This window comes from Abramis brama (genome assembly GCF_963993115.1).
Source record: "Abramis brama genome assembly, chromosome: 17".
Classification (NCBI taxonomy): Eukaryota; Metazoa; Chordata; class Actinopteri; order Cypriniformes; family Leuciscidae; genus Abramis; species Abramis brama.
This window is the reverse complement of record NC_139979.1, coordinates 30,410,029-30,693,766: the sequence shown is the minus strand read 5'-3', so window position 1 is coordinate 30,693,766 and position 283,738 is coordinate 30,410,029. Positions and strand designations below refer to the sequence as shown.

The 283,738-nt window shown below is 38.3% G+C and overlaps 5 protein-coding genes across 5 annotated transcripts; 4 read left to right on the top strand and 1 right to left on the bottom strand.

Annotated features, from left to right (window-relative positions):
- The first annotated feature begins 73,429 nt into the window (after nucleotides 1–73,429).
- plecb (plectin b) lies at nucleotides 73,430–153,551 on the top strand. Its single transcript, XM_084089580.1, is given in 36 exon segments — nucleotides 73,430–77,838; nucleotides 102,160–102,221; nucleotides 107,262–107,351; nucleotides 109,702–109,779; nucleotides 110,254–110,346; nucleotides 112,372–112,538; nucleotides 116,855–116,970; nucleotides 118,647–118,753; nucleotides 120,176–120,295; nucleotides 121,834–121,929; nucleotides 122,400–122,527; nucleotides 124,073–124,166; nucleotides 124,275–124,429; nucleotides 124,773–125,088; nucleotides 126,922–126,999; nucleotides 127,085–127,246; nucleotides 127,439–127,543; nucleotides 128,163–128,258; nucleotides 128,389–128,514; nucleotides 129,328–129,480; nucleotides 129,562–129,716; nucleotides 130,534–130,660; nucleotides 131,595–131,778; nucleotides 131,905–131,925; nucleotides 133,866–134,023; nucleotides 134,344–134,519; nucleotides 134,979–135,117; nucleotides 136,433–136,789; nucleotides 138,663–138,746; nucleotides 139,168–139,272; nucleotides 139,454–139,552; nucleotides 141,619–144,972; nucleotides 145,179–151,289; nucleotides 151,291–152,246; nucleotides 152,530–152,631; nucleotides 152,781–153,551. Coding segments are annotated over 34 exon segments (17,262 nt in total). The 5' UTR covers nucleotides 73,430–74,018; the 3' UTR covers nucleotides 151,321–152,246; nucleotides 152,530–152,631; nucleotides 152,781–153,551.
- Nucleotides 153,552–153,690: 139 nt separating this feature from the next.
- Nucleotides 153,691–211,511, top strand: macf1b (microtubule actin crosslinking factor 1b). The gene is made up of 41 exons (XM_084089581.1): nucleotides 153,691–153,977; nucleotides 154,079–154,110; nucleotides 158,632–158,743; nucleotides 174,042–174,098; nucleotides 174,185–174,355; nucleotides 175,072–175,238; nucleotides 175,771–175,930; nucleotides 176,022–176,106; nucleotides 176,218–176,459; nucleotides 176,702–176,821; nucleotides 176,939–177,046; nucleotides 177,167–177,385; nucleotides 177,689–177,892; nucleotides 178,195–178,426; nucleotides 178,558–178,784; nucleotides 179,043–179,165; nucleotides 179,266–179,367; nucleotides 179,817–179,918; nucleotides 180,027–180,191; nucleotides 180,269–180,424; nucleotides 182,615–182,812; nucleotides 183,063–183,191; nucleotides 183,304–183,474; nucleotides 189,101–189,256; nucleotides 189,335–189,541; nucleotides 189,950–190,069; nucleotides 192,715–192,884; nucleotides 192,970–193,129; nucleotides 194,669–194,863; nucleotides 196,151–196,276; nucleotides 196,800–196,943; nucleotides 197,497–197,685; nucleotides 199,584–199,698; nucleotides 199,787–199,953; nucleotides 200,047–200,209; nucleotides 200,307–200,461; nucleotides 201,601–201,675; nucleotides 203,555–203,672; nucleotides 207,407–207,573; nucleotides 207,691–207,802; nucleotides 209,150–211,511. The coding sequence occupies exons 1-41, from the start codon at nucleotides 153,882–153,884 to the stop codon at nucleotides 209,173–209,175; spliced, it is 5,943 nt and encodes a 1,980-aa protein (XP_083945707.1). The 5' UTR covers nucleotides 153,691–153,881; the 3' UTR covers nucleotides 209,176–211,511.
- Nucleotides 211,512–219,700: 8,189 nt separating this feature from the next.
- Nucleotides 219,701–226,201, top strand: slc52a3-2b (solute carrier family 52 member 3-2b). The gene is made up of 4 exons (XM_084089586.1): nucleotides 219,701–220,081; nucleotides 221,998–223,074; nucleotides 224,061–224,184; nucleotides 224,454–226,201. The coding sequence occupies exons 2-4, from the start codon at nucleotides 222,044–222,046 to the stop codon at nucleotides 224,664–224,666; spliced, it is 1,368 nt and encodes a 455-aa protein (XP_083945712.1). The 5' UTR covers nucleotides 219,701–220,081; nucleotides 221,998–222,043; the 3' UTR covers nucleotides 224,667–226,201.
- Nucleotides 226,202–226,221: 20 nt separating this feature from the next.
- Nucleotides 226,222–242,148, top strand: cyth2 (cytohesin 2). Its single transcript, XM_084089587.1, has 12 exons — nucleotides 226,222–226,422; nucleotides 228,609–228,759; nucleotides 229,243–229,309; nucleotides 229,810–229,928; nucleotides 231,519–231,599; nucleotides 232,032–232,144; nucleotides 232,599–232,747; nucleotides 233,710–233,821; nucleotides 236,336–236,412; nucleotides 237,021–237,092; nucleotides 237,242–237,396; nucleotides 238,507–242,148. Exons 1-12 carry the CDS (start codon nucleotides 226,356–226,358, stop codon nucleotides 238,592–238,594), a joined length of 1,251 nt encoding a protein of 416 aa, XP_083945713.1. The 5' UTR covers nucleotides 226,222–226,355; the 3' UTR covers nucleotides 238,595–242,148.
- A 1,675-nt stretch (nucleotides 242,149–243,823) lies between these two features.
- LOC311067607 (neuronal pentraxin-2) lies at nucleotides 243,824–260,687 on the bottom strand. The gene is made up of 6 exons (XM_084089585.1): nucleotides 260,581–260,687; nucleotides 253,573–254,539; nucleotides 249,593–250,034; nucleotides 247,977–248,227; nucleotides 245,880–246,059; nucleotides 243,824–244,823 (listed from the first exon to the last, which is right to left on the bottom strand). The coding sequence occupies exons 2-6, from the start codon at nucleotides 254,263–254,265 to the stop codon at nucleotides 244,614–244,616; spliced, it is 1,776 nt and encodes a 591-aa protein (XP_083945711.1). The 5' UTR covers nucleotides 254,266–254,539; nucleotides 260,581–260,687; the 3' UTR covers nucleotides 243,824–244,613.
- Nucleotides 260,688–283,738: the final 23,051 nt, after the last annotated feature.

The following is a 283,738-nucleotide window of genomic DNA, read 5'->3' as shown; positions in this document are numbered from 1 at the left end:
CGAAATTGATGTTTTCTCTGATTCTATAACTTGTCATGTTAATTATTTGTGGTTATTTGTTGTCTCCATCTGCTTTTCTGCTTGACTGATTGTTATAATAAGCAGATTGCTTGTCTCTTTGTCAACTGTTTGTATTATTTTGGGAAGCGACTGTGGGTTCTTGAAAGGCGCTATAAGAAAATAAACATCTATCTATCTATCTATCTATCTATCTATCTATCTATCTATCTATCTATCTATCTATCTATCTATCTATCTATCTATCTATCCATCCATCCATCCATGTGGTGGCCTAGTCATGTCTGAGTACACGAAAATGAAAAGATGCATGTTGTAAAAACATAACGCATATTGCACTACTGATAAATTACTCAGACACCTAATTTAGTGATATTAAACCTATACCTATTTAATGCTTGTATCACATTATTTGGTTAACTGAAACTTACCTCAGAGTTCACACACCTGCATGTCTCTTTAATTTAACCATTTGTCGTGTTAAGCCTCAGTCAGATCTGGACACTGAACAGTCCTTCAGTGTGTGTGAAGTAGATGATCACCATAAGATACTGACCGCTATCGTTCTTTATGGCAGCGCTTTTGGCGCAATGGGTCGCTGTTTTACACGGGTTAATCATTGATCGCTGACGTTACAGCGCGTGCTGTGTGTGTGTGTGTGTGCGTGTGTGTGAACACTGCAGTTTCTGCATCTCAGCTCTTCTGCCTGCGCCAGTCTGACCGCACCGCGAGGCTTTATTATTCCCACGCGTGGATTTCAGAGCGAATTCAGCGTGAAGTGAGGCGTGTGTCCCGCGGATGCTTCTCTGACAGGACCGAGAGCTGCAGCCGCACACACGGTAAATTACCAGAGACATGTCTTTATTAACATTCCGTTAATGCCATATTCTGAGGGAGAGTGCGTGCACTGCAGGTTTGAAGATGTTCTTAATGGACAGATGTTCTGTCTGGTCTGTTTTGCAGTGTTTTACTCAGGTGATGGATAGTGTCTTCAACGCTACTGTACGCCCCTGTAATCAGAGATATTCGAAAAGTTATTAACTGCTCGAATTATAACTTGCTTAATTGTAACCGTTCAGTCTTGTGCATGTAAAGTCATGAAGTAAATGCATGACGATACGAGTGTTTAATTTTAAATATAATTTCTGAAGTGTCTGTGTTGCTATAGTGCGGATGATTTCACTTCTCACTAGTCAGAGGCATCATTTGTAGGCTATTCTCAAATGTTTTTTATTGTAATTTATTATTACTGTATTATGATGTGATACACCCATGTTGCCTTCATGCATCAGCACATCTGCAGCATAGATCCTGCAATTTTGTGTCATTTGGATAACACTTTTCACACTCTCATTTGCTTGTGTTTGTCCACTAACAGTGTCCATCAGTGTACTTACACCACAGGACAAATGTACAGTATTTTTGTACCGTCATGAATATATAAAAGTCATCATCATTCATTCAGGGGTGGAAATAATGATAGTGGAAATGGCAATGTAAACATTTTCAGAATTCTTGCTATAAGGCTAACTTCATAGCTTGCATTTTCTGTATACTAACAGAATTAAACAATATTGAAATGCGAATGTCAAAATTTTGCATAATTTGACTAAATTAGTCTACAGCTCTATTACAGAACCGTTGTGTCTTTGTTAAACAAGTACACTAACAAGATGTTATTCGGGGCAAAATGATGCCACAACCAAAAATTAGGATGGAATGTCGTAGTTTAATAGGTAACAGCTTTTTCCATTTTTTTTAAAGTGTACTATCAATCATACAGATTTGCTTTGCATTGCATTGCAATACAATATAAATTATTTGAAAACTGAAGAAAAGTATCTGAATACATCAACCGCTGAAAATTATATTATGCCTAATGCAATTCTATATGAGTGTAGAAGTAGAAATGCTCTTAAAGGGTTAGTTCACCCAAAAATGAAAATTCTGTCAGTAATTACTCACCCTCATGTTGTTCCAACCCCGTAAGACCTTCGTTCATCTTCGGAACACAAATTAAGATATTTTTGATTAAATCTGAGAGCTGGATCACTCCTCCATAGGCTTCTAAGACATTATAACTTGCTGGCCCAGAAAATGTATTAAAGACATTGTTAATATAGTCCAAGTGACTACAGTGGCTTAAGTTTAAGTTTATAAAGCGACGAGAATACTTTTTGTGCTAAAAAGTTTTTCATTTGCATTTTTCGCGTACAGACAACAACATTGTCAAAACGATCCCGCATACACAGATCTGTGAAAACGACTAAAAATGCTGTGTTATGCTACCAGGCCAGTAGATGGCGACGTCACCGTTTTCACAAATTCGAGTGAATGAACGGCCAAAATGCGTTAAAAGTTTTACATTTTTAGTTGAAAACGTTGTCATGTAAACGGCCCCTTAGTCTAGAACTACAATAACCATCATGTTTACACAGCGCACACAAGGCCTTGTCCCAAATGGCACACTTCATATGCACTTACGGGCTTGTGGACTTACAATGGCTGCTGTGTGCGGGTGTCCCATTTGTCATTTTAGGTTTCAGAAGGGTGCTCACGAGCGCCCCCTTCGCGGTCGATATGCATCCTCTATGCGCACTGTTAGAAACCCAACAGTCAAAGCGCCGTTACGTCATTAAAGTGTGGACTCGTAGGAAGATTGCGAGTGCTTAGGGTGCCATTTGGGACAAGACCATAGTACTTCTGCACTTACTCATGATTTCTCTCAACATGGCGATTAGAGAGCTATCAGTCAATAAATTGGAAAACAAAGTAACTTGTTTTACTTATTTTAAAAAGTAACTTTTGTTATATTGAAATGCATCGTTAAAGAAATGCATTACTCGTTACTTGAAAAAATAATAACCTGCATTACTTGTAATCGATGTAGCCTCAACAGTGTTAAGTGCTCACTGGAGGAACAAAGTGTGTGCAGAATAATCAATGGGAAGTTTGATCAAATTGTTGTTGTGCAACTTTGGCTTTCAACACAGTTTATGAGTTTTGATTTTGATTCACTGAGAAAAAATGGCTTTGAAATAAATTTCACTCAGAAATTGCAAGTATATTTCACAAATTACAGTAAAGTAACAGTAAAGTAACACATTGAGTTAAACATTAAATTCCTACAAAAGTTTTTTATGGCAACATAATGTATTAAGGCTTGTTCATATTCAAAATAACCTATTATGAGTTCATTGGGCCCTTCAGAGAAGTGAAGTTTATTGCAGGAGTTGTGGTTTCTGGGTAATAGGCAGCTAGAGTTCATTTACATCTCATTTACCTCAGCTTTCTCAGTCCTCCATCGTCTTCAAACAAAGACAGGTCTATATATGACAATCTACATGCCCACTGGCTCACTCTAATATCGTTTCTGTCTGTGTGTTTGTTTGCGTGTGGATTTTGAGTACTAAATTGGTGTGGTCACAAAATCTAGCGCTGGTGTTAGTCATTATATCCATCCAGTGTTTTCTCTATCCGCTAGAACATTGAGGCCAGTGTTAACGCTGTGTCTCTTTGAACTGCATTACAGTATCTACAGTACATGACAGGGATAACGTTTTATATCACACTCGTTTTACATAGTTCTACATTATAATGCAGGTGATATGGAAATGTGTTAGATACTGCGGCCATGCCTGGTCTATGCTGTGGTTAATCATTTACTCTTGGTCAGCCTGAACACACGGGTCAGTTGCCTATCTGAGTAATGTGAGGGGTTCATTTTCATTTTAAAAGTCAGAAACATTGTGATTTAGCATTGCACAAGGGTTTATTGACATTTCATTCAGTAACATTAGGCAGTTTTGATTTATGCTGTTTAATGTTGATTATCGTGTTATTTTACATATGTATCTGCTTGCATATTAGCCTGGTTAAAACCAGACCATTCTCAGTAGTAACTGAGTTATGGTCTGGCAAAGCTTCATTAATAACTCATTTCCAAAGGGGCGTCACCAACGGACGTCGCTCAAATGCCTCTGGGCGCAATTGGATAGACCTAAAACCAATCAGAGCGATCGTCATCATGTAAAGCCATATGCTGCGTCCCAATTCGCCTAAGTTACACTACGCCATAAATGTATGTACTCTTTTTGTGAAGAAAAGGTATTTACTTTTGAATGTGTAGCAAAAAAGTAGGCAAGCTTTGGGACATACTACTTCGTCATCTTTATCGGACGGATCTGTCGCGTGCATCCTGTCACGTAAACTGCCCTGTCAATCATCTTGTCACAGTTAAAATCCTCTATTAAATCTAATTTAATTTCCTACCGTTTCGGAGAGAAATGTAGTCGCACGTTCATCTGCCAGTGGGTCTTTCATGGAGACTGTCCTCATGTGTTTGCAATTTGAATATAATAATGCATTTAAAAGTTGGTGCACTTCACCAATGGACGTCGCTCAAATGCCTCTGGGCGCAATTGGATAGACCTAAAACCAATCAGAGCGATCGTCATTGTGTAAAGCCCGCCCCAACGTTTCTGATTGGTGCCGCGATTTCGACGGATTAGAAATGGGCTTGAATGAGCTCTTTGCCAGACTACTTGCAGAGCAAATCTAAATTTGCCGGAAGTTGTCTGGGTTTTCCCAGGCTACTTACATCATAGATATCATATAATAAAGGCTAGATGTCTCGTCCGCGTTGCTGGCCAATGGAGGTCGACGTCCGCACACGGCGGCCATCTTGCCACAGGGAGCTCGCTCACTCGTAACATTGTGTTTTAATGGTGCATGTACTTTTAAATAACCATAACTTGCTAAATTTTCTACTGTTTTTCAAACGGTTTGGTTTGTTATAAACGTCAGAGATGTAGTTATGACACTGCATACATATGAATAATTATGTTCAACATGTTCAAGCATTCGGAATTATAGCCACGTTAATAACGTTTGTAAGAAACCAAACCGTTTGTAAATCAGTCAAGATTTCAGCGAGATAAGAGGATTTGTGTTCGTGCTGATCACTCAACTTACATCAGATACCACAGATGCGTAATAGCGCCCCCTACCGTATGACAGTGAAAACACGGAAAGACGAAAATTCCTGTCAATGACGGGGAAAGAGTTAAGAGACTTGAGGTCCTGTCTCTGATATCATTTAATGTTTAATGTTTTATCCCTGCATGTTATTATTACAGGAACAACCACTGTCTGATTTGGCAGACAATTTTTTTTTTTTTTTTTAAATAATATTTTAAAGTGCTATAAATAGCCTAAGGCACTATTGAGCAGCAAACGGGTATTTGAAGCCGCTGGAGTCTCCAGAAGCTCTCCATGCAGTTGTGTGTAAAGTTGCATTTCAGCTACAACTAACCAAAGCTCACAAACAGAAGCATTTACAGTGGGTTTAGAAATACATTTCAAACAGTTTTATTGCTGTGGTGTTTTTTTTTTTTTGCCGCATGTGTTGTCCTGCCTGAAAATCCTTTTATTTCAGAAGGCAATATCTTTTTGTTTTTTATACCATAGCAGAAAATGGTCAGTTATGAACTCCACATATCTTGCAGAAGTCATTTTGAAACCCTCAGAGACCCTAAAGGGTTTCATTTTGAAATCCTAAATTGTCAAAACACCTCTCGAAATGCTTGCTACGGATGCGAAAAACGCAGAAAATCGAACCCTATCCGAATTTTTATGACGGACGAAAGTTTCGGAGGCAGTGTGTAAATGTGACTGACACAACGTGAGGTCGTATTTATTTTTTAACGTGCAAAAATTTCGGACTCCGTGTGCAAGGACCTTTAGTCTGTTTTGGTTTTGTTTTTAAAGACTTTTAGTTTGCTTCTCTCTGTGTTCCCGCTCATCATTTGTTGTTTTGTTTATTTTCTTTATGTTGTGAATTAGTGCACACCTTTTTTTTTTTAATGAAACTTTCCCACATTCAAGTGTTCATAATAAAGAAGCTAGAGTCATTTTTCTTTTTTTCAAAGCAGAGGCTGTTATTCCTTTTGATATATTGACTGTTTACATATTCATACAACAAAATATTCTGGGGGCCATGTTGGCGCTGTCGGAAAAAGAGTTACACTGTCGTTCAAAAGTTTTGGATCGGTAAGATTTTTACTGTTTTTAAAAGAAGTCTCTTCTGCTCACCAAGGCTGCATTTATTTGATAAAAAAACAACAACAAAAAAACCACACAAAAAAACAGCAACGCTGTCATAAAATAATGTCAAGCTGACCAAATGACGACTAACTGACGACGTCGTCACAATGTACTGTGTTAGCTGGGAATATTGTTAAATATTATGACAATTTATTCAATTCTATTTTAATATATTTTAAAATGTAATTTATTCCTGTGATCAGAGCTGAATTTTCAGCATCATTACTCCAGTCCAGATTCTTTGAATAGAAAGTTCCAAAGGACAGCATTTATTTGACAGCTTTTGTAACATTATAAATGTCTTTACTGTAACTTTTGATCAATTTAATTCATCCTTGATGAATAAAAGTATTGATTTCTTTTAATTTTTTCACCCAAAAAATAAAATAAATATTCTTACTGACCCCAAACTTTTGAAGGGTAGTGTTTAATGTTACAAAAGCTTTCTAGATCAGATAAATGCTGTTCTTCAAGAATCCTGAAATAAAATGTAAATAACCGTTTTCAACATTGATAATAATCAGAAATGTTTCTTGAGCATCAAATCATCATATTAGAATGATTTCTGAAGGATCATGTGACACTGAAGACTGGAGTAATTATGCTGTAAATTCAGCTTTGATCACAGGAATACGTTACATTTTAAAATATATTCACATAGAAAACAGCTGTTTTAAATTGTAATAATATTTCACATTATGACTGTTTTTACTGTATTTGTAATCAAATAAACGCAGCCTTGGTGAGCAGAAGAGACTTCTTTTAAAAATCTTACCGATCAAACATTTTTGACTGGTAGTGTGAGTGTAACTAGAACTTGAATTTACATAAAACAAGCAAACGAACAAAAGAACAGTGATAAATGTGCCTTCTCGTTTCAGAACCGCACTGACTGCTTTGTTTGCTGTGACTCTTGCAGGCGATGTCTGCCGGCCGCAGGGACGAGCCTCGAGATCGCCCCCAGAGTCCCGGAGACACGCTGCCCTGGAACCTGCCCAAACACCAGCGCGTCAAGCGCTCCAAATCCGCCTCCGGAGACGTGCTGGACCCGGCCGAGAGAGCCGTCATTCGCATCGCAGGTCTGTGCTGACCTCGTCCAATCACCACTCGCCGTGTCCTCATAGAGGAAATGTAGTATTGACTTTACTGACGAGCAGATGCACACACACACACACACACACACACGCTAATGGGCTTTTCACTGTCTCTTTGTATTGGAGGCGCAAACTCAAGTATAAATCATTTAGGCAAATTTCACCTGCATTCATGTGGGACGTCTTTAGATTGTTGGAGGAGTGTAATTAGAATAGATTAACTGCGTTAGAGGGTATTACAGCATAGATAAGAGCAACCGAAGCCTCAGTGTGATGTTAATGAGACATATGAGTGTGCAGGAATATAAACACTCAAAACATTTGGAAGATATCCAATATACTTCAATGGAAATGTCATACAGAAGTTGCTCTGATCTCATATTTTTAATAATTATGTTTATTTTTTAAATGATTATATTTATATTATATTATTATATTATTGTATTTGTATTTTTTATATTACTTTACTATATTTTACATAACATTTTTGGTTACTGATTTGTATGGAAACGATTTAAAAGATCAATGGGAATTTTTATCTCACAATTCTGACTTTTTTCTCTCAGAATTGCTCATTTATATATATTTTTATAATTATTAATAAAATATTATTTTATATAATTAATAATTTTTTATATTTTACATTTTAAAATGCTTTAAAATTTTATCAGATTTAGGGTAACTGATTTATTACATTATATATATATATCTTTTTTATATTACATTATTATATTTTGAAGTTTAAAATACTTAAACATTTTATTAGATATGGTTACTTATTTATAATATTTTAGTATTTTTCAAATTGTATATTACATTATTATATTTTAGGCACTTCTGTCAAGCACACTGCAGCATTGTGGCAGGAGGCATTGTTCATATTTTCATTGGAAAATGTAAAAATCTGTTTTTTAAGTCCTGGGTTGTTGATTTAGCTCGTTTGTACCTCTCTGCATCACACACTCTCGCGTCTGCAGTCAGAGCAGAAGACACACACCTCTCTCAAAAGCTCAAGGCAGAGAAACACTGCTTTAGTGATAGACAGAACATGTGTCTGATGTGACAAGAGTGTCCTCAGAAAAACTACAGCAAGAGTCTGTGAATCTGTGGCGTATGAAGAGACAATACAGCATCTAGCAGATCTCTCTCTCTCTCTCTCTCTCTCTCTCTCTCTCTTGCTCTCTCTCTCTCTCTCTCTCTCTCTCTCTTTCTCTCTCTCTCTCTCTCAGGGCCTGAGTCAGCACACAAACACACACACACACACACACACACACACACACACACACACACACACACACACACACACACACACACACACACACACACACACACAGTTCCTGCTGACAAACTCTTGAATAGCAGTACCTTAATATGTAATATGATTTGAGAGTTTCTCCTGTAGATGGGCTCTGTTACAGTGTAATGATAGTGACACTGACGTGAGGACAGACAATGGACAAAATTTCAAAAGTGTTAGGTCAGTAAAAAAACAAAGTTTTATTCAGCAAGGATGCATTAAATTGCGCAAAATTGACAGTAAAGACATTTATAATGTTATAAAACATTCCTGTTCTGGAAGGTTCTGAACAAACGTTCTTCCAGTATCGTTAACGTTAATACAACGCTCTATCAAAATTGTCTGGTCTTTAATTGTGTTCTCAACATGTAATCACAGAAACATTATCATGGAACTGTTTTTGTGAAGCGTTTTAGTTGGACGTTCACTTGACGTTTTCTAAATGTCACGACTTGTTTCTGAACGTTCAGAAACAAGTCGTGACATTTAAAAAACGGAAGGAAAGAAACATTCCCAGAATGTTTGCAGAATGATAAAATGGAACGAGCGTTCGCACAATCAAGAAGAAACATTCAGAAAGAACGTTTTCATGTTAGCAGAACATATTTCCTCAGATGGGGTCGACATGCTGTGTACAAACAAACTAGAACAATTTCAGATGAATCAGGGGCTGTCCTGAAGCTGTGTGTCCTTGAGCACAAACACAGATATGAGCAGCACACACACACTGCGCTACAGTTATGATCAGTGTGGATTCATATTTCACGTAGTGTAAGCAGCTTTAATGTTCACGTTTAAATTGCAGCGTTGTCCGGTGACATGATGGATGACACTGTTTACCAGCGCCCTCACACACGCTGAGTCGGAGTGTGTGTTTGTGTGGACGATCAGTGTTTCACGAGTCCTGCGTACAGGACAGCAGAGTTACATTCATATAAAGCTCAGACAACACATGATTCAAATCAAAGACATCCAGTCCATCTGTTTTGATGCCGGGTTATAACTAAGATTTTTATTCTGCTCTGGTCAAATAGTTCAAAGAGCAAATATCCCATGTTATCTCTCAAATAATATGTGTAACTAATATATAATATATATAAATAAGAGAGTATAAATCGGCACATGTAATGATGCAAGAATTAGAAAAATGGTTTTATCTTGAAACTGCAGTTCCACTTAGATCCAGCAGAGGTCAGTAGATTCTAACAGTCTTCTGAACTTCTGCAGGAAATGGAAAATGTGATTATTTCACTAGACACAAATGAGATTGCGAAGCATGCGATATGTTCTTCTGATGTAATATGGAAGCTACCCTTGTACATGATGTTTGTTGGAAATAAAGCATTAAAAAAAAATGAGATTGCTATAGTTGCGATGGGAGTCATGCTAATTTATTCAAATAAGATTGGTGTTTCTTTAAATATGGACACTAAATAAATACAATTACTCAGTACTTTTTGAAATGGTTTATATTTTTCCATTATTTCACTGTTTAGATTTTCATTACATTAAAATGTTATATTTTTATGACAGATTCAAACTTATTAATAAACAATATAAATGAACGATAAACAATAGAATCTAAAACAACAAAATGTATACATAAAAGACATTTGTAAAGTACCATCACAGTTTTAATGAGACCTTCAAAAATGGGGAAAAATTTAAATGCACATGATAAAAAACAGAATTTAATGAACTGAGATGGAGTCTCTTTTATAGTCAGAAAATAAGAGTTACTAAATTATTTCAATAAGTTATACATCAGTGTTTCTTCAAATACAGGCGCTTAAAAATATACACAGTAAAATTTGAAATGGTTTATATTTTTGCCTTATTTCACTTTTTGTTTAGATTATCATTGTTTTAAAATGTTATCATATTTTATGATGGATTTAAACTTATTTTAAAACAATAAACAAAGTCTAAAACAATAATAATTATACTTGAAGAATAGCGAGATAGTATTAATGGCATAGGAAAGAATATAAAAATGCATATGATAATTTTGATGAACATGTGCTGATGAATATTGAAAAATAAGAGCTGTCTGTATCCTTTATCCTCTGGTGAATTTGATTTAGTCCTTCTTCTGTTTACTTGAAATTCTTCATATTTCTCCATATCCGTCACGGTCATATCTGTGTATAGCAGGGAATGTTATGGGTTCCTGGATCAACGTATTTTGTTGATCCTGAAACAACATTCCTGTACGGAAATTTAGTCCTATCCCTAAAAGCAGAGGGAAATGATTGGCGAATAACACTGATGTAGATGCACCTATCCCTGGTTGTAAGCCTAAACTTGACATAAACCGTCCCTCAAATCTGATTTTCCAGGATCAATATGACGAACATGTTGCAGTTGTTGAAATCGTGTGAATTTACTCAGGTTTAATCGTTTGATGACGCGTTTATCTTCACACTAGATGGCAGAAGTCTCTTTGCCGTTTGTTGGTTTACCACCTGAGGTCATGAGTGAGGGGTCAAAGGTCATGGCAGCTGTGTGCTATTATAGGTAGCCTATGTGTGAACGGTGCTAACATGCTCATGTAGGGTCAAACCGCTCTTTGAGAAAGTCGGACGTATTTAATTTCACACCCACGTCGGGTTTCTTTGTGATGGCGTGGGGATGTTAAATACTCAGATGTTTCCAGCGTGTCTTCACACACTACACCGAGAGACCACACACACACTTGTGTAACTCAAGCCCACAGTAACGTCCTCACACTACAGCTAGCACCTGTTTTTGGCTTCCACACCATAGTCCTGAAGGAATGACTGAGATGTGCATGTTCCCCTCAAACACACTTTCAAATATTCACAGCCTTACAGCCCACAGTGTGTGTGTGTGTGTGTGTGTGTGTGTGTCTTCGTTTTGCTTCGGCTGGATTTACAGGAAAGCCTTGGCTTCCACATGTAATTGCTCGCTATAAATGGAGCAATTTAAAGCAAAGAGGTTTACAATTCACTGTTTACTGTAATCTTAATCTTTAACAAGAATCAACCCACATTTTCCTTAAATATTAGTGAGTTGGAATGGACCCTCATATGATCATTCTCATGTGATACATGTTTTATGTATAAAAACCCAGTTTATACTGTGAAAAATGCATATTATAAATATGTTTAAATTATTATTTGGAAAACAAGTATTTTTCTACACTGAAAAAAATGATTCGTTTAATTTAATATATTTTTTTTATCATAAGTGGTTGCACACAATTGATTTTACCTACATTATACACTTAATAGTTCAACTTAATGCATTTGTTTAAATGTAGGTAAAATCAATCAATTTTTCGGTGTACTCACTATAGTACTGTGCTGTGTATTATTTATTTGTTTATTTTGATAACATTTTTACTATTAATTTTAATCTATTTATTTATTTAATTTGAATATATTCTCATCATTTTTCCATTTATTAATATATATTTTTATTTTATTCTAATCTTTTTTTTATTTCATTCATTTATTTATATCAGATTTGTAGTTTAATCTTATTTTTACTATTTATTTTGATCTATTTATTTTCAGTGTTTTACACTTTATCTGAACATGTCCACAGACCCCTTTAGCACCTCCCAGTTTGAAAACCCCTGTTTTAGTTTATTTCCAGCGACTCTTTCTGCAGTAGATGGCAAGAAGTGAATGTCTTTATAAGCGAGTCATTGAATCATTCACTCAGCCGATTCATTCAAAAATGATTCATTCAGGTAAGAAACAAATGACTGGCTGTATCCCAAATCTCCTCTATACAATCATTCACTATTTCCTACATTACTCCGGTAATACAGTCCATCAAATGAGTGAATGAAAAGGAGTGAGCGATTCTTCGAGTGTGCGAGAAGTGGACGGCATCTTCTAGCAATTTGTGGGAATTCACTCGACACAACTCTAAAAGTGCATTGGTATTTTCTAGTGGCTTTAGTTGTACACTTGTTCTTGTAGTGTATTGTGGGATTGAAGGAGTGCACTTGATAATGTCCACCATGGTTTTGGTACACACCACTACAAATGGCTAACCCCTCAAATAGTGAATTTGGTATGGGGTAAATTAGTCACTGAATGATTTACACTATTGATTTGTTCAAAGACACTAAATCATTCAAGAATGAAAATACCACAGAGATGCAAACTAGTGGTATTATTTTCATTGGGGGAGCAATAACAAGACAAAGTGGCTAATATTTTGTGTCTAAAATGCAAATGACTCTGGATTAATTACACTGGAACAGCATAACTTGTGATATGTTGTGTTTAGGGTGTGGCTGTTCCCAACAGGCTTCATGACTAGTAGAATTTGCTTGATTTAACCCAGGCTGTATCACTATCAGCATTGAAATTCATGCTGGTGTTTTCAGCAGAGACTGACATTACTCACTACTGAAGCCCATATCTGATCCCTCTCTGCAGCGACATTAGCAAGACACGAGTGAGTAAGAGTCTGGAGCTTCTCGGGTAGTCATTATGTGAGGAATCGTCAGGTTTCCAGGAAAACCTGAGACACTTAAAGTCCCCCTGTGGTGAAAATCAAGCTTTTAATGTAGTTTATATGTCTATGTGGTGTTTTTAATATGCTTTGAGACAAGCCATGTGCAACACCATTGCTGAGTATTTTCTCCTTCAAACTGCAGTGAACCAAAAACAAAACACACAACTCAAAAACACGCTTTGAAATCGCTGGTGTTTCTGACGTCACAAACTACCTTGTAACCAATCAGATCAACGTGTGATCGTCAACCAGTGGATCTCTGAGCTGCTGTGAGTGAGTGGAGGCGGGGCTCATTTGCATATTCATAGAACCGCGTATACTAAATGAGGCAAGGGTGTCGAGTTACATTCAAGACATTTTAAGCTATGAAGAAATATTTTTCTAAGAAGTCATTTTGGTGATCAGAGATGAGTTTTAAAGGATGTAATTATTGACTACAGGGGGACTTTAATGGAAAAAAAAAATCCCATCGACTGATTTTTAGATTTGCTTACATTTTCATTTAAAGAGGACCTATGCTTTTTTAGGCTATTATGCTTTTTTACATTTTCAAATTTCTTAAGTTTGTATTGTTGCTGTTTGAGCTTGAAAAGGTCTGCAAAGTTACAAAGCACAAAGTCACTCCAAAGGGCAGAGTGGGCGGGGCCTGGTTGAGTTACCGTAGTAATGGTAAGGGGCAGGACATAACACACTCGAAGCAGTTGACCAATCACAACACACTGGTCCAGTCGACCAATCAGAGCACCCTGAGCTCTTCGGAAGGAGGCGCTTCATGGAGACAGGAACTAAACAGGGGTGAGACGGAACTTGCGATCATAGTTGCGTTTGGGAAGCGTTACTGACAGACTGGGAAGAGTGGTGCTGCAACAATTTCAGATATGTGAAAAATAAGGTGTTTTTTTTTTATCATTCAAGCATCAAAACATATTCCAGTAGAGCCAAACTATAAAATCATGACTTTGTAATAGGACACAATATGGAGTTTTTGGATACGACTGGCACAAAAACAGGATGATTCTCATATGTCATGGAATGTTGGCAAATTTGACAGTGCACAATATTCCAGAAAAAAATTATATTCATACTACCTAAATATTCAAAAGGTGATGAAGTCTCGTTGAGAACCGGCTTCACTCTGGTCTTTAAACGTATTTCTTTAAAGTTTTGTCAGGAATATCCATTGATGTGCTCTTGCAGAAGGTTTCTAGTCGGACACGAGTTGCTCAAACCTGTTCACACACCATGACGTCACACAGCTGTTCAACAAAACACCTTTCTTTAGAGCATGTTTGAGAGTTTCAGTCAGGTTAGTGAGGAGTTGTGCAAGAGTGAACAAACAAAAAGACATCTATGAATGAAACATGGGCTGAATGAAAAGTCTTTTGTCTGATCCAAAGAGATGTTAATATCGTGATTAACTCTGCATCCGGTTTCTTTTTGAGACTGGTAAAGGTGAAGTCAAACAAATTGCATTGTTGGCCTACGGTATTTCATGCAGTGCATTCTGGGATACTGTCCTGATTACTGAATACTGCTCATTATATACAGTATACGCCTTACTATTGTTTAGAAATAGTATCTGAAACAAACAAAAAAAGTGGTTGGTATCATTGGATCTTTCATCAAACAGGAATTGGAAGGTTTGCATTGCATTGCATGAAACAGTGTTCCACACTAACTGTGGCTGCATCCTGAAATCACATACTACTACTATATAGTAGGCAAAAAATGTGTGAAAAGAGAATGTCCGAATTCACAGTATTAATAAAACAGTAGGCAAAAGATACCCAGGTGATCTACTACTCCCGGTGATTCTGAAGTGTGCATACGATGGACATTTTACTATCCCATGAGGCCAGAATGGCAGTGAAGCGACGTAACTAGCGCTGTAGGTCACATGACAAAGACAACATGACGAATGTAGTACGTCCCGATTACATTCATACTACTCACACTCATTCTAAATAGAATGGGACTATATACTATATTCATACTTTATTAATTTTTCATACTATATTTCAACAATCACAAAGTAATTATTTATTTATTCAGATGAAGTACCTACTTAGAAAGTATGCAGTTTTCAGATGCAGACTATTTTCTATTGTATACTGCGCTTTTGCCAAATGTTGGAGTAATTCAATGCACTTTACTTGACCTTTGTTGAATAAACCAGACATTTTTTATGAGAGGATTTGCATACTGCATTTACAGCTTTTAAAAATTAGTAGGTAGTATGGTAAACTGTGTAAGAGGTGTGTCAGACACTTTCAGGTGGATAGTTAGATTGATGTCTTGTGTGTCTTTAAGAGGCAGGGCTTCTCTTTAAGAGGCGGGGCTTCTCAGAGTCTGCTGGTATTTCCCAGTCAGGACGGAGGGGGTGTGGCTGGCGCTGGCTTTAGGAATGAAGTTTAAAGAGAGAGAGAGAGAAACCACGGCACACACACACTAACAGAGGTGCACATCCTCTACCGGCTCACAGAGGAGAGGACCTGTGACTGATCCACAATGGCCATGTACGAACCCCTCTGCCTGCCGCCCAATGCAGATGAACAGGACTTTGTTCAAGCCTATGAGAACGTCCGAGAGAAATATAAAGGTATCACAGATTGGGAATGAATGTGTGTGTGTGTGTGTTTGCTGGAGCCACGTGCAGTCGTGCTTCAGCTGCTGGGTGCGAGAGCTCATTGATCAGCACACATGCTGTCTGTCAGTGTGTCTCTGGAGTTTGGTGAAGTTCAGAGTGTGTTTGCAGGAGCATGTGAACGCTCTCTGACCTCAATAACACTGCAGCAAGCGTTTCTCTCACAGACAGAGAGGTGTTTTATAACTTAAGGTCTCTTCATGTTTATACCAGGTCTAATTTAAATGCTCATGTTTAATTCATCAAGCTCTGAAACGGCCCACGCATGTTCTGGGACATGATGCTTTCAGTGTGGGTCACTCGAGTTCACATGGACCAGGCTGAGATTTTTTATTTTTTTTTTGTATGTAATTCACAAACACAATGTCTTTTTTATTTTTATTTTTATTTTATTAACTGATGTTGGATAGAATGAAACAAGCCCTTGCTTTTTAACTTCTCTTGTCAGGTTGTGATATCCACTCTTTTTGGGGTGGGTTGATTCTCACTTTCATCATCTCTGTTTTTAATATTTTTTCAAGCATTTCTATGGTTTGTTGGCTCTGAATTTGAGATGATTATACTACTCAAAAGTTCAAAAGTTTGGGTTTGGTATATTTTATGTTTTTGTAAGAAGTCTCGTATGCTCACAAAGGCTGCATTTATTTGATAAAAATTACAGTAAATCAGTAACTGTTTTCTATTGAATATATTTCAAAATTTATTAAGTAAGTAATTTATTCCTTTGATCAAAGCTGAATTTTCAGCATCATTACTCCAGTCTTCAGTGTCACATGATCCTTCAGAAATCATTTTAATATGCGGATTTGGTGCTCAAGAAACATTTACTACATGTTTTATATAGATAGTTAAAAAGACAACATTTATTAGAAATAGAATGTCTTTTAATCAATTTATTGAATCCTTGCTTTCTTGCATCTGAGCATAACTAAAGAAAATACTGTTTGTGGACATGAATCCCTCAAGTCATGTGTGTTGTTGAGTAGAATCAGGCAAGAAGCACATTTCTTCAGATAAATTGTATTCGTTTTCTGACTTTAAGCCTTGCCTTCTGTCCTTCTGTTCTTCTGTCCTTCTGTTCTTCTGTTCTTCTGTCCTCCTGTTCTTCTGTCCTCCTGTTCTTCTGTTCTTCTGTCCTCCTGTTCTTCTGTCCTCCTGTTCTTCTGTCCTCCTGTTCTTCTGTCCTCCTGTTCTTCTGTCCTCCACCTGCTTGTGTTTCTTCTTCTTCGGAAGACATAGTGTTGATGCTTCCTCTATAAATATCGCCCCACTTTTGTTCCTGTGTTGAGTGTGAGACAGAGGTCTGTGCTGAATCACTGTCTGGTCGTCCGTGTGCTGGGCCGCGTGTGTGTGTGTGTGTGTGTGTGTGTTTGGGACATGTCAATCGGGAGTTTACTGAAGCAGCATTCTTTTCCTTCTCTCTTCCTTTCTCTTTTCCTCTGCCAGCAGATCTATCGGATCTCCTTATTAAGGCACGTCAGACGGGATGTTATTCACATGCTATCATTCTCTCTCTCTTCTGCTCTTTTCTTCATCATACAAATGTTGCAAATATCCTGTTCTTCCTCGTGATTTTTATCTTGTTTTCTAGTAAATACACACACACACACACACACACACACACACACACACACACACACACACACACACACACACACACACACGTGTATATACAGTGGGGAGAACAAGTATTTGATACACTGCCGATTTTGCAGGTTTTCCCACTTACAAAGCATGTAGAAGTCTGTAATTTGTATCATAGGTACACTTCAACTGTGAGTGATGGAATCTAAAACAAAAATCCAGAAAATCACATTGTATGATTTAAGTAATTAATTTGCATTTTATTGCATGACATAAGTATTTGATACATCAGAAAAGCAGAACTTAATGTTTGGTACAAAAACCTTTGTTTGCAATTACAGAGGTCAAACGTTTCCTGTAGTTCTTGACCAGGTTTGCACACACTGCAGGAGGGATTTTGGCCCACTCCTCCATACAGACCTTCTCCAGATCCTTCAGGTTTCGGGGCTGTCGCTGGGCAATACGGACCTTCAGCTCCCTCCAAAGATTTTCTATTGGGTTCAGGTCTGGAGACTGGCTAGGCCACTCCAGGACCTTGAGATGCTTCTTACGGAGCCACTCCTTAGTTGCCCTGGCTGTGTGTTTCGGGTCGTTGTCATGCTGAAAGACACAGCCACGACCCATCTTCAGTGCTCTTACTGAGGGAAGGAGGTTGTTGGCCAAGATCTCGCGATACATGGGGTGCTTCTCAATTCTTATTTGTGCATCCTCGTTTCCTTTCCTCGCGTCTCAGCTCCGCCCCCTGTAGGAAAGGCTGCAATGAAAAGACGCGAGGACGGAGGGATCGAATGAAAGCTTTTTTTATACATTGGAATACTTGATCACTCGAGCGTCACTTCATAGCGTCATCAGCAGCGCTCAATGGATCTGCCCTTATGTTGTTGAAGTTTGTTTATTTAAGAAATTCATAAAAAATAATAATAAAGCATGATACCCTGTTGAAATATGTGAGATGTGTGGTTTATATAAACTGCAAAGGTAAAGTATAAATTAAAATGATTGTGACCGATGTGAAGGGGAGGAGAATTTATACGTGCGTCACGTTTAAGTCGATAAAACTCTTCCGCATAGGATACACCTGTGTATCCTCGCTCAAGACTCCTCAGGAAGCCTCCTAACTCCTCGATCCTCGACTCCTCGCGGTGCAATTAGAGAATTGAGATGTCCTTCAAGATGGCTGAGCTGGATCGGTTTCTGGGTCATAGGATGGAGGACGGAGGAGCGAGGAGACGAGGAGGGATATTGAGAAGCACCCCTGGCCCCATCCATCCTCCCCTCAATACGGTGCAGTCGTCCTGTCCCCTTTGCAGAAAAGCATCCCCAAAGAATTGAAAGAAGAAAGTCATATACCTCTGATGGTGTTCTTGGGGTTGTACTCATCCTTCTTCTTCCTCCAAACACGGCGAGTGGAGTTTAGACCAAAAAGCTCTATTTTTGTCTCATCAGACCTTCTCCCATTCCTCCTCTGGATCATCCAGATGGTCATTGGCAAACTTCAGACGGGCCTGGACATGCGCTGGCTTGAGCAGGGGAACCTTGCGTGCGCTGCAGGATTTTAATCCATGACGGCGTAGTGTGTTACTAATGGTTTTCTTTGAGACTGTGGTCCCAGCTCTCTTCAGGTCATTGACCAGGTCCTGCCGTGTAGTTCTGGGCTGATCCCTCACCTTCCTCATGATCATTGATGCCCCACGAGGTGAGATCTTGCATGGTGCCCCAGACCGAGGGAGATTGACCGTCATCTTGAACTTCTTCCATTTTCTAATAATTGTGCCAACAGTTGTTGCCTTCTCACCAAGCTGCTTGCCTATTGTCCTGTAGCCCATCCCAGCCTTGTGCAGGTCTACAATTGTATCCCTGATGTCCTTACACAGCTCTCTGGTCTTGACCATTGTGGAGAGGTTGGAGTCTGTTTGATTGAGTGTGTGGATAGGTGTCTTTTATACAGGTAACGAGTTCAAACAGGTGCAGTTAATACAGGTAATGAGTGGAGAACAGGAGGGCTTCTTAAAGAAAAACTAACAGGTCTGTGAGAGCCGGAATTCTTACTGGTTGGTAGGTGAGCAAATACTTATGTCATGCAATAAAATGCAAATTAATTATTTAAAAATCATACAATGTGATTTTCTGGATTTTTGTTTTAGATTCCGTCTATCACAGTTGAAGTGTACCTATGATACAAATTACAGACTTCTACATGCTTTGTAAGTAGGAAAACCTGCGAAATCGGCAGTGTATCAAATACTTGTTCTCCCCACTGTGTGTGTGTGTATATATATATATATATATATATATATATATATATATATATATATAATATAATATATGAGGAAGAGCTTAGTGTGTAAGTGTAAGTGTTTGGTGTTATCTTGAGGACCCCCTTGAAAACGAGATGTTCCATCTCAAGGGGTTATCCTCCAATAAAATGAAATGAAAATGAAATGTAAAATATTTTTTAAAAAGCTACTAAGTCTTGGTTAATTCAGCAACAAACTTCGTTTAATCGTTGTTGTAATTGTAATTTATAAAAGCCCTTCCAGGGACAAGTGTTGCAAATTAGCTTTAGATACAAGCTCTATGAAACATGCATTGGATGTGTGTGTGTGTGTATATATATATATATATATATATATATATATATATATATATATATATATATATATATATATATATATATATATACATACACACACATATACAGAAATCTGTATGAAATCTGTTTTTTTTTTCACAATTATTTTTTCGCTAATAGTTTTCTTTCTTTTTTTTTCTTACTCCACATATCTTTTGTTGTTGCTGAAAACATTTTTTTTTTATGAAAACAATACTTAATATCGTATATCTTAATAAAAAGCTATACATGCAATCTTTTTTTGTTTTTTGGGATCTAGAAATAACAATGTAAGATGTCCATGAATGTAGGTTATTTATTAATTTTTTTTACAAACAGCTGTTGGTTTAAGAGAATGACTTTGGATGAGTGATGGTGGCCTTGTTGCTTGCAGTTGTTTGTTGCTCTGATTGGTCGACAGATTCTCAGCCAATGGCAGTATTGTAGTAAGAGCATGAGCTAATAACTGAGCAAACAAACAGAGTCCACAATCCCGTCCCTACTCTTAGTTTTTACGCTGACCTCTCTGTGTAGACAATAAAGAGATTTGAGTTACTATTAGTGCTGTCAATCGATAACAATAAAGATTTTAATATATTTGTATATTGTAATAATTTCACATTTAATCTCCAAATGAATGTAGAAACAGCATAAAGACAGTAGCCTATGTTTTAAATAGTTTTTTAGTTTAGCTATTAGTTTAATGGAATCTTTGTATGAAAGAAGGCTAGTATAATCGAGACCAATACTGAAACTGATGTCTCTATGGAATTTTCTTTTTCTTTCATATTTTAGCCATTAAAGCCATTCAGCATTACAGTATAATTAAAAGCTATCAATTGTAACATTTATTAGGCTTTAAAAAATATAACAACTTTTAATTTAAGTGAACTTAAAACAATCTTTATATATTAAATGTCACATTTACCTGCCCTTCAATATATCAGGGCTCAATTTTTTTCTATTGGTCCAGTCAGACCAGTTCAGATTTTTACTTACCCTGTCAAAATGCACAAAAAGTTATTTCATTGGTTTTGACCCATGGTCTAACAGGTATGAAATATTAAAGTATTTGAATAAAGTTATCCAACACTTCAGTCTTCACTGCATACATTATAAATAAATATAGATGAATTCTTATTAAAGCTACAAAAGTTATTTAGTCAAAAGCAGCGAGTGCTTTTCTCTTTTTCTTTTGTTCTTTTGTTCCTTAATGACAGAAAGGAACAGGTTTATTAGGCTGCCGTCACTTTAAAGGGCCTATATGCGTTTTTCTGAAATTTAAACTCGCGACTGACACCTGTGGTCAAAAAACGGAACTGCTCTTCCTTTCTGCTCGCTCTCGTACGTGCACACTTCACAAGTCATCCGCTGCAAAGAAGTCAACATTATGTTTACAGAGGTAAGAACAGTCAAATACATAAATTGTTTGAGAAACTAAGGCTAATTGCTGACTAGCGGTGGTGGCAGAGTGATCTGAAACGTTTAACATGAACGCGCTTGACGTCACATCCGCAGACAGCGCGCGAAAAATCCGACCCGACAGAAAATAGGAAAAATAGAATACAGGCTTATAGGTGCACCCACTGTGAGCTGACAAGGTGTCAGTATGCTCATCAGGAGATGTTTGAGTCATAAATGGTCAAATAAAAAGGCTATTGTTACGTTTATTTTGGGGAAAAAGATGCATATAGCCCCTTTAAGACCTGCCGAACATCACACGGATCTGATGCACATCCTACTTTATATTCACAACTCTTTATATTCATTTAAGACTTCATTTAAAGGGTTAGTTCGCCCATAAAAAAAAAAGAAAATTATCCCATAATTCACACGCCCTCAAGCCATCCTAGGTGTATATGACTTTCTTCTTTCAGCCGAACACAATCAGTTATATTAAAAAAATATCCTGTTCTTCCAAGCTTTATAATGGGAGTGAATATAGCCTGAGAGACACCGTAAAATAAAGTGTTACAGAAACATATTCATATTTATAACTTTATAAAGTATAATCACTGGCTTCGAGTCGAATTACAGCGACTTCAAATGGTAATTTGAATAAAAACAGTCTATGTGATGAACTTGCACTCCAGTATTTTACTGCATGTTGCTTCATAAAAGCAAATATTGCAAACTTGTGCTGCTAACTGGTTTCATATCCACCATGTTTTCTGCTGAGTTCAGTGTGTTACAGTAAACTCTACTTGGACTGACGCTTCTGTTAATATGTCCAAAATAAATGTGCCCTGGTTGCGTGAAACGGGCCTTCAGTAACTGAAGTGTTCACATGAGTGCGTGTGCTACTGTTCTGCTGATGTCTGACACTGGAAAGTATTTTCTCTGTAAACTGTGTGTAACTCATCTGTGACCTTGTGGAAAGAGTCTCTCATGAGGTTCACTCTGGTTTGATGGTACGTCACTCCCTCCCTGGTATTTCATTATGGCTTATGGTGCATGAACTACACAAGCTCTTCCTGCGTTTAGGAAGAACGATTGCCATGGAAACATACCATAATGGTTTAGAGAGTTTCTTATGAAAGATGATACGGAAATATATCTATGATGTTTATCATCACAAAAAAATGGTAACTATGTTTGCTTCCTTAAATGACAGAAACTGAGGGTGAAGTAAGAGGTCTTCTTGTTTATTGTTCTTTGACAACTTTAGACACGGACTGAAATGAAACCGTCATTCAAACGTTTAGAAGTTAATAATAAGATAGAAGTTACACAAGATTTTGAATCATCAAGTTTATACGGCCTGACAGGTCATCAGCTTATCAGGAATAATCTAATAAGATGAAATTTGTGCTGACGATTAATTGTCAAACAAATAATTGTGATTAACAATTTGATTCTGTTTTGTTCATGCCACTTACTGTGTAAGCCTAATACGTTATTTTTTAATAATATAATAATAATAATAACAAATTAAATAAAATATGTCTATGCCTACATGATTTACTTTAATGCTTTAAAAATGTATGGAATATAATATAATATAATATAATATAATATAATATAATATAATATAATATAATATAATATAATATAATATAATGCAGTCTGATTAAACCTGCATTTTATTTGAAGGAAGACCTTTGACTATCTTTGTATACTTTATCATGGTGTTTTTATATATTGTTCATGTTTTGCTCTCTGCCAGATTATGACTTCCCTGCCTCTCCTCACCACACCGGAAAAGGAGACACAATATTGCGGATTTGATGACATTTCTTTGAGCACTTAATACGGGTAGCATTTGGATTGAAAAATTATATTTAAACTTAAACTGCACAAACTAGTTTAGATTAGATCTAATAACCACGGTCAGATAATTAATCAATCCTCGCATCAATAAATGCACAAATGTGTTGATGTGTTTGTGTCTTGCGTTCTGTTTTGAGAACAGTGTTTTTGACTCTTGGCTGAGATTGGCTCCTTTTATAGACCGCTTTTTACTGTTAGTTGAGTAAGTTTGCATCATCTAGTGCAATTTGCAGTGCAGCAGCAGGTGGTATGGCGTCAGTGAGCCGCTGTAGACACACACACACACACACACACACACACACACACACACACACACACACACACACACACACACACACACACACACACACACACACACACACACACACACACACACGCAGTCCTGCTGAAACCCCCAAAGGGCTTAAAATAACGCTCATATTGCCCCCGCTTGCATGGCCTCCAATTAAGCAACTATTTTTGGTCTTTGGCAGTCTTGATTGTTTAGATAAAGGCAATTTAAATGCCATTGTATTTTAGGCGCTAAAGAGATAAGGGTATGTTTACAGGACAACAATGTACTAAAAACTGAAACGTTTTTCCTTCACATTTTTGAAAACAACTGGAAACGCTGTATTATGCCAGGCCAATAGCTGGCGACACATACACACATGCACACGTTCTTCTACAGAGCGGTGAATACAAACAAACAAGTTGGTGAAAGCATCGAGCGCGTAATACGCATGACGTCTCGTTTTCAGCTGACTGAAATATTATATCGCATTCAGTTTACACAGAGACGAGAACGGTATCGTTTTAAAAAACTTGCACTTTAAAACCTGTTTTCAAAAGTTTGAGTTTGTAAGTGAAGTAAATTAAAAATGTCAAAAAAAAATTAAATTAAAATTTGTTGTGTAAACGTTCCCTGAATCACCATGCATGAGCTTTCATGTTTTGAGTCTGTGCATGTGATGTATCTGAGTGAATTATCATTCATCACTGATTGATCGGTAACTGTGGCATTATGTGTGTGTGTGTGTGTGTGTGTGTGTGTGCTCTGCTTCAGATCACCAGTGTTCATGAGCTCTCTCTCTCTCTGTTACTGTGGGCTGTAAGAGAAATCTTCATCTGTATCATCTTTACTGCACGATCACTTCTGGAATGATCTCGGCTTAAGATATTTCCACATTCACAGCACAGTGCACAGCTTCACCCGCGCGCAGCACATCCCCTTATATGGCTGCTTCATTTCACATGCTTTTTCTAACAACAGTTACATTGATCAAAAGAGGAAAAACGATTTTTAGATTTTTAATTCAGTAGTGCATTAAGCAGAACATCATTCATTTTCAGTGCTAAAACTTTTTTTGTCCATTTTTTTTTCTGTGTAGTGTTAAGTATAAAGAGCACCTTGTATGATTTCTTTACTTTCTTTAGTGTGTAATGTTGCTGTTTGAGCATGAAAAATCTCAGCCAAGTTCCAAAACAGAAAGTCCCTCCAGTGGGAGTTCTTCTCGATGTCAGTGTCAGTGTTTCTGAACTCCCTGAAACGCCTCCATTGTAGCCTCGAGTTTACTTCCGGAAAGAACACGTCAATATTCCTCATTTAAATAATTCCCGCCTGCAAAGTAAAGGGGCGGGGCCTGGTTGAGTTAGTAGTGTGTGAAACTCGCAGTTATGGTAAGGGGCGAGTTTCCCAGACACACTGGAAGCGCTTGACCAATCACAACACACTGGTGCAGCCGACCAATCAGAGCACATTGTGCTTTTCAGGAGGAGGGGCTTCATAGAGACAGGAACTGCATGGCCTCTAATTAAACAACTATTTTTGGTCTTTGGCAGTCTTGATTGTTTAGATGGGGGCAATTTAACGTTTACGTAACTATGATTGTTTTGTAACTATTTATTAAAATAATCAAAATCACATTAAAATACCTGTGCTTCATTACCACACACTGATTATTTATCTTATCTCACTGAATGAAATGTATAATATGTGAAATTATATAAATTAAATATATAAAATATGTACAGGAAAGGGGGAGAGAGAGAGTTTTGTCTCTTTAAATGTAATTTAAACTTCCTTTTCACATCGTCATGATGGCAACCATCCATTATTGTCGCAGCAGTGTTGGGTGTGTTCTGTAAAGTACCAGTCCTCTTTCAAATGACACAAAAGATGAAAAATGTCTGTGTACAGTATGTGTATGATTTATGAGAGTGTCTTCTCTCTTTGTGTGTTTTTGCTGGTGTTTCTCCACAGTGACATGAAGCAGGTCAAAGTTCAGTCCCGCAGAAACTCACATGCACTGCAGCTTCCTTATTAGGAGTTTCTACTGAAAGATTTTCACATAGTTGTGCATTTAATTTATCTGATCTGAAGAATGCATTCATTGTGAAGATCTGCTGTCAGGCTAAAGTGTGTGTTGTGTGTGTTTTGACGGAAACGATTGTGTGAGTTTATCTATGTGTCATTGCATGTTTGTTTAATAGTTTGACTTTATGCATGTTTAGATGTATATAGACCCATTTGCACACACATGTCCTGATGCATGTGTGAGTTTGATCTGAGTATCTGAACATCTATATGTTGTGTAGAATTTGAGTGACAGGTTTGAGGGAGTGAAGTCAGTCTCTCTAGTCTTATGGTTTGTTACGTTCTGTATTATCATTCCCTGTCAACGACAGAATCCATTTCTAAATCTCATTCTATATCTCATCTAAATGCTCTTTGTTCCAGGGAAATCACAAAATCTGCCAACCTTACTGATATAAATCTACTAACAAGCAAATGCAGTTTTAATTCTCTTTATTTAAACTGCAAAAGCAACTGGTTCAAAAATGTTTATGATTATGACATCACATCTCAACATATATGAGACACCTACATTTGCAGAACTATTCAGTGTTCAGCGCAGCTCACAGTGTGAATTATGCAGATATGCAGAGCTTATCCATTAGAGAGAGAAATGCTTATGTGTCCATTTTTGGTGCAAGAAACCTTGGCTTACATTGTAAATGGACTTTAGTGGAAAATACACTACTGTTCAGGTCTGTAAGTAAAAAAAAAAAAAAAAAGTATTTTATTTAAAGAAATTGATACTTTTATTCAGCAAGAACACATTAAATTGATTAAAAGTGACACTAAATACATTTGTAATGCCACATTAGATTTCTGTTTCAAATAAGTGCTGTTCATTTGAGCTTTCTATTCATCAAAGAATTCTGAGAAATAAAATGCATCACTGTGTCCACAAAAATATGAAGCAGCACAACTGTTTTCAACATTAATAATATGTATAAGAAATGTTTCTTGAGCAGCAAATCATCATATTAGAATGATTTCTGAAGGATCATGTGACACTGAAGACTGCTGAATGATGCTGAAAACAGGAATAAATTACATTTTAAAATATATTCACATAGAAAACTGTTTAAATTGCAACAATATTTCACAATGTTACAGTTTTTACTGTACTTTTGCTTCAAAAGTGTAAAACATGGATCCTCAACTTGACCATATTTGCTGTGATGGCATCAGTGAACTGAAAAGAGTCTGCGTCCTCCAAATGAACTTTATTTCTCTTAATAAAACATGTAAAATGAGGAATATAGTATCTTGAAATGCAGACGCTGTTGTCTGTATGAAATGTGTTTCAGTATTATTTCATTTTTCCACTGTGATATTTGTTCTCAGTGCTCACTGTTAAGTGAGAGGGATCTGAGTTTGACATTGAGTGGGATTTCCCTTGATGTCAGTGCTTCTTTCTTAGCTTTTCGTCACACTGCTCTCTTTGTGCCAAATGGAAACCATGACTGAGTTTCCGTAGAAGTGTTCAGTGGTCGGTCTATAAATGCGTGTGTGACTGAGCGTCTGTGGTGCTCATAGGTACTATCTGACCACACAAAGAGCTTCTGTGCGCTGAAGGCCGTCCTGCGACCCTCTCGCCCGTCCCTGGCCTTGTGTTCCCGCTTTTCTTTCTATCTCCACACTTTTGTCCTCACATAGTGAATAGTAATCCTTCATTTAGCAGATGTTTGCATTAGGCCAATTCATCAGGTTCACACATTCTCAAAGTGAATATCTCTATTTGAGAAGTGATGAGAAGTTGATGATTTTTACAAACTCTGATGTAGCTGTCTATTAACCAATGAGAAATTCTCATCCGTCATGCAAAGACTTTATCAGAGCTTTTCTAGTGTGTAAACAGCCTTACAGATTCAGCTCAGACAGAGCCTGATTACACTCTATTCTAATTCTAGTTATTCTGTGCATGCACAATGCCTTTGTACACACACACACACACACACACACACACACACACACACACACACACACACACACACACACACACACACACACACACACACACACGTAGTGTTTTCATGTTTTATGGGGACTTTCCATAGACATAATGATTTTTATACTGTACAAACTGTATATTCTATTCCCTTACACTAACCCTACCCCTAAACCTACCCATCACAGAAAACTTTCTGCAATTTCACATTTTCAAAAAAACATCACTTTTTTGATTTATAAGCCGTTTTCCTCATGGGGACCAAAAAATGTCCCCACACGAACAAGGATTTCGGATATTGCCATCATCATTGCCATCGACATTTTGTCCCCATAATGTAGGGTTTACCAGGCACACACACACACACACACACACACACACACACACACACCCCATGACAGCATGGACTGTTCTAGTTGTGAAGTCATCTCCACTGTCACTACGAGAACATTCTCTCCCCCTCATTTCCCAGCTGTGAGTGTGTGTGTGTGTGTGTGTGTGTGTGTGTGGTTATTCATAAAGTAAGATTTATGTCATGTCATGTATATAGCCTAGATAAAATTAGTCTCTTCATTTCATTCATTTAAAAGTGTAATTATGTTCTGTCCATCCATCCATCCTTGAGACTTGGAGATAAAATTAGTCTGAAGGTCATTTTATATTTATTTATGGGTCAAAATCTGCTAATAATGGAACTGTAATAATGGAACAACTGTTTTAAAAAGTGATTTTTCACTATTATTTACAACAGGCATTTTCATGGCTTTAAATAAAAGATTTGTGTTATAAGAGACAATAAAAACAGCTTTGTGCATCAAAACCACTCCTTTCCTGGTACAATTTAGATGTTCAAATCTCAATGAATTTGCGGCCGCTGAATGTCAGTCTCTGAGTCACGGCATTTATTTAAGCCACGAAATAAACCGTAAAATTAGTATAATGAAGCATTTCGAACTTCTCCAGCATGTTTTATAATCACTCAAATATCAAACATAGTTCACCCCTCACGCGCATTATCACGTCCGTCAAACACTCAGGCTGGCTGTCGGCTGGAATATTAGAGCTGAAAACAAGGATATAACACATTAATGGGCATCAGTCACTTCACTGAATACTTGCCAGCTAAGAAATAAATAATTATTATCTTACGATTCATCTGTTTTTCTGTTTTCAAATCCACATCATTTGAATATCAAGGCATCGACGTCTGTCAAAAAATAACGTGCACAATACATGGTATTTCTGTAGGTATTTCAATACCTACTAATCGGTAGTATTTCTGTCAGAGACGATACGGTGCATAATATATAACGCATGTGAGTATACATTTGTTTGATCAGGGCACTGAGTGAAATACGTCACACTGCACGCTAAAGAGAATAAACGCCAATCCAGCTGAAAAACTTTGTTGGTTATATTTTGACTGACATTTTTTTTAATGCACGAACTACGCATTCTGATTCTGACATTTCTGATTTGAATATTTTCAATAATTTTCTATTCTTGACTGATTTTTTTCCCCATAATTTTGGCAATAGATGAACTGTTAAATGAGTGAGTTCTTGCAGTAGTGATGATGGGAGAATTCGAAACTGCTACATGAAGCTTCGAAACCTTTACGAATCTTTTCTTTCGAATCAGTGGTTCGGAGTGTGTATCAAACTGCTAAAGTCACGTGATTTCAGTAAACGAGGCTTCGTTTCGTCATAACTGTTTCGAAACGTTTCGAAATCTTAATGGTTCACCGCAGGGGGCGATGATCTGTGAACCTATGAATCAAGCGGATTCATCGAGATTGCCCCCAGCGGCGAATCACTGAACAAGATTATAACATCTACAAATGTATAAAACTAAACAGAGATCAGGTAAACCCCATAGCCATGGCTATGGGGTTTACCTGATCTCTGTTTAGTTTTATACATTTGTAGATGTTATAATCTGACATTAGTATAATTAAAAGGAAGAATAGTAGTTAATAGTCTCTTATTGGCCTGTTTAGCTGAGCCATCCATGGAACCAACAAAACAAACTATGAAAATTGATAAAAGAACACATTACACAGACACTTTTACTTTTACACTTTTTTTAAAATTTTACTTTCAATAAAACATTTGCAGTGGGTTTGTTTGTAAAAGCTTTTTTTAAATGCGTGTTTGGCCTGAGTTTTTGTAACATTTACACTGTTCTCACCAGTGTGCTTCGAACGCTTCGAAACAGTGAATCATTTTGCGAAGCAATTGGTGCAATTGATTCGAAGCTTTGATTCGAAACAGTCGTTCAATTTTACTCTCATATGCTGATGTAATATATTATAATCTTGATAGGGGATTTTTATAAAATGCTGTTTTATCTTCTCAGTTGTTTAAAAGTGTAATGTGCAGACAGAGATGTGGATCTAGGTGCAGGATAGTTTAATAAATAAAGCAAACAAACACACAGAGGGCACTAGGAAAAGGAACATTACATCAAACTACTGACAAAGTAAGAAGGGAAACAAGAAAACAAGGGGAAATGGCTAATAGGAAACACCTGGGAAAACTAATCATCAAGAAAGACTACAAACTGACTACAATATAGTACAGGAACCACTTCAACATAAAGGACAGACACAGAGCACATGTGATAAAAAGAATAAGGTAATTATCAAAAAAAAAAAAAAAAAAAATCCAATAAAATATGATACATTTTTACATGATTTGTTACATTTAATGACCCCTTAGCAGATTTTGACTCTCATATATTTTTAGTGATTATTATTATTATTTTACATTTTGTAAAGTGCTGGGTTTTCTAAGATTACATTTGCATTTCAAATTCCAGCATTTGATTGTGATCTCAGACATTTGAGCCACTCATGGATGCTTACACACTCAACCAAGAGTACAGATGGCAATCTCGAGGAATGCAATTATTCCACTTCTGATTTAACGACTGTGGTTTGTTTGTTCTTCATAAAGTGTGATTCATGTGTGTAAAGGGAGATATAGAGATGAAATGAGTTTGAAGCTCATTTAGTTTACGTTTTAAGTGAAAGTGAACATATTATTATTATTATTATTATTATTATTATTATTATTTTATTTTTTATTTTTTTCATATTTTTTTTATTTGTTTGGACCCTGCTGTGAATGTTTGTGCATCTAGTCTAAGTCACAAACGTTGCAGGGTATTTCATCAGGATCTGTCAGTTTAAACTGCTCAAGGACAAGTTTGACAGCGCATTTGTGTCCTTTCATACTTCCCCACACACACGCACGCACACACACACACACACACACACACACACACACACTGAAGTTGTCCCTTGCTTTATTTGGAATCTAGTCATCCTGCTACTAGGACATGAAGTCAGTGTCGTGTCACATAGCTGACAATCATTTTACCTCCAGAAGTTTCTCATGTGAATAAAGAGCCCTCTTCTGCTGCAGTGTGAACCGATAGATCACCCTGAGGAGTGTGTGTGTGTGTGTGTCCAGGTGTAGCGCGGGGGTGCAGAATCCTCTGAGATCACTGATTCTGATCACTGTTCCTGTTTTCTCACTGCTCCCTCATTCTTTCTGTTTACTATTGCTTGAACATCAGTGGTTTTTATCAGCTGGTATCGGATGACACATTTGTAACATTTACCGTCAGCTTACTGCAGCCCAGTGGCATGCGAAAGACTCAAACTTGCAGGAATGTCATGGCAGGTCACACACACAGCTGCTGTCACCCGCTCATACACACTCACGCGCTCACTGACACACTCAACCCAGAGGACGGAGGGCAATCGCTAGGGATTTAATGATTCCACTTCCGATTCCACTTAATAATCCATATTATAACATACAGAAAACTTTTCCATGTTTATGGGGACTTTTCATTGACATAATTTATTTTTATACTGTACAAACTATATATTATCTCCCCTTAACCTGACTCTAAACCTCCCCTTCACAGAAAACTTTCTGCAGTTTTACATTTTCAAAAAACATCACTTAGTATGATTTATAAACTGTTTTCCTCACGGGGACCAAAAATGTCCCTATAAGGACAAGGATTTCGGATATTGCCATTTTGTCCCCATAATGTAGGGTTTAACACACACACACACACACACACACACACACACACACACACACACACACACACACACACACACACACACACACACACACACACACACACACATACACACACACTACCGCACAAAAGTTTGAGCTCATGATGGCTGCATTTATTTGTTCAAATTGTTCAAAAGTACATTATTATTATTATTATTATTATTATTATTATTATTATTATTATTATTTAAAATAACTCTTCTGTTTGAATTTATTATTCAGTAATTTATTCCTGTAATGCAAAGCTGAATTTTCAGCATCATTTAGTGCTTTGAGTATGAGAAAGTTGAGAATGAGTGCTTTGCATTACAAATAAAATGTATAATTATTATTATTATTATTATCATTACTCCAGTCTTCAGTGTCACATGATCCTTCAGAAATCATTGTAATATGCTGATTTGCTGCTCAAGAAACATTTCTTATTACTGTCAATGTTGAAAACTGACAGTTTTGCTTCTTCATATTTTTGTAAAAACTTTGTACTTGCAACTCTTTACTGTCACATTTGACCAGTTTTATTATCACTGATAATAAAAGTGTTATGTTTTATAAAAACTCCTTGAACTTTCGAACTTGTAGTGTACTTGTGAAATGTCGCTGGTGTTTACTAATGTTTTGGTATTGTATCAGCACTAGTTTCAGCAAAAGCTCTTTTTTGAAAATAAAATAAAAATCCTGCTTTCCATGATGTTTGCCTTCAACTAATAATAGGCCTATTTAGTGATCTCAGATGTGGATCCCAAAAGCTGTTCTCCACATGATCTTTAAATAACTCTGAAATGGGTTTCCCCTTCCCTGTGATTGGCATGACGCCTCTCTGAGCTGCTTTTAGTTTGAGGAGCCTAATGTTTGTTTCTTTAACATGATTCTAGAAGAGGGCACATCTCTGTGCTTCCTGTAGTAGTTTATCTGAGGCCCAGTTTGGCAGAGCTTCAGAGGCAAAGCATTGTGGGTGAGGTCAGCAGGAAAAGAGCGCCCGCTCTCGACTGAACTCTGTAATTAATGCGTGTAAGCCTGATTACAGTGATTATTTTTGTTATTTCCCCAGCAGAAGGACCATCTATGCGTCAGCAACACACACTCCACAGGTTTCAGTGTCATAACAGGAATTGGAAAATGAACTTGCTGTGCTGCTCTCCTGTCCCATGCGGCGTCCTTGTGTGTTGAGTGTCATTACTTCTGACTACTTCTAACTCTAATGTCTTCTGACCGTCCGCTCATGCATGTATCATACAGTGGCATTGCAGTGTGATTGCAGGACTCTGGAGAGTGAACCACAAATGTGTTATAGAAATGGATTTATAGGGAATAATGTTTGAAATGCTGTAACTCAACTCTTTGCTACCACACATAAATAGCAGCTTAGTCATTAGAGCTGTGAAATATTGTATGGTAATGTCTATTATTGCGTTTTTAGAAGCCTTCTTTTGGAAAGCAAATTAAATTCCTGAATTTTAAGGCAAGACACTACAGGAAAACCCAATGTTTTTTTTGTGCGCTGGTCAATTGTGAGATTTTGGGCTATTCTGCTTCCATAGCATATGCACTCTAAATAACACTGGGTTAAAAACAACCCAATTTGGGTTGTTTTCAACCCAAGGGCTGGGTAAATATAGGACAGAACACATTGGGTTAATTTTACTCAGCAAGTTGTGTTGTTTATTTAAAGGAACTGTATGTAGGATTGTGGCCAAAACTGGTACTGCAATCACTTTAAAAATACTATAGAGCGGTGTATCCCCTCCCCCTCCCCCCTGACTCGAGGTTGCCAGATAAGCTGAATTCAGCAGAAATGTAGGCTGCTTCAATGAGCTTCCGACGAGACGTACACAGTAATTTTTTTTTTTTGTTAATTATGTTTATGCTTCATGAGAGATATTTTGATGAGTAATTATGTGTTTAAAAAATTTACCAATTGTCATTAGTTAAATATAATCGTAAAGATGTATGCTCGTATGTGACAGTATCGTAAAGATGTATGCTCGTATGTGACAGTATCGTAAAGATGTAAGTTATGCTCGTATGTGACAATATAATCGTAAAGATGTAACGTTATGCTCGTATGTGACAGACAGAACGGTAGCTGTAAGTCTAACTTGTAACGTTATGTATCTGTCATTAATGTAAGTACAAGCACAAGCCTATGTCACTATGTGTAATACAGCTATTCATTTAGCTGATGCTATAAGTGAAAGTGACCAGCTGTATTTTTTTTTACTTACCCTGCAGCACGCGTCCATAACACGCTAAAATATGTGATGTGAAATACAGGTCAACTTGCAGCAAGTGTAACTTAGTCCACGATATATGTGAAGAACGAATGTCGAATCATTTTTTCTGAGGTAAAGTTAGGCTTCTGTCTCAATTACGTTTCAAATTGCCATAATGGGCGTGCTAATGTTGTTTTCCTCAGCGTCTCAGCATAATGACAGAGAAACGGGCTCCTATGCATTGCTAATGTTAGCATACGTCCATGTGAGCTAACGTTAATACTTTGCACGAACATGCATAACTTTGTTCGACTGTCATGAATATATGATATGTGCATTGATATCAAGTACAAGTTAGCCAAGCACAAGTTAGATGAATCTTACCTGTCCAGGAGAAAATTAGCTACGTTGGCGTCTGTGTTCAAATTCTTCTCCGTTTTCAGCTGTCTCCATCTTTCAAAAGCATCTCCTATACAAATTCTGGTTTTATTTCGGACTTTGTCACGACGAATTTCTGAATTATAACGAGGTCTTTTTGATTTAGTAACGTTAGACATTATTATTCCAACTAGAGTTAGGGTAGGTTAGAGCAAAGCTGGCAACCCGGATCCCGAAACACTACTGACTTCGTGATTGGTAGATAGGTGGAGGGAGGCGCGTCAGGCCAAAACACAAAATGACAACATCAACATCAGTTGAGGGCTGCAAGTCCACTTTTTAAATGACAATATCCTAGCCATACTACTGTTGTCAGTGATATAAGTATTTGAAATTAACATGATTTCTTAATGTCTAGTGACACATCAGGGCCATTTTATGATTAATTGAAATAGATTTCTTACATACAGCTCCTTTAACCCAGCATAATTGGTTGATTCAACTGTACCGTAGTACTAGCTCTTTATTTTATTTTATTTTTTCAAGAATTAATGTTTACGGATTAACTTAAATCCTCTAAACTAAAAAAAATAAATAAAAATACTCCACACAACCACTAGTTTGCATGATAATTCCTTTATTTTTTATCATATTTTACAGTATAGCACATTTTATATAGTTTTGAATGCATATTGCATACATTTAAGCTTGTTAGACATATATTAGAAGTAAAAATTAAACATTTAGAAGTAATTCAAGTGTAATTGACCAGTCTCTGCTCCGTAACGGCGCTGGATCTCGTGCCGGCACTTGTATCATGTTCAGTGGGGGAACTTCTAACTTCAGACTGGCGCCCTGTGTTTCACTCGCAGCCGAAATATGATGTGACTGAGTCCATAACCTGTCCATAAACAATCAGTGCACAGTTCTGAGAACATATATTAACTTTCTAAGCATTTATATTCTGTACCTCTTTTTTTAAAATAAAATCATAAAATGTTATGGAAGGCATCAGGCGTTTTCTTCACACGAAAGGGGGAAGGGTGAAGAAGACACTCGTTTAGGTGACTCACATCGCGCCCCTGTATGTTGCTTTGCATAAAATTAAACGATATACAGAACAATAATGAATTAATAGAAAATTTACACAAACCTGTAATTGAATTAAATCTGATCCAGGATCTGGGTTACACTAAAACTACACAGACACTGGGTTGTTACGTCTGACCCAGGATCTGGGTTACACTAAAACTACCCAAACACTGGGTTGTTACGTCTGACCCAGGAGCTGGTTGCGTAACAACCCAGTGTCTGTGTAGTTTTAGTGTAACCCAGATCCTGGGTCAGATGTAACAACCCAGTTAACACAAAATCTAACCAAACACTGGGTTGTTACGTCTGACCCAGGATCTGGGTTACACTAAAACTACCCAAAAACTGGGTTGTTATGTCTGACCCAGGAGCTGGGTCACACTAAAACTACACAAACACTGGGTTGTTACATCTGACCCAGGATCTGGGTTACACTAAAACTACACAGACACTGGGTTGTTACGTCTGACCCAGGAGCTGGTTAACACAAAATCTAACCAAACACTGAAAAAATATCCCCAAAAATGTACCCCGAAGACTCAACCCAGAATTTGGGTAGAAAAAATAACCCAAGATTTTTTAGAGTGTGTCTTCTTTTAGACTAGTGGAAAGAAAACATCCAAAATACACATTTAAGTGTTTATTTAATTACACTTTATTTGTTTGTGTCTAGATTTCAGTCCACTCTTACTTCCTGCACAAAACTGCGTGGGTTTGTAACACATTTGTATAATGTGTGAAAAGTATTGGGGAAGTTACTTTGAAACTATTTTATAAGCTTCAAGCTACTCTTAAAGTAGTTAAAATACAGTCAAGCTACCCTTCTGAAAAAGTAGTTAGCTACACTACAAGTTACTATCAAAATGTAGCTAGCTACATTGAAACTACTTAGATTTTTTTTTAAATTTATAATAACATTGTACATTACAAATAACTGAATAATTGTTAATGGAGAAATGGAGAAAGACTTTGGGTTTAAATGCAATACAATTGTGATTTCAAAGATTAGCCTATTGTTTTATCCATTGATAACCTACACACAATATACAGTGAGGAAAATAAGTATTTGAACACCCTGCTATTTTGCAAGTTCTCCCACTTAGAAATCATGGAGGGGTCTGAAATTGTCATCGTAGGTGCATGTCCACTGTGAGAGACATAATCTAAAAAAAAAATCCAGAAATCACAATGTATGATTTTTTAACTATTTATTTGTATGATACAGCTGCAAATAAGTATTTGAACACCTGAGAAAATCAATGTTAATATTTGGTACAGTAGCCTTTGTTTGCAATTACAGAGGTCAAATGTTTCCTGTAGTTTTTCACCAGGTTTGCACACACTGCAGGAGGGATTTTGGCCCACTCCTCCACACAGATCTTCTCTAGATCAGTCAGGTTTCTGGGCTGTCGCTGAGAAACACGGAGTTTGAGCTCCCTCCAAAGATTCTCTATTGGGTTTAGGTCTGGAGACTGGCTAGGCCACGCCAGAACCTTGATATGCTTCTTACAGAGCCACTCCTTGGTTATCCTGGCTGTGTGCTTCGGGTCATCGTCATGTTGGAAGACCCAGCCTCGACCCATCTTCAATGCTCTAACTGAGGGAAGGAGGTTGTTCCCCAAAATCTCGCAATACATGGCCCCGGTCATCCTCTCCTTAATACAGTGCAGTCGCCCTGTCCCATGTGCAGAAAAACACCCCCAAAGCATGATGCTACCACCCCCATGCTTCACAGTAGGGATGGTGTTCTTGGGATGGTACTCATCATTCTTCTTCCTCCAAACACGTTTAGTGGAATTATGACCAAAAAGTTCTATTTTGGTCTCATCTGACCACATGACTTTCTCCCATGACTCCTCTGGATCATCCAAATGGTCATTGGCAAACTTAAGACGGGCCTTGACGTGCTGGTTTAAGCAGGGGAACCTTCCGTGCCATGCATGATTTCAAACCATGACGTCTTAGTGTATTACCAACAGTAACCTTGGAAACGGTGGTCCCAGCTCTTTTCAGGTCATTGACCAGCTCCTCCCGTGTAGTTCTGGGCTGATTTCTCACCTTTCTTAGGATCATTGAGACCCCACGAGGTGAGATCTTGCATGGAGCCCCAGTCCGAGGAAGATTGACTGTCATCTTTTTTCACCAAGCTGCTTGGCAATTTCCCCGTAGCCCTTTCCAGCCTTGTGGAGGTGTACAATTTTGTCTCTAGTGTCTTTGGACAGCTCTTTGGTCTTGGCCATGTTAGTAGTTGGATTCTTACTGATTGTATGGGGTGGACAGGTGTCTTTATGCAGCTAACGACCTCAAACAGGTGCATCTAATTTAGGATAATAAATGGAGTGGAGGTGGACATTTTAAAGGCAGACTAACAGGTCTTTGAGGGTCAGAATTCTAGCTGATAGACAGGTGTTCAAATACTTATTTGCAGCTGTATCATACAAATAAATAGTTAAAAAATCATATATTGTGATTTCTGGATTTTTTTTTTAGATTATGTCTCTCACAGTGGACATGCACCTACGATGAAAATTTCAGACCCCTCCATGATTTTCCAAGTGGGAGAACTTGCAAAATAGCAGGGTCTTCAAATATTTTCCTCACTGTATATCTCAAACTGACTGTTTATCAAAATCAAAGTGCAAAATTGCAACAAATGAAACACTGCAAGAACAAAATGTATGCAACTTAAATTGGTATAAAGGAGTAGTCAAAAATGTACATTAAAATAGTAAAATTACTGTTAAATTTACTGTGAACGGAGCCACTCTGAGACACGAATCATGAGCTGCTTGCGTGAACTCGGTGTGCTTCACTCTGAAACCCGCCGCAACAAACTAATCTACATACACATTTAAATAAATCATAGCTTTTGCAGTGTGATAAGCGCACTAAGCTGTATCGTGATTTCGTTTTCTGCTCGATTGACAGATGCTTTGCCAAAGCAATGGCCCAAAACACAACGTTAGTGATCTTTTAGGTTCAATGTGAAATTGTGGTGAGACAGATTAGTCTGTGTAAAAAATGGGAAACACTGATTCATCATTGTAACAGAAATAGACATTTCAAAGAGTGCAATAAAGCAGGATAATTAATCATTTTAAAATGGCTATTACTTTCTTTTATGTGTGTCCTTAAATTTGTGCTTAAAGTCTTGAAATCATTCTAATATGCTGATTTGCTGCTCAAGAAACATTTACTATTATTTTCAATGGTAAAAACAGTGGAAACCATTATCCATTTTTGTCAGGATTCTTTGATGAACAGAAAGTTCAAAAGAACAGCATTTATTTGAAATATAAATCTTTTGTAACATTTTCATTTAAATTTCTTTGTCACTTTTAACTTAATGCATCCTTGCTGAATAAAAATATTCATTTCTTATAAACGCATTTGAACGGAAGTGTAATCTGAGAGAAGAACAAGGTTTTGTGAAGATCATGAACTCTATTCTGGTAGAAGGTTTCATTGGCTGCGTCCGAAAGCTGATAGGGTAGGAAAGCATCAAGACACGTCCGAATCCAATGTTAGCTTCAATCCCTGTCTCCTGAGATCCCTTCATCTGATGGATTTTTGAAGGCAGCATAGATGTATCCTTCCCTGTCTTTTATATCCCACAATCCTGTGCTTTCCATTCTGTGACAGTTGTGCTAAAAAATAAAGATGGCGTCTGAAAGTTGTGGTTGGTGGTCAGTTAGTGTGCAAATGTAAATTTTTGATCAATGTTTTCCACTTCTGATGTAATTTCTAACGATAAATTACTATTGTTGTGATTTAAATATTTGCTTAGTTATCACCAAAGCTCTCTCTATTTTGCTGTAGATCATTAAACCGTTACACTGCCTCAGAAGTCTGTCTGAAATCAGTTTTGTGAGGTACCTTCGTGCACAAAGTCATTACCTGATGAACAAGTCACCGCCTAAGCTTTGGGACGCAGCCATTGTGTGCTTATACTGGACCAGTGCCTGAAGAACTGTTGTAAAAGTGAGATAAGCAGCTGTTTCTGTTGCCTTGTCGTTGAACTTTCACTCAGAACTGTATTTGGATATCCGCAGTCAGCCATCTAAAGACAGTTTGTTGATATGCTTAATGTCATTGACATGTTGTTTCTTCTGTCTGTTTATCACTGAGGATTTGACCTGTTCAGACTGAAAGACGACTAACATATTGTCATTTTGACTGTGTGAGCACAGCCTCTAGTGGACAGTTTCCTCCATAACAGCAGCAAAACTCGAGGGGAATCTTTTGATATTTCCATTCTTGCAAACTGTAGTAAAGCATACAGGGTTTCCAGATGTCTGCGTGCGTCACAGTTTGAACTGATAAAGCCCCTGCTAATGTGGCACTTGCCCTTGACCTCGTCTCTAATTCCGTGTTTGTGTTTTGAGGTGCTGACGTGAGATGCGAAACAAAGGAAACCTGTGAGTGTTCCTCTTTCCTCCAACAGCATTCCTCAACAGGAAGAAATGGTCTTTCAGGGCCTGGGTTTCCCCAACACATGGTCACTAACATTCATGGGTTTTAAGTGGTTTGAACCCTTCGAAACCTACTGAGCTTAAATGTTCCACTTCCACATATTGATTGATAAGGTGAAGAATGTAGAGAATGTGCCACTTTTGCAGATTGATTGCAATTATGAATTTTGACACTTACAGAATATTTTTTATAGTGCAATGAACTATAAGTAAAAACAATTATGGGCACTATTTTAACGATCTTAGCGCATGGTCTAAAGCGCACGGCACAAGTTCACTGAGGGTGTGTCCGAATCCACTTTTGCTAGTTTAACGACGGGAAAAATGGTCGGCGCTCCCGGCGCATGGTCTAAAAGGGTTGTCCCTATTCTCATAATGAGTAATGGGTGTGTTTTGGGCATAACATGCAATAAATCAATCAGAGTCTCATCTCCCATTTCCTTTTAAATGCCTTTTTAAATGGCTCGCGCCATAGCAGATTCGCTATTTACATGACGGAATTTGATAGTGGAAAGACCGAACGCGTCTCCAAAGTGCAAACAGATCTGCTCGTGCGCGAGGTAAAAGCAGACCGTCTACGGGACAAGCCAGATTCCACCATATCTTTATGTACACAATAATAATCTTTTACATTGTAATCCTTTTATTTTAAATATTTTTTATGTTTGTGTGCTGCTGTGTGTCCCTGTGTGTGTAATAAGCAGAGTGTATGCACGTTGTGGACCCGCCTATAGGCGCACATTACTAACGCCCTCATTAAATAACAAAACGAATATTGCGCCATTGACTTTAGACCAGGTTTCAGTTGGTCAATGGCTCAGTCTATTTCAGTTGCCTCAAAATAGCAACACGCCAACAATGCGCCTGAACACACACTCGTTCTCAGACCAGCAGCCCATGGGCGCACAGATGGGCACAAATGCATTTGCTATTTAAACAACGTGGCACAGGACGTGAAAATGATAACTGCGTCGGGCTGAAACTAGCAAAACACACTTGCGTCGCGTTTGACGCTGCATTGCGCCGTGTGTAAGATAGGGCCCTACATGTTTTTAAATAATATGTTAAAAAGTTGATGATAGCATGACCCCTTTTAAAAATGTTTTGAAGTCACAATGAAACTGAAGTAGCACCATCTCTCTTTTCCATGTTCTGAGTGTAACGGATTAACGTAGCACGGGACTTGGTTTTATGCATCGCTTGTTTATTGGATGTTGAGATGTAGGCGTGGCACTCAAAATTGTATGCAAATGAATGTTAGCTTGCAGGGGCGGGGTTTAAGAGCACTGAATGATGGAGATGTCTTGCATATGTTACCAGAGAAATCGGACGTTTCACAGGAAGATACAGTTATGACATTTGATTAAACAATTATGAGGTCAAAACATTATAAAGGGGACCTATTATGCCCATTTTTCAGTCTTGATCTTTAATATTCAAAAAACATAATTTTTCTCTTCCCAGTCTATCAGTAATGCTCTGTTTAGTCTCTATGAAGCTCCTCCTCCTGAAAAGCACAGTGTTCTCTGATTGGTTGGCTGACGTGTTCATTCCTGAAGAAAACTCGAGACTACAATGGAGGCGTTTCAGGGAGTTCAGAAACAGTGACACATTAAAGAGAGCTGAAAATGTAAAAAAGCATTAGAGGTCCTCGTTAAAAAAAGAAGTCTATGGATGGATCAATTGATCATAATAAGATCACAATAAGGTAACACGTATTTAGAAATAAAATATATCGGGTGAATTTACATTTCATGCTGACTTAAAAGAAAATGCTGATGATGGAAAAATAAACAAGAATAAAGCAATAAAAGAGAAAGAATCTGATCCTGAGGCAAAAGGTCCCAGTGCTCACACACACACACAGACACACACACACACACACACACACACACACACGCCTCCTGTGCCTTGAGTGTATGGTCATTTCTCTTCTGTTCACCCAGTGCCTCATCTGCTCAGATATGAGTGTGTTCGCTTAGCTCTACTTCTGTTCACTCATGAACAGATAGACGTGTCCAGCGCTCAAACAACCAGATCAGCAGAGTGTTTAGATGCGTTCGTGGATTGGGTGACCTCAGAAGGATGGCATGTGTTCAGGACATCCGTAGAGCTGCTTTTGGACAGACTGATGGGTTCCTCTCTGTGACTCTCATGTACACTGACTCAAATAACCTCTGTTGGTGTCTGTGGCTCCTCTCATACATACAGGATTCTTACATGCATTCATTGCACATTATTCATAAAACACAAGCAGACTGAATTTCTAGGTAAATCACTCTACATCAGTTATTGCATTCAAATCAGTAGGACAGTTTGTGCACAGATGGATTTGCTAATTCACACGTTTGTTCTGCTGGTTAGGGCTGCATGATTTGTGTGTGTGTGTGTGTGTGTTAATTTGCTGTGTCTATATGTGATTCACTCTGAACACAGGAAGCTCAGTCCTGGCCAGACTCATTGTCAGTACGTTTTGGCATTTTCCCAGATCATTAATCCTGGATAGGAGAGATTCTGTGTAGAGGAATGGACATCATGAGTTACACTTCATCAATAGATGATACATTTTATTCAAAGAGAGGAAAAACAAATGTTTGAAAGCGACTTTGTGATGTGACAGTGTTGTAGTTTCAATACATTTAAACTGATATATGGGTAGTTCAAATGAAGTAACTCTCAATCTTTGTGTGCACATTCTGATGCACTGTAAATACTTATTGTTATTGGCCAATAACTGAGTTTTATTGAGTTTGAAGAGAACTATGCTGAGAATGTGTTTGTCTTTGTGGGATGTTTATTTTTGCATTATCCAAGGGAGCAATCTTCAGAGATGAGCTCTGCTTTGAACCGCTGGAAAATGCTTTCTCTGATCTGCTTTCTGTCTCTAGGCCTAAAAAATGAATATAGTGAGCTATTTGAGAAACAGGTAATATAACCAATGACTGCATGTGGAGAGCACAAATTATTACTATTAATTGTTTTAGACATGTTTTTTACATCAAATGTTTTATTGTTATTAAAGCCCTTTTTGAAATTATATGATATGTTACTTTAAGATTTTTTTTCATGCAAGACTGCATAAAAATTTGTTTGACTTTATCTAATGTTCTTTTTTACTTAAAAAAAAAAAAAAAAACTACTAAAGAATGTTAATAAATAAGTTTAGTTGTATTTGCATTTAATATTTTTAATAAATTAATCAAACTTTCAGAGATTTATTGAAATGCAAGAGCTTTAAAGAAAATGCATCTTTTTAAAATCCATAAAGTTTGACATCTGTAAGTTTTTACATGTTTTTATATTTCTATTTTCATTTCTATTTTATATTTCTGAAAGAAGTCTCTTCTGCTCACCAAGGCTGCATTTATTTGATCGAAAATATATATTTTTTTATAATATTGTGAAGTATTATTACATTAAAATTAAGATTTTCTATTTTAATATATTGTAAAATGTAATTTATTCCTGTGATCAATGCTGAATTTTCAGCATCATTACTCCAGTCTTCAGTGTCACATGATCCTTCAGAAATCATTCTAATATGATGATTTGATGCTCAAGAAATATTCATGTTAAAAACATTCTTAATATTTTTTTTGTGGAAACCTTGATACATGTTTTTTTTTGTTTTTTTTCAGGATTCTTTGATGAATAGAGAGTTCAAAAGAACAGCATTTATCTGTTGTATCAAATCTGTTGTACCATTATACGTCTTTTCTGTTACTTTTGATTAATGCATTCTTGCTGAATAATAATTAAAAAAAAACCTTACTGACCCCAAACGGTAGTCTATGTAAAAACTGTGAGAAGGGAATTTTTTTCCAAATTCTTTCAGTTTCCAGACGTATCTGATTGATTGATGAAGAGTTCTGAGTTTATAAACATGTATTAAGTGTTCTTACACTCATAAATTTTCTCTTTTTTTAAATCAGCAGTTTGCTGTGGCAGTTTTTATAAATTGCTTAAGTATTGTGAAGATCCATTTCTGTCCATACAGCTTGTTGCTCATAGCTTTGATCACTAATATATGCGTGCAGCAGTGCAGGGATTGGCCGGGCCTTCATGAATATGAACGCTGGGATTGGCTCAGGCAGGATGCTCGCAGTTCAGGGATGAGTTTGGAAGTGGGATGGGCGGCACACGGACAGATTCCAGTGCAGGGAGAGAGAGAGTGGGTGTGAGACCATATGAGTGTGAGGAAGAGGAGGAATAAGACCGAAGGCCGACCGCATGACCTCAAGCCAAAAGACTGAAGAAAAAGACAGAGAGAGAGAGAGAGAGAGAGAGAGAGTTTGTCATCTGGCAGCAGGTGCTCGAGGACAGACAGAGACAGGGAGCAGGGACACCTGAAGAATTCACCATCCAGTCATGACGTCCAGATCCATTCAGCGTGAGATTGCAGCTCTGAAAGGTACAACCACTCCAGTCTGATCATATAGTAAACTTTGCTCTGTTCTTTTCTGTGTCTGAAACTCTTCAGTCTGAAGTATTTGAAAGTAGATTGGGAGGTCAAGTGAAGGTTTAATTCTAAAGTACACTTAATTTGCTGTCAGGTACTGTGCTGAATATTTCCATGTTAATGCTGTAAAAGATAAGCAAGATTAAATGTTGTCATTGTTTTGGCTGGGCAGGGAGGGGCGTCCGGCTGTGCCATTGTTTTCAGAGCGACACGGAAGTTCAGACAGACTGTGCTTCTCAGTATGTGTGTTTGTGTGGCTCAACTTGACTATACATTGTGGACAAAACTTTCTCCAGAGATCAACTAATTATGACAACTATAGAGCCCTTAAAGGGTCATGGTGATTGGAAAAAAAGTGGGTGGAAAAATTATATTTAAATGCTTTTGTATAGTCTTGCAAAATGTATAGGGTCAAGACCTGTTAGAAATCAGGAATGGTGAGAGAATATTGTGCTTGGTACGTTTTTCATCTTCAAACCAAGACATTTTGGGTCTTCAGCCGACAAAGTTTAAATCCCGTCTGGCTAGAGCTCTTCCCATAATGTTCACTCATCAGGTCAGTAGACGGAGAGTAGACGGTCTTTTGTGGCTGTTTGAACACATTCGACCACATGAGCGTTTACACTACGAAAGCAATCCGGTCTAATGCGTTTTCTACCTCTGGAAGTGGTTGAAAGTGGAAAAGCTCAAAGCGTTTAAGACCCCGTTTACACCAGTATTTAGTGTCGTCCACTTGTGATCTGATCGACCAAAACGCATCTTAATACCAGATGTAAACAGGGCCTAATTCAGTGGCCGACGCAGTGCGATGACATCGTAAGGTGCGCCCCAGCGTATAAGAAGGGTGCCTGAGAACCCGTCTTCAGATTTGTATTGTCTGACGCATGGCAGTGCGACGCAGCGTCTCGTTCCCTTCTCAGGGAAGCAGGGCGGGGCCGAGAGCCGTGAGAATGGTGCAAGGTCAGTGCCACGTTAATAAGCGTCATCTGCACGCCACACCGGTCTCAAGTGTCTCACGGAGGAGCTCCGGATTGATAAAAGGTGGAGTGAGTTGCCGAGGACTGACTAATTCGCTGCCTGGGTTCTGGAGGGGTTGCCGCCGTCCGCAGGGGAGTGGAGGAGTCGCCACCGTTTGCTGCTGCCGTCTGCCCGGCAACTCCCTCCAGCCCACCGCCTGGAGCGTCAGTGACTGCAGAGTCTGCTCGGATGTGCTCTGGCTCCAGGGATTTCCCACAGCGGCAAGGGTCCTAGACAGCGCATTCCTCCTTCCTCCCGGGTTTCACCACTAATGTAGCAAGGTTTGTTGTTTAGGAAAGGAGGCGGGAACCGGCGGACGATCAAACTTAACTTTAATCATAAAATAAACAAACACAAAATAAAAGTAAAGAGGCAGGAAATGAAAGTAAAGCTCCTCACGGAAGATTGTCCAGGCCCGGTCCTCAGTCATCCTTCACTGTTGTCGCTCCTCCTTTTATCAATCCGGAGCACCTCCGTGAGACACTCGAGGCGTGCAGGTGATGCTCATTAGCAATCACGGCACCGGCCTCGCTCCGTTCTCACGGCTCTCGGCCCTGCCCTGCTTGCCATACTGACGCTATGGGGCCACCATACCAACTCTACGCCAAGTTCTCAAACTAACAACCTAAGCACTGAGCTCTAAGGCCTTGTCGTCCCTGAGCCATTAAAGTGTCAGTGGGCAAGCGTTAGCCTTGCAACACATTGTTCCTATAACAGTGTTAAGAAGGTCCTGAAGCTTCTATGCTCAAAAAAGGAGAGTCTCGACCCCTTAGAGCAGAGCCACCAGTAAATAGACAAAGCCTCAGTTAAGCCCATGACCCGCATCTAACAATATAAGCAATGAGGAGCATAACCTCACTTAATGTCCAAACCCGGAGGAAGTGACAGAGAAGAGAGTATAATGACTGTTATTCAGTCTACTCAATATACTTCTCAGTCTACTCAGCTCTACTTCTAAAATATTGTATCAGGGAGCCGAACAGCAGGCTTCTCGGTCTATAGTAAAGCAAGCTCACCTTACTTTTCAGGGTAAGGAGTTGGCCTAAGCTCAGTTTAGACTGCCCCTGCTTTCCTGAATAATAACCACAAATGCCAAGCTTAACCTGATTCCAGTCATCCCCTACTTTTATTCCTCTCTAAAAACAACCTCTTGTACCCCAACACACTCCTCAGAGGAAGTAAAGAAGAAGGAAAAGAAGAAGAAGAAAAAGAAAGAAAAAGGGGGCAGCGGCCCAGATCTGTGTGTGTGACTTCTCTATTACAGTTCTGCTTCACTCCCAGTTCTGCTCCACTCCAAGGAGAGCTAGCTAAAATATGAACTGTTTTCAACATTGATAATAATAATAAGAAATGTTACCTTAGGCCCAAATCAGCATATTAGAATGAATTCTGAAGGATCATGTGACACTGAAGACTGGAGTAACGATGCTGAAAATTCAGCTTTGATCACAGGAATAATGACATTTTAAAATATATTCAAATAGAAAACAGTGAGCATAAGAGACATTTGTAAAAAAAAATATAATGTTTCCAAACTTTTGACAGTAATGGTTTGTTTCACATTGTAAATGTCCTGTCAGAGCTTATACATGCTCAGGGTTAGCAGGTTGGATTGATATTGTCACAAATGCAGGCATTCACCTCCCTTTGGAGTGTGTAAGGATTTTCACAATATTTGCCTCATCCCACAAGCTTACGTGAAAAAGATTTATCACCCGTTTGGTTTATTCTCGTCACAGAGAACAGCCAGAATCAGGCTGCGTGAAACCGTCGTGTCACAGTGAAACTTTCAGTTTTCTCCCAGCAGACATTCATTATAGACCGTCTGTGAATACTCGACCCTTACTGTGAATGTCTTCTTGCATATTAAGTCACGTCATATTGCTAAGTTTAACCGTGACAGCACATTCCACATGCTTAGAAGTCAACAATGTGCCTTTTCTCACTGCCTACGGATATTGATTTCAACCTGAGCGTTTGGACCTCTTGATGGGGAGCAGTGAAGGCTTGGTGAAGCCAAAATTAAATATGCAAAATAGGGAAAGTTTAGACCGGCCCACTCAGATGTGTTCACCAATCCTGCGTGAAGGCATCTTACAAAATGTTGCCAGAAAGCCTATTTCACTCAATATTTATGCTACCTTTCAACTGTTTTTTTTTTTTTTTTTTTTTTAAGAAATCAATACTTTTATTCAGGAAAGAAACATTAAGTTCTGCAATAAGGTTGAAAAAGGTTTCTATTTTAAATAAAAGCTTCTTTATCAAAGAACCCTGAAAAACATTTATCATGGTTTCCACCCAAATATGAAGCAGCACAACTGTTTTCAACATTGATAATACGAAATGTTTCTTGAGCAGTAAATCAGCATATTCAAATGATTTCTGGAGGAATAAATTACGTTAAAATATATCCACATAGAAACAGTTATTTTAATGGTAATATTTAGCAATATTACGGTTTTACTGAATTGTTGATCAAATAAATGCAGCCTTGTTGAGCATAGGAGACTTTTTTCAAAAACGTTTAGATGGCACACTAGGCGTAGAGGAAGTTGCATTGATTACAGAAGAAAAATGTATGGATCTCTATGGATATTGAGCTATTACTAACTATAACTATTTTATAATAATATAATATAATAACTATTTTATTTCTGACCCTCAGTAACATAACTATAGTGATGTCTATAAAGTTTCATAGGGTGTTGCTATTTCCCGCACCTCGCACACACTGGTCAGTCACGTCTCTCGTCATTGGCACTGACGCACACTGCCAGATATAGCAGGGGCTCTTAGACTGGGAGGGAATCCCAGGGCTTTCCTGTAAGTATGTACTGGGAAGTCCACATTCTTCCACTTCCCGTTCAGCTTTCCCTTCATTGGCAGTGCACAGCCCTGTTTTCCACGCGGATGAAGCCCACAAGGATGATTGCATTCATGTGTTGTGCCAAAAGATGTATTATGCTCAGCCTAATTGCTTAGCAATGCATTGTTTTTCCATCTGAGTCGTCAGACAAAGTCTAATTGTAATTGGGCTTCAAATGGCGCTTTAACCCTCTCGACAAACTAAATGATCTCAAATGAAATTCGTATATATTCAAAATGAAATATATAGATCGTACTGAATGTCAGCTTGCTTATTTTCCTCAAGATAGGGATTCATTAAGTCCACGTCATAGTTCCAACCACACAACTTTGCAATGCCGTTTGCGAATGTTCGTTGGAACAATGGTATCGGGATACACCGGCTCGTTGAACTGCTGATAATGACAGAACTTGCAATAGTTGTCTAACTGTGCTTTTGGGACACACACACACGTTTATTTCATTCTCTATGAAGCCCCTCCTTCTGAAAAACACAATGTTCTCTGATTGGTCGGCTGGATCAGCGTGTTGTGATTGGTGAACTCTGTTATGGAAATGTCCTGCCCCTTACCATAAATACCAGTTTCAAAACATTACTAATGCAACTCAACCAGATGCGTATGGGGTGAGATTTCGGTCACAATTCTGCGCGCGCAAGATCACATTTTGAGCGTGCAAAAGGGCATTTCGCACGCGCGTGAACTGAGTTTTGCAGAGAAATGTTCGTCTCGCAGATAAGAAAATATTGCGAGCGAACGAAAATCAATTTTGCATTTAAAATAAGTATTTGGATTTGCGCGGACGTTCTCTTTCGCGTGTGCAAAGTTTCACTTTCTTGCTCCTTTCATACCAGCCGTGAGCGCTCTCTAAGCGCAGACGGCTCACTTGCTCAACACAACCCAACGTTACAATATGCCATAATTCCAGCCAATCAGAGATGAGACTGCTAAATTCTGATTGGCTGGCTTGAAAACCAATCACAAGACTCCCTGCATCACCGACTGTGGAAAAGAACTAGTGCAGTTGAGTAAAGTTGGCAGTAAATTCACAGATTCGATTGTTGTATAACCATCAGGACAGACTAAATTTGGCAACAATACAGTGAATTACAGTGAAGTTATTAAATATTTTTCATAAAAATCATTAAAAAAATCACAAATGTACAATTGTATATACAACTTAAAATATATTTTCCCCAAAATAAGTGTTGTTGTATAACCATCAGGACAGCAGTGATGTGTGAACTGAATTTGGCAACAATATAGTGAATTACAGTAAAGTTATTGAATATTTTTCATAAAAATCATAAAATGTATACATTTACAATTGTATAAAATTTAAAATATATATTTTCCCAAAATAAGTGTTGTAGTATAACCTTCAGGACAGCAGTGATGTGTGAACTAAATTAGACAACAATACAGTGAATTACAGTGAAGTTATTGAATATTTTCATAAAAATCATAAAAGAAATCATAAATTTACAATTGTATATACAACTTAAAAAAAAAAAAAAAAAATTCCAAAATAAGTGTTGTAGTATAACCATCAGGACATCAGTGATGTGTGAACTGAATTTGGCAACAATACAGTGAATTACAGTAAAGTTATTGAATATTTTTCATAAAAATCATAAAAATTATACATTTACAGTACAATTGTATATACAATTTAAAATATATATTTTACCAAAATAAGTGTTGTTGTATAACCTTCAGGACAGCAGTGATGTGTGAACTGAATTTGGCAACAATACAGTAAATTACAGTGAAGTTATTGAATATTTTTCATAAAAATCATAAAACTTCTACTCTACATTTACAATAGTATATACAATTTAAAATCTATATTTTTCCCAAAATAAGCGTTGTTGTATAACCATCAGGACAGCAGTGATGTGTGAACTGAATTTGCCAACAATCAGTGAATTACAGTGAAGTTTTTGAATATTTTTCATAAATAATAATCATAAAAAATATGCAAAACGATATTTATACAAAATAAGTGTTGTAGTATAACCATCAGGACAGCAGTGATGTGTGAACTGAATTTGATGACACTATAGTGTGTGACAGTGAAGTTATTGACTGTTTTCGTAGTAACGCTTTTCGGGTTTTGCACTTTTCAGACGGTCCCTTCGGATCTGTCTTGCTGCCGCCTGCGCATAGAGATCAATGTATTTTGTCCACTGCGAGAGAAAGCTCGTTTGGAGGAAAATTAGGTTGTAGCTGCTTGTCTACATTACTACGATTAAAAAGAGGTGTTATTTGTGCAGTAACAACGTTTAGCTCACGAGTTATTGACCCGTGAAGTTCGAATCTGTGAATTTACTGCCAACTTTACTCAACTGCACTAGTTCTCAGTCGGTGATGCAGGGAGTCTTGTGATTGGTTTTCAAGCCAGCCAATCAGAATTTAGCAGTCTCATCTCTGATTGGCTGGAATTGTAACGCTGGGTTGTGTTGAGCAAGCGAGCCATCTGCGCTTAGAGAGCGCTCACGGCTGGTATGAAAGGAGCAAGAAAGTGAAACTTTGCACACGCGAAAGAGAACGTCCGCGCACGTCCAAATACTTATTTTAAATGCAAAATTGATTTTCGTTCGCTCGCAATATTTTCTTATCTGCGAGACGAACATTTCTCCGCAAAACTCAGTTCACGCGCGTGCGAAATGCCCTTTTGCACGCTCAAAATGTGATCTTGTGCGCGCAGAATTGTGACCGAAATCTCACCCCATAGATGCGCCCTCTTTTTTTGACGCTTGGGGAGGAATTATTTAAATGAGGAATATTGTGACGTGTTCGTTCCCCGAAGAAAACTCAAGACTATATGGAGGCGTTTCAGGGAGTTCAGAAACACTGACACTGATACAGAGAATAGCTACCTTTGGAGTGACTTTGTGTTTTGTAACTTTGCAGAGCCTTTTCATGCTCAAACAGAAATATTACACTAAGAAAGTTGAAAATGTTAAAAAGCATAATACCACCTCTTTAAGTCCAGAATGATGCTTGTATCATTAGAGGCTAACGTAACAGGGCTGTTCTCACCAAACCCTGACTCCTTTGTTGATCAGTCATTCTGGTGTTCTTGGAACTGAAACACAAAATCTCTCTTCTTGGTAAACAAGTATTGAGGTAGTGCAGGCTCTCTTGGACAGACGCTGTATCTGTGGTTAGTATTCAGTGGGTATGAGTTGGCAGGCTGTACTTGGCTCCAAAGGTTGTGCATGTAGTCATGCCAGCTTCAAATGGCACACAAATTAACATCAGTATGTCTTCATTTGTTCTCTTGTCCAGTGGCCTAGTTGAGTCTGAGTTTCCTCGTTTGTTGTTACTCTGGTGCAGACCCTTTAGTACCAGATTGAGATGAATTTTAGACCTTTCATAACTGATTTAATATTATGCTGTATATTATGCAATAAAACAAATGATAATATCTAAAAAGAATTTAACCAGCCACAAACACAACAAACAATGAGCGACAGGATGTTTTATTAGTTAATTAGATTTTTTATTGCATCACTGGACAACCATTTTTATTTTTATTTTGAATAAGTGTTGATGCAGTTTAATCTGTCAGTAAGCACTTAAAGAGCCAGAAACCATTAATTTGTAGTGGTTTCCAGTTAAAACACTGCCATCTTCTGCTCAAACACTGCACATTCCCAGCAGCAGCAGTGTTAGACAACAGTTTAAAGCTCATTTTTGTACACATGCGTTTGTGAGTATTCCTTCATACGTGTGTGAGCATGTGCTTGTGTGTGTGTGTGTTTAGTCTGTTGACTCTTGAGCTCAAAGAGGTTCATAACAAAGGCAGGAAGACAGCATGGAGTCCATGTGAAGATTTACAGATGTGTTTACTTGTGTGGAATCTGTTCTTTCGAGATGAAAGACCGACCGTTGCGTTCGCAGCGTCAGAGGCTGTTGGACGCTCGTACCTTTCTTTGGTTTCTTCAAAAATAAGCAGCGCAACTGTTTTCAACATTGATAATAATCAGAGTTTCTTAAGCTCAAAATCATATTAGAATGATTTCTGAAGGATCATGTGACACTGAAGACTGGAGTAATGATGCTGAAAATTCAGCTTTGATCACAGGAATAAATTACAGTTTAAAATATATTAAAATAGAAAACAGTGTTTCACAATATCACTGTTTTAACTGTATTTTTCATCAAATAAATGCAGCCCTGGTGAATGTAAGAGACTTCTTTCACAAACATTGAATATCTTACTGATCCCAAACTTTTGAACGGTAGTTTATAAGCGGATGTGAATAATATACAGCTGTCTGACATTTTTACAGTCACTAAAAAAGTGTTTTATTGGCACTGACATTTTCAGTCATGTTGAAAGGAAATGTTCTCCTCAAAATGAAAATCCTGTCATCATTCCAATTTTTTCTACTTGCATTGAAAAGAGCTGTAAAGAAATTTAGCAGAACTTCTCTTGTAAAAACGTTTTGGAAGAACAATAGATTTAGAGATTTAGATGGCAATTTTTTATTTATTTAGCTATTCCTTTAAAGTGCTATATCAGTGTTCACTTACTTTAACCTTATTGTGAGGCTCCAAACCTTCTAAATATTTGTTGTAAGGATACAGTTGAATATGTCAGTTTTAATATTCTATTGTTAATGTGACCTCTGTAAACAAATCACACTAATATATACAGACACAACAAAACATTTCTTACACATGTGATCAGCAATGCTCTATAGAGTCATTCATTTTTAACCGAGTTGGTAATCTGTAGTAAACTGCTTATTCATGAGTGATGTAATTCTTAGATTATAGCTCTACATTCAGGCAAAGTAATAATTAAAGCTGCATTAACAAGCACTTTGTGAAAAGAGCCACTGTTATCAAGTGTGAAGGGAATCAGAACAGTGTTTTAAGTTAACTAGTGAGTTTGAACTGCTTTAGTCTTGTTTTCACCCCTTTCTCATTGTTTCCGGATGGTCATTGGATGGGACCATTAAAGTGTCTGGCGCTGCTCCAGTGGTGCAGGCTGGGAATTAATGAAGCAGAGAGACATCTAATATAAGCTTTCCATCAAGCCCTCTAATTAGTTTTTTCTCATTTTTGATTTATGAATCTAACAGCTAGTTATCTGAGGTTCTCATTCACTCACCCATGACCGCAGGGATTAAAGTTCTGCGTCACTAATGTATTTCCATCAACTGGATTGCAGAGAGGCATGAGATCAGTGCAGATCAGGGTCAGAAATGAACGGGCTTGGGGCAAAATCGTCAGTCATTTATCAAAATGCAGTGGCCAGTCAGAGGGACTTGAAATGTGTTGATAAGCTGATATTTTTGACAGTTAAAAATAGTCAATCTCCGAATGCGAATGAACTGACTCTGAATTTTAGTATTGCTTCTTAAATGAGCATCTTTTTTCAAATACAAGGTCAATATTGATTTTCACTAACGACAAAACAACAAATTATCCATGAATTTATATGGAACTAAGCTTTAGGAGCTTTCCATCTTTACTCTCCTCCCTGTTACGTTGCATTCGGAGATCGACTATTTTTGACTGACAAAATGCCGGCGGACACAGCAACAGTGAGTTGTTCAAAATCTTTCTTTTTAGTAAACTCTGTAAACAAACAATGTAGTCAATGTCCGAGTTCATGTGTAGAGCCCCTGGTGACACTTCCAGCACAGTTTCATGTTGTGTCGAGCCTTCTTAGTGTTTTAAAAATAGTGATTTTTGATGCCATCATAGAAGTGCCCCATTCACTCCCATTCAAAAGGCAATTTGACCGAAAACGAAAATACGGTCAAACTTAAAAGTGCCGTTTCCATCCTAATTATGCTTTTAAACGAAAATTTGCCTCCGGTAGATTAACAAAAAGACCCTAGGTTGCATTTTGGTGAGAGTTACGCTTTAAGACATTAACTTAAAACATTGTTTGCTTTAACCAGATAAAAAAAAGTACTGAAAATTTGGGTAGATGGTGATTATTTGTATGACTAAAAAGTGTCAAGCGTTGCAAAAAGTATGTTTTATAGATTGAAAACAGCCCTGAAATTATGCAAACTTGCTGTTCTAAAACATCGTTTTCCCTTGAAACGCTATTGGTCTCAACTGTTGATGGTTAAAGGAATATGCTGAATAGTTTTCAGCCATAAAACTGTCGTTTTTTGTAATTGTGTGCTGTTATTTATTTGTTCAGAGTTGTGAGGCCACACATGCTGTAGTTCGGATCAGTGTTTTGTGTGTGTTTGTTCAGTGTTACTGCATTAGTCACTCTGTTGATGAGACAGATCCGTCTGGATTCTCAGAGACAGACACCATTAATCACCAGCATATCTATTTTTCAACTAGTTCCCCTTCCAATGTATGCATTACATTACTGATGATGTGAAGGTGAAAAACTATTTAAATAAGTGTTTATCTTAATCATGGCACTGCTTTGTTTAAAATAAAAGTTTTAATAACATTTCATGTTTGGAATGGATGTTATTTATGCAGTTCTTTGGCTGTTGTTTTCTATGTGAATATATTTTAAACTTTAATTTATTCCTAATCAAAGCTGAATTTTCAGCATCATTACTCCAGTCTTCAAAGTCACATGATCCTTCGTATTATTATCAATGTTAAAAACAGTTGTGCCACTTCATATTTTTGTGGATTCTTTGATTAATAGAAAGTTAAAAAGAACAGAATTTATTTCAAATAGAAACCTTTTGTAACATTATATCTTTACAGTATTAATTTCTTTAAAATATAAAGTTTAATATAACTGAAGCAGCATCTGCGATGTCAAGTCACCTTTATTTATGTAGAGCTTTTACAATAGAGATTGTTTCAAAGCAGCTTTATAGAGATAACAGGAAAATAATGTTCCTAATGTTAATGTAAAAAAGAGTTTGTTTCGGCTGTACAGCAGATCTAGAAGAGAATAGCGTCTTAGTTCATCTGAAGTAAGTTCAGAAATGGTTCATTTTTGTTGTAAAAAAGTTATTAATTTAGTTCATTTATATATATATATATATATACGTGTGTATATATATATATATATATATATATATATATATATATATATATACATATATATATATATACATACATACATACATACATACATACATATCCATCCATCCATCCATCCATCCATCCATCCATCCATCCATCCATCCATCCATCCATCCATCCATCCATCCATCCATCCATCCATCCATCCATCCATCCATCCATCCATCCATCCATCCATCCATCCATCCATCCATCCATCCATCCATCCATCCATCCATCCATCCATCCATCCATCCATCCATCCATCCGCTCTGGAGAAAGCAGTGATGACATCGTCCAGCTGTGTTCAGTTCTCATATAATGGTGTCAGTGCAGTCAAGATCAATAATATTGATGAATATTAAGTGTCCCCAACTAAGCAAGCCAAAGGCGACAGGAATGTTGTCGATTACCAACTGGAAATAATGTAGGCTTGTTTCTGGGTCTGTAAAGACAAACCGTGTTTACAGTAATGCACTAACTATAGGGGTCTGTGATTTTCACCGTGGTAAATGTTCAAATCTCTTATTGCTTTCCCAGTGGGCTGTGGTGGCATCCGATCTGCCTCCCTGCATGTAACAGAAGCTGTTGGCTGAGCGCTGCTGATTGTGATGGCAGTAAACTGGTGTTTATTGTTTTATAAAATGATTATGGCATCGGCAGTAAACCTCTCCATTCATTCCTCTGATAATGTTGCTCACTCACAGGTTTAATGATCTATTTTACAGTCTTTCTCCCTCTCATCACCTCCTCTGTCTTAAATCAGCGATGTTAGGAAACCTTGTTAAACAGTCATTATTGTGTAATTATGTACTGATGCAGAACTGCGTGTAATGGCTCTCAGATATCATTTCTGGCTGTGTGTGAGATGGGATATGCGCTTTCCTTTAAACCAGTTAGATTTCAACAAAAGACGCAGCGCCGGACTGGGACTTTATTGCTGTTTTGCTGATACACCCTCTTTTCCACAAAGAAACTCTCAGCCACTGGTAGTGTGGGAATACCTGCACTCACCTGAGCGGGAGGAGGAACGCTTTCAACACACGAGACCGAGACGCGAGCGAGGAAAACCTTGCGTTCCACTAGAGCCAGGGAAAAGTCATTAAAACACTGGGATACTGTTGCTGTAGGCAGTTCCTCTTCACCGCACGGCCTGATGGACCTGTACTCCTCCAGTAAAGGTAAGGTAGGAGATGAGTGTGTTCGGAGGAATAACAGATGGAGAGGGTGGATCTTAGAGAGCAGGTGTGAGACGGTCACTGGACAGTGAACTACAGAAGCTGATCATGTGAGAGTCGCGGTGAACTGGATTGGCTTTAGTTTCGGACGAATCCATTGTCAGAAGATACTTTCTAGCTACAGTACAGTAACTTACTGTAATTCATCAACACAGTATACTACAATAATATAAGTGTTAAATTGATCTCTGTAGATATTGGTTCAGTTTAAAGGGTTAAAAAATAAAAAATAAAAATGAATGACATTTAAAATTGTAATTAGATAAGAACATACAGGCATGACGAGATTTGTAGATTAAAAAGCTTCAACTCAACTCTAGTGTCTGAACTATTTCAACTTGTATTTATGTCTGTTGACACCAATCACTCTTTTTTTCCAATTACACTTCATTTTAAGGTGACGTAGTTACATTGAGTAATATGAATTAACTACATGTACTTCCTAAAGAGTTATGGTTAGGGTTAGGGTTTGGTTTAGGTTTAGTGACTTGTAATTGTACATGCTTTACAGTTATTACTATAGTAAGTACATGTAGTAACCTGTAACTACTTCACCTTAAAATAAAGTGTTATGCATTATGCATTCAACTTCTTGTAATGGATTTATGATAGACTTTTTGTGCACATAATATAAACTATTTAAAAGTACACTGCCATTTAAGTATTTGCAGAAGTTTAGAAATTATATGATTTTTTTTAAAACCTTGTGATTTTTAGTGTTGTTAATTTATTTTAAAAATTTAATTTTAATAAATTAGTTAAAATTAATTTGCTTTATTTTTGGTAACACTTTACAATACGGTTCAGTGTGTTAATATGAACTAGAAAAATATATGCAAAATATTTCTAAAGCATGTTTTAATCTTAGTTAACATTCAGAAATTAAGCAAGGTCTTGTACCACTCAGATGAACACTCAATTAAAAATAATTATAATAATAATAAAGTCGCTTTGGGTCAAAATGACCTTAACAGAGTATTGTTAAGTTCAACATTTACTAATACATTTATAGAATCAAAAGATGTATTTGTTAATATTGTTTAATAGACGTGAGCTAACATGTTAAATGTAAAAAAAAAGGCTAGATCTTACATTAATCGTTTTTTGTAAAAAAAACTCCTCTGTCCACACTAACATTTTCCAGAAGTTTCTTGTCCAGCCTGAAATGTTGAAAAGTGCTAAAAATCATCTTACTGCTCATGCGTAAAATGTAATAAAAGCTCGCTGGGATGAAACCGGGAGACCAGACAAGATAAAGTCCTTACGCTATTCTTCCGCATGATCATTTTATTAGCGAAATATCTGTCCATCTTATTACTGCGTCAATCGCTGTTCTATACCCGGTGTAAACTGACGCAGGACAGCAACTGCGAGTACATGTACTGTCATCTTTTCAGGAATGTAATATGATTGCACAGAGTAACATTTATCTTCAGCAACACTGATAGTGAATGGCACATAGCAGGCACACACTGGTATAAACTTAGATATTGCGTCACATGACTATACATGTGTCATTGTTTTCAAATACCTCTTTTTTTCATAGTCCAGACTTCTACATGAAATAAACGTATTCAGATCAGTGTAGATGTAGCCGAAATTTAATAAATACTGTAACAAATGCATGACTCATTATTAGTTAATGCATTATCTATCATTAACTAAAGGGACCTATTGTAAAGTGTGGATGATTTGAATCATGAAGTAAAAGCAGGTTTTTTTGATTGGTTTTTCTCACTACATTATGCTCATACTTAATATCTGTGTGTAGTTTTGATGACTTTATCACTGTGTGTACAGTCTTTGACTGCTAGTGATCTCCAGTGATCCTTTAAAACAGGTGGACAGACTCATGCAGATATGAATGAAGAAGGATGTGCACACGCGCGCACACACACACACACACACACACACACACACACACACACACACACACACACACACACACACACACACACACACACACAGTCACACACATGCCGCTTATAACAAAATGACCAGAGTCATTAGGATTAAATTACTGTCTGTTTTGTGGTTGTGTGGCATTTCTGAAATGAATCATCCATCCAAACACACTTCATGAGTCTCTGTTACTGACTGAAGCTCTCTGTTCTGGAAATCTCACTCTCAGCCCAGACCGCTCTGGCATTTACTGGATGTCATGTAAAGCTCGATGAGCTTATGGAAATACTCAGATGAAAGTTCTCTGAGCTCAATGCCAATGCCAGCTCACCGTTCAGAGAGCTTGCTCACATGTGTCCATCTGTGACCTTCCATGTCTGTCAATGACCCTGTGACCAACACACACACACACACACATAAAGATCGTCTTCTGTCCACGGTGGTATTGGGGACAGAGGTTTTAAGGGTGTTTGTGTTCATACTAATGTCCATGAAGGAAGATTACAGTATGTAGAGGATAATGTAACGGGGATTGAGGTCTGGTCTTTTATCACTTTGTGGGGTTTTATTTCTGGAAATGTCCCGCTGACTCTTTATCCTGCTTATTGCATGGCCAACAAAAGTAAATAAATAGACATGAAATATGAAGTGTAGACGATCTGTATGAATACAGCATATAATGATATGAGAGACATGGAAACTAGAACAGCTATAGGAGTTTGTTTGCCTGGAACAACAGTAAATTATACAGTTTAGCTTCATTATACGAAATACTATTAGAAGAGATTGAATGCTTACTGTAAATTATAAACTTTAGGCTTTTATCTAACATTGTTCTTATGATGTATATTAAATAAGCTCATATATTGTTTAGGATATGTTTGTAAAATATATTGTACTATTTTTATGTACATTACTGCTTAAAATGTGTTTTTTATTAATACTTTTATTTAGTAAGGATGCAAATCAAAAGTGTTCTTTTAACTTTCTATTCATCAAAGAACCCTAAAAAATAAAATGTATCACGATTTCTGCAAAAATATGATTTTGAATATGAACCGTTTTCAACATTAATAATAATCAGAAATGTTTCTTGAGCAGCAAATCATCATATTACAATGATTTGTGAAGGATCATGTGACACTGAAGACTGGAGTAATGATGATGATAATTTTGATCACAGGAATAAATTACATTTAAAATAACATATAAAACAGTTATTTTAAATTTCAATACTATTTCACAATATTAGTGTTTTACAGAATCAATTGATCAAATAAATGCAGCCTTGAGAATTCTTTCAAAACATTTTTCAAAATCTTACTTTTGTTAGCACCTGGTTAGCACTTTATTTTACAGTCCTGTTCCCCATGTACACACTATGTACTTATTATAGAAATTACAATAACTGGGTAATAACTAAGTATTAACCCTGAACCTATACACCTAAACCTAACCTCAACCCATGTAGTTACCTTATATTACAGTACTTTCTTAGGTAAGCACACGTAAGTGCATCTACTGTAAAATAACGGTAGAGTAAATGCATTAGGTGATTGTTTCTGACATGGTTAATCAGACGTAGTTGATAAACTGTAATAGATACGAGTCTCTCTCTTCTGTGTGCTCAGTAACAGTCGGCACTCAGCAGGGGGCAGCGCTTCAACACGCCGTGAAAGGCATGTGTGTTTTAAGACCGTTGTAACACACACGCTGACATCGATATGAATGTCCCCTGAGGTCTGATGTGCTTTGAACACCTTGAACAAATGTCCTGCAAAGTTGATCTCAGTGTTTACTCTGTTGTAACTAGATGCAGTGTATCCACAGGCTGTAAACTAATGCCATTCGTCTTTGTGTGTTTGTGTGTTGCAGGTGAGTTGCAGTTTCCCCACATCTTACTGTCCTGAAGAGCTGTTTCAACACGCAGCAGAGTTGTAGATGTCTCTACCTCAAGTATTTCACACTATATCACACACCTCGACCCCCAAAATCACTAGAAAACAGAAAGATTGAAATAGCGTTTCCTTGTGAAACATCCTCCAATAACCTCTCTAAAAATCCCAGTTTCAGTGCAGATGAATGTACTCCGCTGTATCAGGCAGTGCTTCAGGGTGTAAGCGAGTGTTGATGTAGACGACTGAGGGTGTGGTAGGGCTCTGATGCTCTCTAGTATATACAGGTTTAAGGCCTTTCAAACCCGGGTCATTATCGTCTCATCCTGCAGTCTAGGCTGCCGTTAGCTTCTCTATCTTTCACTTCTTAGGGTGGAGTTTATTTTCATTGTTCTCTAAAGAAATCATACCTTTTTAACACTCCCTGGATTGTAATCTGAGAAGGCGGCGCACACAAATACACCCACTCCCACACCCTCACACACACTGTAGAAACTGTGTAACGTCATGCTCGGATTATGCTGTTACCATCACATAGCAGAAGCTATCATGTTTTCTTACTTTTTGTAGTGTGTTAGACATTTCATGTTTGTTCTAAGGCCGTTCTTAGGTCTCTCATTTTTCTGGCGTAATGTGCTTGCATTATTGTTGATGACAAAATACTACAATGATTAGAATGACAGTACCTACAAATCCTAATGAGCTTATTGTATTTGTTTGTATGCAACGGTACAGTTTACAAAGCAACTGGACACTTGTGATTGTGTAGCACTGCTAAATAACACACACTTTTGGTTGCTTAAAGTCAACATGAAATGGAAGTTGCAATAGACTTTTCTTCCCTATTGTGCCGTACATCCCAGTGAAACTGCTTCTGGAACAAGAACAAATGAAGGGCTTGATTTCGTCCTATTTTGATTAAAAGATTACTAGGGGACATGAATTTGAAAAAAGTTAAATAATAAATACTTATTAGTTATTTCATGGTGACTTTAAGTTAATCCTGTGTGACAAATACACCTGCAAATACAGCGTTTCTACAGAAAATAGCTTTTTGTGTGTGTGTGTGTGTGTGTGTGATATGACATCTAAAAAGACAAGGATCACTATAAAGACCAAAACCACTGAAAAATATATCACAAAAAAGCATATACTGCTCCCACTATATCTACAATGTTGTTATATTGCAGCAATAAGCAGAGTGCTATTTTAAACTCAGCTTCTGTGTTTGTACAGAACGTGTCGCTATTTTATATCAGATGAAAACTGCTTTTAAAAGCCAAAATGTCAATATAAATGAATGTCCAGTGGAAAGTATGCCCCGCCGTATGAAAGCACATCGGTGCAGCTTTCAGAAGTGTCTCGCTGTGCAGACAAACGCTTTATATCACAGAACAATGGAGGGAGAATGATCACAGACGTCCTGATACGAGATATTAATCATTGTGGTTTTATCTGTTGATGATTAGATGAGGTGTGTTCTGTGGGAATCAAAGGCTTCGGCAGAGCGCACCGCACCCTCACATTCACACTGCTCAGGGCGGGACAACATTTCCCAGGATGAGACTAAATCAAACACTTTTAATGAAAGTAATGCAATGTGCTTTATGAATTCCTAGGCTAGGTTACAGAGAGACCATAAAATACTCCACATTCTTCCACTTAGACAAGGTTTTATTCTAGAGGAGATTTGCCTTGGCTGTGAACACTAAATCTGAAAAGGAGATAGATGTATTTAGTAACTGAGATGAAACGGACTGCAACTATCAATAGTTTTCTTATCTGGTAATCTGATATGTTTTGGAGTGCTTCATTGAGATGATTGACGCGCTCGTCTGCCCTGAAAACTGAAAACAGCTGTTGAGCACATGATATGTGAACATGTAAATTAAACCAACAGGTTTATAAGGGGAAATATCATTCAAATTATTAAAAATAAATCATAAAATATGTATGTATACACATACATAAAAAGCAACACCCTAATTTTGTACATCTGTAGTCTAATCTCTAATAATCTCTAATCAAATAACTCACGTTATTGTAAGTATTGAGTAATACTATTGAACAACATGTTTTATGTGGTTCGTTTCCACAATTATATAAACATATACACTACTGTTCAGAAGTTTGGGGATGGTCATTTTTTTATGTTTTTGAAAGCAGACTCTTATGCTCAAAAATACTGTAAAACAGGAATATTATGAAATATTATTGGAACATGCATTTTAAAATACATTCAAAAAGAAAAAGTGTAATTTATCAAAGCTGAATATTCAGCATCATTACTCCAGTCTTCAGTGTCACATGATCCTTCAGAAATCATTCTAATATGATGATTTGATGCTCACGAAACATTTCTGATAATTATCAATGTTAAAAACAGTTGTGCAGCTTCTTATTTTTGTGACATTATTTTATTTAGGATTCTTTGATGAATAGAAAATTCAAAAGAACAGCATTTAATTGAATGCCAAGTATACTTGTAGTATACTACACACTTGGTATACTAAATGTCAAATTTGCTATCTAAATAGCTGTATGAAAAAATAAAAAAATGTCTTTTTTTCACAGTTCATAACTGGCTGAGCAGTTAAACTCTAGTTTGTCCAGGCTGACAGAGGTTGTTGTTCCAGAGCTTTTTGAGATTTTTTTACCAAAAGTCCTAAAGGGATGTGCTGTTTTCAGTTCCCCTAGGCACACGCAAGCAGAACAAAAACAATATGATGAATTTACATTAAAAGTGCAGACTGCCAAACTGCGAAGTTAACGGAACAGGGCCGTCCTGCGCTTCAGACAGACTCGTGCAGGGAGTGAAGATGCTGATAATGTCCGACTGTAAAATTATACGTTCATCATATTCCCACATGATGCTTTCTCAGGTTAATAAAACATTATGATCTTTGGAATAGAACTGCGCTGGTGAACCTTTAATGAGGATAGTTCATAAATCACTTTAATGCATGCTGGCGTGACGGATATGCATGTGCGGTCTGGATGCTTAGTTTGAAGCGTTTATGCACGTGCCTGTTTTCGACATTTTTAGCAAGTTGGTAAGGAATGTGTTGGCTTGTCCGGATGCAAATGCACATTCAAGCACGGCGCCCTGTGTGAGTTTTGCTTTGCTGTTGCTGGGGTAACGCTGACCTAAGTCCAGGACAGACGGCGTATTTACCCACGACTGTGACTCATGTTCCCATGGCAACCACAGGCCTGGCTGACCACACCCTCGTGTGCTGTATAACCGTTCTTGCTGACTCACTGGACAAACATGTGGTTTGCCTTGTGTTTTCTGTTGGGATGTGTTGAGTGCGATGCTTTCACAAAGCACTTTCAGTTTTTTGTTAATTTGGAATTTTTTACTCAAGTGTTCCTTTTTATAGCTTGATTAGACATTGACCAACAACCGTCAGGGTATAGAAACCATTGTTTAACTGTGGTACTATTTGCAAAACTATGGTAAACGCAGGTAAAAACACAGAGGACTCCTCAATATCATGGTTATGCAAGTTCAGATTTATTCTACAAACATTTTCCTAAAGGATTATTCAGAATGTCCTAACCATATTTTTCTGAAGACTTGCAGTTGCAGGAATTTTATTTCACAATGATTGTCATTAAAAACGACTAACATGTGCAGACAGGAATCTAAAGCATTTCAGATAGTGTTGTGGTAAAACACTTACAGATGTGTTTTTACTGGTAAAGAGGAACCTCAGTGTACCTCATTGTAATTCAGCATAGAAATTATTTAAATAGTTTTTCTGTCATGACAACTCTCTGAGTGTTTGGCATGGTAATGGATATGACAATGTTGATATGTGTGGTCTTGGCGCAATAGATCTGCTACACTGCTGCTACTGTACGGGACAATACATACACGAAATGCTGCTGCATGAATGACCTGTAGCAGATCTATACAGGTGGAGCTGGGGACGGTGGAGGGTTTCTGAAAGCGCACTGAAACTGTATTTGAAGGTTGAGCTGCGAGCTCATTGGCTACTGATACAGCAGGAACCAATCAGCTGTGCCCTATAGGTAATAATGTGATTCCAAGAAGATTGAGTGAAAGGACCAATCAACCATTAGCTAAACTCTTTAGCCTATTTAATGTTTTATATTGTCTACTGACAGGATATTTGTTTTTATCCTGTAAAGATTCTCTGCAGTGATAACCCTTTATAAAGACATGCTTAAATGGGTTAAAACAAATTGATAGGGCTCTGCAAATAATTTACAATGAATATGTGCCACATTCTTTCTTTTATGGTCTTTGTATTGTGTTTTGTATTATAAATCCAGTACACTTTTTATATGCCAACAATGTAATATATTGAACAAATGTTTAGTAGTTTTCACTGAAAACTATGTATTTGTTTTAAATAATCTTAATGTTGGCCAAAGTAATTGTGATTATGATTCCTGCCATAATCAAGCAGCCTTAACTTCAAATGTAAAAATGGGAAAAACATTGTTAAATGCAAAAATAATAACTTGCACTGCACCATATAATCATAAATAGTTGGGATAGTACAGTTCACAGGCTTTTCAACTTTTAAAAGGGAGGAGAAAACACTTGCATCCAACCAAACTTTAATGTGGACAATATTAGTATTTGACCCACTATTTGTCCCGTGATGAGTTTGAATATTGTTGGGTGTATGCATTAGTAATATTAATGGATTTCATTTGTGATATTAAAGACGTTAAACAATTTTTGGACTGTGTTGGTTCCTCACTTGATTATAAAATCTGGGTTGTGAAGTAAAAACCAGTTGAGGTCCACTGCCATGAACAACCTTTAAAATGTAAAAGCTTTGTAAAAATGTTCATAGTTAGCATTATAAACACCAATGTGCATAAATAACCCTAAACACAATGATTTACTTCTCAAGATTATGTTGAACAGGAACATTTACAAAATAATGCTCTCAGTGAAGACCAAGCAAACCACTTAAACTGACACAAAAGATTGGGGCAGTAGTAAATCAGCCCTCTGGGAGTGTGGTTGCTATGGGGAAGACACTCGTACCTGTAAGACCTTCTCTCTAATGATGCATATCTATCGACAGTCCAAAACCCTCCTGCACGCCCTATTATCACAAACACTGTGGAGTTGATCTAGCCAGGAACTGTTTATTAGATTGAGACTCCAAAATGGCTTGGAATTTTGTTTTAGTTAATGGTGATCAATCCCACCTCTTAAAAAACTTTTATTTGGTTGTGCTGCCAAACTAGGCTATAACCTCTGAAACCCCAAAGTGCCTGCTCTCTTTCACAACACATCAATTAGTTGGTGTGGCAGAACAAGCCGGTGTTTGTGCGGAAGTAAGTGTTGCTGGATGGGACAGATGTATGGGAATCTGGGAGAACTGGACGGGGCAGGACAGGCCAGATTTATAGACTTTGTGTGTTTGTGGGCAGAACATGAAAAGAAGCTCTTGTTTCTTCAGTGCATTCCCCTGTCATTCCCCCCGATGTGCCCCCTTCTGTTCCTCTTGCCCCGTCCTGCACGCCACGAGGAGAATAGGTTTCAGATGGGGTGGTTCAGTCCACACAGGGAAGACGTTGTGGTGCGGTTAGACTGCTCAGTCGGGCCTGTTCAAACATGCATTATCAGATGAGCCTGGACATGGGTGATATTCTGGGAGATCGGTTCTGGCGCAGCAGCAAGAAAGGTAGGTAATGGCCTTAGTGTAGTAGTGCATAGGTAGAGAGTGACATCATCACAATTAAGGCAATTATGAGCTCTTTCTGTCCTGGAAAATTCACATTTTACAAAGAATTTACAAATTCAATTTGCTATACTGCACTTTAGGTCAACATGGGATTGCAGCAGTGTGTCATTATTGTTTTCAAAAGAATGAAGGAAGATGACTCATTTCCAGAGACCAGAATAGCATTGGCGTTTGGCTTTTATACTTGGGCCAGCACAGAACCACCTAGCAACCACGCAGAAATGTGTATAGCAACACTGTGGCAACCACCCAAAACACACTAGCATTGTATCTGTGACTTTTGCAGTGGCATACATTATTATCTTTGCTGAAAAGACCAGATTAGACCACTGTGAATTCCAATGCTGGTTTATGCCGTGTAATCCTGTTGATTGGCTAAAAATATAGCCGATGGAGCTGATCAACCATCTTTCTTGTGATGCTGGTTGACCAAGGAAGTCCTGCTAGTCTTTTGGAGTCAGAAAGTGTTGCTGGTGACCAACCAGAGGTACGTTTTCTGTACAGTGGCGTAACTCGCAGCTGAACCACCATAGCATGATGCATCATTAGAGAAATGAACTAGCAAGTCATGACTGTTTCCTGAAACCGCAGTCGTTTCAAGTCCGTTGGTCTGGTCACGTCGGACCACATCGTTAATGATGTCACATGCAGTGATTCTAATTAGATCGAAATTAATGTAGATTATAGTAGTTCATTTACATGAATATCAGAAAAGCCGTTTTTTTTTTTTTTTCACGTTAACATGCAGTATGTAAATGGTGTAATCTCGTATACTTGCAGTTCATTCATTCCCTTCTCACTATTTCTACTTCACTATTTTTGTTCCCTTTGTTTTGATTCATCATGGGTTCTCTATTATGTCATACTCCGGGGTTTCCTTTTGCATTTATGCCAATCTAAACACTCACCGTGCTCTCCCAGCTAATAAGGTGCTGAGACCTATATATCAGTGCAAAAATGCAATAAAAAGTCTGTACTCTAAAAATTTAAAGTTTATACAAACGTTTTGGCTCTTTGCCTTCGTCAGTGACAGTTTGTATAATCTTTATCTCCTGTTTGTAATAAAATATTTTTAGAGTGCAGACCTTTTTAGAACTTTTGCATTTATGCACATGCGCACTCTTTAAAAAACTCTGCTGATTGCTGACATGCATCTTAGCATCTATTGTGCCCAAGTTCGTGATCTATTTAAGTCCACACGTCATATTAACAAGTAACTACTCTTGTAACGACAGGTCGAGAGCTGTAGTTCCAGCAACACAAGCTTGCAACACTGTTTGTTGGAACTATGGCTTTGGGAAATGCAGAATCTTTTAAATATGTTGGTAACGACAGAACTGGGAATAGTACAATCCATAGGCTTTTTGGCTTTTAATACGGAGGAGAAAATGCTTGCGTCCAGTCAACCACTACATTATTTTGGTGTAAATGCATCTCTTACTTGAAAATAGGGAATTTGACCCACTGTTTTTTGCATCATGCATTTTTATATCCAACAGAATCTTTCATACAATGCTGGTTGACAAAGGAAGTCTTGCTTAAGTCGTTTGTTAGAGTCAGAATTTGTGCTGGTGCTAGTTCCTTCTCAGTGGTGTACTAACATTACCATTAAACCTACAGTTCAAGTTGGTCTTAAGTTGTCTATCCCAAGTTTTTCGTTTCAAATAAAGCTGGATCTTTGCCTCTCCCACACTAATCTGACTCTTGAACGCCAATTCCTCTCCTACTGTGCTCCCAAAGGGGCAGCTGGGAAATCAGGGCTGTTTCATATTCCCAACAACCTCAATTGTGAGTTTTTCCTCTGGAGCTGTTTACTGCTCACAAAGCATTCCTTCGTTTTACTTCCACGCTATCATGTTCCAACTCCAAACCTGTGTTTCATTAGTAGATATGTAACAGAGAATTAGATTGGATTGTTGAAAATGTGGACTATAATAACAGTGAATAAATCGTTTTTTTTTACATTATCCTTGTTTGAGTCAAAAGATCTGTTGGGGTTTATATTCCCGTCGCCTTCTGCTGTACGTTTGAGCAACGTTCAGGACGTGCGCTGAAGCTTTGCGCGTTGGCCAGAAGGTTGACTGTGACGTCGTGTTTCTTTCCACTTAGGAAATGGACAAGACGGAGCGATCCATGACTCATGCTGTGGAGAACACAAGGGAGACTTGTCATTTTTGCCATGTTACATAATTTTACTACTTTTCCATAGACACGTGTAGCCAAAGAGAGAAAGACTTGCACTGCTTTAGACGTCAGAGCTGTTCTGAATCTGCACCTCACTTAAATGTAAAGACATTTTAAAGACCGTAGTAGATCTGAGCATTGTTGTAACTTTTCATTAGGCTTTCCTAAAACAATGTGGCTATGTTTGAGAAAGCGAGGAATACGTTTGGAGAAGATCACTGTTAAGCAGTAATTTAACCTGTCTGCTTCTCATTCATTCAGGTAAAAACTGCTGGTTTTACGAACTTTAGGTCCCAACACTAGTGTCTTGTAGCTGCCAGAATCACTTTCAGTGGCCTGAGCATTATGTTTCAAAGACAGACATAGTGGCTGGTTTACATGTTGAGCAGGATCAAATCAATTTTATTGATTGATATCAATTACTTATAAAGCACAATAAAAACAACAGTAGTTGACCACTGTGCTGTACAAAACCTTGCTAAAAAGACATACAATTAAATATAAACAGCAATGGAGGAGAGTATTAAACTACTGTATCAAACTACTACTTAACACTACTGTTACTTTAGCTCAGAGCTCATTGTGGAGTAAAATGCATTCCGGCCAGTTCTTGGCAGTTTTTAGCTGGTTTTGTGAGGTTGTTTTCACAAGTTACCTGTAAATGTATTTGTCATTAACATAAAATGTTCTTTTCGCGACTCTACAGAGTACAAGCAGTTTGGAGAATTGGCGGATGGAACAAAATGTCTTTGGGAGAAAAGCTAATTTGCAACTGAAAAATTTGCCAGCATCTCACAAATATTTATGAGCTGCATATATTGGAAACAACTCTTTGGCTTGAAAAAGGTTTTGCAGGGAAACACTCATCAACATTTACTGGTTTTTACTCTTGCTTAGTCCATACGCCTCTCAAAGCATTTTGGCTTATTTTTTCATGTCAATCTGAATCTTTTGGTTTTAGAAGAAATGTCAGTAATGTTCAGAGCTCTTGTCTCTCTTTTACATGCTGGTGAAATTAGTTTGTCTTTGTTTTAGGTTTTTTAACACTCAGGCAGATGAGTATATGGAGTATGGTCTATTTAGGGACGTTTACTAAGGGAAGCGTCATTCTTATTAGTGTATGCCTCATTGAGCGCCAATGACTCTTGGTCACAAGTGAGATTGGTTGTTTTGAGTGTTGCAAATGGGAGTATAAGTACAACAGGAAATTAATAGATGGTATGATAAGAAATGCTTGACCTCAGCTGTGTTAATGGGTTGGAGATTGTTCAACATAGACACATTTGGGGCAATTTTTCCAAACGCTGTAATGATGTTTACTTCCTTAAGATCATATGATAAGCTTCAGAACCACATTGCAGTTATTGACACAGTGTTTGTCCTAACCAGACGCAATAAGATTCCAGCAAACAATTTGTCTGTCCACACCAGATGCAATGCGACTGAGGCATGACAAAATCAATCCAAAATCACAGCCAATCAGAATAGCGTGTGGGCGGAGCTCTCTCTGCAAGCGCACTGCACTCGCAACAAAATGGATAAGCACTTAATCCAACAAATAAATAGTGCACCATTGTTATATGACTAAAAATACATACTGAGTGACTGAAACAATCTTTGTCATAGAATACACTTGTTTGTTCACAGTTTGAACTTTCTTGGTTCTGAGGTGAATTATCCATTGTTGCTTTCAGTACGGCTATAAAGGTCACTCAAAATGATATTGAAACTCGCATTAAAAGGTATAGACAAAATCTCTGATTATCATGGAAAAGATACTCTTTATCGAGTGCCACGGCGTCACATCACGTCTGGTCAGGACATGGTGTTAGGATCATATTTGACCTCTCCAGATGTATCAGAATCCTTGATTCCCTCCATATAAGGTTCCTGATCAGCTGAGAACAGCAGGAGATTGAGTTTCCTCTGGGTTGTGAACAGGTGCTGAAGGTTAGAGGTGACACCATGTCTTCGGACGGGATAGGCCGCACTGGTGTCGGCACTTTTTCACTTGGGACAGCTGAATCCCTGTCCCCAACTCCACTTACAATATTAGCCATGGGCTAAGAGCATGAACTTTTAAAAGTTTAAATGTATTATCTGCTTCCTAATTATAATGTGGCTAACTTGAAGGGATAGTTCAGCCAAAATTAAAAATTGGAATCATTTACTCACCCTCAAGTTGTTCTAAACAACTTTTGTTGTTTCTTTTGTTGAACACAAAGATATTTTGAAGAATGTGTGTAGCCAATCAGTTAATGGGCCTTCCATAAAATAAAATAAAAATACTATGGGAGTCAATGGGGACTAGAAACTTTTTAGTTACCAACATTCTTCAAAATATGATAAAATATGATAATTTAAGTTCCACAAAACAAGGAAACTCATGCAGGTTTAGAATAACTTAAGAGAGTAAAAGATGAAAGAATTTTTATTTTTATTGAAGGATGATCTATTTATATATTATTTTATTAACTATTATCTATTTTTTTCTAATAGTACTTGTATTAACTTGTTTTAGAGACTAAATGAAAAAGAAAAACTATTTGTTGACTTCAATATTAGCAGATATGTGGTGTGATATATATGGATATGGATAGTGTAGTGTGTACTTTAGAGAGACTGTTAATAATAGTAGGTGTGTGTTCTTTGTCCTCAGGTTGATTTGCATTCTGCATCATTATTGCAAATCATATTCAACTGTTCATTCAGCAGATCTGAAAGAGTATTCAGTTTAGATTCTTCAGAAGATGAGCTGAATATAAATCACAAACATCCATGCAACCAAGATGAGTCTTCCGAAGCCCTGAAGTGACTGACAAATTCTCATGTGGCACTCGTCTGTTTAATGCATCTTCCAGTCATATCGGATTTCATTCACGTCTCATCAGAATTTGCATCTCTTTTAAGACTGTAAGTGACTTGGAAGTCGTTGGAAAGTTGAAAATGAAATTGAATGAGTATATTAAAAAAGTCTTTAATTATATCCCAGCTGACAGGTCTCTGTTGCCTCGGACACATGCAAAACTGACTTCTGGGTCATGTCGACCTTTGTCAGCAGGCTGAGGGAGGAAGGCACGTGTTTCTGAGCCCTAGTGAACACTTTAAAGTGGGAAGAGAGCCAGATAATGTCTATTCTGGGCAAACTGGGATCACTCACAAAGAGCTGAAGTGATCCAAATGGAGAGCTGGATTCTTCAATAAATTCTATTAGGTGACCTCGAATCCATTCTCCCGCCTCTTTATCGCTTATCTTCATTTCATGTACAGTACCCGGTTTTTCTAAACTGTTACACATTTTGAAATCAGTCATGTGTGAATGTGAGCTCTAAGCACCTCTAATGACTCACATGGGAATAATTGAGGAACAAAATAATGATCAGTGAATCACCACTGCTTATTCAGTATGAAGAAATTTTACTTCTGGAGGATTTTTTTTTTTTTTTTTAAATCAGAGTAGAGGTTATGGTTAGTATGTTTATGTGTATTTACTAACTCTCTCTGATTACCCAAAGATTGTTTTATAACAGTCTTCAACTAATGAAGCCTTACAAACAAACAAACAAACAAAGAGTACATCTTTCATTTCATAGCTTAAAGTGTTTATAAAACCATTACATTTTTTGCTGAGCCTGTCTGACAGATTTTTTTTACAAATATAGAAATCCTTTATTGCTCTTTCTAGGTCTGTTTTATGTTCAAATTATTATTAGCTAATAGTTAATCAAATTTTAAATAACTCACTACAGTTTAATTGATTGGTATTGGTAAGGCTTAGGGTTAAGGTTTTTTTAAACAATTTTATGAAGTCTCTTGTGCTCACCAAGGCTGCATTTATTTGATCAAAAATATATATGCAGAAAAAAAACAGTAATATTGTGAAATATTATTATAATGTAAAATAAATGTTAATTTAAATAAATGTTTTAAAAGTAGTTAGACAATAGAGCAAAACATTTAATAGAAATCTTTTGTATATTATAAATTACTTTACTTTCACTTAATCAATCATCTTTGCTGAATAGAATTAATAATTTCTTTTTAAAAAATATCCCACTGACCCCAAAATTTTGAACGGTAGTGTAAGTAAAATAATAATAATCTCCATAATAATGAATAACAATTGAACATTATAATGAACCAAATACATGTATAAATTATAAACATAAATTCTAATAAAAAAGTAGTTTCAGACACAGCTTAATAGCCAATGACTTTAATGAGTGCATATTAATCAATCACATTATATGCACTCCCTATTCCCAGACAGCATTCATCTGTGCCGATTGTGACAGAGAGGTTGTTCTTGGTTAAGTGTGCTGTGATGTCCTGCACAGCTGCCCACAAGTTATTTTCATGGCGTTGGAGTGACGTGAAAGAGGATATTTGAGTTTCCCGGAACTGACACACTGTCTGACTGTTTCCATGGCAATTAAAACAAAAACATTTTCCGTTTGAGGTATGAGGGGGTGTGCATGGCATATCCCTACCATTTATTCCAACCAGATATACTCAGAAAACTGGTAATTGCAGTGGTCATTAAGAAGCATATTCAGTTTTTCCAGAAGGCATTAGAGACAATCGGTGCAACTCTACACTCTCACTGCTTCTGCTCTCTGTCTCTGCATCTGTCTGTGTCTATCCCTGTCCTACTCCCTCAAAATCAGACACCATGTTCATGGTTCCTTTGAAAGGTTAGCAGCAAAGCATGGTTCTTTATATAGTAGACTCTCTCATAGGAAACTCAAATTCAACAGCTATATTGAGATTGAGATATATAGAGCCCTAGATGAATTCTTCATCCGTTCTTTCAAACTGTTGCATCACATCATTGTACTGCCAACAGTGCTTGTAAAAACGTGCTTAGTGTAATGCTACGGTCTTTTATCATCTTTTAACTCCATAATTAAAGATGGATTTTGCTGTATAGAAATATACAAATGTATCAGTATTCAAAACATTATCCAGCTACTCATTTGAAATTAGCTTCAGTTTAAAACTAGCTAAACAGTAACATGTGTTCTTCTGCCTGCTTATTTTTTCTGCATGTGATTGCGCTTATAATAACGTACTTTTAGTGTACTTTTCCACTTGAGTCCCTGCTGTCTCGTACTTTCTTCCTGTGCAGTATCTGCACTGATTCATCAGTTAAGTCAGTCATTCATGTTCAAATGTTCTTTGTCAACCTATTAATCACAAAACCAAAGTAAGGCATTTTCAAGTGTCTCTAGGGAAAAAGGAGTGTCCCGACACACGATCTGAAGTGTGTAAACCCTGATTGCCTAAGGTAGGTGTTAATAACTGTATCTTTCACCTATTGGATGACTTACGTGAAGGGTGTCTCCTTTTCTCAAACCTAGCTTCTCATTGACCAATCTACTCTCTGAGATGGTCCAACATACCCCGGGGGTGTGTAACATGTGCTGTGCACCACTGTGGGTGGTTCCTAGACAGTGTAGCACATATGCCTCAATGAGACATAGGTGTGCTGAACGAGCACTTCTTCTTTTCTTCCATTTTTAGAGATCTATTTTTGCTTCCTACACTTTTGGCAATTATCTTTGCAAGTGTTTACATCAAGCCATTCACAACTGTTAAGAGTCTGCCGACCAGGCAGTTTGATTTTAGCAGTTTCTTCCTTGCTCGAGCGAGGTAGGAGGGGCCGACTGGATCATAGTACTCTCTCTCTCTCTTTCTCTTTTACACACACCCCCTCTCATTGCAGCTCTGCCAGTTCGGACTATGCTCACTTCCAAGGAAGGCTGAGTGAAGGAGAGAACAGTTTTCCTTTTCTAAGTTTTTCCTTTGCCTCTGAGAAACTTTGAGAAGAAAGAAGAAACCCGTTTGATGAGGAAGGAAGTTAGCTAAACAACAACGAACAGACAGGTTGTATTTATTTTTAGTGTCTTTTTTGATTGAATTGGCAGCACGTGGCAGCAGGCTCTGCCTCAGGACCCTGGAGAGTGAGGTCATTCAGTGATTTGTTCTTCTTTGGCAAAGCTGTTCCTGTTTACCTCAGACGCTGCAAGACTAAGGAAGTACAATGGTTGCTGGAATGGTAATGCCCCTTGACAGCCTGAAGGCCATCTATGAGCGTCTGTTTCGGGATGGCGTCATGGTGGCCAAGAAAGACAAGCGCCCTCAGACCATGCACCCTGAGATTCCTGGTGTGGCAAACCTGCAGGTGATAAGAGCCATGGGCTCACTGAAATCCAGGGGATATGTAAGGGAGACCTTTACATGGAAGCATTTCTACTGGTACCTTACTAATACAGGGATTGTATACTTGCGTGATTACCTACATCTGCCTCCAGAGATTGTGCCCACTCCTCTACAGAGAGTACGACGGCCAGCTGCCACTCTGGCCATCGCCCGCAAGGCGGAACGGGTTCAATCTGTTGAGGGGCCAACTTCTTATGTTCCCAAACCCGGCAAAATGGGTGCAGAAAAACAAGAGGCTCTGATGGATCGACAGGGGTACCGTCGGAAAACAATGAGCATGGATGAACCTGAAATTACTGAATCCAATGACAGAACACCAAGATTTAGAGGTCGCCCAGTGGCTAGCAGTCAGATCAAACCCAAAGGATCATGGGAATCCAAGGAGCAGCCAATGCTTTCTGATACTCGTGATTACACCAAAGAGATGGAACCAAGTGCTAGGAGGAAGGTTGCTATGCATTCAGTCTCTCATATGCCTTCTATTGAAACTCGCCATGCTAAGCCAGTTGAACAGGAAAAGATGGTGGAATGCACCAAGACAGGATTCGTTCAGAAACCACAAAAGGCTAATTTGAGCCTAGATTCGTCAATACTGGGGGCAACAGCAGTGGAATCCTCTTTGATTTCTGTCCATACTGAAGTAGCCAAAGAAAAGCCAAAAGAAGAAGTGCCTATTAAGGTCTCTCATGAAACAACATCCACAGCAACTGACAATAGCAAAACCACCAGGGATGCTCGTCGTCCTACTCCCTCAAAACCGAAGGTGGAGAAAACACAGAAAACCCTTGTGATGAAAAATATGCAGGATGTGTCAACTGTTTCATCAGCAGAGGGAACAATTGCAGTGGAATCCTCTGTGTTTTCTGTCCATACTGAAGCAGTCAAAGAAAAGCCCAAGGAAGAGGTGTTTATGAAGGTCTCCCAGAAAACCACATCCACTGTAATAGCTGATAGCAAAACAGCTAAGGATGTTCCTCAACATACTCCTTCAAAACCCAAGGTGGCTCAAACACAGAAAACTGTTGTGGCCAAAAATGTGCTGGATGTTTCAAATGTTTCATCAACAATGGGCGCATTAACAGATAAATCTTCTGTGTCTTCTGTCCCTACTGAAGCAGCAAAAGAAAAGCCCACGGAAGAGCAAAGCAAAATGGGTAAAGATGCTCTTCATCCTATTACATCAGAACCAAATGTGGAGAAAACACATAAAACACTGGTGACAAAAAATGTACAGTATGTTTCAACTGTTTCATCAGCAGTGGAGAAAAATGCAGTGAAGTCCTCTGTGCTTTCTGTTTCTACTGAAACAGTCAAAGAAATACCAAAGGAAGAAGTCTGTGTCATTGTCTCACAGGAAACCGCATTCAAAGGTGATAACAAAATAGATGAGGATGCTCCTGGTCCTACTCTCTCAAAACCGAAAGTGGAGAAAACAAAGAAAATCTTTGTGACCAAAAATGTGCAAGATGGCACAATTGTTTCAACAGCAGTGGAGACAATTACAGTGAAATCCTCTGTGTTTTCAGTTTCCAATGAAGCAGTCAAAGAAAAGCCCAAGGAAGAACTATTTGTCAGTGTCTCTCAAGACACCACATCCAAAGAGGAAAAGGATGCTCCACATCATACTCCATCAAAACCAAAACTAGAGAAAAAGCAGAAAGCCACAAAGACCAAAAATGTGCAGGATATATCAACTGTTTCATCAACAGTGGAGGCAACAGCAGTGGACTCCCCTGTATTTTCTGTCGCTGATGAAGCAGTTAACGACGAGCCCAAAATAGAGGCATTTACAAAGGTCCCTCAAGAAACCACATTTACAGTAACTGACGATATCAAAATGGCTAAGGATGTTCCTTGTCCTACTCCATCAAAATCAAAAGTGGAGAAAACAAAGAAATCCAAAAAGACCAAAAATGTGCAGGATATACCAACCATGATGTCAACAGTGGAGGCAACAGCAGTGCAATCCTCCATATTTTCTGTCTGTACTGAAGCAGTCAACAAAGAGCCTAAAAAAGAAGTGTGCTTTAATGTTTCTCATGAAACCACATCCACAATTGGTAGCAAAATGGATAAGGATGCTCCTTGTCCTACTCCATCAAAACCAAAAGTGGAGAAAACGCAGAAAACCACAAAGGAAAAAAATGTGCAAGAACAACCAATCAAGAACGAAAAAGCAGATGAGACCTCCATTGCACCACAACATGTGCCTGGTGCTAATGTGGATGAGGTGAAGTCAAATACCTCTGTTATCTCTCAGGTGCCTGTCAAATCTCTAGAATCAGCAATGCCACTTCTGCCGAAGAAAGAAGAAAATTCGGCAATACAAACTGCTGAAAAGAAATCAGAGATTAATCTACCACTGCATACTTTTGAGCTTTCTGTAGAGGAGAGTGTCAGTAAGTCAGCCGTCACAGCAGTGCCACCCACAGCATCTAGTACTGTTCAAATGACTGACAAGCAACAGAGAGTACTTGTTTCCCAAAAAACAGAGGAAACCCAAGATGCATCTAAACATGACAACACTAGTCCTTTAAAAGTTCATGAAAAGGTGGGTATTCCTGATGCTATTTCTACTGCTGAGGTTAAGGCAGAGGTTAAAGGTCACAAACCTGACCTCAGCCCTAAATCTCAGTCCCTATCTAAAGGTGCTGAAGTGACAATTACCACAGCTGTCTCCAGCAAGACTTCAGAAGTAGTTGTGCAAACTTTGAAATCAAACATAGAGACACCAAAACAAATTGATTCTGTTCAACAAAAGTCATCCCCAGCAAAACAGACTGAGGAACCTGCAATCACAGAAGAGGCCAAAGTTGCAAAAGACAGTTATACAGAGGATGCCTCAAAGCCTTTAAAAGGAAAGAAGAAAAAGCAGAAATCTTCAAACAAAACTCCTGCTGTAAAACAGGTCCCTCCACCTATAGCTGAGACAAAAGTGACAGAGGTAAAGACAACAGCCCAGGATGCAGGTCAGGTTGAGGGTCCTGAGCAAGTTGCAACAAATGACTCTGCAAAGACATCCCCTGAAGGAATGCACAATGTGGATAGCATGCAACCAACAGCTGTACAGAATGAGGCCCCGGTTCACAAAGGGGAGGTGGAGCCTGCTCAGCCCTGGGCTGAAAAACGGGAGGTTCTGAGAGGAAAAACATCCTCCTTGCAGAGACAGTGGGAAGCACCGGCAGCCTCAGCGTCAGCAGCTACAGCAGACTCGGCCCAGCTCACCCCCCTCCCTAAACAAGGGGAACCTCCCAGCGTTGCACAACACACGGCTGCTCCTGACACACAGCAGAGCTCAGAGAAGCAGAACAGGTTTTTGGCTAGCAAGGCCCCCACACAGCCTGTCATCACTGGACCCCTTCCTGCCAACGACATCACCTGCGACGTGCAAAAGCAGTCCACAGACGACGCCATGCGGAAGAAGATTGTTGTGGTCGAGGAAGTGATTGAAGTGCAACAGATTGCCAGTCCTGTTGCGGGACAACCTGCTACACCCTCACTGACAGAGGTTGCAGGAGATGATTTGGACTATGATGTCTTGGAAGAACTGGCCATAGAGCGTGGCCTCCTGCCGGATGAAGAGACTTGGGATCATTCATTACAAGAGCCAGAAGGCAAATCCTTCCCCAACTTCATTGAAGGTATGAGTCCTTTTTCATTTCTATCACTCTATATTTCAAATGTGCTTTGATGTCAGTAGCACTGCTCCGGTTTCCATCCGTATTTGCTCTGTGGGAGGTTCAAGGTGACTGTTGTAGTGTCAGAATTGTTGTGCTGTTATTAGACTGTTGGACATGCTTTTCTTGAGTGGTGTGTAACTTTATATGCATGATATTTGAGTGAATGATGCCTGAGCTTAATATTTATTGAATGAAACACAAGTACATTTATAGGTTTTCAAGATTTGTGCAGAGAAGCTTATACTTCTTCACTTCTTTTATTATTTTTTTAATATATTTTCTGCAATGCAGGCAGATTAAAATCAAATTAGCTTGTATAAAGATATGGACAGTATCAACAACTCTAGAACCTCTTTCAAAATGTTTTGTCTATGCAACAATGCACATCTTTTTGTAGCTGTATTTATTCAACATTCCTGGTTTATCGCTGTTTCTTTCCACAGGCACAAATCTGGGCATATTTGTTTCCAGTTATTTCGAGAAATTAACCTCTCACAGTGATTCACACCACACCCAGAACATCAAATTATGCATGCAATGTTTTGCAACCACCCTTTTGCTGTGCAACATTTTGGGACTAGCTAGTGATTTTGTTGCAAGTTTTCCTTCTTCAAGGGGAATACCAGACAGCTGGTAATGAGTACTGTGTTTCTGACAATACAATGTTTGGAGTCAGTTCTCCCCTCCCTGCTGCCAAACACAACCCATATAGTTTTTGTGTTCTTGCAGTAGAAAAAGAGCTCTTCTAGAGTAATGAAACAACAAAATCAATGCTGTGTTTAGAGGATCCTGTGTGCCACTCTTGCAGGAAGCACATGTGTTTGGTCGTTTCCTCTAGAAAACAACTAGGTCTCGGTTTCCAGTGGTCAACTATTAGCTGGTGACTTCTGCTTTGTCGCTTTGTGTATTATGTAATGGGGCATACCACAGAGTAGATGGAGTTGTCCATCCCAAATTCCACCTTTGTCTTTCTCCCCATTGCTCTGGAATGTGTGCTGCAGTTGCCTTTGTTGTTGTTTATATAGCTGTGCATTTCAGTTGATGCTTCTACACTTTAAATGCAAAGACATTTAATGGAACCATTGATTTGTTTCATGTTATTTACTGGAACAATCTACTGTTGCAGATTTCTCACAGTAAGTGGTTAAGTTTTGCACAGTCTAATGGGTGTGCTTAGTAGGTGAATCACAGAGGAAAGATCCAGAAACAATTAGCCTTTTGTTTGAAGGTTTTTGTTAGTCACTTCATCATGACAGGTCTTTTAGGAATCCACAGTTCCTGAATTCCAACCAAACACAATTGGATTTGAAAAAGGAAAAAGCATTTATACAATATTATGCTCAGACTAACTAACTCAAGTCAGATGTGCTTGAGGTTGCATGAGAGATCTCTGTATTTTCATGCTGCCCCCTACTGTATCTCTGAAGACCTGTCTATAGAAAATAACCTCTTCCCCGTAACACTTTCAGATGAAACTTTTTAATAGGAGCTCAGTCACTTTGTTGTTTAGTGAAATTTTAGCCTACAGCTAGGACAGAAAGTATTTATTGTGCCTAGCAACTTTTTGTTCTTCTGTAATGGTCTAGAAGCAATACTTTATTCATTAGCAATCCTTCAGTCATACGCTGGACATGAAGCATGAAGTTTGAGACTGTTCTCTGTTCAAGCAGAAATGTGTTGTGCAAGTTTGAATTTCTGTCCGCCTCCACCATGAATTCCTGCATGTTTTTGATGTTGTGACAGACGCTCTGTGATGTTCTCAATGCCATGTGATTGTGGTGCAGTCCATGAGTCATCCAGTGAATTCAGAGAGCCAAATAAATCTGACCTTTTAGAAGTCTTATCAGACACATTCAATGGCTCTCTGGTGTTGTGATATCCATAACTGGCCGTCCGCCTCTTGTGAAATGAGAGCTTTTGTAGGGATGAGTCCATGTTCTGGGTATAGAGGAAATTCAGGCTAGTTGACATACTGTTTACTCCATTGATTTATTTTTTCTCAGTAAAGGGTTATTTTTTTAGTTCAATTTCTGTTTGTAGCGAGCATACCGTCCTAATTAACCCGTCAGATTAACATCTTAAAAGTTCTACTGTAACAGCTTTTTTAAAAATATGATATTGGAATTTTGTATGTATAAGGCATAATGTTTATAACATCTGGTTAACATCCAATGCTAAAGATTCCACACAATCTTATTAATCTTGGTTGCCTTTATAAATACAATATTATTCATTGTTAACTCATAATGTGTTAGAAAGTTAAAGTAAGTTACTCTTAATGTAAAAAAGTATATTAGTAGAAATATTATTAATGTTAAATATATTAATCATTATGAATGTATTGCAATTGGATTTGAACACACAATATTATATTTACTGATAGTTTCCTCATGTGAAACCTAGCTGCACACTCCTCTACATCTGCTTGTTTGTTTAATATTTTGTTACACCTGGTAACATTATGTCCCTGTAGTTGTTAGCTGTGTTAATAATAATAAACCCATGAAACTATATTACTACTTCAACTTTCTGAATTTGGAAAACTAAGCGAGTGCTCCGATAAAAAGCCTTGTCTTTTGCCTTGGCTGACAGTAATATAAAAGATTTATGACACATTCCTCTGAAATAGCAGTGGTTTTGACATCACATGAGTCTTTTCTGTCTACAAGGTTAAAATGTCCCCAGGTGAATCAATAATGACACACAAGAACTCATATTTGAATTCTTTGCCAGGAACTGATTTTCCTCAATGCTTTATCCGTAAAGTAATTTTCTTGTTGTTTCACTGGCTGATACACTGTATTCAAAGTTAAACAAAACGGATTATTGAAAGACTGAAAGAGTATTTTCTTGTAAAACATACTGTTCCAGTCTTTCAGCTTCAAGATTTCACGTTTAATTCAATGTGTTACTTGCCGTTGCATTGAAACCGTTATCACTCGCCGCCAGTAAACTTCACAAATAATTACAAAGTAAATCCAACACCATATTTTTTTTCAGTGTACAACAGGGATCACTGACTTTATGCTACTGACACCTACAGGTGTGGATGCAGTATCAGTGGAAAGCAACTTTGTTTGTGTGTTGATGCAAGTGCAGGATATTTGCAGGCGCATTTACATTTAATTTCTGATTATTTTTTTAAGTGTCTGATAATAAGGTCCTTTCGAAATAAAGTATTTAATTGGTCATTAGATCTCTGACCTGCATGAGGAATAAAACTTCAAGGCTTCTGATGTGAGTAATCTTCATGTGAGTGTACATCCGTTTAAATTTGCCAAAAAAGTTGACGCACTCATATTAAGACCTATTTGTAATGTATTAAACAGCCTCAGTGGAGTCAGACTAGGACTGATTACTAGATTTGCTCAGTCAATGATTATCTTATTTTACAAATATAGTTCCCATGCCAAGTCCTGCAAATTAGATGCCTTCAAATACTGTATTTAATCACGGTCATAAAGGCTTTAAACGTGAAAATGAAATCAACACTCTGTCAACGCCATAATTCACAATGCCACATGCTAATTTCAGTGGATTGCTGTGTAAAACTCTACTATATTTAGCATACGTCTGGCTTCATGGGTGGTCTCTAAAGAGTCATGATATGGCACAAGAGAGGTGGAGATTTCCAGTCATGCCAGGCTTTTCCCATTACCACATTCCATATTTCAATGGAAAAAATACAGTAAGAACCCTGGCACTCGAGTGCTTGGGAAGGTCTCTGGATTGAAAATGTTAAAACAGAGTCCAGCATTTTGAAATATATTAGAGAAGGAATGGAGCCGTTTGGTCTATAGAAACTGGATTTATTTTATTTATTTATTTACATTTTTGCATTTGGTAGATGCTTTTGTCTGAAGCAACTTACATTGCATTCAAGGAAATTCAAGGTATTCTTATGGAAATAAAAGAATATACTTAAGTGTAAACTGAATAATTTTTTCTTAATTGCATGTTATTTACAATCAAATAAAAAGGTATAGTTATATTAAAGAGATTATACTTTCATGACTATGTTTCTTAACACACTTAAGTACACTTTTAAATCATTGTGTTGAATAATAATGCTTTAAAGTAGATGTTACTAACATACTAAAGCACAAGTAAAGTACTTAGTGTTATTCAATATTACAGTTAACATTATATATTTGAATATACTAAATTGCAACTTCAGCTTTACTAATGTGTAATTAAAATACATTTAAATAGGCCATATCATTTATTTAACCTTTATTTAACCAGGCAATTCACTTAACAACAGAATTCTTATTTACAACAACAGCCTGGCAAAATATAAGTTCCAATAGAAATGACACTAAAGTATATTTTAGTTCACCATAAATGCTTGTCAGTTCATTCAAAGTACAACAAAGATTTACTTAAGTCCTACTTAAGTGGGCCAAGTTAAACTAATTGCATTTAAGTAAGTTTAAGAACATTTAACACAATTAAGCACACTTCTTTTCCACAAGGGCTTATTGTATCGGATTATTTTGTTCCAATTATTCCTCACAAACTTAATGAAACGGGCGTCTTGGTGTCTAACAGCAGTTGGGAAGGTAAAGCTGAGACTGTGATGCAATATCATAAAATAACTCTATGATCATCCAGGAACAAGCTGGCCACCGCGGGTTTCATCACTTTCTAACTGTGCCAGTGTGAGCAACTTGTCCGGCATGATATTTATATCCACGGTGAGCTCTTTTACCCTGCCCCACTCACAGTGCCCCACTCGCCCCCCACCCCGACCCCCTCAGCCTCCGCCCACCTAATTGCAAAGCCACCGGGAGCAGGGCTGACATATCCTAACAGCAGGCATGGCCCGTCAAAAATAAGAAAGGCACAGTGCCGACCAAACAAACGGAGACTCTTTTCTTTGACTGTATTGGCGCGCTCTTGCTCTGGTTGTCTGCCGTTGCTGCTCCACAAACTTCATGAAGATCATACCTGGTAGGTCAGATGACCAAGATTGTGTGTCTTTTTCTATATGTTTGATTGCGCGTGTGGTCGACGTGTGAGAGGAAACGTTCTGTCTTGACATACGCAGATGCTTCCTCTAAATTCTATTCCATATTTAAAACCTCTCACACTTCAGTTATCTGTGATGTGTTTTAGTTTTGGATGATTCGGTTTTTTTTCGTCCCACATTGGATGCGGTGTGAGCGCTCTCATCTTCCTCCAGCTTACCTGGAGGAGTTAGCGTTCGCCAGGTCAGACGGACGGGTATATCGCGGTAAAGAGGGTGGGCGGGCAGAAAAACAGCTCGAGAAATTCTCTGTGTCTACATGGGAATGCGAGGTGTCCCATATATGTGCTATTTTTGAGAGCTTTAAAAAAGCTTCCACCTGTTTTGCGGTCTTGGAGCAGACTTCTCCCACGCGTAATAACAGAGCGTCTGATACAGCGGAAATGTAGCGGAACTCCAGCGTTGCTTTGGTTTCAAAACATAATAGTTAATAGTGAAGAATTGTTCAATCAATGTGTTTAGCTTTGTGGCCAGCATCTATGACATGACTTGTTTGTAAAAACAAAACCAAAAGTGTGTATGTTAATGGACTTACTATGGAACTGCTTTCCATTGTAATTGTCTTCAGTCAACAGCATACAAGTGTTATTTTAGTATTATTTATTTGCTATTATGACCTAATATTTTTGGTTACACTTTATTTTGATGGTCCGCTTTAGACTAATTACTATAACTTAACTACATGTACAACTACCAACCATTAAAGTATTAATAGACTGTCTGCTTAATATCTGCTAACACTTTATTCTGATGCTCCTTAACAGACATTCTATTGACTATAAGTAACTTTGCAAGTACATGCCAATTTATTCTACTAACCCGAACCCTAATGTAACAGTCTACTAATACTCTAATGAGAGTTAGTTGACATGTAGTTGCAAAGTTGCTTAAAGTTAGTAGAATATTTAAAGTGGACCATCAAAATAGTGCAACCATATTTTTATATGTTTCAGTTTTCATTTTAAATGTAGTTATTTTATTTGCTTTTGTCATTTTTGTGTTTTTATTTCTGTTTACACTTAAAAATGCTGGGTTGTTTCAATCCATTTTTGAGTCAAATATCGACAATTTAATTAAAAATTTTAAACCAATGGTTGGGTTTGTCCATATTTGACCCAAATATGGGTTGAAACAACCTAGCATTTTTTAAAGTGTAGCTGTCATCTATTTTTTTCATTAATTTTAGTTCTTCAACTTGAACATCAAGTTTCAATTTTTCATTAAAGTGTTTTTGAAGTTTAAGTTTTAATATTTATAATTTATTTTATATCAGTTTTATTTCAGTTAAGAAACGTTTTTCATCTGTATAACAGCTGCTGTCAGTAGACCTTAAAATCAACATAATTTACAACCCAAGTGGGCGTTACATACCAGAATGGATCCAAATGGCTGGAGGGGGTGAAAAATAAATAATTGGTGATGTCAACAAAAGGCCCAGTGGTTTAAGACGTGGAGTAAGTTAGATTACAGAACTGATTTTTGAATCGCATTCACTGATGAATTGTTCAAAATAAGACCAGAAACATGCGTTAAAGGGATAGTTCAGCCAAACATTTTAATTCTGTCATTAATCATTCACCCTCGTGTCGTTCCAAACCCGTAAGACTTTCGTTCATCTTCAGAACACAAATGAAGATATTTTTAATGAAATCTGAGAGATTTCTGTCCTTCCATTGACAGCAACGCAACTATCACTTTGACGCTTAAAAAAGTTAAGCAGTTTCAGTTGAGTTTCTGTTTATGTTCTCTGATCAATGTTTATATGTGAATAAAAGACTCAATTCAATCTGTTCATCATATAAAGTGATTGTGTCTCTTCAAGAAGATTTGGACTAAACCGCTCAATTCATACGGATTAGTTTTACAATCTCTTTATGAACTTTTTGAAGCGTGAAGTGGTAGTTGCGTTGCTGTCAATGGCAGGAACGAAATCTCTCAGATTTCATCAAAAATACCTTCATTTGTGTTCAGAAGATGAATGAAAGTCTTACGGGTTTGGACATTAATGACATTAATTTTTGGTTGAACTATCCCTTTTTTTGATTTTGACTTTTAATTTAGACTGAACCTGGATTAGTTATGAATATTTGTGTTTTTAAATTGCCAGTTGGTTAGTTGTTTTAAAGTGCTGACGACTGCACACTTTCCTCATTGCCTTTGGGTGTTTCGTTACCCTTGGATTGATGAAATTCTTTAACTAGTTTGTCCCGAGAGTCTGGTTGTGTCTTCTGATTTCAAACTCAACCAGTTCTGCAAAGCCTGGTGTCGTATTAAATGTTCAAACAAATCTGGTTTGCCAACTTTTCAGTCTAACATTAATTCTAATTTGATGTGATTTTAAAACTGGTTCACACTTTTAGAGTTGAAAGACATCTGTAGTGAATGAAAAACAGTGTGAATGTATGCACAGTGAAGTTTCATCTGCTCCAGGTGTGTTTCCAGCATTAAAGATGACATGGGAAGGGCAGTGAGAAAGGATAGAAGAAGACAAGATAATATAGTAGAGGAAACTCCCTTCAGAAGGAAGGAAGGAAGGAGAAATGACTAACTTGACTCCACGTTTGGCTGAGAGACTGGTGTCTTTTTTTAAATGTCTGGCCTCAGCCCTAACTCGGGAACACACCCCACGTCGCCCCATTCCCTCCACCTGTTCCCGCTGCCGGCCTCGTCCAGGGTTATCCCAGGTTTATCCCAGCCCTAATGCCACTGAGCCCCTCAGAGTCCGCTCTCCCCACACTGGTGCTTTTCCTGCACATTGTCTCTCTCTTTGCTGTCTGGCGTTTGAGGCAAACAGAGGTGAAGGTGAGAGATTTAAATGAGAAGATCTGGGATGTTCTCGAGTTCTGCGCTTGTTTCATCTTGTCTCCTCTTCTCTTGCTCTGCCAGGGCATTGTGGGCAGTAAGATTAACCCTTTAATTCCAGTAATAGAGGGCGTCAAATAATGAGAAAGGGGAGTGGTTATTGGATTAATTTTGCTTTGTCAAAATCTTGCAGCGTATCATGTTTATAGTGTGTTTATAGTATGTTTATAGTGGTGATCCTCTCATACTTAGATGAGTATTTAACTTTTTTTAATACATATTTTTCAAAACATTTTCATACATTTTCAGATTTTTAAAAATTGATTATTAACAGTCATGCACAGTTACTTAGTTAATTTTTATTTGATTTTCACAAATTTCTCTCATTACCGCATCCTCTTTCACCGTTTACAACCTAATTTATTATTTATATATATCAATATTTATTATTTATATATATATATATATATATATATATATATATATATATATATATAATAAATTAGGTTGTAAACGGCGAAAGGGGATGCGGTGATGAGAGAAATTAGTGAAAATCAAATAAAAATATATTTGAAAATAAATATTATATATATATAGTTATTATTATTATTTTTTTATTTTTTTATATATATTTTATATATTTTCAAAATAATGTGCCAAACCTGAAAGAGCATAATGTATAGATGCTGCTCATGCATTTTAAAGCAAACTAAAACAAATTCCATGTATTAAATTAACATTAAATTTATGTTGTGGTAATGATACATAGGTAAAGGAAATGAGGTCTAGGATTTCAGCAATGATAATAAATATACTTTCTATTTTTATCTATTCTTTGTACCAGAATAACAACTGGCCTCATCATATTGACCTAATTTCTTTTGCATTACACTTTCATCTACTAAAAAACACAATAATACTACATGAAGCAGTGATTGCTGGTCCAAAAAGGTTACTTCTGCAAGAAAATAGGAATAAATATTAGAAAAGTCCTCTACAAAAAATTGCAGGGCAACGTTAAGTTGCACTTTAAACATATACATGTGTCCTCTAGTTTCAATCTAACATAGATGTTGGGCTGACCTTCACACAGGTCTTAAATCTCATGATGTCCTTCATGTGAAGGTCTGAAACCTCTCACATGTTAATGTCTCTTGGAGAAAGATGATTTGGGAACTATTTAGAAAGGTCATACTTTCTTTCACACCTTCATAACTCTCCTCTCAAACGTGTCTGATCAGGGCCATGTATCTTATCTTTCAGCCTGCAAAAGAGTGAGTTTACAGTTGAAGATTGCACTGATAGCTCCTAGGTGTCAGACGCATACATTTAGACATATGTTAGACAAGTTTATAAAGAAACCGGTCCAAAGTTGTTGCTTTTGAGATCTGCATTGGAAAATAGTGGAATAACACTTATTAAAGTATAGTCAAAGAGTTGGACACTTGTTTGTTAGCAGGGCATGGAGGAGACTTTCAGATGAGATAGATCATGATCAGTATATCAGATGAGATAGATCAGTATATCAGGTGAGATAGATCAGTATATCAGATGAGATAGATCAGTGTATCAGATGAGATAGATCAGTATATCAGGTGAGATAGATCAGTATATCAGATGAGATAGATCAGTATATCTGGTGAGATAGATCAGTATATCAGGTGAGATAGATCAGTATATCAGATGAGATAGATCAGTATATCAGGTGAGATAGATCAGTATATCAGATGAGATAGATCAGTGTATCAGGTGAGATAGATCAGTATATCAGATGAGATAGATCAGTATATCAGATGAGATAGATCAGTATATCAGATGAGATAGATCAGTATATCAGGTGAGATAGATCAGTATATCAGGTGAGATAGATCAGTATATCAGGTGAGATAGATCAGTATATCAGATGAGATAGATCAGTATATCAGGTGAGATAGATCAGTGTATCAGGTGAGATAGATCAGTATATCAGATGAGATAGATCAGTATATCAGGTGAGATAGATCAGTATATCAGGTGAGATAGATCAGTATATCAGGTGAGATAGATCAGTATATCAGATGAGATAGATCAGTATATCAGGTGAGATAGATCAGTGTATCAGGTGAGATAGATCAGTATATCAGGTGAGATAGATCAGTATATCAGATGAGATAGATCAGTATATCTGGTGAGATAGATCAGTATATCTGGTGAGATAGATCAGTATATCAGATGAGATAGATCAGTATATCTGGTGAGTAGATCAGTATATCAGATGAGATAGATCAGTATATCAGATGAGATAGATCAGTGTATCAGGTGAGATAGATCAGTATATCAGATGAGATAGATCAGTGTATCAGATGAGATAGATCAGTATATCAGATGAGATAGATCAGTATATCTGGTGAGATAGATCAGTATATCAGATGAGATAGATCAGTATATCAGATGAGATAGATCAGTGTATCAGATGAGATAGATCAGTATATCAGATGAGATAGATCATGATCAGTATATCAGATGAGATAGATCAGTATATCAGATGAGATAGATCAGTATATCTGGTGAGATAGATCAGTATTTCAGATGAGATGGATCAATACTGACCTCCTAGATCAGTATTTGAGTCCCAGTGTTTGTAAGGATCTGTTTTCCAGAATGCTCCATGTGTTGTTGTGACGGAGATGACCTCTGCTAGCGGTTGGCTGGTGTTCTCTGTCACTGTCACTCTTCCTCCCCTCCTCCTTCAGGATCTTGTTTGTTTGATCATAAACCTCGTATGGGCAGGATAGCGCAGAATTTATTACAGATGATTACTTTATTGCTTTGTTCATCCTGTGTCCATTGTGCATTCTGTAAGGAGAGAATGAAGTGACGTGTTATATGATTCTGGTTATGAGAGGTTCTGATCTCATTCCAACCTCTTCTCTGTGAGCTTAACCCTTAATGCTTCTATATTTCTACTGTGCCATTTACCAGACCTGTCATGTGGAGGAGAAATGTGCAAACAAACAAACAAACAAACAAACAAACAAACAAACAAACAAACAAACAAACAAACAAACAAACAGGTGCAGTAATGATGCAGGTGCCAATGCAAAATAAAGGATTGCATAAAACTGTAAAGTTAGTTGATTGAGTGATTGATTGATTGATTGAATGTAAAATGCATTAATAATGCAGGTGCCAATACAAAATAAATAAATTATTGCATAAAATAACAAATTATTTAGTTATTTATTTATAAGGTTGCTGTAATAATGTGGGTGCCAATACAAAATAAATAAGAGATTGCATAAAATAAAAAATTGCTATATTTATCCTATCCTATCCATTTTTTATTTTATGAAATCTTTTATTTTTGTCGTTGATACCTGCAATATTACTTCACCTTATTATAAGTAAGTAAATATATTTTTTTGCATTATTTTATTTTATGCAATCCTTTTGCCTTATGCACCTGCCAATACAAAATTATTTATTTATTTATTTATTTTGTAAATTAATAATGTGGGTGCCAATATAAAATAAATAAAGAATTGCATAAAATAAAATCACAGTTTATTCATTATTTATTTATTATTTATTTATAAGGTGCAGTATTAATGCTGGTGCCGATACAAAATAAAGGATTTCATAAAGTAAATTTAAAAAAGCTAAATGTATTTATTCATTTACTTACATATTTATAATAAGGTAAAGTAATATTGCAGGTATCAACGACAAAAATAAAAGATGTCATAAAATAAAAAAATGCTAAATCAAATGCAGAATTATTTCTGTAGTATTAGCTAAAGGATTGTATCTGTACTTTAATTGTCTGGTAATAAAAAAACACTAAATACATATTTTCATGTTCTTTAATTGACAATGTATAAGCACACAGTAAACAGATCCTGTGAAAGTAACAGCAGTGAGATCATTGTTGGAGGGACTTAAAGGGATAGTTCACTTTAAAAATTCTGTCATCATATACTCACCCTCATGTTGTTTCAAACCTGTATGAATTTCTTTCTTCTGCTGAACAGAAAGGAAGATATTTAGAAGAATGTCAGTAACCAGACAGTTTCTGGTCCCATTGACTTCCATAGTAGGAAAAAAAATATACTATGGAAGTCAGTGGGACCAGAAACTGTCAGAATTTTCATTTTAAAGTGAACTATCCCTTTAATAATGTTCTATAAATCCTGTAGTGATGGAATAAATCTGCTCATATATACATTGTAAGAATCAGGGAATATGTGAACACTTCTGCAAGGCTGTAGTATCACTGCAATCACTACAACTTTGAATGGCAAATTACATCAAAACTTTGAATAACAAATGGAAGTCCAGAGGCTCAGATTTTCCATGTGTTCAGTGAATAAATAAAAGTACATCAGAAACTTTTCTGTATATATTTCCAAGTCAAATTCATAAAACTATAGGAGAGCTCCCAGATGTCTTGTGAAAAATGGCCCCGTCAGAACGTACAACTGCCATAACGGAAAGTTCCAGAGCCGTGATGTGAACAGCACATATGTTTGCATGACTGTATTGTTCAGGGAGCAGCAGGGCATTAAGAGCATATTTCAGGACCCGTGAAGTGCTTTACACTTGATTTATGATCTTTTAATACCAGAGGGATGCTTTTGCTTTTTCGTTTGACCGTTACTTTTAGCCCTTCGCTCATAACATACTGTGGTACAGCTTCATGGTTATACACAAGTCAGAAATGACTTTAGCTGTAATTTCAGATGCAAAGGTTAGATTAGCGGTTATTGTCATTCCAGCCAACTTAATGTTGTTTCACTTTACAAAAATCACAGGAACATTTTAAGGACACACAGTGAGTAATACAAATATTTCTCTGTAAACAATATACTTAGAAGTTAAGAAAAAATAAGTACAAAGCAGCTCTACAGAAGACAGTTGTCATTATTCAGATCAATTTAGTTCAGTGTCAGTGTTACAAAGTTCGGTTATGAAGCAAATTCAATCCAGCTATAAAGCAGCTCTACAGAAGACAACAGTATCATTAGTTCAGACTGGATGAGCAGAGTTTGGAGAGTTTTCTAGCACTTCTCAAGAACGGCCTTACAAGGCCTCTTTGAAAATGTCCTGAATCTTTTATATCTGCAAAGTTTCATGACATTTCTGTTAGTCTGCTAGGCTTCATTTAAAGATAGATGAGCCAGGCAGCGATGCCATTGGCTAACGGAGGCCTATAGGCTTCATTATTGCCCGTGACTGAGGTCATGGGAAGCGTGGGAAATCATTAAGAATGACTGCAGGAGACCCGGCGACGTCTCGGGATGTTTTACGCTTTATAGCTGTTGCAGTGAAGGAATGATTTACCAGAGGAGTTATGGAGAACAAGTTCACTCCTTGTACAGCAGGATGTGTTGTGTTGGTAAGTGACTCAAACACGTCTCTCTCAGGATTTACACTTAATCACATCAGTGCTATGTGTTTTAATTCACATCATTGACTGTTATGTAATGTCTGGCTGGTTTAATTATCTCAATCCTGCTGATGAGATTATAAATCGGTTAAATCCCTTCACTTCGGCAGTCTGGTGCCAGTTTGTTATGCAATATGATAGTTTGTTCTCTCACTGCCCACGGGTCTACCGCAGTACATGCGGAAAAACACGCACTTTCTTTCACTTGTATGATACATATAATTCTTGTGAAATTATTCTACAACGAGTTGATTAATAAGTATTATTTTCACTTAAATAAAGGTGAGTTATGTTCAGAATAGCATACTACTCTTACTGCACTATTTATAATATATTTGGTACAGAATGCAAAGTCTCTGAATGCAATTAAAAACGCATAATAACTTATTTCTAAGATAACTAAATGCCACTTACATGCAATGTGTCGAGGTTGAAAATGTAGCACACTGCTGTTTGAATAACTTATACTCCAATGCATTGAGTTAGCAGAAAGCTGATATTGTACTGCAAATACACTCTTGAAAATAAATGCATGAGTTTTATTTATTTTTTTATTTATTTTGCAGTGATGCCATAGAAGAACAATTTTTGGTTCCCAAAGAAGCTTTCAGTATAGCTAAACAGTTCTTAAAATATTTTTTTTTTCCCATATAAATGACATTTTGAAACGTTTTCCACCATTAAGAACACTTTTGTGTAATCGAAAGGTTCCATGGATGTTGAAGGTTCTTCATGGAACCATAGATAGAACCATGTAAACAATTTTTTCCATTTTGATAAACTCTGACCGACTTGGCCACTCCCATCCATTCAAAGTGATACATACATAAAAAACACGGCAGCCAATCGGATGTCTGCAAAACTGAACATGCAAAATGATTGATTTATCAAGCGGAGAGTGTTTCTGATGGCGGATAAGAAAAAAAGGCGGCTCATTTGGCTGAGTTTTGAGTTCTGTCACAGTCATGCCCTTATTCAGTGACATCTGTCAGGAAGTATAAGCTATGCGTGGTATTTCACGAAAAGGTATAGCTGAAATACTACACCCCCTTTATATGCACAATGAATGTGTTTTCCTCTTGTGAATACTGTGTTTTGTCGCCATCTAGTGTTAAGGATCAGTTGAATACTTCATTGTTATAACTTTGTCACTGAAGGTGCGATACTTAAGGCATAAAACAGGACAAAAGCTTCATTAAAGTCACTCTCCGTAAGTCTGTAAGACTTGTCAGGATAAACTGAGGGTGGAGTGGTTTTGGGTTTAGTGGAAATCTGGGGTTTAGCCAAGACATCTGTGGATGTGTGGCCTATCATGTATGTCCCTGACAAATATTGGACTCTGATACACTTATTAGTTTAGTTTCCTTCACTTTTACTGAAGCTAATGCTGAAATGTCCTTTATTCTCTCCCTCAAATGCACATTTTATTAGTGACAATAATCAACTGGTATTTAGTCAAATGGAAAAGGTCATAAAAACCGGGGCTTTACATAGAAAACTCCCCCCATTTGTATCTGTTGCTCAGCAGCAAGTTTAGATGTTGTTGTAAGATGCTGGTGTGTGATTGGAGGGGAATTTAGAAATAGTGTAATCTAGCAGAATGTATTCATCTTTTTATATTTATTCTGGTTTTGTGAAGTAATCATGCAGTCAGCCCTTCCTTTGAATGACTTGCAATCCGACTATAAATACAGATATGAGTAAGTGTGTGTTGTTCTGATCTGCTGCCATGGCTACTGTGTGTGTGTTTGGTCAACTCTTCTCAGATGTCTGCATATCTGCACCATCAGCATCTCAGATGAAGGCAAGTTGTTATTATTATGTCACTTAGGCAATGCTGTCAAAAGCAGAAGTCTATAGTTTTCAGCTGATCTCATTCAGGTCATTGACACGGCGTGTGTGTCATGTTTACCTCTTAAAGATCACACTTCTCTCAGCTGTTCACATATCTGAGCCATTGTAAAGTTTTATGATTATGTCCTAATTATTGGCCAGAAGAGGGAGACATTTATTTAATGAAGTCAATTTGAAAACATGGTCATTATTTCATGTCTATCTGTAACGTGGATGCTGCAGACAAAAGAGGCGTCGGATCCAAGTGCAGTGAACATTTATTAACACAAGACAACAGAAGTAAATTCAGTCACGAGAGAACAGAAAGCTGCAGCAAACACACACAATACAACCATGAATTGGCAACACTATACAAAGAACATGGAAAACACAATGGCAAACGAGCTTAACAAATAACAAGACACACCTGGGGGAGACTAATCAACAGGAAACCTACAAACGTGGCCACAGGAACAGGACACGAGTAACCATAGAAACAAGAGGAACATAAAAACATTTCAAAATAAAAGTCCATACAAAACAGGCACAACACCGGGATCACGACATCCTTGTATTGTTCAACCCGTCGAGGTTGATATGAGATTTAAAAAGTAATTAGTAACAAGTAATCCAGTACTTTTAAGCGAGAGTAATTAGTACAGTAATCTAATTAAACTGTTGAAGATGTAATTTTAGAGTAACTTCCCCAACACTGATTTTTACACATGAAAAACACTAGCAAAAATCACTTTATTTTGTACAATTTCTCAAACTCTTCACAGTGCAAGAATGTAACCCAACAGATTGACCTCAGTGGAAGAAGTTGTTTCAGTGGAAAGCATTTACACAATGATTAAAGATTATGAAGAAAAACATTTCTTAATTTTTGATATAACTTGGGCTGATAAATAGTTCACCAGTAAGACCAGGAATGTGCATTAAGTAAACTGAATTTTGATTTCATGAGGACTTTGATACGCGTCTTATATTACGCTTTTGAAGTTCCTGTCATCATTTTGAAGAGAGGCTGTGAGTGAGCTTGGCAGGTCCGTCTGTTTTCCACTCCGGCTGAGACTAGTGCAGAAGGTCTAATAGGTTATTTTAGACCTCAGCTGCTGTTGATGTTCTGTTTTGAATCTCCAGCTAAACAGAGATTTCCCCAAATCCAGTTTTGACTATCACATCTGAACTTGATTCCAGGATTTATATACAGTAAACACAGATATTAATGCTCCATGCAGTTTTGCAATTGCAATATTAATGCTCCTTAGCTCTGGGAATTATGAGCAAATGGAAAGCCACATAATGAAGACTTTTGGTAAATCGACAAAAACCCTTGTAAAGTAAAAGCATCTTATGGAGAGGCAAAAAAGAGCTCAGGTGTCCATTTTGTTCTCGTCGGGAAGGACAGGGTGTGTTCGTGATTCGGGTGAAATCAAAGCAGATGTGCAGATTCCACATTCCTCTCTCTCTGGGCGTGACAGACATCCCTGTACACGCTCTCACACGCAGGAGGAGGAGAGACGGATCCGGAGGGAAAGACTTGTGGATGGGATTGGGAGGCACTTTCACGGCTAATGTGGTTTGGTTACACCTAACACGGGAATGTGAGGAGTCAATCTCATTACCTTTAAAGACTGCTTTAAGTCTGACTTTTTGCTTTTATACGCCTCTACCAAAATGGATTTTGATTTCTTAAATGTGCTATTTGTAGAATACAGAAACCTTTGTTATTAGTGACACCGGTGGCCGTTATGTGAACTGCAGCAGCAACATTTTGCTTGTGCTCTCACTCGTTCACACGTAACGTACAAGAGACTGAATGTAATTCAAGGCCCCGATATACCCACAGCAAAGTTTTTTTTTTTTAAACTTAGCTTAGAAGTAAAAAGAAGTTGGAAATACCTTTACAGTGATATACTGTTAATGAACATCCAGATGTCGTCCACGCTGCTGAGAGAGACGTTTAGATGAATATGTAAATATGTGCTGCATCTTTCCTCTCAATAACAGAATAAACACACCAAATATGACAGCGGTGAGAAAACGTCAGTTAAGAAAGCATCTGATCGCAGCGATGTGGATATATTGATGAGGCAATTCAAATTATACTGTTATGAAAGTGTGATTATAAAGTATATTTGAGACTATAGACGGTATAGGTCTGGCTATGAGACTTTAGTTTGAAATAATCCTTTTTGTTTGCATGACACATTGACATTACAGTACAGAATGGCTCTTTCGGCATTATCCTGAACATTGTATATCATTCGTTTCATGTGTCATTGAACAGAAGAGAAGCTCTCAGGAGCACGAGTAACCGTTACGCCCTATTGATTTTCCTGGCAAAAACTGTTGAAAGGTCAGGCAAGTCAGGCAAGGTCTTGTATTTTATGTTTTGTCACAAGTTGTTCACACATTGGCAATGAAAAGTGATTATTACTGATAATCCTTACATATAACCCCTTTAAATATCACACGCAAAAACAGTGCGTCATTGATTTTCACTAGAAATGCAGTGAATTTTAAGATTGGTAATCTATATATTTACATTCTTTTAATCTACACTGTCTGTAAGTTTTCAGAGTACACCATAGTTTTCTATTTGGTTGACACTTTTTATTATTTAAATCACACTGTTCCGTTGAACAAAATGTTCTGAAAAAAATGTAGTATAAACTTTTCACTCAGAAATTGCTGGGAAATTTCACAAACCATTACAAAGAAATGGCAAGTAACACTGAAATTAAAGGTGACATTAAAGTAGCAAGACGAAAATTGTGTTTTCTTGTAAAAATGTACTCCAATTTGTGCAACTTTACAGTATAGATAATGTTGCACACTAATGTTTATACACAGTGTGATATCACATATGCACTCCAGACCTCTTTAAAGATCGTATCTTTAACCCTTATCATCTGGGCAAAGATATTCTGGGAATATTCTGAGATCTAAGATCCGGGTCACGGCACCAGATAATGCTTGTCAGTTCTACCGTTGACAAACAAAATGTCTTCTGACTGGGTCACATTGACTCTTGCCTGCATCTTCTTATCTAACCCCAGATCCAGAGACGTTTTGCATGCGTGCGTGTGGTTCATAGAAAGATCTTGGGTTTATGTGAGGTTAAAAGATGAATACTTGATATTGATTCAGAAAGTCATGTTTTCTGCTTCTCCCTGCTTGTGTGAAGGTTCGGTCTTGTGTAGACTTGACAATTGGAAAAAAAAAGTCTGATGTATCTTTGGCCAAGAACCAAGCATAGTTTTCGCAATTGTTTATGTCGTATAGGTGTGAGTTCATCTGAAACACTGAATATATGTGTGTGCTCAAGGATATCACGTTTTGAAAATCACATGTCTCAAACAAAGCTCTTGAAAATCTTCAAAAGTTGTATTTGTATAACACCATTTATTTGAACTCGTATCTTGAGGCTAGGTCTTCTTCAGAAGTGCTGACTGTTAAGCCAGCCAATCAGGTCTCAGTTTTCATCCAGCTCTTGTCATTTGTTTTTGTGGATTATGCATCAGCTGGTCTGTGAATGATACTAGCTGTGTAACAGTTTATCTCATTAACATACTGTAAGTCTAATAATGATACATGTGAATGGATAAGTAGATCTATAATGAATTTATACATTTTTGTCATAATGATGAGATTATGACAAAAATGGCAAAAGCCAAATTAAATTTAATGAAAACATAATTTTGAAGTCTATTCTGCTCACCAACACTGCATTCATTTGATCAGAAATACAATACAAAAAACAGTAATATTGTGAAATATTATTACAATTTAAAATAATTGTTTTCTATTGTAATATATTTTAAACTGTAATTTATTCCTGTGATCAAAGCAGAATTTTCAGCATCATTACTCCAGTCTTCAGTGTCACATGATCCTTCAGAAATCATTCTAATATGCTGATTTGATGCTCAAAAAACATTTCTGATTATTATCAATGTTGAAAAAAGTTGTGCTGGAAACAGTGATATTTTTTTCCAGGATTCATTGATTTATAGAAAGTAAAACAAATTTTTTTTTAAAAAAAGCATTTATTTGAAATATAAATCTTTTGTAACATTTTAAATGTCCTTACAGACACTTTTGTTCAATTTAATGGGTATATAATAAATATTACATATTAACATAAAAAAGGTTATGAATGCTGTTATAGGTGTTGGTAGATTTTTATGCCACACCTTCATACCTTTCTCTGTATCAACAGACATAGACGTCTATAAAATGAAGGCGTCAGCTTCCTCATCAGCTAAAGGATATGTCAGATATATATCGTAAAATAATCCCTCCTGCAAACTCTGTCAAGTTCAGGCTGTTAGACTCACTGGCGAGCCTCAACAGGTTATCAAATCTCAGAGCTTCTCAAAGTTTATAATGTGGGTCTGTTCAGATGATCGGCACACTGCCACTTCTGCTCCCAAGGATTTATTCAAATGAACAACGTTTCGACCCAAAGGGTCTTCGTCAGGCCAGGTCTGTTCAGATGATGAGCATGTGATGAACGCCCATCTTCATCTTCATCTTCTGAGATATTGGTTGATATCTTTATGAACCCTTCTCCCGCATGGGCAAAACTGTTACTCATCACCTATTGCATAAATCTTAATCTTTCTACACTTATCAACCCATTCTTTGGTGATGCACATGCAAGTTCAACATGTTCACATAAACACACACCCATGCAACCAAGAAATTATTCTTTTAAAGATCTTTCATCTTATTTCTAGCCGTTCATTTTGCAGCCTCTGGTTATGTATTTTTCTGGGGTTGGTTCAGATTCAGTAATGTTAATCTCCAGCGTGTGTAGACGTGAGCGGCCCATCCCAGAGCCTCGCCCTGCCTTATTGGCAGCACACACTCTTAGTTAGTCATACTTGCCCAACCGCACAGGTATGTTACAGTGTTTAATCATTAAAGAGGTGCATATATGTGTGTGTGTGTGTGTGTGTGTGGAGTGATATCCGTAGGCATGAGTGTGATTGTGTAACTTCTGTTCCTATAATGACTCTACACACTCATTTAGTGCTCAGTGTAAGGTAGTTACACAACTCGTCACACTCTCCATTTCCTGTTGCATTACTCTTTAGAGATTGTGATGCTGTAGTGCGACTGTTCAGAGAGGGTGTGGGATTCTGTGAGGCATGCGGACAGACACACCTTCCCGCTTACTTTCCCTGATTCCACCCCTTCTCCACAAACATGACCATTCAGGGATTAGGCGGAGCCAAACATAACCCAAAGTGCCCTGCACCCATGTCTCACAGGAGCCAGAACCTGTAGCCTTCTGACATCATTTACTGGAGATAGAAAAATGGGCAGCAGAAATTAAACGGGAACCTTAAGTCTTAACGGGAACATTGCTGCAACGTTCTGTTTGGAAAAGTGAGGAAGCTTGTAAAGAGCAGAGATTTGTGGCTGACAGAACTGTGTGTTTGGCTGTAAGCGTGACGTAGAGGAGATGAGTACACAACAGAGACGGAGGGATTACTCGACCGACAGCCTGGACGGGGACAGGAGGGAGAGGATCCCCTCGGATGACTTGTATTATCAGGGAGTGCTGAAATCCATGGACGGCAGGAAAGGTACTCGGGACAGCTGATACACCTGCTCATGTGGGAAGAGACTTTTCTTTGTTGTACAAAATTATTAGGGTATGATCTTAGACACGTTTATTTAGAGATGTACGTCATGGTCATTGAAGCAAAGATCATCTTCTTAATCAGTATTTTCATCTTGGTTTTAAAACAGAGATATTTTGAGAAGTGAAATGACTGACGCCTAAATCAAATACGATTTAGTATTATACGATTTGCCAACAGGGTTAAAAAAAAATTTATTACGGTTTAGAAAAAAAAAAAACATTACTCAAGTCTTAATACCTTATGAAAATTTGCTTTCCAAATAAAAAATTATCTTATTTTACTGCATTAACTAATGTAGTCTGATATTATATTAGAAGATCTCATTATGTAATTCTGAAGGTTTTATTAAAGCAGTAAACAGCCTGAGGTTTATCATTTGCCTTATATTGTTTGCAATCTGCTCAAGTGCCTTGCTTACAGTCGTTCTTGTCATTGACAGTAATTTGTGCAATAAAAAGTGTCATACAGCAGGCGTTTCAGACCTAAAGCTGCCTCTCCTCCAAGGCCATTGTGTCAATATTTATATAGATGGCATATATTTAGCTGTATACTGTAAATATGTGTTAATTGGGTCTGAGACAGCGTTCCCTGTTGTCCTGTCACCTGATCACCTGACTCATGTCATCAGCAAACAGAGACAATGCATTTGTCACTATAGGTATACATATCACTGCATAAAATATAAGTGAGTACATTTGAATTTTATAGGTAAAATATAGTGAATTCTCTTGTCTCCTTACACATTCCAGAGGACAGGCTTAATCACAAGGGCGTTGGTTTAAACATTAGCGCTGTAACATTATACATGTCAAGGCAAAGAGTGGTGTTCAAAGGGCAAAGGTCTGTTGAAGACCCCGTACTGGTGGTGATAATGATCTATACTGTACCATCGCCCACAGAAAGACTCTTCAAACACTAAAAGGGAAGTCTTGCATTAGAGGTCAAGGTTTATTGCCTCCACCCATGATAGTCACCATGGTAATATTATTTCATAATATGCTCATCATACTCCACCCAGCAGAAACAGAAGTTCTGCGGGAGCGTCTGAATCAGCTGTTCCCTCAATGCACAACAATAGATAGGAGAGTCGTGCCGTCGCCCAGCAAACATCTTCCACTCCTATGTCGTATTATGCATTCAACTGTCCCGTCGCACAAAATTATTGAACCCTGGAGCGTAAGTGTTGGGCTTTGACTCAACATCAAGTATTCAGGGATGTACTGTACTGTTGTACTTTTCTTGATACATGATTCATATCCTGTTAACTGTCAGTGTCCCGGTAGCTGGACAAGTCCCACACATTTTTTTAGTTCCTTTATCACATGTTTTAGTAATAATCATACATTAGGTATTATTCGAAAGTGTTAACACTCACAATCCTGTCATCCTGTTTTGAAATTGGACATTGCACTACCATAGGTATCTTCAATCAGATTTGAGGGACAAGTTTAGGCTTACAGCCAGGGTTAGGTGCTTCTACATCAGTGTTATTCGCCATCATTTCCCTCTGATTTTAGGGATAACTCATGGATAGGGTTAGGTTTAGGGGTAAGGACTATATTTGCGAACAGGAATGTTGTTCCAGGATGTCTTAAGTGGCAAAATCACGGTAAATGATCGCTTACACTCTTTCAGTCCTTGCATCCTCAAAGCAAGATCCATCATCCCCATCATTCAAAATATGGATGGTCCTGTGTGCCTCATGAGAAGTGATGTCCATCGGTCCAGGTTTGGGCTCTTCGGGCCATAGAGCGTTCTTCTCAATCCTACATGCCATTAGAGAAACCGTAGCTGAGATGATCTTGCACTTGCTCCCAGACTGAGGTGTATCGAAAGACTATATCAAAGACTATTCTTATACATGGCATTTTGTGCATATTTACAGTAACATTACGGTCACACTTTATATTTGGTGGCCTTAACTATCTATCTATTAGCATGTAATATGGATTTAGTGTGCAACTACATGTTGTTTCCACATTTACTGCTAATGAGTTTGAGGTATGGTTAGGTTTAGATGGAAATGTAGGGTTAGGATCATAGGGGTTAGAGGTTAAGGGTTGGGCTATGGTTATAAGAGGTAAAGTCTACTAAAGTCAGTGTTACTACAAATGCAAAGTACTTTAAATGTAATTAAGGTGCACCAACATGTAAAGTATATAATAATTATATAGGTACTGTAGCACTATTTATTTACATGTACTACTGTTATAACTAGATGGCATACTAACCCTAAACCTAACCTTAGCCCATGTAGTTACCTTATATTACCAGTACTTGGGTAAGTACACGTACTGTACATTAAAGTGCTACTATTATATGTTTTAGGCTACCTAATGTGTGCCTAACTTTACCAACTAACACACTAACTTTAACCGTAAATGTGAGCATGTCATTTTAAAATGCAGTAATGTTCTCCAGTAATGATGACAGATGCCTGTGTTGGTCATCTGTGTGACACAGCAGTATGGATCATGTTCTCTTGTGTTTAATGCTGCCGAAGGAACATGATTCTGCAGGCTGTAGGTGTGTCTGTGTCTGCGGTGATGCACACTGAAGATTAAAGCTATTCTGCCGTCATGCTAAAATTTCCCAGCCTGAGGTCTTAAATACAATACATGTTGTTCTCTCCAAACCTGTGCTCCGTCTTTGCATGACAATGGAACTGTCTAGACTCCTCCTGCAGTCATTACTCTCCAGCTTTACCCAGAGATCACCTTACTCCACGGCTGTGCCTCTGAGGTGCTGTTTAAATAGTGTGTGGGAGATGTGAGGCATTACTGCTTAAAGAACTGATTTGAAATCATTCTGATATTGAGATTTTATCTGATCCACTTCTCTCTTCACATGCAGTTCAACTGTTTTAAAGTCACCATGAAATCAAAATTGACAGTTCTTATTTTTTTTTATTGAATATTGCAGTATTTATGTATTCGTGCACATTATTACTTTATTAAATTCATGGGCTCGTAATCTTTAATCAGAATAAGTTCCCGTCTCTCCTGCATCAACATCTCTTCTCTTCTCTGATGGTGTGTTCACTAGCGTGAGGGCCTGTCACTCGCATGCAAACCACAACCATCTATTCAATTCCCAATGGACAAAATCAAGTCCCGCCCTATATTTGTTCTTGTTTAAGAAGCTTTTTCACTCAGATACATGTCACAATAAGGAAGAAAATACTATTGCAACTTCCATTTGTGTTTGGAACATTCAGTGCATCAATGTTTTGGTGTGGTCGTGATACTCAAACCAAGAGACGGAGACAGTGTTACACTTTTCATGGAAAAGAACCCACGAATGGCTTATTTATAGATGTCTGCGTATTCATTTGGGATTCAACATCAAATTTGAACCTATTTTATGGTTCAAATTTGATGTTGAATCCATACTAGATTTAGTATTCTAAAAGTCTACAGTATTTTAACATTAATAAAAGGACACACTTACTGTAAATCCTTTCCGATCCAGGCATTTACTCTAAACACTGCTGAAGTGTGTTAAATGTTCTTTTTCTTTATGTTTTGCAGATGAACGGGACAGAGTGCAGAAGAAGACTTTCACAAAATGGGTGAACAAACACTTGATAAAGGTACATTTATTTTTACTGTTAAGATTAGGTAAAGTTTGATTAGAATAACTAATCACTTTAACTGACAAATCCAATGCAATTTACAATACAATACAAGTATCATGCGAAGATTCAGTCCTCCTGAAGTAACCTGCGGTCTAGGGCCAGATTTACTAACAGCTCCAACACAAACCCTCTTTTGGCATTACAAATAACTGTCAGGATTTACTAAAGACACGCAGTGAAAAATGAGCTCTGAAAAGGCTGGAGAGGGATATTTTTACACATGCATTTGTAGAAGTTTCACTTTCAGACGCAAACTTTATGGAAAGAGAGTATTTAAATGAAGCACGCAAGGTGATTTACTAAGGTTTTGGCCGTTTGTTTTGGGGGCCTGAAAACGCAAACGTTTAAAAACGGGTTTCAAAGTGCAAGTTTTTGAAAACGATACCGTTATTGTCTCTGTGTAAACTACAAAAACACAAATTTGTGGAAACGGTGACGTCACGCGGATATATATTACGTGTTCAGTCTATACAGATATTTGCAGAGAAGCATATCTTGTTCACACAGGTTATAAATCTGGTCAAAAATGTCTTGTACTTAAGATGAAAAGTGGAGCACTTGAAAAGCCAAACAAAAGATAATGAGTATGTAAGACTGGACAAGAATGGAGGTTATTGGCACTCTTACAAATCAAGCCTATTTATTCACTGTAGATGATGAAAAAAAGAGACCACTTCAGAACAAAAGAGTTTGAGATATAAGACAAACCTGCATGTTAAGAACATCTGGATTCATTTAGCAACTGGCATGTCAGGGTATAAACACTCGTCAGGCCGGCCAACAGTAGCACATGTGCTGCACAGATGTAAACCCTTCATCTGTGATTAAACAAAAGCCTTACTCAGATGGGACTGTGTTCTCTGAGGAGGACAGGTACATTTATTATTTTAATCCCATTTGAAAAAAAACATGTTTTCCCCTCACAACTCTTAAAGGCTAATTTTGTGTCCTGACAAATCTGCTCCAATCTGGGAAGTAATATCTGTCATTGTGTAGTATTATTTTTGGTAATGCTTTCATTATTGATTTTGGTGTTTTGGCTACATTTCATATACTGTATGTTTATAATAATTATATACACACTTGTAATTATTTCACATATAAAAATCACTCTACGTGTAACTCAAGTGTTTTTATGATGTGCGTCCAGAGCACGCCTACATAATCCTGTCATTTTACTTGGGAGCATTGTACAAATATTGAAATCATTTATATTTAACAGAAAGATTAAGTCTGCCTTGTTTTCACTCTTTATACTGTAGGGGAGAGCGGGGCACAAAGTAACGCTTTTTGACTTTCTCAGTTTGTGTAAATCTACTTATGGTTCAGAGTATTTATTTTTTCCCACATTCATTTCCCACATGTCTAGTACAATTATGTGTTTTTGTTTTATTAATACAGTATATACTTTTTTCTTGATATACCCCGAAAGAATGGAAATGAAATGTGACAACATGCCCCATAGGTGGGGTACATTGTAACATGTGAGGGGCACATTGTAACATAACATATGACAGCTTAAAATGTTATCTGATCTAATAAAAAAAATATACAAAACAAACTAAAATATTTTCTAAATAAAATACAATTAAAAAACTTTTTCATATAAAATAATGGCAATTTTTAATAATTAAATATAAACTCATTTTTGAGTTTTGACTACGAACACATGAAAACACAGCTATAAATAATTATTAATAAATAAACAAAACAAATAAATAAAAAAACAAATAAATAATTAGTAATTTCTGAACATTGACTCTCAGTCTTTATTCACCTTTTTCTCACGTTTTCTCAATAAAATTAATAAAAGTATAGAATATAATAGCATATTTCTAATAGGGGCACATTGTAACGCAGTGTGACAACATGCCCCGCCTGCACAACTGGGATTTAAACCCTGCTAGTGTCTTCTGCTAGTTAGCGAAGCATTAAATAACTATCTCAATTGTTAAATAACATCTTGGAGATTAACATAATATCAGATTTGTCTTATTTTAAATAAACACAAAAAATAGAGATGAAAAATTAACTTAAGTAAGAAATTTACTTTTGCTATGGTTTAATAAATGTCTATGGATATCTTCCCAAAAAAAAAATTATTTTGGCGGAATTTTTTTTTCTATATAGTGTTGATATGGCAACTAGTAAATACACAAAGTTTCGTCATCCAAGCATGTGCGGAAGTATTTAAAACCAGCGTGTTACAACTAGCCCCGTGTTACGTTGTGCCCTGCGCTCCCCTACCATCAAATATAAGCCCTTATTTTACGAGTCAAACTGTGTACTACACTGACACGTTTATATTTGCTGACTGAAAGTTTGAGTTTGACCTTGACGAACACTGATTGCTCAGTTTGTTCTGTCATCAGCTGTTCTTAGGCTCTTATTGCTTTGTGCTGACTGAGCTGAGTATGTGTGAGGGAAAGATGGGCAATGGCCGAATAATGGGGATAGACAGTACAAACGAGACTAATTACTGTATGATACACCCTGTTGTTGTTGTTGGACATTTTCCAATGTATGAATTTAACACAGACTGTGATATAATACATTTTATCTTATTATTTGTGTGTGAGCTTCTGCTAATAGACATGTTGGGTAATATAGACTGACATCAACAGAGACCTCTAGTGGCTCAGTACGATATCTATCTATCTATCTATCTATCTATCTATCTATCTATCTATCTATCTATCTATCTATCTATCTATCTGTCTATCTGTCTGTCTGTCTGTCTGTCTGTCTGTCTGTCTATCTGTCTGTCTGTCTGTCTGTCTGTCTGTCAAACTGTCGTTTTATCATTCTATCTATAGTTCTATCATTCTATCTATAGTTCTATCATTCTGTTTGTCTAAATTTAATCAAACATGAATCATATAGGTTTTGAAAGGAGAAAGTAGAGTACAGTAAATTTTCAGTTTTGGCTGAACGACTCCATTAAGTTTCAGCATCAGCCTTTAAATCATATCTTAATGTTGTCTTTCATTTTCCACCTTCTCTTCTTTCTTCCATTTCTAATCAACTCTCACTCTCTCTGCCCTCTACTCTGCTCCTCATCATCGCGTCCTTCCTCTTTCCCTCTCCTGCTCCATTCACTCGTCCAGCACTCGAGAGCTGAGGTAGGTCCATCTGTCAGCGTGTCCCAGCAGGCCTTGCTCTCTCACATGCATGTACAGTATTTCTGTCCTCCTTGAGGCTCTCGGCCTGGGGTCTCATGAAGAATGTAGATTACGGCTTACACTTATAGAGCTTGAAAAGATTTTAGTTTCATACAGCAAAAGAAATCCAAAGCATGCCTCGTTACGCCAATTTGTCATTGTACTTTGATTTGGATTTTGTTCTTTGAAAGCAATTGTTACTAACTTTTGAAAATTTGAGTAAAATAAATAGTTCATTCCAAAATCCTGTCATCGAAAACTCAAAAATCTAATTTTCCATTCCACATATTTGAACTGACGTATCACATTTGGTTGATGCCAAATTCATCTCTTATTTTCTCTTTATTTATGATAATGTTTTTCTTTTTCTTTTTCATCTCTTTTTTATCTTAATGAGGAAGAGATTTCATACAGTAGCTTCAACGGCTACTCATTAATACACATAATCTCATTAATGAATGATTTTAAATGTAATCTTTTCATCTTCTGGAGTATTTTTTTATTTTGATACTTTTGCATCAAAATAATACTTTGATACTTGAGCTTGACTTATTTAATTGTCATTGTATAAAATACAAAAAAATGAAAATTAGTTTGGAGTGGGATTGCAACGACGTGAGGGTGAATAAATTATCACAGGATTGTCACTTTTCCGTGAGCTGTTCCTTAATTCCCGTAGAGAGTTCAGTGTTTTGCAGCAGTGCATGTTGGGTGGATCTGCATGAGAAATACCTGAGGAAGCCCAGTCTCTCATTTCAGCCAAAGAAAAAAGTTCTGTATGTTTTTTATCATTCAAACGAAGATCTGACCCAATGAGGTTTTATACAGCATCTGTATTCTGTATGTATGACTTGCTTGATTTAAAAACAAACAAAGAAAAAAGCTTCAGAATTTAATTGACACTGTCCCTCAATAAATCATTTGTCGGATATTTTTTGACGTGAGGCAGGTGTGCCGCCCTTCTGCCTGGAGCGATGCATTGCCCCGTCCTGTACTTGCTGAGCAAAGCATGAATTTTGAATTCGGTGTTGTTTTTTCCTTTTAACAAGAGACATACATGCTTGTAATTAGAAGTTGCTGCCCATCTTAAAGGGATTGTTCACCCAAAAAGGATCATCATTTACTCGCCCTCAAGTTGTTCCAAACATGTATGAGATTCTTTGAACACAAAAGAAGATCGAGTGAAGAATGTCAGTAACCAAACAGTTGACATTGACTTCAATTGTATTTTTTTTTTTCCAAACTAGTATGGAAGTCAATGGTCCCATCAACTCTTTGGTTACTCATATTTTTCAATATACTGTATCTTCTTTTGTGTTCAGCAGTTGCGTATTATAAAAGTGGATTGGTATTTATACTGCCAAGCTCCAAAAAGGACAAAAAAGTACCACAACAATTTTGTAAGTGAATTGGAATATATGTGACTGAGTTGTATTTTTGAAGATCGGCATCACCATATACTTACCTTGAATGAAAAAAATAAGCAGCAGCTCATGAGGAAGGATAGATAATGACAATTTTGTCAACAAAATGATCAAAAAAGGGCAAATTCTAGGTGCGTGATTTTGTCCCCTAAACCAATTAAGCGCGAACCTGGAGCTAATTTCATTGCTCAACTCAATCACGCAGTAACCTGTTTTTGGTATGTGGTGTTTGTTTCAGCTTTATGTAGGCAGTCAGAACTGGGATTGCATGAGCAATAAAATCTTTAGAATCTTTTTCTTAAAAATGTTAGTTTGCGCTGATGCATTCTAAGCTGTTTTCTTACTGCAGGGATGATGTGATTTTTAATGCGATACTCATAAAACCATCTTTGCTTTTTCTCCATTCTCAGACTCAGCGTCATGTGAATGACCTGTACGAAGATCTCCGAGATGGACACAACCTGATCTCCCTTCTGGAGGTCCTCTCCGGGGAGACGCTGGTGAGTGTTACAGATTGTCTTGCACTGATTTCTATGGCCCTGTCCCAATTGGATTCCTAAGCCCTCGCAGTCTTCCTCCGAGTCCACTCTTGTGTGACAGTACGCCGGTTTGACTGTCGGGTAGAAGTCTTCTGCGGCGCTCGCTTCAGTGCAGGCTCGGTGAAAGTCGCAAAGGGGAACCGAAAATGACAAATGGGACACCCTGGAGGGCCACTGCCCTGCAGAGTTTAGTTTCAACCCTAATCAAACACACTTGAACAAGCTAGTCAAGTTACTAGAAAATTGCAGATAGGTGGTTTGATCTAAACTCTGCAGGACAGTGGCCTGGATTTGTGAAACCCTGCCCGACGGTCTTGTAGCCACTGTAAACCCACAAGACCGCAAGTGCACATGAAGTGTGCCATTTGGGACAGGACCTATGTAGGGCCTATGCTTCTGCAAATGCAGCACAGCCAAACAAGAGAGAACCCATCACTTCTCCCATTCAGTTTCCAACCTTCCCACTTTCAAACATCCAACCTTGCCCTCAGCCTTCAAACAAATCCAAAGTCCTGATCCAGACCTCCAGGTCAAGGAAGACCTGAACACCCCACCATATTTATGGGTGATGCCTTGGAATACGTCTTCAAATTCGAAAGATGTTATGTTGAATCACATCCAAAACACTGGGTTCAGATTCAAAATCTTGACATCATCCCATCATACTGCTTAATTTCTTGGCTATAGCTAAGACATTAACTTCACTCTCTGGCTTTTCTTTTTTTTCCCTGTGTGGCTCCACTTTGACTCTTTCTCTGCCTATCATTCTATCTTCCTATGACACTGACCCACCATCTCTTTGCTGACCTTTGCCCTTTGACCTCTGTCTGCTCTCTTTGCACTTCTCTTGCTGGGTCAAGACGAGGGAGAGGGACGTTGTGCGGAGCGTACGGTTGGTGAGTGATGTAGATGCTTCATTGGCATGGGTCACTCACTGTGGCTGGCTTGCGCATGATGTCACTTCCGCCAGTCTTGTTGTAGTCATGTTTTCATTCGCTTCCTTTGAGGTTTCAAGCTATGTTTGTCAATGCTAAGTTTCTCAGCTGATTAAAATAAAGAGCTAAATGTTAAAAGACTTCATTAAGAATTGTAAACAAAAAGATTTAAGATCTGTTTGGGGAAAAAACATTGCGTCTTAATAAAGCATGTTTTTTCTTTTAACCTGAGGGACTTTTATTTTGAAATTTCACTGGTAGGAATAACATTATAGTTGCCCTTTTTCAATTCCACTTGCGCATGACTGAGGCTGTTTCTCTTTATGACATCATCTCTCTGAACCTCGTCATAGTTTGGGTGTGTGACTGCAAATTATATCTAAGTAACTACCCTGACTATTAGCAAAATGCCTACAATTGATCATTAGTGCTGAACAAAACGTTTGCGCAAGACATATTTACAGTCTGGACTACAGTTTAAAGCTAGTTTCAGGTGTTCAGGTCATAAAACGGTGTTTGCATAAAAGGGTGTGTCAGATGGTGAGTCAGATGTTTAAAGATGGTAAAGATGTTTTGGGTTGTTTTCTATATAATACAAGCATTTTTAGCATTCATCCACAATAGTTAACCACACTACATCCCTGAAGTCACATGACCATCACTTCTGTCATATACTGTAGTCTTGAAGACCCCATGAAATGACTTGGTTTTTCAGTTATCTGTGTTGATATATTTCCTACTGAAACAGAAAGTTGGTGCAGGGCATATCAAAGTTGGTATTGTTTATGTTGAACTGGAAGATAAAGATGGTATATCATCAATACAGATTTAGTTTTAAGTACACTTTAAACGTCATAAATGCTAGCAGACGTGGACTTAAAGATTTGATTTCATGGGGTCTTGTCTTTTGTATTTTCTTAGTGTTCATATATGAGGTAACACTTTATTTTAATGGTCCACTTTAGACATTATGCTAACTATAAGTAACTTCATGTCAACTACCAGTCATTAGAGTATTAGTAGCTAATACTAGCACTTTATTTTGATGCTCCCCCAACAGACATACTACTGACTATAAGTAACTTTGCAAGTACTGTACATGTCAAATTATTATACTTACCCGAACCCTAAGCTAACAGTCTACTAATATACTCTAATGAGAGTTAGTTGACATGTAGTTGCAAAGTTAGCCTGAATGTCTAAAGTGGACCATCAAAGTAAACTGAAACCATATATATTAGCTTCATAAAAAGGTTCTCCACGTTTTTCACTCTTCCTTCATTTCGACCTTCAAAAGAAGCTTGGATGCGGAAGGACACGCCTCAGTCTCATCCTTTGTGTTATGAGTCTTAACCGGCTTCTGTCTGTCTCCTCAGCCTCGTGAGAGAGGACGCATGCGATTCCATAAACTGCAGAATGTGCAGATAGCACTGGACTTCCTCAGACGCCGGCAGGTACGAGACCAACTCATCTTTCAAACTGAATCAAAATGATAGTTTATTCCAAAATGAAACTTTTGTCCTCATTTACACAACCTCTTTTGTTTCCAAACCTGAATTGTCTTTTTTTCGTGGCTTGCCAAAGGTGATGTTTAGCAGAATGTCCAAGCTGCACCCTTACATAAAGTGAAAGTTAAATGGGACCAGATTCTGGTCACAGCAGAACTGACCATCAAAGCATTACAAAAAGCCAACATGTGCATCATCAGTCATGGTAATGATTAACTTTCATAGTGTGGAAAAGAGTAGCTTGGACGTTCTGCTATAAATCACTCATTGAGTGTTTCACAGGAAAAAAAAGTAAGTCATACAAGGTTTATTTTTAGGTTGACAGTATTTAAACATGCTTACAATGGTGTTTTGTTAGACAGTCTCTCACATTAAACTTGAACTCAAATGTGAATTGATGTTCTTCTCTGGATATCACAGGTCAAGCTGGTGAATATCAGGAATGATGATATTGCCGACGGAAACCCAAAGCTGACATTGGGTCTCATATGGACCATCATCCTTCACTTCCAGGTCTCCTTTTCTGTCAGTGTTAAGTTCCCATACCATTTACCTCCTCCTCCTGGGCTCCAAATAAGTCTGACCAATCACTTAAATCTGGTTCAATCACCAGTTCACTTGGGTCATAATTATTTTACACCTTCCAATCAAACATCATCGGGGTCAATCATTTTTGCTTCAAACCAGTATCTGCCTCAAGCAATAAAATAAGTTTCTCTTGTTTTATAATATATCCAATATGATCCGACTACAATAGATTTAGTATGCGAAACATGAGGAATTGAAAGTCTCTGATCTAATCTAATTTCATAATCTAATATCCAGGCAAATTTTTAGACCTAATTATGTGAATCTGTTGTTCAGCGTGTTTAATTACAATCACACCCTGATTTATTCCACCTCAATCAATTACAAAAACAAAACAGTCATGTTACAACTGCAGGAGTCTGACGCAAATAAGACGATTATGCTGCTTGGCTACGTCCAGCTTTTGAGAGAGTCTGATTTCTTTGGATAAAGGAAATAAGTTGTCAGGACTTCTGGCTTGTCCAGAAGAGGCAGAGAGGTTTATGTGTAGGGGTGGAGTATGGACTTCTGCCCACTTCCCCATGAACTAAAAGAGCTGAGGTAGCCTGACCAAGAAGAGAGTCACATGACCAGGGTTTTAGATGGTGCCAACCTCCCATGTGCTTATATTCTATACTGACATTAAACACTATTTATTGATTGTTTAATGTAGTCTATACTATGTCATTTTTATAAGGGGGGCCAGATTCTTTAGGAGATGTGGTTCATTTCCTCAAATTTAGATTAAATATCTCTAGTTTAAGCCTGTGTTTCAACTCGCTTCCTCAGCTCCTCCATCTTGTTCTATTCAGTTTCCCTAGATTCTCAACAGAATCATGCAGATTACATCAAACAAATGACAACACATGTGTTGTTTCTAGAGATTTTAGCACATTTTTAAATGAATTGTTAGGGCAGGGGAAACTCATGAACCCAGGGTAAGTAGGACGTCTGGTCACCATAATTTGTTAAAATGCTAGCCTTAAAACAGTGTTTGTGAGTAACTAAGGCTGCATTTACTTTATGGTTCAAGTGAATTCAGATTTCTTTCTCCCATGTGGCACAGATAGGATATGACCAATGAACGTATAAGCAGGAAGAAAGCACATGGATTCCGATATTCTCTGATCAGTTTCAGGCCTCATTCATATGTGGAAATAAATCTGATATGAATTGAATACGAGCATTTGCATCTGCCATGTAAGTGGACAGATCGTATATTCCCATCAGTGCTAGTTGTACGCCATTGAAAAAGCGACGGTGGCGAATTACGTCAACTTTTCAATGGCCAGGCTGCAGCAATTAAGGGCTCTCCTCTTTTTTCTCCGTCTTAAGAGACCAATGTTTTGCTGACCTTTAAAGATGGTGCAGAAAGCAAAAGCTTGTTTTATCATTTAATCTGCGTCAATTGCAAATCACGCCAGTTTTACTTCCTTTTCGGGCCTAAGCTTTTCCGGGTCAGTGCCTCTACCTTGGGTTGACTTTTATTTTAGCGAATTGATTCTTTCAAATGGTTTGTTTTGGAACTAGTTCATTGAAACCTGATTCACAGAATCATCACTGTTGCCAGAAGTATAGCATTTTGGACTTTTTGCAGGCAAATACATATCTAGTTTACTGGTTTTATTAACTATATATTTAGTTTATAAATGTATGCTTTCAAGTTCTATTTGAGATCCTCATTGTTTTGTGGCAGATACTGTTGTTTAGCTACTTAATTGGATTTTCCTTTATTGAGCTGGGTTGTTTTTTGCTACACGTTCATGCATTGAGTATGACGACGGGTCTCAGAAGGGTCTTAGGAGGTCAATGGTATTTAGTGGGAATGCATTTGCATGACTAAGATTTGTTTCATACCTGTGTGAGAAATCAAGCACTTTAATTATTTATTGATAATTATACAATAAACACATTGCTACCGCTGCTGCATGTCGCTAAATCCATGAAACTCATTTTTTTCTGGGCTGGTAGATTTCAGATATCCAGGTGAACGGTCAGTCAGATGATATGTCAGCGAAGGAAAAGCTGCTCCTCTGGTCTCAGCGTATGGTGGAGGGTTATCACGGTATCCGCTGCGATAACTTCACCACTAGCTGGAGGGACGGAAAACTCTTCAACGCGGTTATACACAAACATGAGTAAGTGCCTCTTTACCAAAGCTCAAGATTAAGATGGAATGTGTGCTTGTATAGTTAGTTGCTCCAAGTCTAAAGTTGTTCAATAATAGTCACGTGATTCATTCTCTTTTTAGGTTACACTTTATTTCAATAGTTTCAAAAGTAACTTTGCAACTACATGTCAACTAACTCTCATTTGAGTATTATTAGACTAGAATAGACTGTTTGGTGTTAGGGTTAGAGTTTGTAGTATTAGTTGACGTTGTTGCAAAGTTACTTACAGTTAGTAGTGGACCATGAAAATAAAGTGTTACCTTGATTTCCTGATATTTTCTTGTTATATTTATCCTCAGTCTTTTTGCAACACAAAGTAAGTTTTTTTCTGATTCATTAGTCGCTATAAGTAAAAAGAAGAACAACAAAGTGCAGTAAATTATAAAACTATTTGCACTACAAACCAGTGTCTTTATCATTATGATAATGAATTAAAATAACATGATAACAAATGCCAGTTTACAATATAAATTAGCATAACAGACTATTTTTGTATGGGTAAAATAAGTGGAAGCGGATGACCCACTTTTACGTTAAGAATAAGTTGGATAGATACTCAAAATGACAGCCTTCTATTGGATGTTGGAATATAGAAATGTGTTAATCAGGTTCTTTCCTGACTCAACATTGAGCTTCACTCTTGACCAAACTTGTACTTGATGCCAAGGAGTGAAATGTTCTGACCTGAAGCACATATTTTCGTCAAGATAAACCCCCTGAGCGAAGACATGTCAAATCAGCGCTGTGCACACGACTGCCGCCTCACTTTATCAGTCTTTGAAGTTCAAACATATAAATATTTAAATTCTTCTAAACATACTTTTCTTCCGATGAACACAAAAGAAAATATTATGCCGAATTTCTGATCTGCTCTTTTCCATTAAACAAGAGATGCTCGAAGCTACAGTATAATGATAAATGCAAATGAGATTTGAGAACTATGGAAGAAAATATGAGAACACAAAAATAGCATTTAACATCAGAAGGCTTGAAATATTGTGCACTAATTGTATGGAGTACTTTGTGGAGTTTGGCAGCCCATGGTCTGGTTTCGTCGTATGGAAAAGACCAGCTTGTACATTCTTGAAAATGTTTCCTTTTGTGTTCCACGTGGTTTGGAACGATATGAACATCAATTATACAATGAAATGCATGGTAGAGTGTTTTGCAAAAAGGAAACAAAGCCACGCAGATCCAGGCCAAGTGAAAACAGTTTTTCTGTAATGAGGGTGTGTCCCGTACACAGACGCAAGGACAAAAGAGTGCAGGGCGAGACTGAATAAGAAAGTAGTGCTAATAGAAGTGTACAATGAAGGCAGTTTTACAGAGAAAGTTGAAACGATAAATGCCGTGAGGTGTGGTGCCTGTTGGAGCGGAGACAGGCCTCCCCGCAGGGCACCTTTCCCGAAACATGGACGTGTACCTGCAAAGCTTGGGTACGCCCCGCTGACCCTCACATGAACAGGGAGGATTTGATGCTTTTGTCAGCCAGGAACACCCATTGGAGTTGTAGGATCTGCCTCCTTTCAGAAACAGGGAAGAGCTTTTACACGCACCACCTGCAGACAAACAAGAACGATCAAACTTCAGCTTGGTTTCTTTTTTGGAGCTCTTTGGGAGCAAATGGATTGGAGAAAAAGAAGAATAACTAATACCAGAAGGGTTCATTATTGATATTTGATCATTCGAGAAATATTTTGTTGCTATTGCATTGTGTGGACGCATTGAGGACACGATGATGCTGAACATGAAGAGGCGCCTGTCCTTTAAGAAGCGTCGGACAGGCTCCAGCAGTACGGTGGCTTCTGCGAGCGACTCGGAGGACCGTGTGATCATGCTGTGCGAGGATATCCCCTCCGAAAGCTCCCTGGACTCTGGCCGGGGCTCCCAGAGTCCAGGCGCTCGCTCCAGCGGGGACTCTCAGGCGGGATATGAGCCAGACTGGAGCTCAGAGAGGGACCTGAGGCAGATCAACGGAGGCTTCGGGATGGACGATCGGACTGCGGTGGCAGACTCTCATTACCACACTGGAGAATCCTATTCCATGCCTTACACCATACATGCCACACAGATGACCGGGTGCTTGCTCCATTTCTGGCTCTCTGTAGATTTATGGTGTAGAAACTAAAGGTTTTAATGTTTTAAGAATCTTTTGGTGTTAGTGTATAGATTTGTTCTCTCTCTGTTGTTTCGAGCCACTCCCATCTCTGGGTATTCATGGCATGTCAGTTATGGCTCCATCCCTCAGGAGACAGATGTTATTTTGGATTTATGGAGCAGGTGGTCGCATTACCTGTGCTCTGAGCCTAGTATTTATGACTTATTTATGACTTCAAATCCACTAACTCCAAAATGTTATCATGTTATCATTCTGGTATAATATTTGGTAACACTTTACAAGTTCCATTTGTTAACTTTAATATTAAAATTATTATTTTTTAAAGCATTATTAATGTTATTTAATGTTAATTACAACTTTTTATAATACAGTATTTAAATCAAATCTATTATTTAATGGACCTAAGCTAACATGAAATAACAATGAACAGTTAATAAATGTAAACAAAAATAAATATTGTAACAAATGTATTGCTCATTGTTAGTAAGTTAATGCATTAACTTACTGTAACTAATGGGACCTTAGTGTAAAAAAAAATCTGTATTGGATTGCAAGTCTTGAGTTTTCTTCTGGGAAGGAACTAGAGGTCTTCTCGGGTCTTAAAATCTGTACCCGACCCGAATCGACCCGAATCACTACTAGAACCACCACAGGGTAAAATTTACCGATGGCGGTTTTTAAAAAGTAGCCTATAACAGATTTTCAATAAAATATCCAAAGTCATTGACTTTTACTAAAATTGTGTTATTTAGCCTACAGTCCCGTTGTTAAAAGTTGTTTAGATAAAACCAGATTAAAAACAGGGCATTAGAACCGCAATAGCATGTCTTTATTTTCGCAACTTTTCTTTATTTGAGCAACGTGTCTGCTTACTGAAAACAGTCACACGACGCACGTTCAAAATAAGATGTTTTAGCCTACTCATAAATGTTCAAACTTTGGATTAGTTAAAATTTGCTTTGCAATTTTTATCGTTTCTTGTTTGCTGGTTGGTTGCTATTTCAAGTCTGCCCGTTTCCTGAAGAAAATTCCGATCTATGATGTATCCTAAAATTAATAAAACAATTTTTCTGATTACCCCAAGTTCATTGGGGTTGTTCTCTTATTCAATAATAAATTATTTAACTAAGCAAAATAATAATTTATTAAGTGAAACTGTGCGCTTTAATAATATGCCTTATGCTTTTAAACATGTTCGTTTTCCCTCACCTTTTTCACAATGTCTGTTATCGCCTCCATGCTTTTCTGTCGCGTATTTTTTACATTGATTGACAGGCTTGGCTTAACGACAATTCAAATACTTGCATTTAGTCAAACATCCATCCACATGATGTCGCACTAGTTCTTGGCTAAGGGAGGGGGTTGGTTTATGTGGCGCGAGCAACTGAGTAAATAAATGCGGCCGCGGAGGCAACCGTGCTGATGCCATTGCACGTAGAAGCACGGATTCGCTCTCTCTCTTAGAAAAAGTGAGAGAACGGTGTCATAGAGTTGTTTTAAATAATGCAATTTTGTTAAATGCCCAACATAGTTTAAAAGAATTCGGGTCTTCTCGGGTCAATTTGGAAAAGGCATATTTATTTTAAATTACCCGAGGCCACTAATACTGAACCTGACCTGTGTCCGAGACACTCGTCAGAGTTTTGGACCCGAACCCGCTCGGGTTTCGGGTCGGACCTCGGGTTTTCGGATCCAAGTGGACCCGTGAAGACCTCTAGAAGGAACACAGTGTTCCTCATTTAAATAATTCCCATCAAAGGCATACGCAAAAAAGGGCCGGGGCCTGTTTGAGTTAGTTAGTAGTGTGTGAACGTTGCGATTATGGAGATTTCCAAAACACGCTCAAAGCGGTTGAACAATCCCAACACACTGGTCCAGCCGACCAATCAGAGCACATTGTGCTTTTCAGAAGGAGGGGCTTCATAGAAACAGGAACTAAACAGTGTTACTGACAGACTGTGAAGAGTGGTGCTGCAATATCATCAAATATGTGAAACATAATGTGTTTTTGAACATTCAAACATGAAAACCTACTCTTGCAGACCCCAAAAACAAAATCAAGAATTTGTAAAAGAGCATAATAGGTCCTCTAAACTTTTTCTGCTGCATTTATTTCACACTTACTGACTGATTCTCATGGGTTTGTTCCTCTTCATTTCACCAGGCCCAGGCTTATCGACATGTCGAAAGTATACCACCTGTCCAACCTGGAGAACCTGGAGCAGGCGTTTTCAGTGGCAGAGCAAAAACTTGGGGTCACACGACTGCTTGACCCAGAAGGTAATGTTAAATCAAGTGGTATAACCTGGTATTGAAGAAAGTTATTAGATGTTAACACCCAGTCTTGAAGCTAAATCCTGATTAAGTGTATTCAATATAGGTTTGCATTTTTAAATTAGTTTTAATTGTAATATTGGTTTCAAATTTTTCCTATACATTTCAATTTAGTTTTAGCTATTTTCATTAATGGTTTTGTTAGTTTTAGTTTAGTTTTTATTTTGTGAACATATTTCTATTTTCTATTTCTATGTTTTTATATATTTAGTTTTATACAGTAGTTAGTAATAATAGTTTAGCAGAGTTAACAGAACACTTCCTGTGTAGACCATAAACATTTAATTTCAGCTTTTAATGTTTGCACAGTTTACAGTTAACGCTTGTGCTAACCACTTAATAATAAAAATAAAATAATTGTTTGAGATTGAAAAATAACCAAACAAATGCAACTTTAAAGTATTAAAAAAAGTTACAAATTATTCATTCATACTTCTTGTTAAACATGCCTAGTTTACTTTTTTTTTCCAGATCTACAATGTATCAGTGAAACTACTGGTAAATCTAGAAACAGTTCAAGCCAGTGTGATTAAATAATGAAGTGTAAATGCAGCGTGTGTGTGTGTAGTTGTAGAGAAATGTGTCCACATGGATAGTAATATTAATGATGTTTTGTAAAAACAAAGACAATAACAGCACTTTTCAGCCTGTCACCATCATGCAAACATTAAATCTCAAACATACAGTAGTAGTTCTTTACAGGTTTTTGCGTTGCACTGCTTTTCAATTGTTTTCTCTGTAAACATGCTTTTGACGGGCGTGTTTGGCTGTTGCGCCCACGTCTCGCGCATGAAACAACATTCTAAAAACGCAGCGCTCAACTTTAAAACTCATTCCATTGTCCGAGTGAATTAGTAGACGCTTAGGACTTAATCGCCCAGCCCTATGCTTCAGCTCACACGCATGAAGCGCCATCTACTGGTATTTCCCTAAACAGCCACAGGATAAGAGCTTATTAATTACGAACATGATTATTTATATTTGCTAATTATTATTTTATTTCAGTTCGTTTTTCAGTAACTGTTGTTAGTTTCGTTTCGTTTTAGTTTTTCATATATTTTGAAAGTTTCAGTTTATGAAAATGTTTTTTTTTTTACCAATAGTTTTAGTCTTCGTTTCAGTTTTCGTTTACGAAAATAACCTTTGTTCAATCCCACAACACTGTAGGTTGATCTTTCATTGAGTTTAGGATCCCATGACCTTTGACATTTGAAAACCTTGAGAAGTGTCAAAAGTTTGTGAACCCTTTGACTTTACATGGATTTATGTATAAATTGGTCACCATAAAATCAAAATGTATTAACAATTTTTTTTTTTATGTAATATTGCATTGTTCATTATAAATAATTTATCTGCGCACATCCTTATTTAAAAAAGAATCCCTCATAATCTCCCGCTCAAAACGACATCTCTTTTCTGATGATGTGTGCACCGACATAAGACTGAAATGAAAACAATCAAACGGCCTAATCAATTCCTGATGGACAAAATCAAGTCCCGGTCACAATAGAGAAATACTACAGTCTGCTTAAACAAATGACACACAAACAATCACATATTTTCATGTCACACACCGAATGAAACAATGAATTCTAACTGATCTACAATACTTTTCATTGCAGATGTGGATGTGCCTCATCCTGATGAGAAGTCCATAATCACCTATGTGTCCTCCCTGTATGACGCTATGCCACGAGTTCCAGACGTCCAGGACGGCGGAAAAGCCAAAGTGAGTTTTCCCCTCATCATTTTAAAATGACGTAATTGCCGCTTAACAAACCAGTTCCAGACATAGGCTGTCAGCACATAGTCCAGTTAATATGCAGTCGAACCAAATCTAATAAAACTAATGATGCATTTTTATGAATGAGGTTTCTTAAGGCTTCCTGCCCTTGCCCATTCCCACGCTACTGCTAAATAGCATCAGCATGACGAGAGGTTCTCCAAAAACTGTCCACATCACTATATTCCAAGTCTTTGTTTTCACAGCAGTGCCATAGAATAACCGTAATTGTATGATTATTATATTTTATAACATTCATATTATATTGTATGAATCTTTCAGTGATCAGATGAAAAGAACCATTTTTTCTTAGTGTGAAGAACTTTTTAAAAAAAAATCGAAAAAACCCTTTTCCACTATAAAGAACCTTTTGTGCAATGACAAGGTTCCGTGGATGTTAAAGGTTCTTGGTGGAACCAGATGTCAGCCTTTAGTTTTAAAGGAACACGCCAACTTTTTGTGACTTTAGCTTATTCACCGTATCCCCCAGAGTTAGATAAGTCCATACATACCCTTCTCATCTCCATGCGTGCCGTAACTCTGTCTGACGCACCCACCGCTAGCCTAGCTTAGCACAAAGACTGGAGGTAAATGGCTCCAGCTAGCATACTGCTCCCAATAAGTGACAAAATAACGCCAACGTTTTCCTATTTACATGTTGTGATTTGTATAGTCACAGCGTGTACGAATAACAAGGTCACATGAGACACAGCCATCTTCTAACCGTATACATACTGGGAACTATATTCTCAGAAGGCGAAGCACTGCTACTTCTGCGGAGTGATTTACTCCAACTCTGAGCGAACTCTGCTCCTCACCACGGGGCTTCTCAGCTGCTGCGAGCAAATCACTCCGCCCAAGTAGCAGTGCTATCTTTGGGTCGTCTTTGAACCTCTCTTACTGTACGACGTAGGACCACCTTTACGAGCCATGACTACAGAAATCGGTTGGTCATCTTTCGTCTGGGACAGCCCAAAATTGTACAATGTGTACTGGCCATTAATATAGATTGAAGGTTTAGGAAATATACTGTAAACTTCAAGAGGTAATATACTTGTTATCATCTGGATTTGGATCCAGTTGCTGTCAAATGCAATTTATTTGATTCCTCCTTCACACCATCAGAATCTATCATGAGGAAGAGAATTAAATGATCAGTGTGAGCTGTGTCACAGACTATCAATCAACCTATCAGGATCAGCTATTTTGCTCCTTTGATTCCTCCCTCCCTTCATATGCTGCTATCAGACAAGGCTACGCTTGTTGACTCCTAATTGAGTGAATGTGATAATTGACTTAGCACAGGGGCAAAAGAGCGTTCCTGTTCTCCCCTGAATAGTTCCCGTGTGTTTTTCCTCCCGCTTGCAGGAGCTGGAGCTGCGCTGGCAGGAATACTACGAGCTGATCACCGTTCTATACCAATGGATCAGACATCACATTACCATCTTTGAGGAGAGGAAGTTTCCCAGCAGCTATGAGGAGATTGAGGTGAGGAACGCTAATATAAAGTCTGCTGTTGTGTGGTCTGGGTTGCTACTAGTTACTATCTAGTTATGGAATGAATTGCAGTCTTCATTATCTCTTGTGAGATCCACATTGTCTGGGTGTTCTGTAGAATTACCTGGGTTAAAAGATCAGCTCGGTCACCAGCATATGTTGTGATCTGCATTCTGGACACCATTCTTAACTGGTTTAACCAGCAAGAATTACTTTCCTTGGTCAACCAGAAAGTGATTGAGGTTTTGCTGCTAATATTTAGACCAGCACCAATGCAGCACTAAATATGATAAACGAGTCTTGACCATCATATGAATTTACACTGGTCTAAGCTAGTCTCTTCAGCAGGGAGAGTGACTTGTTTAGGGTCACGTAAAGAGAATACAAAACCAGTGTTGAGAACTAACTAACTTTAGTAATGAACGATTAAATTAGGGATTCCACTAACTTTACTACATTTTTAATTAGTGTGAAAGTAGCTTTATGGGGAAGTAATTTATTTATGTGACATTTCATAGTTTCATTTTATTCATTATTTATGCAAAACATTTTTTTCCATGATATTTCAATTTGTTTGTGCCTCAGTTATGAAAATTAGGGTGTGTCTAGTTGTATTAGTAGCATTTAGTATCTATCTATCTATCTATCTATCTATCTATCTATCTATCTATCTATCTATCTATCTATCTATCTATCTATCTATCTATCTATCTATCTATCTATCTATCTATCTATCTATCTATTCATATCCATCCATCCATCCATCCATAGCCTCCTCAATCCCACACTGTTTTAAAAGAAAGGGTTCTGTAAGGTGCTTCATATAGAGAACCTTTTTTTCATCATGGGACCATTTTATGTAGTTAGTTTTAATTAATTAATTTTGTTTTACTTCATTTCAGTTTTATGAATTAAACAGGTTGTAAACATTTTATCACTAGAATAATAATTAAATAACCATTAAGCCTGAAAGTAGTATGCAATCATTTACAACATTTGTCCTTGTATAGAACCTTGGCATAAAGTCTTCTTTAAAATTAAGTCAAGAGCCCTAGGGTTCTATATTAAACCACTTTCAACCTTTTGTCTAAGAGTGCAAACACTGTCAGTAACCTGGGTTGAACTCTATCCTGTTGGAAGAAATCCTTCTCTGAAGTGCATGAGTCATGTCATATGACACCACATCATGAAGAGCAGGCGTTCAGTCTTTGAACGTCTTTGTTTGAGTTTGTATGGCTCTGTCTCTTCAGGGTGGGGCGGCTGTGTAATGGGTATATCATCTTAGTCTGAGGGAACAAGCCTATATTACCAGCTTTGAGAAACAATCCTCAGTCATGCCAGATGAATAACAAAGATTTTTTAACAAAGCCACTTTTAACAAATGCTTACTGAACCATTTAAATGGACCTGCTTAGGGTGATCAAGGTCTAACTGTGTCTTGCACAATTTATACTATATGAATATTCCAGCATCTGTGGCAAGCTCTTTATGTGTTTGTTTATTGATTTGCTTGTGGTGTTATATTGTAGATTCTATGGCGTCAGTTTCTGAAATATAAAGAAACCGAGCTGCCCGCCAGAGAGTCAGACAAGAGCCGCTCCAAACACCTCTACCAGTCCTTTGAGGTTTGTGCACAGGATTTCACAATTCATAATGCTAGTCTTGGAGATTTAAACATGTAACATGAGATGTCAAAATAATTGTTAACACTTTGTTTCAATAGTCCACATTACACATTCTACAGACTATAAGTAACTTTGCAACTCCATGTCAACTAACTCTCATTAGAGTATTAGTAGACTGTCTTTTAATATCTGCTAACACTTTATATTAATGCTCCCAACAGACATTCAACTGACTATAAGTTACTGTCCAACTACATGTCAAGTTATTCTACTAACCCGAACCCTAACCTAACAGTCAACTAATACTCTGAGAGTTAGTTGACATGTAGTTGCAGAGTTGCTTACAGTTAGTAGAATGTCTCGAAATAAAGTGAAATTTAGTTGACCAATGAATCATGTGAAAGTGTTTAATCTCTGTTTATCGATATGTTACTTATGTCCTAATGTAATGTTCTGCAAATTTCCCACAGAGTGCGGTTCACGCTGGTCAGGTTAAGGTCCCTCCTGGTTATCACCCCATTGATGTTGAGAAGGAATGGGGACGTCTTCATGTGGCCATTCTGGAGAGAGAGAGACTGCTCAGAATCGAGTTTGAGAGGTGAGGAACAAAACACAGACCTCTCACTCTGCCGTCTTAGTTTTGTTGTAGCTTTGTCTCGTGGTCATTGTGAATATGGGAATATAATGGGTGTGTAACGGAATGACTGTTGCTGACTGGGATATAACAGCCTACCAGTCCAGAAACTGACATACAACAGCCATTATAACACACAATGAAGGACGTGCTAGACTAATAAGAGTTGCATGAGAATGATACATTTCTACCGGATCCCAAAACATATTTACATACTTAAGCAGCACTTTGAATTTCATTGCACATGATACTAAATATCAAATCTAAAAAAGTGGCATTGGCAGACAGAGCTTCTGTCTTTACTCTTTACTCTTCACTCATCTTTTTTTGTTAAGTGACTTTTAATCAGCTTGGTGATTTATTTTTTTCGTTCATTACATTAACTATGAACATGCTCCTCTATTATGTTACAAACACTTTTTGTCTGTATTTTCATCACTATATTTATTGTTTATTCATTTAAAACTATCTTAACCATATGACTGTGTATGTTTACATATGAATGACAGTGTGAACTTAAGGGTGTTTCCACATGCAAAGTGCTTAGCCAATCATCATTTACATAATGACATCTTAAAGGTACGGCAGTCAAAGAACTAAATTACAGCCATTTTGATGAAAGAAACCTTAAACAACTTGTCAAATCAATGGGGAATGGAGAACATAATTTATGTTTAGTTGTAACACTTTAAACAAAACCACTTTAAATTTTGGTTTGGCTTATAGACATTGTTATAATTTATGACATTCTGGCAATCGAATCATTTAAACTTCCCAGTGAAGTGAAGCAGTATAGCAAGATTACTGATTTTTAATGTAAGTGAGAATGTAAAGGAATGTTGCGATTTTGATCTGGAGTAAATGAGATTATATGAAACTGTTATTGATATCAGTCATCTAGAGGGAGTATCATCTAAAACAGGACACATCCCCTGTCACAAGACAATGTTGCTTCTTGCTGGACAAGAGTAATGTGCAGCACACAGATCCTTTATGGACTGGACTGTGGAATGGCTGACCAACAACTTTTTCCTGGCTGTGGTTTGGTCTGTCCGAGTCCCATGACAGGATTATAACAAGAAAAACATGTTTTTATGCATTTCGGAGAAAGTCTTGGATTGTAAAAAATGGCCTTTATGACTGACACTTATCGGTTAGAGTATTTGCTTCGTCGCGGAAAACTGTGAGTTTCTTAATTACTTTTAACCAACTCACATCCAGCTTATTTTTAGTGGTTGGATGAAGTAATTTCCTATCATATTATTCTCATTTGTATTATTTTAGTTTCAAAACGAATATTGTTTTACAGACAGAATATGTTCTGACATGTATATTTGTATGCATTGAAAATCCTATCCCTTAATTCCAGTTGAATGTGTGATAGTCCAGTGTACACCAGACCTCTGACTATTCGCCATAACGTCTGGTTGCGATTTGCAGCTTATTCTGGTCAAGAACTATCAATTTAGAAGATGTAATTATTCGTATGCAAATTCTGATCATTTCCAGGTTAGAACGTCTCCAACAGATTGTCATTAAAGTGCAGAGGGAATCAGGCATGTGTGAGGAACAAATCAACCAGACTGAGTCTCTGCTGCAGTCGGTGAGAGCGTAGATCTGTTGAATTTTTTAAAACACTGTTATTATTCGATCAAATTTGAAGTTGCTGTAAAGGCTGTGACTGTGCATGATAGAGTCTCTGTTGTCGCAGGATATTCGTCTCCTGAATGCGGGGAAACCAGCGCAGCACACAGTAGAGGTGGAGAGAGATCTGGACAAAGCCGATGGCATGATCCGTCTCCTCTTTAATGACGTTCAGCTTCTCAAAGATGGGCGCCACCTGCAGGCGGAGCAGATATATCGCAGGTGAGTTCATCCGATGTTTCTTAGCACTACTATAGTGGAAAACCTTCTTCAAAGACAGGGCTTAGATTAAGCCAGGATTAGGCCTAAATTGAGTTAGGACATTTAAGTGTCTTTTATAAACATGCCTTAAAAAACATTACTGGTGTGCATCTTGAGACACAGAGGCACTGACATATTTTAAGATATGCCTGTTCAAGTTGCTTTCAGGTAAAACAGCGCAAACATGCATTTTAGGGAATAGGCTTATACCTTGTCTATGAAACCTGGGGCTTGTATAATCAGACTCACTGCTAAACCTCTTTAAGTCAAGGAAAAATAATGACTTGTGATTTTCTTTTCTCAGGGTCTATCGCTTACACGAGCGCTTGGTGAACTTGCGCAGTGACTACAATCTAAGGCTCAAGTCCAGCGTCAGTACTACTACTCACGTCACCATGACCCAGAGGTCTACGGCGCGTGCGCGACCCGAGCTGGATGAGGTCACTCTCCGCTACGCACAGGACCTGTTAGCCTGGGTGGAGGAGAACCAGCGCAGGATCGATTCCTCCGAGTGGGGCGATGATCTTCCGTCTGTGGAGTCTCATCTGGGCGGCCACAGAGGTCTTCACCAAACCATTGAGGACTTCAAGGCTAAGATTGAGCGAGCACGAGCAGATGAGGTACTTGTTTTTGCAGGGTTTTTTTACGAATTGTTTATTAACTCTTTCCCCGCTAAGCATTTTTTTTTAATTGTCAGCCATCGCCAGCATTAAAGAAAAAACTGTTTGAGCAAAAAGCTGAGAAAAATTCATTTTTGTCGAAGACTACATCCTGATCGGATTTAGAACGATGATCGAAACACAGATGGAGTAGATTGAGTCCATCAACACCCCCAAAGCGTCACGGTCCTGTAGCTCGTCCTGGGTCGACATTTCATTCAGTAACATTAGGCAGTTTTGATTTATATGCTGTTTAATGTTGATGATCGTGTTATTTTACATATGCATCTGCTTACATATGCTATCGCTTGTTTCTGCTTCTTTTTCGCCTGTGTTTTGATCCTGAGGTTTTGTGTCATAGTGCAACAGTGAAAACACGGAAAGCCAGAAATTTCTCTCAATGGTGGGGACAGAGTTAATAACAAATTATGCAACTATTGAAAGTATATATGCTATATAGCTAATAGAGAGCCTAAGTCCCTCCCCTTCCGGTCGACCACCATGGGACCTTATTTCGGAAAAATATTGTATGGTAGTCAATGGCGAGAGACAACAAATATTTTGATCTCGTTTGAATCGTGCCCTGAATTACACATATGATGTTTGTCAATTTAAAAGATAAATTTTAAAGTCAAGAAAGTCACAGTTTGATGTAAAACTGTTGAGGTATAAGACTCTGAAAATACGTAATTACAAAGACTACAAACCCAAAAGGCGCATGTGACGTCATACCTTTTCTTTCAATGAATGAAGCTAACTTTACTGAAGCTAACGTCTGTCTGTTTCTATAGTCTTACGTTATAATCGTAACGTTACGCCGTCATGCCTGAGTGTTTTGTACCAGACTGCACACATACGATGTTGGTGACGTACATAGTGCGAGACGAGAGATGTAGTTCATTGAGCGATTTTCACATAAAACTAAATGTTACTCTTCTGTTTTATGACAAACTGCGACTTTCTTGACTTTCATAATTATCTTTTAAATTGACAAACATCATATGTGTAATTCAGGGCACAGTTCAAACGGAATAAAAAGATAAGTTGTCTCTCGCCATTGACTACCATACATATTTTTTCCGAAATAAGGTCCCATGAGCCGGAAGCGGAGGGGAGGGACTTAGGCTCTCTATCTAAACTGCTCGATTGTTTATATCATCACAAAATGTAAACTATATTATCACACAGCTCTTTATATACAGTTGAATTTATAAGTTTGTCCAACTTCATCTGCATACACACAGTATTCTCATGAAGTCGTATCTTTTTAGAACGGCTTTTAGAACTGATTGAGTGAACAGGATTTAATTTTGTTTGTGTGACTGTGTAATTGCTTTTGTTGTATTATCTATGCTGGTAAGCACTTTGGTCAAAGGCAGTTGTTTTAAATGTGCTATAGAAATAAAATTAGTATTTTATTATATTGTATTGTATTGTAAAGCAATATATACTAGCAAATCTGAGCCACGTAATTGTTTATATCGTCTCAAAATGTAAACTATATTATCACACAAAAATATATTAAAAGTTAAGTATATCTACAGTGTATTCACATAAAGCAATATATAGCCAATACTTTATAGCAAATAATGGCTGTGCAATTATTTTTCGCCCAGCTCTAATCTGCTAAATGCGACTATAAGGCAAGAAGATATTAACATTGATATCATGATTTACTGTAAAGCTGCTTTGAAACAATGTGTGTTGTAACTTGCAACTGGACTAAACAAATGTACAATTTTGTCTTTAATTAACTTTAAAGCGCTGACGTCTCTACCTCTTTGCATATTTCAGAACCAACTCTCGCCGGCTAGTAAAGGCACATACAGAGAATATCTGGGCAAACTGGATCTGCAGTACAACAAACTGCTGGTGAGTGTTCTGATCAGTAGCTATTAGAAATCAGTAATCCGGTGCACTTCCATGTAAGCATATGCTGTATTCTTCTTCTCTCTAGAACTCCTCCAAGTCCCGTATGAGAAATCTTGACCATCTATATAACTTTGTCAGTGCCGCCACCAAGGAACTGATGTGGCTTAATGACAAAGAGGAAGAGGAGATCAATTACGACTGGAGTGAACACAACACCAACATGGGTGCAAAGAAAGAGAACTACTCAGTAAGTGTAGCTTAATAAAAGCCTTTTATAAACCCGTTTACTTGTTTAGGGTTAGGATTAAGGGGAGGTTTTTGACTTTGATTGGTTGAGAAATGGGTTGTTCCAGGACTTATTGCTTATTGTAGTTGGGCGTGTAAATGGAGAATATTTTACAGTTTGAAGTGCTGCTTCATGGCCTAATTAATTCCCCAGGGACTCATGCGTGAACTGGAACTTAGGGAGAAGAAGGTCAATGACATCAAGACCACTGGAGACAGACTCATTAAAGACGGCCATCCAGGCAAGAAGACTGTTGAGGTACGGCATGAACTACACTTCTTATCTTATTCATATTTATAATATGCTTCAGTACTTAAAATTGCAGTGTACCAAAGACGGTCTCACAAAAGCGTTTCTAAGGAAGCTGATTTTTAGAAGGAAACGGTCTGACTCTGAGATTGCAAACAGGAACATAGTGTATTAGCAACACATTAGCTGTTTGATAGCATAGTCAAGCCAAAGGCCAATCATATCAATTACCATTATGTGTCCGACGTTGTAAAGAGAAACGCATTACCATTCTGATACATCGACTTGTAGACGAACCTGTAAAATTCACTCTTCACTCTTTCACTCTTAAACCAGTATGCCATTGTGCAGTGTAAAGTTGAGTAAAGTTGAACTGGTGTGAGTAAGTGGAGGCGGAGACTAATTTTAATATAATTCTTGTATACTAAATGAACCAAGGGTGTAAAGTTACATTTAAGCTATTTTAAGGCATGAAGAAATATGTCATTTTTATTATCAAAGATGAGTTTTAAGGGATATAATTATTGACTGCAGGGAACAACAAAAAAACGTACTGACCCCAAACATCTGGACGCTAGTGTACAGTATGTTGTGTGTGTTACATGTGTGTTGTGTTGGTGATCTTCAGGCCTTCACCGCAGCTCTGCAGACCCAGTGGAGCTGGATCCTTCAAGTGTGCTGTTGCATTGAAACTCATCTCAGAGAGAACACTGCGTACTTTCAGGTACGGCATCATCAAATGCCCGTCCAATATAATGAAACCACGTTCTTTACCTCAGCAAATCTCTGCTGGTCAACCATGTATAAGCAGTATCCTTCTCTTTCTCTAACTCCCTTGTCTGTTTTACCAATAGTTCTTTGCTGATGTAAGAGATGCTGAGGAGAGGATGAAGAAGATGCAGGAGACCATGAAGAAGAAGTACATGTGTGACCGCACCGTCACTTCCACTCGTTTGGAGGATTTACTCCAAGATGCTGTTGTGAGTTTTAGTAGATGGCTTATAGGGTAACACTTTAGATTAGGGAACACTATTAACTACGAGTTTTCCCCTCAGTAAACTCCTAATTACTGCTAATTGATAGTACGGTAGTTGTAGAAAGTTTAGGTATTGGGTAGGGTTAAGGGATGTAGAATATGGTCATGCAGAATAAGGCATTAATACATGCTTTATAAGCAGCCAATATGCTAGTAATATGCATGCTAATAAGCATCTAGTGAATAGTGTTCCCTAATCTAATGCTGGTATTTGTTTTGCAGGTGTACAGTTATTGGTAGTGATCTTTTTACTGCAAACATTTACTAAAGAGATCTTATCATGTACTGTAATATTGCAACACTGACACTGATTTATTTGCTTAAAAGTCATCTACGCAGACACACTCACTTGAATTGTCATCATGTGACAACATCAAGTAGTGTTTTATTTCTCGTTTGTTAACATTGTATTAACTCACATGAACTAACAATGAGCAATGTATTCTACAGCATTTATTAACCTTTGTGCATGTTAGTTAATGAACTTGTTCATGTTTATGTTAGTTCACACATTAATGTTAACAGATTCAGCATTTGATCTTAATAGTGTATTAGTAAATGTTGAGATTAACACTAAGATTACTAAATCCTGTAGAAGTATTGTTCATTGTTAGTTCATGTTAACTAATATAGTTAACTAATGATAACAAATGAAACCTTATTGTAAAGTGTTGCCAACATTTCTTGTATACAACGGTATACAATGAAAGAAAGAAATCAAATTGAGAAGCTTTGAAGTAATAGCGTTTCACCACAGGAGGAAAGAGAGCAGCTGAACGAGTTTAAGACTGACATCGCCGGCCTGAACAAGAGAGCCAAATCTGTGATCCAGCTGAAGCCACGGGACCCCACCACCTCCGTCAGAGGAAAACTGCCCATCCAGGCCGTGTGTGACTTCAAACAGATGGAGGTAGACACAGTCGCGTTCGCGCTAACACACACTCAGCGGGTGTTTTGTGCTGCATGCTTAAATCCCTGTTTCCTGTAACAGATCACGATGCACAAGGGCGACGAGTGCGCGCTCATCAATAACTCCCAGCCCTTCCAGTGGAAGATTCTGCACCGCTCGGGCAATGAGGCCGTTGTCCCGTCCGTCTGCTTCCTCGTGCCGCCCGTCAACAAGGACGCTGTCGACAGTGTCTCCAGGTGTGTTTACTTGCATGTCATGTGACCATCAACTGTCATCAGAGAACCATGAACATGCGAATGTATCATTCAGTTATTAAAAATATTAATTTGAAATCTCAGAGAGATGCACTACCAGTCAAAAGTTTTGGATCGGTAAGATTTTTAATGCTTTTAAAATAAGTCTCTTCTGCTCACCAGGGATGCATTTATTTGATTAAAAAAAAAAAACAGTAATATTGTTACATATTATGACAATTTAAAATAAATATTTTCTATTTTAATATATTTTAAAGTGTAATTTATTCCTGTGATCAAAGCTGAATTTTCAGCATCATTACTCCAGCCTTCAGTGTCACATGATCCTTCAGAAATCATTCTAATATGAGGATTTGATGCTCAAAAAACATTCATTATTACTGAAAATTCAGCTTTGATCACAGGAATAATTTACACTTTACTATATATTCACATAGAAAACGGCTATTTTAAATTGTAATAATATTTCACAATATTACTGTTTTTTTTGTTGTTGTATTTTTTATCAAATAATAAATAGTGTACTTCGAGTAAATCTTTTGCGCCAAAGAGGTTCAGCTGTTAAAAGAAGTTTGTTAACCCTTGCCTTTCGAAAAATAGGTATCTCATAAGGATGCATACATTTGATTCCTACTATTCATCGTATTGTGAGTGTTCCTCTGATGCCTAAAAATGCTGTCTAGTTTGGCAGCTCACTAAATTTAGAACAGCTCCTGTACATTTCTCTTTTCTTAGTGGACAGTGTGACCTAAAACACATTGACTAATGTTTGTGAGTGTTATGTTGATGTTTCTCACAGTCTGGAGTCTGGTCACCAGCAGACACTGGTTCTCTGGCAGAAACTACACGCTGACCTCAGGAGTCTGCTGTCCTGGCAATACCTGATGAAAGACATCCAGCTCATCCGCTCATGGAACATCACTATGGTCTGTTCTCTGCTTTATTTATGTCATTTAGTCACGTCTTGATGTTTGAGCCAAATAAAGGATGATGAAATGTATTTGTGAAACTTAGTTAATGTACTGGCTGGATATTTTCCTCTAGCAAATGGAAAAGAAACGATGTGTGCTCACATCAGAATCTTATATTACGATATTAGTAATTTTATCACAATGTTGTAATTTTTGCTTTAAATAGTTTTTACAATTAAATTACTAAATGATGTGAATTACACACCCATATTGAAAACGCGAAGCTGTTATTATTATTTTTTTAGTTAATGCATGTTTCTATTAAGTAACTAGAACGTTTGAGGTGTGAGTGTTTGCAGTTTACGTTATTGAACAAAATGTTCAAGTATCATCAAGTTGTTTAACACAGACCTTATTTTACTCATAAATTGAAGAAAAAAAAAGGAAACCAGTGGCAAATTAGTCTTGCAGGATTTGATGTCAACTTTATTGCACTTGAACAAAATCACTTGTTTTTTAAACCACAAGGCATTCAAATGATTAGCTTTCGTTACGGCACAGCATGTAAACGCGAATCTAAAGTCTCTACCGGTTCATCATGTCTACGTGTAAATCTCCCAGCCATAGTTCTACAGTCAACAAGATGGGATATTTACCTCTAACTCCTTAACTTGATTTTTTTTTCAGTTGGAGATCCACTGAGTTATATTTAGGAAACTAAACAAGGAGAATTGCTTTATTGAATAACAGGCCTTCAAGGGCCCTCCTAAACAAATTAAAGAGAAGAGAAGTCGTCATTTGACTGTTTTAACATCTCAGTTTTAGACAAAAGACAAAATGAAGATTATTGTTATCCCGTCGCAGCATTAATCACGGGAAAGATGCAAATATAACCATTTTGAATTTGAAAGAAGCTAAGGGTTTATATGTTTGTCCACTTATGTTTCAGTTCAAGACGATGAAGTCAGACGAGTACCAGCTGATCTTGAGGAACCTTCAGCTGCACTATCAGGACTTTCTCAAAGACAGCCAGGACTCAAAGATTTTCGATTCAAATGACAACGTGCAGATCGAAAGGGACTATAAGGAGACCACACAGTATTTCGACAAACTGCTCCGCACCCTGGAGAAAGGTACACACTTCACCTCGCAATAAACATGAAGCCCCTGACAAAGCCCAATGTGCACCACCAAACACTTTTGAAAAATGAGGGTGATATTTTCACGGATGTTGGGTAACTGTTAAATTCACGTTACAGGAGCCGCTGTCAGAGCACAGGGTGAGTCTTGTGCTCCTGCTGACAGTCATGAGCAGAGTTTGGTTATCATGGATGAGCTGCTTTATTAATGAAAAACGTGTTGTGTCAGCTTTTGTCATTGTTTCGTTCCTGTGGTTTAGCTAACTGCGCATCTCTACAGAGTGTGCATGTGTTAAAAACTCAATATAGTAGCATAATACAGAGGAAAAAACGTACACTGGTCAAAAGATGAATTTCTGACTCTGTATTGTTCATATATTTGTAGTTTAGATGACATGTAATAAGGGGAATCCAATGAAACGTGATGGATTTCCAACATGGAATCCTAAAATCAAAATAATGAAACAGAGGGATGGATTTACTAAAAGAGGGCAAATTAGCATGAGAGTGCAATCCTAAAAAAGCGCCGATGTGAGCGGAAAGTTCTGCTTGTGATCTTCTGACGACCCGCAAATTAAAGAACACAGATCCAGCCGGATCATTTCCATAATGACCAACACAATCTACCAAGAGCAGCGAAAATTAGCGTCTGGTTTAAGATATGCTTTTCTTGGATGGCAAATAAAGGCGCAAATGCCAATAAATTGACAAGCGCAAACCTTAGTAAATCACCTTGCAAGATTCATTTAAATACTCTCCTACTTTTGAAATGGAAACTCCTACAAATGCATGTGCATTAAGGTCAGCTGCAAAAATAACTGTCGACACCTTTTCAGTGCTAATTTTTCACTGTGTGTCTTTAGTAAATCCTGACAGTAGTTTTTTTTTAACGGCAAAAGAGGTTTTGTGCTTGTTGGCAGAGGCTATTTACTCTTACTCCGCCCACATTGTATGATTGAGCCAGAGAAAATTGCAAAAGAATCCACCTTTTTCCCATATATGCACCTATTTTTTCCATATCAGCTCAGAGAGGCGTTTATTTTAAATAAAAATGAAGAAAATATTCGAAAAGTGGAAATAAAGTGCCTAACGGATATTTAATAGTGGAAATAAAGTGTTTATCTGTAGGGTTATAGGTAGGGGTATTGTCCTAATAAGGCAGCATCCATTTATGCTTTTAATAAATATAACCATGTACACTGAATAAATACTGTTTCATAATACAATACATTGTGGTGCAAATAGTATCTGCCACTATTTGCACTAAGTATAAATAGCACCTAACAACTATTTACACTTAGTGCAAAGAAAACACTGCTATTTTCACTTAGTGTAAATAGCATCTATATATATTTGCACTTAGTGTAAATAGCATTTAACATTAAGAAATAAGGGTCACACTTTAGATTAGGATCCAATTCTCACTATTGACTAACTATTAATTGTAACTTTTGCCTCAATAAACTCATAATTACTGCTTATTAATAGTTAATAAGGTAGTTGTTAAGTTGAGGTATTGGGTGGATTAAGGGATGTAGAATACGGTCATGCAGAACAAGGCATTAATATGTGCTTTATAAGTATAATAAACAGCCAATAAATTAGTAATATGCATGCTAATAAGCAACTAGTTAATAGTGAGAATTGGACCCTAAACTAAAGTTACCGAAATACAAAATTATATTTTGCTTATATTTATATTATATTTTATAAGTTTTCATGCTAGTTAACCATATATATATAAATATATATATTTTTAAATTACACATGTACACAATTTACACCATTTTTTTGTACTTTTAAATTTGTGATGATTTAAATACAAAAATATTAATACAACAATATTTATTTAATAATATATTTTACTGTCATAAGCTGTAATAGTGCCTGAAATAGGCTTCATCTTCTTCATGCATAGTATTATATATAGTTTCTTTTCTTTTGATTTCGGAATGCCATTTGTACCACTAACACGGAAGGAATGTGTGTGACATGAATGTTGGCTGCAGTGCACAAATAAAGGGAGAGATAAACTGTTGTTTATTTAGAAAACAGAAATAACAAATCTTTTATCTTCACAGGTGAGCAGGATGAATCCACAAGCAAGTCGTACATCACCCAAATCAAAAACCTGCGCCTGCAGATCGAAGATTGTGAGTCTCGCACAGTGGCTCGTATCCGACAACCCGCGGGTAAAGACCCGCACAAAGACTGCATTCAGAAGACTGCAGAACAGAAGGTACGACCGTCTTATTTGATTCTTATTGTAATGCATCCAGATGTTTTGTAGCTCATTTATTATTATTTTAAACGACAAATCGTATTACCATACTGCAGAATAAATTAAAGACAGAACAACAAATATTAAAACAATATGAGGTATATGAGAGTAATGAGAATGAGATTTTTTCTCCTGAATTTTTTTTAATTTTTTTATATATATACACTTCCAAATTATTTTCTTGATAATGGTGTGAAATATGACTCGGACCATGATCTTTGTCATATTTAACAAAATGGATCAGATCTTCTGAGAGTTTCTGTTTCTGGCTCAAACAGAAAGTGCACGTGGAGTTGGAAGGTATTAAGACGAACCTGGATAAAGTGTCCCAGAAAGCTGAGGAGGTCCTGGCGTCCCCGGAGCAGTCCAGCACCCCCGTCCTGCGCTCAGAGCTGGACATCACCCTGCAGAAGATGGACCAAACCTACACCCTGTCCTCAGTGTACCTGCAGAAGTAAGGACCACTCTCACATAAGCAGTATTTGTCGTTGCACAACATGTCCATTGTTCAGAATACTAGTCTCAAGAATGCTGCTTTCCATTCATGTTCTGTCTCTAATTAACTAGTGTGTACACTACCTGTCAAATATCTGAAAGAATTAAGATTAATCTTATGCAAAAACTGTTTTCAACATTGATGATACTAAGAATTGTTTCTTGAGTAGCAAAACATCATATTAGAGTGATTTCTGAAGGATCATGTGATACTGAAGACTGTAGTAATGATGCTGAAAATTCATGGGAATAAATTACATATTAAAATATATTACTGCATATTCAAATCAATCAAATAAAATGCAGCCTTGGTGAGCAGAAGAGTCTTAATTATTTCACATTTTTGACCGGTAGTGTATTATAATGTACTAATTTGATTAGGCATAAGATTAGATCATGGCATCTCTTTCCTTTGTAGGCTTAAGACAATAGAAGTTGTGATCCGGAACACACAAGGGGCAGAAAATGTCGTGAAGCTATATGAGAATCGCCTGCGTGAGGTTCACACGGTTCCTACAAACGTCCAGGAGGTGGAGAACTACTGTTCCGAGCTCAAGGTAACATGGGATGAAATATTTAGTGTTCAATGACTGACCCTTTGTTTTATATGACACTTGGTAAATCTTGTACTATTTATCTAATATATACAGTGATGCAGATGAGTGGTGCTCAACCTTTGTGACTCCTGTCAACTCCAAAATTCGGAGGAATGACAATCCTAGTTTCCGTAGATTAAATTTCAGGATTCCAAAAGTTTTAAGAGCTGAATGTTCTTCAAGGATCCCTCTTTTTTTAACCAATCAATTTACATGATGTTTCCAGTTGTTTGTGATTTACTGGATAAGTAAGAATAAGAATAAGTTTTTACTATTTTCTACCCAAATATTTTAGAGCTTGGAATCACTACAAAATGTTTATTCATCAGGGAATTTAAATATTGTATTTATTTACATTTCTTAGCTTTAGAAATCACACTTTAAAATTATTGTCCCGATTTTATAGTTGTTGAGGGGGTGAATTAAAAATATTATAGAAGTATATCGATTTCGTTTTAGATATTATAATGCTTGTTTTGTCTTATTTTGAATCAAGTAAGTCATTAAGTCACTTTGGAAGTTTGCTGAGGCTACCTAGCGGGTCCCGAACCCTTGATGTAGAACTGCTGATCTAGATATATGAAAAGAAAAAAGTTTAATTGTCTAAAATAGGATCAGGATTTAGTTTAGTGGACCTAGTCTTTGGCACCTAACTGAATAGCAAAAATAATGCCTGTGTTCAAACAGGTTTCCCAATCTGCCATTGTTTGAGCAAACATATAGTCATGTGTTGGACTGATTCTCAAACCAACAGATTATGATTTGAAGAGCCACAGTGTTGCACTTTATGGGGAAAATCAACTTTCAAATGACTTACTTTAGAGATGACTCTGCAAATTAAACTGGAAACAAGAAAATATTTTAACAAGGAAAAAAACAACTGAGTTATACACCCAAAAATGAAAATTCTCTCATTTACCCACCCTCATGTCGTTACAAACCTGTATGATCTTGGAAAATTAAAGAAGTTATTTTAAAAATTGTTGGTACCCTAATATTTCTTAGTGACTTCCATTATTTAGACCAAAAAATACAGCGGAAGTCAATTGGAACCGAAACTGTTTGGTTACCAACATTCTTCAAAATACAGGTTTGGAAAGACAAGATGGTGATTAAATATGACAGCATTTTCATTTTTGGGTGGATTATTGTTTGAGTCAAGACTTTTTGCCAAATGTTGGGATTTAATTGGTTATTTTCATGAAAAAGCTTATATACTGTATGTACATTGTAGTTACGTTAATTTTATTAAGTCAACTTGTTCTTGTATGTTCAGAAAATGCGCGTGGAGGCAGAAACCCAGCGGCCCGTGTTTGATGAAATGGAGGGTGAGCTGGCCAAGGCCACATCGGTCAGCCAGCAGATGTCTCGGATTCACACTGAACGGGACGTGGAGCTGGACCACTACAGACAGCTCCTGGGCAGCCTTCAGGACCGCTGGCGCGCCGTCTTCGCCCAGATCGACCTGCGTCATCGCGAGCTGGAGCAGCTTGGCCGGCAGCAGGGCTACTACAGGGAGAGCTACGACTGGCTCATCCGCTGGATCGCAGACGCCAAACAGCGGCAGGAGAAGATCCAGGCAGTGCCTATTACTGACAGCAAGACACTAAAAGAACAACTGGCACAGGAGAAGGTACTGAATGACACAAGCTTTCTGTAAAGGGCCTTTCAAACTGCTCTCTTTAAACCTCGGGTAACAGCCAGATTTAACACTGGGTTAAGCAATGCTTCACACTTGTTTAGAGTTTTATAGTGGGTTATCACAGTTTGTGGTATACAGTATTAAAAAAAGGCACAATATGTAAGATTTTTGGATTAAAATATCCAAAAACCACTAGAACAGCGGTATATATTTAGCTGACTTGTGTATTTACATTATCCCAAATGTTTCCAACGTTTAATGTTCAAATGTTTAAATCCGCGATTTTAATCAGCGTAACGTCCCGTGTCATTGCACCGCCTGTCAATGACGTCATAGCCACGTTACCCTCGATTTCTGGTTTTACTTCCATAGAAACCGCGGAAACACCAAAGACACTTTAATATATTATGTGTTTTATTAGACAGGTGAGTAATTGTTTTGATACATTTATCGACAGAAAACGAATCATTGCTATATAGCTCAACACGGTTAGTCTTATTGTTTGAACCTGTTGTTTTCTTTATATACCGCGAGTAACATCTTTGTACCCAAAAAGTAAATCAGACAACACTATTTTGTGGCTTACATATCATAATCAGAAAGAGCTTTATTTGTAGTTACAGTAATACGGCATTTTCTCCACCATACAATGGTTTAAAATGAATTACATGCCATTTAGCAACACAAGTCATCCAGCTTTTATTAATTATTGATATTCTAATATCGATCTAGTGCAACAAGAGTCTCATAGCATCCACTGAGCGAACGTGCATAGTAACGTTATAACATAACTTTCAACACACTCAAATGTATTTTTAGCATTATATGATTATTTAAGTGTTAAAACGTAACTGTAACTTTCCAAGTTCAGGGAAAAAGGAGGCGGACATTCAACGTAACTTTAATTATAAAATATGCATAAACAACAAAATGAAAGGAGCGACAGTGGCCGACTTCAGCATATAAGCATGATTAAAAACAGCAACGTAAATTGTCCCAGGTCCTCACTCGTCCTTCACTGTAGTCATTCTTTCTTGTATCCTTCCGAAGCTCCTCCGTGAGACTCCAGACCAGTGTCTCTCGTTAGCATTCGCTTCCCACGGCTCTCGGCTCCGCCCTGGTCTTCATACCACAGTAATGTTAGTAAAACTTCACTACATTAGCTCACCCATGAACATGGTTTCTGCCTATCCGAGTCCCGTCGGATATTTCCACTGGCTGTGGAGGTGAATACAACACCTCCCATGATTCCACGCTTTGTTATTGTATTGAATAAGTGACCTCTATCTGCGAAATTTACATAAAGTACTGTGCCTTTAAAAAAAAAAAAAATCATTACCAGCCTCACCTTACCTCATTAGATATTGATTTGCTTTGTACAGTTGCAGTCACATCATAAACATCTGCTGTGTTTAGTTTCAATGTCTAAGTGAAACTAAAAATAGCAATGGCCAGTGACATCAAATGCATTTACTGAGGCGACGAACAGACTATTATTTTTGTAGTATGTTTCAGAGAGTTAGCCTAAGTGTCATCATTTCCTCAGATGGACAAGCAGGTATTGAAATAGGTCACATGCTCTTTTGCATTTACCTCAGTGATATTAACCTCATAAATATGCAAATGATGCAGTGTTTACAAATGTACAGTGTGGCATCTTGAAATTTGAACAAGATTTGAATAGTGTGAAATATGGAACAAGATCAATAATTTGTGAAAAATTCTCAGAAGAGAAACTGCTGGAGTATTAATTTCTGTGCATTAGTTCTCTGATACACATTGCAATAAATAGATTTCTCGAATAGCTTTTTGTTAGCGTATTTAAAAGGTAGAAGTATAATATGCTGACTTTTTCCCCTCACAGAAACTGCTTGAAGAGATTGAGAAAAACAAAGAGAAAGTTGATGAGTGTCAGAAATATGCCAAAGCTTACATTGACACGATCAAGGTAAGAGAGAGTTATAGAGATGTGTGTATGTACAAGAAGAAGTATCTTGTGCTTACAAAGGCTGCATTTATTTGAATACAGGAAAAACAATGTTATTGTGAAAATATCATTACCGTTTTCTATTTGAATATATTTTAAAATGTAATTTATTCCTGTGATCAAAGCTGAAATTTCAGCATCATTACTCCTCATCAGCATCCTTCAGAAATCATTCCATTATACTGTGTCACTGTTTCCACAAAAATATGAAGCAGCACAACTGTTTTCAACACACTAAAGGAAGTGTTATGCAAATCAGCATATTAAAATGATTTCTGAAGGATCATGTGACTCTGAAGACTGGAGTAATGATGCTGAAAAGTATAGATTTTGGTTTTTGTTGTTGGAGTGGTACAATCTTTTTTATTTTTTTATTTTTTAGGATTATGAACTACAATTGGTTGCCTACAAAGCTCAGGTAGAACCTCTGACTTCTCCTTTGAAGAAAACCAAGATGGAGTCAGCCTCTGATAACATAATTCAAGAGGTTGGAAAACGCTCATAGATCAGTTCATTCTAATTCATACATTTGCATTATTTGATTACTCATGTTTGCATAGATGGTGTTTTATCATTTTAAATATGCAATTATGTTATCTTGTAAAGTAGTACAGCCTACCTACTGATATCATCTGAATGATCAAAATGCTTTATCTTTTTCACCATAGTATGTAACTCTGAGAACTCGCTATAGTGAACTGATGACGCTGACCAGTCAGTACATCAAGTTCATCACAGACTCGCAGCGGCGCTTGGAGGACGAGGAGGTGCGTGACACCAAGGGACCCCATTCACACCAGACTAACTCAACACACTAATATTAACCAACTCAACCAACCACTCATTAAAAAATCATCTAGATATATTTAATGTATGGGTGACTCGACATTTATTCTGTCATTTTGGAAACAAAAGCTGTATGTGACAAACAGAAGTAAGTTACAGGTAGAATAAATTTGTCCTGTCCAAATTATGCCTTGCTAAAAAAAGCAAGCATTAAGAATCGCATTAGCTTTCAAGGACATTATCTGTACACATTTCTTTTACAAAAAGTTAGAAAAGCTTATGATTAATTTGCAGATACATTTTTTTTTAATTTTTTTTTTTAATGTAAAGCTCCAACAATTACCAGCAGCTGTTTAGGTATTTTTACATATTTTAACAGAGCAGAGTATGTTATATTTGAATGTCAGACAGTGTCTGATACACACTAGGGAAAGCAAGTAGTATGAGGCCGACTTTTCCGATATGCTTTTCTCTCTAATGTATGTCTTTCAAACCCTAACCTTTGGTTTCTTTGCTTTTCCTAACTGCTTGCCAGTGCTTTGTCTTGATGATTGCTTGAACTTTTTTGGGCTCTAAAGAGGTAAAACTTTTCACTACGCTCTAGTAATTTCATACCCATATTCCAATATTCCTCTTCATGAATCTTCTGAATTTCCTCCCATCAAGCTTATATGATTTAGCCTTTCTCTGTAAATGTTATTGTACTTTTGTTCATTGTAGTTTTCTGATTCTCATAGCTACAGTAGTCAAAATTTGATGTGGAGCAAAACCTTTAATCAAAGTTATACATGAATTTTGAACAATACCCGTTCTTGTCTTAGGACAACTTTGATGAACTTTTTTGATCCACTTCAAATGTTGACCACTGTATATTCTCTTAGCTATTGCAATTCTCACGGAGTCAGTGTAAGTAAATTTATTTGAGAATCAGATTCCTACTGCCCTTTTTTTACTTTTCAAAGTAATTTGAAATGTTTTTTCTTTTCTTTTCTTACTAACCTCTGCTCTTTATCTGTGGATCTGGACCTGCTTGTCTGCCTGAATCATTGCTTTTAACATCTATAACTTACTTTCCATTGCTAACAGTGGAGTACTTGCTTGCACTATTGGTATTTAGTTGTTCTGTTCATCTCACCATTTGGTCTGGCCACCAAATCAAGATACCTTAATGATGATATACCTTTAGAAAGTCAGGCTTTTTTGTTAACACTCTTAAAGCTGTATTAATTGTGTGCTCAGTTTTCATCCAGTCATCTAGTTTATAACAACAGCATATTGATTGCATACCATTAGACAGTTTTTTCTTGAATCACTTTGTTTAACTGGAATGCAGTAAATAGTTTTCAGAGTGCTACCATAGCATGTCATGAGAGTGTAGTGTTTTAAAGCAATGTCTTGTGTCTCCATACATTAATTATATCATATTTGACTGTTAATTTATTTTAACCCCATTTGTCATGTTTGCATCTAAACCTGTCTTTCTTTTGAGCTAAACAAAAAACCTTAACACTAAAAGAATTAGTTCACTGAAATAATGAAAAATTCTGTCATCATTTGTTCAAATGATATTTTGTTATTGCAAACCACGTCTTTCTTGCTTCCATGGAACAAAAAGGAGACTTTTCGATAATGATTTTTTTTTTTTTTTGCCACAAGGAATGGGATTTGAAGTTTTCAAACTTCAAAAGTGACAAAGCACGATGACAGTCGTCCATACAACTTCTGTGCTGTTTTCAAAGTTTTCTGAAGATATACGTATATAATAGCTTCAGAAGACTTAGAATATAATGCAAGTCACATGGGCCACTATTATGATACTTTTGAGTGGCCAAGATATTCTTAAAAAAAAAATCACCTTTTGTGTTCCATGGAGGAAAGTAATAATATAATAATAATAATAATATAATAGAAAGTCACACAGGTTTGGAATAAAAGAGCTAATAAATGATGACAGCATTTTCATTTTTTGGTAAACTAAATCTTTTAACACCCTGTCATGCTTGATCCTGATCATAATTTTCTTTACCATTTACTTCCACTAATACAGAAAGCTGCTGAGAAACTTAAAGCAGAAGAGAGGAAAAAAATGGCTGAAATGCAGGCAGAGTTAGAGAAACAGAAGCAGCTAGCTGAAGCTCATGCCAAGGCCATTGCCAAAGCGGAGAAAGAGGCACAGGAGCTCAAGCTCATGATGCAAGAGGAGGTTAGCAAACGAGAGATTGTTGCTGTGGATGCTGAAAGGCAAAAGCAGAACATCCAGCTGGAGCTGCATGAGCTCAAAAACCTCTCTGAACAACAGATCAAATCAAAGAGTCAACAAGTGGAGGAGGCTCTGCAAAGCCGGTCCAAAATAGAGCAAGAGATCCACATCATAAGACTTCAGTTGGAAACTACAGTAAAGCAGAAGTCCACTGCAGAGGACGAGGTGAGGCAACTTAGAGACAAGGCTGCAGAGGCAGAGAGACTTCGCAAAGTTGCTCAGGAGGAGGCTGAGAAACTTCGTAAGCAGGTTAATGAGGAGACCCAGAAGAAGCGGATGGCGGAGGAAGAGTTAAAGCTGAAGTCTGAAGCAGAGAAAGAGGCTGCCAGGCAGAAGCAGAAAGCCCTGGATGACCTTGAGAAGTTCAAGAGGCAGGCTGAGGAGGCAGAGAGACACATGAAGCAGGCTGAGATTGAGAAAGAACGACAAATCAAGGTCGCTCAAGAGGTAGCTCAGAAAAGTGCCACTGCTGAGCTGCAGAGCAAGCGCATGTCCTTTGTCGAGAAGACATCCAAACTCGAGGAGTCACTCCGAGAAAAGCACGGAACTGTCATTCAACTGCAGGAGGAGGCAGAACGCCTCAAAAAGCAACAGGAAGAGGCAGACAAGGCAAGGGAAGAGGCTGAGTGCGAGCTTGAAAAATGGAGACAAAAAGCCAATGAAGCCCTTCGTCTAAGGCTCCAGGCAGAGGAAGAGGCCCACAAAAAGAGTCTTGCACAGGAAGAGGCCGAAAAACAGAAAGATGATGCTGAGCGCGAGGCCAAAAAACGGGCCAAAGCTGAAGAGTCTGCCCTGAAACAGAAAGACATGGCTGAGCAAGAACTTGAGCGGCAGAGGAAGATGGCAGAGAGCACAGCACAACAGAAGCTTTCAGCAGAGCATGAGCTGATCCGCTTGAAAGCTGATTTTGATCATGCCGAGCAACAGAGATCTCTGCTTGATGATGAACTGTACCGTCTTAAGAATGAGGTCAATGCTGCAGAGCAGCAACGGAAGCAGCTTGAAGATGAGCTTTCCAAAGTTAGAAGTGAAATGGACATACTTTTGCAGCTGAAATCTAAGGCTGAAAAGGATAGCATGTCTACCACTGAAAAGAGTAAACAACTCTTGGAAGCTGAAGCTGGTAAACTGAGGGATCTTGCAGATGAAGCAGCCAAGCTCCGTGCCATTGCTGAAGAGGCAAAGAGGCAGAGGCAAGTGGCTGAGGAGGAAGCTGCAAGGCAGAGAGCAGAAGCAGAGAGAATTCTCAAAGAGAAGCTTACTGCCATTAATGAGGCCACTCGCTTGAAGACTGAAGCAGAGATAGCTCTTAAAGAAAAGGAGGCTGAAAATGAACGCTTGAGAAGGAATGCTGAGGTTGAGGCTTACCAGAGAAAGGCTCTTGAAGATCAGGCAAGCCAGCACAAGCAAGACATTGAGCAGAAGATCGACCAGCTCAAGAAATCCTCTGAAATGGAATTAGAAAGACAGAAATCAATTGTGGATGACACTCTTAAACAGAAAAGAATAGTTGAAGAGGAGATTCGTATCTTGAAACTTAATTTTGAGAAGGCTTCATCTGGCAAGCTTGATTTGGAGCTTGAACTGAATAAGCTGAAGAATATTGCTGAGGAAACACACCAAAGCAAACTACGAGCTGAAGAGGAAGCAGAGAAGCTACGTAAGCTTGCCCTTGAAGAAGAAAACAGAAGAAGGGAGGCTGAAGAAAAACTGAAAAAGATTACTGCCGCAGAACAGGAGGCAGCTCGACAGCGCCAAGTTGCCCAAGAAGAAGTGGAGCGTCTCAAAAAGAAAGCAGATGAGGCCAGAAAGCAGAGAGAAGATGCTGATAAAGAAGCTGAGAGGCAAATACATGCTGCCAACGAGGCTGCTCAGAAAGCAATTACAGCTGAACAGCAAGTTCAAAGTGTTCTTGTTCAACAGAAAGAGGACAGCATGGTACATAAAAGGCTCAAGGAGGAGTTTGAGAAAGCCAAAAAGCTTGCCCAAGAAGCAGAAAAGGCCAAACAAAAGGCAGAGAAAGAGGCTGCCCTCCTCCGCCATCAAGCTGAAGATGCCGAGCGTCAGCGTCAGGCTGCCGAGGTTGAGGCAAACAATCAGGCCAAAGCCCAAGAAGAGGCTGAGAGGCTCAGAAAAGAGGCAGAGCTAGAGGCAGAAAAGCGAGCTCAGGCTGAGACAGCAGCACTGAAGCAAAAACAGCTAGCTGATGAAGAGATGGCTAGGCACAAGAAACATGCAGAGCAGACACTTAAGCAGAAATCTCAGGTTGAGCAAGAGCTCACTAAAGTGAAACTGCGGTTGGATGAGACAGACAAACAGAAGACTCTCCTGGATGATGAGCTTCATCGCCTGAAGGACGAGGTTGGTGATGCTGTTAAACAGAAAGCTCAGGTAGAGGAGGAACTGTTCAAAGTCAAGATTCAAATGGAAGAGCTAATCAAACTTAAGCTCAGAATCGAAGAGGAGAATCAGCGTCTCATCCAGAAGGACAAAGATAATACTCAAACATTCTTGGCTGAGGAGGCTGAGAACATGAAAAAGCTTGCTGAGGAGGCTGCCAGGCTCAGCATTGAGGCCCAGGAGGCTGCTCGCATGAGACATATTGCAGAGACTGACCTTGCAGAGCAAAGAGCACTTGCTGAAAAGATGCTTAAAGAAAAGATGCAAGCTATTCAGGAGGCGTCTAAACTTAGAGCAGAGGCAGAAATGCTACAGAGACAGAAAGACCTTGCTCAAGAGCAAGCCCAAAAGCTGCTTGAAGACAAACAAATGATGCAGCAACGGCTTGAGGAAGAAACTGAGGGCTTCCAAAAATCTTTGGAGGCTGAACGCAGGAGACAGTTGGAGATAACAGCTGAGGCAGAGAAACTTAGACTTCAGGTTTCACAGCTCAGTGATGCACAGACTAGAGCTGAGAAGGAAGCCAAGAAATTCAAGAAGCAGGCAGATGAGATTAGTGCCCGACTTCATGAGACCGAGCTTTCCACCAAAGAGAAATTGACTGTTGTTGAAAAATTGGAAATACAAAGATTGAGCAGTAACAAAGAAGCAGATGACTTGCGCAAAGCCATTGCTGATCTTGAGAATGAGAAGGCAAAATTGAAAAAAGAGGCTGAAGAGTTACAGAAAAAGTCCAAAGAGGTATTGTGTTAAAGATGGCATAAATTGCAGCATATGTCATTGTTAACCCTCTTTCTGAGAACTAACATTGCTTTTTTTCTTTATTTAATTATAATCCATAATGATTTCTCATTAATCTTAAAATTGACATTTACATCATTGAAAATTATTTGTCCGAATGTTTTTCAGCATTGTTTTAATGTTGTTCATGGTTTCTTCTTTTACAGATGGCGAATGCTCAGCAAGAACAAATTAAACAGGAGAAAACTATTCTTCAGCAAACATTTATGTCAGAAAAGGAGATGCTTTTGAAGAAGGAAAAACAAATTGAGGATGAAAAGAAGAGGTTAGAGAGCCAATTTGAAGAAGAGGTCAAAAAGTCAAAAGCCCTGAAAGATGAACAGGAGCGTCAAAGAAAACAAATGGAGGACGAAAAGATGAAACTTAAGGCCACTATGGATTCTGCTCTGATGAAACAGAAAGCAGCTGAAACAGAGATGCTCAACAAGCAGAAAGAGATGCAAGAACTTGAGAGGAAAAAGCTTGAACAAGAAAGAATGCTTGCTGAGGAAAACCAGCAACTGCGCGAGAAACTTCAGCAGCTTGAGGTTGCTCAGAAACTCACCCAAGAGATTCACATCCAGACCGAATACAAAAAAGTCCTCAATGGTCAAAGTATTTCTGATGAAGCTGACGGCCCAAATGGTTTCTCTGCATTATCTTTCGATGGGATTCGTGAGAAAGTACCTGCAAGTAGACTTTTTGACATAGGACTTTTAAGCAAAATGGATTATGATAAGCTCCAGAGTGGTGACACCACAACCCAAGAACTCAGCAAGACAGAAAAACTTAAAACCGTTCTTAAGGGCAAGAACTGCATTGGTGGCCTGCTTGTTCATCCAAATCAAAAAATGCCCATCTATCAAGCCATCAAGGAGAAGAAGATTGCTCCTGGGACAGGGCTAGTCCTGCTGGAGGCACAGGCCGCTTCTGGATACATAATTGACCCAGTTAAAAACAAGAAACTCTCTGTCAATGAGGCAGTTAAAGAGGGTCTAATTGGACCTGAACTTCACAACAAGATGCTGTCTGCAGAGAGAGCTGTCACTGGTTACAAGGATCCATACACAGAGGCAAAGATCTCCCTCTTTGAAGCAATGAAGAAGGGTCTCATTGGGGAGGATCATGCCATCAGATTGCTTGAGGCTCAGATAGCAACAGGTGGCATTATTGATCCAGTCAACAGTCATCGTGTGCCAACTGAAATGGCCTATAAGCAGGGTCAGTTTGATGCAGCCACCAATAAAATGCTACAAAATCCAACAGATGATGTCAAAGGATTCTATGATCCAAACACCCAAGAAAATCTGACCTACCACCAGCTAATAGAAAGGTGTGTCACTGATCCAGAAACAGGACTGCTTCTTTTGCCCATCTCTGAGGAGGCTGCTCTAAATGCCAGAATATTCACAGATGAGGAAACAAGGGATGTCTTTGACAAGACAACTGTGTCTGTGCCATTTGGAAGGTTTAAAGGAAAGACTGTGACCATCTGGGAAATTATAAACTCAGAGTACTTCACTGAGGACCAGAAAAAAGATCTTATCCGTCAGTACAAAACTGGAAAAATTACAGTTGAAAAGATCATCAAAATTGTTCTAACTGTGGCAGAGGAAAAAGAGAAAAAGAATGAGCTTGCCTTCGAAGGCCTGAGAGCATCTGTACCTGCTACAAAACTTCTTGAATCCAAAGTTCTTGACAAAGACCTCTATAACAAGTTGCAGAAAGGGCAACTGCTGGTAAAAGATGTGTCTGAGATGGAGCATGTGCGCAATGCCTTGAAAGGCACTAACTGCATTGCAGGAGTAATTATTGACTCAACCAAACAAACAATGTCCTTATATGATGCCATGAAAAGGGACATGATGAGACCTGGGCCTGCCCTTAATCTCTTGGAAGCACAAGCTGCTACAGGATATGTCATAGATCCTATTAAAAACCAAAAACTTACAGTAGATGAGGCTGTAAAAGCAGGTGTTGTCGGCCCAGAGCTTCATGAAAAACTACTGTCTGCAGAGAGAGCTGTCACAGGCTACAAAGATCCTTACACTGGAAAAACAATTTCTCTGTTTGAGGCTATGAAGAAAGATCTGATCATGAAGGACCAGGGATTTCGGCTGCTTGACGCACAACTGGCAACCGGAGGCATCGTTGATCCTGTTCAAAGTCACCGTATTCCGCATGACATTGCCTGCATGAAGGGCAGTTTTGATGATGCAACCCACAAGATTTTGGCCAGCCCAACTGATGACGTTAAAGGATACTTTGACCCAAACACTCAGGAATATGTCACTTATCTGCAGCTGTATAAAAGATGTGTCACTGACAAAAAGACTGGCCTTCAGCTTCTTCCTTTGTCTGAGCAAGCCATCAATGCCAAGGAGGAGTTGAAATATACTGATGACCAGACCAAAGACTCAATGACTCAGGCAACTGTTGAAGTTCAGAGTGGACATTTTAAAGGGAGAAAAGTTACCATATGGGAGCTCATTAACTCGGATTATCTCACTGAGGAGCAAAGACTTGACTTAATAAGGCAATACAGATCTGGGAAAATGACAATTGAGAAGATTACAAAGATTTTAATTGTAATTGTCACTGAGAAAGATACCAAGAAACAAGAAGAGGGGTACTTTAAGGGGCTTAGGGCACCAGTTCCTGCCAAGTCATTATTTGACTCCAAAATCATTGACAAGTCTACCTATGATTTGCTGGAACAAGGTAAAAAGACTCCAAAAGAGGTAAGCAAAAACACCTCAGTCAACAAGTATCTCCAAGGCTCTGAGAGCATTGCTGGAGTTTATCTAGAGCCTACAAAAGAGAAAGTCAGCATCTACCAAGCAATGAGAAAGAAATTCCTCAGACAAAACACGGGTATCGCTTTGCTTGAAGCTCAAGCTGCCACAGGATTCATTGTGGATCCATCAAGAAATGAATGTCTTACTGTGGATGATGCAGTTAAAGCAGGCCTTGTTGGTCCGGAGCTTCATGAGAAACTTCTCTCTGCTGAAAAAGCTGTCACTGGATATAAAGACCCATTCACTGGCAATAAGATCTCCCTGTATCAAGCCATGGAGAAAGACCTTATCCTCAAAGAACATGCCATGCCACTCTTGGAGGCACAGTTGGCCGCAGGTGGAGTTATTGATCCAGTAAACAGTCATCGTATCCCTGCTGAAATTGCTATTCAACGTGGCTATGTTACCAAACAGCTGGCCAGCAGCACTGCTGAAAGCACGTACTTCTCTGACCCTGCATCTGATGAGAACATATCATACAAACAGTTAAAAGACAAGTGTATGGCAGATCCTGACACAGGTTTAAATCTACTAAAGCTCTCCAAACCACAGGCCCCAACAGTTGTGGAGAAGACATACCTTTACAGTGAAGAACAAACTCAGAGTGATCTAACCACTACCCAGGTTGATCTACCCATTGAAGGTCAGGGCTCTATGTCTCTCTGGGATGTCATGAATTCAAATCTACTACCTGAGGAGCAAAGGGCTCAGCTTCTGGAAGAATATCGTTCTGGCAACATAACAAAGGAACGGATGATAATCATCATAATTGAGATTCTGGAGCAGAGAGAAATTATTAAAGGGGGGAACATCCAGACGGGCAGCACAAGAAGACGTCAAATTACTATTGAAGATCTCTACAATGCCCGCATCATTGACCTTGAGACCTACAACCTGTTGAAGAAAGATAAAAAGACTATGCGCGATGTCATGGAGATGCAAAGTGTTAAGCAGTACTTGTATGGAACTGGCAGTGTTTCTGGTGTGGTGACTGATTCAAATTCCAAAATCAGCATTTATCAAGCAATGAAGAGAGAGATGATGAAGCCAGACATTGCAATTGGTCTCTTGGAGGCTCAAGCAGCCACTGGATTCATCATTGATCCTGTCAGGAATGAAATGCTCACTGTAGATGAAGCAGTGCGCAAAGGTGTAGTGGGCCCAGAAATTCATGATAAGCTCTTGTCTGCAGAGAGAGCAGTCACTGGCTATAAGGATCCATATAGTGGAAAGGTTGTCTCCCTCTTCCAAGCAATGAAAAAGGAGCTTGTGTCCGAGGACTATGCCCTAAGACTACTTGAAGCTCAAACAGCAACAGGTGGTATTATTGATCCAGAATATAACTTCCACCTGCCAACAGAGATTGCCACACAACGTGGATATATTAACAAAGAGACAAATGAAAAGCTGTCCGATGAGGTTAAAGGATACGTTGATCCATTAACTGATGAAAAGCTTTCATATGCTCAGCTTTTGAAAAGATGCAAGGTTGACAAAGATGGGCTATATCTGTTGTCTCTAGCAGACAGAAGGCTGCTCTTCAAAGGTCTCAGAAAAGAAATAACAATAGAGGAGTTATATCGCTCAAAAATCATTGATGAACAAACAGTCAACGAACTTAATGAGGGGCTACTATCAGTGGAGGAGGTGAGCAAAAGATTGCGGAAATATCTTGAGGGCTCAAGCTGTATTGCTGGCGTGCATGTGGAGTCTACTAAAGACCGTCTATCTATCTACCAAGCCATGAAAAAGAACATGATCAGGCCAGGTACTGCTTTTGAGTTGCTGGAAGCACAAGCAGCCACAGGTTATATCATTGACCCTATCAAGAACCTCAAGTTAACAGTAAATGAATCAGTTAAGATGGGAATTGTCGGCCCAGAGTTCAAAGACAAGCTCCTGTCTGCTGAAAGGGCTGTGACTGGCTATAGAGATCCTTATACAGGCAAAATGATCTCACTGTTCCAGGCAATGAAAAAGGGCCTGATTTTGAGAGACCATGGAATTCGTCTTCTTGAGGCCCAGATTGCTACTGGAGGAATTATTGACCCAGAGCAGAGTCACCGCTTGCCAGTCGAAGTTGCCTACAACCGAGGGTTTTTCGATGAGGAAATGAACGAGATCCTCAGTGACCCAACGGATGACACCAAGGGCTTCTTTGACCCGAACACAGAAGAAAATCTGACCTACCTGCAGCTGATGGAAAGATGTATTGTAGACCCAGACACAGGTCTTGTGCTCTTGCTTCTTAAAGAAAAGAAACGCGAGAAACAGTCTTCTACAAAATCCTCTGTTCGCAAACGCAGAGTTGTCATTGTAGATCCCGATTCAGGCAAAGAGATGTCTGTGTATGAAGCTTACCGCAAAGGGCTAATTGACCATCAGACTTACCTTGAACTTTCAGAGCAAGAGTGTGAATGGGAAGAAATCACAGTGACATCATCAGAAGGGGTTGAAAAGTCTATACTCATTGACCGAAGATCAGGTCGACAGTATGACATTGATGACGCAATTGCAAGAGGCCTTATTGACCAGAGTGCAATCGACCAGTACCGCTCCGGCACCCTTTCTATCACAGAATTTGCTGATATGTTATCTGGAAACATGAGTGGTTTCCGTTCCCGATCCTCTTCCTTTGGATCCACCTCCTCTTATCCAATGAGCCCCATACCTAGCATCAAAACTCCTGCAACTGTATGGAATGATCCATCTGAGGAAACAGGTCCTGTGGCTGGAATACTTGATACAGACAGCCTAGAAAAAGTTTCAGTCACTGAAGCCATGCGTAGGAACTTAGTGGATTCTATAACTGGCCAGAGACTGTTGGAGGCACAAGCTTGTACTGGTGGCATAATAGACCCATCTACTGGAGATAAATTCCCAGTTGCTGAAGCGACAGAGAAGGGTCTTATAGATAAGATAATGGTTGACAGACTCAACTTAGCCCAGAAAGCTTTCCATGGATTTGACGATCCTCGCACTAAAGTCAAAATGTCTGCTGCTCAGGCTCTCAAGAAAGGCTGGCTTTATTATGAGGCAGGACAGCGTTTCCTGGAGGTGCAGTATCTTACCGGTGGCCTTATTGAGCCAGAGGCTGAGGCACGTATCTCCTTAGAGGAGGCAATCAGGAAAGGTTCTATTGATGGTCGTACAGCCCAAAAGCTCAGAGATGTGAGTGGTTACACAAAATATCTTACATGTCCCAAAACCAAACTGAAGATCTCCTACAAAGATGCCATGGACAGAAGCATGGTTGAAGAGGGATCTGGCCTTAGGCTTCTGGAAGCTTCATCAACATCCAGTAAAGGTCTCTACAGTCCCTATAATGTCAGTGGTGCTCCATCTGCCTCTGGATCTCGGACTGGGTCCAGAACAGGCTCTAGGTCAGGTTCAAGAAGAGGCAGCATTGATGCTACTGGCTCTGGATTCAGCTTGAACTTCTCATCATCATCATATACTTCCTCCAATTACAACCGCAGATTTTAAAGCTGGACCCCACGTGGTCCTGTAGCTTTCATATCAATACTGACTCTATACACTACAGTTACATAATACACAGAAATTAATTAGACAAAAAAGAATGACTTTTTTTCCGCTTTGCATGTGTTTGGTATAGGAAAATGCATTCCAAAAACTACCAGTATAATTTTTTTCTGGCAATGGTTAAGTTTCCATTTTATGTAGTTTGGATGCCTACAAACTATTAATTACCTGGTTAGCTTTATTCATAGTTCAAGTTATTTCATTTAGGTATATTTCAGTTTATACAGACATGTTATGTATTTTGAAAGTGGTATTTTTATGTTCTTATTTTATACTTAAATACAGCATCTAAATTCAGGAGATGTTAACATACTACAAGTTACTTTCAGCATTTTGGAGATTTTTCTAAAAATCCAACTCGGATTAGACTGTATTTAATGTTGCTTATATTGAGTCTATATTTCTACTTATTATTTTAGAAAATTCTTTCAATACTTCGGTTTATGGATAATGTACCAGAAAATATACCAAGTTTTACAAAAAAGAAATTAGATTAACAAAGAGTGTGGTTATTTTTACATATTTGTATAGATTTAAAATAGATATATTAGAGCAAATAAAAGTTGCAGCTTGTTTCATGGAATGTAAAAACAAAACACTATGCATAAACACTAAAGGAGGAGCAATCACCTTGTGCAACAAGCCAATATTCATGTCCCCTAAAACTGGAGCTTTCTGTTATGAAAGTCCATTTTTCATTTACTGGATCCAGTCCCTCTCCAAAGTCCTTTACAAAAGAACTCATTACTCCTGACTGACAGTTAATGAGTCCTCAAGGCCCAGATTCACTGTCAGTCCTCCACTGATGTGTTATCCAATGAAGATTTCAGATGTCTCAGGTGTCTGATCCATTCCTCACTCATAACATCTGGACAGATCTGGATGAAATGTATTGTAAGTTGAACTAAATTTACATTTATTGCAGCCGTCTCGTAATGACCACGCTGATTTTATTTTTCTAAATTCTTTTTATTGTCTCAAAGCCTTTCTTACTCTGTTCTGTCACTGTGCTTTTTTAAACAGATAGATGATGTTTCTGCTATCTTGAGCAGCTGCTTTAATGAACTGAATGTCATATGTTTGCTTTTCCTAAGGATTTATTGACAGCTTTCAGCCATATAATAGTTGTGCTTGTGTCATTTATAGTTTGTGTTTTGTCATGTTCTTCCTCCCACAGAGATCATCAGTTACTAGATATGGACTTGATGATGCCACACATTTGGTCTTGGATCACAAGATAAATGATGCTCATCAGCAGCCCACATCCTTAGACATTCAGGTAGTTTATCATACATTCACATTCACTACCTCTCTATGAGGGTTTGTTTTTGCATTGTACCAAGTATATTTTATTTTCCCTTCATTCACTATTTTGTTTACGTTTTTTTGTCATTTTGTTGCTTCATAGTATATTTTTAATGTTTTTAGATCCTTACTGAGGGTTTCCTTCTTCCATTGCATCTGCCATTTGCATGAAGACACTAGAGGCTAGGGCTACCTTGAAGTTTGCCTTGGATATCACTGGGAGCTGGACTTTGGAGTTTACACAAAATAATTCAAAACAGCAAAAGAATTGGATCCATTAATGTGGACTTTTTATGTAGAATCTCTTAAGTTCTACTGCCTACATTGTTTCTAGCACCAAAATATCTTTTTTAAATAAAACACTTGACTTAATGCATTAGATACACTACACTACCCTTGTGTTGCACCTCTCCAGAAGATTACACATTTACATAATACAGATAAATACAGATTGCATGATTGACTGAATGTATTTAGGCTCATTTGTTTTTGTTTTTTACATTTCCTGTGACAAATATTTGTTTTAGTCACTTGTTGCCTCCCATGTATTTCTTTGCTTGTTTTTATATTATTATAATGTTGTGACTTTTGAAAGTACTTGACTTTTTTTCTTTATATTTCTTTTTCCTTCCTTTTTTTTTTCTTTTTTTTTTGATGTTCTATATGTAAAATATGTTTGCATGTTTCACTAACTTGCTATAAAACGTTCTGAAAAGATGAAGAATAGAATTTTGAATTATTACCAATATATGGAAGATTATATATGAGTAAAAGATGTATGAAATACGAACTGGTGGATGAACTATTTCCTTAAGAGATACTGGTAATAATAAAATGAGTTTTTAAAAATAACACAATACTTAAGTGTAAATAAATATATTTTGGAAAGATCAATTCTCGTCTTGTAGAGTTTGTGTTTTCATTAATTGTCATAATTCACCATGACATTCCAGCAAATAACTGCTAAATAAGCAATCTAAAAGTAATCATGTATCAAAATACTTTTACAAAGCAAGCAATTGAAGAACAAAGATGAATAATCACTAGACTACTTAAACATACAAGCAGGAAATATACTGTAATGCAGATGATGAAACTGATTAGAGAAACAGCCAGTATTCCGTGCATGGTGTCCTCTGGTGGTAGGGAAGTTGAATGACAGGCTCAGACGGCATTATGTTAAATCTGTAGGCTGAAAGACCGAACCCAGAGGGGGACACATTTATGGATGGACTGCCTTTCTGCCATTATGCTACCGACAGCCTCTCTGGTGTCCCTGCATTAACTGTGTGCCTTTCTCCACATGATGACAGCTCTACGGTATGTTTTCAGATCAACAGAGAGGTAGAATAACACTCGTGAAGTAAATATAATAAATATGTGCATGTAATAAGCGTGTGTTTGGTGTCCATCTGTTTCAGGAATCAGCTGCACCGAAGGGCAGACAACATGGGTAAACTAAACGTTCATTTCCAATTTTATATTTTAATTTAATAATAAACCCCATATATTTTTAGGTCATGTCTATATTATATTATATTATATTATATTATATTATATTATATTATATTATATTATATTATATTATGGATTTATATATATATATATATAAGTACTGTGTAAAAACATGTATTTACACAGTAGTGCATTGTATCAAATTATTAATTTAAATGTTAGTACTTAGTAGTTATAAAAAATAAAAAATGGGCTAGGCCAAAAATGGCAAAATATTTAGTGGTCTTCTAATGGTCTTTTCATAAATCACGGGTCAGGAAATTGCACAAATGCTGTAGATAGGAAGAAGTGTTGTTTCACTCAGTGTTGATGGCTTCAAACAGTTCATGAGTAGTTGAAAAATGTCTCCCAGTTCGTCCAAATATTCACTATAGGGTTAAATCATTGCTCTGACCAGGCCAAAACATGAGCCTGATGGACTTGTTCTTAAGCCACTTTTTGGTTGTCTTTGCAATTTGGGCAAGAGCATTGTCTTGTTGAAAAATTACATCTGATCATTCCTCTTTAGGTAATAACGTGTCATTTGTGGCAATCAAGCCATTCTGCAATATTCTCCTGTACTCCAAAGCATTAAATTACTTTTCACAGTGAAGTAGCTCACCAATATCAGCAGCTAAAAAGGCTTCTCACACAATGACACAGTCTCTTCCTCCATGCTTTACTGTGGTAGAGATGCATATTATTATATTTCTCAGCAGATTTTCGAAGACAACGCTCTGGAGCATCACCATGCAACTCCTGTTTCATCATTCCACACATAACTTCCCATGTTCTGACAAAAACTTTATTCTGCATTTATTGTTTTTTTGTTTTTTTTCTGAGATTGCAATGGCTATTTAAGTACTACATTTGCTTAAATACTGCTAATTTCCTGACCAAATTTCTGTGTAAGACAATTAAAAGCTTAGTGTTTAGCCATTTTGGGCTTGGCCTTTTTTCTTTCTTTTTTTGTCCATGCAGGACATGTATTCAAAATCATTTTTAATGTAATTACGTGTTAAGTGTTTAACGTCCAAATATTTCAGTTATAAAAAGAATATAATGATGTTCAATTATCAACTTAATAGTCTATTATTACTAATAATAATGTTAATGAACAGTTTATCAGAAATAAATTACATTAAATTTGTTTTATGCACTATATAGTAAGCTATACATATTTGAAACTTTACAAATATTAAGTGATAGAGTTGATAGAGACCCGATTTTTAAGGGAGGACCCGATTTGTTATGACATATGAGCAACGGATATGACGTGACACGGGCGAGTGATGTATGTGCACAATTTCCTGCAAAAACCATCCCTACAGGTCTAGAAAAAAAAAAAACACTTTTTGAAAGAAGGATTGATGATGTATTGACTCATTATTTAAAGGGGACCTATAATGCAAAATTCACTTTTATATTGTTTTTGAACATATTTATGTCTGCTGTGTGTGTACACAACCACCCTAGCTAGCCACCAACATACCTAGTGTCTCAAAATAAGCCGTTCAGAAATGTGATCCAATGTGACATCACATTTGAATAGGCCCCGCCCATGACTGGCACGAAATCTGCCCTATTAGCTTGGCTCCTCCCCAGTGAGCTGGCCACATGTCCGCCAGAGCATTTAACAGCAGCATTCAAGTAAGAAATGTATTCTTATTAAAGTTATTTAATCAAGAGCAGTGAGTGATTTTGTTTTTCTATTGTTGTTTGATTCATATTAACAGCATATGGTACTGCTGTAAACTGCTGTCGCTTTAATACACATGCGATTTCTTTACTTGCTGTTTACATTCACAGACACAACAGACTGTGTTTGTGTACTTTGTGTGTTTTTGACATAACCGTGTGTGTATTTGACAGTTTAAGTGCAATAAGACATGAAAGAGAAATTTGTTTAATACTCACGGGTCACGCTGTCTGAGAGCCAGCTTTCTGTGTGCGGGCTTCAGGTGTGTGTGCTCAGAAAACCATGTATCAGAAGTTTAAACTGATATTGATCTAAAATGCTTGCAAATAAAAAAAAACTTTCATGATGATAGAGAATGTAGAGTATCCTTAATGACGCCATTCTTCCGCCTATCCTCGAGACCTAATATCAACAATGTCAGGTAACTGACTTAGGGGTTGGCTATATAACATCTGGATGAACCAACCACTTCCTCTTGCCTGGAACGCTCATCCTGAGTGACATCGTTTGGTCTCATAAATCCATAGTTATAGACATAACTTACGCCCACACTTAGACCATCACCACTGTCTTGTCCTGACTTATACCAGCAGGGTCATGAGGGACTAGTATCTTTTCCCTCTCCTGGCACTTGAGAACGAGAACAAAGCATTTGGATTTGTTACATTAATCCTATAAAATCTTGGAGTACTCCAAGAGGCTGCAGCACAGATGTCTGAGAGTGCTACCACCTTGAGTGCCGCCCAGGAAGTAGCCATGCTCCTGGTAGAGTGAGCAACCAGATCACTGACTGATAAAGAGTGCAAATCAATAACTCTCTTGGCTGAACATATCGCCAGGAGGAAAAAGTCTTACATGTCAAGAACTTGAGATCGACTTGTTCCAAAGGTTCAAAAGGTGCTTTGGCCAGTGAGTGTAAGACAATAGTAAGGTCCCAAGCAGGTGATCTCATAACTCTCACTGGGCGTAAATGGTGTGCACCCTTAAGGAACTGAGACACCAAAGGGTGTTTGCCAGTACTTACAATATCCACTTACGCGTGAAAGTGGGAGATGGCTGCAATGTATTAACTGATATCCCCGAATCCAACAATGATTGAAGAAAACAAAAAACAAACAAACTGGTGTTGCAATTAATTTGCCACTTGCTAGAGTAGTTTACTCCACGTAGAGGGTGCCTTAGAACTATTACTGTCCTCAATGCAGCTTCATCTAAGTCTTTAGAGAGGGGCTGGGCAAAGGCCATACCCACAGTCTCTGGTCTCAGGTGCCAGATTTGGCCCTCCACTTGAGATTGACTTTCTTCAGTAATGGCCAAGGGTGACCTTGGACCATACATACAAAGGCTGGAAACCAATGTTAATTTGGTCACTTTAGGGCCACAAGTAAAACTTTGTGATGGCCCAGTGCTACCCTCCTGAGCACCAGGGGAATCAAAGGTAGGGGAGGAAAAGTGAACAATAACTCTATAACCTGCATTAAACCGGGGTGCAGCTTTTGGATTTTTCCAGTCTTTCCTTTGCATGTGTGAATAATTCTCAGCCACAGGTATAGACGCAGAAGGCTGTGTATGGGAAATGCTCATCCATACACCTTGTGTGGGGGCTGGAGCTGGAGCTTCTTCCTGAGTATCAAGGCCCACGATCCTTGCCACATTTAAAATGTGAGAAAGAATGTCAGAATGCGGGCTACTTTCTGAAACCTGGATTCATCTTCCTCATCGTCTCAGCATTCCCCTCACTGCCATAAAGGGAATTATTTGCAAGCAGTGATATGACATCTATAGAATCATCCCTCTCTCCCTGATATGATGTAAACTCATCTCTATGGGAGGGTGCAGCAGGGAGTGCAGATGGTTGTGTGCTTACTGGAGAACTACTTTTCTCAAGCTTACCAGCTCAGTCATGTAATGCTGCCAAAGTTACTAACTGTGTGTTGTCCTTGGGCTCTTGGACTACCGTGGTCCTCTCCTGTTTATTCTGAGGCATGTCAGGACATGGGGGCCTGGTGGAATCATCAGGAGTTATGATTCCCATTGCAGCTGCACAGGGGTTTCCGATATCGTCCAATAAATGCTGCATACCCAAACAGGAAGGGCATTCCCAGTGCCCATCCCGTGGGTGTATACCAGTTTGGCAAAACCAAAATTTGAGTGACTCTTAACAACAAGCCATGTTTTCCCTTCCACTCAAAAATTGGCATTTACAACCTGGTATAATAAATGATCTGTGGGCTATTTTGAGCTGAAACTTCACAGACACATTCTGGGGACACCTGAGACTTATATTACGTCTTAGTATAATAGGCATAATAGGTCCCCTTTAAATTTGGTTAATTTTGAACAAAAAAACTGTTACATAGTGTACCTTAATTATATATTCTATTGTATTCTATTGTATTCTATTCTAATTATGACACAGTAAAAAGCATCTTGTCAAAATGTTATTTTATTTTGTGCTGAGTAATAAGAGGAACTGATTAAGTACTACACTAGTAGACAGTCAACAAAACAGACAACAGTAGGCAGAAAAATATCCAAATAAAAAAAACACTGTACCAGTCAAACACAGGGACTCATCCACTCCTTGTTTATGGTTAATATTTACATTTAAGAATAATGGATACTCTGAAGTACCACAAATGGAAGTCTTGGAATGATGTAGTGACCAAAACATGTGAAACGCATAGCTTATATTTAAACTCTGCTCACTCTGAACATTCATCGATCTACTTTCCACTGTATAAGTGAAGTGTAAATGTGTTCTCGTATTTTCTCTCACAGGATGGATTCAGAGGAGTGGAGTCAGTGGCAGAGTGAGTTCAGAGGGCAGATCAGGGCCTTGCGACACTGGCTCAAGGCCATGGAGATGAGACTGCCTCCACTGGATCCTGCTGTGAGTTTCTCACACACACTGGGGTCAAGAACATCTGAGAACACTTCTGAAATTGCTTCTATTTTGAATTATATTCTAATTGAATAGAAAACATGAAACATTCAAGTGAACGATTTGCATTCCCGATAATAAACCTGATGATCAAAAATTGAGTATGTTCAAAAATAAAATCTTGTGCTTGAGTTACATGATCACTGTTACTCATTCACTTGTATTTAAGTGCAAAACCAAAAATAACATTTTGGATTTTTTTTTTTCTACATGAAATTCTAAAAATGTCTGTTTATCTCCACCATTTTCCCACATTTCATGATCATTATTTCATTCTCTTCTGTTCCTCGTTATTCCACGGCTTTTTATTTGAATATTGAATAATCTCAAGTTTCTTTTGTGCCACTATTGAGACCAGTTTTAATCTCCACCCAGGGTTTTCACCCTTTTGTCTTGTGAAGTATAGCATCTCATTTCTCATGACATCATAGTGTACAGGGTTGGACAGTAAAGTTCAGTGAAGTGGAGAGACATTTATGCCATGCTACCTGTGTTTTTAGATTTAAGACTACAATATTAGACTAGATTATAACTAAATTTAACCTTTTTTTATGTATGAAATGTTCTTATCACATACGAAAGCTTGTTTCTGCCCCCGAATAAAAAAATGTTCCCCTCATTTCTCTACTTTTTTGTCGCAATTGCTAGTTTATATCTCACAATTCAAAGAAAAGAGTCAGAATTGCGAGTTATAACCTCACAATTGCAAACAAAAGTCCAAATTGCAATATATAAACACAATTGCAAGAAAAATTTCAGAATTGTGAGATAAAAAGTCGCTATTAACTTTTCAAAAAAAAAAAAGTATTATTCCAGGAACAAGCTTCCATATACCGTATACTGTAACATGACCACCTGCAAAAAAAAAAAAACATTGTTCCTGAGGACATCCGGAATATGGCAGACCTCTTTGTTCAGTGGTAATTGAGTGGGCAAGGGCCCTTTTTGATGGAAAAATCTCTGTGATGAGAATAAAGCTGATCAAAGGCGGTAATCTGATGCTTGTAACACACTGTCCCCATGGTGCTTGGGTAAGAATTCCTATCAAATATGCTCAAAGAATATGCTTGAGCTATAGCCATAAATCCCAGATCCCTGCGGGCGAGGAGAGAGAGAGAGAGAGAGAGAGCGAGAGAGGTGCAGCTCCTCAGAGGAGAGCTCTTTTGTGTTAAGGCTGGTTGAGGAGAGTGGGGCGCAGGTTTGTGTTGGGGCCCCGTGCACACATGAGAGAGCACTCTGAAAGCACATTAGACTCAGATGAGACAGTGACGAACCGGAGAAAAACACAGGAATCTTACAGTGGGAGTTCTCTTATCTTTCCACAATAGAAAAGTTGTTACACTCGTCTCTCTGTTTTATCTCTTCACTGTCTCACTTACATCAACAGTAATTGAGCCGTCCACTGCCATTCCTCTGGTCTATTTTTATACTTAATGTCTACAGAGGAACACGAGCATCTTTTTTTTAACTATTCTCTTCTTGCCCCTTCAAACCTTGCTGCTGGTTGCCAGGGTGTTGCTATGCAGTTGCTAAGGTGTTCTGATTGGGTTTTAGCATGATGTTATGCAGTTGCTTCTGATCTTTAGATATGACTCAGGTTCCTCCTTCAGTGTAAGTTATGGAATTATTGCAAGTATGTTGTTGGGATTTTTACCTGTTTTACTTTGCAGGTGAAAATGGTGCGTCTGATCACTTATTAAAGTAACAGCTCATCTCTCCTTAATAAGACACATGATTTAAGGAATCATTCATGTCTGGATCACAAATGCTGCCTAAAGGAGTTACCTTAAGTTTTAGCTGTCGGTACGAGTATGAATAATAGTAATAATGACACTTGTCTTAGCAAACACAATTCTGAGATCTATAAATGTGAAGAATCGTTGGTTACACTTTATTTTGATAGTCCACTTTAGACATTCTACTAACTATACAGTAAGTAACTTTGCAACTGCATGTCAAGTAACTCTCAGGTTCGGGATCAGGTTAGTAGAATAAGTTTACGTAATTGAAAAGTTACTTATAGTTAGTAGGATGTCTGAAGTAGACTATCAAAATAAAGTGTTACTGAATCTTTTTTCTTTGATTGTTACATTTCTATATATAAAACAACACATAATTACACTGCAATTTCACAATTATTAATCAGGGTATGCAAGCAAATAAATAAAATAGAATTAAATTAAATTCAAAAATGTTTAATTTTTTTTTACAATTTAATAAAAAAAAATAAAAAATGTTTAAATTAATTAAAATAGTGATGCACCAAAATCTTAGCAACCAAATATTTATGTTTATATTTATAAAGGGCCAAAATCATTGATTGACATAGTTTGTTTAATTCGCGCTTCGCCAATGACGCATTTGACTACATATTAAGCTACATTAGGTAAACATGTCAGCTTTGTGGATGAGTGATCAAAAATTATGCTAAAATAGTAATATGTAAAATTTGTTCAGTTGAAAATTCGAGAGGCATCTTGCTTGCCGAAGAACTTTTACAATGAAAGTTTTAGTTTATCACCTGAGTACACGACAGGCTGAAGAGCATAACGAGTTCAGGTACCCAGTCACTCAAATTTAATTACAAAACTTTATTTTCGGTTTTATTTTTCATCTCAATTGAAAATGTAACTTTGGTGTTTCGGGGAAAAAAAAAGAAGGTGCATCACTACAAAAAATGCATCCCCTTTGGTTTGATTCTTGCCCAGGGTCTCATTCATTGCTTCCTGCTAACGCTAAAGTCTTTGTGTGTCTGTGTCTCTCTTTATCCTGAGCCTGTGGCTAGCTCTGCATCTCAAATGAGCCTCACACACATAACCTGCAAACAGAGCCGTGATGGAGCAGGGTGAAGGGTTACAGCACAGCGTGGTCTCCTTTTTCTCGTCTGTACCCTTAATCACAGCGCGCTAACATCAGTTCCCCTCCTCCTCTGAGAAACACACTGGCTCATCTAGAACTTCCGAAGGCAGAGCACTCTTTTACGTGCATAAAGAATTTTTAAAATGCAGGTTGATTGATTTGCAATTCATGTTTAAGTAAATTGTAAATTTAAGTAAATTTAAGTATTGTTGTAAACTGACTACATAAACTACTTTGGAAGAGTGCACAAACAATGTTAACATTCACACACTGTTGAAAGAAAATTTGTAACACTTAATAATAAGGTCCAATTAGTTAACGCTAGTAAATACATTAATTAACATTAGCTAACAATGAACAATATATTTGTTATTTATTCATCTTTGTTAATGTTAGTCAATAAAAATGCAACTCATGTACATTAAACATTAATAACAGATACAACTTTTCATTTTTTTTTTTTCAAGTTTCCAGTTGTAATTATGTTGAATGTTGTAATTAACATTAACTAAGATTGATAAATGATTTTGAACTATATTTGATTGCTAGATTAATTTAACTAATACAAAGTTCTGTTGTGAAACTCAGGCTGATCGGTCCTTTCACTCAATCTTCTTGGAATCACATTACTCTCAATAGGGACAGCCGATTGGTTCCTGCTGTATCAGTAGCCAATGAGTTCGCTGCTCAACTTTCAAATACTTGGTCAGCTTTTGCTGTAGCAGTTTCAGTGCGCTTTCAGAAACCCTCCACCTTCCCTAGCTCCACCTGTATAGATCTGCTACAGGTAATTAATGTATGTTATATTGTACAGCAGCAGCATGTCTTACTTGCTCACAGCAGTGTATCATGTCAGTAGCAAGTCCTGTACTTACTCTGCAGCAGTGTAGCAGATCTATTCTGCCAAGACCAAACATATCAACATTGTCACAAGCATTACCATGCCAAACACTCAGAGAGTTGTCATGACCGAACTAATATTAACAAATAAAACCATATTTTGAAGTTCTGACAGAAAATGTAATTTCTTTGTTCATTATGAAATTATTATATTATTCATATTAGTGCATATCATCAGTGTGAAATATCTGTCTATGAATAATCAATGCCTTAAAGGGACAGTTCATCTAAAAATGAAAATTCAGTCATCATTTACTGGCCCTCATTTCAAAATAACTTATTTTGTGTTCCACAGAAGAGAGAAAGTCATACATGTTTCAAAGGACATGAGGGTGAGTAAATAAAAACAGAATTTTCTTTTTTTATTTCTCTTTTTCAGGTTAACTATCCCTTTAAGGAAAATGTGTACTTTTAATGCAAACTGCAATTGTTTGGTGTTGACGTATGTGGTATGCTGTTATTTGAAGTAGTTTTACAATTTTGTCCTCTCATCATAGCAGGTTAATATTGAGGGTACATTTACACGACAACGTGGTCCAAAAAAATGGAAATGTTTTTTTCTTTTTGTACGTTTTTTTGCGTACAGATGACAATGTTGTCATAATGAGCTCCGTTCCCTGGGCCCATTGTCTAGACTCCTTCTCCTTGGCTTCTCCCTACCTTGGCTCCACCTTGCTCCCTCGACCCTCCGGCTTCACCTTGTTTGAACGTCGCCTAGCTTATGCCACGGACTTGTGAGCCATCCACCGAGTGCCATCTCTCCACCCCTATGGCTCTGTGTGGCTCCACCCTCCCTCCGGCTCCACCTCGGCCTTCAGTCCCTCCGGCTCCACCTTAGCCCTCTGGTACCCTGGTTCTACCTCAGGGGGTTGTCGCTAAGGTTCCATTGTTGCCTCCGAATCCTGTGGTCTCGTGCCTATCTATCGGCTCTCTGTCTGCACTTTGGGCTCCTTCTCCTTCGGCTCTGTCTCCATCCGTAGTCCCAATGGCCTCAACAAGGAGTTCTACACCATGGCTCCTCCCTCCCTGGACTCCGCTGTGGGGCATCGTCTTGGCTGGACTCTGGATTTCCACCAGACTCCTTCCACTCCTGTCTCCACCCTGGCTCCTCCCACCATCTTCACCACCCTGGTCTTGTCTCCTGTCATCGTCCCTGGCTCCCTATCCTCTGCCAGAGCCCCCGCCCTCCCTCCCTAGATGGACTCTTTACGGCGTGAGGACACACCTTCCGTTCTGTTTTGGCTATTTTTCTTTGTGTTTTGGTTCTGTCTCCCTAAATTGCTTGTTTGGCCTAGTTTGCAGTTTGTTTGATTAGTCGTTCCATTCACCTGTTGTCTTGTTAATTATCTCATTAGTTCCTGTCTATTGATATCCTGAGTTCCTGTCTTTGTCCATTGTTGTCTATGGTAATATGGTTGTGATTCAGTTTCCCTGAGCATTCCTGTAAGTGAGTTGGAATTAAAGACTATTCCTGTGATTTTCTTGTCTTCATGCATTTTATACTACAACCGTTTCGTGACAGTAGCAACTTTGTTTGTAGCTTGAGGCTTACTACCTTTTCAAAAGGGTAGCATTACTTTAGTCTTACTCACTACTTTAAATAAATGTCAAACATTCTTTCTGTCACCTTCTTTTGTCACCTCTTGTTTTTAATCCCCTGTGATGGTTTAATTTTCAATATCCCAGCAAGGAAGCTCTTCACATTGAGCCGGTCATCATCAGTCTGTTTTTGGAAGTGAACGTTCTGGTGACACATCATCACTGTGTTTGTGGAATGACACTTTGATTTTGCTGCTCAATGGAGATCCTTGTGTAGTTTTCCATTGATCATCAGGCTCACGGACAGCCTCAAAAACAGGGTGTGATATGTCCGCTGAGGTGCTAATTATATACTGGAGGAGCCATTGTGTGTTATTTGATTTGAAAGCAGGAACGGTGGGGGAGGAGAACATGTCTGTTGGATTAATCCACTTTAAGGCTCTCTGGGTATTTACACACAGGGGACCTGTGATCAAATTTGGGCACATCTGCAACCCATTTGGCATTACGCTGATTCATCTGCTACTCTCTTAACATACAAGCCTCATTCATTTCACATGTGCAGCAGTCTGCCAGGCAGACAATAGATCTGAAGTGAATTATTACTCATATCAGAGATTTTATATAGTCTTTACAGTCCATTGTGCACAATAGGCTATATACATCATAGCATGTGAACTGCAGAATACATTCGTTTGTAGATTGTAAGACTGCCATTGCCATAGGAGTGAATAACTTAAATACAGTCAACTCCCTGACCAACGTTATCATATGATTCACACACTGGGTAAACGATATGGTCAATGAGAGGACAATTCGATTCTCCCTTTGAGTGATCAGGGAGCCTGGATCAGGTGTCAGATTGGGAATATAATGGCGGCAGTGCCAAGTGCTGACACAACGCTTACGTCACTCTCTCTTTGGTTCTTTCTCAGAATTACTACATTGGAATTATTTGTTCACATAGATCAATAATACATTTATGGATGGATGTATCAACACAATCTCATGGCAATTCGTAACTATTTTGAGTTTTGGCGAAATGGTGGCTAATTCGAATGAATTTGTATAATTGCATTTGCATGTTTTTGTACGATATGCATATGCCCCAGTGATGGGGAGGTTTAGGGGTGGGGTTGGGGGGAACCTTCATGCTTACTTTATTCTTATACTGTATTACTTTATTCTTACTTTATTTCATAACATAGTTCATTTGAATTTTCAGCATCATTACTGGAATACTTCAGTGTTACATGATCCTTCAGAAATCATTCTAATATGCTGATTTGCTGCTCAAGAAGATTTCTCATTATTAGCAATGTTGAGATGTAGAAATTTTTGTGCAAACCATGATTTTCCAAGATTCTTTGATGATGAATATAAAGTTCAAAAGAACAGCAATTATTTGTAATAGAAATCTTTTGTACATTAATATAATAATACATATTGTGATGTCATACATGTCTAATGTTACACATAGCATATAAGATAAGTACTGTATTGATCAGGGCAGGATTGCACATTGCTACCCAACAATTTGCTACCCAAAAAAAATTCTTGCCATGTGAATTCACATACATCACAAAAAGAATTTCAGAATGGTCTGTTTAAGGACCATAACTCAGGACAGACATTGATGCCCTGTCTCTGTTTAAGAGCCCGGTCAGGTTAAACATCTTGACCTCATGGGATCACACCACTGAATTCCCTTTCCCAGGACAGTCAGGGTGACAGGCATTGTTGCTCCTCTTTTTTCCTCGTCTCCTCCTTTTGTCTGATTTATTTTCCTGGCTGCCTCAATAGGGGGATGGGCTGGGGTTAATAATTTAAGTGCTGTGGTTAGTGTAGTGGCCGTGTCATCCCCTCTTCTGCAGGTCCCCTCTGAATTAGAGGGACTCATTCATCATCATAAAGTGGATGTGTGCACTCTGCCGCTCTTCTGCAAGCTTTCATCTTTATTTCCCACTCTTCCCCATTCCACTTCCCTGTTCTGTGGACACTGGTTCTCTTGCTACGTGGGTGGGGTCCACTCTGATGACCCACACCGTACCGTCGCCCCAGCTCTTTATGTTCAAGGTCAAGCATTCTCAAAGACCCACATTCTTACACTGTATTCTGTGATCATTTTCTGTTTTCTGTTTTCTGTAAATTGCGTGAGCTTATTAGATTGAAAGATCTGAAAAGGCCATCAATTTACCTGGTCATAGACCCTCCCCTCGAAGAAATCAGGACAGAAGTGTTTGAAAGTGGACAAAAGAGACGCATTAAAACACCAGGTGTAAACGGGTATCTGTCTCAGTCGTCTACCATGTGATCCAATCGACCAAAACACATCTTAATACCAGGTGTAAACTGGCCCTACAGGAGGAACTCTGCTCAGTGCTATAATACCTAGCTATAATTGCTAGATTAGCAATCCAAGTCCTTTCACTGTCTAGCATTACCCATATTATTATCAATGGTGTAGAAACACATTGTAAGTTTGTTTGTGTGTCTGTGTGTGTAGGTTTGGCTATAATTGTGAGGGCCAAATGTCCTCACTTACATAGTGAAATATTATGACAACCAACTAGTGAGGACATTTTACTGGTCCTGGCCTGGTAAATCCTACATTATGGGGAAAAATGTCCCCTCAAAGATGGCAATATCCAAAATCCTTTTCTTTTGGCGACATTTTTGGTTCCCATGTGGAAAACAGCTTATAAATCACTAACTAATGTTTTTTGAAAATGTAAGAATGCAGAAAGTTTTCTGTGATAGGTAGGTTTAGGGGTAAGGTTAGTGTACGGGGATATAATATACAGTTTGGACAGTATAAAAATCAATATGTCTATGGAAAGTCTCCACAAAACATGCATGTGCGTGTGTGTGTGTGTGTGTGTGTGTGTGTGTGTGTCTAAACAAATTGCATGAAAGCTGGGCTTGTTATATTGTATTTGATAAAAATGCTACTGGATTTGGCATTTTGTATCTATTGCAATGACATCATGCATTTTGAAGTGTGGTTTAAGTGTCCAAATATGTTTCGAGGGCACAGTATGTAAATTGACAGTGACATCACAAGGACTTCAATTTTCTCTCCCATATGTTAGTTTCCTGTTCTATTGAGCAATTGAGTGTTTTTTGTGTGAGATGAAGGATAAGGCCAAGTAAGAGCGCAGGTGTTGGGTAGAGTCTTTTTGTGTGGCAAGAGAATGAGAGAACTGTGTGTTTGTTATACACCTGAGTCTCTCCCCCTCCCCTGTCCTCATTGCACCTGCTATACACACCTGTCCTCACTTTCCCTCTCTTCCCCCATGGGAACCAATCAGAAGGATTATTTGAGATTTGACACCTAGACATAGAGGTGATAGGAGCTTCTATTCTCAAGCAGCAATGGAGCAGAAAGTGGAGATTCAGCATCACGTAACTCCCATGAAACTCTGACGAGTCCTCCACTCTATTGCTTTCTCTGCTGTTCTCTGTTTGTTTGGCAATTTCAGGACTGAAAGTGACTTGAAAAGTAATCAGAGATGTCTTACAGTAATTAGTCGTCTTTGTAGCTGTGGCGGAGGCTTTGAATAGTCATGGGGGTTTTGTGTGCGGGATGGTTTGGCTCCTTTTGTAGCCCGCCTCGGTTTGCCCTACACTTGCTGCGGAGAGGGAGGGAAGAACGAGAGCGAGGGGCTGGAGGCAGCTGTCACTTAACATGTGAATGTTCGGGAGCAGCCTGGGGGTCTTTAGAAAGCTTTTTCATCCACCTCGTTTTCATTAGAAGCGGAGTTTGTGAGCCAAAAGAGGAGCTGGGGGAGGGGCTAGTGCTGGGAGGGAAAGAGGGAGGTGAAGGGACTGCTCCTCTTTCTAAATGTCTGGCACAAGAGTTCACACAACAGGCTGCCGACTTACGGACCTGCCTTAACTCTACCAAAATCACCAGATGGGGAATATGTAGGATTCTGGACCTGGAAACACAGGATTTAAGGAACTTTTTTTAACCGCTGAATGTCCCATCATTTGCTTCACCAAGGAATTCCTCTATCGGAGTGTGCACAACAAAGGCAAGAGAGAGAGAATACCGCTGACGGGAGGGGGCAGCCGGAGGGAAAGAGGGACATTGTTTGCTTGTGGCTGTGGGCGACGGAAAAGCATGGGTCATCTTGCATAAAGTGTGTGTGTGTTTAAACCGGGATTTGTGAGTAAGTGAGGTCCTGTTTGAGCAAGTGAATGTGAAGGTTTCGCATGTTTATACGTCGCTCCCGCTGGAAAGAAAGGCCTCTCAAAGGATGCTGAGAGAAGACAGGTTTTTTGTTCTCCTGTTTGAATAATGACGGAGGAACTTGTGGAATTGTTCGGTTAGACGTTTGTCCTACTCTATGAACAGGGGTAAGTATGCATCACCGAGACCCCAACCGCCACAACCGCCACCGCTTTCAGCTCATGGTGGGCTCATTCAAACTTTCTCACTGAAACCGCCAGCTGCTTTTGGACGCAGGGAGACAGTGATGCTATGCACTGAAGGGGATTTTGGCACAAATGTGGTATGGATAGAAACAGCTTGCAAGGATTTGGTTGTAATTAGTTCATTTGCTGCTGTTTGTGACTGCTGCTACTGTACTGTAAGTATCTATTTTTTTAAATAATTTAATTAGTACATTCATATTATATATTCTTTGGCAATTACCAAAACCCTCTACTAAAGTTAAATAAAATACAATTTGTTATTCATCCCTTTTGTAATATAAACTTTTAGATTCTATATCAACATGTTGGCTAAAGTATAAAATCAATTGGTAGCATTTTATTTTACAGTCCTGTTCCCCATGTACATACTATTATTATTATTGCATTATTACTTTCTTAGGTAAGTACACTGTAATTACACGTAAGTGCACATACTGTAAAATAAAATACAACCTATCAACTGGACTAAAAACAGTTTATACATATTTTGCATTTATGCATTGACTTTGTATTTATGAATTATCATCAAACACTCTTATCTTTCTAGTGGGTTACCACACTGCTCTCCTCGTTAATTAGAGAGACCACTATAATGATTACCGCACAAGCTCACCTAGACAGAGAGCGCTAATTTATGATTATTAGGAAACACATAAGTACACTTCAAGAGAGCCAGCACTCTCACTGCTTTGGATACGAGTTAATCCACCAGCAGAAGGACACCAGTATACACCGTCTGTCTGCCATATTGAGGTCAGATTAGGAAAGGGTATTGTCAGGGTGCTCTGACAGCACCCACACCCATTGGTTTAATAGGTAAAGTGGAGCATTTCTGCCCCCTTTATTTATTTAGCATATCATTAGTTAGAATATGACAGAAGAATCTTTCAGTTTGAGCTGAGACTTAATTAATCTTGCTTTATGGATTGTTGATACACAAAGCTGTCCATCACAGGGGTTAATCTAACTCACTGGGAGGCCAGTCACAGACGGGCCTCATAAATCAATATCAAGAGGCTACACGGGGTGGTCTGAAATCAGAGTTAGGTTAAGTGGAAGGTTGGTTCAGATAAGCCTTGATAAACATGCAAAGGGGAATCAATCGGTATCATTTATCACAAGCTTTAGAAAATTACTTTCATTCACTCAGTGATGTTAGTGTGCTGCTATAACAAAGTTTAACCAGCAAGACTTCCATGGTCAAACAGCATCATTACAAAAACCTTGCTGGCCTTTTAAGCAAACAGGGAATTGCCTCATTAAATGTAAAATATGGCATCACCTCTATTGAGATGTTCAGTGCTGAGGTGTAGAATGTTGCGTCACCTCCAACTCCATTGAAACGGCCATCACACGTTTTAGACACCATGCCATAATGCTTGTAAATCTTTATATTCAAATGGCTGTGGTGTCACTGCTCTTACATCAATGACTATTTCTACTTTCCCTCCCATCCTCCTTGTGTAAACCACCAAGGCTAGGCATGAGATGGATGGAATGAGTTAATTTAATTAAAGTTAATTTGAAGAAGAGCATTTGTCAATAGTGATATTGTTACAACTGCATATAGATTTTATGGCTTTATGTGCTCATGAATGAAGAAAAATGGGTAACACTTTGGAATACTGTTCCGTCATTAATTAAAAACTACACAGGAACCAATGAGTAACGCAAAATAAACATTCTCATAACTAGTATTAACTAATAGAAAACTCTGATTAACGAATTAGCAAGTAATAGTGCTCAGTTGAATGAGGTAGTTCACTATTAACTAATCAGTAATTTTTTTATACCTTCCAGAGAACTACTAAGAACTACTATACAGGTTCAGAATGAATGGGAATAATGCATAATATACAATTATTTTAATGTGAAGATCATGATAACCTACTAGTAACACCTCAAGTATTACGAAATCCTCCAGACGGAAAAAACATTTTATTTGGATCAGTATTCTAAAGTCAAAAACTTTTTTTGGATTTGGTTTTGGATAGTAATGACTCAAGTTTTACTACGTCCTTCTAAAGGAACTACTAATTATTGGACCAGTATTCTTAAGTGAAGATCATTGAAACCCTCTAGTAATGACTCAAGTGTTACCTAAAACCTTACAAAAACATTTAATGCTTGCAATGACTTGAGTTATCATGCTTTCACTTTAGAATACTGTTCCAAATAATTTCTCATTTCTTTAGAAGGATGTAACGCTTGAGTCATTACTAGTGGGTTACTATGATCTTCACATTAGAATTAATGGTCACACTTTAGATAAGGGTCCAATTCTCACTATTAACTAACTATTAACTATGACTTTTGCCTCAATAAACTCCTAATTACTGCTTATTAACAGTAAATAAGGTAGTTGTAGTATGTAGGTATTGGGTGGATTAAGGGATGTAAAATATGGTCATGCAGAATAAGTCATTAGTACGTGCTTTATAAGTACTAATAAACAGCCAATATCCTAGTAATATGCATACTATACATTAAGCATTATTCCTGTTAATTATGAACCTGTATATAGTTGTTATAAGTAGTCCTCTTGGAGGTATGACAAAATACTGGTTACTGATTAGCTAGTGACAGTGAACTACTGCATTCAACTGAGCGCTATCAATTACTAATTCGTTAATCAGAGTTTCTTGTTAGTTAATAGTAATATCTTAATTGTTTCATTCAATAAATTTTTACTCCCAAAATTTTTATTGGTATTTAACAAGACAAAACATAACTGTACATTCATTGAATCGAAAAAATTACAGATAGTCTCAAATGAAATCCCTCCCCCCATCCAAATTAACATAAACTCAGTTACTCACACCCTACATTCAAGGAAAATAAAAGCTCAGTCAATTTTTATTCTATGTCCAGTGCATCAGACTCATCATTACAGTATTTCCTGTCACGTGTTAGCAATGTCAATTCACACATTATACAAGTTAATCCACCCTGCTAGAATGTGGGCTGATACTAAGTCTTCTGCTCCAGTGATCTAGAAACACTGAGTCTGTCTGGTGTCTGGAGCCAGTTCCCTCAGCACCCGTCATTAGCATGCAGTGAACCACAATGACCTGGACTGACCCAGATCACCTGTGCCAATTAACATACACTCTTATCTGCACTCAGTAGAGCTCTGTATTACCTACGCAAACAAAACTGTCCGGCATATTGTGCCTAGAATGTCCAGCTAAAAGGTCAAAATGTCATTGCATTCTTTATTTGTTTTAAATTAACAAAATTTAAATAATGAGCAAGCAAAAAAAAACAAAAACATATCCGTAAATAAAGGAAAGAGGGTCAAACTACTACTATATGCAGTGCAAGTAGCTTGAAACCACAACATTTGAACCTAAAACTGAAAAGAATTTGTAAGCAAAAAAGAAAGCGAAAGTGCCGTAATAAATCATGAATCAACACAGTTTGCATACCATCACATTTGCTGTGCATTGAGTAGATAAAAAAAAAATCAATGTTTATGCTTTTAACAATTCCAATCTCTAAACCAGTTACTAATTTGGTCTATTTGCCAATAAATAGCCTTGTCAAGTTATAGTTTCCACCATTGCCTGAAATGAATAGCAATCATTATGTCTAATGTCAGCGATGCCAAACTTTAACGTTGTTTTAAACCAATTGATTTCAACAAATCAAAACAACAATGGCATTTAAGTTACTTACCTGCTCATAAGACATATTTTACACATCCTTCTTTCATTATTGGGGGAGTTTAGATGTTGTTAGTGGCATTTATTCTGACAAGGCGATTTTTGTAACCATGGGCACAGTGGTGCACCTCAAGCCATCAGATTCATCTGCACAGAATAGCAGAGCGAAAGCACAACTCAAGCAATGACCAAAACACTGTTCCTCCACAAGTAACTTGTAGTTAGAGGGCCAAAAGTTACATAGTATAGCTTTAAAAAAGTATTAATTTGTTACGTATAAAACCTTGAACAAGTTTTGAATAATTTCGTTTCAATGTTTGTTCGCTTTTTTCCTGAGAAAGAGACCGTAGTAATCATATAGTCTCCTAAAATTTCAATATCTACTCAATCAAATAGTGTCGATAGTGTCATATAGTATCTGTGCAGAGTAAACTGGTTGTGTCTACGTGTTCATCCCTGTCCTGCTACTCAGGCTTGTGGTCTGTGTCTCCCAGTAAACCATGAACACGTGCACTAAAAAAACACTGTTCATTCTTTTGTGGCAATGAAATGAAGCAGCATTTCCATGCCTGTCATATTTGATCAGGAGCTAAATAGTTTCCCAGGGCCATCCCGGGGACAGTCTTGGCAGAGAACAGTGGCTGTGTCTGCCAGGAGGAACCGTGGGTATCCTGGAGGAGACTGCCCTCATAAACAGGCTTGTCACTTGCATTTGTATGGCTAGTACTAGCAATTCTGTGTTTATGTTGTAGTTCTCCAGCAGTAATCTGGCCCCTCTTGATCAGGACAGAGTCTCAGTCAAGTGTTACCCTTTCTGCCGTATAAATAATGGTGGTGGTGTTTGTTGGCGTGAAAGTGGTAAAAGACTCTCCTTTGTAGGACTACAAGGAATCTAATTGAGATTTTAACTCAGTGGTCTTCGTCAGACCTGGATGAACCTGCAGTAGGAAACTGGAAACTAAAACCATTTCCTTAAAGGGGTAGAAGTGTTTTTACTGTTTAAGAAGAGTATCTTCTCACTTTGACCTTCCTTGTGTTGTAGGTAGTTTAGGCGACGGCTGTATGTATGGCAAAGGGACCCGATTAACCTTTGGGTTGAAGAATCATGGGTAACCTCATTAGCAGACCTAGCTGTTTGGGACATAAGTCCAAACATGTTAAGTCAGATGAGAACGTCTTGAAAGAGTGCTACCAGCAACGGAGAGAATGGCCGCTCCCAGAGCCTCCTAGAGAAGAGAAAAGGAAAGAGGATGTGGAAGATATTCTTCGACAAACTCCAACACCAGACAAGCAGAGGAGTTCCCCAGCCCCTACTGTCACCACTACCAGCACTCTGGACAATGCTTGGAGAAGCACCCCATCCCCAGTTAAAACACCACGAAATGGGTCTTTGCCCAGAAGGTCTAACGTTCCCGAGTACAGAAGATCCCCCCTTAGTCAATATGGATCCATGGACAGAAGAGCCAGCCTGCAGAGAAGGGATTCTGGAAGTCCCTGGTCCTGGAAGCCTCTGAACACTCGAGAGGTTACCGAAGTCACAGAGGTGACAGAGACTATTGTGACAGAGATTGTGGAGGTGACAGAGTATCCTCCTGGGGGGAAAGGAGGTGACCCTATTGTCACCAGAACTGTTAGAGTCCTTACTGGAGCTGCTGAGGAACTTGCAGAGGTTATTCAATTTATAATAATGATTAAAAAAACATCAAACTAAGGTTCTTCATCGAGTTTTTCTTTTCTCTTTTACCATCATTTACCATTTTCATTTAACTGATTTTGGAGTCAACGTATCAACTGTGTTCACCAGTTGTTAATTTTCCAATCAAATAAATTGTTCTGATTCACAGCTGCAGAGTGATGGTCAGTCAAGCTCAGACCAGGAATCAAGTGTAAATCAATGGAAGGTACAGTTCAATGATCTTTTCTTAAATTGTACTTTCTTTATGAATTTTTGTTACATTTTTAGCATATTGTTTTGTCTTATGTTAAGGATGGCAGAAGTGCTTTGGCTCTGAACGAAGAGTTCAGGGATCCGTTGACATTCCAGCAAAATCTGGAAACACTGATGACTTGGGTCTGTGATATTGAGGAGTTGACAGCCAATCAAAAACCACCATCCTCAGAGTTCAAGGTAGTGAGAGCCCAACTGCAAGAACAGAAGGTATGTTCAAAAATCAGTTACTGCTATATAAACAAACAAGCAAACAATAAATACATAAATATATATATACAAATGAATAGTAAAAATAGATTTACCTATTTTAAAAGTCTTGTCATGAAATTCCACATCCTTGAGTTGAGAAGCCTAAGTTCATGCTTATAATGAGCCTGTAACTGCCTTTGTGTATATTATAGGAAAGGGAGGGAAAAACAAGTCATTCACCTCGTAATTTGAAATAGCCATCTTTGTTAGCTTAGTGAGTGAGGTGAAACATACCCGAAAGTCCACAATGCTCCTCTGATACATGATACAAGCATTTGGCTTAAGTGCCACAAAGAGAGAACAAGGTGCATTATAAAACTTGTAGATTTTCAGAAGTAGCAATAACTCTGTAAACACAATGTGTGTTTGCTTCCTCATACAAAGCGTCTTCAAAGACAAAATAATGATTTTGAGACGGAAATGGTCTACAACATTGTGTTAGGAAGTTAATTCTGCAAGTTTCTTCAATAGTCTTCAATAGGCCTTCTACAAAGATCAACACATTAAAGCAAGCCACTTAAAAAGTCCAAAATTGTACGTGTACAAAATTGCCAAAGGGTGTACAATGTCCAGTGCTAAGGTACTCTGGGACCAGGATTGAGAACCACTTGCTTGCAAGCCCTTGGCTTTGAAGGAAACATATAATTTGTCCAAAAACATTTCTTGTCCTGCAGCTCTTACAGCGCCTCCTAGAGGACAGAAGACCCAGTATAGAGACCATGATGCAGGAGGGTCCACACCTGGCAGAAGGGCTACAGGGAAATGACGGTGAAACGACCAAAGTGCAGCTCTCACAGCTCAAACTCAAGTGGGAGGCTCTACTTGAAGGCGCAAACAGCAGGTCAGTCTGGTCCACACTGCTGCTTACTTTGGTCCAGAACTACGCACTTAGATGGGTCTGCCTGATTGACATATAAAACAACCAACCAGAACATCTTTAACATTATGCTTTGGGTGGGTAAATCTGAAACCCTTAATATCCCTGGCAGCAGAGATAATACACAGGTATACTCATATATTGCTTGAGACTCATCGATTTACCATTATATATATTCTCAATGCAAATTTGCACTTACAAAATTATGTTTTATTAAAAAAATTCTGGAAGAACACGTTCAGATACCTCTGTCCCACGACAGTTTTCGAGCATCACTCCACCACCCCAACTCCTCACTTTCGATTGTTCCTATCCCATTCAGGGATATGGGGGGAGAACTCTGGGTTCGGGCCAAATTCCGAACTTGGAGCCCTCCTCTCGGACAGCACACCAAATATGCATACTCTTTACTCTATCTGATTAGATGTTAGTGTGAACTCATTAAATAATACTGCCACATATAGAAAGCAGTGAAGGAATACAAGTTTTTTGACAGACACAGGATTCTGGAGGTCATTCTGCCAAGGGCTCAGCTATTCCAGGAGAGGACAGACAGACTTCAGCAATGGCTCATATCTGTGGAACAGGACTTAGCCGAGCTCCGCTCTGCCGAGAGAGGGATGCTCCATCTGCAAGAAGCCACAGGACAGGCCAAGGTTAGCAAAACATTGCAAAATTTCATTAATAAATTTTCGTATTGCACAATGGCAATGTGGAAAGAAATAACATTTCTCTATCACCATTTAGTCAGTCATGGAAGAAATCAAATCTAAGAGTGTCGACCTGGGGAAACTTCAACAATGTGCTCATGAGCTCATGGAAACGATTTCAGGTAGTGTTTCCTCCATTTGTACTTTTATTTAACTGATTAAACTAAACGTTGTACAATACCCACAAGAACATTTTTCAAACATGTTTTGATCCTTCACATGCTATTCTAAAGAGGAGGAAACCCAGCTGGTGCAGGAGCGGGTAGACAGTCTGCGTATCAGGTACTCAGTGATGAGTCTGGGTAGTGCTGATGTCCTGCAGAGGCTGGAGCAGGCTCTAGAGGCGTCTAGTCGATGTACCTCCAGTCAGGAAGACCTCCACCTGTGGCTCGGTCGTATTGAGAGAGAGCTGCTGGTTCCTGCTGCTCAGAGTCAGACTGGGGATGCAGTCTTGTGTTCTGCGGAGAGGCAGAAGGTAAGAGGCATATGGATAATTGCTTTGTCCTTTATTTGGCCATGTCAAAATCTAATCACATACACAATATATTGTTCTGGTGGACCGCTGTGGCCAGTGCAGTGCAGCATTGTGTGTAGTGGTCTAAAGTGTTTTAGGAAGTGGCTTCCTGAGCAAGGCATCTAAATTCAGGATGCTGAACTTTACTGTTTACTGTTGCACTTTGGATAAGAGCAGCTGCTAAATGAACCTGTTTTTCTTAGTTGGAACAGGCTGTTGAGAAAGAGTTGGGTTGGTTTCGAGACACCTCACTGGCACTGGAGGATCTCAGAGTCATTCATCTAGACCCAGACATCATTGCATCCCATCTCAATGAGCAGAAAGTGAGTTTTAGCACATTTACAAAGATTTTTTCTGTATATATATATATATATATATATACTGTTGTAAATGTTGTAAAGTTCTTCAAAATCAATCATATGATGTATGTTGTTCTGCAGATACTTGCTGTAGAGATTCTGCAGCATAAGTTTAACATTGAGAAAATGGTGAAGATTTTGGAACTCCTGCAGACATATACTGAGGATGGGGAGACACAGAGACTCCAGGTAAGATAATGTCCTGGAGATAATGCCACTTTTGAAATATTTCAACACAAGGACCTACTCAAGGACCAACAAAATACTACTCTGTGTTAACATCTATCTTCTCTTTTTTTGTCTCCAAAGTCATCCCTAGGCACTTTACAGGAGCAGTGTCAGGTTACCACTGCCACTAATTCCCACGTTGTGCTTCAACTGGAGCATGCTCAGTCGCTCTTGTCTCAGTTCTCAGAAGGCTATGCTGAGGTGTTACCATGGTTACAAGAAACCAAAGCCCTTATTGGCCAGTTTACCCTGAACACCATCAGCTATGAGGCTTTCCGAGAACAACAGGACCTCTTGCAGGTACTAAACAACCTGCATCTTCAGAGCAAGGCATTAACTCCTTTGAGTGTGTCACATGTGCTACAAATACAACACATTGGACTATTGGACTATGTCAGAAAATGTATAATTGTTGGGCAGTATGCAGTATTCTCTAAAGATTTTAACAGCTCATTTGTATTTAATAGTCACACAGTTCATTTGAAAATGATTTAATTTTGTAATGTTACTCAACTTCATAAATAGTTATTCATTAAGTAGTTTCAGATAAAGCAATACAAAGACCAACATTTAGTCATGGTGCTCCATTACTTCCAAAAACAGGGCATCAGAGAGTCCATAGCAGAGCATAAGCCACTGATAGCACGGCTGATCATGCTAGCCCAGCGTCTATCAGACCTGAATACAGCTCAGGGACAGGAGTTCTGCCAGAAAGCCAGAGACACTGAAGAACAGCATCTGTCCATCAGAGATAGGGTTCGAGAAGCTGCTGGAGTTCTGGAGGAGTCTCTACCCCGCTATACACAGGTGACATACCTGTACATGCAGACTACATTTATGCATTTCGGCAGACACTTTTATCCAGAGTGACTTAGATTGCATTCAAGGTATACATTTTATCAGTGCTTGCTTACCCTGAGAGTCAAACCCATGACATTGCTAGTGCTGTGCCCAACTGTTTGAGCTACAGGAACGCCACCTTAAACAAATATAACCTGTTTTCCAGAAGCCATGTTTCATGTTGCTACAGAGGTATAGAAAGACATTATAGCCACATTTTAGCCATATAAATGTTAGCTCACTCCATACACTCTGTATGCCCTTGTCAGCTGAATGAGAGGATGACTCTGATTGGAGAGAGACTGGAGCGTCTGTGTAGTCATCTGCAGGCCTCAATTGCTCTTCAAGGCCTTACCCCACGAATTCATGAGCAGCTACAGGACAACAAGCACACACTGTCTGAGCTCTCCAAATTGGATCTGGACCTCAGCAGTGTGAGGACACAGGCTCAGGAGCTCCTGACCAACACAGGGGCTGTCGGGGACAGTTCCATTTGTGCAGGTACCTCATCTCCTTGTACATACAGCATTAGAAGATACACATTATAATGCATCTCATAAGCATATTTTTTTCAAATGCATAGTGCATGCATAGTGCTATGATAATCTTGGTAAATTTCCTTCCAATTCCAGCTATTCAAGAGCGGGTTTGCAGTCTAACAAGCCACTGGGAGGAGGCTCAAAGACAAGCTCAAGAGAAAGAAAAGTTGCTTCTCAACCTCCTTGATCTGGCAGTCAGGTTCTGGAATGACGTGAGTGACATGACAGCTGGACTGAATGATGCACAACAAGCTGTTCTGGACCTCAATTCCAGTCGATCAGATTCAGAAACCATCCGACAGAGCCTGGAGACCATGCAGGTAGGGTACAAAAATGACACTGTAGTCAATATTTCCCTGCTTAAACAGCTTGGACTTTGCTGGTTTGGTGCTGGTCCAGCTGGTGAAACAGAAAAGCTGAAAAAAGCTGGTTGACCAGTGTAATCTTGCTAGCAAGTACATATTATGCTGGGGACTAGCTTCCAAAAGGTTATTTAAGGATGTTCCCTCATTGTCTCCTGAGTTTTGAAGAAACTCTTTGTCTCATACCATCCATATTTTCTTATCCTGCCTTCTCAGACTCTCAGGGAAGACATTGATTCTCTACAAGGTGACCTGGACACACTAGGAATTCTGGGAATGGAACTCATGTCAGCCTGTGGTGACACAGACAAACCAGAGGTCACCAAATGCTTGGATGAGGTTTGTATTTGAAACTGAACTGAGACTAAACCCTATAGAATTGTTGTACATCATACAGTTAATTATTCAAATTTCACTACCCAGCAGTCTTTCTCCGCAGCTTTACGGCACATGGAACAATCTCAGTAAGATTTGGACAGGGTGCAACAGTAAGTTAGAAGAATGTTTACGAATGGCTCTCCATTATCAGGACAGCATGCAGGTGAGTTAGCCACAAGAAACAAGTCTAAATTCTTTTCAAGACAGTCATAATGCATGCTGTACTTGCTACTGACAACATTTAAACAATCACAAAGGATTGTCTGTTCATCGCTATTTCTATCTTGTCTCCTCCATTGGTGGTAGGTCTCTACAGTTGTAGTTTTTCAGTATTCATGCCTCCATGTGGTTATAGTAATGAGTCTCTGACAGACTGGTCAATTTCCTGCCAATTAGATGCTCTTCTGAAAAAGACTAGCAATAGAGAATTTAGATTAAAGTCAGTTTATTTCAGTACATTTTCTTGTTGGTTTTCTTGAATTTTCATGTTGACAGTGAAAGAACCTGACAAAATGTGCATTAAAAAATATTCACATCTATTTTAGGGTGGGTAAAGAAAACTTTACAAAAGGGTTTTAAAAACAGGTTTAAACATAAGACCTTCTTTTGAAGGGACTCTTTGAGTGGCTGAAGTCTGTGGAGTTAAAATCCACTGAGGAGTTCTCAGTGGGATCTGATCTGGGATCAGTTAAAGAGCAGCTATGTGACCTAAAGGTAAGACCAAACAAACAACCTACCTTCAGACACTGAAAATTGTGTGAATGAAATGAATTATCAATTTCATTAGAGCTTTTGTGATGATGTCATCACCTCTCTTGTCAGGAATTTAAGCGGGAGCTCTATCAGAAGAAGATTGAGATAGAGAGTCTAAACCATCGCTTTGTGTGTCGTCTTTCCCCGGGTACTGAGAGGCCTGGGTCCATCTCTCCACTGTGCGACTTCCGTCAGCGGTGGGACAACTTGGAGTCAGTGACTGTTAGCAGACAGGTAAGATCTTAGCTAAGTGAATAAAATTATTGTTTCATCATAGCGATACTTCAACGGAACAATGTGTTTTTGAGCAGCACCAGTTGGAGTGTGCACTGCTGGGCTTGGGTCAGTTCCAGAACACTCTTGATGAGTTGCACTCCTGGCTCTCCCACACGGCTGACCTCCTGCAGGCCTCTCAGCCAATCAGCATTGACCTGCAGACCTGTGAGATAGAGCTAGCCAAACACAAGGTACAAACACAAACTCTAAGTTTCTGCGGCATGTTTTATTGTTGAAGATGTTGAGTCCCCTCTTTTGCAGGGATTTATGCTAATTTCAGAATGAAATAAGAATGTACTGCTTACTGTATGCTGCATAGTATCTACCGCATGGCTACTACTTTAAAAAAAATACTGTGTGAAACAGTATATCATACAGCATAGAGTTAAAATTGTAGAATGAAAATTTTATTTGTATTCACTGCTTAGTCACAGAGCTTGAAAAGGGTATAGCTCAGTTTCACATTATTATGATCATTATTCTGATCATTATTGATCATTATCGTCAAATAGCCAGCACTCATCAATAAGAACTATCAGTGGATGCACACATTAAATAAGCATGATCTGCAAATATGCAAATGTTTAATTTTATTGACACAAACTGCCATACACTATCAAATAATTAAACTTTCAACTTCAAGTTGCTGATAATTCAAGTGTGTGTGCAATCAAGTGAAAACAGCAACAAAATTAAAGTATTTAAAAAAAAGCCTGCGTAAATGTGTGGTGACAATGTGCAACAAATATAATGTACAAAGTACAATAAAAACTAACCAAATATGGGACAAAAATGTGTTTTCAAAATATTTTAAGAACTCTATGCAATTGTTGTAGTTTTCTATCATTTGAAATCTCTAGTACAAGGCAGCCGGGAAAATACATTAGGTTTGCAGTATTTTGGCTAAAGTGGCCCACCACAGTAGCTATGTTTCCATCGAAAGTTGTGAATATAACTTATGCGCAAAATTGGAATATCGCATATAAAATCCAGCGAGTCGAAGAGAACAAAATGGTCACTTCCTGATAAACAACATAACTGGCGATCAATATCACTAAGAAAAATGGAAGTCGATGCAGTATGAGAAGCCACTGTGTATATTAATAATGTTCGTAATATATCACTCCTCACAGCGTGCAGACGAATCACAATAAACGCGGTCATGTTAACTTGCTTTCTGAAGCAGATGTCTGGGAACACAGTTGTGTAAGACAATTCTGAAAGGTAATTATACGAAACACTTGACAACAAATGTTTCTCAGGCATTTCAGAATGACCAGGCCAGCATTTCAGAGGCTGCATATGTGCAGAAAGATCGGTCCGCTGGTTTATCCAGTTACTCCGTCCCATTGCAGAGTCATGTCTTTGATGCGTATTGAGGATTTTTTTCGGGAAATGTGTTTCCATCGTAGTTTATTCACATGTTTTCTTATCGGATAAAAAGCGCATAAGTTGAGTTGAGCGCATACGTTTTATGCGCATTTTAGAATTTATGCGCATCTTGGTGTTTCTTTTATGGGATATCCGAAAATGCACATAAAAATAGTTGGATGGAAACATAGCTCGTGATACACAAATGTAGTTATCTACATTTAAGCATTTCATACAATGAGCTTAATGTCACCATGCAATCAAAATTGACAGTTCTTATTTTTTGTGGAATACTGCAGTATTTTTTTATAAATGATTTTGCTGTGCACATCAATATTTTTTTTAATTCATGTGTCCTCATAAACTTGAATCAAAATAACTCCCCCTCCCTTGTTGCCTACATACACAGGGGTTCTTTTTTTCCTGTGTAGTAGCCTATATTAATTAGTATAATAATTAGCTACTGTTATGTGCAATTTATCAGTAATTAAATAATTAAATCATTGAGTTGTTGACTCCAAAACAGCAGCAATCGGATCAGTTCAATTTGGGAATTAATCGTTCAGAGTGATTTGTGAACTGATTCAATGGCTCAATAGAGTAATTTGTTAATCTAGCTATCTAACAAATCTATCTAATAAAACTATTGCGTCTGGGATCAGGTCCTTTCTTCAGTTTAAAATAACAAAAACAGTGTGTGTGTTTTTTTTTTAAATAAAATAAAATTTTGTAAAAAGTAGTATGCATTGGAGTGAAGTAAATGTTTCCCGGAATAAATGATCTGTTTTGATAATAATTCTAGAAATACTTCAGTTTCATTCTTGAAAAAAAAAGTACAGTAAACAAAGTAGAAATATTAATTATTGTCCCCAGTAATATGTCATTACTATAGTGGCTACTACATGAAAAATACTACATACTTTTTTCTTTGTAGGTAATATGCAGTTCCAAACATACTCATAGTATCAGTCTTTGAATGACTCACTGTAATGGTTGTTGTGTGCATCTAGGTTCTGCGGAATGATGTGATGTCCCATGTGCGCACGGTAGACTCTCTGAACCAGGCTGGCAGAAACCTGATGGAGTCTGGGGCGGGAGACAGTTCACATGTCCTGCAGACTCGCCTGGAACAGCTGAATGAACGCTGGGAATTTGTGCGTTGCGAGACTGAGCGCAGACAGCTAGAGCTGGAAAATAACCTCAGTCAGGTGACCACAAACACCAGCAAATAAACTTATAATAAAATTGGAGAATTATTTAAAACAATGTCTTTAATTTAATCAGTCTCAGTCCCATTGTGCTCATATGTTTACATTTCACTTTTCTCAATTTACATAACCCTTAACTGTATATATACAGTTAAGGGTTATACATATATATTTATACATGCATACATACACACACTTAATGTATAAGTTCAAATTCATGCAGAACTCAACAATTATAACTGGATTTCAGGTTCAAGACGTAACCATGGAGATCCAAGATCTCCTGCAGTGGCTGGAACACACAGACCTGAGGCTGTCGTCCAGTAAGACAGTGTGGGGTATGCCAGACTCTGCCAGCGAAAGACTAAACACTCATTTGGTAACAATGACTTTAATTTTGCTTGCTGAATTTGCAGTCTCAACCCTGCAAACTGTGTTCATAAAACATGATTCTACAATGAAGCCTGACTAGTTTCTTTCTTGTTTTACAGGAGTCGTGTAATGAGATGGATTCTAAAATGCACGCCTACACAAACGTTCGCAACGCCATCCACAGGATGCTAGAGGGTAGTGAGGTGGCCCGGGGCTCCAGCACGGAGCATAGCTTATGCATACTGGAGCAGAAATGGAGCACTGTCTACGCTAAAATGCAAGAAAGAAAGGTGATGACAGTATACTCTGCCTAATTATATACAGTTGTGCTCAAAAGTTTACATACATCTTGCAGAATCTGCAAAATGGTAATTATTTTAACAAAATGAGAGGGATCATACAAAATGCATGTTATTTTTTTATTTAATACTGTCCTGAATAAGATATTTTACAAAAAAGATGTTTACATATAGTCCACAAGACAAAAAAATAGCTGCATTTATAAAAATGACCCATTCAAAAGTTTACATACCCTTGATTCTTAATATTGTGTGTCGTTACCTGGATGATCCACGACTGTTTTTTGTTTTGTGATGGTTGTCCCTCATTTGTCCTGAGCAGTTAAAGGAGCATTTCACCCATGGGAACATTGATCTTTATTGAAAGTGGGTCATATATGTAGTCGAAATGTAAAATAAATTTCGAATTTGGTGCCTTCTTGACCGAAGAAAGACAATTTTATGGCACATTTGTATGAAAGACAACAACTCTCACAATGCACCACATTGCACAGCTCCGCAAGCCACTCCCACTAATCCAGAACAGCGCATATCTGCCTATCAGAGAAATCACTCTTCCGTCTACAAGGCTAGCTACCACCAGAACTTGAAATTCACTTCACACAAAATGTCTAGTTAGTTGGCGAACTCTTTTTTGAATTACTCCTCGTTTGTATTTCTTTCAAAATGGTGAATTATTGCATGGTACTGGGATGTTCAGTCAGAACATGCGGTGCGAAACTAGGATGGTTCACAACACAAACGTCCGTGTCCTCGTCTGATTGAGAGATTTCGTCCAGGAGAAATTGACATTGTTGAAATTCTTTGCAGCAGACAGACTCTATCTCTGTGTCCGTAGTCGCACAGTGAGAGCAAAGGCACCACCAGTCCGCCCCAGCTCGAGCCAGTCCGGGCTCCTCGTCCGCGACAGGCAGGTCTTCTGCCTCGGCTGCAGAATCCGCAGCAGCCGCCTCCTGTTCCTCCATCAGCCTCCGCTGCTCTTCGCTATATTGTGGCTCGTAAAAGTAGACACGAACATCTGATTCGAGCATCAGACTTTCGAAATCCTCCATATCATATTGAGTACCTTCCGCCATTGTCGTAACTTCACATCTGGCTCCATAGCGCCTGTTAGCTTAGCTTCCAAACAAGATGGAGGATATTGCTTTTAGTTTCAGAAAGTGAAGTCCCACCCACTGATCTGTAATAGGTCTGTAGCGTGAGTGGGTCCCACCCCCTGGGAAAGATGAGGAACGAGTGTTTGTACTTTCAACCCCTCTACAAAGATATGGGTCTTCCTGCTTAGAATGACGCAAAATGACGATTTTTGCGTCATTGTAAGCAGGAACAGCAACAATGAAATCCTTATTTCTCCCGTCTCAGGGGAAAATTAGGGAATAATGCACGACCATTCAAAAATATGACTGGGTTTCTAACGATACAAGGCTTGATGCAAATGGGTGAAGTGTCCCTTTAAACTGCCCAATCTTCTTCAGAGAAATCCTCCAGGTCCCAAAAATGATGTTACGTCAGAACTGAACTGAAGAATTGGGATCTCGCAGAGAGATCACGACAGCCTGTGCTTCCGGGAGAGTGGAGACTCCATCCGCAGGTGATCCAGCTGATCTAGAGGCTGGCCCCGGGGCCTACGCATGTATACGTTTCACCCAGTACGCCTACTTGCACAGACACTGTGCAAAGTCAAGGAGAACGAGGAGCTATTGGCCCAACCAGACCTGGTTCCCAGAACTCATGCACCTTGCGACAGCCCCTTCCTGGCACATTCCTCTGAGGAAGGACCTTCTCAGAGACGGGGCACCATATGGCACCCGCGTCCAGACCTCTGGAATCCCCACCCACGTCTGGTCTCTAAACGGGATGCAGAGGACTTAGGTGATCTAACTCAGGCAGTGGTAGACACTATCACTTCGGCGAGAGCCCCCTCTACGAGGTGTGCTTATGCTTTGAAGTGGAACCTGTTCGTTGAGTGGTGTTCTCCTCACCAGGAAGACCCCCGGAGATGCCCGATCAGAGCTGTGCTTTCATTCCTGCTGGAAGGGTTGGAGCGAAGGCTGTCTCCCTCCACCCTGAAAGTATATGTTGGCACTATTTCCGCACATTACGATGCAGTAGATGGTAAATCCGTGGGGAAGCACGACCTGATCATCAGATTCCTGAGAGGTGCGAGAAGGCTAAATCCTCCTCGCCCTCACCCTGTACCCTCTTGGGATCTCTCATTGGTGCTAACAGCATTACAGAGAACCCCCTTTGAACCATTGCAGTCAACTGAGCTGAAAATTCTGTCATTGAAGATGGTGCTCCTGACCGCGCTGGCTTCCATCAAGAGGGTAGGGGACCTGCAAGTATTTTCGGTCAACGAATTGTGCCTGGAATTTGGGCTAACTCTCACGTTATCCCGGATACGTGCCCAAGGTTCCTATCACTCCTTTTAGGGACCAGGTGGTGAACCTGCAAGCGCTGCCCCTGGAGGAGGAAGACCCAGCCCTTTCTTTGCTCTGTGCCGTCTTCGCTTTGCGTCTGTACGCAGACAGAATGCAGAGCTTCAAGACCTCATACCAGCTCTTTGTCTGTTAAGGAGTCCAGCAGAAGGGAAAGGCTGTCTCTAAGCAGAGGTTGGCTCACTGGATAGTGGATGCCATCGTCTTGGCGTACCAGACCAAAGGCGAGCTGTGCCCCCTTGGGTTGAGAGTTCACTCTACCAGAAGTGTTGCTTTCTCCTGGGTGCTGGCACACGGCACCTAGCTGGCAGATATATGTAGAGCTGCGGGCTGGGCAATACCCAACATGTTTTCCAGATTTTATAATCTTCGTGTTTCAAGTAGCCAGTAACACTGGGGACCCATTCCCCTCCTAAGGACCGGATACGTGCGCTTATCTTGCTCCTCAGGTGAGTTCCCCAGCTGGCGAACCCTGATGGACTTCCTCCACCACCCTCGGCAGTCAGACGTGGCGGATACGTCCGCCTCCAGGCCTAACGTTCGTAAGTACGCCCAGTGGTTGACACCTGTGCTAGGCTAGTTGCCCATATGTTGTGATCCCTACGGTAATCCCATATGTGTATTCTTCCACGGTACGGCTTCCCCTGCAGGTGAGCCTGTGTCTTTGCCTCTGCCGGTGTTGACTCCCCACTAAATACCTCAGAGACCTTCCATATCTTGCACTGTCTAATGGCCAGTCCATATGTGTAATCTTTACATGATACCTCCCTACGAGCAGAATGTGGCCTCCGTAGCATCCCTTTCCGCTTGGAAAGGGTACACTTTCCCAGTGTTATCCAATAGTCTTACTGTATGGGTCAAGCGGAACAGCAGTAATCAACCATCTCTGCATAATCCCTGTCCCATCTGCCACTCCAGTAGGTGTGGGGGGATCAGGTGGCTGGACACGGAGCGTTGGAAGAGGCAGCAATAGTGGTGCTTTGGTAGGGATCCTGACGTAACGTTGAACGTGACTAAATGAAAGGGAATGTCTTGGTTACGTATGTAACCCTCGTTTCCTGAAGGAGGGAATGGAGGCTTTACGTTTCTTCGCCTTAATTGCTGTACCAACGCTGATTGGCCGGGTCACCGGCTCGGCTCCTCAGCGAAAACCTAAATGCGGGACGGGGCGGAGCGCGCAATGCAAATCTCGGCACACCAATGTGCATTGGCTCGTTTAATTTACACTCGAAGGTGTTTGGGCTCTCAGGCAAGATCCCAATTCATCAGTTCAGTTCTGACATAACGTCTCCGTTCCTTCCTTTAGGAAACGAGGGCTTCATATGATATTGAGACATTTTCATTTTCTAGCATCTTTTGCATATTTGAACCCTTTCCAGCAGTAACGGTTGTAACGAGTTACAGTTTAAAATATATATTTATAATTAATTTTAAACGGATTATAATTAATTATAAATATTTTAATTATTTTTTAGAATTGACTGTGGCAGAATTAATAGTACAAATATTTAATCAGCTTATCCAGTGAACAGAAAGCATAATCAATTATTAATTCTAGCAAATATATTATCTTCCAGGCCAAGAAAGAATAACCATTTCCAACTAAAGTAAATAAAGTTCTAGCATGGTAATAGCATAGGTATCGCTAGATCAAGATGTTTAAATGACTTCGATATGTGGCATACACAGAGACAATAAAGCGTCGATATAATGGTTTAATAAACAAAACTAGGGTAGGCTACACACACAACTAAACTAAGCAAAGATTGTATACAAAATCAAGAAAGTAAAGAAAAGTGAAGAAAGAGAGAGAGAGAAGAAAAGAGAATGGCAAGATTACAATCAGTTAACCACAACCTACGAGAAACATCAGAGAATCAGGGTCACCTTGAAGGGGCACAATAACTTAGAAACGCATCTAAAGGCTGCGAACAGGTACTTGCATTGACTGAACAAGTCCAGATGCAGGAGATTCTTGAGATTCTTGATGATTTTGTCAGGAGTGCGCTGAAGCGTTCGTTTGGGTTCTTGGGGTGGTCCGCGTTGAATCCAAAGAAGTTAACTTGACGATGAAGTTGCCGGAAGAAGACAGGAGAATGTTGTCTCAAAGAGATTGAGCAAAGATCTGACCTAATCAGATACTCTTAAAGGTCCTATCAGTTCACACCCATTTGTTGAGGTGACCAATCTACAGTAAGATGACCTGGAGAAAGTCTTATTTCCATCTTATCTCCATTTGCATGTTCATGCTGGCATGGAGAATTTGTGCAGTCTTTACACAAAAGTATGGTACAAATATTTATGATGCAATTTATCAAAACTTGTTGTACACCATTGATTATAAAATCAAAAGGGGATTATTTTGATACTAAGAAAGGGGATTTGAAGACATTAAAGCAGTGATACATCATTTTTGGATATCAACATTGGAAGTTACTCTAACATAACTAAAAGAATCATAACTAGGCCATGCATAAAACACAGGAGAAATACTATAAACATTTGGGAAAAGTTTGTGGGTAAGAATGGAGTAAATGTCCTTTGTGTATTGGAGTTGGTCTTTAACCAAATGGCTAGTGTCTCCTGTGCTGTCTTTGAGGCTTGTAGACACAGTCTCTTGCTGAGATCGTTCAGTGGAGGCGAGGTGATAACAGCCTTTGAAGAGAACTGGTTTTAGGGCCGATGACAACAGGGGAGAGGGGGAAGGTTTTCTGATGTCTAGGTCATTTTGATTAAGGCCATTCGTTACACGGTATAATTTTGGGATCCATCTTTTCACACTGAGGACAATTGAGGGACTCAAATACAACTATTAAAAAAGGTTCAAACATTCACTGATGCTCCAGAAGGAAACACGATGCATTAAGAGCCGGGAGTTGAAAACTTTTTGAATTTGAAGATCAAGGTAATTTGTACTAAATTTGTCTTCTAGGAAACATGTATAGTATATTCTGTTGCTTCCGAAGGGCAGTACTTAATGTTTTTTTTTATATATATATATATTTAAACAAAATAAATGTGGACATCTTCATCCTGTTCAAAAGTTTCCCCCCCGGCTCTTAATGTCATTTTGATGTGTTTTTTTTTTATTTTATTAAATATGTCAATAGTTTTTATTAATTTTTATTTCCGTATTTTCACATTTTATTTTAAAAAACATTTTTTTATTCTTTTTTTAGGCAAAGTTAACAGAGGGACTTGGTCTTGCAAAGGAGTTTAACAGTAATGTCCAAGACCTGCTGACCAAAATGGCCAAGTGTGAGGAGACCATAAACACTCTACCTGCGCCCAGCTTCATCCTGGACACCATCTCCTCACAGCTTCAGGAGCACAGGGTATGTGCATCTGCACATGGATTTGTGTATGTATGTGGTAGTGTACGTGTTTGTGTGATTTTGTCATCTTGTGTGTAGATGCTGATAGGTGAGGTGCAGTCTTATGGAGAGAGGAAGACGAGCGTGGAGAATGCTGCCACACGTCTGTCTGAGCTCAGCAGGAAGGAAGACTGTGATGTTGTGCAGAACCTGATCATGACCGTTAAGGACAGATTCAAGAAACTCCTCCAACACACTACAGAGAGGGGAAAAACGCTTGAGGACGTCAAAAGACATGCTAAACAGGTATTCACTTCCAACGCTATCTCACGACCAATTCGTACAAATTCGTACGAGTGATTAAAAAGGTTGCTAATTCATACAACCTCAATCGTACAAATTCGTAAGATTTGTCTAAACTTACGTAATGGGTAGGTTTAGGACGGAGTCAGGGGTAGGTCATTTGTATGAATTCATACGAATTGGGCAACTCGTAAAATGTACGATTTAGCAAAAATTGTGCGAATTCGTACGAGTGAGGTCATATGAATTCGTACGAATTAGCCACCTCGTAAAATTCGTACGAATTGAGAACGTGAGATCGGGTTGTCACTTCTCATATGAACTTCGACACAGACAGAAAGAGTTAGTTCAAAGTATCCAGGAAATCATTTGGCAAGTACTACTAAGCTTTTGTGCTTTCCACTTCCACAGTTCAATGAATCATGGCACTTACTGGTGGACTGGATGACGGAGGTTGAACAGACACTGGATACACACAAAGAGATTGCTGTGTCACAGGAAGAGATCAAACAACAGCTTACTGAACAAAAGGTACTTCACATTTCAGGTTTTAAGGTTGAGACACTCACACACAGATATATAACGCATATTTTAAAAACTTTTTTAAGACATTTCTGTCGTAAGAACAGCTATTCAGCTGATGGATGCTGTGCTGTGTTTGGTTGTGTTGTAAACTTCTTCAGTTGCAGCGCTTGGAGCTCTCTCGGCCACCGTATGTATAATTTCCAGGAAATTTTCTTTTTATAAAGCAAAAATATTTAATGAACCAAAAAATTTGGAAGGAAATCTTCACATTTAATTAAAAATATGAATATTTCTAGCAAATCCCCCCAAAAATGCATTGTTAAAAATGTATCATTCTTTTGTGGTGGGGCCAGTGAAAATGTTAATAATAGCAAGCAAAAATTGGGGTTAAACTTTATTTCAATAGTCCACTTTAGACTAACTATAAGGGTGTATTCACACCAGGAAAGTCCGATAGTTCACTTGCTTTGGTCCGGACCAAATACAATGTTGATTTTTTTTGTTTGGTACGGTTTGCTTTCACACTGCTCTTTTTGCAAGTGAACCAAAATTTGTAAACAAAACCACAGGTGTGCTAAGGTCGTCTATTCATTGGACAGGAATTCTCAAGCAGGGAAAGCAGGAAGTGCAAAAACAGGCTCAGCATGGAGATATTTCGTAATGCAATATTTGTTCTTTTACTGATTTGGTGTTATTCTCTACAAACGCAATATGAAGAAACTAATGAGCATCATATGATACAATGTCATCTATACGATGTTGTAATTAGGATTTTGCGAAAACGAAGATGTGCTGCAAGACGGTTCTGGCGGAGAGAGCATGCTCTTAACTGATAAAGTTCAAACATTATTAAAAACAAGTGAACAGTCAGTAATAAAATAAGAACAAATACACAAATTACAAGCAGAGATAAACACTAAATAACAAAGTTACAAAGTCTAACAGTAGTATTCAGGTAGGCTACAGAAATGATTAAGCCTAAATGTAAAATAACACTATTTGTTCACTGAAGAATTTAAATATAGTTTTATCTTTCTTAAAGTTGTATTTTGTTATTTTATTAATATTAAAAATGACACAGACAACAGTAGGAATATTGGGTGTCTGCTGTCACTTTAAGACCGAATGCATGGACCGAAAAAAATTACAAACATCAACTATGACATATTACCGAGAAAATACTTGCCGAGACGGTTAGACGAGTTTTTAACATAATTTTGTGTGCATGTGTGTCCATTCTAGGGCAAGGAAACGCAAAAGAGGAATCAATTCGATATTCAAGCGCTGTCTGAAACGCGCATCTCTCCCCCCCCCTCTCTCTCTCTCTCTCTCTCTCTCTGCATGCGCGCGCGCACTTTGGGTAACGCGCGAGTCCCGATTTTCACCTCTTTTGCTTTTAAAATTGTTTGAACACGTCCAAATGATAAAGTTTCACTCTATGATGGTTAAATTTAGTAGTTAATCCGTGAATCACATGCGTGCCGAACCGTGTGGCAGCTGGTCCGGACGGATCACAGATGAATGCCATGTTCCATGTTCAATGTAGCCATGTTCACACCTTAAACGAACCGTACCAGAGTTCGTTTGGAACCGTACCGAGACCACCTCTTCAGCTGGGTCTCGGTTCGGTTGTTTGGTCCGCACCCGAGTGCGATTGCTGTATTCACACCTGCCCAAAAGATCCGCACCAAGGGGGGAAACGAACTTGAGTTCGATTCAATCGAACCAAACAAGTCAGGTGTGAATACACCCTAAGTAACTTTGCAACTGCATGTTGGCTAACTCTCATTAGAGTATTGGTAGACTCAAGACTGTTAGGTTCGGGGAGCATCAAAATAAAGTGTTGGCAGATATTCAGCAGACAGTCTACTAATACTGATAGTTGACATAGTTGCAAACTTACTTATTGTCAGTGGGGAAAGTTACTTTTAAAAGTAATGCGTTACAATATTGTGTTACTCAAAGTAACTGTGTTAGTTATTTTTGGAATAACTATTTATGGAAAATGTGTTACATTACTTTTGTATTACCTTTTTTTTTTTTTTTTTTTTTACCTGGGCTGGGCTTGCTAGTTTGTTTTTTAATAACAAAAAAGGCTAGATTTTGTGCTAATATAAAGGCCCTTTCACACCAAAAGTGAAATGGATAAGCAACAGGGTTAAGAAAAGGCAAATTCTCTCTCTCTCACACACACACATACACACACACACACACACAAAGAGAAACAAATGTGATGTAAGTCATTTTTTATTAGTATGGTTTAATTGGATCATCAAAGGTCAGCAGCAAAGACATGTTTAATAGACAGGGCTTAGATTGAGCCAGGATTAGGCCTTAGTTCAATTAGCTAGCTTTAAGTAGCTTTTATAAACATGCCTTTAAAAAACACTGCTTATAGGAGAACGTGGATTATCAAAATAAAACGTTACCAAAATTGGAACTACTGACACGACAGAAAAAAATATCCTCAAAAATTACTTTTACATCATTTTACATTTGGTGCCCCATAAAATGTGATGTAAAAAAAATAAATGGACAGGAAAGTAAATAATCTATAGTATAATATATATAAACCACACTGGAAATTTCACCCCAAAAGAAATAAATTCTTCACAATGGCTCATTTATGGAGTGCATTTGTATATCTTCAGGAGTTCCAGAAAGTTCTCCGCTCGAAGCGGCCCATGTATGAGGCTTGTCTGAAGAGTGGCCGCTCACTCCAGGAGAAAGCGCAGGGCCCAGAAGACACACAGCACCTGGAGAACATGGTGTCCGAGCTCAGAGATTCATGGGACACCATCAGCGGGAAGTCCAGTGAGAGGTGAGTCTGATGTGAGCTGTACCATCTGATCGGTAGTGATTTGAGTATATTCTCTGAGCTCTAAGTTGTGCTTTTTCCCCCGAAGGCAACACAAGCTGGAAGAGGCTCTGCTGTTTTCCGGGAGATTCACTGACGCTCTCCAGGCTCTTAATGACTGGCTGTACAGGGCAGAGCCACAGCTGGCTGAAGATGTGCCTGTCTGTGGTGAAAAAGACCTGGTCAACAATCTGATTGACAAGCACAAGGTACATATCTCTGCATATATTACACTGTAAAACCAATAAGTTGGCAAACCCCCAAAATGTAATCATTTACATCAACATTTTTAAGTTTAAGTAAGCAGAACTGGCAGATTTTTTCGCTTTGTCTGTCATTCTCACTACTTTGAGTAAAGATTAAGCATGGAGCAAGATTTGTTTTACCAACCTTTATGTTACAGTCATTCATGCTAGAGCTCGGCTAATGTATGCACTGTTATTGATACAGTTTCCACGTGTTCACCGGAATAAATTTGAAAAATACTTGGTAAATAAATAAGTATAAGTAAAATAATCAGTTTGTTGATGGACATGCACTTGTTAATGCTAATGGTGAGGAATTACAGTTGCAACATCTCATAATGTACCTCAAACTGAGTAGTGTATCACTGAAACGTCCTGCTAAAGGTTCGGGTTGAATGAATAGTTCTTCCAATGTTTCATCATCGGACTCGCGCTCGGATTGATATGGTAAAATCGACGTCATCGTTTGTTACTGTGTTTAGTTTACGGTGTAGGAAGCCTCAGGACAAGCAGAGCTGATGTTCTTATGGCAATGGGCATGTAGACCAATCACAGAGTAGCTCGCGGAAAGGAGGGATTTAGAGAGATTGATTCATCTGACGAGTCGTTTGAGAATCATTGAAAATGTGGTGATGTGCAAATGTATATTATGAGAAAATTATACAGTTTTTTGACCTTTGATGCATGTAAACCTGTTGTAGGAGACTCCAAAACAACATTAGGAAACTTTAAAATAGCATAATAGGGGCACTTTAATGCTTAGCTAATGATTAATAGCGTGCAGTCATTATAAAGTGTTATACCCATTCATTTTGCACAAAACAACATTAAATAACACTTCATTTTAGCATTTACACTTCCTTTTGAGTGTCATGGCAAAGCATGCTGAGAAATAGAAATTCCAGCCCATGTTTCAGTTAATTTTAAGTTTGTCTAACTCAAAACAATGAAACAATTCAGGTTACATAAAAAAATGTGTCATTTTGTGAACTCAAAAGAAAAAAAAGTTCTAAATACTCATAAAAGTTAATTTGATTGAAATAATTTGTTAATTTAAGTTTACCTTACTCAAACCAGTTCATTATTTTGAGGGTTAGGGTTTAAATTGCATACACTCTTAGAAGAAAAGTTTCTATATAGAACCTTAAAGGGTTCTGTGAGGCACTTCATATAGAATCTTTTAAGGGTTCCCATCATGGGATCATATATGGATTTAGTTTTAATTCATTAATTTTATTTTAATTCATAAATGTTATGAATCAGCTTGTAAACATACTTTATAATTAGAAAAAAAAATTGAAATAACCCATTTAACATGAAAGTGTCATGCAATCATTTAAGACGATTGTCTTTATATAGAAGCTTTTTGACATAAAGGATTCTTTCAAACTGAGTCAAGAACCCTGTGGTTCTAAATAGAACCCCACTAAACGTTTGCTTCTAAGAGTGTAGACTTTAGGTCTAAGCTGCTAGGTGACCCGTACACCTTCTCTGTGACTGCAGGTGTTCCAGCGTGAGCTCGGGAAGCGTGCCAGCTGTATCCGGACCCTGAAGCGTTCGGTCAGGGATCTGACACGGAGCAGCATGGCTGATGCCCACTGGTTGCAGGAGCAGATGGAGGAGCTGGAGGGCCGCTGGGAGGCCGTGTGCCAGCTCTCGGTGTCCAGACAGGCTCGATTAGAGGCGGCCCTTCAGCAGGTACCGTCACACTCCACTGCGTTGTATGATAATCGTGGAACCTTCGATCACAGAAGTTATATTTACACTGTGCATTTGGCTGATACTTTTATTCAAAGCACTTAAATAACATTCAAGGTACTGTAGTGTTGTCATTAACAAAAAAAGAAAAGAAAACCTGAAATAAAATAAACGCTGACAGAAATAAAATAGATAAAAAACGTAAACTTAAACAAAATAAGTTAAGTTGAATTTCTAAAAAAAATTATATAAAAATGGTTACACTTTGCTTCAGTGGTCCACTTTAGACATTCTACTAACAATAAGAAACTTTTTAACTATATGTCAACTAACTCTCATTAGAGTATTAGTTGACTGTTAGGTTAGAGTTCGGGTTAGTAGAATAACTTGACGTTGTGGCAAAGTTACTTATAGGCAGTTGTGAGTCTGTTGGGAGCATTAATATAGTATTAGCAGATATTAATAGACAGTCTACTAATACTCTAATCAGAGTTAGTTGACATGGATTTGCAAAGTAACTTATAATTATTATGTCTAAAGTGGACCATCGAAATAAAGTTACCATAAAAATGAATAAAAACTAAATAGGCATTTTTAAAACAAACTAATAAAATTGACAAAAACATGCAAAGAATTACTAAGACTTTATAATATTAATTAAAAAGTATAGTCTTTTTTCCCTTGAATGCGATGAATGTTTCCAAACTGTTGTTATTTGTTAGGTACATTATCATTTACAGGTTTTTTTTATATATCTCTTAATGTCTTTAATGTCTCTTATGCTCACCAAGATGTATTTGATCAAAAACACAGTACAAACAGTAATATTGTGAAATATTATTACAATTAAAATAACTGTTTTCTATTTGAATATTTTAAAATGTAATTTATTCCTGTGATCAAAGCTGAATTTTCAGCATCATTACTCCAGTCTTCAGTGTCACATGATCCTTCAGAAATCATTCTAATATGCTGATTTGCTGCTCAAGAAACATTTTTTATTATTATCAATGTTGAAAACCGTTGTGCTGCTTCAGATTTTTGTGGAAACTGTGATGTTTTATTTTTCAGGATTATTTGATGAATGGAAAGTTCAAAAGAACAGCATTTATTTGAAATAGAAATCTTTTGTAACATTAGGCTACAATTGTCTACTGTCACTTTTGATCAGTTTAATGCATCCTTGCTGAAAAAAAGCAATTTCTTTCAACTTTTGAACAGTAGCGTACAATCAGGCATATTGATAATCCCAACATTTTGCACACTTTGTACCTCTGTCGTTCTCAGGCGGAAGAGTTTGATGTGATGGTTCATTCGTTCCTGGATCATCTTTCAGATGTTGAGAGGGTTCTGAAGTACGGAGTGCTGCCTGAGGAAGAGGAGGCTCTTCTGGCATTTCGTACATGTCATCGGGTATGGTGGACATGGACCCACTTATTACTCCAGAAATTTATACAGAGTGTCTATAGCCCGCCTTGTTGGCAGAGGCTCTTTAAACTAACTCCATCCACCATTGATGAAATTACAAAAAATTACAAGAAACAAAAGAAATCCTGCTGATAACAGGAGCAGTGGCATGGAGAGTAAGGTGGGTGGTGTTTGTCTTTTGATGCGATCAACCCGAGTTCGAATCCGCCTTTTTCCGAACTCATTCTTCACCCTTTTCATTTCACATCAGCTTAGACAGGCGTTTATTTTCAATAAAAATTAAGAAAATATTTGAAAAGTGGAAATAAAGTGCCTTACGGGTATTTAATAGTGGGAATAAAGTGTTTATTGGATAAGGATGACCTAATAAGGCAGCATGCATTTATGATTTTAATAAATATAACCGTATACACTGAATACATTTAGTATCTGCCACTCTAACAACTATTTACACTATATACGCTGCCAATGTTATCATGAGTTGCATGATTGTGTCTGTGATCTGCAGGAGTCAATGAGTTCCTTGAACGATCAGCAGATGGAGCTAGAGAACATTCGCAAACTGGGTGAAGAGATTCTGTCCTCCTGTCACCCTGACTCTGTCATCACCATCAAGTCATGGATCAGTATCACAAAGACTCGCTATGAGGAGGTGAGTCAAGTTAGAGGATAAGCAGGCCTACTAGATATTAACAGTTGCAATCTGTTGACAGTTGTGCAACAGAAAATCTAATCTAAAGATCTAAAGATCAATGGACTTTTACCAATAACATGCAGTGTAAACCTTCAAGGCAGGCCTACCATGAGCTCTGAGGTTGCTGCTAAGTGATGAAATATGGTTCTGTAAAAGTGATTTCAAATTAGGTTTTGAAAAATCACATAATTGCTGAACTCCTGCTAAATAATTACACTAATTATAACCCTGAAGCGAGCTCCACCAATCAGAGTCTTTGTCACCCTGTAAGTAGAATGATATGTTGTAAATTATATAATCAAGTCAGTTTCCTACTTACTGGTGGTGGTACTATAAAACTATAGACAGCGAGATTATAAGAAATATATTGGACTTTTCTGAGAGTGCAGGCTTAGAATTTTGAATGTGCATGAAGAACTTTTGGCGGTCACTGTTGTGTTGTTTGTTTTTGACTGTTCTCAGTGTAGAAGTATAAGCGTGTTATATGTACACGTGTGATTTCATGCATCAGGTCCAGATGTGGGCGAAGCAGCAGGCCGAGAGGATCCAGACCACACTGACTGCTCTAGAGGCAGAGAGAGAGGAGGTACAGCGGTTACTGGACTGGATCTCTTCCACTGAAGAGTCTCTCAGTCTAAAGGAGCAGGAGCCATTGCCTGAAGACTTAGAGATCACCGCAGAGCTCATCACTCAGCATGCGGTACTAATACCCAATAATAACCTATTCATATTAAACACCCAAAAATGACAATGCTGTCCACATTATCTCACCCTCAAGTCAGTACAAACACATATGACTTCTTTCTTCTGTTGAGAAATAATTTTCTTTTATGTTCCACTGAAGAAATAAGGTCATACAGTTTGGAAGAACATGAGGGTGAGTAAATGATGACAGCATTTTCTTTTTTTGGGTGAACTAACCCTTTTAGAAAAGCAGATACATATTGTACATGCAGTAGTGGCCAAAAGTGTTGCTCAGAGGGAATATTGTTTTATTTTTTTTATTATTTTACTACAAGTCTGATGGAACCATCGAAATGTGTGGAAAATATTTAAAAATATATTAGAATTTTTAAAAATTTAAATATGAGGGAAGAACAAAACACTGAACTTGGTTCATTTTAAATTATAATTTTTTTTATTATAATTTTTTTTATTTTTTTATTTGGCAAGAAAAACAAAAAGCTCTCAAAAAAGCGTACATTGACTACAACTGTAAAAGTTGGTGGCTGTATTAAAGCACCCGAAGACAAAATAGCAAAACAAACAGACTTTGATAAAGATTCTTAGAACACTGTGTTTCCCGTCTTCGGGAAAACTGCCCGGAAAAACACCAAGAGGCTGGTGTCATAGATCCAAATACCTCTGTGTGTGGACCTCCAGGGACAGATCCCCCTGGGAGAGGAGGAGAATCTTCACTGCTGCTAGATCCATGTTTAGTTCAGTTCTTCTGTCAGCATTGGTTGCAGAAGAGATAAAACAGGATCTAAGTGCAGCAGTCTTTATTTAGAAGTAAACTCAAATCTTCACAAAACAGAATCTCGGGAACAGGAACAAGATCAGGAACAGAACAACCAACTTAACACATGTACACACTGACAAGACCCGACAAACACTCACAAACTGAACGGAAGTTAAATAGGGGTGATAACGAGACACACGCCTGAACATAATGATAAAATCAAATGAATAACCATGCCAACTGACAAGGAGCGGGAAAACACAAACAAATCCATGCGGTGTGACACTACCAATTTTTTTATAATTTTTTTTATAATATTTGAATAAAGGATAAAGGTCCATTTTCCTAGTCCAGACATCCCTTTTGGACACTACTGTATGTCTTTACTACAATCATTACTGACCTAAGGAAAAAGTGCATTTTAATACACTTTTTATAAAATTTCACACCTGTGCATATACTTTAATAACCTTTATAAAATTAGGCAAAATCAAAGTCAGGTCCTCTTTCCATATTTCACCTTCTTTGAGCTTTAATTCACCTTTAATGATTAGATTTATGGTTGTTTATATAATCTTAGATAACTGTGCTTATGATCAAAAATGAATGAATTATATATTACCGGTATTATATGATGTTAACTTTTGATCTAAGCTTTTATTTTTTTAAATCCTGTTTTGTCTTGTCTTAGAAAAATCAAAAACAATTACTTGCTTTTAGTCTTAAAAATGTGTTAAAGTTAAGTAAAACTAAAACAATAAATAACACATTTGTTGTTACCTGAATTAAAATAATATAATAAAATAATAATAAAAAACTAATTTTGTTTATTATATTAACTTGATGTACTAAAATAACTTAAAAAAACTATATAGACATATTTGAAAATAATAATAATAAAAATGACAAAAAATGTAAGGAAGATTTTTAATAAAAAGGGGGAAAATAAAAACTAATTCAAACTATTAGTAAAAACTACAATAGTATCTCAATGACACTAAAATAAAACTGACGTACAACAATTAAAAAAGTTCTAAAAATCTAAAAAGTTCAAATCAAAACAAGATCATGATGACATCACAGCATTTAATCATCATTTAAATGAGGTTTAAATTCAGAAAATGATGCTTTTGCAGGATTTTATGGATGAGATTAAAGGGAAGATACCAGAAGTTGAAAATGCCACGAAATCCTGTAAACACAAGCTGGTTCCCAAGCAGCAAGTTTCCCCCAGTCGCAAGGCACCAACAAGTGAGTAGAGAATCAGTGCGATTCATTACTGTGATTATTGTGTGTATGCATTCAACTGTAATCTCTGTGGATTGCATTGCATGAATAGAGAGAAGAGGCATGGCAAAGCCTCCGCTATCAGTGCCTCTACCACTGGATAAACTGGACCCTCAAACCCCCTTGATGTGTCAGCTGGTGAGTCATTGGCAGAAGCTCTGGCTCCTGGCACACGGCAGGCAGAGCAGACTAGAGGAACATCTACAGAGGCTAAAAGAGGTGATCATGACTGTGCTGTAGCTTTGATAAAAGAACATGTTTGTGTTTGAATCTATACGGCTGGTCTAAGAACCTTCTCTTTGGCACATGCAGTTGGAGGAGTTTGCTAATTTTGACTTCAACATCTGGCGGAAAAGATACATGCAGTGGATAAGTCACCTCAAATCCCGGATTTTGGATGTTTTTCGTAGCATTGATCGAGATCAGGATGGCCGAATAACTCACAAGGAGTTAATCGACAATGTTCTGGCCTCTAGTAAGCGCAGTTTTAACACTCTTGGTTGCTAATTTTTTTGCATCAAAGTGTTTGATATGCATGTAACTTCACAATATTTGCCTTTGCATATGGACAGAATTTCCCACCAACTCCCTGGAAATGACGGCTGTTGCTAACATATTTGATGTAAACGGTGATGGATTCATTGACTACTATGAATTTGTGAGTGCCCTCCACCCAAGCCGAGACCCTTACAGAAAAGCAATAGATGTAGACCAAATCAATGAGGAGGTATGTGTAGTTCTGTTTCATCATATACACACTGCAAAATCTTGGAATTTTTGTTTTTGATATCTAAAATTTCTTAAATCAAGATGCATTTACTTGAGAAGGAAAATTGCTTAAGATATAAGTCTTATAAAGTCTGATAAAAATCAGTTTATGCTTAAAAAAAGAAGAAAATATCTGTCAGTGGGATTAGTTTTTTTCCCAATTGAATTAAAGGTTTAGTTTACCCAAAAAGGTAAAAAATATATATATATCACTTACCCTTATGTCATTCCAACCCAATAAGACTTTCATTCATCTTCGAAACACAAATGAAGATCTTTTAAATTAAATCTGAGAGATTTCTGTCCCTCCATTGACAGCTACACAACTACCACTTTGACACTTCAAAAAGTTCATAAAGACATCGTAAAAATAATCCATATGAATTGAGCGCTTTAGAAGAGACTTGCTCGCTTTATATGATGAACAGGTTTAATTTAGGCTTTTATTCACATATAAACATTGATCAGAGAACATAAACAGAAGCTCAACCGAACCTGCTAGACGCGGAAGCTCAAGCGTGCTGTGTAACGCACGAAAGTGAACCTGGTGCTGCGTAACAAACAAGGATGAACCTCATTGGTTCTCGCACGTCAAGCGAACATGCGCAAGCTTCCGTTTACCAGATCTGATGTGTGCGTGGATGAACGTTTATATGTGGTAAAAAATAATAAATTCAGTCTGTTCATCATATAAAGTGATCGAGTCTCTTCAGACTCTTTTTGACTAAACCGCTTGATTCATATGGATTAGTTTTACTATCTATTAATGAACTTTATGAAGCGTCACAGTGGTAGTTGCTTTGACTGACTATGGAGGGTGTTTTGAATATGGACAAAAGTCTTACAGGTTTGGAACAACATGAGGGTAATTTTTGGGTGAACTATCTCTTTAAGTTTATTTTTTTTACAACACTGACAGACATTTTTTCTTGTTTTAAGCGTAAACTCAGTTTATATTTTAATTATCAAACAAGACTTACTATCTCAAGTAAATGTATCTTGATTTAATGTATGAAAATATTTTTTTTTTTCCAGTGCATTCTTATCATCTACATTGAGTTTTTCTGTAATATGACTAACAAAAACACAATTTTGCAGGTGAGTCGTCAGGTCTCTCAGTGCAACTGTCCAAAGAGATTTCAAGTCGAGCAAATTAGCGCAAACCGCTATAGGGTGAGTAGAAATCGATTCTAGTTTTTTGCTAGTTTCAGCCCGATGCAGTTTTCATTTTCATGTCCTGCGTCAAGTTGTTTACATAGCAAATACATTGGCGCCCATTTGTTCGCCCATAGCGCCCATGCATGTACACTTTGTCCCGTAGATCAGGGGTCCCCAACCCCCGGGCCGCGGACCGGTACCGGTCCGTGGGACATTTGGTACCGGGCCGCACAGAAATAATAAATAACTTGCAGTATTTTCCGGACTATAAGTCGCTCCGGAGTATAAGTCGGATCAGTCAAAAAATGCGCCATGAAGAAGAAAAAACATATATAGCCTAAGTCGCACTGGACTATAAGTCGCATTTATTTAGAAATTTATTTTACCCAAAAAAATAATAATAAATGTTACAGACAGGACAGTTCTCCATTATAGACGTGAGCGCTCTGAAAGCGGCACTGAAAGACTGCACTGAAAGACTGCTTTAAAACTTTCACAGAGACCTCAAACAGAAAGCACAAAGCCTGTTTTTAAATTTAATTTCTTTTTGTATTAATTGTATCTTAATTTTAATCAATGTTTCATCAACCAATTGTCTGGATTTAATAAATAAGAAGTAAATATATTAAAAAATAGATAATCACGACATGGAGGCGCCGGTGCGTGAGCTGCAGCTGGTCTCATAAATTAACCGAAACTCAGTGATAAGGTAGCCTACTTGCCTCACAGACCTGAGACATATATAGAAAGCTTGAAATGTCTACTTTTAAACAGAACAATTCAAAACGAAAGAAAACAGACTGTTCTCTGCTTATGTAGGCCTAATCCGTATGAAGTGTGCATTTCTCTCTGGCGCGTTCACTACTGTGAAGATCACCTTCATCTTTCCAGCCGACACTGACATAACAAAAACTGGTTTATTAGTAAACAATTAAAATGTCTCCTGCTATATTTTACATATTCATAATCATTAATTTTGCCGGTTCGTTGTGACAGCTTTTAGGTGCTTTATTGGCAGCGCCACCGTTACATGAACGCATCAGCACCGAAAACATGGAGATTTTTTTATTTTGGGGGCATTTTGTTTGTGTTCAGGCTTTCTCAGTTGTCTTTCGGCGCGATGTTACGAGGACGCTGCTAATAAAGTTGCGAGTAGGCCTACACATTGGATTCACGTTTATTATTATATTTTAAAAATACCCCAGTTTTTATGCCGGTCGTATAATTTTATTTTGTTGTATTTATCCGCCACACCTTAAAGGCCGGTCCGTGAAAATGTTGTCTGATATTAAACTGGTCCGTGGCGCAAAAAATATTGGGGACCGCTGCCGTAGATGGTCTGCTGCTTTAGCCTCGCGCACGAGCAGATCCGTTTCCTCTCTGGAGAATCGTTCAGTTTTTCCGCTTGCAAACTCGGCGAATAAATAGCGAATCCGCCATGGCGTGAGCACAACTGGCTTTTAAAGGGAATGGGAGATGAGACTCTGATTGGTTTATTTCACGTTACACCCAAAACACACCCATTACTCATTAAGAGAATAGGAACAACCCTTTTAGACCATGCGCCGGGAGCGCCGACCATTTTTCCCGTCGTTAAACTAGCAAAAGTGGATTCGGACACACCCTCAGTGCACTTGCGCCGTGCACTTTAGACCATGCACTTAGATCGTTAAAATAGGGCCCATAGTCTTGGATGATCCAATTACACCTGATGGTAACGTGTCTCAAAAGTGTCTTCTGTGGCCACTTGAGGGACGGATCTCTGATTTCATGACTACATACATCACTTACTACATCAAATTGTATGGTCACTGTTTACACTGTATTTAGTTCTCAAAACACACAGCTACATGCTTGCCATGTGATTTTCATTCAAATCTGTGATTTTCACTAGTTTGGAGACTCTCAGCAGTTGCGGATGGTTCGTATTCTCCGAAGCAGTCTGATGGTTCGAGTTGGTGGTGGATGGACGGCATTAGATGAGTTTCTGGTGAAGAATGACCCCTGTAGAGGTGAATAACTTGCATTAATTCAAAATCTGCATATCATAGATCAAATCAGTAGAGGACAATGTAGGAAACTCAGAAGTGAAGACCAGGAGATTCGGTTGTATCATCAGCAGAATTCTTTACTGAAAACGCGCTGTTGGTATAGCTGCAGTCATCAAGTCTAACTAAGGCAGTGCACAATGTAGTTTCAGACAGATTTTAGGAGGCAGTGTTTATATAAGGAACTCCCGCACACTATCTTAACTTGCAATTTAATTTTTATTAATGTACAACGTTTCGGTCACATGACCTTCATCAGGAATAAACAAATGTTAAAATACATCTCTTTTAAGATAAACACATGACCAATTAACAGAGCTCCATCTGTAAATAATTAAGCTCATTGGGAATACATAATCAGCCACATCATACACAATTACATAATGATAGTTACAACAATCAGTAAAGGTCCCCCTATAGGCTAACAAGATCATCTAAAAACACATAATCAACACATAGTCATCAAACAGCATCAAATTGTAATTCTAAACAGTTACAACACTCAGTCAGGCTCCATGGCCACTCAAACTCATTGTGAATACATAGTAGGATAGAAACACCACGTCAAACAAATTAATTGCATCATTATAACATTACATTAAATAATGCTTCATCGTTCAGGGTATGAACGATGAAGCATGATTGAATGTAATGTTAAAATGATGCAATTATTTTGTTTGACGTGGTGTTTCTATCCTACTATGTATTCACAATGGCCCTCATTTATCATTCTTGCGTAGAAACGGGCGTATATGTTGGCGTAAGATTATGCTTACACTCCTCTCACCGCCTGATTTATGAAGCTGTGCGTACCTTTGAAATCCAGGTGTACGCAATACCTGCCCTTGATAAATGCCGCGGCTGAAAACGATCGTCATTAGAATAACACGCCCCTATATATTCAAGTCTCCGCTTCCCCCACGCCCTCATTTTACGCCATGGACACACGGAAGACGGCAAAGAAGCGAAACTTGGATGAGCAAATTACCTATCACAATGCATTATTTTACAGCACGTGTTTTGAAACAATTAGCATTTCATTTCGTATCACGTCACATGTATTGGGGTGTACAATAGTGATGATGATGTGATGTGGAGTACCATTCATTCACATTAATAATTGCATGACCATTTGTAATATTCTTATTATTCTTATTATGATTTTTATTATTAATGACGCTTATTGTTATTTAGAAGAAGAATGTCGTTATTATTATTATTTGTATTATTATTATTATTATTATTTAAAAGAAGAAGAATGTCGTTTTTATTATTTTGTCAGTCTGAAAAAAATGTTGGTCACTGAAAGCCTTTCATTACTGAACCCAGTCCGTGCGTGCGCACCTGCCGGGCCTAACCCTGGCCTAACCATCGTTTCAAAGAATAGTACAACGGCGAGCGCGTCGAGTATAAACAACTCTTCCGTTTGGGGAGGTGCGCGCGCAGTCTGCGGAGACTCGCGCTGCGGAGCCAGGCGAAAGTATAAACAAGGCTTGAAACGTCAGGTAAAGCGCACAGGCTCGCAACTGAAGGAATACATATGCCTACAAATCAAATGCTTTCGTAAAGTCACACAAATTAAACCCTGAAGTCCATGTTGCACAAAAATAAACACTGAAGTTTATAATTACTATGCTGGTTTTTTTTTTTACAGTGGGTCATAATATATCATATCTTTTAGTTTGTCAGTGCGTTTTGTGGTGTTAGGAATTGTTTTTCTGCGCATTTCCGCACTAACTCAAAACGTGCGTACACCACCTCCTGAGCTGGCGTAGGATTTGAGCGTGCCGTACGCCAACGTCCATATTGATAAATCTCAAAGTCACCGTGGTTTTGGGTGTACGCCAGGTGTACGCTGGAAATTTGGTGTACGCACTTTTGATAAATGAGGGCCAATGAGTTTGAGTGACTATGTGTTGATTATGTGTTTTTAGATGATCTTGTTAGCCTATAGGGGGATCTTTACTGATTGTTGTAACTATCATTATGTAATTGTGTATGATGTGGCTGATTATGTATTCCCAATGAGCTTAATTATTTACAGATGGAGCTCTGTTAATTGGTCATGTGTTTATCTTAAAAGAGATGTATTTTAACATTTGTTTATTCCTGATGAAGGTCGTGTGACCGAAACGTTGTACATTAATAAAAATTAAATTGCAAGTTAAGATAGTGTGCGGGAGTTCCTTATATATTGTAACGTCCTATCTGGCCTCATTATCCAACGCACCTATCACTTACAGGTGTGCGATGGAGTTCGTGCACTAGGAGGCAGTGTTTAGAAATGGAGACAAAGCATCTGGGTGATGACCTTAAACAAAGCAAATGAAGTATCCAGGTATAGGAACCCGCCCCAGGCTCTTGAGTGTTACCAGTCCTAATCCAATCAGCAAAACTATTCAAAGAATGGGACAGTGGCTCCAAGAGCCATTAAAGACAAAGGGTGAGAGTTTCAGTAATCTGACTCATTTGGCGTACAATAAAGAGAACAGGACTAGCAGGAACCTCTTGCTAAAATCTTTGCTTAACCGAATCATTCATCTGATGTCATCATCTTTACCTTAAATGCTAAATACAATCTACTTCCCCTTAGTTTTTCATGTGATGTTATGTAAGGATGTAAGATTAACAACACATTCTTAAATTTGTAATTCCACAACAACCAATATATGGCCGAGACAATATTCTTAACAGCACTGGCTGATTTCATCTCCCGTTCGGTTGCTTTGGCTAATTACAAACCTGTGCACCTCTAACTCATGAATGTTGTGTGATGATCAGCCAATGAGACCCAAGCATTCTGGAAAGTCTTGCTATTTTCTTAGATTTCAAATGATGTAATAAGTAATTGTTCGCTATTAATATCATATTCATTGTGTACTGTATAATTACTTTTTCCCATGCTTTTGTAGGGGCACAGACTTTTCCGTCACTACTTTCTTCACAGTGTTTACTTTTTTAATAATATTAGTGAAGAAAAACAAGGAGAAGTTGCTACTATAAAACAAACTAAAGCACATACAGTACCATTCAAACGTTTGGGGTTGGTAAAAGAAGTCTCTTCTGCTCACGGAGTCTATATTTAGTTGATCAAAAGAACAGTAAAACAGTAATATTATGAAATATTATTACTATTTAAAATAACTGTTTTCTAGTTGAATATATAGTAAAATGTAATTTATTCCTGTGATCAAAGCTGAATTTTCAGCATCATTACTCCAGCCTTCAGTGTCACATGATCCTTCAGAAATCATTCTAATATAAGGATTTGATGCTCAAGAAACATTTCTCATTATTGTGAATGTTGAAAACATTGAAACCATGACACATTTTCATGATTCTTTAATGAATAGAAAGTTCAATAAACAGCATTTATTTGAAATAGATTTTATTTTATTTTTGTAATTATGTAAAAGTCTTAACTGACACTGCTGATAAATAGAATGTATTCTTGCTACAAAAGTATTGATTTCTTTCAAGAAACTAAATCTTATTGACACCAAACCTCTGAATGGTAGTGGATTTATTATGTATTTTAAAGTTAAAGTTCTTGGCACTGCCTATTGAAGAACCCATGTCAACCACCACAAATGAGTAATTCATAAACATATAGCCAAATCTCTGAAATAAATCAGCATCACTATCAGCTTCTGAAAGAAACACTGACACGCATCATTTCCCCGGTTCTTCTCACACAGTAAAGGGACGCACAAACCTGAAGATCAAGGAGAAGTATCTCTCTCCAGACGCGTTCGAGGCATCGGGTCGCAGAGGGAGTGCTAAAGGCCTGACTGTCAGCAGATCCAACTCCAGCCTGAGTTTATACAGCAGCGCTTCGGCTCCCAGCAGCCCACTGACACGCAAGGTACACCAGACAACCGCTAACTCACTGCATTCTCCGCAACAATACTAAAACATTGTAGGGCTCCTAATGTCATAGGATTTATTTTTCTGAAGTCACTCTGTTTTTGTCCTGACACAGGCATTGCTACGCAGAAGTTTCTCTGGCGAGAGGTGTATTCGACCCAGGAGCTCTATTGCTGCACTGGGGAGCGACCATTTCTGTGCCGACATTGACTCACCTTCACATTCAGGTTAAAGTCGGGTTTAAACTCAGCTCTGTCGCAGTGTGTGTTTGCCATACATACAGTATGCATTTGTTTTCCGGTATAAATATCTAAATGCAAAATATTAAGGCTTGTTTTGGATTATTCTTTAAGAAATCTGGTAAGAAAATACAGTTCAAAACAGTTGAAAAAATACACTACCATTCAATAGTGGTCAGTAGTGTTCGGTTAGTAAATAATTACATCTTCAACAGTTTAATCAGATTACTGTACTAATTACTCTCTCTAAAATGTATTGGATTACTTATTAGTTAGTAATTACTTACTTTATCTAAAACCCCAGATAAACCTCGACCAGCTGAAGAATACGATGATAGACATGAAACTCAACCTCTTTCAAATAAACAATATAGTTACATAATTTATTTTTGAACTCACCAAAGTGTGTAAATGGAGAAGGTTGCATTAAAAACATATATTTTAACATTAGCATTAGCAATTAACATTTTGATGTTAAATCCACTATTTATTTATTTTTAATAGTTATTCTACACAGTATTTAATGAAATTACATCAGAAGTAACTGTAAGAGTAATCCTTTACTTTACTTTGTCAGTGGAAAAGTAATCAGATTACTTTGTAATTAATTACACCCAACACTGGTGGTCAGTAATATTTTTTTATATTTTTGAAATAATTCTCTTCTGCTCACCAAGGCTGCATTTATTTGTTCAAAGATTTTGTAAAAACAGTAATATTGTGCAATATTATCACAATTTAAAAGAGTTTTATGTGAATATATTTTAAAATGTAATTTATTCCTGTGATCAAAGCTGAATTTTCAGCATTATTACTCAAGTCTTCAGTGTCACATGATCCTTCAGAAATCACTCTAATATGGAAACTATTAGTCATTGCTCATTAAGAATGGACCCTTTTCACATTTCCGAGGTTCTCAGAAGTGGAAGTGGAAGTAAAAGGAAAAATAAACCACAACTTTCCAAAAGTGTGAAGAAATACAGAGAGATAGATAACAGCAGTCAGAAGAGAGAATGATGTGAAATTTGCTGTCACTCCCTCAGCCATTGCATTAGAAACACTCACACATCAGTGTTAATTCGTTTTTGGTATTTACTGCCAAGGAAATATAACACAAAGTATAACGTTACAAATGAAAAAATGGACACATGTAAAACTTTATTACATTTGCGATGTTGACAGTCTGTGAAAAGGGTCCATTGGATTTCCTTTCCGTGTGAATCCTGTTTTTACTGTCTAAATGTTTTTTCACCTTGTAAACTTCTGCGACCTGCCTATTTATTTTTATCCTTGTATTAGTACATTATGAATAATTTTGTGATTTGTTTTCTGTAGAAGAGACAGAAAGACCGCCAACATGACCACATCTTGTCCCACACCATGAGATCAACCACAGACAGACAGGCAGGCGTTCCTTACTGTTCTGAACCCCAGGATGGACAGAAAACCACCCCAGCAGGCCTCAGATCAGTGAACACATTAGGACAGTTTGCTCATCACATGAGCTCCTCTGCACTAGTGCTCTGAGGTGTGTTACACCATCAGTTTCCTATCATAACATGCCTTGATTTGTTACCTTCACAGACTTTGTTTTTACAAAATGAACTCCCCTGCTGTCCAACGTGTTGTCTCCTCCTTTGTCGCGGCTTGTGACTCTGCTTTGAGTGTAATGAGAGACTGCTAGAATGTTTTGCATGGGTTTTGAACAGCACGATGTCCATAGTCTCTGAGAGCAATAGTTTGTGTAGTGCTTTACACAACATACATGCGCTGAGGTCTTTATTTTCTGTAGTTGCTCGCTGTTGGGGCAAATGTTTAATCTTACCCTGCATCCTCAAGAGTAAAATCACTGCCTTTTATTAGTTTCACATAAAGACACCCCACAGTTAGTGATGCAAAATACAAACCAAAAACAAACAGCTGTCTGTTGTCTTATGGTTTAGGCTTTATGATAAGCACTGCTTTGGGGGTCGATGTTATTGTTCTGTGTAACTGTGGCTATTATATCCTCAGGTTTCAAGTGCTAGAATACTTAAGGGTCTAGAGCATGAATTTAAAGACCACATGAAATATACTCATATGCCCCTCTAATATCACCTGACACCATAAGCAACAGCAAGTAAATAATAGTTCACGGTGGTGGTGGTAATGCTACTCAAAGTTTAAACTAAATTTGTACAGTCAATATTCTTATTATATTTGAAAAAATAAAAACTGCCTTGATTCTTTAACTAAAGGCTTTAATACTAGTACTTTTATCCAGATTTTTGAAAATCAGAAAATCGCGTTGTGTATGATGGGCACAGACTCAGATTCAGTCTTTGATTTCGTCCATTCAGAGGATATCAAACATGTTTTGAGCTGGTTTTAGAACACACATTGTTTTCATTTGTCACGCCTCTCCTTGCAATGAAACGCATGAAAGTTTCTGTGTAAAAGTCTGGTAGTGATCCTCAGTGATTTAGTGTATGATACCTAGGCTCTGTTTACACCTGGTATTAAGATGCGTTTTGGTCGATCGGATCCAATTGGTCGAAAATCCAGAGTTTCCTACTGATAATTATGACTTGGTGGTGTAAATACAATCATTCCAACATGACTTGAATGCAAGACATGAAAAAAAACTGCACTCGTTGAGTCATTTCATGAGGTCTTTAAATACTTGATTGTTTCTATTGTGAGCTTTGAGTCTGTTTAGGAATGTCCTTTAGCATTTGATTGTGTTTACCACATATTTCACGTCCCAGTGTCTGTAAAATGTATATTAGTATATTTCCAGTATATATACACCTATAGAGTATTTGTTTTTTGTTTTGATCTCCCCTAAAAATTTCTTTTTTGGTTTTGTACTATCATGCCACCAGTTGAAATAACTTCCTTTGAGGATATGAAAGTGTAGGTCTCAATGAGATTACATGACATAAAACCCTACCGCAAATGCTCCTTTATCAGTGCCGGCTTATTTTTGACTTTTATTTGAGCCAAACAAAACCACATTGATATGACCTGCTTTTCTATTGTGTCCTGCTCAGGGCAAAGTCTGCTGTATTCATTATTTGCCTTAAACCTACTTGTGAATTGTCATGGGTTGAATTCTTATACCATTATACCAAGTGTTATGGATGTAGCATTTGATTCAAATTACATATCAAATATGTGTGTCTTTTAATTTTGTGCATATGCAGTTCGTTTCTCTTAATTTTCGGAGAGTTAAAATGGGTTTTGAGAGTTCAGGATTACAGCATTTGAGTTATTTCTTGGCAGGTGAAATGACAGTGTTTTATTGCCATGTCTAACCTGGCAGTGATTGATTATTATCTATGCAAAATCCATTTGACACTCAAAATCCATTTCATTTCCTTGATTATTCATGTTCAGCTTATAAATGCTGGTTTATATAATCCATTTCTTGAACACTAGAAAGAGATCCTCTTCTGCTATGCACCTGCTATTATTGTACTGTAAATCTCTGAGCCTGTAAATAATGGTAGCATTATTGCTTATTTTCTGTACGTTTCTGATCTTGTAAAATAAGGTTACATACTGTAGAATTTGTGTTCAGCACTGCATTACTTTAGGGCCTAGTTGTGGAGTGACACTAATTATGACATTTCTTGTGATTACAAATCTGTTCAAATAAAATGTTTTATAGAATGTTGTGTATAAAATGTCTATAAACTGCTTTGTACATTTTTGCAAAATGCAGCACTCGAAGAAACGTTTGTTACACTTTATTTTAACATGTCCTTGTAACAGTGTAATTATACATTTAAAGGAATAGTTCACTTAAAAATGAAAATTCTGTCATCATTTACTCACCCTCAAGTTGTTTCAAACCTGTATGACTTTCTTTCTTCTGCTGAACACAAAAGAAGATATTTGGAAAAATGTCAGTAACCACACAGTTGATGGACCCCATTGACTTAGTATTTTTGGTTACCGACATTCTTCAAAATATCTTCTTATGTGTTCAGCAGAAGAAAGAAACTCATACAGGTTTGGATCAACTTGAGGGTGAGTAAATGATGACAGAATTTTAATTTTGGGGTGAACTATCCCTTTAAGGAAGGTTACTAATACATTTATCTCTCTAAATACAAAAAAAGAAAAGAAAATGAAGTGAAATTAGAAAGGTGAAATGAAGAAATGACATGAAGATACACATATTCAGATGTGTTTACCCACCTCACAGGGAACGTTCTGGCAAGGTTCTCTCAAAGTTATGAAAAAAACATTCTTTAAGTAACATTAACAGAACATTTTTTAAAAGTTATCTGGCATTTAATAGTGTTCTCAATGTTAGCACATTTTTCACAAATTAAAAAATTAGCACAAATGTTAACATTCAGAAAAAACATACATATATCTTAATGGGAACATTAGTAAAATAGAACATATTTTTGTTAGCTGGGTAGACAACTAGGGTTGCAAGTTCCTCTTCAGTCGGTCAGTCAGCGCCACGTCGAGACCGACGAATAGGAATCTCGCTAGAGAGGCCAATCTACTTCGAGTGAAACTAAACGAGCCAATGCACAGCGCGGCAGCGGGGTCGACTTTTCTCTCTCTCTTTCTGTCTTTTTGTGTTTATGTTTGTCACTGAGCAAAACAAAAAGGCTGTTCTTACAGCTGGTACGGTGTGCCAAGAGCGCTGAAAAGCCGTTTTTACGTCTGGTAAGATCGCTGTGAGAGAGAGACAGTGCACGACAGGCTGCACACTTCCCTGTCTGTGTTCGCGGCGACCGTTCCCCTTGCGTGCTTCAGCACCAAGGAGAGCAGTCCCCTGAAAGAGCTTATATGGGTGGAGCGCGTCTTTTTAAAGATGTCACTCTGCCTGTGTGTTTTTGGATGTTTGTTCCATGTTCCATGTTTGTCTCTTATCCTGCCGACTACGCCAAATTGCAGCTATTTCAGCATATCACGACCACATAGATGGCAAAACAGTAGAAAAGCACCACCTGGTCGTCAGGTTCCTTAGGGAGGCGAAACGGTTAAACTCTCCTCGACCCCCCTCCATACCCTCTTGGGACCTTTCCCTGGTGCTCCGAGTACACCAGGATGCTCCCTTTGAGCCTTTGCAATCAGCAGAGTTAAAGCTTCTCTCCATGGAGACTTTGCTGCTGGTTGCACTGGCATCTGTCAAGAGGGTAGGGGACCTGCAGGCATTTTTGGTCGACGAATTGTGCCTATAGTTCAGGCCGGGTGACAACCAGAGACCCCAGCCTGGCTATGTGCCCAAGGTTCCTACCACTCCCTTCAGGGACCAGATGGTGAACCTGCAAGCACTGCCCCTGGAGGAGGCAGACCCAGCCCTGGCTTTGCTCTGTCCTGTCTGCACTCTGCGTCTGTACGTGGACAGAACTTAAAGTCTCAGGACCTCAGACCAGCTCTTTGTCTCAAGGCTGTTTCCAAGCAGAGGATGGCACACTGGATAGTGGATGCCATCGCCTTGGCTTACCACGTGCCCTGCCCGCTCAGGTTGCATGCTCACTCCACGAGAGGCATTGCATCCTCCTGGGTGCTGACATGTGGCTCCTCGCTAACAGATATCTGTAGAACTGTGGGCTGGGCGACACCTAACACGTTCGCTAGATATTATAGCCTATGTGTAGAGCCAGTCTCCTTCCGTGTTCTCACCCTAAACGGGTAGAAGCACTGAGAGGCCCGGCTCTGTCAGTTTGCTGCACCCTACTGTGCACCCTTATTGCTCCAGAGTGAAAAACATGTTAAGTCCTCCAACACCCTAGGCCCAGACATGGCAGAGCGTCTGGTGCCAGGCCTTTATCGGTTGAATCCTTGAGAACCGGGTCTAGGCTGGGTCCCATGTGTGACCCTGCAGGGATCCCATATGTGTATTTCTTTCACGGCTGCTCCTAAACAGAAGCCTGTGTCTTTCCCTTGGGCTAAGTCACCCAGTATTCCTATGCAGTACAACCTTCGGGTTAGTTCATATGTATATCTCCACATAACTCCTTCAGGGAAGAATGTGGGTTCCGCAGCGTTCTCCTTCCTAACAGAAAGGGCACGCTTTCCCAGTGTTATCCAAGAATCTCACTGTATGGGTTATCACGGAACAACAGTGACAGATATATTCTGTGTAAGCCCTCTCCTATCGTCCTTCCAGGCAAGAAGGGGCAAGAGGCTTGCACAGGGCGCTGGATGGGGTGCAGCAGCTGTGGCCCTTTGGTAGAGATTCCTATTCGTTGGTCTCAACGTGGCGTCGACCGACCGACTGAAGAGGAACGTCTAGGTTACATATGGTAACCCTCGTTCCCTCAAGGAGGGAACGGAGACACCACGTCCCGTCGCCACATCTGCTGCGGCACATCTGCTCATTATATACCCACGCTGCGTGGCTGAACAGCTGATGCAAATGATTGCACGCCAATGTGCATGGGCTCGTTTAGTTTCACTCGAAGTATATTGGCCTCTCTAGCGAGATTCCTATTGGTCGGTCTCGACATGGCGTCTCCATTCCCTCCTTCAGGGAACGAGGGTTACCATATGTAACCTAGACGTTTCCTTTATCTTTACTGAATCCATTAAGAGCTGCTGTCTGTTTGACAGATTGCTAATGTTCCTGTCTAGTTCATTACATTATTTAAAGTAAACCATTTTAATGCATTTAATGACATTGTAATATTTACGCACCAAAGTTATGCACTAATTCTGCTGTGTCTGACACAAGGCTGTTTTAGGTTTTTGGGAATTGTTTCTTCTGAACTTATCTTCTCTAGCCTCAACATTCCTTGTGTTCTAACAAACTCCAAACACTGCGGGCTATTGATTTCTACTTGATAACATTCAAGGGTATTAAAAATGCTGACAACTCTCGCTGTGAGGCCTTGGAAAAGCCAATCTGAACAAGTAACCATGGAGCTGGACTCTTGGCAGAGGTGAAGATAGAAATTAAGTTCACTGCCAGAACACATCAGTGTAAAGGAACTTTCCATGTATCAACAGAATAATTAAAAGAAATCAACATACAGTACATACAATTTTGGGGGAAAAAAGTTAAAGTTGACATGAAACAGAAGTTGCAATATTATTTTCTTCCCTATTGTGGCATTTTCTTGGCTTCTCAAACAAGAACAAATGTAGGGCAGGCTTGATTTTGTCCATTGGGAATTGGATGGTTGTGGATTGCTATTGGTGGATCTCATGTGAGTGACAGGTTACCCCACCCTCATCATCAGAGAAGAGATGTCTCTGCAAGAGGGAGGGGAAGTTATTTTGATTCAAGATTATGGATTGAAAAAAAAAACAACGGAAAAATCATTTACAATAAATACTGCAATATGCAATAAAAGGGGTCAATTTTGATTTCATGGTCAATTTTAAATTATGAAAAAAGTTCCTTCAAAGTTTCAAGAACCTTCAATCTAACAGCCTTTCATAAACAATGACCACTTCCATCAGGCTCCAAATACACCATTAAAATATCATATGACTTATACTAAGATCCAAGTCTTCATATATCATGCAATATTGAACAGACTGAACCTAGCTCACTGAAAACCTTTTCCTCTGCCAAAGTTCTCAGATCTCATTTGTGATGGTGTTCAGATTTAAAAATGGCCCATTAACACATGATGCAGGGTTTGACATTATAGAGCTACACTAGATGCCTTCAGGTGATGACATACAGTAGAGCACACTACTGAGATAGACTAGTTTTTGGTCCAAGACATGGTTACTATGATGAACTGCTATTGTATTAAAAAGGTTTGCATGAAGGGTTGACAGAGATTCATATGGGTTTGGAATGACATGAAGGTGAGTAAATGACAGGATTTTCATACTGAGTGAACTATTTCTTCAAGCAAACTTTCCTTTTGTCATTGTGAAATCTGTTGAACAAAAAGTGCTCAGTCCTGCCTCTTGAAACGAAGCGTCTGACACACTCCCTCCTGCTTTACTCTCGTCTTACTCTCGTCTATCTGATAGCAGCAATTCAGCTCTTCCCTTCATCCAGAGCGTTGACTCTCACTGTCTAATAGATTGAAGAATACAGCAATTAAAATAACGGGTGAGTGTGCGCTGTCAGGAATGATTTCATCCTCCATAGTCTGCATTGATGTGACACGTTTTGCATTAGTTATTTTCTGTTGTAGAAAAGCTCTTTGCCGATTTCTGTGGCTTATTCACTTACCAGATGCTTTGTAGAGAAACAATGTCAAGTTATTTCATTATTTTTATTCAGTTACTTGGAAATCATTCAGACAAATCTACATAATTGCTAAAAAAAATTTAACTTAAATGTTCAGGTCAGCATGTTGGTAAAGACTGCAGTCTTCAACGTATCATTTGAGAGAACATTTTCTCAAGTATTGAGAAAAATCAAGTATTATTTATTTTTTTAAATAATTTGAGTACAGTAGTGGCAAAAAGTGATGTCCGGTCTAGGAAAATTTACATCTTCATGCTCTCTTTAAATATTGTTAAAAATGTGTTAAAGAAAGTTGTGTTTGGAGTTGATTGTTTTATCCTGGTTGTTATACAAAGAAATTATGAACATGCAAAACAAGAGAGAACCAACAAAATATTAATAACTGATTATGTTGTAGTCAATGTATGCTTTTTCCTGTGAGCTTTTTGTTTTTCTATAAAACATTTTTACATAGTAAAATAATTATTTGGCCTTTTTTGCCAAATAATGTTGTCAGATCAATACTTTAACCAAGTTTAGTGTTTTGTTCCTTCCTCATATTTTAAATATACATTTAAATATTTAAAATATAAAAAATATATAAAATATTTCCCTCATATTTTGATGGTTAAATTGAACTTGTAGGGCCATTAAAAACAAATTTCCCACCAGACATCACTTTTAGTAGCCACTATTGCACTTTTTACAGCTGTGATCTTTATTTACGTGTATTCATTCACTTTTATCTAACAAATGATAATAATACAAGAATAAAGTTACAAATATGAAAATAAGGCAGAAGCAATGCGAGGAAATTATATTAAAAGTAGTGCTACCATACCAGACTAGTGCAAAATGCAAAAGGATAGTTAGCTTTCTATAGAAAAGCTTTCTGTCCTCCGAATGAATAATATAACATTTATGAGTTATCCTCAAGAGTAACAGAGCACCAGTCAGTGATCAGTGCAGTTCTACTCTAACATAATTGTTTCATAAACTTTAGAATGACAGCCAAGCCTTTTCTTTCCCCTTTGCTATTTTTGTTTCCAAATGCCAGGAGTTTCTCAGAGCTTCTAAATAATATTGTGCTTCCCATGTGTGTAGGTTCCCACTGTGTGACAATAAAGGCTTTCAGGATCTCATTAAGCTTCATCTATCTATAAATTACAGAAACGTCTGTCTGTCTGTGTGTCTGTGTGTCTGTCTGTCTGTGTGTGTCTGTGTGTCTGTCTGTCTGTCTGTGTGTGTGTGTCTGTTAACCGCATATCTTTCGAACCATTAGTCCGATGGATTTCAAATTCGACAGGTGTCTTGCCACGGTCACGAGTAAGTGCAGTGCCAAGTTTGACGTTGTTTGGATGAGAAATGCAAAAGATATTGTTAAATATATCATTTTTAGAAGGTTGTGGTTTAAAAATAAACATTCTGACATAAACACTCAGTCAGCTACACTGTTTACTTCTGAATATTATAGTTTGGTTCCAGAACGTGATAAATCCATTTTGATTCATTTGAGTAAAAATGTGTTTTCTTTACCAAGAAAGTGGCAAGATGAAAGCCACTATTTTGTTTCAAACTTTCACATAGCATCTTTAGGTTATAATAACAAAAAAAATTCAAATCCAGATTTTGATTTTCAAAGACTTATTATAAAAACGGATTATTTTTTCCCAAAAATGCAATAAATTCATGACACTTTTTTTTCCAAAATGCAATTAATCCATTGAATCAATATAAAAGTTATTTTTTATCATATTGAAACTGTTGAAATCAGCCATCGCTAAGAAATATCTCCTGAACTTTTTTGAAGGCGATCAGCTCACAAAAACTGATTTTGCACGGGCACTTTGCACTGCTCCCTGAATAGATGCGCTTATTCATTTGTGGATGTTAACTGAATCTGTAAGTCAGCTATGCTGTTTACTTCTGAATATTATATTTCATTCTGGTGCACTTAAAGTTATCGCTACTGTGTAATAGTAGCCTATGCTATTCACCAACTAAACATATCCTATTCAATGCGTTCACAGTCTCTTTCACGGCCATCATTTGTAGTAGCCTATTCACAAACTGTTTCCTCAAGCATAGCGTTTTCTCAGAGTTCACTGTGTGCTTTCTACCATGCACAAATAAAAATGTCACTGAACTTTTGCTGTGTAATTGTAACAATGAGCACTCAAACACTAAACCAACAATTACTAAAAACACACTCAAAAACTGATTTTGCACGGGCATTTTGCACTAGTACAATAAATGAACTGTATTTAAAGCCTCACTTGACACTTGACTTGAGTAACATGATGACAAGAGCCAGTTTAAACCACAGCCCACAGCAATCAACATAACTATCAGAAATAATGAAATATGTAGTTTAAAAGACATAGAAAGAGCTCTTATGTGTACAGTTATTGTGTTTATTATTGTAATGAAAGGAACAGAAGATTTTAGATTAGAAGTTGACAAATTGGGTGACAAGATTTTGATACTGTGAAATGAAATTTTAATGCATTTAATTCATTTAGCCACCAGAGATGTGTTATTTATTTATTTTAGAAGTGCTTTAAGAAGGCATCGATTTTTTAACTACATTGATTTTTCACCACTGTTATCCCAAAGGTGTCAGTATTCAAGCCAGTACTCTGACACACTTGAAAGTTTTATGATCCTGGGATATATCCTGTAAAGTATCATACATATTTAGATCTGTAATGATACAACATAATGATACATCTGAAAAAAAACATCAGCATTTAATGGAATGGCTTTTGTTGTACAAATGACATAAAAATCTTATTTTAAGAGAAAAATTATCACATATTTACACACATTTATAACAATTTTGAGATGTTGCAGTTTGTCTTTCACTGAGAACTAAGAAAAAATTAAATGTCAAATAAAAAAGGAGTTAGTAATGGTGCAGGCAGTGACCGTGTGCCCTTGAGAAAGAAGTAGGCTATTACACTTCAGCATACTTTTGAAAAGTGTATTTATTACGGAGATTGCAATTTAAATAAACATGTATTGTTTAAATTTTTATTAAATGCAATTAGCTGAACTTAGTGCTTTTTTGCTTTATATGTAATTTCATAGTTCTGTTGTCTTTGAAATATGGTTCAAAGCATTTATGGTAAACTAAAATATACTTTAATGTAATAATCCTTTATATCATGCAATTAAATATAGTTGTAATTACACATTTGTAATGGTGAAGTTGGAATTTAGCATAATATATCAACTTTAAATGTAACATCAAATAAAACACTACAGTTAATTAATCAGGTATTTTGCAAGTGATTTAAGTATGTTAGTCAACACATCAAAACACGTGTACTTTAAATCATGACAAAAGATTATTGATTTTAAAATGTGTATATAGTTAAATTGCACTTTTTTGTTGTTGTTTTTGTCAGTATTTTAAGAAACAGCAATGAATGTGTTTTAAATTTTGAAGTAGCCTACACTAGTGCACATTACAATTCAATTTACATTACAAATGCAATTAAGTGCACTTCTTTTTCTCAAGGGTTGTGTGGCTTTGTCAAGCCGAGGGACTCAAATTATAAATGTGTTCCTCCCAAAACTGTTGCTATGATACATGTTATAATAAAAGATTGTGAGCTGCTCTTGTATGGGGTTTAACCCGTATTTAGTAAAAAATACTTTTAATTGTTGGTAGAGTGAGTTTACAGCAAGGGTTAAAGAATCGTTTCAATGTCAGTTCAGCCTCTGTCATGTAATAAGATACACTTCCTGTTTCCGATCAACGTCAAGGTTGTTATGAGAGAGAGAGAGAGAGAGAGAGAGAGAGAGAGAGAGAGAGAGAGAGAGAGAGAGAGAGGGGGAGGAGGGGTCAGTTGCATCATGCTTACTTGCCTTCCTTCCCTGTTCTCTCCGTCGGTCAGTTGAGCACATGGTCTTGAATGTTTGCCCACTGGGATAAAGGACCCCAAGTTCACACAGCTCGCGCATGCGCGGTCTTATTCCCCATCAGGTGAGTTAATATAAGAGTAAGAGAGAGAGAGAGAGAGCCAAGGAGCAGGAGCGAGACAAACAGAGCTCAAACTCACGCTGAAGGCTGTTCAAACTGCTGCCAGAATGTACTGAAACCTCAGGAGAATCAGGTGGGATGTATGTGTGTATCTTTGTGTTTAAACATGAGTGTGTTTTTGGTAAACCAATGAACCAGAAAAAGATTCAAGGGCATTGGAGAGTTCATTGCCACTGGTATGAACACAAACTGGTTATTATGAATGTGATTAATTGATTATACAGTCAGGTAGAAGGAACCGGTTATGTCATAAAACAAGAAAGGTGATCACAGTGAATATACAGAAGTGATTACAGGAACTGTTGGTGTAGTATTAGGTGTAGTGAGTGAGTTTATAAGTAATCTGTGTTGCTGTTCCGCTTCAGACTGAGTTTGAATGGGAAAGGTCATGTGACATCTCTGATGCAAACTGTGATTTCCTTAACCCTTTACAATAAGGTTCATTAGTTAACATAAACTAACAATGAACTGCACCTATACAGCATTTATTAATCTTTGTTAATATTAATTTCAACATTTACTAATACTTTATTAAAATTTTGTTAACATTAGTTAATGCACTGTGAACTAGCATGAACTAACAATGAACAGCTGTATTTTTATTAACTAACGTTTATTGTCTAATCTTGCTCACTTTCCAGCAGTTTAGATCCAGCCCTAATTAATATCCCACCAAGAGGGGAATTTGCATAAGACTGTTCACACACACACAGCCGCATACCATATGCCACACACACTCTCCATAGACCACATGTTGATTGTTGCAGTGCAGTCACCTCTCTGTCAGACAGCAGTTCAAATGTCAGTACTTTGAACTTTATATACTGTAGAAAGACTGATATTGTTTTGTTTTTAGTATTGGCCAAGTGCTGGTACTTTTGACCTACACAAGTATAATTATTTTTTTTTTTTCATCTATACCAGAGATCATCAATTGTTTTTCAGCCCAAGACCTCTTAGTAAAAATCAAGAGACTGTGAAGGAACCCCGCTGTTGCATATTATAAAAATGTATGTTTTAACATACTTAGCCTTTAAAAGCCATCCAAATTACTTGTCATATACATGTACATTAGATTTTTGTATTTCTTCTTATAATGTGAGAAGGAAATTTAGTTTAGCTTCATATCTAAATTTGGTTACATTTAACTAAATATTGCATTTTTTGTTAAACCTAATGGGATAGTTCACCCTAAAATGAGAGTGCACGTCATACAGAGAATAATACATTAAATAATACATTAAAGTAACAATAATACATTATTTTCAATAAACTATTTATTTTCAATTTCTATTTGTTTTTCACCAAACCCTATCTTATACCCCCAGGGCACTTCATTCTGTGATACTTTTGCGTCTTTTTTTTTAAAAAAAAGCTTGATTCTGGTCGCTATTCACTGCTATTACATGATCGAGCCCGTAAAAGAGAGAAGGGTGTACGGTACGCCATTAGAACAACACCAGGGTGAGTAAATGACTTCATTTTAGGGTGAACTATCCCTTTACGTCTATGCAGGGCTCGACAATAAGGACTGCTGATGAATGACTACTCTTTCGCATCTTCTTGCACTTGAACGGACAAATACACACACAATAATGTCAAAATGCTGGTCTTGGTGAGCATCCTCGTAAACACGGTTGGTTATATCTTAAGTGAACGTAAACAGTTGAGGAAGAAAAAGCATGTGTCAGTAATAGTATATTGGAGTCTTGAAGTGACGGCAGCCTAATATTCCTGCTGCTGTCTGTGTCATTAATGTTAAACACCTCAACCAGCTAATCAAGGTCTTCCGAATCTCTTACTGTGTCTCATTTTAAAGGCTGCGTCCTCTGGAGGTCTGGAGGTATTTCAGTAACCATTATAAAATTGACCGTTATTCCTAGTGAAGCATAAGTTGTTGTAATTCATTTATGACTTCTGACATCAAAACAGAGCTTGAAATGGGGCTGTTGTAAAACTAATCACTTTACCTGTACTCCCATCTTTCAGATAACCTTTAAAAACCAGTTGCCTTTTGGACATCAGTGCCTTCATCATGTCACTGTTCACACATGTTTTGGCGTGCCTTTTTGGCATTGGATCATGGGTGGCCATTAACGGGATGTGGGTGGAGCTACCTCTGATTGTCCATGTCATTCCTGAGGGTTGGTACCTGCCCTCCTATCTCACAATAATTATCCAGATGGCCAACATTGGCCCTCTCTTCATCACGCTCATGCACCGCTTCAGACCGGGCGTGCTGGACGAGCGGCCCGTTATCTACACGATTGTGACGGTCGGTGTGGTGGCCACTTCACTCCTGGCTTTCCTCTGGAACCGCACGCTTACTATTAGAGATGTCAAACATAGTGCTGCCTTACTGTCCCTTAGCTTCCTACTGTCTGTTGTGGACTGCACCTCATCCGTCACCTTTCTACCCTTCATGATGCGTCTGCAGCCTCGGTATCTCACCACCTACTTCATTGGAGAAGGTCTGAGTGGTCTGGTCCCAGCGCTGGTGGCTCTTATCCAAGGTGTAGGGGTAGTCCACTGTAAAAATGCAAGTGCTAATGCAAATTTTAGCATGGAGAACTCATCCTCGGGCTTCGATGGAGAACTACAGGCACACTACCAGCCGGCCAACTTCTCCGCTCAGGTTTTCTTCCTTTTCCTCAGTGCGATGATGATGGTGTGCCTGGGTGCTTTCCTGTTACTCAATTTCCACCCAGCTGTGGAACGGGAACACAAGAGCAAAGGTTATATTGATGATTCTCAGCGGGTGGAGAAGATTGATATAAGTCAATCCCCGAACAGTGAAACTCCAGAACAGACACCCATGCTGGATTTCCCAGAAGGCCCAGTGATAAAGCGACACAGCTCGTTTGGAAAAGGAACCTACAGCAGAACAGAGCTGGTGTTCATTTTTGTAGTTCTGGCCTGGGTCAATGCATTGACCAATGCAGTCCTGCCCTCAGTCCAGTCATACTCATGTTTGCCGTATGGAAATCAAGCCTATCATCTTGCAACCACTTTGTCCTCAGTTGCGAATCCAGTGGCATGCTTCATTGCCTTGTTTGTCCCAATCAGGTGAGAATTGTTTACTCTTGCTTACTAAAAAAACTAAAACCTTATTTTATTCTTCCCGGCATGTGCCTGAGCATCAAACTTTTCACCTGCGACATCTTATTTTCATTAATACTTTGAGAATCACATTCATATGACGAAACCGACCAATATTTAAATCTCTTAATATAATACCAACCAGTATTTAAATCTATTAATTGCCTTTGAACGCTGATGAGTCACCGATCCACTGATTTATATGCTAGACGACATTATAAACACAGTATAGATCTAAAGTCTGGAGGATCACTTGCATCATTGTTATATATCGTCATTTTGCCCAGCCCTAAAAACTGCTCTATGGTAATGCACTAAGGGTATGTTTACGCGACAATGATGTACTAAATACGAAAAAACACACGGGTTTGCAAAAACGACTAAAAATGCTGTGTGCAAAAACTGTATCGTTTTCAAAAACTTTCAAAAAGGGCGCTCTCTTCACTAAGTCTGCGTTCCACTCCCAATTTGTATGCCCTTCACTCGCTAAATCCCAATTTATACTTTTGTGTCGAACTCACGGCTTCGCTACGTCGTAGACTGTGTGTATCACGCATAGCCTATGGCGTACCCTGACGTGAACCTCTCCAAAAATGTAACACGCGTCAATTCTTTGCGGACCGCAAGCGCTGTGATTGGTCTGCTAGATCCCCTCCCTCGGGTTTCACATGCTCCCTCTGCATGTGTAATTGCACGTCAACGACGCAGAAGTATAAATGAAAACCGACGCATAGAGGATACGGCGTAGCTCCGACGCAGCATTTACTACTGATCACAGATCTGTACGTCACTCATAAGCTGTGCATAAAAATAATAATCGCAATAAGAGATTTCATGTTAATTGGGATTAATCGTGCAGCCCTAAAATTCAACTATTCTATTTCCAAGAAATGTTTGACTGGCTGACATGCTTTTATTATACAAATTCATCCAACTACGTAAATATGTCCAAGGTCTCTGGTGCTGATGGCGGTTCTGACAGTGACGGGCACAGGGTTTGGAGCGTATATAATGGCCATGGCAGCACTAAGCCCATGCCCTCTGCTGATCGATCATGACCTCGGAGCAGCGCTCATTGTAAGGTTCTCACACACACATGCACACCATTGGTGGTAGTTGTTCCATGTTTAGACCTGTAAATGTGACTGTAAAGTAAATTTACTGGCACTGGCATTTACCTTGTTTAAAGGAGTTCAAAAGGGCATCTAATTGTATGTTAGAACTCTTACAACATTTGTTATGAATGCATCACTACAGTGCACAGTACTACATATTTCAGCACAAATGTAATTTGAGGGCAACAGCATCACATAATCTCTATTTTCTCTTTCTCCCTTGATCTTTAGGTCATAACCTGGGTCATATTTGTCCTCACTCTGTCCTATGTGAAGGTGATTATTGGAGTGATCCTGCGAGATGAAGGCCACAGCGCCCTCGTGTGGTGTGGAGCTGTGGTGCAGCTGGGCTCTATGTTAGGTGCCCTGACAATGTTCCCTTTGGTTAGTGTTTATGGACTTTTCCAGTCAGGAGATCCCTGTAATACCAAGTGTCCTCACTAAAAGCAAGCATTATTTGTAAAGTGCTTAAGTGAGTAAAGTGAATCAATGCCACACAAGGCTGAATAATACACAAATGTTTGGCCACACACATTTTTCCATTATACCCTATTGTCTATTTTTTTTTACATTTACAAAACCCAGCTACTGTATTGTTCCAACAACTTTTAGTTGTCATTTAGTTCATAGTACTGTTACATCATGACAAAACAAGCTTTATAATCTGCTGTAATATCTGGCACTCGCTTACAGTTACAGTTTAACTTGTCAATTACTACATTTTTGTTTTATTTAAATGTTATACTTGATATGTGGTATTTTTAATATCTCAATGAAGTCTGAGGTCATGTTTTTTTTAAAGAACTGGAGAATATTTATGATTTTAAGACATGTAAGGCCTTGACAATCCTTTTTTCTTTTCTTTTTTTTTTACAAGACTTTAGTTTAGGAAAAAAATAAATCTTTGTTCTCTAAGAATTATGTAATTGTGTTGTTGTTATTTCTGTGAAATATTTTATATTTGTTTAACTGATATACGTCTGTCACATTATTAAAACTTAAATCAAAGAAAACCATCATGTAATCAACTTATCTGGTATATTTTAGTACAGAGGTTCTCAAGTATGTGAAATTTTGATAGGCATGTATGAAAATATTTATTATGAAGGAAAAGTGAGCCTAAATACATATACCATACCATATCAGCAAATGTGACATGAATTTCTATTTCCATAAATCATCATCTGATCATCTGAATCATTTGATATAGCTCTAATTATATTACATTTTCTCCAAAAGAAGCTTTACATAGACTAGAAAACCCAAGTGAACAAGCCAATAGTGATAATGGCCCATAAACACTCCCAAAGTTGTAAAGAGCAAGACAGTTTAAATCTTAACCTTCCTTCTCTGTTAAATTTTGGACAAAAACACTCACAAACAAAAAACAGCTGGCTATATATGTTATTTAATTATTTATAGGCTATACGTTATGTTATTATAATGAATTAATTATTATTGTATGATAATTTGTAAGAAAAAGAAAATAACGCCACTTGATCCTATTTTCTGAAGTACTGATGCAAAACGTCTGATCACGCTTGTAATAGAAAACCTGTTATTACTATCTTAGCGCACATTAGTTGTTACATGAAAACATTAGTTTTTTTTTTGTATGCCTTATTGTATGAACTAGACTGGACGTAAATTAATAATAAGGCTATCCTATTTTGCGGCGGTGTTTTCAGTTTTGTACCTCTTTGAATTAAAATACTTGAAATGGGGTGGAGTAGAAGAAGGAGCTGATGGTGGTTATTGATTATTAATTTAAACTGATTGTCATGTTTACTATTGGCGTTACAACGACCCTACTGTTACCTCGGTTGGTTGTAACATCATCATGTGTTAAAACTAAAAGTTATCGCCTACTATTACGTACTTGACTACTAGTATCTAATAATAAGTCTATACTTTTAGAAACACATTTTTTGTTCACGAACCAAACAGATCCTGCCCTTACCAAGATGGCCGCATTTCCGGGTCGTAAATTTCACTGGCTGTCTGACACTGGCGCAACTTCCGCCCTCAACTCCTCCTTTGTCTGAGCCCGATCGGTCCTCCGCCTTGTTATTTATTTATTTCATTTTCGTTTGTGGGGTATATTTTTATATATCCTTATCTCTCGGTTATTGAATGACATTCGATTCCGACACATATATGCCTAAAAGCAAAGCCCCCAAAATGGATGACCTGGACTACAGTAAGTAAAGCTGGTTTAGCGTTGTGTTTAGTGCCGCATCACGTACTGTTTTATATGAGCTTGAGAAATGCTTCACGTTGAAGGATGTTTTTGCTATTTTAAAGGGTTTAAACCAAATGTCAATATTTTGTTGTCACATCTAGCATCTCTGCAGCTTTAGTACATCATTAATCTGCCCATCTCCAGTCATTGTTCTGGATTCATTCATGTTCGGCCTCCTTCAGTTGTTTACATCTGTATCGTGTCTCTTTGCTTTTATCAGAGGCTGAATAAATTCATAAATTCATACAGAAAATACATAACGTTACATGCGTACATAAATTCATCATCATACATCTTTTGGGTGGCGTTATTGGATTTTTTCAGTCTGCTGGTTTTAAGGAGTCATTCTTAAGCACACACATATTTGTCATAACTTAATTTTTAGTCAATTATAAACTTAATGTAGGCACACAGAGTGAAATGCTTGTCATCTGTCATCATCAGTCTGTTGCACATTTAATTGAAAATCTAGGATTTAAACAACAAAGAAACGTTTTGATGGAGCCATAAATTCTGTGTAACTAACCATATGTACAGTAGTGGCCAAAAGTGATGTCCGGAGAGGATATTTGTTTTAGTAAGTAAATGGATGTCAAGACAAGTTATCTAAATTTATATAGCGCTTTTTTACAATACAGATTGTTTCAAAGCAGCTTTATAGTGATAACAGGAAAATATTGCAACAAAGATTGTTTTGGCTGTACAGCATCTTTAGAAGAAAGTCATTGTCCAGTTTAAGTACAATGTTGATTCATTTCCATTGTAGAAATCATTACTAGTTCTTAATTTAGTTCATTTATCTATAGTTGCTCTGGACAAAAAAAACAGTAATGTCATTGTCCAGCTGAGTTCAGTTCTCATATAATGGTGTCAGTGCAGGCAGATCCATAATATATATGAATATTAAATGTCCCCAACCAAGCAAGCCATAGGCAACAGTGGCAAGGAACCCAAACTCCATCAGTGACAGAATGGAGAAGAAGAAAAAAACCTTGTGAGAACCCAGGCTCAGTCGCTCAGTTCTCCTCTGGCCAACGAGCGAACACCGTATGATTATGATTCAGGCAGCATTGCAGGTCAGAAGTCAGATTGCAATCTGAACATTCAAAATATTCAATCCAGTTCCTTCTGGCTGATGATCGGAGTCATCACATCGGTATGGAGACGGTCACGGTCATGTGACTCTTTGCAGAGAGTCAAATGCTCTTCTGTTGAAGCTCAAGATGCTCTTTAGATCATCTCAGATCATGCTGGAGAACATGATCATGTAGATCCAGTCCTGCTGTCATTGCAATCAGAGACACACCCCAAATATTGAGACCTTCTCAGATTCATATTATTTAATCAACTGTCTTTTTTTTTTTTTAATGATTTTTTGGATGTATCTGTGTACAAATTAAGGATTTGCAAATGAAAAAAATATATATATGTACAAATAGCAGATGAAAAACTGATATAGGGCCTAATCTGAATTTTGCATAAATATTGCTTTTTAATCGTTAGCCTTTTAGAATTTTCCTTACCGCTGTTTTAGAAAAAAAAAAAGCTATTTTGTAAAAAAAAAAAAAAATTAAAATACTTGAAATGGGGTGGAGTTGGGTGAAAGGTTTGATGAGGTTGATATTTTTAAATTCATGTTCAAATCTAACATCAAATTGTCACACTGATAAAGTCAGTTTGTTTTGGAAAAATGTATTACTATAGAAGCGTTTAGACCCTATTGTGAAGCAGAAGCTAATAGTGTTTTTTTAAGTGAATCATTTGAGGGTTGGAGCTGAAGATTGTGAACATGAGTATGTGTCTCTGCCTGCAGGCGTTGCTTTCTGAGCTTTTGCGGGTTTGGCTCAGGTTTGTCCTGGCTTGCTCTCTCTAAAGCTTCCAAACACCCACCGGTGTCGCAAGAGTCGTGTGTTAGTCGACAGAGAGCCTGAACGTAAACCTCTCCCGTGCAGCGCAGTGTCCCGAATCCTGATCACGCTTCCATCTCGCATCATAAAGTGAATGATATTAGACGCAAGCCAGGGAAACGGGGGGGGGGGTTCGTGTTAAAGACTCCTGGGTGGAGTGAACCGTCTTTTCAGTTCCTTTCCTATCCAAGTCCCTGTGACCTCATTTCGCCCTCCTTTCTTTCTTTCCCTTCACAGTCCCAGCGGACCTGAGCCCAGAGGAGCGCTCCGAGCTGGAGGAGATCCGGCGCAGGAAAGGAGCGCTGATTCTGGAGATCCAGAGACTGAAAGAGGAGCTGAGAGAAGCCATTATAGAGGTGGAGGGGCTGGAGACCAGCACAGAGGGCAGGTTAGTCTTACATTTACATGCATTCATTTAGCAGACGCTTTTATTCACAAATGAGAACAGTAGAAGCAGTTAAACTAACAATAGGACATCAATATGCAAGTGCTATGACCCTTCCCAGTTTAATCTAACGCAGTACATGTATTTTTTTATAAATAGATGTATAATAGAATAGAAGAGGAAGTGCTAGCATTAATGGATCAAGTGTTGGCGAAAAAGATGCAGGTTTAGTCTCAGGTTGTATTGTTGGGAATTCATGCAAGAATGGTTGGTATATTTGTTTTCTTTCTCCAATTTGCCTTCTCGGATAGATAACACTCAATAAAAGCACACACTCACGTTATCTCTGTGTGAACAGTGCAGTCATTGACATGAACTTGAACTCTCTTCATGCTGTGTGTTCAGTAGGTTCATTAAACACTCTACAGTGAGGTGTTGTATTTCACACCTGAAAACAATATTGATCTCCTGTCTTTTACTTTATAGTAAAACATTGCAGAAGAGTCGACATGTGGCCATGGGCAGGAAAAAGTTCAACATGGACCCGAAAAAGGTAAGCCATCCTAAAAGTGAAGTTATAAAGTAATACAGCTCAAGATAACAGAAAGAAGAAATGCACGTGTTTCATGTTGCCACTGTTTTCCAGCATATTGTTCATTAAAATTCTTTGAAAGAAGTCTCTTATGCTTACAAAACACTGCATTTATTTATCTGATCAGAGGTACAGTAATATAATGAAATATTACTACAATTTCTAAGAACTGTTTTTCATTGAAATATACTTTAAAAATGCAATTTCTTCCTGTGAATTCAAAGCTTAAATACTCCCAGTATTCAGCGTCACATGATCCTTCAGAAATCATTCTAATATGATGATTTGCTGCTCAATTTCTGATTATTATCAATGTTGAAAACTTTGTGGTGCTTCATATTCTTGTGGAAACTGCTAAAAAAAAATCTGGATTTTTTGATGAATAGAATGTTTTCTATTCATCACATTTTGTTACATTTGAATCTTTTCTTCATTTTTCCACATATTTTCCTCTTTCGCAGGGCATTGTATTCCTAGTGGAGAATGAGCTTCTCAGACACACTTCAGAGGACATTGCTCAGTTTCTGTACAAAGGAGAAGGACTCAATAAAACTGCAATAGGAGACTATTTGGGTGAAAGGTACTTTGCACTTCAACTGCATTATATCAGTTATTTATTTAATTATTATAAATTATTATACGTGATTTATTTAAAGAAGCTTTTCTGAGAGGGTTTAAAGGGATAGTTCACTCAAAAAATGAAAATGACCCCATGATTTACTCATGGAGTCATATACACTCACCTAAAGGATTATTAGGTACACCATACTAATACTGTGTTTGACCCCCTTTCGCCTTCAGAACTGCCTTAATTCTACGTGGCATTGATTCAACAAGGTGCTGAAAGCATTCTTTAGAAATGTTGGCCCATATTGATAGGATAGCATCTTGCAGTTGATGGAGATTTGTGGGATGCACATCCAGGGCACGAAGCTCCCGTTCCACCACATCCCAAAGATGCTCTATTGGGTTGAGATCTGGTGACTGTGGGGGCCATTTTAGTACAGTCAACTCATTGTCATGTTCAAGAAACCAATTTGAAATGATTCGAGCTTTGTGACATGGTGCATTATCCTGCTGGAAGTAGCCATCAGAGGATGGGTACATGGTGGTCATAAAGGGATGGACATGGTCAGAAACAATGCTCAGGTAGGCCGTGGCATTTAAACGATGCCCAATTGGCACTAAGGGGCATTCTGTTTACGCCAAATTCTGACTCTACCATCTGAATGTCTCAACAGAAATCGAGACTCATCAGACCAGGCAATATTTTTCCAGTCTTCAACTGTCCAATTTTGGTGAGCTCGTGCAAATTGTAGCTTCTTTTTCCTATTTGTAGTGGAGATGAGTGGTACCCGGTGGGATCTTCTGCTGTTGTAGCCCATCTGCCTCAAGGTTGTGCGTGTTGTGGCTTCACAAATGGTTTGCTACATACCTCGGTTGCAACGAGTGGTTATTTCAGTCAAAGTTGCTCTTCTATCAGCTTGAATCAGTCGGCCCATTCTCCTCTGACCTCCAGCATCAACAAGGCATTTTCGCCCACAGGACTGCCGCATACTGGATGTTTTTCCCTTTTCACACCATTCTTTGTAAACCCTAGAAATGGTTGTGTGTGAAAATCCCAGTAACTGAGCAGATTGTGAAATACTGTTTTGTGCCCGTCTGGCACCAACAACCATGCCACGCTCAAAATTGCTTAAATCACCTTTCTTTCCCATTCTGACATTCAGTTTGGAGTTCAGGAGATTGTCTTGACCAGGACCACACCCCTAAATGCATTGATGCAACTGCCATGTGATTGGTTGATTAGATAATTGCATTAATGAGAAATTGAGAAGGTGTTCCTAATAATCCTTTAGGTGAGTGTACACCTAGGATGGCTTGAGGGTGAGTAAATCATGGGGTCATTTTCATTTTTGGGTGAACTAACCGTTTAACTTTGCAAACGGTCTCTAACAGCTAAAGCAACAAGCATATTTAAACTACTGATTTATAATATCATTATAATAGAGCATATAATAATAATATTATTTTGATAGATTTATAATAATATATAATAGATCAGTGATTTAAACAGAGATTTTGTTAATGTTGTTAATACATCTCTCTCTCTCTCTCTCTCTCTCTCTTTCTCTCTCTCTCTCTCTCTCTCTCTTTTTCTTTCTTTCAGAGATGACTTCAATATTAAAGTATTGCAGGCTTTTGTTGATCTTCACGAATTCACAGATCTGAACTTGGTACAAGCTCTTCGGTAAATCAGCAACTTTAACCTTTGTGACTTTCCTCAGTGTTATTTTAGTTTTGTTTGTTTGTTTTATTAATATTTTGAATTAGCTTTTATTTTGTCTTTTTTTTTTTTAAAGCTTTTTAGGTTGAATTAATTCTCATTTCAGTTAGTTTTATTTCCAGTTAATAATTTTAGTACTTAACCACACTTAAACTTATTTCAGTTTATTGACAAGACAACATTTCTAATAATAATTTAACTAATATTTACATTTTATTTTATTTCAGCTTTATTTCAATGAACATTTTTAGTTAACAAAAATAACCCTGACTGATCTAGGAACATCTTGTTCATTTTGTATCGGGGCTTTTTGTATGCAAAACAGTTTCAAGTATTCACGTGTTATCGTGTTGTGCTTGTCTTCATGGTGCGTCTGTCTATTTGTGCTCAATGCAGGCAGTTTCTGTGGAGTTTCCGCTTGCCAGGCGAGGCTCAGAAAATCGACAGGATGATGGAGGCCTTTGCACAGAGATACTGTCACTGCAATCCTGGAGTTTTCCAGAGCACAGGTCACACACACACACACACACACGCACACACAGCTCCTGAGGCTTTCATCAACATTACACTAGCTGTTCTTTTGATCACAACATATAATAGGTCACATTTGTGTTATTTCATAATTTTGATTCTAAGATTCTCAGAATAGTCATAATTGAGTAAGTGTGTCTGGTTATGGGTCTTTTCCACTGCATGGTACGGCTCGGTACGGCTCACTTAAATAGTACCACCTCTGTTGAGGTTCCAAGCGAGCCGAACCGATACTGAAATGTGACATGTAAACACTGCAGATCACTGATTGCTCAGAGAGGATCGTCACTACCAGCGTCATTGGATTTGCGTCACGAGACGCCGAACCCGAACAAACAAACGTCTTCGTCTTGCAGTGAAAAACATCCACACGCTGAGAATCGAGAACACCAGTCCATCTCTCAGTCCTTAAACTCTGTCTTGTCCCCGCAGACACCTGCTACGTGCTGTCGTTTTCCATCATCATGTTGAACACTAGTCTGCACAACCCCAATGTGCGGGACAAGCCCACAGTGGAGCGCTTCATCACCATGAACAGAGGCATCAATGATGGCGGAGATTTACCTGAGGATCTGCTCAGAGTGAGTGTGAACATGTCATTATGACTTGGCTGATTAGTATATTGTAATAAAAATGCTGTTACATAAATACATCAACATTATTGATTTTAAAAGGCGAACTGTGTGTTTTTTTTGTTTGTTTTTTTTGCTATAAAATAATGAAAATGAATGACTTCAGCAGAGCCCTGTGGAATCCAGTCATAAAAATAGAATTTAATGGAAGTAACACAAGATGTCATTTTGTGGAATTTGACAAATTAGATTAATAAATCAAAAGTCTTCTCTGCATTTCGCTTCTCTAGCTTCTCTAGCTCTAGACGAATTGCATAAGTAAGGCGGTACAGTTATTCAAATCTTGATACGGACCAGTGTGTGAATATTAAATTGCAAAAGGTCATAAAAATTGAAGAAATTGTTCATTTTCTATTTATTACTTTTTAAAAGATTCATTAATGCTTTATGCTTTCATTTGATTACCACTGTTTTTGATACATTTTTCAAAAAATCCAGCTAAATTTAAATAGCCAACACTGGTTTTCTGAAAAATGGGGCACATTATTGTAAAAATTGTATTAAATATAACAATTTTATTTATTCAATTGTTTAGACATGCTTTTTGATTTATTAAAATGTATTCAAGCCATAAAAAAAATAAAGTTAAAATGGAAAACAGAATTTAGAAATAATAAAAAAGAATTTGGGGTGGAAATAAAATGGATTTCATAGGGCCCTAAGAATGTTATGTTTTTTTAATCTTTTAATAAATTGTTAAATCATGTAGGTTTCAGCTCAATAAATTAGACCTGCTTTTTTATTACAAAAAAATTACTACATTTTTAATCAACCATTTCGTAGGGCTCTACTTCTCTTTATGTTGCTCCAAATTGCTGTCAGTGTGAACGACCCTTGAGTGTTTCAAGGCCTTTTTAATAATAACTATTCACATTGAATGCTTTTATAAACAATGTGAGCGTTCTCTTCAGAATCTGTATGACAGCATTAAGAACGAGCCTTTTAAGATCCCAGAGGATGATGGGAATGACCTGACGCACACTTTCTTCAACCCTGACAGAGAAGGCTGGCTCCTCAAGCTGGGTGAGTCCCTCCTGATGTGCGCCAGGAGAGGTTCTGTTTAACCAAAGTCGTTGGAAGGGTCTCTATCATTGCCATTGCATGATATTCTACTTCATTGCAGCGCTTTGCACTTTTTTTTCTCCTTAAAAAACCCAAGCGAAACATCACTTCTAATTTCGAAGATTTACTTTCTTTCTGCATGGCGAGCTCTGTGATCTCTCAAGCACTAAAGGCTTTTGAATCTTTTTCCCTCTCCATGTGTCTCCCTCTCCTCTGTCTTTCTGTTTCCTGTGATCCGTCCCCCCGTTCCCTTTTTCCGATCTCTTCTGGCTCCTGCTCTGCTTGACCTGTGATTTCTCTGCCGCTGCTGGGGCTGTTCACCCTTCAGGAGGTACGTACAGCCTTACTAGAACAACTCGTAGAGAAGGACCACTTAGATTAGGACACAATGATCTTATTAGTCATGTTTGCAAAGCATTATTATGATTGTAGTGATTGTGCTTCAGACATGACTGATTCCTCAAATCATGTGTGTTGTTGCAGAGAGGGGAGCTGTTACTTTACTATATGATCATGGCCGGTTGCATAAACTGCTTAGACTAGTCTTAAAAGTTAGTCATCTAATTTTTTCCTTCAAGACTGGTGCTAACTTTTTAAAGTTTAAATTTACATAAAAGGGTAGATCGGTCTAATTTGAATCAGAAAAGTAAGACAAAAAGTGATTACCTCTTGACTAATTTCTAGTTGGCCAAATTAGTTCTTAAAGGGATACTTCACCGATTAGCATAAAGCTTTGTATCAGTAGAAACCCGGTAGTATTTTCAAGTGACCGTGCTTCCCTCCCTCATGTCCCCGAGACGAGAGATTTCTGTAGTGTGTGTCTGGAAAAAAACCTCTGATGTCGCAAAAATGGTAATTTAGCTCATCAGAGGCTCTTTTGTCCAGAGGCGAGAGACTCCAGCCAGTAGGAGGAGCTCCTCCCGCATGTCTTCAACCCGCCCATAGGGGGATCTCACCATAAAACAGCGTCTGTTCAGTTTCGAGTCACTACTAGCCTAGTTGTATAATTTCTTCCGATACTGCCCTCTGTAACCGGTAGGCGTGGCTTGGGAGTGGCCTCGTAGGGCAGCGGAGCAAGTGCATTCTGGGAGTTGTTGTCTTTCATCCACATGAGCCAAAAATACATTTTCTGGCTTTTCTCAGTTTAGAAGGCACCAACCTCTAAAATAATTTCACATTTCTACTACATAAATGACCCAATTTAAATACACATTCATCTTTCCAGCAGTGAAATATCCCTTTAAGACACAGTCTTAACATAGTGGCTAAGTTTATGCAACTGGCGCCAGTAGTGATGGGTAATTTCGAAGCACTGTTTCATGAAGCTTCGGAACATTGCGAATCATTTGTTTCAAACCAGTGATTCGGAGCATGTATCAAACTGGCAAAGTGACGTTATTTCAGTAAACAAGGAATTGTACGGAATTCCAATGGTTCGCCACTAGGGTCGATCTCTGAGAACCATGAACCAGTGTCTATAGTTTTGACCTCATCTCTGATCAGTCAGTGTTATAATTCTGTAGAAATTTTCAATGGCTTAGTTTATAATAAAAAAAGGAAGGGTTGTAGTTTCTTATTGATTAACCAAGCTCTCTACAAATTAATGTGTCAACTGTACTGTTTGGTGGACAGGGATAATGGTATGAGGCTGTTTTTCAGTGTTTGGGCTTCGCCACTTACTTCCAGTGAAGGGAAAACATAATGCTTCAGCATACCAAGGCATTTTAGACAATGCAATGCTTCCAACTTTGTGGGAAGAGTTTAGGGAAGGCCCTTTTCTATTCCAGCATGACTAAGGTTCATAAAGGCATGGTTGGATGAGTTTGGTGTGGAGGAACTTGACTGACCCACACAGAGCCTTGACCTCAACCCAATCGAACACCTTTGGGACGAACTGGAACGGAGATTGCAAGCCTGGCCTTCTCGTCCAACATCAGTGCCTGACCTCACACGTGCTCTTCTGGATGAATGGGCAAAACATTCCCACAGAAACACTCAAAAATCTTCTGGAAAGCCTTCCCAGAAGAGTGGAAACTGTTATAAATGCAAAGGGAGGACCAAATCCTTTTAGAATTTAGAATGCAGTGTCATGATAGTCCCTGTTGGTGTGATGGTCAGGTGTCCCAAAACTCCAGATAGAATATAGTTCTCATAGAGGTTTGAGGCTGTGAGCTCTTTTGACTTTTACCTCTACTCAACCAACCAGAACAGAAAAAGAAGTGTAATTGTACTCAGGCAACCACTCCCAATACACTGGCATCTTGTTAAAGATTTTTGCACTAGCAAACATCACTTACCAATCTGCAGAAAGTTAGTTTAGTAGGAATTTAGTTGGGTTTTTCAAGGTTTTTGCTCTACTAATAATATAATGTGTGTAGAGATTTCTTGCTGTGTCTGTGCAGTTTCATTCACAGGCTAACACAGAGGAAATTTGATGTTTAAAAATCTCTAATCCAGTGTAATGATCATTCTCAGGAGGTCGTGTGAAAACATGGAAGAGACGGTGGTTCATTCTGACAGATAACTGCCTCTATTACTTCGAGTACACAACAGTAAGTCAATCAAAAATAGCAATATTTCATCTTATTACACAGCTCTTTGTAATACTTTTGTGTAAAATAATTTTGTATAATGGCTGTGTATAACCAGTAAATGTACATATCTGATAGCCATTTATTAAGCAGGATAATGAATTGGACAACAATCAATTATAGTTCATTGTACAAAATTATTTGACCAGAAAATGCTGCAGTTATATTTCAAATAAATAACATTTTGAACTTTCTATTTATCAAAGAATCTTGAAAAATGTATCACAGTTTCCACAAAAATCTGAAGCAGCACAAGCAGTTTCAACATTGATAATAATAAGAAATGTTTCTTGAGCAACAAATCATCATATTAGAATGATTTCTGAAGGATCATGTGACACTGAAGACTGGAGTAATGATGCTGAAAATTCAGCTTTGATCACAGGAATAAATGACATTTTTGAATATATTCACATAGAAAACAGTTTACTGTATTTTGATCAAATAAATGCAGCCTTGGTGAGCATGAGAGACTTCAAACTTTTGAACGGTCGTGTATGCTCTACGGGACTGAATTGACCCCTGATGGGAAGTTCTGACTGATTTACTGAGTGTTTGTGTGTGTTTAGGACAAGGAGCCCAGAGGCATCATACCATTGGAGAACTTGAGCATTCGAGAGGTCGAAGATCCCAGAAAGCCAGTAAGCCAAATGCACCTAATCAAATAGAACAATTTCCATGATAATTTTCATATATCAACTACAGATTATTTTATTTGCCGTTAGGGCTGGGCAGTGTATCGGAAAGGGTTTGTGTGCTGTTTGTTCATGGTGTTGTTTTTTGTGTGCAGAACTGTTTTGAGCTGTACATCCCTAATAACCGCGGGCAGCTGATTAAAGCGTGCAAGACCGAGGCTGATGGACGTGTGGTGGAGGGGAACCACATGGTGTACCGGATCTCAGCTCCCACCCCAGAGGAAAAGGACGAATGGATACACAGCATCAAGTGAGTAAACCGCTGAATGAAGATCTCAGAGGACAAGGCATTCGAAAGGGTGAAGAACTATTTACACCAAGAGCGACCTGACAAAGGGGCTCAAATGCTGTAAAAATATTCACACTGATGGCAGTGCAAGTTTTTATCAGCCTCTGACAAATATTTGCGTACTTATCTGAAGTATATTTGCATTTCCTGAGGGGAATAGCAGTGTATATGCTAGTATACTCCTCAGGGAACAAAAATAACAGATAGAAATATTTGAAATGTAAATTTTGCGCTCCTAAGCCTTCCAATATGTCCCTCCCCAACATGTTTAGCCTGTCTTACATGAAACAATAGTCAGAAAAAGCTTCTTCTTTTTTAAAAGAAAAATGTCTTTGCACAATATCATAATGCCTGTCAGGCTTTTATGGCTCATATAGTTTGATTTAGTGAGAATAATGGAGCTCATACTAGAGGAGGAAAAACAGCTCAGTTTTATTCAGAGGCCCAAAAATGTAAAATTTGTTGCAGATGCAGATATTTTTATGGTTAAGATGAAATTCTGATAGCTTGTACTGTAAATTAATGAGATCTTTATAACAGTATAGCAGATACTTACATAAAATCATATAAATATCAGTTTTCACTCTATATCTCCCAATAATATGTCTTGGTGGTAAGATGATTTTGAAATACTTATTTTTGTGATCAAAGCTCTGTAGTTTTAAAAACACATAATGCAATGCAGTACAATGATGATTGAGAGATGAACAAATAAACGTTCCTCAAAATCCTGATGGATCATATTTGATGCTCACAATTTAATATGATTTTTATAAAAAATGATGTATGGATGATCAAGTAAACCTAAGTTGTTTCAGTCCAGCAAGTGTTCATCTTGAAATATTACTAACAATATAAAAGCTATACTTTGTGCTGTGAAATCTTTACTGATTTTTATAAAGTATAAACTATCAATCAGACGACATGCAGTAGATTGTGTGCAACAGTTTTTTGATCATTTGAAATGTGTATAAAATGAAAGAGTAGGCATTATAGGGTCAAATAGGAAATCTATGCCAACTCTGCAAATAAGAGCATGGAACATGACCCGATCTTCTGTTTTGGGTGCAGATCTGCTGTGAGCGTCGACCCCTTCTACGAGATGCTTGCAGCCAGGAAGAAACGCATTTCCCTAAAGAAGAAGGAGGAGCAACCCTAGAAATCCTCCATTTCTCCTCCATCCTTCCAAACACTCCATCCATTCTCTGAGAAACCAATGATACTTCATTAAGGTAGCTCTTGTCCTCTCATCAGAAGAATCCATAATGCTGGTTTTATGGAGAGATGGATGTCGTTGGGGAAACCTGAACGTCATCATCTTTGGTTTGGATTTAGGTGGTCTGGACTGCACAATTATCCATCTCTTATGTTAAACTTCTACTACACTTGTACACTACACAGTGTTATTCACTATCACGCTAGTTTGTAGTCCCACACTATATTACGCTGACATTCCATAGACCTTCACCGACAAACATAACACTCATAAATCTGCATAATTCTCCATCCTCACCTCATCACTGACAGCGCTCTCACATTCGGTGGCTTCTGACCACCATTACTGCTATTTCCAGCATTTTACTGTGAAGTTCTTACACATACAGGGTAGATGACCAACCAGCCTGATGTATTCTTCATCACCTCCATCATCAGGGACAGATTCAACCGAGCCTTTAGCAGAAATGAGCAGGAAGTTTCGTTCTCACTGAAGGCTTTTGTTATTGGTTTACTGGGTCTATCTGCTACCTGTCTTAGTTAATTTATCTAAACTGACACTATTTATCTACATGAGTTTATTTACATGTTATAAATGAAGATGTAAATGAAGGTCATTGCTGTTCACACTACATATCAAGACATATCCAATCAGTTATTTTTAGACTAATATTGGTATATATATAGAATAATAATGGTATAGGCCACGTGATAAACCTGCCGGTGATGTCATTTCCAGTGCACAACTATATTGAACTTCATTGACCCATCAAAGCATCTGTAGAAACACATCTCATTGTATGCGAGTCCTTAAATAAGCTCCTCCACCTTTGAGAAAAGAGCCTTAAAAGTCCCCACAGCCCTGTTTCTGAATGTTCTTACTAGTGTTTCAACTAAACCAACTGGGTTTAAACTGATAACTCAACCACTGGTGCTGCAAAACTGTTCTTGGGGGAATCTCATGAAAATATTGTACACTAAGAAGAAAAATAGATTTTGCAAAAAGAAATTAATTTTCAAGATTGTTTTTAATTTAATTTATTTGCCCTTTAACTAAGCACATTTCCCTCCAAATGCATCCACATGTTTGGCGGAATTAAATCTAATTTTGGTAACATTTTACAATCGGGTCACATTTGTTAAAGGGTTGTATTGTTAAGGGTTTTGTTCACCCAAAAATGAAAATTCTGCAGTTATTTACTTACCCTCGTGTCGTTCCAAACCCGTAAGACTTTTGTTCATCTTCAGAACACAAATGAAGATATTTTTGAGGAAATCTGAGAGATTTCGTTCCTGCTATTGACAGCAACACAACTGAAACTTTGACGATTCAAAAAGTTCATAAAGAGATCGTAAAACTAATCTATATGAATTGAGCGGTTCAAATTTTCTGAAGATACGCAATCACTTTATATGATGAACAGATTTAATTTAGTCTTTTATGTGCAAGAACTAATGAGGTTCATTTTTGCGTGTTAATAATGTACGGTTGAGCTTCTGTTCATCATATAAAGAGCGAGTCTCTTCAGAAAATTTGGACTAAACCGCTCAATTCATACGGATTCGTTTTACGATCTCATTATGAACTTTTTGAAGCGTGAAGTGGTAGTTGTGTAGCTGTCAATGGAGGGACAGAAATCTCTCAGATTTCATCAGTAAGATCTTCATTAGTGTTCAGAGGATGAACGAAAGTTTTATGGGTTTGGAACGACACAAGGGAGAGTAAATAATGATATTGTTTTAATATTTGGCTGAACTAAGCCTTTTGTTAGCATTAATTAGTGCATTAATATGAACTAACAATGAACAACGTATTTTTACAGCATTTGTTTATTTTATTTTAAATTAGTTCATATAAATAAAGTAGTTTGTGTTGGTTCACAGAGCATTAAATAATGTCAATAAATATTAACTAAGATTAATAAATGCAATAGAGGTATTGTTCATTGTTAATTAGTGTCAACTAATAACAAATGAGACCTTATTGTAAAGTGTTACCCTAATTTCTTTTGAATTTGGGATGAAATTTGACATGATCTTGACAGGTTTGGTGAGATTCGCTCTGTGCGCTGTCATTACAAGCAAACCGTCTCGATTGGCCTTTCAGAATGTGTGTTTGCCAAAGCAGAGAAAGACTGCTGTGTCTGCTGCTTAATGCATGAAAAAGATGGTTTCATATAATTCCTGATCCCAAAATATGTGCCAGACGTACTTGTATTGTTATTTGTGTGAAACACTAGTTGCTCCCTCTTACTCAGTGCTGTTCAGTTTGAAGGAGTCCATGGCAGCTTTTTTCCAATGTACATTATATTTTGCCTTTTTTCTGTTTGTAAATACATGTTGTTATCTTTGTTTACTACACACATTGCTAGCATTTTTATTTATTGTTTTTCCAAATCTTTCTTTTTTGAGAAACAAGGATCGGGGGTTGCATGTTGTACTGAATTGAAGCATCTTTTGTAAAGGGTGAATCTGATGCCTGTGTTTTGGGCACGTCTACGGCGACTATTAGCGTTCTGTATTTCTAAACCTCACGTGAGCGAGCAAGTCTGCAAATTTGGCATTGCAGTTCAAAAAGCATCTAGTAACTATTAAAACGTGTACTTGATCAAAACAAAGCGATAAGGAATGTTCTATAAATATTTTTAAAGCCGATTTATACGGAACACTAATAGCGTCTGGAGTCTAAAATAATAATAACCACGCTATTTAAATATACTAATTATGAAATGGTTAATACTGAGAATTGTTTAGCAGTGCATTTTGCTTGACTTTTGTGATTTTTTTCCCCGATTAATATAAAGCTTGGCTATAGTAATCAATGTCTTTGACTTTAAGACATATTTAATAGTTTGGAGTTAGAATCCATGTTTATGGCACTTTAATAGAGTTCAGCACAGTTTCGACTAAACGACAGCCTGATTTACTCTCTAGTGCCCTCTATGAGTATGTAATTACACTGCAGTTCTTAACTGGTTTAAGCCTTGCTGCACACGTAACGGATGCCAGTATACAGCATCCACATCAAATCATTTGAGGTGAACCTGCTTCACATTGTATTGTATGTTAACCCACAGGCCATGCGTATATATGACTGCGAGAGATCTCAAGAGACTCCAAGTGTTAAATGGCATTAAACTGCTGACTGCAACAGTACATTCCTTGATATAAGCTATGTGTTTAAACGAATAGTTTGGGCATGACGTGGTCTGACGAAGACTGTAGAACGACTCTGATGACTTGAATACGTTTTGGAGACTCTAAATCTGGGCATTCTTGATGAGAAGTGCGAAGGTGCCAAAACCTTTCAGCTAGTCTGTGAATACGATAGGTTAAATGAAAGCGTTTCCTCTTCTTCTTTCTTTTTTTCCCCTCCCTGTTTCTGATTGGCCACAGAATGGTACAGATTGTTGAGAAATTCATGTAGCAAAATGAAAACTCAGTTATGGTACACTGGTGCCAATCAACTCTAATAAACAAAAAGATTTAAAAAAGACATTTACATTGTGTGTGTGAGTGTGTGTTTATTAATAACTGGTGAATCCTATTGTTCTCAACAAGGTGAACTTTACAATACATTTTGAGACAAAGGGCAGGAGACACAAATGCCTCAATGCAGTCTAAACATCAGTCTTCCAGTGGTGGACACACTTCTATAAGTGTGTTGTTTTCCATCCTACACTGCTTTAGCTTGTTAGCTAATTTCCTGACTGATAACTAGAACGATTAGTGCTGCTTAATCTTGTTATTTTGTGCCTCAGCAAACCACAGCTACTCAGGCCAGAGTCTTCCCATAATGCCGTACCTGCTGTACCGTTAGTGAACAGATGTATTTCAGCCTCACCACATCAAGTCTTGTTCACTTCAAGACAAAATGTTTAAGAAATCTATTGCTAACCTCATTCTGAGTCATTATATTTATTACATGGCTTGGTTGAATTCTAATGTAGAATGTGGTGTGTTATTTCTTGATAACAGACGCTGCTAAGGATAACACACCGTTGCCATGAAAAACAGAGCGTTGCTATGGACGCAGGATTCTAACCGTAGAGACGGAACGGACTATTTTCTTTAGCGGAAGCAATATACAATCGTTTTTAAATCAATAAACTCCCTTTTAAATCAATATTTTGTCAAATTATTGATTTATTTGGTAGGTAGCCATGTAATAAGCGGGATAATGTAGAGCGAGGCGGTTGTTATAGCGAATACAACCCTGTCGCGGTTGTATTCGCTATAACAACCGCCTCGCTCTACATTATCCCTATATATATATATGGATAATGTATATATCCCTATGTATATATGGACCCTTCAGATTCTGAAGGGTCAGAATTTGGTGTAAACAACATGAAAGTATGGATCCATCCTGCCTATAATCAGCGGTTCAGGCTGCTGGTGGTGTAAATTGTGTAGAGGATATTTTCTTGGCACACTTTGGGCCAACTGAGTACCAACTGAGCATTGTTTATACGCTAAGGCACACCTGAGTATTGTTGCTGGACACGTCCATCCCTTTAGGACCACAGTGAGCCATCTTCTGATGGCTTCTTCCAGCAGGATAATGCAGGTCACAAAAGCTTAAATCATCTCAAACTGGTTTCTTCAACATGGCGATGAGTTCTCTAAACTCAAACGGTCTCCACAGTCTCCAGATCTCAATCCAGTAGAGCAGCTTAGGATTTGCTGGAACAGGAGATTCACATCAAGGATGAGCAGCCGACAAATCTGCAGCAACTGTGTGATGCTATCATGACAATATGGACTAAAGTCTCTGAGGAATGATTCAGAACCTTGTTGAATCTGTGCCATTAAGAATTAAGGCAGTTCTGAAGGCAAAAGTGGATCCAATCTGGTCCTCAATTTTTGGTATAGATGCTGTAAGTGATGATGGCTTGTTGTGAATCTATACACTACAGTCTAATACAAGAGTATTTTCTGCAGGGCCTTATCGAACACTTCATGCCTAATTAGCCTAGTTTCTAATAATAGCAATGAAGACCAACATAAGACAGGTCTGCTATTTCACTGAGAGGCTTGTGCTGATCAATACTGCAGGACTGAGGAATTCAGTTTGGAAATGCAATGAAAATCAACTTCATTTAAAATCCTACAATTTTTTTTGAATTATATTAGTCAGAAGCCATGAAATTGCTATTAAAGAAAAATCCCAAAAAATCAGTCCTTTTTATTGCATTTCAGCTCTAAACAAATGAAAACAAGGAAGGCCTAAACAAACTGTAAATGCATAAAAAATTCAGATGCACAAACATTACAGTGGAAAAGTATATTCTTTTGAATCAATAATATCACATTTACAGTAGATTAATAAATTAATAAAACAAACTACTACATTTAATTTGAAGCTCAAAACACCAAACATCTGGACAAGTACAGTACGGTAAAGTACAGTAGCATCTGGACAAGTACAGTAAAAACAATTTACAAACACAACAGTGCACGTGGCCTGATCAAATGCTGTCTCTGCAGCGGTGTGTAACTCTTCTCTTTGGTATCGCTGTATCTTTAGATTCTTCTTACAGTACAAGAAAATGAATCTTTCAACTTCAACTCACTGCTCAGGTTGAGCCGCTTTTCTATTTTTTGCACAAACATCTACATTTTTAGTGTCCTCTATGGATTTCTATCCAAGTTATGACAATATGTCATATACTTGCATCAAACATTGAATGACACTGAAGTGCCATTTATACAATACAAATGAAAAATTCAGTAAGAAAACATTATAAATACAAAAAACGGGTCCCTGTCGAAATCCTGGAGGTCATGGGATCATCCAATTTTCTTATGTAAACAGAAGGCAATGTTTTTGAAGTGATAATGGATGAATTTCTCATTGCACCGAGGTGACAAATCATCAGAATGCTTCAAAACAAGCTTATTTCAAACATTTTGCACTCTGAGATTTGTAAATGGATTGTCCTTTTGCCCGGTGATGCTCTTTAATGACAGGGGTCAAAGGGGTATTTGGTGACCCCACCATGCAGCTCCACCACTGACTCTGACCAGGCGATGATGTCACCGGTCATATGACCACCACATGAAGCTAGGCTGTAGACGTCGTGTGGCGTGAGAACATGAGACCACATCTGCACGTCTGAGATTTCTCCAACAAACGCCTGCGTCGCATCAAAGCGACCACCCAGTGTGTCCTGGGAAAACATGGATGGAAGATTTGGTGAAATTATTTTAGCAACACTAACCAGATGCTTCATCTTACTTCGACTTCTTAGCTCTTTATTTGTAAAGTCAACTTCATGAATACAACTTCATTAGCTTATTCATTAGCATGAAGTCTCATATAAGACTTTCCTTGTGAAAAAGAAGTTCACTTTAGCATACCTTTAAAATGAGTAATAATACACTTTACAGAATATACTTAAGTAGGAACTGAATGTTATGTTTTCGGACACTTAACTGCATTTTAATAGCAACTTAATGAAAATGTATTATGTAAATGTATATTAAATGCAATTAGCTTAACTTTAGAGTGCATTTTTGACCCACTTAAGTAGGACTTGAGTACATCTTTGTATATATGAAGTATATATTTTAATGACTATATAATAATTAACTACATGTATTTAGGATTGGGGTTTGGTTGAGGGTTAGTTGCATGTAATTATGCATAATTTACTGTTGTTACTATGGTAAGTACATGTAACATGTAACAAAGACACTGTAAAATAAAGTGTTACCAAAGCAACTTACTCTGTACACCAAACCCTAACCCAAATTATTAGTTAATTAATATTATTCAGTACTTAAATGTAGGTACTACTATTATTAAATAATTACACTGTAACAACAACACTGTAAAATGAAGTGTAACCAAACTATAAATTTGGCATTATTACAAAGTGCACTTTTTAGTGTGCTAAGAAGCATTGTCCTAAAAGTGTACTCTCTTTAAGTGTACTTAAGTGGCCTTTATTTAATTCATATAATATTATCTGCAAGTTCAAGTTTTAAAAAATATACTAAGATTTTAAGCACACTTTAAGTGTGCTTTCAATACAATTAAGTGCACTTTTTTTCTCACAGGAGTTTAATTAAGTGTCAATTCTTTTGCCACAGTGCTATAGTTGTGGATGGTTGCCAGGGTGTTGCTATGCAGTTGCTAATGTGTTCCTGGTGTTTGTCTATGGCTCAAGTCAAAGGAGAAATATGAGTTTAGCTGATTGTATGTCGTGCTTGTATCATGTTACCTGCTCCTGCCCCAGTATGAAGACCCCGCCAGGTTTGATGGGATGCCAGGGGGAGAGGTTTTCTCCTGACCCTCTCTTCACTCCATCCTGATAGGCCTCCCACAGGCCGTCTCGCGTTGACCACGTCACACACACATGGTGCCATTTACCATCACTCAGCGAGAGGGGTAAAGTAACAGCCTGTGAACCCGAGGCAAGATAATGTCCTCTATTAAACTCAGAATTCTCTTAATAAACACTTTATTTTCTGTTGTGCTCCTCTATTTCACCCAGAGCCTTTGCAATTCAGAAGCCCTTTTAAAAAAGACAATGTTCTAAGTCTAAAATGAAAATCACCTAACATTAACTTCTTGTTTATTGAACTGTTATGAAATCAATGGATTATCACATTTGCAATCGTGCTGATATTCGGGAAAACAGCACTCTATATCCTATCATAAATATTAAAAACAAGAACTCATACAAGTACATTTTTGCCCCATATATCTTGAATTTTGGGGGCATTTTTATTCATTTTGGTGGCCTTTTTGCCCCAAGCCCCCGTTAATTTCCATGATGGCGAGGCTCTTTTTCGAGTGCAAGCCAAGGCCTGTTTCAAGTGAAACATAGCTACTACTGATTTTACCATATGTCCTTCATTTGTCTATTTTAAAAATCCTAAAGAAATGTGAAATGGGGTCCCTTTTGGAATTTATTTCATAATTAAGCCCCAGTGATAAAAATGTGATTACAAGAGAATCCTCTAAGATTCAAATAAGATCCTACTGGATAAACTGAAATTCCTACAGGATTTTCTGATTCTTATTTAATAACTAGATATTATAGAATAATATTTAATTGAGCCGTCTAACTGGACAGTTAATGGAAATCACAGGAGAGCTGAAGGAATTGTGAAACCCCCAAATATTTTCTTTAAATTTGTTTGGTCATCATACTAGTCATATTTGGAACTATATTCACATCCCAATGCAGCTAAACACGGCTGTCACTCCTCTTCTGAGCACACAGAGTTACAACCACATTTGACAACTGAATTAACACCAGTACTGACAAAACTACCTGTTAAATCAATAGTTCACCCAAAACTGAAAATCATTTACTCACCCTCAAGTTGTTCCAAACCTGTATGAATTTCTTTCTTCTGCTGAACACAAAAGAAGATATTTTGAAGAATGTCGGTAATCACATAGTTGATGGACCCAATTGACTTCCATAGTTTGGATTAAAAAAAATAATACTTTGGAAGTCAGTGTCCACCAACTGTTTGGTTACCCATATCTTCTTTTGTGTTCAGCAGAAGAAAGAAATTCATACAGGTTTGGAACAACTTGAGGGTGAGTAAATGATACAATTTTAACTAACTATCCCTTTAACTAACTGTTGCAAGATAACAATACTTTTTTTTTGGTCACTAATACTTCATTTTAAATAAGCACAGCTTCACCAAACAGGTTGAACTTTCAGTATCCATGTTTCTTGTTTAAAGCAGTGAGCTCACATTTTTTATGTGGTTGTAATTCTCAAAACTTATGAACGTGGCCTGTGGTTTCTATAAAATAAAATGTTTGTTTTATGTTGTACTACGTCCAAAAGTCGTTTTTCATGAAAGAAATTAGCTTTGATTTAGATTTTGTTCAAAGGTGTCAGTAAAGACATTTTGTTACAAAATATTTCTATTTCTAATAAATGTTGTTCTTTTGAACTTTCTGTTCATCAAAGAATTCTGAAAAATAAAATGTCGCTGTTTCCACACAAAAACAAAAACAAAAATGTTTTCAACTGATAATAATCTGAAATGTTTCTTGAGCAGCAAATCATCATATTAGAATTATTTCTGAAGGATCATGTGACACTGAAGACTCGAGTAATGATGCTGTAAAATTCAGCTTTGACATCACAGGAATAAATTACATTTTACAATATATTCAAATAGAAAACAGCTATTTTAATAGTAATTATATATCACAATATTACTGTTTTTACTGTATTTTTGATCAAATATATGCAGCATTGGTGAGCATAAGGGAATGATGGAATTATGTGCACATTCCTTCAGATCTCCTTCATCTCATTCCCGTCTCGCTCTCTTTCACTCACTCTGTCATCGATGAGCAGCTCCATCGGGTTGTTGCCCCACTCAATGAGCACCAGCTCGTTGGCCTGGCCTGGAACAGAGTAGGAGAAGGGCGTTCCGAGCCCAGGCATGATTCCAGCCTTCATCCACAAACACAGCGTGAAGGAGAAGACCTCGTGCAGCAGAGTGCGCTTCACACGACCATACATGTAGTTGGTTCGCATGGGGAAGCCGACCTGGAAAGCTTCAGTGGATTTGCTGTTCTTTCTAGAACCTGTGGAATTGATAATCAGTGTCAAGTTTTGCATTGAGGCAAAGTTTTGCATTTGCATTTTTTTATCCCCTCTTCTGGTCAGACGGGATGCATTTTCAATTTCCGACAGTAGATGCTAAACTGCTAAAACTAAACTGCTTGTAACTGGATTGATACTGTTATGATTTTAAGTCTAATGTTTATACATTGCAGGTCAACAGTTTTACTAGCTATTGTTGTCCTCGATATTGGCTGCAACCGAAAACTGAAAAATGCTGCCATAGGAGGATTCCAAGGTAGGAAGGTATCAAGACACGTCCGAATCCAATTTTAGCTTCACTTCCTTCCTATCTCCTGAGATACTTTCATCTGATCGATTTTTGAAGGCAGAATAGATGTATCCTTCACTGCCATTTAATATCACACAATCCTGTGCTTTCCATTCTGTGAAAGATGTGCTAAATAAAGATGGTGTCTGAAAGTTGCAGTTGGTGATCAGTTAGTGTGTAAATGTGTGTTGTTGCACTTTTGATGTCATTTCTAGTGAGAAACTACTGTTGTAGTAATTAAATATATTAACTTAGTTATCACCAAAGCTTTCTCTATTTTGTTGTAGATCATTAAACCGTTACACTACCTGAGAAGTCCGTTTCGTGAGGTACCTTCATTCGCCCATTTGTATCATTGGTTTGACAAAGTAGTAGTTAGTCAAGTCTTACTTTTCAGATTTAAATTATCTTAAGATAACTTTTTATGTAGCTAATTTAAAAAAAGTTACAACCAACCTTTGAAGAAAAAAATAGGTGACAAATTTTAAGGTCTTAAATGTCTAACCAGTTTATGCAATCGGCCAATGGATTAAGATGGAATTAAAATAAAACAAATTTGTCAGGATATATTTAAATGTGTTCAAAATGTTTGACATTTTATCTTATTACCTCATGGGGCCTGTAAACTGTATAAATACATTTATAGTCAATCATTTATTGGAACGAATGCAATTTAGTTCATTCATTTTGAGCAACTATTTTTTGGTATTTGTAACGTTCATTTTAAATGAATTACACTACTTCTACATTGTCTAAATATCTACATAAAAATTGAAATAATGACATTCAAATATTCCCCATCTGATTTTTTTTTGAAAAACAGGTCATTTCAGCTTAGAACATGGTAACTGACTTGTTGGCCATCAAAGGTGGTCTACCAATCCTAATCATCTTGATCAAGGTGTTTTTTCAGGTCCATCATCCAGCTGATGAACAATCTAGAACAGCTAAGGACCAAAACTGGCCAAGCTTAAGTTGCATTTAGCTGGATTCTCCAGCAGGGTAATCTAAATGCTCAAAGATCAGTAACTAGAGCCTTCTTTTACCGCGCTCTTACCAGTGTCAGTAAGCCTGTGCTGCAGTTGACTCAGAACTGTGTCCAGTTTGCTGTGCACTCCAACCTGTGCTTCTCTGTGACCTTGTAGGTTATAAGACAACCTCTCAAAGCCATGTTCAGAAACCTCATTGTCATGGTGACCGTTGTCTTGGTGTCCATTGTCATGGCTGTTGTCATCATGGTGATCACTGTGGTGGCTCTCATCGTGAGGACCATCGTGATCGTCGTGGCTGTCATGGTCTCTGTCGTCATGGCTGTTCTCATGATGGCTGTGGTCGTGATCGTCGACATGGTGACCGTCATCATCATCACCCTCATGGTCACTGTGACTGGCACTGGTAAGTGATGCAGAATGGTGTTGCATCTGTTGTTCTAGAGCGTTGATCTTCCTCTGCAGGAGATCTTTCAGTGAACTTGCGTAGCTGGTGGAAGTGTTTCTTGTCTGCAAACACAATCACAGCAGTCTAAGCAAAGGCCTGCACAGTGCTGTACTATATGCTGCTGATGTTGGTAACTGCTCAAAACACTTCACTTCATATAATATTTAAATTTATAGGATGACTTTCATTACCCTAATGTAACACACTCCCACAGCAATGTTTAAAAGCGAGACAAACAGTTCCCATCAGTTTCATTTCACTTTGACAGGCAGTTAAAATGGTCACACATTGGTTGTTTGCTGTCATTTTTTACTGGGAACAGTTTTGCTGTTTAATGATAGAGTGCAACTTGCACAACGTTCTTGTTCTTGAATGAATCATTTATTAGATGCACGCCGTCCGATAAGGTCTGTTATCGTAGGGACATCAACTTTATATTTTCACGCCTCTTAACATGACACGGAACAAAACTAACTGTGATTGGTTGCGTTACATGTCAGTCAAACATCCTCTTGGGCTTGGCTAATGAAAGCTGCGATGGAGTCCAGACCTTCTGCCGTCAGTCTGAAAGTTGGGCTACGCAACACTATTGAAGGTGTAGCATTTTCTTTTTTAATGAAATATTACGCTAATTTAAATTAGCAACAATAAAGTTAAATACTTATTTTAAGATTTAGGTTATTTGGAACTTATTTACATGTACATTTCTTAATTTTACCATAAAAATCATGTTATGATAATAATGGCCAGTAGATGTCTGCGTCAACAAGGGTTAAAGCAAGGATTAGTAGAGGCAGGATCTAGGTGCAGCATCTTTTAATAACAATAAATCAAAAACAGGCAAGAGAAACAGGAAATGCAGGAGATGAAGCAAACCATAATATTACCAAGGAGAACAGACAAAGAACAAAGAGGGCTATAAATACATAGGGTAACTGAGGAGGAAAAGAAGACAGAGGTGGGGACTAATCAATCAACTAATGAGTAACCATGACAACAAATGCAAAGTGGGAACATAGGGAACAAAAAAAATGTAAACACAAACCTAACATTACTTCCCCCTCCCGGAAGGCGTGTCCTTGTGCCGTAAACAGAAACTTAAGCTTTTTAGGTAGGAGTGGGGACAAACACAGTAAAGGAGCTAGGGAGCGACCAAGAGCAGTGCCAAGACAAAGGCCCATGGCTGAATTGATGGAGAGAGGAGCCAGGAGCTTGGCCAACTGAGGTGGAGCCGGGAGAGGAAGAGACCCAGGTGAAGCCAAGGAGAGAAAGACCCAGGGTGTCACCAATGGACTGGAGGGCCGAGGCAGAACACAGGCTTGCAGAACCATGGTGGAGAAAGGGGCTCGGCAGACCGGGACAGACCTGATGGGAGTGAGGACAACGGTGGAGCCGGAGGGAAGGAAAAGAGCCCAGTGGAGCTGAAGGGGTGGAGGAACGAGGCCTAGAAGTCTGTGGTACAACAAGGGTGATGACTAGCCAAGGCAGAGCTGGAGGACGAGGAAGCCCGGCAGAGCTTGGGGGATGCTGGACCACGCCGAGGGAGTGTGGAGTCAAGGTGAAGCCAATGGGTCGACAGGCCGAGGTGGAGTCCAGGGCTCGGAGGCCTGAGGTGGAGCTACGGGATCCTTACACTGAGGTGAAGCTGAAGACCAGGGAGCCAAAAGTGGATCCAAGTAGCTGGGTGGTGCCACCTAAGGAGCAGCAGAGGGGCTGAAGGGAGTTAGTGGAGGTGGGGCCAAGGAACTGGATGGAGTTGTCAGAGGAAGAGGCAGTTGGAGGCTGGGCGGGACCAGCGGCGACAAAGAGACTTGAGGCTGGGAGGGACCAGTGGTGACAAAGGAGACTTGAGGCTGGCTGATGAAGGAGATTTGGAGCTGGGTGGGACCAGCAGCAGAGACTGGGCTTGAAAGTAGGCTGGGATCAGGGAATCCAGGGGTTCACATGAGAAGGGGCAGACTTTAGGGCTGGGAGGATGATTAATGGAACTCTTCACAATATCCATCTCAACCAGCACTCCCTCAGAGATGAACATGGATACCAGCTCACACACCTGGTCAGACTTGACAGGCTCTGGGTCTGCAGTGGGCTCTGGTTCGCTGAAGGTCGAGAGTGCTGGTTCGGGCTCCAGAATGAACAGTGGCTAGGCTCCTGGATGAAGATTGGGGCCGGCTTACACACCTGGTCAGACTTGGCTTGCTTTTTGGGTCTGTGTTAGGCTCAGGCTTTAGGTCCTTGGTAGTGGCATTGGTAGTGGCTCTGGGTTTGTGTCAGGCGTGTGGAGGAGTGGGGAAGGACTAGGGAGGAATTCCGAGGCAGGTGGGCTCACTGGAACAAGGATAGGTGGTGACTGGATGATGGAAGTGGGCTGGGTAGGCTGTGGCTAAGGTGGTAGCTCTCGCTGGCAGCAGTTGGAAAAGATGGTCATCCAGCCCACTCTAGAAAGTTCTCTTCAAGGTCGCTCCAGGACACTAGGTGGCTGAGCTGAACTCCTCCAAATAGTCTTCTAGGGGATGGCCATCTTGAGCAAGGTAGATGAGAAGGATTTGGGGTAAGGGACTGCAGCTAGATCCATATTTTTGTCCGGAGAATGGACAAAGAACAACAAAAACTGAGTTCTATAAATACACAGGGTAACTGAGGTGGGAAACAAGGCACAGGTGTGGACTAATCAATCAAATAATGATTAACCATAAAACAAGTGGAAAGCAGGAAAATAGGGAACAAAAGCACACCGAAAACCAGAAAATGCAAACATAAACCTACCAGTCTGAAGCATAAAAATTCTTGATTTTATGTTTAAAAGTTATACATTTGGATATTTAGATATTATCCAACTATTATTTTTCAAAGTTTAGGACATCATCGGAGGACATCATCGCGGGAAAGCCTCGCTGAACGAGGACCACGTCACGGGGGAGATTCCTTCTCCCTCATCCACGCCGGAGCAGATGAGCAATGACACTATTTTCTCTTAAAGGAAAATAGTGTCATGGTTCAGCTGAGGTCAGTTCAGTGTTGATTCAGTTCCATTCAATAACTGTGTAAAGATCATCAAATATGAAATGGAGAAAAAAACCTCGGCAGAAACCAGGCTCAGTAGGGGATCAGTTCTCCAAACGAGATTATGAATTTTACCTGATACCACAGGAAATACCTTAAAAGATCCTCAAAGAACTTTTTATTCTCTAATTCTTCTAAAAAACTGAACTAACAGAATCAAGCATTCAACAGCCCTGCAGTATATATATTAATAATTAATTATATATTCATGATTAATATTCAAAAAATATTATTGATTTGACTCCTCTGACACTATTGGATGAGACAAAGCTAAATTGAGCTGAATTATTGTCTGCTGTAAAGCTGATTTATATATAACTGATACCCTTTCCAACATCTATTGATTAATTGAAACATTGAACTAATTTAAGCTGAATAATGACACTTCTGCCTGATCTTCTGTAGAGTTGCTTTACAGCTGAAATTTTCTTTGTTTCATAATTGATACATTTTATGCTATTTTGCTGTTTATTACTGTGAGGCTGCTTTGAAACAATCTGTATTGATTAAGCGCTGTATAAATAAATGTGACTCTACCTGCAGGTTCTCTAGCCGCTCCTTTAGGGACTGAAGCATCCTGCTCATCTGCTCCGGCGTAGACGAGGGTGAAGGAATCTCCCCTGTGACATGCTTCTCGCTTAGTGAGGCTTTCCCGCGATGATGTCCTCCGACCCCGTCCCCATAGTGACCCAGCTCCATTCCATGACTGCCGTGGTGACTATCGGGCGGCACCCACCCAAAGTGTGCTGTGTCGGGTGCTGTCGGGTAGGCGTGGTGGGCATGGTGAGCCAGGTGTGTAGGTTTGTGGTGCGGGTGGTCGTCATGGCTGCCCATGCCGCGGTTGAAGCCCTCACACAGGTTCAGTTTGGCGGTGAGCTCTCGGATAGTCTCCCTCTGGTCCAGGATGGTTTCTTTCTGCTGCACCAAACTCTCCCGCAGGTGCAGGATTGTCGCTTTTGCCTCCTCGGACATTCCCCACCAGCTGTTGCTGTTCCCATTAGGTCCGCTGTGGTGTCCGGGACTGGGGCCACCTGGGCCGCCCGTCGTGGGGAAACACCCGGGATCGGCGTCAGCGGGAATGGGGGTACAAATGAAACGAGGATGAGGGTTGTAGTCTGAACCTGGCATTCCAGTCCCAGCGCATACGGAAAGACAGATGGCATAGAAGAAGAAGAACAGGGAAATACGTTCACCCATCCTGAGTCCTACTGTGGAGCTTGTTGGATGCATATTTGTTGAATGAAATGTTTAAGAAAGTGGGATACCAACAAAAATCTGTTGTTTTGCACAGCAGTACAATTAAAACAAAGTCTTTATCCTTAACAGGATTGCACTTGTATCCGTCCTCGTCGTCTAAATCCTGTAAAACTGTCTCTTGCTGCTTACTGTGTCTTTTCAAGCCTCTTCCTCTCCAAGGTCATCAGCCGTTCAGAGACCATGTGTATTTACAAGTAATCCGCCCAATGATCCTTCTCTTGTCTCTTCAGAGCAGCTCATCTAAAGCCTGGGGAAAGAAAACAAAGAAAACTCTTGTTATTCCTGATGATTATGATTATTCCTATGGAACTGATCGGCCATCCTTTAAAAAAAGAAAAATGTACGACTTTGTCTGCAGTTCAATACATTAATAAATTTTTATTGAAACTTGTATGTCTTGTATGTCACTTGTATGTGTTTAAATATATTTGTAATTACAGATTTGCAATGATTAAGCTGCATTTAGGACATTTAAAATATATTAACTTGAAATGTAAATGTACTTTACATGTGCTTTAATATGTTTGTCAACACATCAAAACAAGTGTACTTTAAAGCATGACAGAAGATTGTTAAAACATTAGAAAAACTTTAATTTAGTATTATTACAGTGCATTTTTTAAAATTGTACTTAAGTGTGTTAAGAAACATTAAAGTATACTGTCTTTAAGCACATTTAAGTCGCCTTTTATTTCATTATTATTATCTGTACAGTTTTTATACTTTTAAGATTTGAAGGACACTTCAAGTGCAATACACTTTAATACAATTAAGTGCATTTTTTCACAAGGGTTATGACCTTTATGACCGATGACATAACTGCAATTGCAAATAACACAATTTACTGTTTTGTTAACTACAAGGAACAATGTTATAAATGGCACAGCAACATTTCCTACCATGGCACAGTATATACCATCTAACCATCCAGCCCGACTACTATTTTCATCATAAATATAAAGGCACCAACTACTGTATAACTGAAGGGGTTTGACAGCCTGATGCCACAAGAAATCCATTATAAGATCCTCAAAGAACTTTTTATTCACTAATTCTTCTAAAAAATCACCATACTGGAGCTTCAAAGAACCCCAGAAACTTATAGACTGATTAGAAGACCCTGTAATGTAACATCAAGAGCTTTTATAATCTCCAAAGAAAGTGTCAAGGTTGCTCCATTTGAGTGCTGCCAGTAACCACTGAAGAATGTTTTGTTTGAGATGATCAGTTTAAGTTGTTTGAAGCTACTGGATTAATACAGGACAAACATTTCCGCCCGCACAAGTGGATGTCTGTGCGTCAGAATCCCTCATAATGAAGATAAGTTAAGAAAAGAGTCGTCATCAAGGGTCTACAGAGGATTAGCATGTGATTGTGTCTGTAGATTGAGAGAGTCTCCGTATACTGTCTCTTCTACTTGCTGAACTTTGCCATTAATTGGATTAATTAAGTGCTTGGGCTGATAGCTGGCAGGAAGGAGGCTGGACTGAGTTTCATACTGTCCAGAACTTCAAGAAGAACACAGCTTGAAGGGAGCTTGAGCTTCACTAATGAAACTGAGAGAGCCTTTTTTTCTTTTTATCCAGCTGGATCATTTCCATAATGACCAACAGAATCTACCAAGAGCATCACAAATTAGCATCTGTTTCAAGACATGCTTTTCTTGGGTGGTAAATAATGGCGCATATACCAGTAAATTGACGAGTGCAAACCTTAGTAAATCACCTTGCATGTTTCAAAAATACTCTCCTCCCATAAATGTTGTGTCTGAAAGGACATGCACATGTATTTGTCTCCTACAAATACATGTGCAATAAGGTCAGCTGCAAAAATATCCCTGTCCACGCCTTTTCAGTGCTAATTTGTCTCTGAGTGCCTTTAGTAAATCCTGACAGTAGTTTTTTATGCCAAAAGAGGGTTTGCGCTGGCGCAAGCTGTTAGTAAATCTGGCCCTAAATGTGTTACCATATACAAAACACATGGGGAAATTCTAGAAACATCATATTATATTAATAATCAATGTTTTAAACTGTTGTATCTAATTTATATTACAATTAGTCTTGCAAGTCTTTGAATTGCAATTGAGTAAATTCGTCTTACTGTCATTCCAATTCCTAATCCAATTCAATTCAATTCAATCATCTAAGCGTCTGCTGAGTGTAGCCAATTCAAATCAATTCCTTCTTGAAAATTTAAAAGGGAACCAATTCTTCAGTTCTGAATTTTGAACCCTGAATGACATATATATTTTGTATCAAACAATACAACTGGACTGTCCATCTCCACAGTCTACAGTGCATTTTGTCCAATCAGCAGATACCATCATTTTCACTGCTAACCAGGATGCACATCTTTCCAGTTACCAGACAACTCGCTTAAAGCTTTTGTGGATTTTGCCTGTGGTTTGACTAGATCAGAAGTGTTTTTTCCTGAGGGTGGAGTCTGTCGGGTCAGTGCGTCTGTTGCTTCATGTGCCAATGGGTTTGTGTTGGATTTTGCTGTCAGACAGACAACCTTGATGAAACCAGCAAGAAACCAAAGTGCCTTTGACCTCAATACTAAACAATATAAATAATAACTGTTCATACGGCTTTACCCACCCATACACAGCAAGGATATCTTACTAATTAAAGGCACACTATGCAGTTTCCGTTTTTCTCAAACAGCGACCCCTAGAGTCGTTACTGTCGTAAATACCACTCACGCAGAGCCGTCTCTGCACTCTTCCGACCACGCTTTCTTCGTTTTCTTCGTCGACTCTGCCATGATTCACGTCTGAAATGCGTGCTAATCTCTTCCATAGAGGCTGCTTCATATGTTGTTGATGTATGTGACGTTGTGCCGTAAAGCAAGTCGTGATTCTCGCGAGATCTGTCGGGGCGCCACCTCTCAAACCCGCATTGCTGGTTTCGCCAACCCACCCGCTTTGCTATCGGGATGTTTTGCCCTACTACGAGTTCGTTTACCATCGAAATGATTTCGAAGCTGTTATATTAAGGTACAAATCTTGCATAGTGTGCCTTTAAATGACATTGAGTTTTAGACCCCTCTCACACAGGTCGTGTGCTTGCGTGAACATGTGTGTGCGGTAAGATCATGCGTGTCATGAGCTTAGAAAGCAAGACAGATGGCAGCAGTTGAGAACAGCGTGAAGCCGTTTCCCCCAGTCTCTCTCAATCCTCACTTCATCTCGGTTTATCTTCCAGTCTAAATCCACTTGATTAGCCTGATTGTCAGTTTCGAAGGAAGGCACAACTTTAAGTCAGAGAGACACCATTCAAATTGAATGCACCGTCTGCTGAATCCATGAAATAGTATTAAACAACCACCTCTAGTCTAGTAAAGAACCATCTGGATCTTCATCCAGAACAACTGGCTGAGCAAAACAGTGAACGTTCAGTCATTTAGTAACACAACATTTAAAAATGCCATATTAACTGTGAAATATGTAATCTTTCATTTAAATATCACTGAAGTATTCAGATATTCCTGAAGTAATATAAATATCACTGAAATATCAATAAATATCACTGAAATATCACTGAAGTAGCTCAGATATTTCAAAGCATATACAATGCTACGATACATTCAGAATTCTGGCAAAAAGACAATCATCCCTTTGAAAAAGAAGTACACTTTAGCTTAGGTTTAAAAATAGCACTTATTCCACAAATAATATACTGGTAACACTTTATATAATAACGTTCAGTTGTAAGTCATTTATAAGTGGTTAGTTAATGATAAACTAATCATTTACAAAACATTCATAAATGATTAGCAAGTGATATACTAACATTTTATGTATGTTTTTTTAAATTCCGTTACAAGTCATTTACAAGTGATTAGTAAATGATTAACTAATAATTTACGAAACATGACTATGTGTTCATAAATGATTAATAAGTGATATGTTAATTATTGTATGTATGTTTTGTATATTCATTTGTAAGTCATTTACAATTGATTAGTTAATGATTAACTAATCATTTACAAAACATGAATATGCGTTTCATAAATGTTTAATAAATTATGTTTTTTGTATGTATGTATGTAGCAATTAGAGGGTGCAGAAAGTGTTGTAAATGCCTTGTATACACATACAGATCATTTGTAACAGGTCAGTAACAGTGTTCAACACAATGATGTGTAAATGCATGAATAAATCATTTACAACACTTTCTGCATCCCCTAATCTAAAGTGTAAACTATTCATCACTTGTAAATGAGTTCATTCGTAGATTACCACTTCAAGAATCAATAAGGCGTAAGATCAACGAATCGTATCTACGAATGATGTGTAACACATTTACAAGTGATGAATAGTTTACACTTTAAAATTGGGGGATGCAGAAAGTGTTGTAAATGATTTATTCATGCGTTTACACATCTATAACATGGAGTCTTTAACCAGTGATGGGGACGAGACCGTCTATGCCGAGTCCGAGTCAAGACCGAGTCTTTGAAGGGTCGAGTCCGAGTCGAGACCGAGTCCGTTGGTTTTCAAATTCAGTCGAGTCCGAGTCAAGACCGAGTCTTTGAGAAAGCAAGTCCGAGTCGAGACCAAGACCATAAAAACATGTCAGTTTTCATATTCATGATTTAATATCACCCCAGTTAATAATCAACAGTTAGGCCTACAGACTAAGCTAGATTGGGAATTGTTTAGAGGAGCAGTCTTAACGTCTTAATATGGACTATGCTTTTACTATCATTAAAAAAATCCCTACCACATGCATCATCTTCTGCCTATTTTTCTAAACTGCTTCAACAGTGCTGCTCTGTCATCTGTCATGTTAAGCCCACCCTGACTTTTTTAATCATAGTTAGGACATGCAGAGCAAATTAAAATGTTCTAGTGGTATGTATTCTAGTGGACTAGTGATGGGGACGAGACCGCCTATGCCGAGTCCGAGTCAAGACCGAGTCTTTGAAGGAACAAGTCCGAGTCGAGTCTGAGAAAGCAGAAATCGGTCTCGAGACCGGACTTGAGTACTACATCACTATCTTTAACCACTGTGCACCTGATGTGAGCAAAACATACACAAAAAATTTAACAATTTATTAAACATTTATGAAACGCATAGTCATGTTTTGTAATTGATAAGTTAATGATTAACTAATCATATGTAAATGACTTATAACTGAATCTACAAAACATACATAAAATAATGAACATATCACTTATTAATCATTTATGAACACATAGTCATGTTTCGTAAATTCTTAGTTAATCATTTACTAATCACTTGTAAATGACTTGTAACGGAATTTAAAAAACATACATAAAATGTTAGTATATCACTTGCTAATCATTTATGAATGTTTTGTAAATGATTAGTTCATCATTAACTAAAAATGACTTACAACTGAACGTTATTATAAAGTGTTACCGTTATACTTTAAAACAATATAGTGCTAACTGAATGTAATGTTTTTGGATACTTAATTACATGTTAATTACAATAAGATGAAAATGTATGTTTACACTTTATTTGAATGTGTCTTTGTTACAGTGTAATTATAGGCCTACATTAAGTTCTGAGTAGTGCACTTAAGTGGCCTTTTATTTCATTCATTTTATTTTATCTGCAGTTTTTTAAGTACAATTTTAAAAAGATATATATACTTTTAAGATTTGAAGTACACTACAAGTGCACATTCAGTACAATTAAGCGCACTTCTTTTTCACAAGGGTTTTCCAGTCCTTAAACACAGTGTTAATCTCAATATCCACCAACAAAACTGTGGTAACTTGTTGTCAACCACTGTCAAAAAAATAGAAACTTACCAAAAATACAGAAAGATCCTGGAAACTGTTTGAAGGAGATCCCATATTAACATTACCAACAAAAGCCAGTATTACAGATATGACTATCATATGGACAAAAATTGATATCTGTGTCAGTAACCCAAATGTTTGTAATCATTAACTCCTCAATCATAACCTCAACAAAAGCAGCTGCACAAAAGCACAATTCATATAGAAAACAGCTGAAGAGTTTTAACAAACAAAACATCTGTTTATTAAATGAATGAATCGTGAACTCGCTGAAAATAAGCAGCTAAACAATCAAATCTGCAAAGAAGGAAAGGTCAGATTGAAGTTCTCAAAAGAAATGGATGTGATAAATAATGCCAGCCTTATAGCAACCCTACACAGACACTGCTCATGAAATATAGAGTATAATATAAACAGACACACAGAGAACTGGAACATGTCCATCAATGTCATTCACACTCCATCTCATTACCTGAGATATCCATAAACAATCAACAAACGAGACTTACTGTAACGGTACAGATGCTGTCAGCTCATTTGTCTGGATGTGTGGACTCCTGCAGGTCTCTGTCTGTTCGTCCTGCCACTAGTCAAACTCAGTCACCAAACAGCTTGTAAGGGACTTAATCCTGAAGAGTCTCTTTAACCCCCGCCTCCCCTCCGTTTCTCCCCTCCTCCTCTTTTCTTCCACCTCCACTTCCTTTCTTCTGGTCCTGTGCTCATTAACAACCTAAAGGCCTCAAGAACCTGCAGTTAGCAATTCATGACAGTTTCAGTGAAATGTTTGGGATGTGCTACCAAGACCTTTAGATTTGACAAGTGTTGTTGTCTTGTTGACGGTTTCTATCTGATATATACAGCAGAATCTCTCTCTTTTTCATAACAAATTACATTATCATCATGACAATTTCAGTGAAGAGTTTAATTGCAAAATTGACATGAGTTTAAAAAAATATTTTGCTTTAACCCTGTAAATCCTGACATATTAAATAATAGTCAGGAATGAGATTGTTAATTACATTTAATTTAATTACATTAACAGTGTATTGAACCTTTAGGCAAAAATGTTTGTTGAGTGTCATATTTGATACATCAGGCTTTTATGGCTCATATAGTATGACACAGTAAGAATATGGAGCTCCTACTCGAGGAGGAAAAACAGCTCAGCATTATTCAAAAGAAAAAATATGCAATTTGAGACAGATGCTAATATATAGGCCTATATGATCAAAAAGACAAAAGATCTTTAGAACAGTATAGCAGACTACTTACATAAAATCATACAAGTATCAGTTGTCACTCTATATCGCCCAATAATTGTAATAATTAATAATTATTGTCAGGGATATTTTTGTTTTTGATCTGTTTCCCTGTTTTGTTCATGCCTGAGTTTCACCTGTTCCTTTGTTCAGTTTCCATGGTTACCGTCATTATTAGTTCATTGGTTTCAGCTGTGTGTCATTTATTAGCTCGTTTCAGTTTGTCATTTAAGCCTCACCCTTGCCTTCACTCTTGGTCCAGCCTCTGTTATGTTTAGATGTGTTTGCACTGTCTGTCTGTCTGTTTGCTTTTTTGAGTAAGAATTAAACTTATTAGTGTTTTGTGAGAACCTGAGTCTTCTGCTTCCCTGCATGCATCGTTACAATAATATGTCTTAGTAAGTTTTAGGATAAAATCTCTAGTTTCAAAACATAATGCTGTACAATAATGAGTGAGAGATGAACAAATAAATGTTCCTCAAAAGCCTGATGGATCATATTTGACACTCACATTTGAACATGATTTTTCTTTTCTTTTTTAAATGATGTATGGATAATCAAATCAAATTTCAGTCCAGTAAGTTTTGCTCTTGAAATATTAATAACAATATACAAGTTATTCTTCAGTTAACGTGAACCATGAGCTGAAGGGGGACGTTTTTACAATTATACTAAAAGGCTTTTAACTTGCTAAAAAAGTCGGCTATAAATATCAATCAGATGTCAGAAGGAAGGTATTGTGTGCAACAGGTTTTTCAGCAAAGTTTTGATAGTGTTTACTTCTCTTTGTTTATTTGCATGTGTACGCACAGGAAACTCCTCAGACTGTGACAATTGGAGGCCATGTTGAGCCACAAGCTGTCATAGGTCTTAACAAGATAACCAGCCTGATTAAAGTCTGAGAGAAATCCAGCACAGCAGCCACAGAGACAGATGGACACGTATTGAGGTCAGGGGGAATATAGGCTACGCTTATGCACAAAGCAGAAAGACTGAGAGAAAGGTGATCGGCTCGGACTTTGGCTCAAAGTAGCGACTCATTAATTGCAATGTAATAACAATGTAACAGACAGTTCGGAAGATCATTGAGCATTAAATAAAATATGGCAATGCACACTGTCCTGTGATCATTCATAATCACCTCCTTCATTCTGTGTCTAAGCATGTTGAAGGATAAAAAACTGGTTTACTTTACAAAGTTAGATAAAAAATATGATGCCCAGTTGTCTGTCTATTTAAAAGAACAGAAATGTAACCGTGACTGAACAGAACAAGAAAGAAAGAAAGAAAGAAAGAAAGAAAGAAAGAAAGGATGATACGAGAGATATGAAATAGCACAGCAATGTGGGGAATCACTTCATAAAAATAATTATATAAAGTCACCATGAAAACAAAATGGAAGTGTTTTTTTAGTGGAATATTGCAGTATTTATTATAAATTATTTATCTGTGCACCTCTTTTTTTTTATTAATCTGATTTTTAATCAAAATAACATCCCCTCCCTCTTGCAGCGACATCTCATCTCTTCTCTGATGATGAGGGCGGGGCAACCTGTCACTCACATGAGATCCACCAATAGCAATCCACAACCATCCAATCAACTACATTTGTTCTTGTTTGAGAAGCCGCTTCACTTGGATATTGTAACGATAACCAGCTGGAGTGCCCTTGAGAGCCACCAGAGGGCACTCCACACCTGACTCTCATGTTCACTCACAGACTACATCTCCCATCATTCTCTGCCTGGACTCATCAGCACTCATTATCACATTCACCTGTATCTCATCTTCTTGTTTAGTTCACCCCATATAAGCCTGGTTCACCCCATCACTCACTGCGAAGTTTTGTATGTTGTTGCACTGCACTTCTGAGCGTTTTTCCCTGTTTTTGTGTCTCTTGGTTTTTGGATATCTTGCTCTGGTCCCTGGATTACTCTCTTGCCTCTGGTCCCTGCCTGTTTTGTTTGTTTGTTTTGTTTGTTTGTTTGGACTGCCTTCCAGTGTATGACCTATTGCTTGTTCTTTGGATTACCCCTAAATAAAGCTGCGTTTGGATCTTTACCTTCGAGTCTCGGAGCAGTTCGTAACAGATATACATCACAATAGGGAAGAAAAGACTATCGCCACTTCTGTTTCATGTCGACCTTGTACGCAAAAGTTACTTATAATTAGTAGAACGTCTAGAGTGGACTATCAAAATAAAGTGTAACCTAATATTAGCAACTGAAAACTCCCAGAAACAGAGTAGCTACCCCAGTAGACAAAATGTACATTCGAATAACATGAAATTATGACATAAGATAAGTATCGTCATCAGATTGTTCTACAGTCAGGTCAGTTCACTTGTCTGTTGCTGTTTGTGTGTCAGCTCCACAGTTTCCAGGAATAAAGAAATCTGCTCGGCACACAGCCAGAGGTCAAAGGTCAGCTCAACTGTCCAAGAGATACTTTCAATTCAATTCACGTTTATTTGTATAGTGCTTTTTACAATACACATCATTTCGAAGCAGCTTTACAGAAAGTGCATGAGTCCATATTACAATTTAGAGTGTTCTGTTATCAGAGCTAAATGTCTAAGTATTTCAGAAATGTACATATGCAAAGTCACAGTTAGCTGAAAATGTATTAATTTAAAGAATGTAATAATTTAATGCAGATACAATGAGCTCATTGAAGTAATGAATACTTTTGATAACAAATGATTATGACATTTAGAAAATATAACATTGGTGCATGTTGATTCAGAGTTTGCGTCATACTTAAAGAAAACAACTTGGCAGCACTTTATTTTACAGTGCTGTTCCCCACGTACATACTATGTACTTATTACAGTAATCGCAATAACTGGGTAATAACTAATACTAACCGTGAATCTCCTCCTAAACCTAACCTTAACCCATGTAGTTACCTTATATTACAGTACTTTCTTGGGTAAGTACACTACAAGTACACTGTTAGTACACATACTGTAAAATAAAGTGTAACCAACAACTTGTATTTATTTCATTTAAGTCATTAGTATTCATTGAAAGGGACACTCCATTAGTTACACAGGTTACTTTTCTCAGTGGAATTCTTTGGAAGCTTTCTGAATTCTCAGCCAAAACATCTGTAATATTTGTAGTTGGAGAAAACAAACACAAAAACAAAGTTATTTAATATTTAACTTTAATATTAATATTAACATCATATTTAACTTTATTAACTACAAGTTACCTTACTAAACTTATTTTAGAAGTAGCAAGACCATACACATTTTTACTGTAAATAACTGTAAATGTTATTTTATTATTATTATTAACACTGACATTTTATTTGAGTTATTGTATTATTCTGGTGGTTGTGTATTTTAAGGTATTACACAGATTTGTGTAGTTCAAGTAATTTGGTAAATTAACATTTCATTTAATCATTTTATCATTTAAGGATCTTTTGATGATGACAAACACAGGTTTTACCATAAATGTAACATTTGCGCAGTTTATAAATGATCTCTGTTTGTTCTACAATGTGTATTATGTATAAAATATATATATATTTTTTATAATTTTGCAGTTGATATGATTTTTTTTGTAAGACATCTCGGTAACACTTTACAATAACTGCACGCTATTAATCATTAGTTAAGCATTAATAAACAGTTAATTCATAATTTATAAAGCATTAATAGACATTAATAAGCAGTTTATAAATACAGCTAAATGCTTTATTCTTGATTTATAAGCATATCTGTGTGTTTAATAATTGTATTTATTAATGATCAATTTATCATTTCTAAATGAAGTATAGCATTATTTAACCACCGACAGCTCCTAAATAACTGGTTTGTAAATAATACGGTAAACTGACCATTAATAAAGTATCAAAATACAATTATTAATCAAATTATAGATATGCTCTTAAATTAAGAATAAACCATTTATAGCTGTATTTATAAACTGCTTATTAATGTCTATTAATGCTTTATAAATGATGAATTAACTGTTTACTAATGCTTAACTAATGATTAATAGCGTGCAGTTATTATAAAGTGTTACCGAAGTATGCTCACCAAGGCTGCATTTTATTTGATAAAAAGTACAGTAAAATTGTGAAATATTTTTTACAATATAAAATAACTGTTTTCCGTTGTAATATATTTTAAAATGTAATTTATTCCTGTGATCAAAGCTGAATTTTCAGCATCATTACTCCAGTCTTCAGTGTCACATGATCCTTCAGAAATCATTCTAATCATAAATCGAATCATGATGATTTGCTGCTTAAGAATCATTTCTGACTATGATCAATGTTGAAAACAGTTGTGCTGTTTCATATTCTTGTGGAAACTGTGATACTTTTTTCTGAGGATTCTTTGATGAATAGAAAGTTTGAAATATATTTTTTGTAAAGATGTAAAAGTGGTTATTGTCACTTTAGATCAGTAGATCAGATAAAGTGCCCCTATTATGCTATTTTAAAGTTTCCTAATGTTGTTTTGGAGTCTCCTACAACAGGTTTACATGCATCAAAGGTCAAAAAACTGTTTAATTTCCTCATAATATACATTTGCACATCACCACATTTTCAGTGATTCTCAAACGACTCGTCAGATGAATCAATCTCTCTAAATCCCTCCTTTCCGCGAGCTACTCTGTGATTGGTCTACATGCCCATTGCCATAAGAACGTCAGCTCTGCTTGTCCTGAGGCTTCCTACACCGTAAACTAAACACAGTAACAAACGATGATGTCGATTTTACCATATCAATCCGAGCGCGAGTCCGATGATGAAACATTGGAAGAACTATTCATTCAACCCGAACCTGTCACGGTGTCAGGTTGTGTTCTCCAGGTGTCCACTAGATGTCCTCCTTCCTCACGGTGTCTGTCACATTTTGAACTACATTCCCCACGATCCTTGTCTCATCATTGCACTCAGCTGTCCCTTGTCATTAATCATTGCACTCAGCCAATTCCCCATTAGCATTGTCATTTCCCTGTGTATTTAACCCTGTCTGTTTTAGTATGTGTCACGGAGTCCTTGTATTTATCACGCCACTTCTGAGTTCTGTTCTTGCCCGTTTATCTTGTGCCTGTTTATGTTTGATTGCTACTTTGGTTTTGACCCCTGCCTGAACTGTATATTGATGTAACGGTTTTCCCTTATTAAACTTACTGCAATTGGATCTACTTTTCCTCTGTTCTTGTGTGGATCGTGACAGAAGGACTCCGTCACCAAAGATCCAGCGGTATGTTTTCCGGTGTTTCTTCCCCAGCCACCGAGCGGGAGAGAAGGATTTGTTTTGAGGGAACCCGCCTAGTCATTTTTCGTGGGACCCGGGGAGGTCGCAGAGGAGTGAGTGGTCGAGAGGAAATCCAACATCACTCTCCACCATGGCCCCCCTTCGACCCTGGGCTCGTGAGGGACGGATCGGAGCCGCCGTCTCGCCATCGCGGACGGAGAAGGGGGAGGAGCCACACGTCTGTCGATCCAGAGACTGTTCACGTCACGTCTGCCGATCCAGAGACCGTTCACGTCACGTCTGCCGATCCAGAGCCTGTTCACGTCACGTCTGCCGAGCCTGTGTCTTCGGACAAGATGGCCGCTGAAACGTTATTGGATTATTTTTCTATGCTATCCAAGATCCTAGAGATTCCCAGGAGTGTTCATGTCACGTCTGCCGATCCAGAGACTGTTCACGTCACGTCTGTCGATCCAGAGACTGTTCACGTCACGTCTGCCGATCCAGAGACCGTTCACGTCACGTCTGCCGATCCAGAGACTGTTCACCTCACGTCTGTCGATCCAGAGCCTGTTCACGTCACGTCTGCCGATCCAGAGACTGTTCACGTCACGTCTGCCGAGCCTGTGTCTTCGGACAAGATGGCCGCCACCGAGCCTGTTCACGTCACGTCTGCCGAGCCTGTGTCTTCGGACAAGATGGCCGCCGCCGAGCCTGTTCACGTCACGTCTGCCGAGCCTGTGTCTTCGGACAAGATGGCCGCCACCGAGCCTGTGTCTTCGGACAAGATGGCCGCTGCCGAGCCGGATCCAGTGTCTGCGGACAAGAGGGTCGCCGCCGAGCCTGTTCACGTCACGTCTGCCGAGTCTGTGTCTTCGGACAAGATGGACGCTGAGCCTGTGTCTTCGGACAAGATGGCCGCCGCCGAGCCGGCGTCTGTTCCTGAGCTGGTGGTGTCTGTTCCTGAGCCGGTGGTGTCTGTTCCTGAGCCGGTGGTGTCTGTTCCTGAGCCGGTGGTGTCTGTTCCTGAGCCGGTGGTGTCTGTTCCTGAGCCAGTGGTGTCTGTTCCAGTTCCTGAGCCGGTGGTGTCTGTTCCTGAGCCGGTGGTGTCTGTTCCTGAGCCAGTGGTGTCTGTTCCAGTTCCTGAGCCGGTGGTGTCTGTTCCTGAGCCAGTGGTGTCTGTTCCAGTTCCTGAGCCGGTAGTGTCTGTTCCAGTTCCTGAGCCGGTGTCTGTTCCTGTGCCATGGCCGCCCGAGTGGCACTCTGCCTCCTTCACTGTTCTGCCTCCCGCCTTGGACTCTTGTTTTGTGTTGTAGTTTTTGTCGTCTTGTAGCCGCTCCGTAGAGGGGGGGTTATGTCACGGTGTCAGGTTGTGTTCTCCAGGTGTCCACTAGATGTCCTCCTTCCTCACGGTGTTTGTCACATTTTGAACTACATTCCCCACGATCCTTGTCTCATCATTGCACTCAGCTGTCCCTTGTCATTAATCATTGCACTCAGCCAATTCCCCATTAGCATTGTCATTTCCCTGTGTATTTAACCCTGTCTGTTTTAGTATGTGTCTAAAACACTTCTGAGTTCTGTTCTTGCCTGTTTGTCTTGTGCCTGTTTATGTTTGATTGCTACTTTGGTTTTGACCCCTGCCTGAACTGGATATTGATGGTCATCAGGTTTTCCCTTATTAAACTTACTGCAATTGGATCTACTTTTCCTCTGTTCTTGTGTGGATCGTGACAGAACCTCCATCGCAAGGACAACTGGAGCAGGACGTTTCAGTGATGGGTGAAGGGTGTCGTCATATATATCACACACACAAACGCAAAGAAAAATGTAATTCATTTATTTGACAAATTCAATTCCTTAAGGCCTCTCCTCAGGAGGTTAGACCCTAATTTGTACAATAACAACAACACTCCTCTACTAATGGTTGTATTTGAAGGTGCAATGCTTCGCAGCCAGTAGCACAGCCCTTGAAGGAGCGTAGCTATGAGCAGCACCTGTGAAATTCAATTTGCAGGAAAGGAGTGAGTTAAGGGTTCAATGGAGAAGTCTGATCTACAAAATTTGCAGGCAGCATATCCCTTCCCCTTCGAGCTGTCCTGGATGAACGTGAATTCTTTTTTCCATTCAGTTAGGAATTTGCAGGCATATTTTCTCTTTTTATTCGCCAAGGTCTCTTCTTTCTTCCTTTTCCCCTTCTTCTTCTGCTTCTTTTTCCGTTCTGATTGCCGCGCTTGACTTCGAGGTGTAACCTTTATTATTTCGGTCTGAAACGGCGCCCAGTGACGGATGGTGTAGCAATATTGTTGTCCGGGTGGAAATCGGGAGAAATTCGGGAGAAAGGTCGGTCCAGGAGATTTTCGGGAGGGGCTTTGAAATTCGGGAGTCTCCCGGAAAAATCGGGAGGGTTGGCATGTGTGTATACGGTGCACTTTCAGATTTAAAACTTTGCGGGATGTTTTCATTCACTTAGAGCTATGTTACACACTACATGAAAGGTCATTTTCAAAAATCCATAATAGAGGCCCTTTAATGCAACCTTGCTGAATGAAAGTATACATTTCTTTGGTAACACTTCGATGGTCCACTTTAGAAATTCTACTAATCTATAAGTAACTCTGCAACTGCATGTCAACTAACTCTCATTAGAGTATTAGTAGACTGCTGGGTTAGTAGAATAAGTTGACATGTAGTGGCAAAGTTACTTATAGATAGTAGTATGTCTAAAGTGGACCATCAAAATGCAGTGTTATCATTTCTTTAATTTTTTTTTTTTTTGACAGCAAACATTTGAACTGTAGTGTGCATAAATGTCAGAAGCTGTGCTGTAAACATGCATGTTTCTTTAACAACGACCTACCAAACAGACACACACGCAGATCAAGCAGTCACCTCACATGTAAGTTACAATAATGACCATCACACACACTGACACACATTGATGGATTTAATGTGTCCTTGCTGAATAAAAGTATTAATTTCTAATTTATTAATCTTCATTAACCCAAACATTTTGAATGGTATCATGGCTTCCACAAAAATATAAAGCAGCACAAATGTTTTCAACATTGATAATAATCAGAAATGTTTCTTGAGCAGCAAATCATCATATTAGAATGATTTCTGAAGGATCATGTGACACTGAAGACTGGAGTAATGATGATGAAAATTCAGTTTTGATCACAAGAATAAATTACATTTAAATACATATTCAAATAGAAAACAAGTATTTTTTATATTTGAAATTTGACACATTTTGTTGTTACTGAGATATATTGCCCCTGATCTGACAACTTTTTCAAGTGAAATCAAGCACTATAATTTACTGTACATTTAAAAGCAGTCTTTTCAGCTGTGATGTTGTAGGTGAGACTAAATTAGTTGTCTAGGAATGTTTAGGAAAAACGTTTAATCTCAGGCAGGACGCCAACTAGAGCGACAGCAGTGCAGACATTCAGGAGCTCAGTTCTGCTGAGTTCTGAGAAAGATGACGTCTGATACAGGAGAGAGAGAGAGAGAGAGAGAGAGAGAGAGAGAGAGAGAGAGAGAGAGAGAGAGAGAGAGAGAGAGAGAGACGGGTGAGTCATCCGGTTACTGGGCCAGGCCTGGAGCTCCTGTATCGCTTTATCTCTGTGCGTCAGTGAGGTGAACGGAAGCAGAGGGCCCAAAATAAAAACACGCACAACAAGCTTACATTTAAATACACAGACACGTACTGATTGACGGACCACTGGAGCAAACACACACTGAACCTGTGAAACCTATTGAACCCCTACATTCACTACATTATTACATTATCATTGTTTGTCCATTTTGAGTGATTTTAACATCACACACAAAGAATCTGTATTTCCTCATAAAAATGAAATAAATGTAATAAAAAATATTGAAGATGTACTTGTACAGTTGTTCCACTAAATGGCATAATATATGCATGGTTTGGACAAGACTGAGGTCTATATTGTTGAAAAGTGCATGCACATTTTAAGACTTAAAATGTGAAAAAAAAGTTGGGATACCTTGTCAACTGAACGTTGTCACATGACTCTCCTTGCCATTTCCTCAGACAGTGGCATGTATTATGAAGAGAGTCAAGCATGGAAAGAAACAGAAGACCAGTATCAGAAATATATCAATAAATATCAGAAAGTGATTTTCTAATGTAATCAAATAAAACACATTCTGATTTTACTTTTTAAAAATAGAGGTGACTGAACTTATCACGAAGTGTTACTATTACAATAGAATGGATGAAGGACTGATGGCAAATTTGACATCTTTCTCTCTTCAGACCAACATAATCAATCTTTCAATAATGTTTTCCTCTTTTGCAAAGTCAAATGATTTTTTTGTCTATTGAAGCAAATGGGAACACAAAATATAGCTATATTTGTTGTATTTTGTTTAACACTTTAGAAGTTTACTCAACTCTGATGACTTCTGTTTCCGAGAACCCCGGAAATGTGAAAAGGGTCCATTAACTTTTATTTCAGTGCTGTCACATGACTCTTCTTTCACATTTACCTTTGTGGCTCAAACAGTGGCATGTAGATAGAGAGAGTCATGCACAGAAATGTCTAGGTTACGACTGTAACCTCTGTTCCCTGAGAACAGGGAACGAGACACTGCGTAAATTGACGCTAAGGGGAACGCCTCAGGAGTGACAGGTGTCTGAAATCACAATCAAATCACGGTAATCCTTGAAATGAATGAATAATGCCCATGAATTATTAACGTGCAACCTGGAAGTATATAAGGGCGCCTTGCAAACATGATAATCACCTTTTCGTCTGAAGGGACTGTTTAGTAGGCATGGCGAAAAGACACAGTGTCTCGTTCCTGCGTTCTCGTTGACTCGCACTGCGTCGATTGACGCTAAGGGGAACGATATACCAACATTGGACACTTCAGCCTGGCCAACTTCCTGTCTGTCCGAAGAGTCCCTGGACACTTGCCTTTAGGTAAGGCATCCAACCCGAGGGACTGCGAAGATGACAATGAACCACTCGGCCCAGATCTCAGAGATGGGGTATCCCGGAGAGCATGACTCAGCATAGTGCTTACAACCCTTGCTAGCGAGGGGAGTTTCTCTGCTCGATCCACGGATCTACCCAGCGTTTGTGTTTCAAAACACTGAGGAGGCCTAAAAAGGCCTATGAGCTGATCTAACTGGGAAGCCCCGCGAGAGGCCTACGACCGTCCGACCAGACTCAGGAGGCTGAGTACTCATAGTGACCCTCACTGAGGGGAGCACATGGTCTGCCTGGTAGGCAAACCAGGCTGTAGGCTGGATAAAAGAGGATCCGGGAAGGAACCAGTAGCAGAAAATGACCATTAGTCATGCTAGGGTGCAAGCTCACCTTCAGAAGCTGCCTGCTAAGGCTAGCTGAACTGATAGCAAGCGGCCACTAACTCAGCATCGCTGGGAAACCACTTACAAGGTGGCCTGGTGAGGCCTACAACCTGATGACCAGAGGGCTGGCTACCTAGTGCCCGTATTTGGGAACTTGCCTTTAGGGAGGCCTAGTGAGGCCTACTAGCTGGCAGCCAGTAAAGCTAGCTGTGCAGTTGCCCATCCTTGGGACTTCGCCTTCAGAGAGGCCTGATGAGGCCTACTACCTGCCTTTAGGGAGGCCTGGAGAGGCCTACTACCTGATAGCTAGCTAAAAACTGGTTATTGCTATGAACCCTGATTCCGGGTGTCAGTCCCAGGGCGGCCTGCCAGTCTTGGGGCTCAGTCTCGGAGCGGTCAGTTAAAGCCGGTCGCCTGAAACTTTTCTTCAGGTAAGAAAATGACTGCCAAGGCCAGTAAGGTTGGGGACCGAGCTACATGGTGGCCTGATAAGGCCAACCGCCTGACAGTGGTCAATCCTATTCGGCTGATCATAATCGGGGCTCACCTCCAGAGAGGCCCACTGAAGCCAATTGTCTGATTGGCCAGCGAATTAACAGTCAAGCACCCCATGATGGGGCTCAGGGTCAGGGAGGCCTTGCTAAGGTCAACGCCTGACCATCAACACCACTGTTTATATACCCCGTCACTCAAGACTCACATAGAAGATTTGAGAGGCTTACTAGGCCTGAAGCAAGTCAGTGCTGTCAGCCAAATTCATACTGCCAGACTCGCCATCAGGGAGGCCTGGTTGGGCCTACTAGCTGATAGCCAGTCTAGTCTGCTACAAGCATATACCGTTGCAAACCATATTACACCAACACAAATATTGAGGCCACCCACAGGAGGCCTAATTAGGCTAGCCACCTGGTCGCAGCTATAATGTATGTCCCACAACGTTAGGACTCCCTTCCGGTGAGGCCTGTTTAAGGCCTACTACCCATCAGTGAGTCTACTGCCCGAACTACTAAGGCCAACCACCTGAGTTAAGCTGGCCTACGGTGCCCTCTTGGGGGATGCCCAGTCAAGGAGGCCTGCTGAGATAAGCTGTTTACACAGCGCCTACAGCATCCTGGTACCTAATCACATTGCCCAATGGCAGTGTACTCAGTAAAAACACTTAGAACTTTCCGCTTGACCCGAGCCATAATGGTGCGAGGTAGGATAATACAGAACTGAAAGTGAAGTAATCAGACCAGCGGCTCTAGAGGTGACAGAATTGTATCTGCGTCCAGCCAAGGAGAATGGGGCAGCCCGAAGCTCGAGCAGTAGCTCAGCGAGGTGAGTGGAGCCTATTCTGGCGGCCCAGATCCATATGCTAGTTCTGCACAGCGGGGTAGGGCAGACAAAACCCAGTCTCTTCGTGAGGCGAAAGACGGCCTAACCCTGCTCAAGAAAGACCCATTGTACCGAGGAGGCCTTATTGAGGCCTAACCCAAGGTCTTTATAAATCATGCCTCTGCACCAAGCTGGATTACTCTTCTTGCCCCAGAACGTAGAAAGGGGGCGCGCCTAGGCATAACGACTCCCATGGGAGGAGGCTATCATATAGGGATGCTAAAAACCTACATTCACAAAATGAAGGGCCAGAGGCAGAAATGCTTTAGCAGAACACCTCCACTATCCCTAGCATAGCCTAGGCCAGCTACAGAGGGCCCTGGTGAGGGCCAGCCTGTAAGCATAGATCTACCTGAGGGCTCGGAGGAGCCACAGCCTTACGAGAATTTTATTTAATTTTTTTCATACGGGGGGCTGCAGAACTGCTCAGCCTACTGAAAACCCTTTCACATACCTGAAAGAGGCGCTCTCACTAACCAAGCCAAGGCGGGCCATCAGAACATTGTTCTCATCACTGGCCCAACCTCAGGCCTGATGTAAGCCCCTGGGAGTCGGAGAAGAGGGGAGAGGGCTGCGTTTTTCTTTCTATATAATCACGCCCTCAGGGAAGGTGATCCATCACCGACGCTGTGTGCATTTGTGCTGGATCGCCTGCCTCAGATCTCTCTTTTTGCGAGAGTCTCACCTTCTCTGTGACCTACTCCTCCACGGGCACACGAGAGGCAACACTGGTTCTCAGGACCTGTCTATGGTCCTCGGACCGTGAGGGGCCAGGTCCTCCCGCTTGCCTGCGCGTGGATGTGGATCTCAGCGGTATGCAGGTCCTAAATGCCGCTGAGCGCTCCTTCACCTCTCTGAACTTTCCAACCACCGCCTCCACGGAGGTGCCAAAAAGTTCAGATGGTGAAACCAGCGAATCGAGGAGAAAGCCCTTCATTTTCTCCCCGATGTCGGCCAGGTTCAACCACAGATGTCTCTCCGTGGCCACCATCGCCGCCATCAACCGGCCACTTTGTTTAGTGGCCCGGAGAGCAAGATCAGTGGTGCGGCACGGAACCTCCATCTGGGAACCCCATGATGCGCGTCGCCGCTCTGCCTCAGTACGAGTGGGACTCGAACCACGAGGTCCAGATGCTGAACCCTCATCGCTCGAGAAGAGGGCTAGACGAGAGTGGAGCTTTCTCAAGGGAAAACGCTCACAGTTTGCACAGGCAGCTCCCTCGAGAACTGCCTGCTCTTCTCCCAAACAAAAAACGCACAGCTTGTGTGTGTCACCCAGCGCCAGATATCTTGGGCATGGGTCCACTTCTGGAAGCTTTGCTTCTTCTCAGTGCATTTCATTCTTACCGTAATTTTCAAACGCTTTACAGACAGAACAGTCCCTGAAGACGAAAAGATGATTATCATGTTTGCAAGGCGCCCTTATATACTTCCAGGTCGCACGTTAATGATTCATGGGCTGTCGTCGGTCATAGGATTACCATGATTTGATTGTGATTTCAGACACTTGTCACGACTGAGGCGTTCCCCTTAGCGTCAATCGATGCAGTGTGAGTTCCCTTTCGAAAGGGAACACATTTTTTTGAAAATCATGATTCATTCTATGGGGGAAAAAAATTGGGTTACTTACCGTGTTCATTTATTGGTGTTCTTTCTTACCCTTTTCTCCGGTGACTCAAACAGTAGCATGATGGGAAGAGGCGGTTTCTTCATTAGGGCGATTGGGCGATGCACCACCAAAGTGTGAAAGAGACTTTTTCAATCAATTCGCATTCAACCACAGAGTTAGGCTAACAGTCACTGTTGTCTGCCTCTGGATATAGTCCAATCAGCGTCAAGTCACGTTCTGTGGAGTACCGCGTCTTTTTGGGCGAGAATCGCCCAGAGTGTTCCCATAGACTTCCACACAAAGATTTTTTTTTTTTTTTTTCGAACTGCAGGCACTGAAAATTGCAATGCATTCTCTATGGGTTCCGGGAGGGCTCGCACTAACGTGTTTTCGTCATCATATGTAAACTTTCACTTGTGCAGCGATTGGTGGAAACATATACCTCTATTAATAATCTTTAAGCTGAAGTGACATCCAATAATTTCCTCAGTGCATAACTTACATTTCACGGACATATTCTCCATCTGTAAATGTTAGAAAGTCAAGCAAATATTTCCATTTTGCTGTCATGAGTGTACGAGCCTAAACGTCCGTGAACGAGCATGCGCGCCGAACAGACCGAGCGCAATATTTCTGACTAAAATATACATTAACACTAAATTATAAATATATTTTGCTAAAATATTTGTTGTTGAATATTTGTTGTTGTTGGTGAACATAAATGTGCTAAAGAATTTTATGTATTTTTATGATATCAGTTTTGTTTTTATTTATTTTAATTTTAAGTTTAGTAAATTTAACTACTTCTTTAAAAAGCATTATTTTGTTTTTAGATTGTAATGTTGCAATGTTAGAATGTAATGTGATTTGAACCCTTTTTTTTGATAGACTGCAAGGTAGATCACTATGTTTGTTTTCATAGCCTTCAATATGAACACTGTTTGTAGGACAGAGGTTAAGGTACAGTATAGGTTTGATACAGATTTTTTTTTTTTTTTTTTTTTTCATTCAAATAGAATAAAATAAAAAAAAATGTAAATACTGACATTATACCATTCATCGCCATTTAGCCCAAAAATTCAGAATTCTTCTTTGGCAGTTGGCTATTGAACAGCCCTACCTTATGGAATTTATCCATTTTTAGCAAAGCAGTAGCTAATGATACATTATTATCACTGTTAAATGGTTATTTAACAATTAGCCTACATCCAGTCCTGCATTAATAATTCAATTTGTTTGCGCCCCCCACTGGAAGAGTCATGCACAACAAAGAACAGAGAATATCAATATTAAAGTATATATATATTAGTAATTATTATTATTTACTATATTAGTATTAGTAAAAATTAATTTCAACATAAGTTAGTGGTTATTTTATGTATTTAGATATTTACCTTCTTAGGAAGACAGATAACGTGTTTGTCCTATAACGTCTGCTAACTTGAACTTTGTTATAGTTACGTCTGATCACTTAAATTCACATTTATCACTGACCTGTGCTTGGATTCAGTATATAGAAGAAATAATAACAACAATAGCAAAAGTCAAAGTTTTGCTTTAGTTAAACAGCATCTGAACATAATATGAGTGTTTTGATCATAAAAGCATGTCACCTGATCACTTTCTTTTTTTTTTTACACACTTCTTGCATCACAGCACAGGTAAAACAGTTTGCATCTACGGTTTCTGTTCTGTAATTTTTCACGTCAACTTTAAACTTGGCCAACTTCCAAGCTAATCGCATTAAAAATATTTAGGCTGAAAGTTTGTTTCCAACCGCAAGAGGGCAGCAAAGCATTGTTTTTCTGTCAACTCCAAAAAAAAAAGAAGAAAAAAGAAATCATTTTAAATACTATTAACACCACTTCAACAACAACACAAAATATAGCCACATACAGCACATACAGGGTCAGGGCCCAAACAAATGACATGTCTGGCAACTGATAAATATGTATTTAATATCATTAAGATATTTATAAAAATTAAGGTAGGCTAATATTTATGGATCAATAAGCATTTTGGAGATCTTTTTTTTTTTTTTTTTTTGCACACAAAAAAAACAAAACAAAAACCTCAGGAGGTACTGTAAGTGTATCTTGGTTTTAAAAATGAAGATATGCATTTGTTACTGTTCATGTGAAGCTATTGAACCATTTACACTGATGCCAAACCATAAGATCTATAAAAACTTGTGTGAGAAAAGCAGGCCTATTTCTTATCATGTCTAGTGGACAAGTATTACAGCTTTCTTCTGTCATTCACACTGATATAAACGGCTGATCATACATGTAATCCGCCAGCATCATTCATTTCTGACTTTTTGAATGTTTCCTCAGATTGTCCTGTTATTCGAGTCATACATGTGCAAATTTTTTATTTATTTTTTTGCGAAGTTTGGACATTGTATTTACAAGAAATAAGCCAATTATTATAGATAGATAGATAGATAGATAGATAGATAGATAGATAGATAGATAGATAGATAGATAGATAGATAGATAGATAGATAGATAGATCCAATCTACACACAGATGTGAAAAATGTAAAACACTACTATCTTGTGTCTTTTGCTTGTTCAGTGTGCAGTGTAGTGTACAGGAGTTTGTCACACGTACATGTACGTGCACAAATACACTGTATATACAGTATGTATGCACAATTGATGAATGTTACGATTTTGAATTTGTTACTATTGTGAAGCTGCAGTGAAACAATCTATATGGTAGCGTGTATGTACATTCAATATATATATACATATATACATAAATACATACATACTGTTGTTAGGGGTTAACAGTTTAGGACCCAAGGACCAGATGTTTGAAAGAAGACCCGGAGTCAGAATTATAATAAATTGAAGAAAAGTTTTACTGAAGATAGTTTGCAGTTTCATCAGCAGAAGTTCAGCTTCAAGACTCACACAGGAGTTCGTAGGCTGCCCCGCTTACAGTTACACAGATCACAGCAGTTATACCATTTCCAAGGTCTAAGCTACGTCATTGCTTACAGGTTGAATGATTCTCATTGGCCAAGAAATTGATAAACATAGTAATTTTCCACACATATACAGATAGACTGAAGCATATCTCCATAGATTATGCAGCTGACACTCGGACCCTGAAGTTAGGCACGTCGTGACCTTCCAGGTCGCAGATTTGGGTTGCTGGGTGCCAGCATGTCCAGAGCAACAACTCCAAGCAATCAATCTCCAATAATGCCAGTGGCTCCTTAACCTGTAACCAAGAAGACTAACACACACAACGACACACAGCTTTTCCAAGGTTGGATTTGGCCAGGCTCTAACTATAAACAGGAGTCTCGTCTCAAAACATCAAGATAACAAGTTCTTTCTCTCAAGGATAGGAAACTTTAGTCTAAATGGAAAATATAGGCTTTAACTGAGAAATGGTCCCTTAAACTATAGACTTCAATGACCCCTATTTGTTTTAACACGTTCGTTGAAGACCTTTCTCAAACACAAAACATGTCCCTATTTCATTTCTGGAAGCCGGGCTAAATAAGCAAGCACTGTTACTGCATTCAGATATCAAACACTGACATTAAAGAATACATGAAAAGAACATTTCAGTAATCACACTGGTAACTTATATTATAACAAAGTAAAATCTCCAGAGAAGTCATTCAACTCATTTGATATTAAGAAGGAAAAATATTGATTAGCCTATAGTTTTTTCTGATGGCTTAAGCACATTTTTTGTAACTATTGGCTATTTTTGCAAAACTCTACACACAAATAAGAAAACCTTTCACCAAATCAGCAAAACATTGTAGTTCTCTTGCAAAAGCTAAGAAACCTTGCTTAACTCTTCAAACCTTCATAAAAATGGTATTTTCGTATCAAACAGTTAACACAAGCCATCACATTAATAAGCACACAATGCGCCAACTACACACTGATGGTATGCATAAAAAACACATCTGGCTTTTGCTTTCTCTGTGCACAAGGTAGTCAGTTTGAGGTCAGTGGCGGTTCTACATTGAATTACACCCTGGGCGAGACCCCCTTCGAGCGCCCCCCCCCCCCCTAATTTTTATCGGGGGGGGGGGGGTTCTTACCCCATTGGCAGATCATCATGTTTTGCTTGTTTTAAGCAAAAACTCAATTTTAAGTGTTTCACTCAATTTTAAGATATTAAGTCTTGTTTTCTGGGGAAATAAATAAATAAAATTATTTCCCCAGAAAACAAGACTTAATATCTTATGTCATTTTACCACTTTGTTAGCGTTATGCATCTTTATTTAAGAAATGTTTGATATTTGGACTGGAAACAAGACAAAAATACTAATTAAGAAAAGCATTTTTTGCAGTGTAATAACTGAACTTGTCACAGTTTTGTTGCAAAGCACAATATTATGGTGAAATTAGATCTCGTGTTTAAGTTAAAACCGAATTATTGTTAAGCATAGCAAGAATCATAGCAAAAAGGATAACAAATAAGAGTTATACCCACCAATTAATATTGCCCCTTCATTCATGACATGGATACCGTAATCATACAGAGAAAACATAGTTGCATACCTTTATCTTTCGCTCGTTTCTAAATTGGACACCTGATGGCTTTGACCTTTCTTGTCCATCTCTTATTTGGCACTCGACATCGACAATCAACAGATTTCCCCTGATCCCCCCCCATACCAACTGTCACTCACGAGTCACGACCAGAAGTCAAGACTAAACCAATTCACCTTGGTGGTGGTGACCAAGTAATCGTTTTGTATTACCTATTTTTATTCAGACCATTCAGAAAAACAAAAATGTGCAGGAAATATAGAGGCCTGTATTTATAATATTATGAATGAAATGTGCGTTATTTGGAAGAAAGTCGAGGTGTGACTGACTTAGATAACTATATGGATCCCCCCCCTTGTCCGTTCCATTTGGGAGAGACCCAGAGGTGAACTGTCATCCGCGCCCGCGCCTCCGCGCCCCCTCCCCTTTCCCCTTCTCAAACAAACGAGAAGGGTCTGGCTGCAGACCTGGCTACACTTGCACTCCCAGACCTGCACGCTCACAGACTCTATTGGAACAAACAGCTTCTGTGCGCGGCATCTTCTCAGCAAGCAGGGGCGCCTGCAGCTGAGAGGGGGCGCAAATTTGCCAATTCCCCACACAGTGAAATGATAGATAATAGAAAACCGCTTCGCGGCGCAGAATTTTTTTTTTTTTTTTTGTGCCGGCAGCGCCGCCCCCCCCCAAAAATGCCGCCCCGGGCGATTGCCCGGTTCGCCCGTGCCTAAAACCGCTACTGTTTGAGGTCATACTTTTGTCATAGTTCTATAAACATACAGGGATCCAAACTTCAAGTATTGGTGTTTATTTACGCAGTTGTTTTACACGTTCACTGTTTCTTTCAAAAGGGACTCTGGAGATTTGTTTCATTCGGATTCTGTTGCGGGCAAGTACACGACATACAGTTTTTGCCCGTTGCTTGAACACGTTCTGCAAAACTTGGCTCATTGTGTCAAAACTCTACACACAGGCAAATAAGACACAACACTGGGAAATAAACCATTCACATCTATGTCAAATTGCAACTCTGCTATCAAAACCTAACAATCCTTTGTCAAAATGTCACTCTGATGACAAAATGATACCCACTTGCATCATATGAATACACTTTCAGATCAGCAGCAACACACTAGTCTACTTTATATAAAAAACTGCAGTCTTTCGTTTTCAATGTTTTTATTCAGTTCCACGGAGGGCATGTTTTCACAACAACCAAAAAATGAAATACTGAATTCAAAATCATTACATTACAGTAGTATATTTTACAGTACAGTAAATTCAGTTAAATCAAAAATAAAACAAACAATACACTACTGTAAACACAGAAAAACACAATTGTGCGCAAGTGGGCTTATGGATCCTGCCGTCTGTTGGGGTCTGGCCACAGGATCTCATCAACATCACAAGCAATGTCTTCTCTCGCTAAGCATCGGGGAAAATATCCCCTTGTGTGCCGAATCCATCCCTGGATTGACCTCACCTCAATGTCTCCGCAGGCCTGTTCCATTGCCTGCAGAAGAGGCATACGGGCATGGTTGGCGGTCTTATACGCGCCATCTCCAAGCGGAAAAAAATTCCTCTATAGGATTTAGAAATGGCGAGTAAGGGGGCAAGTACACAACTTCAAATTGATCATGGTTGGTGAACCAGTTCTGGACCAGAGCAGCCCGATCTGCTCTGGTCCATCCTGTACAACTGCATCATGAAGTGCATCTAGAAATGTGATTATGTGTTGCGCATTATAGGGACCCAGTTTGGCATGATGGTGCAGTAGCCCTCGAAGACTTATGGCAGCACACAATGTGATATTTCCCCCATTGGGCAAATATTTTACGTCCTTGTCATCTGTTTTTGCTAAGGCTGAATCCAGCCTCGTCAATGTAAATACATTCATGCGGCTGGGCAGCTCCATCCATGTCCAAGATTCTCTGTAACAAAAAATACATATTGTGGATGGCTTTACTCAAAGCACACACCTACACTACTACACATACAGAACCGACCCACCCCACCACACAGGTACCTGTGTAGCTTTCTGAATGTATCTATGTGGTACTAATCCAGTGGTACATATTCATCTGTTACTGGACTGCACCCATTCTTTATTGTAAATGTAAAGGACTGAAACACTTACCTGTACATATTCATGTCGAAGTTCTTTGACCCTGACACTGTTCCTCTCAAATGGGACCCTGTACAATTGCTTCATGGTCATGTTGTGCTTTACCAAGATGCGTCTGATAGTTGTAATGCTTACTTGATTTATGTTGTTGAATACTTGCCTATCTGCAAGTATTTGTTGCTGTAGCTGATGGAGACGGATTGCATTGTTTGCTCTGACTAGGTTCACTATGGCAAGTTCCTGCTGTTGGGTGAACAGGCGTTGGCGTCCACCCCCAGTAGGTCTTCTAGCCATTCTGTAGAAAAATGCAACAACAAATTGTTCTCGTTTGCTTCTTTTTTACAGTACTGTGTATACTGAACTTTACTGTATTTACCATACACAGTACTGAAACATCTCAACACGTTATCACGGTATGTTTCACAAAACTACCACTTTTGTTGGAAAAGGAGCATTAGCCACCCTGGAATACAATACATGTGATACAGTAACGTGATATGGTACAGTACTGTAAATACTCTAGATACAGTCTGAGTAGAGTAGAGAGTTGAAGACATACCTGTTTTCCAGTCGGAATGTCCTTATTATGGATGAAACTGTGAAACGGCTTAGATAAGGATGGACTCTCTGCCCAGCTTCCCTAGTCAGGCCATGGTTTATGACATGGTCCACCAAAGTTGCTCTTATGTCATCCGAAATAATGGTCCTTGCGTGGCCTCTTCGACCACATCCTCCTCTCTCTCTCTGTCTTCCTCTGCCTCTAGCTCTCCCTGCCTCCATGCTTGCAAAGTTCTCAAAATGGCTTAACTGAGGCCTTTTTGTAGCAGGCTGATTGGTGTTCAGTTTTGTAAGTAAGTATTTTCAGGTGTGTGTCTACGTCTTTTCAATTAACCAATGTGTGTTGTATTTTGAATAGATGTGTTTTCCCAATGGTACCCTGAGATTTCATTTTTGAACTAAGTGTCTTATGTATGAAATAGTGTGTAGTGTCTAGGAGCAAGTGTGTTGTAAAAAGGAGCAAGTGTGTTACAGAATTGCAACTAAAGTGCAAAGCAGCGCTTTTGTTTAAGGTATGGTTACACTTTGTTTAAGGTATAGTAACAACAACTTCGAGTTATGTTACTTTGGTTTAAGCATGTGTCTATAGTGTTCAAGCAACGGGCAAAAACTGTAATACAGAAATGCTCACATTGTGTATGTTCTGGAAGGTGGTGTCATCCTCAATTATGCGCTGCTCTATTTCTCGTAGCCTTATGGAATTATTTGCAATCACCATATTGACCATATGGGTCCCTTGTTCTGCAGTGAACATTCTTCCTCTGCCCCCAGCATCTGGACGTCTAGCAATTCTGCAAAGTAACAATTTCAGTATTTGTACATGTATGGTATTGTTGTGTTTCTCATTAGAGTATGGCAGTGCTACAAAACGTAGTGCAAAGTGACTGTACTAACCGATTGTCATTTAGAAATGTCCTTATGATGCTTGCTACAGTGTAGCGGCTCAAGTTAGGCTGAACCCTTGGCCAGCTTCTCTCAGGGTCATTCCATGGCTGATTACATGCTCCACTATTGTAGCTCTGATGTCATCAGTAATTCTATTTCTTACTCTTCTTACCATTCCTCTTCCCCCTCCTCGTCCTCCTCTTGCTCCTCCTTGTCCTTGTCGTCCTCTCCCTCTCGCTTCTTCACCTCCACGTCCTCTTCCTCTGCCTCCTCTAATTCTCACTCTTCTCACTCTTCCTGCTCCCTCCATTGTACTCCACATGGACAGCTTACCTGTGGCTTATTTATAGTGCTTAGGCTGATTGCAAAGTGAACTAATTATCTAAAACAGTTTTCACATGTGACAGTGTGCCAGACAGTTGGCAAAAAAGTGTAAATAATAGGCATACATGTGTATAGTTTTGCTAGGAGTGTGTTGATCATTTGGAAATTGAGTGTAAAGCAGTGAGTTGTGTTTACAGTTCCGCAAAAAGAGTGCTGTGCAGTGGATTGTACCTACAGTTTTGCAAAGTGTGTGTTACAAAATTGCAAACTGAGTGCAAAGCAGTGTTTGTGCTTTTAGTTTTGCAAACTCAGTGAGTGGTTTTGCTATAAGTATTAATAGTTTTAGAAATTGTGCTATAAGAATCACGGTTAGGGTTTAAGCATTCAGAAAAAACTGTAATACCTTGATTATAATCACTCATTAC

Coding starts and splice junctions, on each gene's coding strand:
- cyth2 (XM_084089587.1), top strand. CDS start 226,356: ATGACATTCGATTCCGACACATATATGCCTAAAAGCAAAGCCCCCAAA. Junction 236,413..237,020: donor ATTACTTCGAGTACACAACA/GTAAGTCAATCA, acceptor GTGTGTGTTTAG/GACAAGGAGCCCAGAGGCAT. Junction 237,093..237,241: donor TCGAAGATCCCAGAAAGCCA/GTAAGCCAAATG, acceptor TTTTGTGTGCAG/AACTGTTTTGAGCTGTACAT.
- slc52a3-2b (XM_084089586.1), top strand. CDS start 222,044: ATGTCACTGTTCACACATGTTTTGGCGTGCCTTTTTGGCATTGGATCA. Junction 223,075..224,060: donor GCCTTGTTTGTCCCAATCAG/GTGAGAATTGTT, acceptor AATATGTCCAAG/GTCTCTGGTGCTGATGGCGG. Junction 224,185..224,453: donor ACCTCGGAGCAGCGCTCATT/GTAAGGTTCTCA, acceptor CTTGATCTTTAG/GTCATAACCTGGGTCATATT.
- macf1b (XM_084089581.1), top strand. CDS start 153,882: ATGGATGGACTGCCTTTCTGCCATTATGCTACCGACAGCCTCTCTGGT. Junction 177,386..177,688: donor AACAACAGGACCTCTTGCAG/GTACTAAACAAC, acceptor TTCCAAAAACAG/GGCATCAGAGAGTCCATAGC. Junction 179,919..180,026: donor AGCAGCTATGTGACCTAAAG/GTAAGACCAAAC, acceptor CTCTCTTGTCAG/GAATTTAAGCGGGAGCTCTA.
- LOC311067607 (XM_084089585.1), bottom strand. CDS start 254,265: ATGCATCCAACAAGCTCCACAGTAGGACTCAGGATGGGTGAACGTATT. Junction 250,035..253,572: donor AGCGGCTAGAGAACCTGCAG/GTAGAGTCACAT, acceptor TTGTGTTTGCAG/ACAAGAAACACTTCCACCAG. Junction 248,228..249,592: donor GCACAGGCTTACTGACACTG/GTAAGAGCGCGG, acceptor TCAATTCCACAG/GTTCTAGAAAGAACAGCAAA.